This window comes from Petromyzon marinus, chromosome 49, assembly GCF_048934315.1.
Source record: "Petromyzon marinus isolate PM22_M1 ecotype Great Lakes invasive population chromosome 49, UKy_Petmar_22M1.pri1.0, whole genome shotgun sequence".
In the NCBI taxonomy this organism is placed as follows: domain Eukaryota; kingdom Metazoa; phylum Chordata; class Hyperoartia; order Petromyzontiformes; family Petromyzontidae; genus Petromyzon; species Petromyzon marinus.
Window position 1 is genome coordinate 6115878 of NC_133715.1, and position 269446 is coordinate 6385323.

A 269446-nucleotide genomic window follows, 5' to 3' on the forward strand; every position below is an offset into this window, starting at 1 on the left:
TGTGTTGTGTGTGTGTGTGTTGTGCGTGTTGTGTGTGTGTGTTGTGCGTGTTGTGTGTTGTGTGCGTGGTGTATGTGTGTGTTGTGTGTGCGTGTTGTGTGTGCGTATTGTGTGTGTGCGTGTTGTGTGTGTATGTATTGTGTGTGTGCGTGTTATGTATGTGCGTGTTGTATGTGTGCGTGTTGTGTGTGCATGTTGTTTGTTGTGTTGTGTGTGCGTGTTGTGTGTGTGTGTTGTGTGTGTGTTGTGTGTGCGCGTGGCATCCCACCAACCTGCACCGCCACACAAGCTGGCCTCATAACTCCATCTCTGCGGTGGACGTCCTGTTGACCTGGCTGCCGCCTTCGCTGCCACTCTGTTGTTACAAGTTGACGGCCTTGTGATTTGTGATATTTTTCTTGTCTCCTCCTTTCCCTCCCTCTCTCCACCCGTCTCCTCTCTCCCTCCCTCTCACCACCCGTCTGCTGTCTCCCCCCTCGTTTCCCTCCCACTATCGCCCGCCGCTGTCCCGTGCAGAAGAGCTCGGAGGAGGAGGGGGGCGGCTCGCCGCGCATGATCCCGTGCGAGGCCGGCCAGCCGCTGCTCACCGTGGCGTCGCTGCGCTCCATCGACCAGCTGCTGCCCTTCTTCAGCACGCTCAGCCACTTCTTCTGCAACAAGCCCATGGTGGGGGCAGCGCAGGTGTGCGCACGCACACGCGCTCGGGTTGTCGCCTTCTGTCGCCCCCTGTCTCCTCCTCCCATCTGTCTCCTCCTCCCATCTGTCTCCTCCCACTGTCTCCTCCCATCTTCATCTGTCTCCTCCCATCTCCATCTGTCTCCTCCCATCTCCATCTGTCTCCTCCCATCTCCATCTGTCTCCTCCCATCTCCATCTGTCTCCTCCCATCTCCATCTGTCTCCTTCCATCTCCATCTGTCTCCTCCCATCTCCATCTGTCTCCTCCCATCTCCATCTGTCTCCTCCCATCTCCATCTGTCTCCTCCCATCTGTCTCCTCCCATCTCCACTGTCTCCTCCCATCTCCACTGTCTCCTCCCATCTCCATCTGTCTCCTCCCATCTCCACTGTCTCCTCCCATCTCCATCTGTCTCCTCCCATCTCCACTGTCTCCTCCCATCTCCATCTGTCTCCTCCCATCTCCACTATCTCCTCCCATCTCCATCTGTCTCCTCCCATCTCCACTGTCTCCTCCCATCTCCACTGTCTCCTCCCATCTCCATCTGTCTCTTCCCATCTCCACTGTCTCCTCCCATCTCCATCTGTCTCCTCCCATCTCCATCTGTCTCCTCCCATCTCCACTGTCTCCTCCCATCTCCACTGTCTCCTCCCATCTTCATCTGTCTCCTCCCATCTTCATCTGTCTCCTCCCATCTCCACTGTCTCCTCTCATCTCCATCTGTCTCCTCCCATCTCCACTGTCTCCTACCCATCTCAACAGTCTCCTACCCATCTCCACTGTCTCCTCCCATCTCCACTGTCTCCTCCCATCTCCATCTGTCTCCTCCCATCTCCACTGTCTCCTCCCATCTCCATCTGTCTCCTCCCATCTCCACTGTCTCCTCCCATCTCCATCTGTCTCCTCCCATCTCCACTGTCTCCTCCCATCTCCACTGTCTCCTCCCATCTCCATCTGTCTCCTCCCATCTCCACTGTCTCCTCCCATTTCCATCTGTCTCCTCCCATCTCCATCTGTCTCCTCCCATCTCCACTGTCTCCTCCCATCTTCATCTGTCTCCTCCCATCTCCACTGTCTCCTCCCATCTCCATCTGTCTCCTCCCATCTCCACTGTCTCCTCCCATCTTCATCTGTCTCCTCCCATCTTCATCTGTCTCCTCCCATCTGTCTCCTCCCATCTCTATCTGTCTCCTCCCATCTCCATCTGTCTCCTCCCATCTCCACAGTCTCCTCCCATCTCCATCTGTCTCCTCCCATCTCCACCTGTATTTTCCTGTCTCCACCTGTCTCTGGCTAGCTTTCTATAAATGTCATTTTACTAATTGAGATGTTTCACCCGGAATAATGACTTGCAAATGGAGCACCTCGTTTACAAGGATGTCCAGCGTGTAAAGTGACACGCTTTGAGACATGAGTGGAAGGCCCGTTACAAATAAATGGAAATTATTATTATTAAACACGCGATGATGATGGCACGCACCGTTACAGTTTACGTTTATACTGGTAGGAACCTCCTGGTTACACCAGCCCACAGGGGATTATTGTGTCCGTCCGTCGTGCATCCAAAAATGGGAGGGGTGGGGCTGGGTGGAGAGGGGAGGGTGGGGAGGGGAGGGTGGGGAGGAGCTGGGTAGGGAGGGTGGGGCTGGGTGGGGGGTGGGAGGGGTGGGGCTGGGTGGGGAGGGGCTGGTCACCCCGTGGTGCCCTTATAAAACTCAACGTTTAACCTACTCACGCCGGCTTGTGCCCGCCCTCACAGTCGGGCATATTTGCGGAATACACCACGTGGTGGTGCCGCCTTGACCCTGGCCATTGACTGAGCAACCCAACGTTCCTACCAGCTCCCTCCGCAGGAATGTGTTAATAATGAACATCGCACCCAGTCCAACGCACGAGCAAATGAACGCGTAATGAAGTGGTGCGTGTACCGCCGATTCATGCGGAATGCGCTGCGGTTGGACCAGCTGAGACTGTCGACGAATCTCGTGCACGAATGAGGTCCACGATGATCGTGTCGCCCGTGCGTAAAGCATCGTCACGTCGTGATTATCCTCACTCGTTCTACCTGGCTTCACATTTTATTTTCTGACTAAATACTTGTGAAATAATCCAAAAGGTGAAGCACGGAGGAAGCAAAATGCTTCCTCCCTGCTTCAACTTTTGCTTCACCCTCCTTCCTCTTATACTTAACCCTTTTCCCAGCCACCCCTACCGGACATCTGTCACAAACGGCTTCATAGCTCATCGGATTCCTCCAGGATAAAGATTCTGACTCTTGACGATTCCCTGCCTCTCCCCCACTACTACCCAGGCCTTCCTGTGCGACCCGGGACGCCCCCCGGGATCTGGCGGCTCCGGCTCCCTGGCGTCATCATCGTCCTCGGCGCTGGAGCACGCGGGGAGCGGGGAGAGTGGCGCGGGCGCCGAAGCGCAGTGGAGCCGCGCCCGCCGCCGCGTCGAGGAGACGGTGGGGCGCGACTTCCTGGAGACGCTCAATAAAGGCTAAAGCCGGGGGTTGCCGCCTCCGAGGTGCAACAGGAACGGGACAACTGAGAATATCTCGCGGCACCGGCCGCCTTCCCCGCTCGTCCGCGGTTCCACCTCGTGCTTCCGAGTCATTCCGTGTCTACGAGGGTGCGGAGCAAATGCTGTGCGGCGGTGGGGCGCGTGTTACGAGTTGAAATTATCATGAATTTTGTCGTTGTACTAAGAGGCTGGGAGAGCTGCGTGCGAACGCATCGTCTCCAGTGGCGCGTTGCGGTAATTTTTTGCACAGCCGATGAAGAAACCCGCCCGCGACGATGAGCTTTTAATGTACCCGGAATAATTTGCAGATTTCCAGCGACAGCTTCTTTAACAAGAGGACAATCCTGGGAAGAGCAGGATGGGTTGCTACCCCCTGCCAAGCTAGCTTCCTCCCAATGAGGCTCGCCCAGGGATAGCGCTCCGGGCCAGATCCTAGGCGAACTCCGATTGCTCGCAACCAAGGCGAGCTCTCACCGGGGCCAGTGGCCGTGAGCCATCTGCGCAGGCCAGCGTCCCCTGCCCCTCCCCGCACCCCTCCATCACTTGGCATTTGCATTGAAACTCCCAAGTGACCAAATGTGTAATATATTATTTCTTCTGAAGCGTTGATTCTCTCTGTGCTGGAAGGGTCTGACCAGCACGGAGATTATTTAGGTAACGTGCCTCTTGGTTAGGCCTGAAGTGTACGCGCTGGGGCCATTCGAACAAGTCGGCTGTTTCTCCAAGCCCTGAACAGCCTGAATGCCCACAAGGCGCGCTATAGCACTGCTGGATCCAGGCTCGCCGATGCTTTGTCGGGTCGTGTGCGATTATCCCACGTTTCGCTGTACGCGCCGGGAAGCTTCCTTTTCGGTTGCTGCAAAAAGCTCCCAGCACGCGGAGCGAAACGTCAGACGTCGCACCGAAGAATCGAATGGCATGACCCGGCGAAAATGCATCTGGGAGCTGTACGGCACAACCGCAGTCGTGGCTCACGCGTCGATGCACTTTAAGCCATGCAGGGAAGCTAGACGTAGAGGTGCATAGGCGGTTTTCAGTGGAAGCCACGTGCTGGCGGTAGTATTGCCGCGAGCAAGCAAGGGGTGCGGCTGGTGAGCGCGGTGCCCCGGGGCCGTGTAGGAAGTGTGCGTAGAATTTGTGTATTTGGCGTAGGAATTGCACGCTGTCTGAAATTGGCCAGGAGCGACACAAGCAAGGGACCGTCGCTACGGCCCTCGTCCCTCCCTCCGGAATCTTCGCCCCTCCACCCCCTCCCGGCATCGTACGCAGGGTGACGGTCCGCACGCTAAACCCTTCCTTGGGGTTTCTGTTACCCGCGTCGAAGTCCCACGATGTTGTTTTAGCCGATGGAACACTCGCGATGGAACTGCTCGCGCATGTGACACGTTTTTGTTTCTGTAAAAACTAAAATCCACGGATTCGCTCTCGTCGGAAAGTGGGGTTCTGCGTCGGCCGCTCCACTGTGAAGTCACGCGTCACTGGCGGCGGTGGCGGCGGTGGCGGTGCTGCTACAGGGTGGGAACACGTGCAGCGGCAGCAGCAGGTGGTGCAGCAGCTGGTGGTGCAACTGGCGTAGCCGCCACCAGCAGCAGTAGCTACCGCCGCTCGCGTGAATCTTACCCACGCTGTGCAACCAGGATTTTCGTCTGGGGGGTTGAGGACAACTTAACCAAAACGTATTTATGTCGTTGAGTCTGTATAGGAGACTCGGGATTGGTCGAGCCAAGTTGCTGGCAAGTGGTGGAGCTTGCTGAAAAATAATATATTTAGAGAGACATTTGCCACACAGATCCAACACTTGCAAGTTTATTTGTTTAACCAGGTATGAAGTCAAGATACCAGGACAGTTTATTTTGCAAGAGTGACCAAGGGCTAAGCAACCTTCATCTGAATTAGAGCGCGTGTGGCCTTGGATTGGGCGACTGGAGGTTGAGGCCTCCTTCCCATGACAATTCAGTGGCGACACTGGCTCACTGAAATTGGCTCCTAATAAAGGACAGTATTTCTTTCCTAAGCTAAATGTCAGCATCCAAGTATCCACGGCATCTATTGCCTTGCCACACTGAAGAGAAACCAAAGTCTTTCAGGCCCTCTTCCAAGTACAAACGGACAACTATCCAAGCCCTCCAGAGTAGGACCCCTGTGTTTTTTAATCTCTGCACATGGCCTCTTACTGGGGGGGATTTGAAGCTCCCCCACGTTTTATGGGAGAATATCATCGGAAGCGTCTCCACGAGATAGAGCCCGTCTAGAGACTAGGTGGGTTTACTCTTTCACTCTGGACAGATGTCTTGGAGGAGGATGGAGTACTCGCACTGGTAGGCCCTCCGCATGCGACTTGCTCGCTCGACTAACTGCGGTACACGTACCCATTCATAACCGCTGGGTGGACACAAGCGGGAGGGATTTAAGAAACTTGCTTCGCCCCCAAAAATGGCGACCTCTGAATTGCATGTCCAGTGTGCTTGACTGTTACACCGCGTCACCATCTTTGAGGGCATCACAACACCGATGTGGCCTCGTGTCTGTGCGTCCTGGTAACCAGAGGGCCACCTGGAGACACCTTAAAACATTCATTGAATTAACAAAAATAATAAACATGTACATCCCGTTTGTCAGTCTGCTGGTTGAAGGCCTCCCCATAACTGCAGTCATGGGGGTTGTTTGACCATACTTCACCGTGCCGGTTGGTGGAAGGGGTGAGAGCCCAGGACTGGTTCCGATATCACACTCGCCACTGATGTTGGCTGGTGGTCGGGAATCGAACTCAGGTCGCAGGGTTTATAGCGGAGTGCTTTAATAATCACTGCGCCACCACGCTTCATACTTTTTATTTCGAAATAAGCCCTTTATATCTGGAAAATTATCCGTGAGTCGCTACTCTTTATCTGGTGGAGGCGGGGGGGAATTGCTACAACTGGGATGGATGTCTGGCATTTCCTCGTGTCCTTGCATGTGGTAGGGAACTGGAGCGCCCGCGGTCGAAAACCCACACATTTGATGGCTCCGTGGTACCGTTCGCTACAATATCCGACGCTCGGCACCACGTCCCTAGGGGAGCGCATTCAGTGAAACTGAATTACCCGGCATGTGGAGCGAAACGTTGGACGTCGTGCCAACCAACCACACGCGCGGCCACTACCCCAAGAAGCACGGCCGGGGGGGGGGGGCAGGACAAGCTGCACAGCACAAAGGCGAGAACACCCGCGCAGTGGGAGTGCTTCGGAGCGACTGAAATATACATCTCATCTCGCATCCCTCCGCGGCGGTTGCGTATCTCACGTCACACCGCATGACACCTCCACGAACACCCCGATTGGGCAAGTGTGTGTCCCCCGTACCACAGCTAGGCGCGCCGCCGCCACACCTTGTGCGACTTTTGAGACGTCTTGATTTTTCTCAAGATAATCGTTGTGAAAGGGCGCGCGATGACCGGCGCGTGCGCGCGCGTCATTTTATAACGTCGCGTATTTCGATGCAATCTGTCTGCTCACTGGGTTTGCCGTTTTGGGGCTCTGCGTTGCTGTGGAGGCCCTGTGTCATGTTTACCAAGGTTGGAACACTGCGATTATCGCCGAGTTGCATTAGTATACAAATAAAGCCAGTTTTAAACACTTTTGCCACAGTTTGCTTCATTTTTTTTAAAGGGCATGAAATGACAAGTGGGCCGATAAGGTTGGATAGGATGGTTAAAGATTCATATCCAATGTTTTGGGTCAGGCCACAATTATCTGGCCAAATTCAAGGCCGTTATCCAACGAGCCTTTTGCCTGTCCAAGGACGGGTGTATATTGCAGTGAATCTGAAACTTGCAAGCGAAAAGCAGACCGCGACGTAATATATTCATTGTATTAATGTGTGTGCAATTTGTCAGGGCGCGGTGACACAGATCTATTTCATGTAAAGTTTACAATCCCTTGTTCATCACGACGTCCTTTTTACTTTGATGTCTCAACAGCGTTACGGAGATCACGTGATGTGAGGGTTCTGCCTTTTGTCGTGAGGGCTGTAAGTTGACGCCGAGGAGGGGGGAGGAGGCGCCTCGGCCCCCCATATGGAGTGACGTCAGCCGCTAATTATTATGAACGGGGGGGGGGGGGGGGTGTCCATTTGGAGGACGTCACCTGCTCATGAATATTAATGAGGGGGAGGTTGGTCGATGTGGAGTGACATCACGAGCGTTAAGGACATTCCTGGGTGATTTATAGTAGGTATAGGCCACAGGAGGCACTGTGCCTCGGGCCTACTTAAACTAGATGTGTGACCCGTGTTTTTTTGCTTGTGTAGTGCCGTGAATTCACTCGGACGACAACCGTCTTTCTTCCACCGTCACTTGTATTCCATCGTTCCGTACACACAGTGATTGTCCTCTTCGCGCTCCGCCAACTCGGACACTCCGATTCACCTCAGCACCGTCCGCGCATCCTCTTCCACACACAGTGGTTCTTCCTCTATCTCCTCACACAGTGTCTCCGCTATCTCTTCACACGCAGTGACTTCCTCTATCTCCAAACACACAGTGACCTGTCTGTCTATTCACACACAGTGACTATCTATTCACACACAGTGACTCTATCTGTAACTCTCCCTGTACCTATCTCCTCCGTAACTACCTCTCCGCTAACGCTAACTCTCCCTATCGCTATTTACTGTCCTTTGGGTTCGGCTCTCAATCTATTCTTCCCTAACATTGCCAGCTGTCCTCTTCGTATCGCTCCACCTCTCGCCAACAACTGCCCAGCAACAACTCCAACTCCCCGTTCAAATCACCTAGCGTTTTATCCCCTTTCCAATTAGCCTTAATTAATTAGTGCACAGTGTATATACAAAGAGGCAGTCAATCGGTTTTTTTTCAAAAGGTGAGCAATTAACACCGGAGGCGAACATTTAGATTAGAGATTTTTTTCATTGCGAAATTAGCAAATAACATCTTCAAATTGTGTTTTTCGCACAATCAAGCGAGTGACGGCAGCAGTAGTAACACGCTGCAGCGGCAGCAGTACCAGCTGTAGAAAGTTATCACTTAAGACCCTAACGAACCTTAATCGTGGCAATTGCCATTTGGCAGTGTTGGGTGGCGGAGGGTTTTACGACAGCATTTGATTTTGTCCAGATCATTCCGTGGCCAAACCCAAACATCAATGATGAATTATATTGCCCGTGAAAATCTACTCCCGAGTTAAGGATAGTTTCAAGTTGTTTCATGTATTAGGTATAGCCCTGTGAGCCATGCCGCTCTTGAGTCGGTGTGCAACCGCAACAAACAAAACATGAACAGAGAAACATCTTAAAGCGACGACGCTCAAGAGAAACATCCTGGGATAAACCAGCAAATCTTCCAGAAAAAAAACCCACCGGATTACAACGCCGTGTGCAAAAATCCCAGTGTGTGATGCAAGTCAAACAATAACAACCATAAGACAATTTTTGATTTAAAGCTTTCGTGACTGCAGTAATTCATATTCTTAGTTCTTTCGGTAAAGTCACGTTGAAGGGAAACAATAAAATATTTTTTATATATATTTTATTATTTTGTTTCCCTTCAACGTGACTTTACCGAAAGAACTAAGATATAACCATAAGAAATTTAGATTAAAGTTATGAGGCCAACTCCGCTCTTCCGCAAGAAACGTGGCTGAATCATATGTTCTCGAAATCACCAAAATAAAGCTATAAAAACAATGTAACAACAGTAATCATAGGAACTGTGTGATTAAAATTTAACAATAAACGATATACATAACATGTACGACCAAACTTGCAGCCATAGTTGGTAGCATGACACTCCCAGCGTATGATGTGTGAGTGAGTCAATGGTAGTGTGAGTGTATGATGAGTGAGTCAGTGGTAGTGTGAGTGAGTGTATGATGTGTGAGTCAGTGGTAGTGTGAGTGAGTGTATGATGTGTGAGTCAGTGGTAGTGTGAGTGTATGATGAGTGAGTGAGTCAGTGGTAGTGTGGGTGAGTGTATGATGAGTGAGTCAGTGGTAGTGTGAGTGAGTGTATGATGTGTGAGTCAGCGTATGACGAGTCAGTGTATGATGTGTGAGTGAGTCAGTGTATGATGTGAGTGAGTCAGCGTATGATGAGTGAGTGTATGATGTGTGAGTCAGTGGTAGTGTGAGTGAGTGTATGATGTGTGAGTGCATGATGTGTGAGTGTATGATGAGTGAGTGTATAATGTGAGTGAGTCAGTGGTAGTGTGAGTGTATGATGTGTGAGTGTATGATGAGTGAGTGTATGTTGTGAATGAGTGTATGTGTGAGTGAGTGTATGATGAGTGAGTGTATGATGAGTGAGTGAGTGTATGATGTGAGTCAGTGGTAGTGTGAGTGAGTGTATGATGAGTGAGTGAGTGTATGATGTGTGAGTGAGTCAATGTAAGTCAGTGTAAGATGAGTAAACACTGGATGGAGTTTTTCACAAACTTACAAAGCACCCTGGCTAACCTAAGTGGCTCCATCATCTAGTCCGTTCGTTGTAACCCTGAAAAGCCAAATACATTTGATAGCGAGACACGCCTGTTCGACATTTGCCCATAGACGTAACGATGCCCATAAACGTTAACGTTGCTGATCTTCGGGGTTAATATCCAAACGCGGTTTGTCCTCACAGCTTCCCGTCGTTTTTCCGCTTCACCCCGCCTCAACAAACAACAACAACAAGCGCCATTCGCCACTAAGTGGCGGTGACGTCACCACGGCGCCTGTGCCAGGCTAGGTGCACGTTGTGGCCACGTGAAGTGTCGAACGCCCGCTGGCAGGAGGAGGTCACGGGGCAGACCCAGGTGCCACGGGTAGCCTGACGCACCCCCCTCACCCCTCCTCCCCGTACGTTGTGACGTTATCGCAAGGAAATGTGACGTCATCGCAAGGAAATGTGTCGTTATCGCAAGGAAATGTGACGTCATCGCAAGGAAATGTGACGCTATCCCCCACCCCCCCTTTGTTGGTCATGAAGTCACCCGCCCCCTCCCGGGTCGCCGTGACGTCTTTCCGAACGGGCGTACAATCCTACATGGGAATAACGTCATGTTGATGGGGGGGGCGTGACGTCATCTCGGTAGAGAGAGGAGGGGGTTCGCATGACGTCACCGTGTGCGTCGCGAGGTAGGGCCGACGCTGAAAATCAACACCCGGACGAGGAGACGAGGAGAAGCAGCGCGAAAGAGAGGCAGGCAGGCAGGAGAGAGAGAGAGGCAGAGAGAAGCGGGCGGGAGAGAGTACAAGGTGGGGGAGAGAAGCAGCGGCAGCTGAAGCGGGAAGCGCAGGGGCCAGCAGCAGCAGCGGCGGCGGCGGCGGCCCACGACTATGGCCTCCCCTAGGCCTTACAAGCTGAGCGACAGGGGCATTCGCCCCTCTGAGGTGAGCAGCTGGCCCTGCCCTCCCTCCCCTCCCCTGCCCTCCCTGCCCTCCCCTGCCCTCCCCTCCCCCCCCTGCCCTCCCCTCCCCCCCCTGCCCTCCCCTCCCCCCCCTGCCCTCCCCCCCTGCCCTCCCCCCCCTGCCCTCCCCTCCCCACCCCTGCCATCCCCTTCCCCGCCCTCCCCTCCCCCCCTGCCCTCCCCCCTGCCCTCCCCCCCTCCCCCCCCTGCCCTCCCCCCCCTGCCCTCCCCCCCTGCCCTCCCCCCCTGCCCCCCCCTCCCCCCCTGCCCTCCCCCGTGCCCTCCCCCCTCCCCTCCCCCCTGCCCTCCCCCCCTGCCCTCCTCCCCCTGCCCTCCCCCCCCTGCCCTCCCCTCCCCCCCTGCCCTCCCCTCCCCCCCCTGCCCTCCCCTCCCCCCCCTGCCCTCCCCCCCCTGCCCTCCCCTCCCCCCCCCTGCCCTCCCCTCCCCCTGCCCTCCCCCCCCTGCCCTCCCCTCCCCCCCCACCTGCCCCCCCCCACCTGCCCTCCCCCCCCCCCACCTGCCCTCCCCCCCCCCACCTGCCCTCCCCCCCCCCACCTGCCCTCCCCCCCCTGCCCTCCCCCCCCTGCCCTCCCCCCCCTGCCCTCCCCCCCCTGCCCTCCCCCCCCTGCCCTCCCCCCCTGCCCTCCCCTCCCCCCCCCTGCCCTCCCCTCCCCCCCCCCCTGCCCTCCCCTCCCCCGCCCTCCCCTCCCCCCCTGCCCTCCCCCCTGCCCTCCCCCCTGCCCTCCCCCCCCTGCCCTCCCCCCCCTGCCCTCCCCCCTCCCCTCCCCCGTGCCCTCCCCCCTCCCCTCCCCCCTGCCCTCCCCCCCTGCCCTCCTCCCCCTGCCCTCCCCCCCCTGCCCTCCCCCCCCACCTGCCCTCCCCCCCCCCACCTGCCCTCCCCCCCCCCCACCTGCCCTCCCCCCCCCACCTGCCCTCCCCCCCCCACCTGCCCTCCCCCCCCCCCTGCCCTCCCCTCCCCCCCCCTGCCCTCCCCTCCCCCCCCCTGCCCTCCCCTCCCCCCCCTGCCCTCCCCCAATGCCCTCACCTCCCCCCCCCAATGCCCTCACCCCCCCAATGCCCTCACCTCCCCCTCAAATACCCGCCCTTGCCCGTCCCTCCTTTCCCTCCCTCCCTCCCCCTATCTCCCCTCCGCTGCCCTTCCCGGCGCCGCCGCTGCTGCCCGTACCTGAGCTGTCTTCCCAACCCTGTTCGCTCACCTGGGGAATTGCCGACCCCGCTCGACGCGTGCCTGGCAAGACACTCGCGGTGACACGGACAGGTAGGGGGCCCGGCTATGTGCCCCCCCCCCACCCCCCACATTTATAAACGTTTCGGCGCTCGTTTAACGCGGTAGATGCGTTTCTGAAATGTTAAGCGAAACCAATTCCCCGCCTCTCAATAACTAACGTAACGATAAAGTTTCACGAGATAACGACGTACGCACACCTACGTGAGGAAGTGAAACTGCGGGACCTCCCGATTAGCGCGGTCGGTTTACGTACGGTGCGAAAGAAGTCCAACGTACAGTGTGCATACGGGGGCAAATAATTGTTAATTTTACGTCGCCTCGTTCTGTATCGCTGTACCGCTCAGCCGCGCTGCTCAAGGAAGTAGTTCGTCGTTGACCGCTCAGAAACCGCGTTATAAGGGGCGCGTTATCAGGGGTGCGTTTCGCGTTATAAGGGTCACGTTATAAGGGGCGCGTTATCAGGGGTGCGTTTCGCGTTATAAGGGTCACGTTATAAGGGGCGCGTTATCAGGGGTGCGTTTCGCGTTATAAGGGGCGCGTTATAAGGGGCGCGTTTCGCGTTATAAGGGGCGCGTTTCGCGTTATAAGGGGCACGTTCCGTGTTATAAGGGGCACATTCCGTGTTATAAGGGGCACATTCCGTGTTATAAGAGGCACATTCCGTGTTATAAGGGGCACATTCCGTGTTATAAGGGGCGCGTTCCGTGTTATAAGGGGCGCGTTCCGTGTTATAAGGGGCGCGTTTCGCGTTATAAGGGGCACGTTATAAGGGGCGCGTTCCATGTTATAAGGGGCGCGTTCCGTGTTATAAGGGGCACGTTATAAGGAGCGCGTTTCGCGTTATAAGGGGCACGTTATAAGGGGCGCATTCCGTGTTATAAGGGGCACGTTATAAGGGGCACGTTATAAGGGGCGCGTTCTGCGCTGTGCGAAAAGTCTTCCCAAATGGCAGATCCGCGTTATGTACTCGTCTTCTCTGCTCCTCTGCTGCCCCAGCTTGAGACTGCCCTCTCCTCGCTTGCACTGCCCTCTAGTCCCCTTGTATTTGTACCCGTGCCTTGCCTTCTCATATTCGCTGGCCCACACGGCCCGACTCTGCCCTTGTGCTCTGCCCTCGCATTGCCCCTTCTGCCTCGTCCAGCTCCGCTGACCCCTCCCCCTGAGCGGTCAACTGCCTTGCCACCACCACCACCACCACATGGTTGCGTGGAACTAACTGATCGCGTGCAACTGAATCGCCCGTATGTGGACGCCTCTGCGACCAGTTGCGCAGCCGGTCGCTGCCCCCACCGCTTTTCGAGCGTTGATGTCCGTCGGCGATTTGTAGCGACTGAGTTCACCCATGCGCTGCGCGTTTGAGAAGAATGGAAAAAGAAGTGGTTCGTGCATTGCTAAGACGAAGCGAGGGTGAAATGTCCTCGTTGCGCAACTTGCTCTCTCTCTCTTCTCTCAGAGGCGGGCAAATTAAAAGTCGCGCGATTTTGAGAGCGATTTGGTTGGGCAACTGATCGGCCAGACGTTTCTCTCGGGACTGGTTTATTTGGGTTCTCGTCGCCGTCAGTTGCGCTTCCGTTGCTTGTTGATTGTTGGGAACGGCCGCTGTTGTTGTTGCTGCTGTTGTTGTTGGTTGCACCGGGGTGGGGGTGGGGGTCGTCGTAATTGGACCTTCATCCACAATTCGTAACAAAATGGACTAATAATGTTACGAATTCCGTGAATACAAACAATACTGATGCGCTGTGGGGGGGGGGGGTCTCCTTGGCATTAGTCCGACTGAGAGCTATGTGTAAATTGCAAAAAAGAGTTTTATAGAAATAATATGAACATATAATACGTAGTAATCTGGGTTTTTTTTGCGTACGTAAATTTTGTGTTCGCTTACACCGATGACGCGGCTAAATGTTAGTGCTGAAGATGAGTGGTGCCGAGCTATGTAAAGTGGCATCAGGTACACTCAAATATTTGGTGTCACTTCTACCACTTCCAGGAAAACTCAACTATTACCCCAGCGGGGAAGTCTTACCACGACCCACCTCTAACTCTGCATCAGTGGCAATTGGTTTACTGAATTAGCGACGAAATACAGTTGCCAACGGCGCGTTATGAACCGAGATTCCAAAAAGATTTGCGTAAATAAGCGATAATTCACGGTGTGACAACACATTAACTTTTTTATTGGATGAACAACAAAATGTTAATACGTCTTTACAGAAAGATAGACATTGGGTTCCCTGTTTTGTCATCCCCCTGCAATACACAGACGCAATCAGACAATTTTACCACCACCTTATCGGCCCTACACAGTTGCACATGTACACCAGGGGACTGGCAACAACATCAAATATCAGAGGACTCCGCCTTCACGTGGGAAGCCTCTCCCTTATTCTGTTCGTTGCTCCCCGGACCACGTCAGCCTCGTGCTCTGCCACACTCGCTCTCTCAATCCCCGAGATCCACCCAGACTCTGCCTTGTGGGTCTCCTCTTGTCCACTCGACACGCACCCTTGATGCTGTCCTGCTGCCGCCAGACTCGGGAAGGATAAAATAAAATTTGTATATTTGCCAAAACTACACGTGGTCGCTTTCAATTGGTGCAAGCATTATTGATAGTGTACCGTGGTCAGGTGACGTTCCGTCTAACTTACTTTTATTCAGCCCTTGCCTTGACAAGATACCCACGGATGCTGCCAGCTTGCATTGGTTAAAGTAACGCTGTCCTGCTTTGTGGCCCCCGGGATGAATGTGAAGCTACTATTTTTACTCCGAGCACTTATCAGTCCCCTTCCAGGATTTGAACTAGGAACCTTTTGCTTGTGAACTGCTGTTTTGTGTGTGCACGCTTGCTTGTGGTGTATGCAGGTGAATCGCAAATACCTCCACACCAACTCGACCAGTCATACCTGGCCTTTCAGTGCATTTGCCGAGCTTATCGGTGAGTCCGTGTGATGTACAACAACAATAATAAACATTCTTTTTATAACTCAGTAGGCTCACATGACATTGACTTTTCCAAGACAGAGGTTCTTTGCAAGCCATCTGGCTACCATGAGAGATTCGTTCATGAGACTGTCAAATCGCTTTCCGTGGTGCTAACGTTAAAATTACCGCCACTTTTTTCAAATTTTCTTGCTGTGGTATTTACACCTGATGATGATTGCTTGTGTTGCAGTCGAAACGTCGTGAGAATTTTATTGTTTTATATTTTTATTATTTTATTGTTTCCCTTCTACGTGACTTTACCGAAAGAACCAAGAATATGAATCCCTGCAGTCACGAAAGCTTTAAATCAAAATTATTTTTTATTGGAGGCTATCGCATAGATAGGGGACGACGTTGCTGTGTGGTTAAATTATTTTTAGCAGGTTTATTTAAAGAATTAGCCAAATTTATACCATCAGGCGGGCAAACATAACCTTCCGAACGGAATGGTTTTTAGAAGTAGGTTGTCCCAGCCAACTTCTGTAACAGGAAATGAATGTTATGTAACATGTATTATGTTTGCTCAATGTTTTAGACTTATTCTGTCATGGTGTCGTTGTTATGATTTATATTTGTTTGGTTTTTCTCTGATGCCGTTTGCTTCATTGTTGTACTTAGTTTTTTATTCCTTTGTCATGGTGACCCACGGTCACTCTTGCAAACGAGGCTCACCTTGGTCTCTTGAGTTCCCAACCTGGCTAACCACAACAAACTTTAAACCTGAAACGAGCTCTCGCACAGCGGGGGAGCACTGGTGGAGCGAGCCTGCCTGTCATGTCGCTCCTAACACCCCGGGACCTTGTGCCGTGACCTCGCAGACAACGCGTACGACCCTGATGTCGGCGCCAAGCAAATCTGGATCGACAAGACGGTCATAAACGGAGAGCAGTGCCTCATGTTTCGCGACAACGGCAAGGGCATGTGCCCCGACAAGCTGCACAAGATGCTGAGGTACATATATGCACACGCACGGAAGCAGGCGTCGCTGCGTTATCCGCCTCCGTTGGCCGTCGCCTCGCACTCAGGTTTCCACTGTTTTGTAGGAAATCCGGACGGATACTCCGGCTCGTGACAATGCCAGCACAATCGGGATACTGTTGGAATATATAAAATGTAAATTAACTCGCAATAGAAATTGCCCTGATCACGGGATGGGCTTCTACCAGCCTGGTGTTATTAGAGAATAGAGTTCAGGTTATTTGCGTTTTCCCCACAATGCTCCACAGTTGCGCGTAAGAGAAGCGTGAGCCCAGGTCTGTGTGAATGGCACTCAAAGATCCTGGCTTCTGATTGTGTGCGCTTGGCTAGTTGCATTTCTTTCCCTTCATTTTTGTCTGTAAAAGAATGTCGTCATGGTTGGTATGTTGTTGTTTTTACGTTTTTCTACCGGTTCCATATTCTCGTTTACATGAAAAGCACGTTCCGATACTCGCCGTCTGTACCGCCCACCTACATAACCATGATTGTAACCAAGTTCCGTACCGTGTAGTAACATCTGTGCTGTCGCAGGACACTCATGAAATGGAGCCTAACAGCTCGCCGGGCCCTTCCTGCTGAAACAAATACAATCTATCGATGAGCAATTTGTATTGTCAATACTATTCCACTCCCTCGCTCCACTCACTCCCTCCGCTCCTTCTCTCCACTCCACAGCTTTGGATTCTGCGAGAAGCAGAAGGTGGACAACCACGTGCCCATCGGCATGTACGGCAACGGCTTCAAGTCGGGCTCGATGCGCCTGGGCCGCGACGCCTTCGTCTTCACGAAGAACGGCACGCAGATGAGCGTGGGGATGCTGTCGCAGAGCTACCTGGAGGCCATCAACCAGGAGACCATCATCGTGCCCATCGCCGTGTGGGGCCAGAAGGATCATATCCTTGCTGAGACGCCGGCGCTTTCCTCGCCGCCACCCCCGCCGGACGCTGCGCCGGCCTCTCGATCGCGGCTAATCGTACGGACCAAACGAACGCTGAATGCGCCCCGGTCTCGTTAGATCCTGTGCCAGACGCCGGTGCAGGATGCGGGACGTCCGACAGCCACGATGATGAGACGGACCCTGTTCAGTTTTGCCGGTTTTGTGGAGGATTTTTTTTATTGTGCTTGTCTACCCAGGAGAGCCTCATGACTCCTTTTCATGAGGGTCCTGCCAATTGTTCATTCGGGGACGGTGATGTCTTTTGTGTAATCCCAATTGAGTCATTTACAGAGAATGTACAAAGAGCATGTAATATTTGGCCAATACCAGTTACATTGTGTTTTTTTATATTTTAGCTTCAGGAGGATAAGGGAGAAAACCAGAGGGAAATCCATGCAGAACAGGGGGAGAGACTATACAGACTCCACACAGACAGGCACCCAAGTCGGGAATAAAACCCAGACACTTCTTGCTGTGGGGCACGGGTGTCGCCACTGCGCCACCACCCTGCTGCCAAAGGATAAGTGCCTAACAGCAACACAACCTCGCACTGAAAGTTCTCCTAAAACACAATCCTGCTTCGGTGTAGGATGAAGCCAGACATCACAGGTGCAGGCTCTCGATCCTCCAGTTGTTAGTTTTCGCTTGGGTACAATGTGCTATGTTGTCAGTCATTTGTATTCTCTGTAGAGGAACACTGTTGCACCGCATATCACATTATCGGATAGCCCATCCCTGGTATGGAGTCGAACCTTAACACTGGCCCGTCGCCGGCGCTTACATAAGCTGGAGCGTGTGGAGGACCGGGAGGTGAGCTTGCGCGACATCCTCCACTACTCGCTGTTCAGGACCGAGCAGCAGCTCCTCACCGAGCTGTCCGCCATCCAGACGCGCACCGGAACCAAGATCATCATTTGGAACTTGCGCCAGTAAGATGGGAGGAGGCCCCACAAACGCCAAGCAGCCGGCAACAAACAGCACCGTTTAAGTTCAATTCGCAAGAGTGTGTTTCTGAGTCGGTGACTGTGTGACCGTCTCTCGCGCGGTTTGTCTCAGGAACCGGGCAAAATCGCTGGAGCTCGATTTTGAGACCGACAAATACGACATCCTCATCCCCCACGACTTGGTGGAGGAGCAGTTGGGGTTGAACACCAGGCAGAGCTACGGGGAGAGGCAGCGACAGATGGCGGACAGCGAGTACTCATTGCGGGTACGCGTGGGGACAGCGTGTGCCTGCGTATCGCTTGTGTGCGCGCGCGTGTCTGTTTGTGTGTGACAGTGCACGTGTTTGTAGGTGGCACAGTGGGGAGCACAGGTGGTGCATCTATCGGTCGTCTCGGGTAATTCACGACACGTGGCTCTGTCCCGTGCCCTCGTGTGGCGAGGCGATGACTCTGGGGCAGCGGTGGGGGAGTGTTGTGTTGTGGAGTGCGTGTGGGTGTGTGTATGCGACTTGAGGATGGGATTTGCGGTTGATGACGATGATTATGTTGATGACAACAATGAAGATCACGATGATGATTTTGCAGGCATACTGCAGCATCCTGTACCTGAAGCCGCGTACCCAGGTGATCCTGCGTGGAGCCAAGGTGAAGACTCAGCTGATCGCCAAGAGCCTAGCTCACATCGACCACGACATCTACCAGCCCATGTTCCTCACCTCCATGGTACACAAGCATGCAAGCATGGCCGTGGGGGCACACACACCCTCTCCTACCGCTCAACTTTCATCTCGCCTTACTCCCCTCCACACACGCTCCTGCAGCTCCCCTGTCACCTCACCTTACTCCTCTTCTCTCCACACCTTACTCCCCTTCTTGGATTCTCTGCTCCAATAACCAAGGCTTCTCTGTCGAAGCCCAACACTCGCAAGCGGCCAGCAACAAAAAAACACTGTCGCATTTCAGATGGGTAAGAGTGCAGCCCGTTTCTAGACTAAAGCAAGGTTGTAAGAGCTTAGGGGGGAGACGACGCGAGTGAGTTGCACAGTCGGAGTGCCAGGGAAGAAGCATAAAGAGAAGTGAGGTGACCTGTGGTGTGGTGAGTGCTTGGGTGAGCAAGTAAGTTGGTGAGTGGGTGAGTGATTGAGTGGGTGGATGGGTGGGTGAGTGAGTGGGTGGGTGAGTGAGGAAGTGAGTGCGTGAGTGAGGAAGTGAGTGGGTGAGTGAGCGAGTGGGTCATCGAGTGAGTGAGTGAGTTCTTATGACCTGCGATGTTCTGGTGGGGGTTTAACACGGTGCGGCTGAGACGAAACATTCATTCTGGTCGTGGGTGGAGAAATAGAACTTGATGAGTGGAGTGCTGAGATGTGGACACACCTGGACACTACATGAATCCGACTTGCAAAACTGTAAGCGTATCGTGGCCGGACCTTCGGAGAGTTGCCTCGTGTGTTGGTCACCGAGAGTGCGTGTGTTTATTCGTTGCCCCAAAAGTCTGTTAAGGCTTTGTCCTTGTCTCTGTAGAAACGTAAAGTGAAGGTCACGTTTGGGTTCAACTGCAAGAGCAAGGTGCACTACGGCATCATGATGTACCACCACAACCGCCTCATCAAGGCCTACGAGCGCATGAAGTGTCAGCTGCAGGTGCATGCACGCCGCACACTCACCGCCCGCAACGCTTCCCCCTGGGATGCGGCGGTGCTGGCTACTTTGCCGCACGTGGCCGCCTGTAATCCGGCATCGTAGAGGCAGCAGCAGAGAGGGTTGGTGGATCACCGCACTGATGTTGCGAAGCTCCCTTCCCCCGTGAGAGTCGCGGAGAGGAGAGGCGTATCCTGGCTCACCAGGAGACGTCGGTAACAGCAGAGTGCGGACTAATTTCACCTGTCCCTTTTGTATGGGGTAGAGTGCTGCCCCCGTCACACGCTTGGGTTTTTTTTCCTGGGGCTCCGGTTTCCTCACACACCTTTAAACACTCATCTTAATATATGGTGGACTGCAGAGCTTGGGCAATTGTTGACAACACAGGCTCCTTACCACGTGGCTGCTGCTGCCTTGCCGCTCGTCTGTGGTTCTTCAGCGATTGTGAGAGACGCGATTCACTTGAACGCCGACATAGTATGAATCAAATATTACCAGCCCTCTTCCCCCACAGCATTCACCACTCGCAACACTCACCGCGCATACCACTCACCCAGTTACAACACGCATCACACATACCACCAGTCAAAACACTCACCACGCGCACTGCTCGCCATTCATCAGTCACACCACTCGCAACACCACATATCACCCGCGCTGCTCATCTTGCACAGCACAGGCGCATCGTTCAACACACACACACACACACCGCTAGCCCCACACACCAGTCGTCACGCACGCTTCTCACTGCCGCGTGTAAGCCACTAGGCACGTAACACCACACGCTCGCCTCTCGCCGCGTGCGTTGAATGCACCGCTCACCGCGCTCGCCACACGCGCGCCGCTGTCTTTCAGGTGAGCGGGGTGGGTGAGGGCGTGATCGGCATCATCGAGTGCGACTTTCTGAAACCCACCCACAACAAGCAGGACTTTGACCAAACCAACGAGTACAGGTGAGCGTGCGGGCCCACGATTCCAGTCTCTGGCGTTTTTTGCCGACGGTGGCCGGATTGGCGGGTGACGGTCGGGGGCAGGGTCCTTGGGAAGGGGTCGCTGCGCATCTCCTGTGGGACGGCCGAGGGCTCTGGCGGAGGGTGACGTGGACGCGTTGGAGGTGCGGCGGCATCAACGGCTCGGGCCCGCTGTGACGCCTTGACCTCGGTGTTGTCAATAATTGCATTGAAAAAAAACCCCAAAGATTATTGATTCACACTGCCTCGCCGACGTGCGTTGACCAGAGTGGTGAAGTGTGGTCAAACATGTCCGACGCGGCATGGTGATGCCCTCCTCCAGCGGTGACAGACCAAGGGCGTTGCGTTATCTACGTGACGCTTTCCAACTGCGTTTTGAAGTGCTAAGGCTACAGCTGCTCTGCATATATTCAGCAATCCTCCTCGAGGCCTTTCAGACTTAGCGTGATGAATCCGCTTACCTCTGGGCTAACGGAACGAGCGCGACACACGACACGGGCGGGTCGGTAACGAGCCGGCCTTGCCCCTCCGGACGTATTCGCGCTCTATGTACGTATGTATGTTGAACTTCTTTCGCACTGTACGTAGCCAACCGTGCTAATTGGAGGTGCTGTGCGTGCCGTGTGGGTTCGCCGTCGTTCAGGCTCACGCTGTCTGCCGTGGATCGCAAGCTGCAGGAATACTGGAAAGACCGCAGCAATCTGAGTTCGTTTCTCGTGGATTCCACCTTCAACAGCAAAGACCTGATGTGAGAAACTAAACACAGCAGACCTCTCCCTCCACATACCTTCACGTACAAAACGAAAGCACTTCTTGAACAAAGGCACCTTTGGTTCCAGTTGCTGGGTCACTGCCGTGATGTGAGAAACACCGATCAGGATTAGGGTCGTTAAGTCCGGTTCTGATAGCGTTATCGATAATTGAATGCGAAAAATTCAACCTTCACCCACCCGCACTGACCCGCGTGGTGAAGTATGGTCAAACAGGCCCGATGATTGAAAAAGTCTTGGCGATGCCTTTATCATGTACTTGACGAAGGGCTGTAAGTTATGTAAAATACACATGAGTACGTAATTGGTTGTCACGTGACGAGTCGCATCCGGAATACTTGGTTTGAACGTTATCGCAAATTCCACCAAATTTCGAATCGTTCTTCATAAAATTTCTGATTGGGTAATTCATGAGTAGCAGCAACACCGACCCCCCAACTGCGAAACTACTGCCGACTACCCGTCTGTGAAAACGTTGTAGGAATGACGCGAGAACCGAATGCGCCCCCCCCCACGATTTGAAATAAATGGCGATGGTGACGATAATGGTTTTGGCGAGAGGTGGTGTGGCGAGCTGCAGGCCGGCGTTCATGGTGCGCCGTCGTCCGCGTTGTGCCGCCTGCAGAGAGAAACCCGACCAGATTTGGGCTCAGTGCGACGGCTGTCTCAAGTGGCGCAAATTGCCGGATGACATCGGCAAACTTCCCGACAAGTGGTACTGCCAGCTGAACCCTGACCCACAATTCAGGTGATTCCCTCTTCCCCCCCCTACCCCACCACTTTCCCCCCCACATTGTAACACTGTTTTTTTCAATAATAATGTTTGCATCTATATGACGTTTGGCTCAAAGTCCTCCATAACTGGCAAAGTGGAGCCAAAGCTTACAGACAGCAGGAAAAAAAAAACACAATGCTAACAGAACTTGCCTAGGCATCACGGCTCTGCCGGCGGAGGCTCGCCCTCCCCCGGCAGAGCCCCTGTGGTCTCGTCGCTGCCTACGGCCGTACCGTTTCCTGCACGCTTCCGTGACCGTGGCCAATTTAAGTACCTGCGGGGAAAAGAAACGCACACTCGTGGAAAGCGTCTCGGATATCTATTCTCAGTTGGTTTTTGTGGTTTTCGTGCACACGCCAGGACCTGCGATGTCTCCGAAGAGGCGGAGGACACCGATGAGATGGACGTCTACAAGAAATCCATCCGCCGGCGGTAAGCGGTCCACCCGGGACACCTCCGGCCGCCCTGACCCCTCGGGGCCCTCCCGCGCGCGCGTTCGAGTGGTGCCGCGCGTTGGCACGACGGCGTTCCAACGTTTCCCCTTTGCGTGCCGGGGAGCTTCGTTGGCTTCGGACCGAAGCTCCCGTCGCGTGGAGCGAAACGTCGGACGGGACGTCGCGCCCGAGCGGAGCGCGACGTCACTCCCCCCGGCACGCGCGGGAGGGCCGCGTGCGGCACAGCCGCACGCCGTGGCGACCGCCGGCTCCGCGCCGACGGCGACCCTCGTCGTCGTCAGCCTGGGACTCCCCCACCGCTGGGCAGAGGGCCTCCCCCATTCTCCTCCGCTCCCTCCTCTCCCCAGCTGTGACCTCTGCTGTCTGCTGCTGCTGCTGCTGCAGTCTCTTCTGCTGTCTCTCCTCCGCTTCTCTCGATCTCCGCTCAGGAATTGGTTTTCGTCTCTCGTCAGTTGATCTCGCGACGTGCGCTGCCCGTTCACGCTTGCTTTCTGTTGTTGTCCTTTACGTCAGCACTTGTGACCGCTGCGCTTTTTCCCGTCTTTCTTCATACGGTCAACTTAGATTGGTCCTTTAAAGCATGCAGCGAACCCGTAAGACTGCTCAAAGCCTATAGCGATCCTATAGGACTGTCGCAGAGCCTACGCCCAACTCGTGTGACTAAATCGACCCGAGCCCTGTTTTAAGAGTCACTCTCTCCCATCCACATAGAGAGCTGAGAGAGAAGGCTGAGCAACAGCAGAATGCAAGGCTGCACAAAGAGGTGAGGTTACCTTGTCCTGCCCCGTGCGTCACCTGTGTGTGTGTGTCTCTGTGTGTGGGGAGCGGTAGTGTAGGGGTTAACACGCTGCACTATGAACCCGACGATCTGAGTTTTACTCCCACTCACGGCCAACACCAAGTGACGATTATCTGAACCAGTCTTGGGCCTCCTAGTGTCACTTGGCCTCAAATGAGTCCCTGGTGCGGTGTGTAAACATCACCACTGGGGAGACAAAGGCGGTCGGGCGTGGTGCTGGCCACCCACCTGCTTATGTGCCGTGCCGGCCTTCATAGGTGCCCACGGATAGCACTTGCCCCAAAAGTCTCTGAAGGCTAAAGGATGCGGTGTTTGTGTTTGCGTGTGCGAGTACCTTGGAACAGCCGAGTCGCTCGTAATCTCGTTGTGCCTTTCCGGGATGGGAATTTCTTCTGTCAAGCGTTGGCCACGCATCGCCGCGCCCATCTGCGTCTCCACTTGCGAGCGCGCCCCTTTGTACGTACTCGCTGTGATGGCGCGTGCCGTGACTGTGCGTGCGCGCGTTATCTGGGTCGTGTTCCGCAGGCAATGCAGCGTAAAGTGCAGCTGGATGCCCAAGCTAAGCAGTCGAACCAGGTACGACCTGACCCAAACCCCCCCCCTCTCTTCTCCACTCTCCACGTTTCCTCGTCCGCTCCCATGGTCAATGCCTGCCCCACTGTCAATATCACTGTTGTGGTTGCCGTTCTTAGCTCTGTAGAAATCAGCCCTCGTGTGCCGGGCCGGCCTTAATTAGGTGCTCGCTAACAGCACTGGCCCCCGAGAGGAACCCGATTGGTCGAGTAGTAGAACCGATAACCGGTACAGTAATCGATTACGGAAATAATTGGGAAGAGCCCAGCTCCACTTGGCCTGCGCCTTCTGTCTCCTGCTTCTGCCGCCCGTAGCCTCTCGTCTCACTCACTCCTGTCGTACTCTCCGGCTCTACCGTCCAGGTGGTTCCCCCGCTGGTTATCCACACGGTCACCGACGGCAACGGCATAACCAGCGCAGCGGTGCTGCGCACGGGGAAACCGCCCATCCTCGTCAGCGCCGCCACGCCCACCGCCGGCGCTACCGCGCCGTCCGCGCCGACGGCTAGGCGGCCCCTGGGCGGTGCGGAGGCCGCTGGTCCGGAGATGGTGCAGAACCTGATGAACAGGGTGATCCAGGAGGCGGCTTTCCTCAAGCGCGAGAAAGAGAATCTCAAACAGCTGTCCCGCCAGGTGGGCCGACGTCCTCGAATTGCCCGACATGTTCATGCGACACGTGCCGTGCGGGGTCCTAGCTCGCGGTTACGGAGTTAAAGTTTGGCCGTTGGTGGGAGGGTGGGGCCTTTGTCTGTTGTGATGACGTATATTTGTTCAATCATAATGCAGAAGATGATGTACAAAGAGAGTGGCTTCATCGTTTGCAAAATGCAGCAACCTCAGACCTCCGCTGAGCTTGGTTAGCGGACAGAGGCTTCAATATTACCACGGGTGCTTAGTAGTAAAGGACATCTCATTTAAAACACTTTGTAGAATTTGTGCAGGGGAAATGTTTGGAGCCAGCCAAAGGAAGGGAGCACGTCCAACTGGGAGATGGAGCGGTGAGATCAGCTTGTGTGCAGGAAGCAGGTGGTTCAAAGGTCAACTTTATTCGGGTGTGACAGCGTTTCTGACTTCACCACCAGTAGCTTAAGTCGCTCTCCCTCTACCCAACGTCCGACGAGCACAAAAGGCAAACGGAGAATCCGGATGGCAAATGTTACCAGTGAGTGCAGCTGTACCAACTGCCTGATGTAAACCCAGACGGCCTGTCCAGCAGCAGCAGTAGAATGTGCAGCTGCAGTCCCGTTTATGAAGTGTTATCCGGAATCAGATTTGCCTGATTAACCTCAGGCTTCTTCGGGCCTTCTTCAGGCCTACCGGAGGTTTGGTGCTCATTGTTTGTCATTGTGGTCTACGGAGACCGGTTGTAGAAGGAGGGCAACGTGAGCAAACTGGCGACAAGAGTCGCACACGCAGGCAAATCCGCATTAAGTTTAAATATGAATTCTCATTGAAGGCGCCAAAGCCTTAAATCGAGCTGGACAGTTCGCCGCATCCTGTGACCGTGAGGCATGGCGGCGGCTTGGGAAAGCCCTCATCCAGCAATGGCTAGAGCATGGACGTGGATGATGACGATGATGACGATGAGGATGATGATGTGAGTGTGTGTGAGCCGGGCATTGGTGGGGGTGGGGGGGCGGGGGGCAGTAGTTTAGTGGTTAGCGTGCTACGCTTCGAACCCGACGATTCGAATTTGATTCCCACTCATGGCAAACACCGGTGACGATTGTCTGAACTAGTCGGGGGCCTCCCCTAGATCAACACAGCCTCAAACGAGTACCTGGCGCAGGTGTGTAAACATCAGCTTTGGAGAGACAAAGTCACCCGGGCGTGGTGCTGGCCACCAACCCATCCCCTCGTGTGCCGTGCCGCCCTTCACAGGTGCTTGCTAACACAGCACTTGCCCCAAAAATCTGTTAAGGCTACGCGGGGGATCTTTGTTGTTTTTTGCAGACCGTACAGGCAGACACCACGGCAGTCGCAGAGATATCGCGGATAACCGCGCAGCACAAAATGGCGTCTTGCTCCTCCACGGCGTCCCCCTCCACCTCCTCGTCCTCCGCTGCGTGCGAAGGCCTTCGCATCAGTGACGTGAAGAGCCTGAGCGCGGACGCCTCGTGGCAGCAGCCGTCCCCGTGCGCCAACGGCACCGGCTCCGGCCCCGGCGGCGTCGCCAACCGGTGGGTTCCAATCGAGTTGCGCTCGCCCACAGCCTGACCGCGGCCACGCCGTCGTGCCCCGCCGGAGGCTTTGTCGGTGGCGCCCCGCGGCTCTGCCGACGGCGTTTTTTGGAGTTGCGCCGTCGCGTGCCGTTGGGCACCGCGTCCGTTGTTTTGCTCGGTCCACGGTCCGGGGCCCGGGAGCTTCTTCAGGACAACCAATTCGCTTAGTTTCTCGGGGAGCAAAGGGGCATCGTGCCGAACAGCGCGCGGTGAAACTGTTGTAAGCACATCGGAGAGACATCGGCGCCGTGTCACGCGAGACAAGGAATCCGCGTGGAACGCTCGGCGACCCCTGCTCACGGCCACTTCACATCCGGAACGGTCTCCACCAGAGGGCCCCTCTCGAGGGTATTTGGTGGCCTACTGCTCCGCCCCAAGAGGGCCGTAATGTACGCCTGTGCGTACTTTGGCTTTACTTCGCACCCCCTACGTTGGCCAACCGTGCTGGTCGGCAACGGCGGTTCACCGCGTTGTTTGCGCGCCCGCGTAGAGCGAAGCGGAAGGTGGAGGCGTGCGGGATGGACCAAGCGAAGCGGCCGAGGACGGAGCCCGCGGAGAGCTCCCCGGCCGCGAACGGCGTCGTCTCTTCCTGTGCGGGCGCCGCCTCGGCGTCCTCCATCACCGTCGATGACGACGACGACGACGACGACGTGATTTGTCTCGACGTGAAGAGCTCGCGGGTGCCGCGGACCGACGCTGATCTGAGAAAGGTGGGGGGCCCCGCGCGTGCGCGCGTGTGCGCGTGTGTACCTGCGTTGTGTGCGCGTGTGTGCGTGTGCCTGCGTTGTGTGCGTGTGTACCTGCGTTGTGCGCGTGTGTACCTGCGTTGTGTGCGCGTGTGTGCGTGTGCCTGCGTTGTGTGCGTGTGTACCTGCGTTGTGTGCGTGTGTACCTGCGTTGTGTGCTCTGCTTTGTCCGTACCGCCGCCTCCGAACTGCCGTCCTGTCGGCTTTGATTCGGCCGTGTGCCTGAGTGCGCAAAAGCCCAGCGCTCGAGGGACAAAGGTTCGCAGGTGTGGTGCTGGTTACGCCCACCCCCTTGTGTGCCACGCTGGCCTGAAGAGGTGCTCGCTAACGGCTTCTGGCACGATGCCGTCTCAACGGTTATACGGGGAGACCCGTGCCTGGTGGCCCACGCCTGTAACGCGGCACTGCGCAGGCGACGGTTGGTGGATAGCGCAGATGTCGTGAAACTCCCAAACCCGCTGAGCAGCGAGTTTGCTGTCTCCTGGCTCGCCAGGGCATGCCGATGGCAGTACAGCAAGTGGATTAATTTATGTCTGCGCCTTCTGTCCGGGTGTTGCGCATTGCACCTACCCCTGCAACGTGTGGGTTTTCTCCTGAGTGTCCCGGTCTCCTCTCGCATGTGTAAACGCACTCATCCATGGACTTGTCCAAACATCCCGATATCGGTCCACAGGGCTTAGGCGGACGATGGCGCCAGTTACGGCTGCCTGGATCTCGACAAAACCCGTGCTGCGCGTTGCAAGCGTATTTGTACTATTGATTTGCGCGCGCGTGTCCAGGTGAAGCAGGAGGCGGACGCGTCGACCGGGCCGGACAACGAGGCCGCCCAGGCCCGCGACGCTGCGGCCATGTCTTCCCACGGCGTGCAGACCGTGACGCTGCCCTTCAAGTGCAAGGCTGAGGAGGAGGACAGCGGCGTGGGCGACGCGGGCGACTCCGCCGTGGGCGCAGGTGGGGCCCAACAAAAGAAGGGACGGGGCGGGCGAGGGGCGAGGCGCGCGTGGAGGACGGGAAGCCGAGCGGCGTGCCGATATTAAAATCGCCTCTTGCACGAGTGATGCACGCGTCGAATATCGTGCCCGCACGCGCACGCGCGCGCTCAAGAAGGAGTGACTGCGTTGTACGTTGAGGCCCGCGTTCGGAGTCGGGGCCTTGCTCAGGCTCGGCTTAAAAGCCGCGAGCCGACCCCGAGTCACGTGCGGTGTGGTACATAGTGTGGCTAACGGTAGTGTAGCGCTCAGCGCTCTGCGCTATGAACCTGGCGACCCGAGTTCGGTTTACGCTCGCACCAGTGATGGTTATCTCAAACCGGTTCTGGGCCTCCCCTAGGTCGACTCAGTTTTAAAATGTGTAGACATCTCCTCTGGGGAGACAAATGCGACCGGGCGTGGTGCTGGCCACCCCTCCCCCTCGTGTGCCTTCCTGTCACACGAGTCCACATGCGCCGCTAACGGTACTTTCCCCCAACAGTCCGTTAAGGCTATACGTGTTGGGGGGGATCTTTGTCTTTGTATCGGGGATCACGACCACCACAGCGGGCGCCGTCCCTCGTGCCTCCAGCGCCGTGGACGCCCTGCGCCGGGAGAACGAGCGCCTGCAGGAGGTGGTGCAGCGGCTACAGCAGGAGCTCGTGACCCGCACGGTGGTGAAGGAGGAGGACAAGAAGCAGACGGAGGAGAAGGCGGAACGTCTGGCGATCGTTCAAGCTGGCTCGGCGAAGGTGGGTTACCCCTCGCAGCCGGGGCCTCGTGACTGCCGATTGGACGACGAGCTGCCATCTGCACGGCGCAGCATTACCACGAGTTTGTAGGAGGAGGCAGTTCCATGGTTTTGGACGCTTTGACTGTATGATTAAGCTGACACTGCTGAGAATCCTGGGTTGAAATCCGGGTTCACGCATTGACATCTGCAGACTCTTTGAGTCGCACAGAGATTCGCAGACTCTCACAGAGATCCGCAGACTCGCCCGGAGACCCGTAGACTCGCACAAAGATCTACACAGTCGCACATAGACCCACAGACTCGCATAGAAACACACGGATACTTATAGAAACTCAGAGGCTCCCGTTTTCGCCCGTCGGTATGCCACTGGTGCCGCTCCGCAGGTGGACAAGGAAGTGGGCGACAGTGAGGCGGCGCCGGACGAGGTGGACGCGCTGCGCCAGGAACTGCAGAAGCTCAGGAAAGATGAGGAGGAGTGGGCGTCCGTGGTCAGCCACCTGATGAAGGAGATCGAGGATAGCATGACGGCGCACAAACAGGTGATCCCGGAGAGACCGGTGCCCATCTTGGCACGAGGGCAGCACGCTGGCGACGCGGTGATAACACGCAGCAAGATGGGCCCTGGGTTGGATTCCCGACTCGGGAGCCTTGCCGCGTGGAGTTTGTATTCTTCGATTCCACTCGCGCCCAAACGGGTCCGGGGCCTCCCCTAGGTTGACTCGGCCTCAAATAATTATCTGGTGCGGCGACCACCTCCGCGTGTGCCGTGCCGGCCTTCATCGGCGCTCGTGAACAGCACTTGCCTTGACAGTCTGTTAAAGGCTATGCTGGGGAATCTTTGTCTTTTGTGTGTGCGAGTGGCGTTCGTATGTTCTCGCTGTGTTCTGCTCGTGTTTCCTCCGTGTTCTTCAGTTTCTTCGCCTAGCTCAAACAACCCACACATAGACACACAATGTATCTGGCATCGGCCAAAACATCCCCAACGCTAAATGCGTGAACGCCTTAGTTGGAGGCGTCAACAAACTCCACTTGGCCACTCTTGAGCGTTTTGCCCGCGCGCCATGTGCCACCGCAGGCGACCGCCGAGAACGAGCGGCTGAGCGAGGAGTGCGCCCGGCTGCGCGCGGCCGCCCCCGGCCAGTCTCCGGCCACAACAGAGGCCGGCACCAACACGGACGCCGCCACGGACGGCGCCACCGACGTCGCCGCGGGCGTCGCCGGAGCCGCCACGGACGCCGGCGTGGACGCCTGCGTTGGCCCCGACGCCGACACGGTAGTTGGGGGGTGGTCGACAGCGCTCCGGTCGGCAGTTCATAACCGTCCCACTCTGCAGTGTGTCACGCCGGGCCCTGTCGACAGAGTTCCGGGGGGTGGGGGGGCCGCGGTGCGTTCGTGTCAGCTGGGGGGCCGCCGTCCCTTCCCATAGCGACTTTCCCCCCCCCACACCCAGGCTGTAGGCACAGCGGCCAAGTTGCCAGGAGATTCCCCGCGGGTAGGGATGGAAGTTTCGCGAATGGCACGCGTGATCCACCAACCCCACCGCTGCCGTGGGGTCCACGCTCTATGCCGCACGGCATAGAGCGTGCGCACCGCGTCGGGCGGTCGGTCTCACGCCCCCCGCCCGCTGTCGTTTGCCGCCCCCAAGGCGAGAGAGACGACGGAGGACGGGAGGAAGCTCCAGGCGGAGCTGGAGCAGCTGCAGAGCGAGAAGGCGGAGCTGGAGCAGCTGCAGATGGAGAAGGTGGAGCTGGAGGCCCGGGAAGCAGAGACAGCCATTTACCTGTCCCAGGGAATGTGAGTTGTGTGTGTGTGCGCGCCAGCGAGTGTGTTAGAGCGAATGTGCGTGCGTCTTTGTCTTGAGCGGTTAACGGTAGTGGAGCGGTTAGCGCACTACGCTACTAACCTGGCGAGCCGGGTTCAATTCCCGCTCACGGCCATCACCAGTGGCGATTATCTGAACCGATCTAGGGCCTGCCCTAGGTCGACTCAGCCTCAAATGAGTACCTGTTGGGGTAAAATCGCCACTGGGAAGACAAAGGCGGCCGGGCGTGTTGCTGGCCACCCACCTCGTGTGCCGTGCCGTCCTTCATACGTGCTCGTTAACCGTACTTGCCCCAAAAGTCTGTTAAGGCTATATCAGGAGTCTTTGTCTTTATATAAGAATGTATAAAAATACATGCTCAATACAAAGGCTCCATGGATTGTAATTTTTGCTTTTGTGCGTACGAAAGGTGAATAGTTGATGGCTAATCATTGGTGTTGATGATGGTGGCTTGGGGGAGGAGGGGGTGGGGAGGCCTTTCACGCAGCAGTGGATAGATCATGGCCAGCGGCGACGACGATGATGATGATGATGCGTGCACCTCGCCCCGTGCGTCGAGGCGCAGGTCCGACAGAGACAGCCTCGTGAGGCTGCGGCAGAACGTGGCGCGGCTCCTGCAGAACCTCATCCCGGAATTCCAGATGCCGGACGACCCGACGCTCGTCGACGACATCGTACCACAGCTGCTCCAGTCCACGTCGTCTTGAAACGCGGGAGGCGGCTCCTCACACGGCCGTGGTGGACTTCGGCAACCCTATTTTTAAACTATATATATAAATAGCGATGTTTTTCCCCCCCCCCCACCCCACCCAAAGGTTCTTGTGCTGTGCTAAGCCTGACGCGGCAAAACATTGACACACGCTGGCCTCGCAAGAAATCTCTTATCTGGCTCGTGGGAGCGGGGAGGGGCCAAGCGGGGCCAGGGGGCACTAACGCCGCGCGTGGCGTCGGTAATGTCTCGACTCGTCCCGTTGAGGGCGACGGCAGCGGCAACGGATCTGCTGCCTCTGCAATGGAAAACAGCCCTCGGCGTGGCCGCTGCTGTTACAGCGGGCGTCGTGCAAACCGTGGGGCGGGGCCTGACCTGTGGGTCTCGTTGCCCAGGGACAAAAGATCTTGTGGCAGATGGAAGCGTCCGGACAATATGTGGTGGGGCACGTACGGGACGTGGACCACGGGATTGACTCGAGCGGAACCTGTTTGTTAACACGTCGCCGCCGCCGCCGTCGTCGCCGTCATCGCCATCGTAGCCATCGCCCGCACAGCAGAGAAGGGTGGACGGACGCGCCTTCTCTTGCCACCCTCTCCGCTGACTAATTGCCCCCCCCCCTACTTTTCCACCAAATGGCAGCCTGTGTACGTGCACACAACATTGTGCCCAAATTGATTTACCTAACGCCGCTGCCCCCACTCCCCCATCCTGGCTTCGGGTTGCGTTGTCCCCAGGGATTAATGTTGGCTGTATCCTCCGCACCGCATCCAGTGTACCTCTCCTCTATCAACTGTGTGACGACTATTTTCTACTTGTGTGTCACCTGCTCCAGTCTACACCAGCAGCTTAGGTCAGTCCACCCCCAACACCAAACATTTGGTCATCCGAAATGTCCTGGGGTACAGAGGTGCACGTGTCATGGCATTCCTTTTGAGTCGGCGAGTGCAATGCCCGGTGTGTGTGTGTGTCGTACGCCCTCCGCCACCTGACACGGCCAAATGAAGCGAAGTTATCGTGGCCACGCATTGTTACCGCATCGGCAGCGCCTCCAGGGTTGCTGGAGAGCGATCCGCTCGCGTTCACCAATTGCGCGCGGACGTTTGACTGGCCGTCGCCACTGCCATCGTCGTCGTGATCGTCAGCGGGCGGCTTTCAGGATTGTGAAAATATCCCCCAGTCTTCTTGGGGCCTTAAATAGGTGGTGTAATGTCATCAACACGGCCCCATGAGGTTAATGTACACGCACAAATGTATGTGTTCTGTCGGGGGAGCTTTTACATATCTGGCTGCGTCGGGTGGAGGAGGGCACACAACACACACGGGCATTGAGCTCGCACTATGGCGATCTGACCCAAAACTCTAAACGTGAGTAATGTAATGTTACATTTTAAGGTAGGCGCAAACACGCTTATCCAACCGTATTGTTTCCATACCTGTGTACACGCGCGCTGGGCTTGTTTGGTTTGTTGCACGGCCTTCGTGTTGACGGTGTCCGACAAGGACGGCCCCGATTGGCGTGCCACATCCTCGGCTTGGACCGTGCGACCTCGGTGCAGCCACGGGCACGCCGGGCCCTCCTCGAAGGGAGTTCCACGTTTGTTACATTCGGCCTGACCGCACAGTCTTTCGTAGAGCGCGTTTTGCATTCGCCGATGTTTTTTTCTGATTAATTAATCGGGGAGGTCCTGGTCGCTGTGATGCTGCCCCCTGTCCCCCCCCCCCCCGAGGGGGGATTTTCGGTTCGAGCCGGGTTGCGTCCCCGTGTCGGTCAAGCGCCCAAAGTTGCCTCCGAGGCTCGGCACGGCGCGTCCGGTGTACCTCTCGTCGTGGCACCGTTCCGCCGAGCGAGCGAGCGCAGTCGTCGGACGCGGCTTCCCACGGTCCTCCGTGGGGAGTTGCTCGCCCCGGAGGTGAAGGGCGACTCGCTGAGCCGTCCCGCGCCTGCGGCTCGCAGCCACGGCAGCGTTCGACGCACAACGAAAGTCGCCATCCCCAACACCCCCACCCCGGCCACACGATGCTCCTGTTTCACACGGATTTCACCCCGATTTAACATAACTATGGCAATGTTGACCTGTTTAAAAAAAAAAGGTGATTTTTATACTTATATAACGGCAGTTTCATATGCAGGTTTAACAAATAAATGTTACCCCTTAAGCAAACACCAGTATATAATTTCCTCACAAACTTTAACCTCGATTACGAACACTACTACGATGTGTGTGTATATAACCACGTGAAGAACCATACTTAAATCAACTGCAACTCGCTCGATGGTGCTCGAAAACAATTCCCGTCGTCAGCCGACGGCACTGATTCTATGATCGGTCCCATAACACGAAAGAGAGCCCTTGCCAATGCCTGAACAGCTCTCTAACCGCGCTCCGACTCCACGTCAACGGCTGTGCGAGGTGAAACCACGGCCGCCGCCGCCGCTTTTATTTTGTTCAGGCGTGACGCCCGCGGTTCACCCACGGGAGTCGGCGCGCACCCAAGGCGCCTCGCGATCTTGACGCGCTCCGAGCGACTCGCCGGCAGCCCCGAGTCACGGCGGTGGAGGGCTCGAGGTCGTCCCAACGCATGGCCCCTGAGCATCTCCCCCGCTCCGTTTCGTGTCTCTACGGTGGTCCGTACGGTGACCGCGGTGTTTGTACGGGGGGGGGGGTCTCTACGACCAAGCACACCACAGACCCCACTACCATCTTCCTTAACCACTCCCACCTCTGCTTTTTTCTTGTAACCGTAGCTACACCACCACTTTTAATAACCCCCCACTTTTTTTAACCAGTATCATCTAATGTACAATGTAATCATTACTGTAATGAACTTTTGGACTCGGGTGCTACATACATCCATGGAAGATAGGATAGTTGGAACACTGTCGAGCAATGCCGGATTATCCGAGTAACACAAGTAGCTGCATACGCTACGGGGCCCGCTTTGAAGGACCCCGCGCTAAATGCTTTCAAGCTATCAATTCCGGTTCAGTGATTCTGCACTTGCTCTATCACTATAGTACTAGACTGTCTTCAACTTTTATCAACGACTGGGTGTTTAAGGTTAGCGATTTGTCGTATTATCTGGCAGTATGGCAAATGAAAAAATACAATTACTTTACTGTGCAAGTAATTGTTTTTATTTATGGCCCCTTTATAACATATGCTACAGGCCCCGCACGAGTTTAATCAGGCACTGCTATGGAGTTGACCATGCCGGACTTGGCGCCCAGTAGCCCCCCCTTGCCTCATCCCCACCCTGTGGGGGGGTGAGGCGGGCGAGGGGGTAGAGTGAAACGCTTGTGAATTGCGGCGAAATCCCCGGGGGAGGGTTTCTAGATCCACCTCTGCGGTGAAAGATGATCTTTAGCAGCCTCTGGGTGGCGATTGTGTTCCTGTACCAGAGCCAGTGTGCTTATGGACTCGTGCAGATTCTGTAGCCTGAGGTTCTCACGCAGAATCAGGTAGTTTCGGCCACCTGTGGAACAGATTGAAGCTCTGTGCGGACAGCAGACAGCCTGAGCGATGGGATTTGACGTTAACCGAGCTGACCTCATGGTCGCTGCCTTCATGGTCGCTGCCTTCGGGCGAGTGAGAATTGTGCCCCGTTACAAATGAGCATTATTATTACTCTGCTTTATCCACTGCTGGATAAAGTTCACCCGCTGAGCAGGCCACCATCTCCCGTGATCCCGCGACGCAACGATCCGTGGAGCCCCTGTAAACGTGAGCCGATCATAACAACGGAAACCGGACATCAACTACAGGAGGCTGGATATATAAGAATTTATTTTTTTATTCGTTTAAACATAACTTAAAACACGGGCCTTTGTATCCAGAGAAGTGATGCGTTCAAACTTTGGCCCCGGGCTGGTGAAAGGTAGTATTTGTCCTTTTAAAACAAGGAAATACTCGCTCACATAAATTTGCATAGACCTGTAGAAGCACTTCCCGTCGAAGTCCCGGAAAAATCCACGGCTGTCAGAAAACAGCTGAAGGCAAACATGTTCGAAATATGCGGAAGTGAGGCGGGGTAAAAGCTATGTCATTGTCCAGGGTATGTGTGTGCTGTACAGGTGTATCTGCAGTGCAGGTGTCTAGGTGTGTGCTGTGGTGTTCCGAACGAGCGATTTTTGGATTCAAGTTATGCGCCGTGCACGGCTCCAGAAACACATTTGAGGACTGGCTTCAAATTCGGCTCCCAAGTTCAGCTCCGAATGCAGTCGGTGCCTGACTGCACGTGCAGCAACGTGTCCCGATTTCTATTCACAGCTTTGGAAGATAACGCCATATCTGGCTCCGGGCTTTGCTCACGTGGAAAATTCATGTCCGGTCCTTTACACAGCTTCACATGTGGCTCCAGAGAAATGCTTCACAGCAAAGGCTCCTAGACCAGGATCCAGGAAAGTTGTCTGGCTCCAGAAAAGGTATCTTGGTTCCGGGTATCCGGCTCCAGGTGTCCAGCTCCGGGCACGTCCGACGAGCGACCTCAGTCTCCGGGCGCGGAGGAGGAGAGGTCGCCGATGGCGCCAACGGCGATGAGTCTCCGCAGGAGTCGCTGCTCACTGCGGATGCTGTGGGAGCTTGCCTGCTGCTCGCACGCACGAAGACAACGACCCACCCCATATCGCCATATCAGACTGGAGGAGCAAGTGCTGTTTGCGATTCGCACCGATTAAGGCCATCATGGCCCCAGGTGTGAGTGGCCAGGGCCACGCCCCCAGCCACCTTTTTCGCCGTCGTGGCAATGTTTAAACACTACGCCAGCTGCTCATTGGAGGCTGAGTTGACACACACGCATGGCTGGGTGTGGGAGGGGTGGTAGGGGTAAGGAGGACGAGGGGTAGGGGTGGGAGGGGTAGTAGGGGTAAGAAGGCATGGGGTTGTGAGGGGTAGTAGGGGTAGGAGGAGGACTCACTGCCAGCAGGGACGCCATGGTATCGTTGCTGTAGTAGTGCACGGGCTGCCGTGGGGCGCTCATGTTGTAGCCGAAGCCGGCGATGGAGACCTCATCGCAGAAGTGCATCGCCAAGCCCAGCGCCATGAGCCCCATGGTCGGGATCTGGCATTTCTGGCTCGCGGACGCAGAGGAGCATCGCCGTTGGTGGCGGTGGCGGTGAACGATGAATTAACGGATGGATGAACACACGCGTGAATTGACCGATAAAGGAAGGAGTGAGCAAAGCAATGGACAGATGAACACGTGACTCGATAGCCCAACAGACGGACGAACAAGCGAGTTCAGAGACTTCACACGTGAACCTTTCCGGACGGGACGGACGACGTGCATGCACAGTGGCCGCACCTTTACTTGCTGCATCTTGGCGAACTTGAGGAGGTGGAAGGCCATCGAGCGGATGATGTCCGGCCTCAGGATGCGGATGCGCTCGGGGCTGTAGCTCAGCCGCGTCGCCACCCTCCTCCAGAACGCGTGGACGCGCTGCTTCTGCGCACGTCCACGGCGAGCATGGCGTCAAGCGCGGCCTCTCTCACCGCCGCCACGAGGATCCCACATTCGCCGCCCTCTTCCGCGCGTCCCGGGTGTCCCAACCGTCCCCCCCCCCACGCCACGGCCCCCCCCACGCACCTTGTCCCGCGTCCCCGTTCGCAGCCACACGAGCCCCGGCCGCCGGCTGTCGCTCGCGGCCACCGCGGCGGAGGAGATGTTCTCGGCGTAGCCCAGCTGCCACAGGAGGTAGGGCAGCTCGTCCGGGGTGGCCTCCTCTGCGACGCCCTCCACCACGTCGCGCAGCCACAGCAGGTCCTGCACCTTGTAGGGCACGAAGACGGCGAGGGTGGAGTGGGCGTCGTGCCCCCACAGCTCCCGCTGCAGCCCCGAGGACTCCGGGTAGAAGATCCGCAGTGACGTCCTGGAGCCCACGTCCTGCTCGTAGCCGGTCACGGGAGCTTCGTTCATTCTGGGGAGGCGTGGGGGGGGCGCATGGGGGTGGGAAGTCGCAGCACGATCAAAGCTGCAATAGAAAATGAGAGTAATGCGGTTCGTGAATTGAGTGAGGCTGCTCTTGTGACAGCATGGGGTGGGAAAGAGGCGTTGGGAGCGAGTTCCAAAGTGGAGCAGCAGTGCGAGGCAAGACCCAGAAAGGTGACCTGCGGTGTGGTGAGTGGGCGAGCGAGCGAGCGGGTTGGTTCGCGTGTCGTGTTGACGTGCCGTGCGGCGGCGGTGGAACGCGAGAGATGAGATGAAACGATCTGTCGCAGTTCTCAAGAAGGGTGGAGGAATCTGCCGAGGTTTGCAGTCGCGACCCGACGGGGCGCCCTGGTTAATGCTTTGTGCTCTTGCCTACCGAATGATGATGTCATGCTTGTCAATCTCCTTGCCCAGGGAGCTGTTGCTCAGCACGAATCCGTTACCCACAACCACGCATCTCTTGCATGCATGCCTATATGGACACACGCACTCAAAGACAAAGAGCCCCCGTATAGCCTTTAACAGACTCGGGGCAAGTGCTGTTGGCGAGCACCTGTGAAGATTGGCACGGCACACCACGGGGTGGCGTGGCCAGGACCGTGCCTGGCCGCCTTTGTCTCCCCAGTGCTGACTTTCACGCATCTCACCGGGTACTCATTTTAAGGCTGAGTCGACCTCGGAGAGGCCCGGGACCGTTTCGGATAATCGTCACTGGGTGTTGGCCGTAAAGTGAAAATCTAACACAGGTCGCCTGGTTTGTAGCGTAACGCTTGAACCACCACAGACTCGCTCCCCACCGGTTGTGTGTGTGTGTACACACAAACGTATACAAAGACAAATATCACATGCAAGGGGGTGGGTGAATGAGGGTAAGGCTAGGGGGGCGGTGAGTGGAAATGCGGTGTCACCTTGATAGTTCCCAGGGCACTGTTGAGTCCGGTAGGGCTCTTAACAACGCCTGGTATTGCCTCTCTGCACACGTGGAGGAGGGGAGGGGGGAGAGGGGGATATCGTGGAAGGGGGGGGGGTTGGCTAGATGAAGGCCGTGAAATTAAACACGAACCCGCACTCAAGCCGATCTTAGCCCAACTCGAAACGCTGGACCCTCGTAACTCGACACCACGGCCCATGTTTGCTTTGGGTATAGGCCACCGTGGTATTTGATGACAACAATTCTGATGAGCTATAAACGAGGACCCGTGTCTAAGAGGGTGCGGGGTCCCCTCGCCTAGAAGCATCCGACAGTTTAAGTCGCCTGGTGAGCCCCGCGTTTGGTTGGGTTAAAATCGTGGGTTCGTTCCACGCATTGCCTTGTCCCAAGACGGTACTTGGCCGGCGGGGGAGAAAAGTCGCCACAGGGGCAGAGTGGGGGGGGGGGGGGGGGGCACGTGGGTGGGGGGAGTGGTGGGGGGGCGTGTGGGCAGAGTGGGGGGGGGCGTGTGGGCAGAGTGGGGGGGGCACGTGGGGGGAGTGGTGGGGGGGCGTGTGGGCAGAGTGGGGGGGGGGGGGGGGCGCACACGACCTGTGCCCTCGAAGAAGTACGGCAGGCGGTCCACGGTGCGCACGGGCGGCAGCAGGGGGATGATGCCCCAGAGCGTCCGCGCCACGTCGCCCCAAGTCACGAAGGGGTTGTGCATCCTCCGCACCGCGCTGCGTGGCGACACACACGGAGCAGCGGCGGCTGCTGGGGCCACCCCGGGTGTCCGCGGTTCGTGGCGTCGTGGCAGTGCAGCGGCGTGCTGGCGTCGTGCGGTGTCTGTGGTGTGGGACGGCGTGGTGGCGGTGTGGTGTGTGGTAGTGGCGTGGTGCCGTGTGGTGCAGTGTGGCGTTGGTGTGGTGCGACGTTGGTGTGGTGCGGTGTGGCGAGCACTCACGAGAATTTATTTTCGTGAAGAACGCTTCGTACGTAGCTACCTGAGCAGGGCTGGTGACGACCCAACACCCTGCAGAGACACACAGACACTCAGACACACAGATACAGACACAGCCGCTCAGACAGACACAGCCACTCAGACACACACAGACACTCACAGACACAGCCACTCAGACACAGCCACTCAGACACAACAACCGCCATTCACCACTAAGTGGCGGTGACGTCACCACGACGCTTGTGCCAGGCTATGTGCACGTTGAGGCCACGTGAAGTGTCGAATGCCCACCGGCAGGAGGTCACGGGGCAGTTCCCAGGTGCCACGGGTCGACTGACTGAGACGACTAGCTGATGCACCACCTGTGCCCCCTACTGTGCCAACTTGCTGTGCTTTAGCCACCCGGCGTCCTGCTCGTTGTTGTGAGCGTCGCTCCTCCCCCCTCCGTTGTTGTTGGAGGGCGACTGCCTCCAATTGCCCAGCAGCGCCCCTCACGAGCCTCCTCCACAGAAGCGGACCCGGACGCCGCTGGTACCAGTTATCGGCAAGTCCACTCGGCTCCACATCCCCCTGCACCACATCACTCCATCTCCTCTCTAGCCCGTGCCATGCCCGCCTAGCCCCCCCGATCCGGCCGAACAAAAGCTGTTTAGGCATGCGGTGGCTGGACATGAGGGCCACATGACTCAGCCAACGCAGCCTTGTCTGCCAGAGGAGCTCACCGATGGGACCCTGCCCAAATCTTTCAAGGATATGCGAGCTCCTCACACAATCCAGCCTGGTTAAACCCAGGATGGACCGCAGGCAGGCCAGCCCAAATGCTTCCAACCGGCGAAGATGTTCCACTAGGGGAGTCCACGTTTTGCAAGCGCAGAGAAGGGAGGGAATGACTGTAGCCGAGAAGATCTGAAGCTTCGTGTGGAGCGACAGACCAGGTAGCTTCCACACAGCGTTACGCAACCTATGAAATGATAATGCCGCTCGACTGAATCAGATAGAGACCTCTGCTATCAAACCGGAGCCAGTCATGAGCACACTGCCCAGGTATGGGAAACTCTCCACTCTCTCCACCACTGTCCCATCACCGATTGGGAATTGTGGGGGTGGAGTGTTCGATGGTACAAAATACCCAGGCAGGTGCTTAGTTTTGGAGGGGCTGATGGTAAGTCCCCACCTCTTAGTGGCAAGCTCCAGGTTCAGCAGCAGCGCGTCCAACTCCTTCTTTGAGTGAGCAGCAATTACCAGATCATCGGCATACATAACATGGTTGGGCAATAGGGAGCCATCCCTTGACCGCACCCGGGCATCGATCAGCCTCCCATTGTATCTGTACCAGATCGAAATTCCTCTGGTACAGCTACTGAGGCTTCATGATCCACGTGGTCGAAATAGATGTAAAATAATGTGGGAGCCAGAGGACATCCCTGTCGTACCCCAAAGTGAACAGGGAATGGCTCCAACTCCCAGCCATGTAGTTTTACCCGAGCCCGCTCACCATCATGAAAGTCCTTAATGATCGTGAGCAGCGGGTCAGGGACTCCAAAAGCACGAAGAACAACCCAGAGCCCAGGTCTACTAATGGTATCATAGGCCTTGACCAGGTCAATAAAGCAGAGATGTAGGTCTTGTTGGAATTCCCTACACCTCTGCTGTAGCAGACGGACAGAAAATATGGCATCTGTGCAGGACCGCCCTTTCCTGAAACCGCATTGGGGCTCCGCAAGCCTCTCCTCAGTGTGCCTGGCAAGGCGATGTTGAATAATCCTTGCCAGGACCTTTTCCGGCACACTGAGGAGTGAGATGCCCCTGTAGTTGTTACAGTCTGTGCGGTCCCCCTTCTTAAAGAGGGGGACCACCAGGGCATCCTTCCAATCCTGCGGAACCCGTCCAGTGGTCCAGACTGTTATGATTTTTTGATTTAAAGCTTTCGTGACTGCAGTAATTCATATTCTTAGCTCTTTCGGTAAAGTCACGTTGAAGGGAAACAAAAGAATAAAATATATATAAAACACACCTGATGACGACCGTTTGTGTTATGGTCGAAACGTCGTGAGAATTTTTTATTGTTTTATATATATTTTATTCTTTTATTGTTTCCCTTCAACGTGACTTTACCGAAAGAGCTAAGAATATGTTGTTATGATGTCATATAGGGCAGTCTGTGCACAAACGCCACCCTCCCTCAGCATTTCGCTTGGGAGATCATCTCTGCCCGCTGCCTTTCCTGGTCTCAGACTCCGGATCGCCTTCAGTACTTCCTCAACAGATGGTACTTCAGCCAGCCACTCACAAGGGGTGACTTCTTCCAATATTTGAGGCACCGCAGCCTCAGCAGGGTCATCCTCACTTTGTGCCACGATATTTTCCTCGCTGAGGGATTTTCCCTCCCACAGGACCTCACAGAAATGCTCAGCAAATCTGCAAACCTGTTCCTGGGGGTCGGAGATTGGATCACCGTTTTTTCCCCTAATGATGGTAATAGGTGTGGCGCTGCAGGTTACTTTTTTGATGGAGTTAAATAGAGATTTGTGATCACGGGCCACTGAGGCAGACTCCATCTCCTCAGCAACCCGCGACCACCACCCATCCTTGCAGCGCCTCACGGCTCTCTGAACCTCCGAGCGAAAGCTGCGGTAAGCCTCCTCATTCTCTGACGTGGGATTCTGTAGCCGATGACAGTGGGCCTGTCGCTTTTTCTCAACCATCCTGAACACCTCCTCTGTCAGCCAGGGTCTCTGGGGAGGTCTGGACCACATACCCAAAGCAGCCATTGCAGCTGCATAAGTCACAGTCCTAAACCTCGCCCATTTACCCTCGACATCAGGAGGAGTGGGGGATGATGCCAACCCCAGACGCAAGCGATGATGAAATTCTCGCTTGCAACTTTCATCAGATAACTGAGACCAGGCCACTTTAGGTTGGAATGGGATCCTGGGTATACACCCACCACAAGAGTGGAAGAATGGCAGGCGCATCTTACAGATGACTAGTCGATGGTCAGACGGCAGATCAGCTCCACGGTAGGTCCTGGTGTCAAGGACATGGGCTCGCATCCGCTGGTCTGTCACTATGTAGTCCAGCAGATGTTCTTGCTTGGACCCGGCATGCATCCATGATGTTGTGTGGATGCGCCAATGCCGGAACAGCGTGTTGGTAATTACAAGCCCATGGGCTGCACAAAAATCTAGCAGCCTCCTACCGTTGTTATTGAGCTGATCTGGCCCATGCCCTCCAATCACTCCAGGTGCCAGCATCATGACCAACTCGGGCATTGAAGTCACCCAACAAGATGACTCTATTCCGAGGGGCCACTTTAGCCATAACCTGTGACAGGAGGTCATAGAAGGCATCTGACTCATCGGCTTTGCCTGCATCCCTCCACGGATGTTCGTCTTCGGTGGGGGCATAAGTAACCACGACCACTACTCCTCGCCTCCGGTTGATGGGAAGGCGAGCCCAAAGTAGCCTGGGGCTTACAGCTTCCCACACCTCACCGCCACGCTCCCACGCCCCCTTCATTCTTTTGTTCAAAAGAAGAGGCACACCCTGTTGTTTGGCAGTCTGCTGCCCCGAGTAGCGGACTGTCCACCCCTCATGGTGGCAAGAGCCAGAATCGGTCCACCGGACCTCCTGAATGCCACAGAAATCCAGGCGGTACCGGTCCAGCTCCCGACAGAGGAGTGGCAGCCTCTCCTCCGCAGTGAGCGTTCGAACATTCCACATGGCCACACGAAGTGGCTTTTCGTTGTTTCTGGAGAAGCCCCGAGGGTAGAGATTCAATCTCCTGGCTCCGCCAAATGGGGTTTGACTCAGACACACACAGGCACTCACAGACACAGCCGCTCAGACACGGCCACTAGCACAGATGCACACACACTCAGACACACAGATGCACACACAGACAGACAGCCAATCAGACAGACACAGCCACTCACACAGATGCACACACACTCAGACACAGTCACTCAGACACACAGACGCACACAGACACACAGACGCACACAGACAGACAGCCAATCAGACACAGCCACCCACACAGATGCACACACACTCAGACACAGCCAATCCGGAAAACGGATAGAGACAGACACAGACACACCGCCATTCATACAAACATACAGAGATAGTCAGAGATAGACAGAGACACAGACAAACTGATACAGACCTCAGACAGACAGTAAAGGAGAAGGGCTCAGGAAAGGGGCTTAGGGAGCTCTCCCCCCTCCCCAACTTGGTTGCTTGGCAGCGGGGGGAGCGCTGTGGTTAGTGCCAGGGATTATAGGCAGGACTAAGGGTAATGTTAGATTAGGGCTGTGGTTAGTGCCAGGTATTATAGGCAGGGCTAAGTGTAATGCTAGATTAGGGCTGTGGTTAGTGACAGGTATTATAGGCAGGGCTAAGGGTAATGCTAGGTTCGGGCTGTGGTTAGTGACAGGTATTATAGGCAGGGCTAAGGGTAATGCTAGATTAGGGCTGTGGTTAGGGCCAGGACTAATGCTAGGTTAGTGCTGTGGTTAGTGACAGGTATTATAGGCAGGGCTAAGGGTAATGCTAGATTAGGGCTGTGGATAGGGCCAGGGATTATAGCCATGGATAAGGATAATGTTAGGTTAGGGCCAGGGCTAAGGGTAATGCTAGGTTAGGGCTGTGGTTAGTGTCAGCGATTATAGCTATGGATAAGGGTAATGTTAGGTTAGGGCTGTGGATAGGGCCAGTGTAAGGACTAAAGTTATGGACAGAGTCCGGGTTGGTCGAGGGCGGTGGGTGTGCCGAGGCGCCCGCACGTGACGGCCAGGGCTCTCAGCCGCTCCTGTCGTCTGTAAACCCCCGAGACGACAGCCACGGGGCAGTGTGCGGCGCAGGCTGCACGCAGAGCGAGCTGGCCTCTGACCCCCAATGACCCCGATGACCCCACGCGGCAGCAGCGGCGGCGGCGGTACACGGCAGGGGGCCAAACGTGGGCACGGTGGGTGACTGCGCCGAGAAAATGCGGTGTCGCCAGATCGACGGAGACTCTCTCGCCCCCCCGTCCCCGTCTAGAGACTGGGAGGGTCGTGAGTTGTTAAGTACCGGGGAACCCGGAGAGAAACGCACGCCGACTCACCAGTCGAGTTGCGAGCCATAACCTGTGAACACAAGACACATAAGGGAATTGTGCACGCGTTGTGTATTTCCTTCGTGAAACCGTCACGGCGCAGGTTCTTTGGGCCATGCGCCGGCAAGTGGACGCACGGCGGTGTGGTTTAGGCGCTACGCTCGGCCGCCTTTTGTCTCCCTCGGTGCTGATGTTCACATGCCGTCCCAAGTAGTCATTTGAGGCTAGATCGACCTAGGGGAGGCCCAGAAGCGGTTCAGATAATCGTCACCGGTATTGACCGTGAGCGGGGAATCGAACTCGGGTGGCCGGGTTCGGAGCCCAGCGCGCTAACCGCTATGCCACCGCTCCACACATTCACGCACACAGACATCCACGCTGCAGCCAGTGCCGGATTGAGCTATTGTGGGGCCTGTAGCATATGTTATAAAGGGACTCTAATAAAAAAAACACAAAGTATTAAACCACTAATTTTCTACTTGCATAGTAAAGTAATTGTATTTGTGTAGCTACTTGTGCAGCTACTTGTGCAGCTACTTGTGTAGCTACATGTGCAGATACTTGTGTAGCTACATGTGTAGCTACTTGTGCAGATACTTGTGTAGCTACTTGTGTAGCTACTTGTGTAGCTACATGTGCAGATACTTGTGTAGCTACATGTGTAGCTACTTATGTAGCTACTTGTGCAGATACTTGTGTAGCTACTTGTGCAGATACTTGTGTAGCTACTTGTGCAGATACTTGTGCAGCTACTTGTGTAGCTACTTGTGTAGCTACATGTCCAGCTACATATATAGCTACTTGTGTAGCTACATGTCCAGCTACTTGTGTAGCTACATGTGTAGCTACTTGCGTAGCTACTTGTGTAGCTACATGTGTAGATACTTGTGTAGCTACTTGTGCAGATACTTGTGCAGCTACTTGTGTAGCTACATGTGCAGATACTTGTGCAGATACTTGTGTAGCTACATGTGTAGATACTTGCGTAGCTACTTGTGTAGCTACATGTGTAGATACTTGTGTAGCTACTTGTGCAGATACTTGTGCAGCTACTTGTGCAGATACTTGTGCAGCTACTTGTGTAGCTACATGTGCAGATACTTGTGCAGATACTTGTGTAGCTACTTGTGTAGCTACATGTGTAGATACTTGTGTAGCTACATGTGTAGATACTTGTGCAGCTACATGTGTAGCTACACAAGTAGCTACTTGTGTAGCTACATGTGTAGATACGAGTGCAGATACTTATGTAGCTACTTTGTGCAGATACTTGTGCAGATACGAGTGCAGATACTTGTGTAGCTACTTGTGCAGATACATGTGTAGCTACTTGTGTAGTTACTTGTGCAGATACTTGTGCAGCTAAATGTGTAGCTACATGTGCAGCGACATGTGTAGCTACACTGCAGATACTTGTGCAGCTACTTGTGTAGCTACATGTGTAGCTACTTGTGTAGCTACATGTGTAGCTACTTGTGTAGCTACATGTGTAGCTACATGTGTAGCTACTTGTGTAGCTACCTGTGCAGATACTTGTGTAGCTACTTGTGCAGCTACTCGCGTAGCTACTCGCGTAGCTACTTGTGCATATACTGTGTAGCTACATGTGTAGCTACATGTGCAGCTACATGTGTAGCTACATGTGTAGCTACATGTGTAGCTATTTGTGCAGATACTTGTGCAGCTACATGTGCAGCTACTTGTGTAGCTACATGTGCAGATACTTGTGTAGCTACATGTGCAGCTACCTGTGTAGCTACTTGTGTAGCTACATGTGTAGATACTTGTGTAGCTACATGTGCAGATACTGGTGCAGCTACATGTGCAGCTACTTGTGTAGCTACTTGTGTAGATACTTGTGTAGCTACATGTGTAGCTACCTGTGTAGCTTCCGGTGCAGCTACACGTGTAGCTACTTGTGCAGCTACATGTGTAGCTACTTGGGCAGATACTGGTGCTACGAGGATAATCCGGCAGTGTGTGCACCGTTTTGGGGCAGCGCGTCACGCTCCCCACATGGCAGCTCTCCGTTCCCAGCGAAGTGGAATTCACACGAATGCTGCGGCTGCTGCTGCCTCCGCCGTGAACAGTGTAACCCGCAATGTGTGAGCGTGGTGGTCCCCAACTTCCACCGCATATCACGAATATCACCCAGCACTCCACCCCCCAGGGCACCAACTTTCTCTTAGGGAGGGCGGTGGGAGGCTGATGGGGGGGGGGGCTGGTTAGGGGGGGGGCTGGTTAGGGGGGGCTGGTTAGGGGGGGCTGATGGGGAGTTCTCCTGCCTTGGTGCCCCCCGTACCTGCGAAGTGAACGTTGGCAGCGAAGATGTAGACGGCGCACAACGACGCGAGGCACAGCCCCGCGAAGACCGCGCGGTGCAGCCCCTTGTTCATTCCCCCGCGAGGGGCTCCCTGGCAGCCCCCAGGGGTCCCCTGGCGGATTCCCCGCGCGAGGCCGAGGAGTCCGCGGACCCCCGGGAAGACGAGGGAGCGGCACATGGAGCGCCACGGGCGGGAGCGCCGCACAGCCCCGCGCCTGGACGCGGTGGGGTTGGTGGACATTGTAGGAGCGCGCACGTGGGGCAGCACGCGCGGGCAGCACGCACGGATCGCGTGCAAGGGAGTGCGCTCAGCGTGAGCAGACAGGCAAACGTGGTACGTACGGGGAAGTACACACAGTGCCAGCAGCACACACACACAGTGCCAGCAGCACACACACACAGTGCCAGCAGCACACACACACAGTGCCAGCAGCACACACACACAGTGCCAGCAGCACACACACACAGTGCCAGCAGCACACACACAGTGCCAGCAGCACACACACAGTGCCAGCAGCACACACACAGCACACACACACAGTGCCAGCAGCACACACACACAGTGCCAGCAGCACACACACACAGTGCCAGCAGCACACACACACAGTGCCAGCAGCACACACACACAGTGCCAGCAGCACACACACACAGTGCCAGCAGCACACACACACAGTGCCAGCAGCACACACACACAGTGCCAGCAGCACACACACACAGTGCCAGCAGCACACACACACAGTGCCAGCAGCACACACACACAGTGCCAGCAGCACACACACACAGTGCCAGCAGCACACACACACAGTGCCAGCAGCACACACAGACACAGTGCCAGCAGCGCACACAGCACACGGCGCGCGGACACAACGCTCTATCCGCGCTCACAATACACACAGCGAGTGCTCACGACACTCACACACAGCGCACACACACAGCACACACACACAGAGCACACACACAGCACACACACATCACATAACGAGAGATCGAGAGAGAGAAATCGGTACGAGATTCGACGCGGAGACCGCGGCAGAACTGCGATCCAGGTGAGCGTGACGCAAGTGAGGGCGTGGAGGTGGGTGGTGGAGGTGGGTGGTGGAGGTGGATGGGGGAGGTGGGTGGTGGGTGGTGGTGGGGGAGGTGGTGGGGAGCGGATGGCGCAACGGTTTCGAACCCAGCGACCCGAGCCAGATTCGCCGCTCACGGCCAACACCGGGTGACGATTGTCCGAACCGGTCCTGGGCCTCCCCTAGGTCGACTCAGCCTCAAATGAGTGCCTGGGTGCGGTGTGTAAACATCGCCACTGGGGAGACAAAGGCGGCCGGGCGTGGTACTGCCGGCCTTCATAAGCGCTCGCTAAACAGCGCTTGCCCCAAAAGTCTGTGACAGGCTACACGGGGGATCTTTGTACTTTGGTAGCGGATTGGACCATGTGCGTGACGGCGCCGCCCACAACAGCCCCTTGCGTGAGACGAGAGAGAAATGTGATGCGGTGGAGCCGGTTACAGAAGTCCTCGTGTAAGGGGGCCACTGCCCGAAGCGACCATTCCATCCGTACAGGGGGGGGGGGGTCCTGTCTGGTGCAGCCGAGTGTGTCGTCGGCTGAGGCGGAAGTCTCAAAGGAGACGCAACACCCCCCCCCTTACCCGCGACAGTGAAATGGTCGCGTCCGGGACGAGGGACACGTGGACGCCTGAACCCGGTGTGGTTTCACCTGTGGGGAGCGGTGGCGCAGTGGTTAGCGCGCTGCGGTGCGAACCCGGGCCAGCCGTGTTCGATTCCCGCTCACGACCAACACGAATATCTGAACCGGTCCACGGCCACCCTCTAGGTCGACTCAGCCTCAAACGAGGACCCGGCGCGGTTTTGTGGTGAAACGACCGCCACTTTGGGGAGTTTTCGTTCAGTTCAGTTCGGTATATTTTGGTATAGCCCTCTGTGCAAACAGAAAATCCATGGAAAAAAACAGCAACAAATCCCAGTGGGATGGAAGTCAAACAACAACCACAAGAACTTAGATTAAGGCCATCAGTCGAACTCCGTACTACAACAAAACAAACATGTCCAAACCAAAAAAAAGGTTTCCAAATCACCAAAAAATAAAGCCATAATTGCAACGGAACAGTGATCACAGGGACTATGTGACCGCGCCAGGAAGGTCGAATAGAAGCGGCCACCTCTGGATCGCAATCTCAGGAAGCTGCCGATCATCACGCCACTTTGCGGCGTCTCTGATATCGTGCTATCGCCGTATCGTGATATCGCCGTATCGTGATATCGCCATATCGTGCTATCGCCGTATCGTGGAAAACCCTCGCGAAAAATTACACACCGGCCGGTGGGTGGCCATGAGGTGATGCGTGTATCATCTAAAGTCCTAAACTAAAACAAAACAACCCTGCCTAGTTAGCTGCGCCTGGTGGTGGCGGGTTTTAACGATGGTGATTTCTAAACGTTTTTTGGTTTGGCTATGTTTTTGTTTATTGTAGTACGGAGTTAGACTGATGGCCTTAATCTAAGTTTTCTTGTTGTTGTTAGAGTTGCATCCCACTGGGATTTTTGCACACAGCGTTGGTGTACGGTGCTATTTCAGGAATATTTTGGTGTTCTTTTTCCTGGATTTTCTGTTTGCACAGTCACAAAGTCACTTTAAGATGTTTTCTTGTTCATGTTTTTGTTTTTTTGTTTGTTGCGGTTGCACCCGATTCAAGAGCCGAATGGCTCACAGGGCTATACCAAATAAATGAAACTATACATTTATACAGGTAGTCCCCGACTTACGATACAGGTAGTCCCCGACTTACGATGGAGATGCGTTACGACGACCCCATCGTAAGTCGAAAATATCGTAAGTCGAAGATGGCCCAGCCTACCCAGGAGTCTTAAAGAATGGTGATAAATTAAGCAAAACAGAGCAATTTACAGTACCGTACTGTATATAAACTATATACTGTATACTCTTTGGTTCTATTCGGTAAAGTCACGTAGGTAAAAAAATAAAACAACAAAAATCACGACTAAATTTTGATTTAAAGCTTTCGTGACTGCAGTAATTCATATTCTTAGCTCTTTCGGTAAAGTCACGTTGAAGGGAAACAATAAAATAATAAAATATATGTACAATAAAAATTCTCACGACGTTTCGACCGCAACACAAACGGTCGTCATCAGGTGTGTCGGTTTGCAAACGACCGTTTGTGGTCGAAACGTCGTGAGAATTTTTATTGTTTTATATATATTTTATTATTTTATTGTTTCCCTTCAACGTGACTTTACCGAAAGAGCTAAGAATAAAAAATCACGACGTTTCGGCCACAACACAAGTGGCCTTCATCAGGTGAAGGGATCAGGCTGTCTCGAGGACAGCGCTGGAGTGAAACAGCCACGCTCAGACCGCGGACCTTTAAGCTGTGTGCGAGGAAACAAGGTGCCTTGACAAAGGAATTAGCATAAAAATTAGCATTTGATTGGCCGTCTTAGCATGATGAACGGTGTAGAGGTGGTGTACATGCGGGTGAACATGCCGGTTGGCGAGGGGGGGAGGAGGGGGAGTTTACCTATTGATGGTGTGAAAAGGGAATTTTTAAGAGCTGCGAAAGTTTGGGGTACCACTACTTTAAAAAATATACTGTACCATTGAAAATTAGTTTAATGTTTTGTTCGATTTAGAACATCTTTCCAATGGTTGCTTAATTTGAAACCATCTTATCGGTTGAAATTGTGTCTGTGCTTGTAGATCTGAATTGCCTCGTGGACAAATCTCTGATAAAAAAAACCCCGTGGATTTGCAAAGAACCTTGGTATCGGAGAAAATTATATCGTGATCCTCCACAGCGTTGTAACAGTGATCAGCCACGGCAGAAGAATTCGTTCTGCTGTGTTTCAAATCTGATTTGTGATCGCGAATTCGGTCAGAGACATGTCGCTTCGTCTCCCCGATATAGCAATCACCGCAGGTACAACTCAATTTGTAAACCCCGGGGTACTGTAAGTCATGTACTGTATGTATTTATTAATTACAATACTGTATTGCACAGTAAAATTTAAAGTAAAAAAAACCAAGGTGAATTCTTAGCCTTTCCAATACGAACTGCAATTTCATGGAAAGTTTTTTGTTGTTGCAGGGAACAATCCTATCTTCTTACCTATAAAGGGAACAATCTTATCTTCTTACCTATGAAGGGAACAATCCTATCTTCTTACCTATAAAGGGAACAAACAATCTTATCTTTTAACCTCTAAACGTAATTCTTTGTCCGTCCGTCCGTCCGTACCTCTGCGTGCTGCTCGCCTGCCAGGGATTTGGCGCTCGGGCCGTCGGGTTCACGTCAAAAACAAATCGTCGTGGCGGCGAATCCCGCCGCCCCGCGGTGGGAATGGACTTTATTACGTTTTCTCACCTTTGAAGTGGTTAAAACTCGCGGGTTTTTGGTGCGATTTATGTTTAATTTTGCCGCCCGAGCTGTGGTGGGTGGGGGGGGAGGGTTACCCCTGGCAACGCACCGCGTCATCGGTGGATGGTGGGGGGGGGTTTCTCATTCCCGTTCAAAATGCGCGCAAATTTACACGCGACGCTGAGGTAAATTCATCAAAGTGTCACGTCCTCTTCTCTCCCCCCGCCACCCCCGCCACCACAATGTATGCATTTACTATTGTAAGGTCGGTAGATACTACAATTATAGCGATTAGATAGTATTATTGTAGCACGGGGGTGGGGGGGGGGGGGTAGCGGCCCAGCCCCCAGCCTCGCCCGGCTGGGCAATCTAGGCGAGGCCGGGGGCTCTGCACGGGGCTAGGCCTCTCTGTCAGGTGAGTATAGAGTCGATATATACTGCTAATAGCGGGAAATATCCAGCGTTGCCCAGGGCAAAAATAGATTTTAAAACTTCTGAAAACTTAAAAACGTAACATACGAATGAAAATAAAACTCTTTAAAATTAAACCCAAGTAGCGACAAGAATCGATTCTTTAAATCGCGCAAAGGAATCGAAAGTTGTAGATTACTTTAGAATCGTCTTGAAGCGACGACGCCCAACAGAAATGTCCTGGATAAACCAGCAACTCTATATTCTTAGCTCTTTCGGTAAAGTCACGTTGAAGGGAAACAATAAAATAATAAAATGTATATAAAACAATAAAAAAATTCTCACGACGTTTCGACCATAACACAAACGGTCGTCATCAGGTGTGTCGGTTTGCATTAATGTAGACCGATACCTGTTGACGACCGTTTGTGTTATGGTCGAAATGGTAAAGTCACGTTGAAGGGAAACAATAAAATAATAAAATATATATAAAACAATAAAAAATTATCACGACGTGTTATGGTCGAAACGCCGTGAGAATTTTTTATTGTTTTATATATATTTTATTATTGTATTGTTTCCCTTCAACGTGACTTTACCGAAAGTGCTAAGAATATGAATGACTGCAGTCACGAAAGCTTCAAATCAAAATTCAGCAAATACATCATTAGACCTCCTTTGCCAGTACCAAAATATAATAATAGGGTTTCTCCCCTTTTTTATCAGTGTTTTTTGTTTGCATTTTGCCCGCAGGTATTGTGGTTAATGCAGACATGAATCCTTGTAAAAAGGTTTCAGTTTTGTTGTCAGAAAAAAAGGGGAAAACCCCTATTATTAAACCAGCAAATCTTTAAAAAAAACTACCGTATTACAACGCTGTGTGCTCAAATCCCAGTGTGATGCAAGTCAAACAACAACAACCATAAGATAGAGTCACCATATGTTTTCTAAATCACCAAAATAAAGCTATAAAAACAATGTAACAACATTAATCATAGGAACTGTGATTCTCATTAAAAAAAAAACACATTCCTGCGGAGGGAGCTGGTAGGAACGTTGGGTTGCTCGGTCAATGGCCAGGGTCAACGGCGGCACCACCACGTGGTGTATTCCGCAAATATGCCCGACTGTGAGGGCGGGCACAAGCCGGCGTGAGTAGGTTATTGTGTCCGTCCGTCGTGCATCCAAAAATGGGAGGGGTGGGGCTGGGTGGAGAGGGGAGGGTGGGGAGGGGCTGGGTGGGGAGGGTGGGGCTGGGTGGGGGGTGGGGCTGGGTGGGGAGGGGCTGGTCACCCCGTGGTGCCCTTATAAAACTCAACGTTTAACCTACTCACGCCGGCTTGTGCCCGCCCTCACAGTCGGGCATATTTGCGGAATACACCACGTGGTGCCGCCGTTGACCCTGGCCATTGACCGAGCAACCCAACGTTCCTACCAGCTCCCTCCGCAGGAATGCGTTAATTTTGCTTTTGCCCATTACGGCTGTATGCCAGTCTATAATCTGTTGCCTGCTTCTTTACCTCACTAAGTGTACTGCCAGTCTTTCATGCCGACTGTATCCTGCTTTTTCAGCTGTTGCCTGTATTGCCACCTTTTAATGTCCACTGTTGCAATGCTTATGTCATTGAGTCGGCGTACTGGCAGTCTATCTACACCGTAGCCTGCTTCTTAACTTAGCTCTACGTACTGCTGCTATTTTATGTACACTTTTTTCAGCTTATTTCTTCTATGCATTTTTATTGTTTCGATTGCTCATGTCCCGCTTTTTACTGATATGTAGTACTGTGATGCTGATAGCTGTGCCATCATCGGGGATTGCTGTGCACGTCCATGTGTGTGTATCAGTCGCTGTGTGTGTTAGTCGATGTGTGTGCATGGCTCCATGTCAGTGTGTAAGTCAATGTGCGTTTGTGTGTCTGTGTGTCAATGTGTGTGTGCACATCCATGTGTATGTGTGTCAGTCCATATGTGTGTGTAAGTCTATACATGTGTGCGTGTCACTCAATGTGTGTGTGTAAGTCAATGTGTGTGTGTGAGTTGATATGTGTGTGTGTCAGTCTGTGTGCGTGTGTGTTAGTCACTGTGTGTGCGTGGCTCCATGTTAGTCAGTGTAAGTCCATTTCTTTGCGTGCATGTAGGTTCATGTGTGCGTGTTAGTCCATGTGCGCGCTTTATTGACCTCAAGGCCTATGATACCATCAGTAGGCCTGGGCTCTGGGTTGCTCTTCATGCTTTCGGAGTCCCTGACCCACTGCTCACGATCCTTAAGGACCTTCATGATGGTGAGCGGTCCCACGTCAAACTACGTGCCTGTGAGTCAGAGCCATTCCCTCTACACCTTGGGGTGCGACAGGGATGTCCTCTGCCTCCCACATTATTTTACATATATTTGGACCACGTAGTTCATGAAGCCTTCAATGCCTTTACCGGAAGAATTCCCATCTGGTACAGATACAATGGGAGGCTGATCGATGCCCGGGTGCGGTCAAGGGATGGCTCCCTATTGGTCAACCACATTATGTATGGCGATGATCTGGTAATTAATACTCACTCAGAAGAGGAGTTGGACGCGCTGCTGCTGAACCTGGAGCTTGCTACTAAGAGGTGGGGCCATACCATCAGCCCCACCAAAACTAAGCACCTGCCTGGGTATTTTGTACAATCCACCCCCACAACTCACAATTGGTGATGGGCCAGTTGTGGAGAGAGTGGAGAGTTTCCCATGCCTGCCCAGTGTGCTCATGACCAGCTCCGGTTTAACACCAGAGGTCTTACTCCGAATCAGTCGAGCAGCATTATATTTTCATCGGCTGCGTAACGCTGTGTGGAAGCTACCTGGTCTCTCGCTCCGCACGAAGCTCCAGGTCTTCTTGCCCACGGTCATTCCCTCCCTTCTCTATGCTTGCGAAACTTGGACCCCCCTAATGCAACATCTTCACCGGTTACAAACATTTAGGCTGGCCTGCCTACGATCCATCCTGGGTTTAACCAGGCTGGATTGTGTGATGAGCTCACAAATCCTTGAAAGATCTGGGCACGGTCCCATCGGTGAGCTCCTATGGCAGGCAAGGTTGCGTTGGCTGGGCCATGTAGCCCGCATGCCCAGCCACTGCATGCCTAAACACCTTTTGTTCCGCCGGACCGAGGGGGCTAAATGGGCGCGGCACAGGCTAGAGAAGAGATGGAGTGATGTGGTACAGGACGATGTGGAGCTGAGTGGACTTGCCGATGACTGGTACCAGCGGTGTCAAGATCGGCCTCTGTGGTGGAGGCTCGTGAAGGACGCTTCTGGGCAGTTGGAGGCAGTCGCCTTCCAACAACAACGGAGGGCGGAGGAGTGACACTCACAACAACGAGCGGAGCGCCGGGTGGCTAAAGCACAGCAGGTTGGCACAGTAGGGAGCACAAGGTGGTGCATCAGCCAGTCATCTCAGTCAGTCGACCCGTGGCACCTGGGTCTGCCCTGTGACCTGCCAGCGGGCGTTCTACACTTTACGTGGCCTCAAGGTGCACATAGCCTGCCACAAGCGTAGTGGTGACGTCAATGCCACTTAGTGGCGAATGGCAGTTGTTGTTGTTGTTGTTGTTCTTGAGTCTATGTATGTATGTGTGAGTCGATATGTGTGTGTGTCCTTTTGTGTAACTACATGTGTGTCTCTAAAGTCGATGTCTGTGTGTGTGAGTCCATATGTGTTTGTGTGCGTGTAAGTCGATGGGTTTCTATGTGTGTGGGTCGATGTCTGTGTGTAAGTCGATGTGTGTGTCTGTCTTTTTCGCCCGGGCAACGCCGGGTACTTACCGCTAGTCTGCTATAAAAACTTTTTACATGCATTGAACGTATGTATCGTATCGTGGTAACCCTCAAATGAAATCGCTAAAGCTATGTATCATACATGCATTGAACATATCGTAACGTATCATATTCTACTGTACTCACCAAGATTCTGTCCGTCGTCTGCATACTTGAACGATGTTAGGTTGTTGATGGATTCATTAACTTAGTTGTCGGAAGAGGAGGATGGCGATGATATAGTGCAGTGTCCTACCTCGTACGCTGCTGCGTTTGCCTGCCGCGCGAAATTAAAAATATTTTACATTTTTTGTCATATCGCTATCGTAAGATCGAAATATCGTAAGTCGGACCGTCGTAAGTCGAGGACTACCTGTATATTTACGCGATCTAACCCCCCCCCCCCCCCCTCTATTATAGTTGATTCAAATTGTGGAGGGAAAAACCGGAGGACCTGGAGAAAAATCCACGCGACCACGGCGAGAGAAATAAGCAAACTCCAAATATACAGCAGCAGGCGCCAGAGTCGGGGTCCCGAATAAACGGAAGTCAAAATCGCAATGAATTTATTCGTGGCGACTCCGTCCCACCGCGCACACAAACACCGCGACCCACCAGAAATAAATCCTCTCGTTCTTCAACAAGCACCCGTCGTTGCCAAAATTGCCGTAGTCACAAACAAAACTTTGAAACTTTGATCGGCGCATCGTGTAGAGCTCGTCGAGAGGAATAGATCGCCGTATCGTTCGCCTTCAACAGACATAAAATGACGTCACAACGCAGTTTATGCGAGAGTCGGGGGCTTATGGGACCCTGGGGTCCCGCCATAAGGTTCAATTGGCCAAACTTTGCGGTCCCCTTCACAGCAGATTGAGATGTTTTCAGCCAATGAATGTTTTTTTTTTAACATGTGGCCAGAAACAGCAGCTATCGTAGTTAAAACCCACGCGCGTGAGGGTGAAACACTCTATCCCCATTTCTTTGCTCTGCCGCCGTCTGGCAGAGCCAGCGTTACGGCTCCCCTCGACGTCCGCGGAGAAGGGAGTTTCACATCATCTGTGTTGGGTGATCCACCAACCCCTGCTGCTGCTGCTGTTGCCGCCTGGATTACAGACGTGCCGCCGCACGGCTGATGAGACACTGAATGTCGAAACCGGTCCAGAGTTGTTACTTGTGCTGAATCAACGCCGCTGAAACGATGCACTCCCCAGGTGGTGGAGCCGAGGGGACGTGAAGATAATATTTAGAGCGTTGAGGCGGATTTGTGGATGATCGGTGATGTGGGTTGGTGATGAGCAGTGAATGGGGGGGGGGTGTAGGGGGGGCAGTGTAGGGAGCGGGGTAGGGGGGTGCAATTGGATCGGGATTCTGCATGCGGGTTGTGTACGCGGTGCGGGTCGTTCATATGCACAAAGATCCCCCATGTCGCCTTTAGGAGACTGTTGGGGCAAGTGCTGTTAGCGAGCACCTATGAAGGCCCGGAACGGCACACGAGGCGGTGGGTGGCTACCACCACGCCCAGCCGCCTTTGTCTCCCCGACACTGAGTTTCACGCACCACACTATGTAAATGCAAGATTCACGAATCACATATACCCATATCAGGTTGTAAACTCTTCGGCCTCTCGGAAAGAAGCATCTGGGTTCGATTCCAGACTCGGGCGCCTTTATGCATTGAGTAGAGGCTGTACGGTCTCTTTGAGTCTGCGTGGGGTTTCTTCCCATAACTCAGACAGAATACATTCTTACAATGTAACCGGTATTGGCCAACCACCCAAAATGCTGAATAGAATTCCCTGCAAATCACTCAATTTGAGATCACCCGCACAGCAGCAGTAGCATCGTCATCGCCACCCCCTCCTGCGCAAAATTTCGCAGCACCCTCAAAGGGGTTTCGAGACTCGGTGCAGCTATCTCTATCTCAATTTATACCGGACTAGCTGTGTATCACCCGGCTTCGCCCGGGACTTGGATTCACCACGCCCGGCCGCCTTTGTCTCCCCAGCGGCGATGTTCACACACCACACAGCAGTTACTCGTTTTGAGACTGAGTCGACCTAGGGGAGGCCCAGGACCGGTTAAAGTAATCGTGGTGGCCGTGAGCGGGAATCGAACTCGGGTCGCCGGGTTCGTAGCTCAGTCGCTGCCCCCCCACACACACAGACACAGGATAAAGACGAAGATCACCCCTTGTAGCATGTGATCTGACAGCTGTGCTCCCTATTACAACTTAACCCTTGCTCACACACACCCACACACATTACAAAGATCCCCCATGTAGCCTTAACAGACTGTTGGGGCAAGTGCTTTTAGCGAGCACCTATGAAGGCCGGAACGGCACACGAGGGGGTGGGTGGCCAGCACGACGCCCGGCCGCCTTTGTCTCCCCAGTGGCAATGTCCACACAGCAGTTATTCGTTTGAGGCTGAGAAGATCTAGGGGAGGCCCAGGACCGGTTCAAATAATCGTGACTGGTGGTGGCCGTGAGCGGGAATCGAACTCGGGTCACCGGGTTCGTAGCGCAAGCGCGCTAACCGCTACACTACAATGCGTTACGCTTCCACATGCGCGGGTCACGTGACAGATTTGACGTCACAGCTCACTTGCCGTGCAAAAAATATATGCATTATTGAGCTGCCCCCCCCCCCCCCAAAAACACATAAAAGTATACATATTTTTTTTATAATTTTTGCATGGTGTACAGTCTGGAAAGTACCCACATGGCAAATTTGCAGTTTGTTGCATGTCGGGAAGTACGCTAAACATTTTGAACAGACACACATTCACAACTTTGCCTTTTATATATATGGAGAAGAATCCGATTCCACAGATGTTCAGTATAAGTAAACAAGCGTAATCATTGTTATAGTCATACCGATAGGGCTCCTACGCGAAGGGAGACGGAGCGATAACATGAGCTGGCCGAGAGGAAGAAGCGTGGTCATTCGGAACACGAGGATTGGAGAAGACACGCCCAGTGAGAACACGAGGATTTGAGAACAACACGAGGATTGGAGAACAACACGAGGATTGGAGAACAACATGAGGATTGGAGAACAACACGAGGATTGGAGAACAACACGAGGGTTGGAGAACAACACGAGGGTTGGAGAACAACACGAGGGTTGGAGAACAACACGAGTGGAGAACAACACGAGGAGTGGAGAACAACACGAGGAGTGGAGAACAACACGAGGAGTGGAGAACAACACGAGGGTTGGAGAACAACACGAGGATTGGAGAACAACACGATGATTGGAGAACAACACGAGTATTGGAGAACAACACGAGGATTGGAGAACAACACGAGTATTGGAGAACAACACGAGGATTGGAGAACAACACGAGGATTAGAGAACAACACGAGGAGTGGAGAACAACACGAGGAGCGGAGAACAACACGAGGAGTGGAGAACAACACGAGTATTTGAGAACAACACGAGGGTTGGAGAACAACACGAGGGTTGGAGAACAACACGAGTATTGGAGAACAACACGAGGGTTGGAGAACAACACGAGGAGTGGAGAACAACACGAGGAGTGGAGAACAACACGAGGGTTGGAGAACAACACGAGGATTGGAGAACAACACGAGGGTTGGAGAACAACACGAGTATTGGAGAACAACACGAGGGTTGGAGAACAACACGAGGGTTGGAGAACAACACGAGGGTTGGAGAACAACACGAGGAGTGGAGAACAACACGAGGATTGGAGAACAACACGTGCATTGGAGAACAACACGAGGGTTGGAGAACAACACGAGGATTTGAGAACAACACGAGGATTGGAGAACACGAGGAGTGGGAACAACACGATGATTGGAGAACAACACGAGGATTGGAGAACACGATGATTGGAGAACAACACGAGGATTGGAGAACAACACGAGGAGTGGAGAACAACACGAGGGTTGGAGAACAACACGAGGATTGGAGAACAACACGAGGAGTGGAGAACAACACGAGGATTGGAGAACAACACGAGGATTGGAGAACAACACGATGATTGGAGAACAACACGAGTGGAGAACAACACGAGGATTAGAGAACACGAGGATTAGAGAACAACACGTGTCGGCCTTTCAACGGTGCTCATCGCTCACAGGGCGATACGGGGGGGGGGGGGGTCTCTTTGTCTTTGCGAGTGAGAGGAGTCATATCTAATTGCGATTTTTCTGACAGATATTGCGATTTGATTTGCGATTACATTTTTTTAAAGTCAAGCTTCAGTTCAATATTCACTGTGTAATAGTTTTAAAACATGTGATGGAGCATTACTACATGATACCATCAAAATATCTGTGTCTCTGTGTGTCGCTATCTGCTTGTGTGTACGTCTGTCTCCGTGTCTGTGTTGTCTCTCTCAAATTTAGCAATCTTTGGAAGAACGTAATCAACCAGGTAGGGTGTTCACTGTTGTATTACCCGACTCTCTGTGTTGCATTGCATTGTAATTCTAAGTTTACTAGGTTTGTTTTCTCATTCATTCTTACCTGATGACGGTTGCTTGTGCTGCAATCGAAACGTCTTTTTCTATTATTTAATTTATTTTCTTTATACGTGACTTTACCGAAAGAACCAAATAGTAATTCCTGCAGGTCACGAAAGCTTCGAATCTAGATAGAATTGTTAAATAAATAAAGTTATAACAATATGAAATAAAACAATTCCAATAAGAAAGTAACAGGACTTTTCAAATCGCAAAAAGTCGCAGCCTTTGCGATTTGCTAATTGCATCGTTTCAAATTGCGATTTCTATTTGAAATCGATTAATCGTTCAGCCCTAGCGGCCTCCCACCGGTGCCTCGTGTGTCGTGCCGAAATTCAGAGGCGCTAATCGCTAACAGAGCTTCTCCCCAGAGTTTGTTCATTCTATAGAAGGGAGGGAGATGATTTATATTGTACTCTTTACGTCTATTTACAAATAACTACTTGCAGTCAACCTCTGGCTGGTGAATGCTCAACGTTGCTGATCCGTCTCTAAATAATCATTCATAATACATGAACCGTCTGAAAAATCTCCCCGAGGTGACTTGCACTGCACGCGATTTAATACGTACCTTTGATGCAACATTTGACTTTAAATATTTGTACTTTACCACGTCGCGCAGTTTATTTATTTAGCGCATAAATTTGTTTTCCTCGACACTTTCATCGCCGTCTCTACTTGTTGATTTAGATTTTGTGTTTTTCGGCAGGTGAGACCAGGTGAGTGAGCGCACAGACACCAGGTGAGTGAGAGCACAGACGACACCAGGTGAGTGTGAGCACAGACGACACCAGGTGAGTGAGAGCACAGACGACACCAGGTGAGTGTAAGCACGGACGACGCCAGGTGAATGAGCGCACAGACACCAGGTGAGTGAGAGCACAGACGACACCAGGTGAGTGTGAGCACAGACGACACCAGGTGAGTGTGAGCACAGACGACACCAGGTGAGTGAGTGCACAGACGACACCAGGTGAGTGAGAGCACAGACGACACCAGGTGAGTGAGTGCACAGACGACACCAGGTGAGTGAGCGTGCCACAGGGCCACTGTCGACTCCTATCCGGCACTCTCACCCCCGACTCCACCGAGTTCTCGCCCGGGCAAACACACAACGCAGACTCAGCGAGGCCTCAACGCAATGTCTAGAAACGCGAATGCCAGGTAACCTAATAACGGATGAAATAGTTTGACGTTTTCTGAGCAGCCGAGACGTGATGTGGAGAGGGGGAGGGAGGGGGGGGAGGCCAAGGTGACGCTATCTGAGTTTTGTCTGAAGCAGTGGAATCGCGAGTACGATGTAACCCCGATACCGCAGTGCGCCTAAACTTACAGATCCAGACCAGTCACGCGTACAGCCGGCTCGGTATACAGGGCACCGGACACACGGGGGGACACGGGAGACACCTCAACACCGATACACTGGGGGATGGGGACGCTTAAGACACGGGAACTCGGTGAAGACATTGGGCAGCTGAAACACGTGTTCGCCAGAGAGGGTTTGGGTCCTGTCGATGATGACGATGACGCTGTGTGCTGCTGCTACAACTGCTGCTGATAGGAGTTCGGAATCCAATAGCAATGACGGTGGCGATGATGATGTAAATAATTATACGACTGCAACCGCTGCTGGACGATGCTGATAGCGATGACGATGAAGAATTGAAGCGATGATGCTGGTAAAGAAACCGCATCTGCAGTGAGAGCGTTAATTCGGCTCACCTGAGTCCCCACAGACTCGAAACTTCACGTCCGCAGGTACCGGAGACTTGGCTCCACGTGAGAGCACAGGTGAGTGAGTGAGCGTACAGGAGAGACCAGGTGAGTGTGAGCACAGACGACACCAGGTGAGTGTAAGCACAGACGACACCAGGTGAGTGAGCACAGGCGACACCAGGTGAGTGAGCGCACAGACGACGCCAGGTGAGTGAGCGCACAGGAGAGACCAGGTGAGTGTGAGAGTACAGGAGAGACCAGGTGAGTGTGAGAGTACAGGAGAGACCAGGTGAGTGTGAAAGTACAGGAGAGACCAGGTGAGTGAGCGCACAGGAGAGACCAGGTGAGTGAGCGCACAGGAGAGACCAGGTGAGTGTGAGAGTACAGGAGAGAACAGGTGAGTGTGAGAGTACAGGAGAGACCAGGTGAGTGAGCGCACAGGAGAGACCAGGTGAGTGTGAGAGTACAGGAGAGACCAGGTGAGTGTGAGAGTACAGGAGAGACCAGGTGAGTGTGACAGTACAGGAGAGACCAGGTGAGTGTGAAAGTACAGGATAGACCAGGTGAGTGAGCGCACAGGAGAGACCAGGTGAGTGAGCGCACAGGAGAGACCAGGTGAGTGAGCGCACAGGAGAGACCAGGTGAGTGTGAGAGTACAGGAGAGACCAGGTGAGTGAGCGCACAGGAGAGACCAGGTGAGTGTGAGAGTACAGGAGAGACCAGGTGAGTGTGAGTACAGGAGAGACCAGGTGAGTGAGCGCACAGGAGAGACCAGGTGAGTGAGCGCACAGGAGAGACCAGGTGAGTGAGCGCACAGGAGAGACCAGGTGAGTGTGAGAGTACAGGAGAGACCAGGTGAGTGTGAGAGTACAGGAGAGACCAGGTGAGTGAGCGCACAGGAGAGACCAGGTGAGTGAGCGCACAGGAGAGACCAGGTGAGTGAGCGCACAGCGAGTGGGCAGGGCGAACGAAACCGCAGGCTGGGCGATTGCGAAATCAGCATGAATGTTGGGCACCGGGGCGCTGGGGACGGTGGGGTGCATCGACTGACGAACGGAGATGGGGGGGGGGCACACGTGAGGTTTGGAGATGCAAACAAAACAAAGACCCCCCACCCCACCCCGTGTCGCCTTTGACAAGACTGTTGGGGCAAGTGCTGCCCGTAGCGAGTAAGCGGCACCCGTGAAGGCCGACACGACACGTGGAGAGGGTGGGTGGCCGCCAGCGCCACGCCCGGACGATCGAAAAAACAAAAAGTCTCCCTGCCGTACACGTCACCCCCGCCCCCTCAAACACTCCGTTGAGTGCGCCTCGGGGACGCTGCTACGCCGGTGATTGAAGGGGGGGGGGGGGGCGGGGGGGGGGGGTTGCCGTCGTGTGCGAGCCGCTTACGACACCCGTGGGGGTTGCGAGAGGATGCGACCCCCCCCCACATCACATGGTGACTCAGGCCCGTGGGTTCCATCCCCGGAGGCTGACCGCTGCCGACGTATATCTCGCAGTCGGCGTGTTCCCTCTCTCTGTCTCTCTGTCTCTGTCTCCCCCCGTGGTGATTGTCGCGTGGATTTATCTCCGGGTTCCCGCGCGGTTGCCCTCCGCGTGAGTCAACACGCGCTTAATGACGCCGCATTAATATGGCGAGCCTGCTTCGATGCATCGATCATGCGTGGCCGGGGTAAAAAAAAAACCGAGAATCGCTCAGTGGGCTTTACCGGGTGAATACAATTGTTTGGTTAAGTCGATGAAGTGGTCAGCAGCATCGCGTCCCCGCGGCCTCGTGTACAATGAGTAAACATTAAACCCCGTTGTCTATCACTCACTTCACTCAATCCTTAGCCGAGGCTATTCATGATCAACTCATTCACTGATGTATTTGTTTACGCGAGCGTGCGTCAATTTGTGTAAATTGCTCCGCACATGGCTTTTGTAGTCACATGACACACGGGGGGGAGGGGGTCAGGGGACCAAAATCCTCCACACACCACCACGTGTTCATCTCTCCTACTACACGTGACACGTCTCTCTCATCTCCTACTACACGTGACACGTCTCTCTCATCTCCTGCTACACCTGACACGTCTCTCTCATCTCCTGCTACACCTGACGCGTCTCTCTCATCTCCTACTACACCTGACACGCCTCTCTCATCTCCTACTACACCTGACACGTCTCTCTCATCTCCTACTACACGTGACGCGTCTCTCTCATCTCCTACTACATCTGACACGTCTCCCTCATCTCCTACTACACCTGACACGTCTCTCTCATCTCCTACTATACGTGACACGCCTCTCTCATCTCCTACTACACGTGACACGTCTCTCTCATCTCCTACACGTGACACGTCTCTCTCATCTAGTACTACACGTGACACGTCTCTCTCATCTCCTACTACACCTGACACGTCTCTCTCATCTACTACAGGTGACGCGTCTCTCTCATCTCCTACTACACCTGACATGTCTCTCTCATCTCTTACTATACGTGACACGCCTCTCTCATCTCCTACTACACCTGACACGTCTCTCTCATCTACTATACGTGACACTCCTCTCTCATCTCCTACTATACGTGACACGTCTCTCTCATCTCCTACTACACCTGACACGTCTCTCTCATCTACTACACGTGACACGTCTCTCTCATCTCCTACTATACCTGACACGTCTCTCTCATCTCCTACTACACGTGACACGCCTCTCTCATCTCCTACTACACGTGACACGTCTCTCTCATCTCCTACACGTGACACGTCTCTCTCATCTCCTACTACACCTGACACGTCTCTCTCATCTCCTACTACACCTGACACGTCTCTCTCATCTCCTACTACACCTGACACGTCTCTCTCATATCCTACTACACGTGACACGTCTCTCTCATCTCCTACTACACGTGACACGTCTCTCTCATCTCCTACTACACGTGACACGTCTCTCTCATCTCCTACTACACGTGACACGTCTCTCTCATCTCCTACTACACCTGACACGTCTCTCTCATCTCTTACTATACGTGACACGCCTCTCTCATCTCCTACTACACCTGACACGTCTCTCTCATCTCCTACTACACGTGACGCGTCTCTCTCATCTCCTACTACACCTGACATGTCTCTCTCATCTCTTACTATACGTGACACGCCTCTCTCATCTCCTACTACACCTGACACGTCTCTCTCATCTACTATACGTGACACTCCTCTCTCATCTCCTACTATACGTGACACGTCTCTCTCATCTCCTACTACACCTGACACGTCTCTCTCATCTACTACACGTGACACGTCTCTCTCATCTCCTACTACACCTGACACGTCTCTCTCATCTCCTACTACACGTGACACGCCTCTCTCATCTCCTACTACACGTGACACGTCTCTCTCATCTCCTACACGTGACACGTCTCTCTCATCTCCTACTACACCTGACACGTCTCTCTCATCTCCTACTACACCTGACACGTCTCTCTCATCTCCTACTACACCTGACACGTGTCTCTCATATCCTACTACACGTGACACGTCTCTCTCATCTCCTACTACACGTGACACGTCTCTCTCATCTCCTACTACACGTGACACGTCTCTCTCATCTCCTACTACACGTGACACGTCTCTCTCATCTCCTACTACACCTGACACGTCTCTCTCATCTCTTACTATACGTGACACGCCTCTCTCATCTCCTACTACACCTGACTCATCCCTCTCATCTCCTACTACACCTGACTCGTCTCTCTCATCTCCTACTACACCTGACACGTCTCTCTCATCTCCTACTACACCTGACTCGTCTCTCTCATCTCCTACTACACCTGACACGTCTCTCTCATCTCCTACTACACGTGACACGTCTCTCTCATCTCCTACTACACGTGACACGTCTCTCTCATCTCCTACTACACGTGACACGTCTCTCTCATCTCCTACTACACGTGACACGTCTCTCTCAACTCCTACTACACCTGACACGTCTCTCTCATCTCCTACTACACCTGACTCATCCCTCTCATCTCCTACTACACCTGACACGTCACTCTCATCTCCTACTACACGTGACACGTCTCTCTCATCTCCTACTACACCTGACACGTCTCTCTCATCTCCTATTACACCTGACACGTCTCTCTCATCTCCTACTACACCTGACACGTCTCTCTCATCTCCTACTACACGTGACACGTCTCTCTCATCTCCTACTACACCTGACACGTCTCTCTCATCTCCTACTACACGTGACACGTCTCTCTCATCACCTACTACACCTGACACGTCTCTCTCATCTCCTACTACACCTGACACGTCTCTCTCATCTCCTACTACACCTGACACGTCCCTCTCATCTCCTACTACACCTGACACGTCTCTCTCATCTCCTACTACACCTGACTCGTCCCTCTCATCTCCTACTACACCTGACACGTCTCTCTCATCTCCTACTACACGTGACATGTCTCTCTCATCTCCTACTACACCTGACACGTCTCTCTCATCTCCTACTACACGTGACACGTCTCTCTCATCTCCTACTACACGTGACACGTCTCTCTCATCTCCTACTACACCTGACACGTCTCCCTCATCTCCTACTACACCTGACACGTCTCTCTCATCTCCTACTACACGTGACACGTCTCCCTCATCTCCTACTACACCTGACACGTCTCTCTCATCTCCTACTACACGTGACACGTCTCTCTCATCTCCTACTACACCTGACACGTCTCTCTCATCTCCTACTACACGTGACACGTCTCTCTCATCACCTACTACACCTGACACGTCTCTCTCATCTCCTACTACACCTGACACGTTTCTCTCATCTCCTACTACACCTGACACGTCCCTCTCATCTCCTACTACACCTGACACGTCTCTCTCATCTCCTACTACACCTGACTCGTCCCTCTCATCTCCTACTACACCTGACACGTCTCTCTCATCTCCTACTACACCTGACACGTCTCTCTCATCTCCTACTACACCTGACACGTCTCTCTCATCTCCTACTACACCTGACACGTCCCTCTCATCTCCTACTACACCTGACATGTCTCTCTCATCTCCTACTACACCTGACTCGTCCCTCTCATCTCCTACTACACCTGACACGTCTCTCTCATCTCCTAGTACACCTGACACGTCTCTCTCATCTCCTACTACACCTGACACGTCTCTCTCATCTCCTACTACACCTGACACGTCTCTCTCATCTCCTACTACACGTGACACGTCTCTCTCATCACCTACTACACCTGATACGTCTCTCTCATCTCCTACTACACGTGACACGTCTCTCTCATCTCCTACTACACCTGACACGTCTCTCTCATCTCCTACTACACCTGACACGTCCCTCTCATCTCCTACTACACCTGACTCATCCCTCTCATCTCCTACTACACCTGACACGTCTCTCTCATCTCCTACTACACCTGACACGTCTCTCTCATCTCCTACTACACGTGACACGTCTCTCTCATCACCTACTACACCTGACACGTCTCTCTCATCTCCTACTACACCTGACTCATCCCTCTCATCTCCTACTACACCTGACTCATCCCTCTCATCTCCTACTACACGTGACACGTCTCTCTCATCTCCTACTACACGTGACACGTCTCTCTCATCTCCTACTACACGTGACACGTCTCTCTCATCTCCTACTACACGTGACATGTCTCTCTCATCTCCTACTACACCTGACACGTCTCTCTCATCTCCTACTACACGTGACACGTCTCTCTCATCTCCTACTACACGTGACACGTCTCTCTCATCTCCTACTACACCTGACACGTCTCCCTCATCTCCTACTACACCTGACACGTCTCTCTCATCTCCTACTACACGTGACACGTCTCCCTCATCTCCTACTACACCTGACACGTCTCTCTCATCTCCTACTACACGTGACACGTCTCTCTCATCTCCTACTACACCTGACACGTCTCTCTCATCTCCTACTACACGTGACACGTCTCTCTCATCACCTACTACACCTGACACGTCTCTCTCATCTCCTACTACACCTGACACGTTTCTCTCATCTCCTACTACACCTGACACGTCCCTCTCATCTCCTACTACACCTGACACGTCTCTCTCATCTCCTACTACACCTGACTCGTCCCTCTCATCTCCTACTACACCTGACACGTCTCTCTCATCTCCTACTACACCTGACACGTCTCTCTCATCTCCTACTACACCTGACACGTCTCTCTCATCTCCTACTACACCTGACACGTCCCTCTCATCTCCTACTACACCTGACATGTCTCTCTCATCTCCTACTACACCTGACTCGTCCCTCTCATCTCCTACTACACCTGACACGTCTCTCTCATCTCCTAGTACACCTGACACGTCTCTCTCATCTCCTACTACACCTGACACGTCTCTCTCATCTCCTACTACACCTGACACGTCTCTCTCATCTCCTACTACACGTGACACGTCTCTCTCATCACCTACTACACCTGATACGTCTCTCTCATCTCCTACTACACGTGACACGTCTCTCTCATCTCCTACTACACCTGACACGTCTCTCTCATCTCCTACTACACCTGACACGTCCCTCTCATCTCCTACTACACCTGACTCATCCCTCTCATCTCCTACTACACCTGACACGTCTCTCTCATCTCCTACTACACCTGACACGTCTCTCTCATCTCCTACTACACGTGACACGTCTCTCTCATCACCTACTACACCTGACACGTCTCTCTCATCTCCTACTACACCTGACTCATCCCTCTCATCTCCTACTACACCTGACTCATCCCTCTCATCTCCTACTACACGTGACACGTCTCTCTCATCTCCTACTACACGTGACACGTCTCTCTCATCTCCTACTACACGTGACACGTCTCTCTCATCTCCTACTACACGTGACACGTCTCTCTCATCTCCTACTACACGTGACACGTCTCTCTCATCTCCTACTACACCTGACACGTCTCTCTCATCTCCTACTACACGTGACACGTCTCTCTCATCTCCTACTACACCTGACACGTCTCTCTCATCTCCTACTACACCTGACACAAATCTCTCATCTCCTACTACACGTGACACGTCTCTCTCATCTCCTACTACACGTGACACGTCTCTCTCATCTCCTACTACACGTGACACGTCTCTCTCATCTCCTACTACACGTGACACGTCTCTCTCATCTCCTACTACACCTGACACAAATCTCTCATCTCCTACTACACGTGACACGTCTCTCTCATCTCCTACTACACCTGACACGTCTCTCTCATCTCCTACTACACGTGACACGTCTCTCTCATCTCCTACTACACGTGACACGTCTCTCTCATCTCCTACTACACCTGACACAAATCTCTCATCTCCTACTACACGTGACACGTCTCTCTCATCTCCTACTACACCTGACACGTCTCTCTCATCTCCTACTACACCTGACACGTCTCTCTCATCTCCTACTACACGTGACACGTCTCTCTCATCTCCTACTACACGTGACACGTCTCTCTCATCTCCTACTACACGTGACACGTCTCTCTCATCTCCTACTACACCTGACACAAATCTCTCATCTCCTACTACACGTGACACGTCTCTCTCATCTCCTACTACACCTGACACGTCTCTCTCATCTCCTACTACACCTGACACAAATCTCTCCCCCTGCGGCTCTCATCGGTGGTCTTCTAAACACGCCCACTTCTGCACCAATGTTTCGGGGCACGCCTTCCCGCCTCGTCCGAATACGTCTCTCCTCCGTAAACGACCACTCTCCAAAACGAGCCTCTTGCTGTGCCCGCGAGTTCTCACGAAGTGAAACTAACGCGTCTCTCTCTTCTCAGGGCGGCGGCAGTGCTAACGCCTTACTGCTAGAGGGGCCTGAGTTCGACTCCCCGACTCGGGAGTCCGTGTCTAGATTTGTATTCTCTCCCGCCGCTCTGTGTGGGTTTCCTTCTCCCACAGCTAAACACACACATACAAACAGCGTGGAACTGGTTGCCAAAAACATCTGAATGCTGTCAATTCACTTGGACATCACCCTATTTGGATCACACACAGCCTCGCCGAGTCTCAGCAACACCGCCAATCCCCAATCACCACCGCCACACAGACTGAGAAAAATTGGCAGGACGCTCCTGAAAAAGAAGACGAGTTGAGACTCAGCGAGGCTAACAAATGTTTCCATCATTGCAGTGCACGGGGTAGACACGATCTCAACCACCTCCTCGCCTGCTTCGAATTAAACTCACTGGACTAGAACCGTCTCCGGGGATGTCACTCGACCTGTCTGACTCCTCTAAAGATGGCCCAATTGCCCAAAGCGTTCGACTGTGTATAATTATATTTGAAAAAACGCTCTGGACTGTTCCGACTGAATACAACGCCAACTGACACCCCCGCCCATCCCCGCCCTGTAAACACCACTTGCGTCATCTTGCTTTGGGTCACAGCTGACGGTGGAGAGGAGTTTGGATGCACATCGTGGATGGGGTCAGCGCGTGCAAGGCAGGGGAGAGATGCCAGGCGCGTGCGACGTGGTCTGCTGTATGAGCTGGCATGAGCAATGACTCATAAAGACACTCCCCCCGCGCCCCCGTGTAGCCTGAAACAGACTGTTGGGGCAAGTGCTGGTAGCCAGTAGCACCGATGAAGGTCGGCACGGCACACGAGGGGGTGGGTGGCCAGCAAGCACGCCCTACCGCCTTTGTCTCCCTCATGGCGATGTTTACACACCGCACCGGGTACTCATTTGAGGCTGACTCGACCTAGGAGAAGCTCCGCACCGGTTCAGACATTCGTCACCGCTGTTGGTCGTCACCGATAATTTAATTGGGGTCACCGGGGTATGTAGTGCAGTGCACCAACCGACCGGGTTCGTGGTGCAGTGCGCTAACCACTCCGCCACCGCTCCGCACACACACACCGTCTCGCTCTTCCGCGTGCTCGCTCACCGACACTCGTTCACTCATTCACTCGTACTTGCACTCGCTCCTTCTCCCGCTGTGAACTGAACCCCCAAGGCGATGTCAAGGGAAGAGGTCACGAGGTCAAGCGATGGCGCATTGATCCATGTATTCTAATCGATTGTTAACGCTTCACGACGTACGACACGCAGACAGAGCGACGTGAACACAAAGTGAACGACGCGGAGCCCAATGGCGAGCGAGCGCAGCCGGGCGGCGTGACGGCGGCGTCGCGTTTTTCACGCTCAACGTTTCAAAGTGGTAAGGGTTGGCAACACGTGTCGATGGTGGAGCGCTCGCACCGTCGTGGGATGTTGTTGCTCTCACATGTCTCGCCCGGCCATACGACGACTCTACTGGCTCTATAACGACCCCACGACGACCCCACAACCCCACCACTGGCCCTACAACCACCCCACTGGCCCTACAACCACCCCATTGGCCATACAACCACCCCACTGGCCCTACAACCACCCCACTGGCCCTACAACGACCCCATTGGCCATAAAACCAACCCAGCTGGCCCGCCGATTTAAGGCACAGGAGTTGCGGACAGCACCAGGCCCCGCCCCGACCGCGCCACGCAGACGCCCGTCACTCACGCACAAGGGGTCCAGCGCTCGCCGCCATTTACAGCTCAGAGTTTCACTGCAAACGCGGAACGAAGAAAATCACAGGCTCCCCTCCACATTTACAAAAATCTGAAAATTTACAAACAGCTACGATTGCCCCAGCCCCCCGCCCACCCCCACCATACTTCCAATCCCAACCACCAAAGCCAATTAGCGACGACTGCCCATCATAGACGGGGAGCGGCAGAGCAGAGGCGACTGTGGCCACAGGCAGATAGCCTGTGGCCATGGTGATGCCATTCGTAAACCATGGTTATGCCAACTGCAGGAACGGTCCAGTCTTTGTGATGCGATGCGTATCCGATGGCGATGCAGCTGTAGCCGTGGCGATGCCGCCTGTGACCGCAGCGGTGCCACTGGTAGCCACGGTAGAGTCACTGCGACGCAGCGTGTAAGCATGGCGACTCGCCCTGTGACCACGCTCATGCCGACTGTCGCCATGGTGATGCCATCTGTAGCCATGGTTCCGCTACGGTGAAGCAGTCCGTGTCCATGGAGACGCAGCCCACAGCCGTGGTTTCGGTTGCGCCGGTGAGACCTGTAGCCGTTGTTCTGCTCCGCCTGCAGCTGCCGCTCAGTAGTCGTGGCGGGTGATAAAGTCTGTATCCACGGTGACGTTCGTATCCACGGCGACGTCTGTAACCGCGGAGATGCTGCTTGTCGCCGTGGTTTCGTTGAGCCGCCGCTCAGTCGTGGTGCGAGCGCCCGTAGCCGCCGCCGCCGCCGCCGCTGCTGCTGCTGCCCCCGAAACGTCGGCGCTCAGAAAAGGCGCTCAGCTGCAAGTAAAGGAACAACAAAAACAACAGCACGGAGCGGTAGTCGTGGGTGCTCGCAGCGCAGCGTGTGCGTCACGATATACGGCGAGTCCTCGCTTTGGCGCGCGGTGTTCACACTGCGACGCGTTTTGGCTCCAACGCGGCCCTCCTCATTCGGGGACACTTCTCGCACAACGCGCGCGCCGTTACAACGCGAAGCGCGGACCCACTACGCCGCGTAGCGCGCCCGTTCCTGTAGCGTTGTAACGTGGAATGCGTGTGCCGTTCTCACGCAGTTTCTGAGCAGCCGACGACGGACTGCTTTCTTGAGAGTTGTACGGCCGAGCGGCACGGGAATTCTGGGCACGCGCATGGCATGACAAAGTACGCGGAACGACACGGTACGTGGCGGCGGCGTACCCTCATCCGAGTTCTCTCCCACGGGGGGATGCCGACAGGCTGACGTTGGAGTGCAAATGAGATTAAAGCTCGCATCGTTCTTGTTTATTCATGCCCTGCAATGTAGATTGTATGCGTCTATTCCTCGCTTCACGTGTTTTTGCTTGACGCGGCACGTTTCAGGTGAGCATCTACTGCGTTAAATGAGGAATTAATTTTTTGTGGATGATGATGATGCTTATGGGCAAGGACGATGCTGCTGCACCTGCCACTGCTGCTGATAGTGATACTGATGACAATGCTGATGCTGTTGCTGATGATGACGTTGATGCCGACGATGCTTTTGCTGCTGCTGATCCTGATGATGACCATGAAAGTCGGGGTTTATTTTTTAACCACGGTGAGAACTCAATGGACCAGGATGAGCCTCATTGGGTGATATTGATGATGCTGATAATCACAATGATGGATATGGCTGCTAATGCTGCTGGTGATGGTGGTGATGGCGGCGATGCTGAAGGGAGTACGAGTGCCCTTCCTTGATTTGTATCGCGTGAATGTACAGTGCCTACCTCATTGTTTATGTCTGCGCCTACATTTTTTTGGTCGGTCAGGAATGCCTGAATTCCACGCTCAGGTGCAATAAAGCCTCTTGAACCGAGAGAGGTGATGGTGGGCGATCGGTGGTGGGGAGGGATGGCGTGGAGGGGTACGGTGGAGAGGGAGTGATGGTGGTGGGGGCGGGGGGTTGTAACGAGGCCCAGCATGCGGCGTGAATAATCAACGGAATCTTTCCCCGCGTCCCTTTTTTTGGTTCGGTCCGCCGCGTTTTTCTCGCCTTGCCTCGTTCTCATCGTCTCGTTTCGAGCGTCACGTGGACCGCCCGCCCCGGGTTAGCTGCGTCTCGTCGGCACCGTCTATCTCACTTGCACGGTCCGACCCGTTTGTCCCGTGTCTCATCCGCCGTACCGTTGACACCGCCTGTCTCAAGCGTTCCGCCTTGCTCTGTCCGTGGACCTAAAGGTTGCATGTGCGCAAATATTTAGGGAACCGTGAATGGTTTGGTTCCTTGCGCGCACTCTCGTAGCACTCTTGCACACCGTGGTTAAGTGCCTGTGAGCAATCCAGAGCCCAGGAAAGCATCACAGCGAGAACCGCATTCACCATTGGTATGTTTAGACAATTCCACTCATGTTCATGTGTGAGAAAACCCCGTGTACGTGGGTGCAACAATCAAAGGTCTGCACCGATGGATACAAGAATCCGTTGCTATTACTGTCATTTCCAGGCGCTGCGGTGGCGAGATGTTAACTCCCTCGCCTGGTATACAGGAGGTCATGGGTTTGATCCCGACCGCGAAGCCTGTATATTTTTAGTTTGCATGTTTCTCGCCGCGTGGTTGCGTGAACTTTTCTACGGGTCCTCCGGTTTCTCCCTCCACATTGAGACTCTTGCGTTGAGAGTATTTGCCTGTGATGAATTTCACCGCGATGAGCGACTTTGTTGAGCTGTCACTTGTGGCCAAGGCTGCTTCTCAAAAATAACGGCATAGTTCAGTGGACACTTACCTGGTAAAATAAAAAAATAGTTTAAACAGTTTAGTTGAGTGAAGTGCACTGGGAAAAGTGCGCATCTACAAATAAGAATAACGCTAAAAGACGTTGAGACTTATTGCTTCAAAACACGAACACAAGTGTTTCTGCCCAACTCGAGTGTGGGTCACGTGACCTTTTGGATCCGTGACGAGGGAGGGGGGGGGGGCAGCCGGCGGCAGAGTGGTGGGTGGATATCGACTCGGTGCATTTGGCAGTTGCAGCGGCGTCAGCAAGGCACTCAAACAGTGAGCGACGCGTGTGACGCGGGCGTGTGACGCGGGCGCGTGACGCGGGCGCGTGACGCGGGCGCGCCGATGGCCGTCGCTCGTCGAACGACGTCGCGGGATCTCTAGGGGCGTCCACTCTGAGCGAAGCGTACGGCGTGGAGTTGTTCCGGGTTCAATTCGCCCACACCGAAGCGTCAACCGGGGGGCGGCTGGGCGGGCGGGCGGCCGGCCGGCCGGCCGGCCGGCCACCCGGCCTGCCGGGGTGGAACCGCGAAAACCCTCGGCAACAAGCGGCAAACGCAACGCCGCCGCCCGCCGCTGGGCCGCGTCTTGGTGACGTTCGCCGCTAAATGAATACCCCACTGGTTACGCTTCTTTCGGAACGAATGAAACATTCAACGTGGTTTTGAAAATAATGAGATGAACAAACACAAGAGATTCTTATTGGGAAATATTCTCGCCGTGATGTACGGTGGTTCAGAGTAATTTCTCCCCAGCAACCGGCACACCACATCCAGTAAACCTTTCGCCATATCTGTGGCTGCTGCTCCTTACACACCACCTGCTCCAGGTGATGAGCAACACGGGAGAATATTCAGCATTCTTGTTAGATGACATCTCTGCACTTACCTGACTGACGCCCTCCTTGCAGAAATACCTCTTCTCAATCACCTGTTGGGAGAGATATGCACAAAATGCGTGGGAGGCACTGTTAAGGCTGCGAAGAGGTGGTGAGACATGCGGGCAGGCTGTGATGTCCCGAACAAGACACTCACTGAAGATTAATTGTCACCCAGAGCAGTGTGGCACGGAGTGTCTGCATGACCACGATTCGTATCCATGGCCCGGATCCCCCCCCCCCCCCCCCCCCCGTTTATAACCCTGTAGAGCCAGTTGTGGACATTCCACATTCCTTTGGTGGGTGGGGGCGAGTATCTCTGCAGGACACCGACTGCTGACTTCCTGGGAATAACCGTACTCATTGTATCGACCCCGGAGTGACAATGAACTGAGTTAACCCACGAGCAGGACTTGACCTCGCAAACTTTCCCAAAGCGAGCCGCTTGCTCTGCCGCCGAGCCAACCCGCGGCCGGACAGAGCCGTGCACGTGTGTACGTTGAGCTTCTTTCGCGCCGCACGAAGCCAACCGTGCCAATCGGAGGTCGCGACAGAAGGTGCCGAACAATCCGTACGCCACCCCCCCCCACCCCGACACCCGGCGGGGGCACCGCGGCCTTCACCCCGGGGTCGCTCGTTTCGGCTTCGTTGCCCCCACCCACCCCCACCCCCCCCACGTGGACTGTCGGCACGCAAATCACGCGAGAGACACCACAAGAGCGCTTGATTACAGTTCCGAGCGCGGAAAGGCGAGAGGACGTCGCTGGGTGCGGCACAGGCACGCCGCGTGGCACCGCTGCCTCGGCCGACAAGGCCACCTAAGCCCCGGGGGGGTTTTGTTTTATTGCCAAGTTCAGGCAAGGACCCTTTGACGTGGCCAGTCTGTTTCCCTGCTGGGCGAGTCCTCAATGGTCGAACGCAGCTTTGGCTGGTAAATCGGGTCGCCTTGACGAAAGTGATCGTGACCCCCGCATGCGTACCGACCGTCGGACGGACGGACGGACGGCAAGCGAACGCACGCACGCACGCACCAACACTTCCGATTGGGGCGGGGAGGCGGCCGGCATTGCTCACCTTGTCGAAGAAGCGACTGAGCTTGACGGCGTTGGAGGAGCCAGCGGCCAGATAGCGAGGGCTGGTGCAGTCCTGCAATACGGGGGGGGGGTGGGGGGAAGTGGAGGCAACGGGCGGCACGCGCAGCGGATGTGAGATGGGGCACCGGCGTGGAGCCGCGTGGAGTGTTGTTACATGGACAGCTGGAGGCTCCACCTCGTGGGTTCACCCCTGGCTACCCCTCTCCTGTCCTCTCACTGTCCTCCCCCCTCTACATCTCACATCTCGCTCTACTCCCCTCTATACACTCCCCTACCTCTCCCCTCTCATCTCGCTCTACTCCCCCTCCACGCACTCTCCTACCTCTTCCCTCTCACTTCGCTCTACTCGCCCTCCATCACTCTGCGCTCCAGCAACCAAAGTTATCCATTGAAGCCCGCAGTCAATCTCACTCAGTGGGAGAGACCCTCTGCTGCCCTCAGGGTCGAGAATTTCCTTCCTCCCAGGCGTCCGCTTCTCCTCTGCCCATGATCGACCGCCTCTCTCTATAACATAGACACACGCACGTGCGCGCAGTTCCTGTACGGCATTTTGAGATATGGTTGCATTTAGACGCCGTTACAAAAAATCCACACTGTGGCGAGTGAACCCCCATGCGAGCTGGCGCTACATTCCGTTCAGACGCCGCCAGTATTATTTGAACTGCGCGTGGCTTTGAATGGCTTCCCTCGGAAGTGTTTGCAACTCGGTGTCTGCAATGTCCCTTTTTATTGCTCTCCCCAAGGGTCCTCCGTGGGCCGTTCTCGTGAACCAGCTTTCGCACGGCTCAATGCCTCTTTACCCGCGGTCAACGGACACAATCGAGTTATCGTGCATCTCGTATCGCAGTCATCTGGACGTTCCCCAGCCGACTACTTGCAAGCTGTGTCACAGCATGTGCCATGTGTGTGGTGGGGGGGGCGGGGAAGTCACTGGTGTCACATGACACAGGCATTCGCGCAGCCAAATTAACCAAGTACCTCCTCCCCACTCCCCCGAGCTGAAATAACCGACCGGTTTTTCATGAATGCTCCTGAGAGCACGATGAAAGCGTCCCTGGTCAAAAGCAGAACGCTCAAACATCAATTGCCAGAAGGAACGCGGAAGACGGATCCGCGGGGCATAGTGGCGCTTGCTTGAATGCCCCGACATCCAAAAGCACCGTGGTCCATCTCCTCTCGATTGTTCCAATAGCCGACGGGCATTCATTTATCCACCGGCCACGGCCTTGAAGCGGTGGATACTGGAGAGTATTGGTGGGTTCTGGCGGATACCGGCGGGTAACGGCGGGTTCCAATGTATATCGGCGGGTACCAGTGGGTGCTCGTGAGTATTGGCGGCTATTGGTGGGTATAGGTGAGTACACTGGGTGTCAGTGGATATCGACGGGTATCAGCGGATATCAGAATCAGAATATTTATTCATACTGGAGGAATCCGATGAGCTGTACAGTTCTTTTTCACAGATGTCCAATAGTTTTGACAGGTGTCCAGTAGATATCTGCAAGTACCGGCGGGTAATCGGCGGGTTCCAGTGGGTAAAGTGGGGACTCGCGGGTAGCGGCCGCCATTTGTGGGTACAGGCGAGTACATTGGGGGACCGGCTCACCAGGTGGATCTCCTCGGCACTGAGGTCCTCGGCCAGGAAGGAGACGCGGGAGAGCACCTGGGCGCGCTTGCTCTCGGCCACCTGGTCCAGCTTGGTGCCGATAACGAGCAGCGGCACCTGGGACTCGGCAAACTGCTCGCGGTCAAAGCAGTCCCTGCGCGGCACACGGCGCCGTGGCGTTAGCGCGCGGGAGATGACACGCGGGAGATGACACGCGGGAGATGACACGCGGGAGATGACACGCGGGAGATGACACGCGGGAGATGACACGCGGCGAGATGACACGCGGGAGATGACACGCGGGAGATGACACGCGGGAGATGACACGCGGCGAGATGACACGCGGGAGATGACACGCGGGAGATGACACGCGGGAGATAGCATGGAGGGGGACAGCACGTGAGCTACACCGTAGAGGAGAACAGAGAGCGGACAACACGCAGGAGCCTGTAACACTCAGGGGCGATAATACACGGGGGATAACAGATGGTGCTCTAACACAGAATGGATCACACACAGGGGACAGCAAATGGATGCTAACACATGGGTACGAACGTACGGGAACAAATGTACGAATACTAACGTACGGGTACTATAGTACGGGTACCATAATAAGGGTACGAGGACAAAGGCACTCCCAAAAGCAGGACAAAGCTAAGGGCATTGTACGTGCAGTGTGGTGGTCATGTGCCACACACGCACGGCGTGATTGGTCGTCGGGCCTTGCTGCCGTTCGTGAGCAGCGCACCCCTGAGGTGTTGCTGCGTCTAGGAACGCAAGCAGTGTGGCAACACAACACTGTCACTCGGGGTGATGACTTACGGGCTGTTAACACGAGCGACAAACGCACAACCGTAACTACGTCAACACATGAGGACAACACTCTAAGTGGAAGATATTTACATGTTAGGTTATTTCAAAAATTTCCACAGCTGTGGGGGGGAAGGCGGTTTTGTTTGAAGAGTTGATCCGTTTGCACAACATTCTGCAACTGAAGAACGTTTGTTTGGCCAAGTTATGATAACTTTTCTTTTCCAAAAGGCAATACCTACTACATTGGCCATGACCTAAATCACCTGGAATGCGCCCCGATTCTTGTCAGTTCTCGGTACGCCAAGAATGCTTGAGCCTGCATAGCGTTCAAGAGTTAATGCCTCATATTCTTTGGGTCTTCCGGTAAAGTCACGTAGATAGGTTTAAAGAAAATAACAAAAAACGACGACTATTCGATCGCAACACAAGCGGTCATCAGGACGACCGCCTGTGTTGCGATCGAAAAGTCGTCGTTTTTGTTTAACCCATCTACGTCACTTTACCGAAAGACCCAAAGAATATGAATCCCTGCAGTCACAAAAGCTTCAAGTCAAGTTCATTCCTCCTCTCGCACGGCACTTGAAAAGCCGCCGGCAAAAACATTCAGAACTCTCTCGTGTCGAGTCCGGCACGAGGAACTTCGTCGTGTCCGACGCTGCCGCGCGTTGCCCCCAACGGGGTTTCGCGACCGCGACGCCGTTTCCTTCTCCGCAGGCCCAAAGGCTGCTCTCGTTCCTGGGTCGGTCGGTCGGTCGGCCACTCCGGCTAACTGCGTGCGTTTGGCGACCAGCTGGCAAAACAGGTGCCGAGAGGCTGGCAGTCCCCCGCCCAGGGGAGCAGAGGGCAGCGCGGCTCCATCGCAACCACGAGCGGAGGGTTGCGACACAGGTTGGAGTTGGTTGGGGGGAGGGGGGGTGATGCTATCGTGATGATGCTGTAGGACGGCTTGGCCCGCTGTCGCTACCACCAACGGGTTTGGCGGCATGGAGCCACGAATGCCACGACGCCGCGAGCCGAGAGATCCGAGCGAGATTCATCCTGACCGGCGACACGCTTAGACGTTGAGTTTTTTTTTTCCCCCCACGTGTGGCGATTCATTATCGGCGGCCACCGTGATCAATCCACTGCTGGATGAAGCCCTCCCTAAGCCGGCGCCACGCGATGTAGCGACGCGCTATGCACCTACACAAGAGTCGATTTCATCACTCCGTCTTCCGGGTGGATGTTCTCTTGCATGTGTTACATTCTTTGGCTGCCAAAGGAATGAATCCAATCGTGGCACCTTCGAAGGTTAGATTACTCAGGATTACAAATGGTGTTTTTTATATGGTAGAGTAGAGTAATTGTGAATTTGTTTAGTGGTGGCTAGGCAAGCCTGTAATCCAGCACCTTGGAGAGAAAGGATTTGTAAAACTCCCAGAAAATAAAATGGATTATTGAATCCATCTGTGCAGGTTTTTGAATTTTACCTGCTCTCATCCACACTGGGTTTAACACCACACTTGCAGGTCACCACAATGCAGTCGCGTACTGACATACCTCTTCACTCACTCACGCTCTCAACTCACCCACCCGCCCACTCACCACACTGCAGGTCACCTCACCTCACCCTCTCTGCTTCTTCCCTCGCACTGCTCCACTCGGCAATTCCCTCCTCCCATCATCGTCTCTTTTGCCCCCTCCCACCCCGCCAAGCTCTTACAGTAACCTTGCTCTTACAACTTTGATACGGGTGCTGTTTGTTGCTGGTTGCGTTGTGTTTTGGGCCAGTCCTCAGTAACCGTAGTAATATATATATGAATATGCGTGATGGGTTGCCTCTGGGTTCCCCCCAGTTTCCTCCCACGCAAAGCTAACCTCTCATCGCTCGTGTAATTCATAGCCAAACATATCAATGTAACAGGACCCTGTAGATAAAGACTCCTGAGACTCGGGGAGACTTTCCTGAATTGCTATCATTATCATAATTACAATAACATTTCAGAGAACAAATAAGACACCTTATATTGTATTTACTCAATGCCTGCGAGGACAATGGGATCCCGCTGGTGCCGGTGGTGTCATGACAGCCGGTTGGATAAAACCTGGTCCAGAGTCTAGAGCAGGGGTGGGGAACGTCCGGCCCACAGGCCGTATGAGGCCCACGGGCCGTATAAGGCCCCGCGGGCCGTATTAGGCCCGCGAAATAATTTGGTCTGTTCCAGCCATCGCATTAATTAGGGGCGAGTTAATTAAATGATTGACCAAATATAACGGGCTCATTTTTAAGTCGATAATTTTGCATGGCCCGCGAATGCTGTTATAAATATCCAAATGGCCCTTGGCGGAAAAAAAAGTTCCCCGCCCCTGGTCCAGAGGATTAAAGAGCAAACAAACAAGAAACTCTACCCAGGTTCCTCAGGGTGAGAATCGAGCCACCCAGCCATGACTATACTGGGTTCTCATCTGCAGGGAGCTGATGGTGGGTCATCAGCTCGGTGACCCGTTGTTCGCGCAGGACAAAAACTATCAGCGTCGAAATAAACTCGCAATATTTCACGTGCTTCACACCTCCGTGTGGAGGCAGCGACGGTTCGTGGATCACGCGTTTACGAAACTCCCATCCCGTGGGTGTCGAGGAGGTGCCACACACCCTGGCTTGTCATGAGAAGGCGGTCGCAGTAAAAACTTGGGCTGATGATCCATCTGTTTCCGGCTGTACTGGTCTAGAGAGTTGCCCCCCCCCATCCAACTCTCACACGCGTGGTGTGATTTCTCCAGCTGCTCCTGTTTCCTCCCACCTGTATGAATGATCATTAATTGGCTGAAAACACCTTAAAATAAAAACCCAATTGCTGGCTGGACCCTCCTGAAAGAGAATCACTGGATTCTAGGTGGATTTCCTGTATCGTTAATGAATCAATTATTATTTTCCAACATTCCGACCAAATAACCTGGGGAAAAATATAAAAAAGAGAAAATGCATGCACGCAGACAAAAAAAAGACCCCTGATAGCCATAGTGCTGGCGCAAGTACCGTTAGCGAGCGCCTATTAAGGCCACCGCTGCACACGAGTGGGTGGGGGGCCAACACCATGCCAGCCTGTCTTTGCCTCCTCGATGCTGATGTTTACACACCGCACCAGGTACTCGTTTAGGGCTGAGTCAACCCTGGGTTAAGCCTGGGACCGGTTGGGATATTCGTCGCCGATGTTGGCTGTGTGTGGGGAAGTTGAACGCGGGTCGCCGGGTTTGTAGTGCAGCAGGTTAACCGCCATGCCACCGCTCCCACACACACACACACACGTCCAAGCAGACACAGACACACACACTCGCACGCACGCACGCACCCGTTGGAGACAAGGACAGCGGTAGGCGTGGATTCTCGAGTGAGCGCCTCCAGAAGCCAGCGGTGCAGGTTCTGCAGCGACTTCTTGTTGGTGAGATCGTGCACCAGGATGATGCCTGCGGGTCGGACAAGATCACTTCAACACCCGCCCAGACAGCCACACGGGCGGGGCGGGGGACACACAATGTTCCGCGGAAGGCAACACAAGCGGAGCAACGCGCCCTCATGGGGAGGATGTACAAATTCCACGCAAAAGGGCGCCTGAGTCAAGCAGAGAATCGTGCCCATGTCTTCTTGCTGTGGCACTAAGTGAACTATATATAGAGATATAAAATGGGCGACATTTCAGGTAATGACCCTTCTTCAGAGCAAATGACCCTCCTGAATGCGCGTGCATGTCTGGGGCGTCTGGCGCGTGCGTGGGTGGCACCGTTTGAGGAGCTGTAGAAGTTGGAGCGGGCGCTCTTGATGCTGCTGGCGCTGCCCACGGAGCCGCCGACGTCCCAGAGCTCCACGTGGAACGTCTTCTCGGCCGGCGTGCCCTCCTTGTAGTCGTGCAGCTGTGCGTGTGTGAATGCACGTGTGCGTGCGTGCGTGCAGGCACAGCGATCGTCGATTTAATAACGATGTCAACTCATAACGTGCTGCCGCCGCCGCCACAGAACGTTCACTCGCTCTCCAAGGTAAAGAGACAGAGAGAGGATGACTCAGAGGCGCGAGGAGAAACCGCAGATATGGGCGCGGAGGCAGCAGCCATGCGGCGAGCTGGCGCTACCAACAACTGCCCAAGCTCTGCAGTCCTCTATTAAGGTGTTTTCAGCCGATTCGTCATTGTTTACACATGCTGGAGGAAACCGGAGCACCCGGAGGGAACCCACACGTGTGAGGGAGCAACATTGTGTCCTGTCCAGATGGAAAAGGTGGCGTAGGTGATGTGAGCTGTAGGTGATGTGAGCTGTAGGTGATGTGAGCTGTAGGTGATGTGAGCTGTAGGTGATGTGAGCTGTAGGTGATGTGAGCTGTAGGTGATGTGAGCTGTAGGTGATGTGAGCTGTAGGTGATGGTGATGTGAACTGGTGATGGTGATGTGAGCTGTAGGTGATGGTGATGTGAACTGGTGATGGTGATGTGAGCTGGTGCACAAAGCCATATAGGAACTTGGAAAGCGGTACAGAGGATGTGTAGGTCAAGTGATGTATATGGCGTGTCGGTCGGTGGAAGATTGGTGGAAGGTCGGTGGAGATAATCACCCTCACGTCCACCGAGCAGCCCACGGTCCAGGAGGGGTTCCCGAGAATTCGGTTCTGGCAGAGCAGATGGACCAGCGATGACTTCCCAACGCCTGTGTGTGAAGCACACGTGTGTAAAAATGCAGAGAAAACCACGTGCGAGTCATGAGCGTTAATATCAGCTGGGGCGCAGGAGCTAATACTTTGAAGGAAATCCACGATTTTATCCAGATTGTGCTATCGGCGGGCTATTGGCATCACAGCACTGCAGTGCGACCCTTCGTATCTGGGAACAGCGCATGGAAAGCGGGTATTTACAGAGCCTTTAATTGATCTCTGGCCCACACAGTAGAGAGCAGCACTTCCAACTCGCGACGCCTCCCCACGGTCGCTAGGAAGCATTCAAAAAGTAATTGTGCTCGGGCAGCACGCTTCATGGCTGAACGAGATGATGGGCGGCGGTCGAGACTCATGACCGAGTCGCGGCCAAACGGGAGAACATGCCCAAGAGCACGTCCACCTCCGATATGGAGCGATGGAAGCCGGCTCGTGTGCAGGAGCTCGACCAGCGTTCTTCACCAAATTTCAGACGGGGGCCACTTTCGCCGATAAGACATCAGTGTGAGGGGCGCCACACCGCCTGCAAGGGTTTTTTTTCTTCACATGTTGTGTATTGTAGGGGGCCGCATGTCAGGGGCCGCACTAAAGGCCACCAGGGGCCGCCAGTGGCCTTGCTAAGCGAATCAGCAGGCGCCTTGAAAGGATCGTGTCCCGCAGTGGTCTTCCTGCTGATCGAGTTGCCTACAGAGCTGCCTGCAGGAAAACTAACGAACGTATCCTTGCCTCACGTTCCTCCTACATTGAAGAACGCATCAAAACAGCTACCGGAAAACCACGCATCCTCTGGAAAACCCTCAAGGATCTTCTACATCCTGGTCGCACCATGGGTCCCTCAACTTAGCGATCACCTGGCCTCACTGAAACTTGCCACTTCTTTCAAAACTTACTTCACCGACAAGCTGATCACCATCGCAAAACTCCTGCACGTCTTCCCTCACATCGCACCATCGTACCCCGTTTTCTGAAGTTGTAAGCACTCACCCAGACACCTTTCTAACCACGTTCAAGCCGGTGTCTTCAAAAGACGTTTTCTCTTTGATTCAATCACTTCACATGAAGTCATCTCCACTCGATGTCCTGCCAGGTTTCTTGTTCAAGCAATGTGCTCCGGAACTCGCCGTCATGATCAGGAACATCGCAGACGCCTCATTCTCTACGGGGTGTTTTCCGTCCAACCTAAAATCTGGCCTGGTTTCCCCCCTGTTAAAGATACCAAGTCTCGACCCTGATGACCCGTCTAGCTATCGTCCCATCACTAATCTCTCGAACCTATCTAAAGTCCTCGAAAGACTCGCCCTCGCCCAGCTAAAACCCCACGTCACCTCCTCCCCAAACTACTGCTCCTTCCAGTCAGCCTACCGTCAAAACTACCGTATTTTCCCGCATATAGCCCGCAGACGCATGTACCCCGCAAAACAAAAATTCAGATAGGCCGCACCTCCATATACCCCGCATGCATTCATATCTTTAGCATCCTTACCGCAACGTAATTCCATCATATTAATACGAAGTTTACATTTGTAATACATTCCATTATCAATTGTTAACATTAAAATCATAACGTGCACAAAGAAAGCAAACTAACCGGAAACGAGTCACCGCCGCAGACCTTGCTCTGCCCCACCCCCCAACCCCCCACCTCTCTCTCCCCCCAGCTGCCCCACCCCCCAAACCCCCACCTCTCTCCCCTCAGCTGCCCCACCCCCCACCTCTCTCCCCCCCCAGCTGCCCCACCCCCCAAACCCCCACCTCTCTCTCCACCCAGCTGCCCCACCCCCCAAACCCCCACCTCTCTCCCCCCAGCTGCCCCACCCCCCAACCCCCACCTCTCTCTCCCCCCAGCTCTCCCGTCGCCAGTAAACACAGTGCGCCCACTTCAAACATTGTCCTTTTATTGTACAAACAATTGGAATAATTTAAAACGTGATAACACGTGCAATTTTAGTGTGAGTGGCTTATTCAGCAGTGCTTTAGTCAAAGGTAAGTGTTGCATAGTGGATAGCCCTACCATGAACAAATGTAACGAGTTATGGACATGTCACACGTGTAAAATATTTTTGGGATAGCCTGCACCTTCATATACCCTGCAGGGTCTTGTTTTGTTTGCAAAAAGTGGTTTACCCCGCGGGTTATATGCGGGAAAATACGGTACTCCACAGACACAGCACTCACCAGAGTGCTCGATGACATTTTAACGATTATTGACTCCGGCTCCGGCTACACCGTTGCTCTTGTAAGTCTGGACATTTCATCAGCCTTTGACACCGTCAACGACTCGCTCCTTACTTCCTCCTGAAATACGACTTCGGTATATGTGGCTCGGCACTCAAGTGGATACTGTTGTACCTTTCTGATCGGCAATCATCAGTCAGGGTGGGCTCGTCCAACTCTCCTGAAACAAAAGCGTTATGTGGCGTCCCGCAGGGCTCCATCCTCAGTCCCCTGCTGTTGACAGCCTACACTTCCCCGATCGGCCGCCTCATCGCAAGCTTCGGTGTTAAGCACCACTCATATGCGGCCGACACTATTCTGTTCACCGCCATCAATTCTACCAATGGGTCTGGATTTGAGAGGCTCTCGGAATGCACCATTGCCTTGCAACAGTGGTTCTCGGCACACAACCTTGCCCTTAATCCGTCAAAGTCAGTGGCCATCATGTTAGGTACCAGGCAACGTCTCAACTCATCCGCGCTCCCAACACACATACACATCTTTGGTCACAGCAACATGGTTCACCGATCACTTCAGCTACCTCGGTGTCATCCTAGATTCAACTTTATCCTTCGACCGTCAAAGCAATCATATCATCAGTTCATGTAGCTTTCACCTGAAGGCTCTCAGACACCTACGTCCTCTCATCTCCACTGAAACTGCCAACACATTGGCATGTTGCAGAGTTGGGTCTCGCCTCGACTATTGCAACTTCGTCCTAGTCCGGCCCTCCTCTGGCAACCTAAAAAAAACTTCAAAGACTACAAAACAACCTGGCACGCGTCATCATTGGCGGCACTCATCCCCGACTCGACTCACTTGCCTCCCTCTCCGTGCCCTCCACTGACTACCCATCGCCAGCAGGGTCACATGCAAGATCGCCTGCCTCTGCCACCGCGCCTTCACATCTGCCTGCCCCCCGTACCTCTCTTCATTATTGACGACTTGCAGCGCAGCACACGGCAGATGCCTTCGCAGTGCAACTCGCGACCTCCTCTTGATACCAAGATCCAGAATGGTCACGTCTATGCGCCGCTTCTCGGTGGCTGCCCCAACAGTCTGGAACGCCATCACCCCTCTGCACATTCGCAGCATCAACCTCAATCGTCTCCTTCAAGAGACACTTTAAAAACTCACCTCTACAACCACGCTTTCGAATGACCGAGCTTGGCTCCGCGCCTGAGTTGCGGCCGTTACGTCCGCAAATTTGCGCGCGTTATGAATTGCATTATTATTATATACCCACACGGATCCATAGAATCAGAGATCCATATATACCGACACAGACATATAGACTCACAGATAACGTATATGCCCACAAGGACCCATAGACTCACAGATAACCATATAAACCCATACGGACCCATGGACTCACAGAGACCCATATATACCCACACAGATACACAGACTCACAGAGGCCCATATATACCCACACAGATATATAGACCCATATACACCAACACGGACCCATAGACTCATATCGAGACCCATATACACCCACAGGGACCCATAGACTACATAGAAATAGAACCATAATACACACACACGAACCCAGACTCACAGAGACCTATATACACCAACACATACCCACAGACTCACACAGACACACATACTGTATACACCCACAAGGACCCAGACATACAGAGATAGACCCATATACACTCACACGGACCTATAGACTCAGATACCCATATACACCCACACGAACCCAGACTCGCATAGAGACCCATATACACCCACACGGACCCATATACTCACACAGAGACCCATATACAGCCGCACGGACCCATAGACTCACATAGAGACCCATATACACCCACACGGACCCATAGACTCACATAGAGACCCATATACACCCACACGGACCCAAATACTCACATAGAAACACATAGACACCCACACGGACTCATAGACTCGCATAGAGACCCATATACACCCACACGGACCCATAGACTCACACAGATACCCATATACAGCCACACGGACCCATAGACTCACATAGAGACCCATTTACACCCACACGGACCCATAGACTCACATAGAGACCCATATACACCCACACGGACTTATAGGCTCACATAGAGACCATATACACCCACACGGACCTATAGAATCACACAGAGCCCCATATACACCCACACGGACCCATAGACTCACAGAGACCCATGTACACCCACACGGACCCATAGACTCACATAGAGACCCATATACACCCACACGGACCCATAGATTCACATAGAGACCCATATACACCCACACGGACCCATAGACTCACACAGAGACCGATATACACCCACACGGACCCATAAACTCACATAGAGACCCATATACACCCACACGGACCCATAGACTCACATAGAGACCCATATACACCCACACGGACCCAAAGACTCACATAGAAACACATATACACCCACACGGACTCATAGACTCGCATAGAGACCCATATACACCCACACGGACCCATAGACTCACACAGATACCCATATACAGCCACACGGACCCATAGACTCACATAGAGACCCATTTACACCCACACGGACCCATAGACTCACATAGAGACCCATATACACCCACACGGACTTATAGGCTCACATAGAGACCATATACACCCACACGGACCTATAGAATCACACAGAGCCCCATATACACCCACACGGACCCATAGACTCACAGAGACCCATGTACACCCACACGGACCCATAGACTCACATAGAGACCCATATACACCCACACGGACCCATAGATTCACATAGAGACCCATATACACCCACACGGACCCATAGACTCACACAGAGACCGATATACACCCACACGGACCCATAAACTCACATAGAGACCCATATACACCCACACGGACCCATAGACTCACATAGAGACCCATATACACCCACACGGACCCATAGACTCACACAGAGACCCATATATACCCACACGGACTCATAGGCTCACATAGAGACCCATATACACCCACACGGACCCATAGACTCACACAGACCCATATACACCCACACGGACTCATAGGCTCACATAGAGACCCATATACACCCACACGGACCCATAGACTCGCATAGAAGCCCAAAGACACAATGGATTCTTTACAGCACGTAACGAGAGTGCGTAGTCGCGAGTAATCCGATGCCGTGTTAAAAGAGTAAACATATTAAAGTGTAATGAGATCCCACATTCAAGTAACAAAGTCGCATGCACCCATCCCAGCCTCGTCAGGGCCCAAGTCCGGCCACGTAAACGCCACTCGAGGAAGAGGGGGAGCGGTGGCGCAGTGGTTAGCGCACTGCACCGTGAAACCCGGCCACCTGAGTTAATGCCTCGCCCCCCCCCCCCCGGTCACGGCTGACATCAGTGGCGAGCGATATGTCTAAAGGTTCCCTTTGGGTGTCACCCCAACAACAACCATCACCTCACCACCTGAGCCGACTCGCACCCATCAGGGGCACTGGCCGAAGGAATTGGTACACGTAAAAACCCGACCCCGGTGTCGGAGTGGCCTTCATCCAGCAGTGGATTGACAAGGGGTCGCCGTGCACAGCGCGTTACGTCGTTATGCCGGGTTACGTTCAACTTGTAAACAACGAAGGGAGAGCGAGAGAGCGAGAGAGAGCGAGAGAGTAAAACCGTGCGAGGGCTTTTAGGCCTCGATCGCCACCACGGGCTGGGCTAGCGAGCCCTACCGAGCCCGGGCTGCCCTTCCCGGGCGGCGCTGCACGGTCTCCCCCCCCCTCGCCCCGGGGATCCCGTTCCTATCGGCGTGCCGACGGCCAACATCGTTCGTTGTCTACTGCGATCGTCGAGAGAATTTGTTTCATTGTGAGGAGAACGAGGAGGTTGTGGGGGTGTCGAGGCTGAGGAAAGTGGCGGGCGAGGTTGAGGAGGCGTGGACGAGGTGGTTTGGAGGCAGAGGAAGGAGGTTGGTGGTGTTGGCGGCGAACGAGGAGGTAGTGGGGGAGAGATGCAGATTGTTGTTGTTGGTGGTGGAGATGGTGGAAGCAAGTGGTGGAAGATGAGGAGGTGGTGAGGGTGGTGGAGGTGGCGAGGAAGTAGAAAAACGAAGCGGGTGCAGCTCACGGCAGGAGAACTAAAGAAGGCGGTTGTGGAGTTCGACACGGTCGATGAAGATGGAGGAGGAGGGTGATGATGATGAAGATGACGATGATGAACGAGGTGGTTACCTGAGTCTCCCAGCACCAGGACCTTCACCCTGTCCAGCGCGGCCATCGCAGTGAGGCCGAGCGGCAGGGCGGCCCCTAGCGGCCCCTAGCGGCCTCGCCGCGGTCACTGCGACCAGAGCCGCGGACTCCGCCGGGTGACGGTTCCACCTCCAAACTGCGTCGTCAGAACACGTCTTCTTGACCTCTGTTCTCACGTTGTGCCGCTGGACGGGAGGTCACGCCACGCTCGCCACGTTCGCCACCCTCAACTATGCACTCACCGCCTTCACCGCCCACACACCAAAGAGTCTCCGTATAGCCGGAACGATGCTCTGGGGCTGTTAGCGAGCACCAGGGAAGGCTGGCACGGTCGGTCCACGAGGGGTGTGGGTTGGTGGCCGACACTACAGCTCGACACACCGAACCTCACCACACACACCCTCACCACACACACCCTCACCACACCAACCCTCACCACACACACCAACCCTCACCACACCAAACTCACCAACCCTCACCACACCAACCCTCACCACACGCACCAATCCTCACCACACACACACCAAACCTCACCACACACAACAACCCTCACCACACGCACCATACCTCACCACACACACACACCAAACCTCACCACACCAACCCTCACCACACGCACACCAACCCTCACCACACGCACCAATGCTCACCACACGCACCAATCCTCACCACACACCAACCGTCACCACACACACCAATCCTCACCACACACACCAACCCTCACCACCCCAACCCTCACCACACACACCAACCCTCACCACACACACACCAACCCTCACCACACGCACCAATCCTCACCACACACACCAACCCTCACCACACCAATCCTCACCACACACACACCAACCCTTACCACACCCACACCAACCCTTACCACACCCACACCAACCCTCACCACACCAACCCTTACCACACGCACACCAACCCTCACCACACGCACCAATCCTCACCACACGCACCAATCCTCACCACACGCACCAATCCTCACCACACACACACCAACCCTTACCACGCCCACACCAACCCTTACCACACCCACACCAACCCTCACCACACCAACCCTCACCACACACACCAATCCTCACCACACACACACCAACCCTCACCACACGCACCAATCCTCACCACACACACACACCAACCCTAACCACACGCACCAATCCTCACCACACGCACCAAACCTCACAACACACACACACCAATCCTCACCACACGCACCAACCCTCACCACACACACCAACCCTCACCACACACACACACCAACCCTCACCCCACACACACACCAACCCTCACCACACACACACACCAACCATCACCACACACACACACACCAACCCTCACCAAGCGCACCAATCCTCATCCCACACACACACCAACCCTCACTACACCAACCCTCACCCCACACACACCAACCCTCACCCCACACACACCAACCCTCACCACACACACACCAACCCTCACCACACACACCAACCCTCACCACACACACACCAACCTTCACCACACACACACACCAACCATCACCACACACACACACACCAACCCTCACCACACACACACACCAACCCTCACCACACACACACACACCAACCATCACCACACACACACACCAACCATCACCACACACACACACCAACCCTCACCACACACACACACACACCAACCCTCACCACACACACACACACACCAACCCTCACCCCACACACACACACCAACCCTACCCACCAATCCTCACCACACACATCAACCCTCACCACACCAACCCTCACCCCACACACGCCAACCCTCATCACACACACACACCAACCCTCACTACACCAACCCTCAGCACACACGCACACCAACCCTCAGCAAGCGCACCAATCCTCATCCCACACACACACCAACCCTCACCCCACACACACCAGCCCTCGCCACACACACCAGCCCTCACTACACCAACCCTCATCCCACACACACCAACCCTCACCACACACACCAACCCTCACCACACACACACACCAACCCTCACCACACACACACCAACCCTCCCCACACACACACCAACCCTCACCACACACACACACCCCAACCCTCACCCCACACGCACCAACCCTCACCACGCGCACCAACCCTTACCACACGCACCAACCCTCACCACGCGCACAAACCCTCACCACACACACACGAACCATCACCACACACACACCAACCATCACCACACACACACACCAACCCTCACCACACACACACACACACCAACCCTCACCCCACACACACACCAACCCTCACCCCACATACACCAATCCTCACCACACACACCAATCCTCACCACACACATCAACCCTCACCACACCAACCCTCACCCCACACACACCAACCCTCACTACACCAACCCTCACCAAGCGCACCAATCCTCATCCCACACACACACCAACCCTCACCCCACACACACCAGCCCTCACCACACACACCAGCCCTCACTACACCAACCCTCACCCCACACACACCAACCCTCACCACACACACACCAACCCTCACTACACCAACCCTCACCACACACACACAGCAACCCTCCCCACACACACACACCAACCCTCACTACACCAACCCTAACCCCACATACACCCCCTCACCCCACATACACCAACCCTTACCCCACACACACCAGCCCTCACCACACACACACCAACCCTCACCCCACACGCACCAACCCTCACCACGCTCACAAACCCTCACCACACACACTCCAACCATCACCACACACCAACCCTCATCCCACACACACCAACCCTGACCCACACACACCAACCCTCACCACGCGCACAAACCCTCACCACGCGCACAAACCGCCATTCGCCACTGAGTGGCGGTGACGTCACCACGGCGCCTGTGCCAGGCTAGGTGCACTTTGAAGCCACGTGAAGTGTCGAAGGCTCGCCGGCAGGAGGTCACGGGTCGACCGACTGAGATGACTGGCCGATGCACCAGCATCTGACCCCCTACGACTGCTGCGTTTTATTCGCCCGGCGGTCCCGCTCGTTGTGAGCGCCGCTCCTCTGCCCTGTATTATACCGGGGACGCAACACACACACAAGCAAGCAAGGCGCGCCTCAGTGTCTCCACGCACCTTTATTCCTCCACGCATCTCAGTTACAGACGAAACCATCGCCTCAGACCTGCGGGCTTTCCGGGTTCAATCCCGACGCGGTTCTGCGGAGGTTGGAGGAATATTTAACGGGGGACACGCGAGGCGAGGGGACTGTGGATGAATGTGGGGAGCACGGGTGTGTACAGACAGGTGTGGGAGACAGGTGTGGAGAGAGAGGAGAGGATATGGGGAGGGAACACACTCAACAAAATGGGAGCAGCGAGGGGAGAAGCAATGTCCGTTTTACCCCTGCTCCCTGAACCTTTGCATCTCTTCGACCCCCGTGAGTGAGCAAGAGTCGCCCTGTTCTCGGCTCTCATCTCACCTGGATGATCGCATCGGGAGGCGACGATGGGCAAGAGGAGGCGAGCATGAGAGAGATAGAGAACGGTAGGATAGAGGGGGATGGATAGAAGGGGTTGGACAGAGCGGGATATTAGCGAGGAGAGGACGTTAGAGACGGGGTCTGGTCTGGGGTGGGGGGGCGAGGAGGACACAGCTGGAGATGCGGGTACAGCAGCAACGTAGCGCGCTTGGCACGTGCCATGGTGCAAGACTTGATTTGCCCTCCACCCCTCTCCAAATCGCCCCCCTTCCTCTTTGTAGCTCGGAACCCCTCCGGCCCCGTGGGCTGATGCACACTCGATGCCTACCCCAGTGGGGTACAAGGAAAGGGGGAGCCGGGGTAGAGGAAGGGGGAGCCGAGAGGAGATAGGGAACAGGGAGAGAGAGAGAGATGAAGGCTGGAGAGAAGGTGACGAGGTCGAGATGGGGAGAATAGAGAGGTGAGAGACGCGGGAGAGCGAGCGAGCGAGGGAAACAAAGCAATGAGTGATTGGGGGGAGGAGATGAGCGGGCAGAGAACGAGGGGAGTCGTGGACAGGGATATTTGAAGAGCGACCGGAGAAAGGAGATGGGCGCGCGAGATTATATATGCATCTGGGATTTGGACAGCAGAGATATCGAGGTGGCAAGACACAGGGGGGAGATCTTAAGAGATCGAGATAAAAGATGTGGAGGACAACGACAGAGAAAGATAGACGGAGAAGCTCGTGGCGTCTCTTATAACACCAGCACAGTACAAAAAAATGACGCCTCGACAGGGGAGTGGTGGGCGAGAGTGAAGCGTAACCGGCATCATCATCGTCGTCATTGTTATTATTATTATTTCTCAAGAGTTATTACTGTAGACCGCGTCTCTTTGCCCAATGCGTTATGTACATCGCACTGAAAGGTAGCGCGCGATTTCGTGACGGCTTAAATACCACGGGAGGACCTGGCAAAATACAGCGCACGGCGAGAACGAGCGAGCGAGCATCATCATCATCCCCCTGTATAATACAGCGCCTAGAAGCCGGGCCCGGCCCTCCCTTCTCCTCCTCGGCCGTGGGCCCACAAACTCCCGAAATAAATTGCAACTCAGGTGAACTATTCCGAGGACGTTAACGGAGCAGCGGATCAGCCGGGTAGATTCGCATCGGTGAGCAAGGTGAGCCTCCGGCGGCGGCAAGAAGCGGAAGATGTAAGAGTGGTTGTGTGAGCAGATGTGGGGGGGGGGGGGGGGGCTTCACTTTGGCTCGTGCCAGAGATATTTGGATAACGGTGACATCTTATGGTGGACCACGTGGCACCGTAGTCGATACGTTGACCACGTGGCTCCGCAGCCTGCACATTATCCACGTGACTTGGTAGCCTTCACGCACACCACGTGACTCGGTAGTCTTCACGCACGCCACGCGGCTCTGTAGTCTACAGACGCACCACGTGAATCTTTTTTGAAGATGGAGGAGCAGGGATTACAGCTATATGGGTGGATGCGCCGCCTGCCACGGCTCCCCATACACGGGCAGCCGCCGCTGGTGAAGTATACAGCAGGGCTTAATTTCAGCAGGAGCCGTCCGGGGCTGAGCTCCGAAAAATATTCCAAAGCTCCCCGTACAGAGCCAATATATTAACACTGGTATGAGGGTAGGGGGGGGGGCAAAAGCCAGGTTTGACGGGTCGGTCGGTGTGTATTTGTGCTTGGACCCCTACAAACAGGGGACTGAACAGGGTACCACCCCAGGTATCCTCCCACCACCTCCTCCATTCTCAATGGCTTTGGGCCAGACATCCCCAATTCGTTTCGGGTGTGCGGAATGGCACCGCTTCAACCCTGCAGCCGCTAGAGGGCGCTATATTCACCACGATGTAAAAAAACCCATAGACATCCTTGAATCAAATTATTGGGGAATGTAATCGCTGGCAAGGGTTGATGGACAAGTGGATGGATATCCCCTGTACATATTTTTTATGGAGATGTGGTGGTGGGGGGGGGGAGTTGCAGGGGTCCCTAAAGGGGGTTCCGTCAAGACGGGGGGGTAGTGGGTAACTTTGTTAAAGCCAGGAGTCGAACCAGGTTCTCAAGCTGAGCGGCTTTGATGGAGCGCGTGTGCACGAGGCGCAGTCCTGGAGTCCGGCCGTCGTGTACGCGGGCCACGTGGCGCGAACGCAATCAGCACTCTAGAGGATAAAGGCGCAGCCCTGCAATGGGGCCCCACTCACGCCACTTTTGGCGGACGGGCCTCCGCGAGGAGCTCTACAGACAGCCCTCTCTCTTGAGGGTAATTGGCCTACTTTTCCACGCTATACATACGTACATAGAGAGAAACCTTGACTTAGTGGGGAATTCATTGCGGTGAATCTTCTATACAACATGCAAGCGTTTTATTATTACCGCCCCCCATCGTTTGTATCCTTGAAAGTTTAAATTTGTTACATGTACTGTTATTTATTTTTCACGCGTTTTCATTTCTATACATATATTGTCGCCCCCTTTTCATCTCGCCTGTCGCCAATGCATCACGATCGTCGCAATAATATTGCACTGAAAGCAGTGGAGTGACACGCGTGGGTGGCGGGGCGGGGGCTTCAGCACCTCTTCAGAGTCATGATGGTTAAACGATGACGGTGGTGGTGGTGCCAACAGCGAGTGGAGCCGTCCTCTCAAGGTGCCGATGGCGACAATGATGCTGGTGGTTGTGGCAGGAAGTTTGGCACAGTGAGGGGGTGGCGCACAGCTGGTGCGCGTCTGCCAGCCATCGCAGTCAGTCAACCCATGGCACCAGTGTCTGGGTCCCGTGACACACCTCCTGCCAGCGGGCCTTCGACAACCTCGCGTGGCCCCAAAGTGCACCTAGCGTGGCACAAGCACCGTGATGACATCACCGTCGCCAAGCGGTGAACGGCGGTTGCGTGTTCACCTGTTCACTAATTACGAGCACGGTGATGGTGTGCGCAGTGTCGGAGATAGGCACCGCTCGAGTGACGATGACTGATGGCAATTGCACATGACGACGGCTCATCTGCTTGCCGTACGATGATCGTGAGGTGGCCGATGCCGACGGGCGATGCTTTCATCCCAACAGTGGACAGAACACGTGCGACGATGTCATTGTTGATGCCTTCATCTAACGGTGGACAGAACACGTGCGACTATGGCACGGGCGATGCTTTCATCCAACAGTGGATGCGACGATTGCACCGCGTTCACCACGTGCCACACTCGAGCAACATGTTCCGGTCGAGTGGGGGGCGGGGGAAGTGGTTACTTTATGCTACCGTCTTTCGCCAATTAATTCACCCCCCACCACCACCCCCCTCCCCTTCCCCCATACCAAAAGGATTTGCATTCCGAGAACTACAGCCTCACTAGACACCCCGTTCCTCCTTCCCCCCCCCCCCCACTCCTTCTCCTCCGCTCTTCCACATCACTCGCGATAGCATAGCCACACGCAGAGGCAGGCACAAACACCACCACGCGCACACACACACACCCCCACACACACGTGCACGCACAGGCGGACGCAACACAGGGCGCGGAGGAACGACGGGTGAACGAGCGCACAGGTTGACGCGCGCACGCACAACGCGTGAACACGTCCACAGGCGGAGAGCCACGAACAGGAGCGCGCGCAGGCCGCCCTGAGACGCAGGGACAGCAGCACGGTTGTGGCACGCGCGCAGACGCGCTGCCAAACGATCGCACGTGCACAGACACGACACACGCGTCGAAAAACACACACACACATACACGCGCGCGACAGGACACAACCAGACACACGAACGCACACGAACGCACACCCACCCCACGGACGGACATCTACATCAACTCAAAGGTAGACACGCGACACGCACAGCCAGACAATACACCCTGAAAACACACACACGCACGCGCACACTGACACGCGTAACGGCATTGGGGGACTCACGGCGTTCTTCATCGCCCCGTACCCCTCTCACGGGGGCTGGTGGGGGGGGGGGGGGCAGGAGGAACGAACTGGGGTCTCGGCAAGGGGGTAGGGCGGCGTGCGGGGGGCGTGACCCCCAGTGAGAAGGGTCACAGCAAGGGGGGGCTCTGTCCCCTGTTGGGGGACACGGCGAGGTGATGTGTGCGTTTGATGCCGACAACGATGACGGGCGATGGAGGACGAGGAGGTGCCACCTGGGATTGGAAACTGCTGAACGCAAACCGCGGAGAGCAGCGGAAACATCGTCACGGTTCTTAGACTAGTGAAGGGGATGGGGGGGGGTAGACATTTAAAGAGGGTGAGTGAAAGGAGGGCACCCCCCACATTTAAAGAGGGTGAGTGAAAGGAGGGTACCTCCCCCACCTCCCCCCCCCCCCTTCTGATGGTGGCAGCTGCTGCTGCTGCTGCCACCCAGCCAAGACTCAATGTCTCACCAAATACTCTGCGGGGTGCTGCTCGCTGTGCCGAGCGGAGCGCGCCGGGGGTGACACGCGACTCGCAGGAGCCGCAAGCTCACGGTCGACAAGTGGTGGACACTGAAACGTGGTGTGCAGCGGCTGAGATTAAACCCTCCCCGCCCCCCCCCCCTCCCCCCCCCCCCCCCCTCCCCCCCCCCCCCGCCTCTGGGATTCGCTCGCGTGCAGCTTTCGCGAGATCTGTGAAACACCGCCAACCGCAGTCCTGCGCCCTCCCGCCACCACCACCACCACCACGGCACACACACACACAGTGAACACACACACGCTGAACGTGTGAAAAACATAACCCTCGCAACATAAGGCATAGAAGAATAACTTAGTCTGATTATCGAGCCAACATTCGTAGATTACCTTTTGGTCGTCGTGTCGTCGTTTCCCCGTGCGCGCTTGCGTCCGGCACGCGTGCGTCCGGCACGCGTGCGTGTGTACACGCATGTGCGTGTGCGCGTGTGTGTGTATGCGCGTGTGTGTGTATACGCGTGTGTGTGTGTATACGCGTGCGCGTGTGTCTAACCGCGTGTACGTGACGCGCGTGCGCGTGTACAGGCGTGTGTACGTGTACACACGATGCGGTTGCACGCGCGTGTATGTGTGTATACGTGTGTGTACGCGTGTGTACGCGTGTGTACGCGTGTGTGCGCGTGTGTGCGCGTGTGCGCGTGTGCGCGTGTGCGCGTGTGCGCGTGTGCGCGTATACGACGCGGCAGGGTCGGTTGCGGCGTGCGGGCTGGCTCGGAGCGACACGCGCCTCCCGGTGCTTGCCCCAATCCATGGGGGGCATGACCAGGGGGGGGGGGGGCATGGCCGGGGGGGGCATGGCCATGGGGCATGGCCAGGGTATGGCACCACCACTTGACTGCTCAGTCTCAACCGCCGGATCGAGGGAGTTGGGCTTCAGGGACGGTGTTAGTCCTCAGAACTGGTACCACTTCTTATCCTTGTACTTGAGCATGAGCTGTACACACACAAACACACAAAGACAAAGACCCCCCCCCCCGTATAGCCTCAACGGACTTTTGGGACAAGCGCTGTTAAGAGGTCACCACTTATGAAAGCCGGAGCGGCACAAGAGGGGGCGCGGGTGGCTAGCATCGTGCCCGGCCGCCTTTGTCTCCCTAGTGGTCGACCTCGGGGTGGCTCAGGACAAGTTCGGATAATTTTTTTGCCGGTGTTGGGCCTGAGCGGGAATCAAACTCGGGTAACTGGGTTCGTAGTGCAGCATAACCGCTGCCATGCTGCTTCCCGTGTGTTTGAGAGGCACGCAGACACAAGGCGAACATGTACATACTGACAAGCAAGACAAAGATCACACCCTATAGCCATACGGGGGCTGTTGGGGTAGGTGCCATGAGCGTGCAATATTTAGCATTGCTTTGTAACTCTTCTGTCTTACAATTTGAATCGTGCTGTTTGTTGCTGGCCACTTACAATGTTTGGGGCCTTCAGGCCTGTGGTCAGCAAATGTGTTAAGAAACAAAATAAAAACCCGTGGGCATTGCTGGTGATGGCGGTGATGGCGGTGGTGATGGCGATGATGATGGCGATGATGATGGCGACGATGATAATGATGGCAACGATGACGGCGACCATGACGACGACGATGACGACGACGATGACGACGACGGGGGGCGGTGTGTCGCTCACGTCGTGCGCGTGCTTGGAGAAGGTATCGGCGCTGGCCAGCATGGCGGCCGTGCGGTCCTCCAGCTCGCCGAGCCGCTGGCCGCGCTCGTCCAGCGCCAGTCGCGCCCGCGCCAGGTCGGCCGCCACGCCGGTGGCGGCGCCGCGCACCCCCTCCACGCTGCCGGAGCCCGGGATGTGCTGGGCCAGGCTCCGCGATGCCTTGCCCGCCGTCTCGCCAACTACGGAGGGGCGGGCGGAGAGGGGGGGCAGTGGAGAAGAGGGGGAGGCGGAGGGGGGGGCGGAGAGGGGGGGCAGTGGAGAAGGGGGCCGAGGGCAGGGAAGGCAGGTGGGAAACAGACAAAAGTTTTCTCCACGTGTAGCCTACACAGAATTTCGGTGGTTAGCGAGCAACCATTAAGGCTCTTGCGGCGACGCGAAGGGCTCGGGTGTGGCTAGCACCGCGCCCGGCCGCCTTTGTCTTCCCGGTGCCGAAGTTCACTCTCTGCACCGGGGTCCTCGTTTAAAGGCCGAGCCGACCACGGGGGATCCCGCGACTGCTGTCGGATGCTCGCCGCTGATGTTGTCGGCGCCTGGGGAACTCATCGCTCGCGCGCCGTCCAAGGCCACTCACACCAACGTACACGCACAGTGCGAGCTACACACTTCGTGTGCGTGCGTGCGTGCGTGCAGCCCCCGTCTCAATCCACGGCCGGATGAGCACCGAACCACTGCTTGCGCCCCCCCCCTCTCTGCTGGCGCCCCCCCAGACTCACAGAGCTCCTCGCGGTCCACAGAGGGGGCGCTGCCCCCGAAGAGCCCCTTGAAGAATCCACGGTTGGGAGCCTCGGGGGTGTCCACGGGGGTGAAGAGCTCCCCCAGCATCTCCTGCAAGGGGAGGGCCCTGCATCACTCACCCATACTCACCGGCACTCACCGGCACTCACAAACACTCAACGATATTCGCTAACACACACCAATACTCACCGGCACTCACCAACATTCAACGATATTCGCTAACACTCACCCATACTCACCGGCACTCACAAACACTCAACGATATTCGCTAACACACACCAACACTCACCCATACTCACCGGCACTCACCAACACTCAACGATATTCGCTAACACACACCAACACTCACCGGCACTCACCAACATTCAACGATATTCGCTAACACTCACCCATACTCACCGGCACTCACAAACACTCAACAATATTCGCTAACACACACCAACACTCACCCATACTCACCGGCACTCATCAACACTCAACGATATTCGCTAACACACACCAACACTCACCCGTACTCACCGGCACTCACAAACACTCAACGATATTCGCTAACACTCACCAATACTCACCGGCACTCACCAAAACCGGTGAGTAAATGCGCGCATGTGATTGCGTGAGCACATGATTGTCAGTGCGTACGTGATCGTGTGCGAGCGCGAGTGCGTGCATCTGCCAGTCTCGGTCAGTCAACCCGTGGCACCTGGGTCTGTCACCGTGACCTGCAAGCAGCGAGGCCTTCGAAACTTCACGTGGCCTTGAAGTGCACCTAGCCTGCCACTCGCACCTTGGTGGCGTCACCGCCACTTAGCGCCGAACGGCGGTTGTTGTTGTTGTTGCTGTGCGTGCGTGCGTGGCCGCACCTGCAGGTTCTCGCACATGTCCTGGCTGCAGGTGAGCCGCTGGATCTCGGTGGGGGAGCTCATGTAGAGGGCCTGGCCCTCGTTGGCGAAGCAGAAGGTGCGCGCTATCCTCATGTCCGTCACCGGCAGGTAGTTCACGTCCAGCAAGGGCCGCAGGCTCGGCAGGCTGTGCGGGCAGAGGCGCGCGCGAAAGACAAAGGTCCCCCGTATAGCATTAGCAGGCTATAGGGGGCAAGTGCTGTTCAGCGAGTAACGGCACCTATGCAGGCCGGCACGGCGCACGACGGGGTGGGTGGCCAACACAACGCCCGGCCGCCTTTGTCTCCCCAATGCCGATGTTTTTTTTTATACACCACGTACTCATTTGAGGCCGAGTCGACTTAGGGGAGGCCCAAGACTGGTTCAGATAATCGCCACCGGTGTTGGCCGTGAATGGAACTCGGGTCACCGGGTTCGTAGCGCAGCGTAGCGCTAACCGCTACACTGCCACACGCACAGTGCCGACTGTGTCCTCGGGGTACTGGGATAATCCAGCGCCAGAGTGCCACGGCCTGGCCCGTGCCTCTTCACCAAGCAGCATGTGGCCACTCGGCGATCCACTCCAGCTCACTCGCCCACCGGCGGTCAGTCCCCTCCTTAGCACCCCGTCTGTCTGCCTCTCTCTCTCTGCCTCTCTCCCCGTGTGTGTGTGCCTCTCTCTCTCCGCCTCTCTCCCCATGTGCGTCTCCCTCTCTCCGCCTCTCTCCCCATGTGCGTCTCCCTCTCTCTGCCTCTCTCCCCGTGGGTGTGTGTGTGCCTCTCTCCCTCCGCCTCTCTCCCCGTTCGTGTGTGCCTCTCTCTCTCCGCCTCTCTCCCCGTGGGTGTGTGTGTGTCTCCCTCTCTCCGCCTCTCTCCCTGTGTGGGTGCGTGTGTGTGCCTCCCTCTCTCTGCCTCTCATGTCTCCCGTAGCCAAACGCTGCGGTGACCTCCAGTGGAGGTTGGCACACTGCACGTTGCCATCGGCCGTGTGGCTCAGCCGAATCTCGCCAGGGGTAACAGACTTGTGCACTTCCTGCGGTGCCAGGGAGGATCTGCCCCACCAGTACTTACGCTGCCAGCGGCTCAAACCAATGTTCCGCCTTTTGGGGGACATCTTCAGGAAACTGGGGGTTCCCTTCTACAACAGCAGCTTCGTATATGGGGTGGTGCCTTTACCTGGCTAACAAGCGCCATGACCTCGCCAACTTTGCCTGTGCTCAGGCGAAGGTGGCGGTGTACAGAACGAGGAAAAAGACGCTGGAAGGTGACACTGACGGCTGCTCTGTGCTGCTTCCAGTGTTCAGAGGCCTGCTTAAGGCGCGGCTCCGGCTGGAGCACGCATACCACACACACGTGTCGGTGATGTGCACGTCTTCTTCGAACGCTGGGGAGCCGGAAAAGCCCTCTGTACTAGCGTGGACGGCACCCCACGTGTTCACCTTCTGAAGCGCTCGCTCGTCACCGTGACGTGCGCGATGACCACAACCACCACCACGTGACTTTTCTTTCGTGTTGTGGGCACTGCATTTTAGCGCCACAGCGCGTGGATTTGTAACGTTTATTCGTTTGTGTTGCTGGTGACTTTGTGTGTTTCATATCGAAATCGCCTCCAGTGCTTTTGCTGCTGGCGGCAATAAAAGTTGTTACAGAGTCAAAGTCTCTCCGCCTCTCTCTCCGTGTGCCTCCCTCCCCGCCTCACTCCCCGTGTGTCTCTCTCTCTCCGTGTGTGTGTGACTCTCTCTGCCTCTCTCTCCGTGTGTGTGACTCTCTCCCCGCCTCACTCCCCGTGTGTGTGTGTCTCTCCGTGTGTGTGTCTCTCTCTCTCCCCGTGTGTGTCTCTCTCTCCGTGTGTGTCTCTCTCCCCGTGTGTGTGTCTCTCTCCGTGTGTGTGACTCTCTCCGTGTGTGTGTCTCTCTCTCCGTGTGTGTGTCTCTCTCTGCCTCTCTTTTTTTTGCACATTGTATTTACGCTTCAACATTGACGACAAGCTTCGTTGACCACCAAACACAATTCAACTCGCACATTCCCATTATGACGATGAAACTGTCAGCGAATCGGCATACAAAACCATCCACGTCAAAATAACAGTACATTCCCATTATTATTTGTGTCGGTTTGCAGTCGGTGGGACAAACACCGCTGATGCCGTTGTCGCTGCGACAGAGCACGTTGACGCACACAATGCAAAAACAAACAAACGCGAGATCCATACGTTCGCTCCCGCTCCGACCCCAACTGAGCGCGCCGCAACGTTCGCCCTCCCTGTTTGACTTGTCAAGCAAACTTTATTACCTCGGCCGCAAACAATGCGCCCGGGCGATTTCTGCCTCTCTCTCTGCCTCACTCCCCGTGTGTGTGTGTGACTCTCTCCCTCTCTCTCTCTCACTCCCCATGTGTGTGTGCGCGTCTCTCTCCCCATGTGTGTGTGTCTCTCCCTCCCCGCCTCACTCCCCGTGTGTGTGCGCGTCGCTCTCCCCGTGTGTGTGTGTCTCTCTCTCTCACTCCCCATGTGTGTGTGCGCCTCTCTCTCTCACTCCCCATGTGTGTGTGTGCGTCTCTCTCTGTGTATGTGTGCGTCTCTCTCTCTCACTCCCCATGTGTGTGTGTGCGTCTCTCTGTGTGTGTGTGTGCGTCTCTCTCTCTCACTCCCCATGTGTGTGTGCGCGTCTCTCTCTCTCACTCCCCAAGTGTGTGTGTGCCTCTCTCTCACTCCCCATGTGTGTGTGCGCCTCTCTCTCTCTCACTCCCCGTGTGTGTGCGCGTCTCTCTCCCCATGTGTGTGTGTCTCTCGCTCTCACTCCCCATGTGTGTGTGTGCATCTCTCTCTGTGTGTGCGTCTCTCTCACTCCCCATGTGTGTGTGCGTCTCTCTCTCTCACTCCCCATGTGTGTGTGTGCGCCTCTCTCTGTGTGTGTGTGCGTCTCTCTCTCTCACTCCCCGTGTGTGTGTGTGTGCGCCTCTCTCTCCGTGCCCGGGGCGGCGGCCGCACCTGAAGGCCATGATGTGGCCGTGGGCGCAGAACGCGGCGAGGCAGGCGGCGCCGCCCAGGCTCACGGCGTCGCCGCGCAGCACGAACGACGTCTCCGTGATGCTGTGCTTGTAGGCCACCGCCTGCGACGGCAGCGACACCACCTTGGCCTGCTTCTCCGAGCATAGCAACATGAACTGCTGCTCGCCCTGGGGCCCCCCGCCGCCGCCGGCGACGCCCCCTCCTCCACCCGGCCCACCCCCGCTGCCGCCGCCACCTGAAACGACAACAACGATGACGATGACGACGATTATGACGACGATGATGATGATGACGACGATGACAGCGGCGGGGAAGACGAGCAGTTTGATTCGTGCTTCACCAAAGACTCGCACAGAGACCCATAGACTCACACAGAGACCCGTAGACTCACGCAGAGACCCAGAGACTCACACAGAGACCCGTAGACTCACACAGAGACCCAGAGACTCACACAGAGACCCATAGACTCGCATAGAGACCCAGAGACTCACACAGAGACCCAGAGACTCACACAGAGACCCGTAGACTCACGCAGAGACCCAGAGACTCACACAGAGACCCATAGACTCGCATAGAGACCCAGAGACTCACACAGAGACCCAGAGACTCACACAGAGACCCAAAGATTCACGCAGAGCCCCATAGACTTACACAGAGACCCATAGACTCACGCAGAGACCCAGAGACTCACACAGAGACCCAGAGACTCACACAGAGACCCATAGACTCACACAGAGACCCGTAGACTCACGCAGAGACCCAGAGACTCACACAGAGACCCATAGACTCACGCAGAGACCCAGAGCCTCACACAGAGACCCATAGACTCACGCAGAGACCCAGAGACTCACACAGAGACCCATAGACTCGCACAGAGACCCAGAGACTCACACAGAGACCCATAGACTCACGCAGAGACCCGTAGACTCACGCAGAGACCCAGAGACTCACACAGAGACCCATAGACTCGCACAGAGACCCAGAGACTCACACAGAGACCCGTAGACTCACGCAGAGACCCGTAGACTCACGCAGAGACCCAGAGACTCACACAGAGACCCATAGACTCGCACAGAGACCCAGAGACTCACACAGAGACCCGTAGACTCACGCAGAGACCCAGAGACTCACAAAGAGACCCATAGACTCGCACAGAGACCCAGACACTCACACAGAGACCCAGAGACCCACATAGAGACCCATAGACCCACACAGAGACCCATAGACTCACACAGAGACCCATAGACTCACACAGAGACCCGTAGACTCACACAGAGACCCGTAGACTCACACAGAGACCCAGAGACTCACACAGAGACCCGTAGACTCACACAGAGACCCGTAGACTCACACAGAGACCCGTAGACTCACACAGAGACCCGTAGACTCACACAGAGACCCGTAGACTCACACAGAGACCCGTAGACTCACACAGAGACCCGTAGACTCACGCAGAGACCCAGAGACTCACACAGAGACCCATAGACTCGCACAGAGACCCAGAGACTCACACAGAGACCCGTAGACTCACGCAGAGACCCAGAGACTCACACAGAGACCCGTAGACTCACGCAGAGACCCGTAGACTCACGCAGAGACCCAGAGACTCACACAGAGACCCATAGACTCGCACAGAGACCCAGAGATTCACACAGAGACCCAGAGACTCGCACAAAGACCCAGATAGGCCTCGGCAAGGTAAGGTAAAAGGTAAAAACAACAAGCCTACCTTTACCCTTTTACCCGGTAAAAAGGGTAAATTACCTTACCTTGCCGAGGCCTAGACCCAGAGACTCACACAGAGACCGAGAGACCCACACAGAGACCCATAGACTCGCACACAGACCCAGAGATCCACACAGAGACCCATAGACTCGCATAGAGACCCAGAGATTCACACAGAGACCCAGAGACCCACACACAGATCCATAAACTCGCACAGAGACCCAGAGACCCACACACAGATCCATAAACTCGCACAGAGACCCAGAGACCCACACAGAGACCCAGAGACCCACACAGAGACCCATAGACTCACACACAGACCCAGAGATCCACACAGAGACCCATAGACTTGCATAGAGACCCAGAGACTCACACAGACCCATAGACTCACGCAGAGACCCGTAGACTCACGCAGAGACCCGTAGACTCACGCAGAGACCCGTAGACTCACGCAGAGACACGTAGCCTCAGACAGGGAACCACACAGAGACCTGTTGACTCACACACACATTCATTGCATTGTCTCTAATAAATATCAATGAAACATCAACATTCGCCATCTCAAGGGTAGGGAGATCTCCGCCATCATCGCCCCCTCCTTGATCCGCCACCGTGCGTGCTTATGGACCTCGGCCTCCACGGTCCATACATGCTCCTGCTGCTGCTGCTGCTATTGCCGGCGCCGCAGGGAGTACGCGCCCAGTGAGCACCGGCTCACCGGGCAGGTCGGGCCCAGACTGCGACGGCGACACAGAGACGGGCCGGCGCTTGCGCGAGAGCCTCCCGTCCCGCTCGTCGCGCTCCTCGGCGCTGTTGGGGTCGCGCCACGGCTCCGCCGGCGGCGGGGTCAGGGAGCCGTCGCAGCCCAGGAACGCCAGCCGCATGATGGCGCCCTTCAGCCGGAACACCGTGCCTGAGTCCGCACCGTTGGAATGGGGGGGAGGGGAAGGGTGGAACGGAGAGACGGAGGACTCCAGCAGCGGTAGCGGCGCTCGCACCGTCAGCAGCAGTGAGAGCAATGGCAGCACCGGAGGTGACACCAACAGCGCCATCGTAAACAACCGAATAAACAAACAAAATAATGCAACGCCGATGCGGTTGATGATTCTCGTGATGACGACACCGACGCTGCTGATGATGCCGATGCCGATGATGCCGATGGTGATGATGATGCGGATATGCCCGGGGCGCCGTGCCGCTCACCGCTGGGCGACACGATGACGGGCTGGGAGAGGCGCGCCTCTGCGGGCGAGGCGGAGGGCAGGGTGAGCAGGATGCCCATGACGGTGCCCAGGGAGGTGCCCACCCAGAGGCAGGGCGAGGGGCTGCCACCCGCCGCGCGACAGCCGAACGAGTCGGCGTAGCAGAGCGCCGTGATGGCCTCGCGCGCCTCCTTCTCGATGCTCGACACGCTGGACGAGCGCGAGCGGCTGAACGAGTTGTCGCGGCTCTCTGCGGGCGAGCGACGCGCAGACGTGCGCACGCACGCACACGGACGGCCGCACGCGCAGACACAGGCACGGACGGGCACGGACGGGCACACGTACGGACGAGTGCGGGCACGCACGCAGAGACGCGCACAGACACGCACACACACACGCGCACACACACGCGCACACACGCGCACACACACACACACACGCACGCGCGCGCGCGGGCGGGCAGACACGCAGAGAAGACGGTGAGCATTTGGGAGTGGACAGAAGGGGGCGAGAGGGGGGGGGGGGCAGCACGGGGAGAGCCGAAACACAGCGGTGGCGCCAGACAGCGGCAACAAGTTGCAGCAGCAACAGCCGTAGCAGAAGAGTACGGAGAAGCAAGGAGGGTGTTAGGAGGGCGCTCACACAACACGGAACCTCGAGAGCACCAAAGCCGACAACAACCACGACGACCACCAACGCCAACACCAACACGGCCCACCGACAACCGCAAATGACAACAGCGGCGAGACGCCACGGTAACCACACGGCGACCGGCAACCACGGGAAGACGACGACCACAAGCAATCGGAAGGCCGCAGGAGATTGGCAACCACTGGCGGACTGGACAACCGCGTGACACGTACGACCGCGGGAGATCGGGAAACCACGGGTGATTAGAAACCACGGGTGATTAGAAACCACGGAACAACCACAGGTCACGGGGCAACCACGGGGCAACCGACAACGACGAGACACCGACACGGGCATAGGACGTTCAGAAACCACGGGACAGCGACGGCCACAGGCAGATCAGGAAACCACGAAGGCGATTAGCGACACCGACAGCCAAACCACGGGACACCTACGACCAGGGCTGATCGGAAAACACGGAACAGCGACGAGCACGAGCGATCGGAAGGGCACTCCCCTGGGGCTCGGTCGGAGTGGAGCGCGGGGCGGGGGGGGCTCTCCGTCAGAGCCGCCGCGTGCGTCTGGGCTTTTGCGGACGTTCAACGTGCAGGTTGGGAAGAAGCACGCAGTCCCCGCGACGTCTCCCCGGCGCGGCCGCGCGGGTGGCCTCGGAGGGGTTCAATCGGCGAGCGGCGGCGGCGGCCAGCACCGCCTTAGGCCACGACGGGGCCACGGGGCTCGGGTGGCGGCCCTACCGGGGAGGGGCGGGGAGGGCGCCTCCGCCCGCGTGGCCGCGATGCCCGAGGATGGGAGACTTTTAGCGCTGGGGGTTTGTTTCATTTTAAATTCCCGTCTCCCAAGTCGAGTCGACGCTCACATCAATTCGTGCGGTGTCCTCCCCGGCGATCTCCCCGAGGGCGGCAACGAGGCCACGCCGAAGTCTCCTTCGGCGTTGAGGTTGAGCCGTCGTTACGAGAGCAAAACGTGACGGACGGCACGGGCGTAAAATACCGAACCCATCCGATTCAACCGCTCGCCCGCACTCCCTCAACCGGTCCCACTCCAACCGACCCCCGTTAGTTACTGTGCCCCTACGCAGCAACGAAGTGAGGGGGGGGGGGCAGGGGGCGGGGTTCGGCACACGCGAGAGTTCGAGTCCGGGACATCGAGCGATCATCACCGCGGGCGTTGGAGGCCACCGCCAGGCCCAGGCCCAGGCCCAGGCCGGCATCTCCGTTGGTTCCGGGCGGCCAGGCCTCGGCCGGGGAGGAGGAGGAGGAGGAGGTCGACGCGGTTTTCGCGCGAACGCCCGAGCGGGGCCCCCCGCCGGCGCGGCCCCGCGACCTCGGCCCGCCGGCGCCACCTGCGCCGTCGGCGCTGTAAAAGCGGCGGCGGGCCGAGGGGGCCCACGACGGCGCCGCGACGGCCTCGCCGCCGGGGCTCGTGGCGCCCGTCCCGACGTCCGGTTGCTCTGAGAGCCGCAGGGGAGGAGGGGGGAGCGTCGCACGGGCGCGGCAGCAGCGTGAGCCATGATGGTGCAGGGCGCAATGCAGCGGTGGCGCTGTGGCTCACGGCATCTGACGCACGCGCCGGGCGTGCAGCCGACGTGCAGCTGACGCAGACCTGACTCGATGACTCATTGACTCGATGACTCGATACATTTATGACTCGAATTCATCGATTAATCGAGTCATCAATTCATCGAGTCAATGAGTCATCAATTCATCGAGTCACGAATTCATCGATTAATCATGACTCGATGAATTGATGACTCATCGACTCGATCAATTGATGACTCGATCAATTGATGACTCATTGATGCAGTCTCACAAGCACGGATAGACACACAAACAAACACACGCAGACAAGACACAGACGGACAGACAGAAAGACAACTGATAAAGATCTCCCACATAACCTTAACAGACTGGAGGAGCAATTGCTGTTCAGCGAGCACCTATGACGGCCGGACAGACACAGACACACACACACAAAGACAAACGCGCACACACACATAATACACACACACATACACATCGTTATGGGCTCTCAAAGCGCCGCAACGCTTGAATAATTTATGGAGAAACGTGAGCATCGAGAAGCCTGCAAAGCACGGGACATTTTACAAACACACCGAGCGGTTAGTGAGAGAGAACGTAAGCCTAGCGCGAGGGGTGGGCTCGAGGGGTGGATGCGAGGGGTGGATGCGAGGGGTGGACGCGAGGGGTGGACGCGAGGGGTGGGCATGAGAGGGGTGGACGAGAGGGGTGGACGAGAGGGGTGGACGCGAGGGGTGGACGAGAGGGGTGGATGCGAGGGGTGGGCACGAGAGGGGTGGACGAGAGGGGTGGACGAAAGGGGTGGACGAGAGGGGTGGACGAGATGGGTGGACGAGAGGGGTGGACGAGAGGGGTGGACGAGAGGGGTGGACGAGAGGGGTGGACGCGAGGGGTGGACGAGAGGGGTGGACGAGAGGGGTGGACGAAAGGGGTGGACGAGAGGGGTGGACGAGAGGGGTGGACGAGAGGGGTGGACGCGAGGGGTGGACGAGAGGGGTGGACGAGAGGGGTGGACGAGAGGATCGCATTCTGAGCTGCGATCAGGCATCGCCATTTGGGAGGTAAATCACGTGATCCATCACAGCCGCGTGGTTACAGACCCCCCCCCCACTGCACAACCACGCCACCCCTCACCACCCACACCTCACCTCACCACACCTCACCACACCTCACCACACCTCACCACACCTCACCACTCCACACCTCACCACACCTCACCACTCCACACCTCACCACACCTCACCACTCCTCACCACACCACACCACACCACACCACTCCACACCTCACCACACCTCACCACTCCACACCTCACCACTCCACACCAAAGAACCGCACAACCTCAACACACAACCTTCACCGGTGAATCGTACACCCCGCCACCACCGCCGCACCTTAGCCACAGCTTTACCACCTCACCAGTCCCATGCCACACCCTCACCGCACACTCTCACCCCCACCCCCGTCCCCCACGCGTGACGGCATCACGTCCCGATTCCTCCCCCCCACCCCCCCCATCTCATCTGCAGAGGAATCACGGCGGCGGTGATGGCAGCAGCAGCAGCGGGATTAGTGGCAGCCAATCAGAGCGCGCAGCTCCTCGTTAGTGCGATTGGCTCGTGATTGGTTAGTGCGGTGCTGCCCTGCGTGGCACAGCGAGACCCTTGATTAGTGTCAATTAGTAGGGGGGGGGGTGGTGGGGGGGGGGGGCGGTGGGGGTGGGATAGAAGGGCGGGGAGGGGGACGACAGACATGTTACCTAAGTCTGCCACCGAGCTGGGAGACTTTACTCTCCGGCTCTTTCCTCGAACTGGAACAAAGACGGGGGGGGGGGGGGGGGGGGTGCCACGTGGCAGCGGTTAAGGAGGTACAGGCGCAGCCCTGCAATTCCATCCTCGTCCGCCAATGCCAGCGGACGAGGAGCTCGTCCGAGCACTTTCCAGGCGTAAACCTGCTTAGCTTCCGAGATCGAGGCGAGGTTGATTATTTTCGTATTTTATTGTTGCTGTTGTAACTTTCAAAAGTTTTAACGCGATCACGCCACCCGCGGAGTAGTGCGCGACCGTCCGTGCCAGGGAACGGCCCGCGGAAGTGGATGTTATAGAGCTACCTCTTGAGATCCATGACCTTTGGTCCACACGGTAGAGGGCAGCACTTTCCCAGCCCGCTCGACGTTTGGCAGCAATGATCGTCGCACGACGGTCAAGCTGATATCTTTCATTCTCAGAGCTGAGATTTAGCCAAATTTAGAAAATTAAAATGTGATGATGTTTTTTTGTTTGTTTATTATACAGTCAATGGTGACCGGGCAGAGACCATCGACTCACTGTGCTTGGGAGTCCAGTTTAATCTATGTGTGTCTTTAGGTCTCTCTGTGTGAGTCTATGGGTCCCTGTGTGAAACTATGGGGTCTCTCTGTAACGAGTCAATGGGTCTCCATGCGAGTCGATGGATCTCTATGTGAGTCCACGGGTCTGTATGCGAGCCTACGGGATTTTGCGCGAGTCTATGAGATACTGGTTTAATGGCATGTGGTTACGCGGCTGAAACCTGGACTCGAACCCGAGCTCCTGGCGAGTGCCGGCTCGTGCCCTTGGCGTTTATTTATTTATTTTAACACCAAAACTTTTTGGTGGGGGCGATTCCTTGAGTCACAGCGAGCGGCGGAGCTGCACTCGGACCCCAGAGATAACGAGGCCCAAATAAAAGGAAAAAATATCACGAGTTGAGGGCGGGGGGCAGGGGGGGCGGGGGGGGGGGCGGTGGGGGGGGGTCACACCATTACCGTACCAATGTCAAACAGTTTTGGGAAGGGTTTGTCTTCTTCAAACACCTCCCCTGCACGGAGAGAAACGCGTTCGTTACGCAAGACGAGAAGTGGTCTCCGTGCGGCGCACACTCTCACACTCTCTCTCTCCCTCCCTCTCCCGCGTGGGAGTATGAATGTGAGGGCGTGGGTACGTGCCGGAGTGTATGTGATCCATGTGTGTGTCTCACGTAGAGCTGTGTGCGTCTCACGTAGAGCTGTGTGTGTCTGTGGAGTAGATGATCTCACCGGCTGTGGGAGATTTGCAGCGTTCGCTGTCCTGGGCACTGGCCCCCTCCGTGATCTCACCCAGACCTGCACCATAAACGCACACGCACACGTACACACAGGCACACACAGGCACACCCATATTTACGTACAAAAGGGAAAAAAATCCATATAACCTGAAGAAACTTTTGGGGCAAGTGCTGTCAGCGAGCACCTATGAAGGCCAAAACAGCACGAGGGAGTGGGTGGCCAGCACCACGCCCAACCGCCTTTGTCTCCCCAGTGGCGATGTTTACTCCACACCGCACCATGTATTTATTTAAGGCCCAAAATTTTATCCGATATTCGCCACTGATGTTAGCCGTCGCTGGGAATTGACTGCGAATCACCAGGATTTGAAGCGCAGTGCGCTTACCACTGCACCACCACTCTAGAAATGCAGTATGGATGTGACACTCACATCGCTCGCATACAGACCCGTACATACACGCACCATCAAACACAGACATGTAGACATCACAAAAAGATGTACATCACTCACCAAGACAAATATTCCCCGTATAGTCTTAACAGACTGTTGGGGGCAAGTGCTGTTAACGAGCACCTATGAAGGCAAGTACGGCACACGAGGGGCTGGGTGACCAACACCACGCCCGGCCGCCTTTGTCTCCCTAGTGGCAATGTTTTACACATTGCACCAGGTACGCATTTGAGGCCGAGTCAACCTAGGGGAGGCCCAGGACTGCCTGAAATAATCATCACCAGTGTTGGCCGTGAGCGGGAATCGAACTCGGGTCGTTGGGTTCGTAGCGCAGCGCGCCAACTGCGACACTACCGCTCCCCACAACATCACTTCACACACGTAGACACACAGACACACACTACCGCTCCCCACAACATCACTCACACACGTAGACACACAGACACACACGTAGACACACAGACACACACGTAGACACACAGACACACACGTAGACACACAGACACACACTACCGCTCCCCACAACATCACTTCACACACGTAGACACACAGACACACACGTAGACACACAGACACACACGTAGACACACAGACACACACTACCGCTCCCCACAACATCACTTCACACACAGACACACACGTAGACACACAGACACACACGTAGACACACAGACACACACGTAGACACACAGACACACACTACCGCTCCCCACAACATCATTCACACACGTAGACACACAGACACACACGTAGACACACAGACACACACGTAGACACACAGACACACACTACCGCTCCCCACAACATCACTCACACACATAAACACACAGACACACACGTAGACACACAGACACACACGTAGACACACAGACACACTACCATTCCCCACAACATCACTCACACACGTAGACACACAGACACACACGTAGACACACAGACACACACGTAGACACACAGACACACACGTAGACACACAGACACACACTACCGCTCCCCACAACATCACTCACACACGTAGACACACAGACACACTACCGCTCCCCACAACATCACTCACACACGTAGACACACAGACACACACTACCGCTCCCCACAACATCACTCACACACGTAGACACACAGACGCACACGCAGTTATCCCCCACAAGCTCCACTCCGAGTAAAACCTCAGCGACACTCGTCAGCTTTGAACTAATACGCGCTTCACCACCAAGACAAAGGTCCCACTCCCCACCCCCCCAGATGAACATGACATACTGATTGGGCAAGTGCTTTTAACAAATATGTGTGCAAGTGCGTTCACTATCACACAGATGCACATATGCTCACACCCACAGACACGCGCATACAAAAAGATAAAGGTCCCCCGTATAGCCTCAACAGACTGTGGGGGCAAGTGCTGGAAGCGAGCACCTATGAAGGCCGGCAGGGCACGCGAAGGGGTGGCGTGCCCAGAACGACGCCCGGCCGCATTTATCTCCCCAGGGCCGATGCTTTACTCACGGCAGCAGGTACTTATTTAAGGCTGAGTAGACCTATGGGAAGCACAGGACCGGTTTGGATATTTGCCACCATTGTTGATCACGAGCGGGAATCCAGCTGGGATCGCGCCGGGTTCGTAGTGCAGTGCTCTCTCACCTTTACACAAACCGCTCCCCATAAATAAACAGGTACACACAGGTGTACACACACACGTGTACACACAGGTGTACACACACACAGGTGTACACACACACACGTGTACACACACGTGTACACACAGGTGTACACACACACACACACGTGTACACACACACAGACACACGCGTGTACACACAGACACACACACACGTGTACACACAGACACACACACGTGTACACACACACACACGTGTACACACACACACACACACGTGTACACACAGACACGCACACACAGACACACACACGCACACACACGTGTACACAGACACACACGTGTACACAGACACACACGTGTACACACAGATACACACACACACGTGTACACACACACACGTGTACACACAGGCACACACACGTGTACACACAGGTGTACACACACGTACACACAGACACACACACGTGTACACACACACACGTACACACAGACACACACACGTGTACACACACACACGTACACACAGACACACACACGTGTACACACAGACACGCACACACAGACACACACACACACACACGTGTACACAGACACACACGTGTACACAGACACACACGTGTACACACAGATATAGACACACACGTGTACACACAGATACACACACACACGTGTACACACAGATACACACACGTGTACACACAGACACACACACACGTGTACACACAGACACACACACACACGTGTACACACACACACGTATATACACACACACGTGTACACACACATAGTGTACACATAGACACACACACCGGGGTTGTCTAACCAGGTCACTGTTAAATTAGTTGAATATGGAAAAAATATTGAATTTAAGCCTCACGTCTTAGCAGACAAGACGGCAGACAGCCAGATGTATAGGTATCGATGTCAGATTGTCTACCAGTAGGTAGGCAGACAGGTTATGAGATATACAGGAAGGTAGGTGGATATGGAAGCATATAGGCTTTTAGATCGGTAGGTATAAAGGTAATATTGTAGGCATGCAGGCGAGTAAGTAATCGGTAGGCAGGTAAGCAGGTAAATAGGGAAGCATGTAGGCCGGTAGCTAAAAAGACAGGTAGACATGTGGACAGGCCAGTAGGCAGATTGACAGGTAGGTGGACAGGGAAGCATTAAGGCGAGGAGGTGGATAGGTAGAATTGCTCGAGGCAGGTGCGCGGACATGCAGGCGTGCAGAGAGGAGTACGCGTCTCTCCGTTGACGGACAGACTCGTGTCCCCCGAGCGGAAGCGAGCGCTGGTGAGCGGGGCCCGGCGTCAGGAGGAGGTCGCCACGTGACGACCTACGCTCCCCTCTCGGTGACAGAAACCTCTCCCCACCCCCACTTCTCTCTCCTCGTCACAATGCTCCTCCTCCTCCTCATCATCATCATCATCCACATCCTTCCTCCTACTCTTGACATGCAACCTCCTCCTCTCTTCTTTTATTCCTCCTCTTCCCTCTTTGGCCTCCCTCCTGCTCCTCATCCACCCTCCCCATTCATTTAAGTTATGCACAGCTCACGGGAGGGGGGGGGGGTGAAGGGGGGCAGTTGGAGGGACACGTGGGGTGGGGGGGGGGGGTCTGGGAGAAAAAGGAGATACAGGAAACATGCGGAGACCACACGGAGACCACAGGAGACACGCGGAGACCACACGGGGCACACGGAGACTACACGGGGCACACGGAGACAACACGGGGCACGCGGAGACAACAGGAGACACGCGGAGACAACACGGGACACGCGGAGACCACACGGAGACCACACGGAGACCACAGGAGACACGCGGAGACCACACGGGACACGCAGAGACAACACGGGACACGCGGAGACAACACGGGGCACGCGGAGACAACAGGAGACACGCGGAGACAACACGGGACACGCGGAGACCACACGGAGACCACACGGAGACCACAGGAGACACGCGGAGACCACACGGGACACGCAGAGACAACACGGGACACGCGGAGACAACACGGGGCACGCGGAGACAACAGGAGACACGCGGAGACAACACGGGACACGCGGAGACCACACGGAGACCACACGGAGACCACAGGAGACACGCGGAGACCACACGGGGCACACGGAGACCACACGGAGACCACACGGGACACGCGGAGACCACACGGGACACGCGGAGACCACACGGAGACCACACGGAGACTACACGGGACACGCGGAGACCACAGGAGACACGCGGAGACCACACGGGGCACGCGGAGACCACACGGGCCACACGGAGACAACACGGGGCACGCGGAGACAACACGGGGCACGCGGAGACAACAGGAGACACGCGGAGACCACACGGGGCACGCGGAGACCACACGGGACACGCGGAGACCACACGGGACACGCGGAGACAACACGGGGCACGCGGAGACAACACGGGGCACGCGGAGACCACACGGGACACGCGGAGACCACACGGGACACGCGGAGACAACACGGGGCACGCGGAGACAACACGGGGCACGCGGAGACAACAGGAGACACGCGGAGACAACACGGGGCACGCGGAGACCACACGGGGCACACGGAGACCACACGGAGACCACACGGGGCACACGGAGACCACACGGAGACAACACGGGCCACGCGGAGACAACAGGAGACACGCGGAGACCTCACGGGTTGCGGGATCAACCACACAGTGGGAACGCGGGAGCGACACGTGACGCACACAAGACGGTTGTGACAGGGCCACGTGTGGACACACAGTCGGGGGTACACGAGGCATTCGTGGTGGAGGGGTCGGGGGGGTTGGAGGAGGGGCGTGAGGGTAAGTGGGGGGGGCTACCCAGCGGCGGTCCTGCAGCACCTGCTGGTTCCGAGGTGTCCGGCGCGGAGTGAGTGGAGCGCAACGCTTTGAGGCGCAACACCGCGAGCGCCGCCCACACTGCCGAGCTACTAAAGCCTTCTCCGGGGCCGAGGGGGGGGTGGCAGTGACGGTGTTGTGGGAAAGAGGGGGGGTGTGTGGGGGGGGGGGTGCGGGTTGGGCAGCAGGCAGAGGTGAGGTGAGAGCGTGGGGGATGGGGGGGGGCACGCAGGGGGAAGGGAGTGTGGTGTGTGTGCGTGGTTGTGTGCGGTGGGTGCGGTGAGTGCGGTGAGTGCGGTGCGGTAGGGTGGGGGGGATGGGGGGTCAAGAGGTGATGGCAACATAAAGAGAAGCAGACATCAAACGGAACAAAAAATCAAAGCGTTGTCAAAAACCACACACGCACGCACACACGCACACACGCACGCGCGCAGACACACGCGCACACGATTGGCAAAAATTAACTGAAAACGCAATCAGCACGGTTATGGAATGAATAAATTAATCAACAAATGATTGGTGAAGGCGAGCGATGCATCGCGAAGCAGCGGCTGACGCAGCGATGCGTGGCGCATCGCGGACGCACGCGTGGGATGAGAACCGCCCGCCGTGATTTCGGATTCAAGATCTGAGCGCAGCGACGTCATCGTTATCATCGTCGTCATCATCGTCGTCGTCGTCGTAGTCGGCGTCATCGTCGTCATAGTCGTCGTCATAGTCATCATCGTCGTCATAGTCGTCGTCACCATCGTCACCATCATCGTTCCCACGACCCGGGCCGAAAGTTCAAATCACGCGGCGGTAGCGGTGGAGGAGCGAGTGAGCGAGCGAGCGAGCGAGCGAGGAAGCGAGGGAGCGAGGGAGCGAGCGAGCGAAGGAGCGAGGGAGCGAGCGAGCGAGGGAGCGAGGGAGCGCGACACCGCCAGGCGGGAGCGACGTGCGGCAAAGCGAAGCGCGGCGGGGTCAAACTCTCGATCGTTCGGCGCGATGCGGGCGGACGTGGCCCCCGCCTCCCCCCCCCCCAACCCTCCCCTCCCCACCACCTTTGACGAGGGCCACAAGTTCACATCCTGGTTGTGTTTGGGTGGGTGGAGGAGGGGTTGACTCAGCCTATCATCACCATCCCTCGATCAGGGGGTTGATAAAGACGAGCACCACCACGGGAGGGAAGGCAACCGGTGGCCGCGCTCTGGAGTGACACTCGCCACCGCCACGAGAATGTGGAATCTCCACCGGTGGCTCCGCAGCTCCGGCTGGAAACGGGAGTCGAGTGCCGGTTGTGCTGTTAGTGCTTGCTGGGGTCGCTCCCAACCAAACCTGGCGCTCGGGTACGGGGGGGGAGACGGATCGGCGTCAATGCCGCCACCCGGACGAATCGCGGGGGATCGAGAGTCGACTCCGACGGGAGCGGCGATGGAAATAGAAAATGGGAGCTGCGGGGGGAGGGGGGGGAGGAGGGGGGGGAGAGGGGCGGGGCGAGGGGGGGACGTGTTGCGGTGTTTTTTCTGCGTGATCACCGGACGTAGCGGCGACTCCTCTCATCGCGGGGATGAGCGAGTGGCGTCGCGTCCACGTGGAAGGGGGGTCAAGGGGGTCAAGGTGGTCAAGGTGGTCAGGGCGCAGCGTTTGGCGCGCCGTGAACCCGGCGGCACGGGTTTCGAATTTCCCTGCCGCGGCTGCCGTGAGCGGTCCCCGGGCTCCCCCCGGCAGCGTCACGCACGACGTCGCCCGTGCCGCCCAAGCGTGGCGGCGAGGTGCCGGCTCAAAGCAGCCGCCGCGGCCGCCGCGGCCGCCGCGGCCGCCGCGGAAGACGCTTCTGAGACCGGCGGCGATTTTTGGGTCAATCGTCGCCGGCGACGCGCTGGCTATTGGGCGCCGGCAAAGGCACGGGGCTCCGAGCGGCGGACGCGCAGGTTCCCGTCTCGGGCTACCGCCACGTCGTCGCCGCCACGCCGGAGCCACGCCATTGGCCACGGGAGACCACAGTCGGGAAGGGCTTGAATGGCGGACCGGCGGTCGCTCTACGGAGCATGCGACCTCGGGGGAGGGAGCGTTTTGAGGGCACAGGCCGCCGCCAAAAATCTCCCCCGAGTTGAAACGACGCCACCGAACGACTGCGTGCGAGTGGGCGCGGGGGAGGGGGGGGGTGGGGAGAGGTGGGGAGACTCTGTGGTACAAGCGAGACACGGTACGCGTCGGGGATGGAGAGAGAGCGCGAGTTCGAGAGGGAGGGAGCGGGAGTGCAAGAGAGACTGAAAATTTGCGAGATACCACTACAGAGAGAGAGAGAGAGAATGAGTAAGAGAGAGTGAGAGTCAGAGCGAGCGTTTAAGAGAGAGGCAGATACCGCTATAGAAAGAGGGAGTGAGACAGAGAGAGAGTTAGAGCAAGCGAGCGAGACAGAACACGAGAGAGAGGGTGACAGATCTCACTGGAGAGAGAGGGAGAGAGAGCGAGAGAGGGAGGCTGAGAGAGAGAGCGAGGGAGCGAGAAGGAGAGAGAGCGAGAGAGAGGCTGAGAGAGAGAGAGAGCGAGAGTCTTACTGGAGTAGGACGTGCGGAGCCGTTTGCAAGACCCGGCCCAGAGGGAGGAGATGCTGAGACGGCGCATGCAAGACACGTCTGAGTAGTGACGCACGCACGCACGCACACGCACTCCCACACGCGCGCACACGCACACATGCACCCATGCAAACCCCCACATGCCATGCACAACGCACGCCGGTCACACAGATGCGGGGCTGCATTCCGGCCATGATAGGGTAAAAACATCTCCACACCCGGAAAACCGCGTGCAGTATACATCTTATTGCTATGGCTGTCACTAATAGTCCTGTGCCACCCATTCACTGTGGTTTACCGGCAACCCGGTAAACATTCCGCGAGAAATCAAGCCCTGAGTGAGACTGTGGGTCTCTATGCGAGTCTATAGATCTGTGCGAGTCTACAGGTCCCTTTTTGAGACTGGGTTCTCTACGTGAGTCTATGGGTTCGTGTGCGAGTGAGTCTACGGGTCTCTGTGTGAGTCTACGGGTCTCTGTGTGAGTCTACAGGTCTGTGTGTGAGTGAGTCTACGGGTCTCTGTGTGAGTTTATGGGTCTCTGTGTGAGTCTATGGGTTCGTGTGCGAGTGAGTCTACGGGTCTCTGTGTGAGTCTACGGGTCTCTGTGTGAGTCTACGGGTCTGTTTGTGAGTGAGTCTACGGGTCTCTGTGTGAGTCTACGGGTCTCTGTGTGAGTCTACAGGTCTGTGTGTGAGTGAGTCTACGGGTCTCTGTGTGAGTCTACGGGTCTCTGTGTGAGTCTACAGGTCTGTGTGTGAGTGAGTCTACGGGTCTCTGTGTGAGTTTATGGGTCTCTGTGTGAGTCTACAGGTCTGTGTGTGAGTGAGTCTACGGGTCTCTGTGTGAGCCTACGGGTCTCTGTGTGAGTCTACAGGTCTGTGTGTGAGTGAGTCTACGGGTCTCTGTGTGAGTCTACGGGTCTCTGTGTGAGTCTACGGGTCTCTGTGTGCGTCTACGGGTCTGTGTGTGAGTGAGTCTACGAGGTCTCTGTGCGAGTCTATGGGTCACGCATCCACCCATCCATCCATGCACCTGCCAATACACCCATGCACCCACCCACCCACCAACCCACCTCACCATAAGCCTTGCCCTAAGCAGGATGCAGTGCGAACAAACCTGAGCGTGCGTGTTGAAACGTGCACGCGCACAGCAGCACACGACGTACGGATTTAGACGCACACGCGCGCACGTACAGAGGTACGCACGCACATACACAGAGCGGCACGGGTATACGGAGAGCACGGCGGGACCCCTCAACGTTTTAAAGAGTCGGTAGGGATTCAGAAGCGTGCGTGAAGACCCGGTGACGCTCGGGTGAGAGATCTGTCCATGATTAGAGACAGGGCTATGGCTGTGATGATATCACTATGGCTGTTGCTACGGTCACGGTTTGCATTATCGCTATGGCCGCCGCTACGGTCACGGTTGGTGTTATCACTGCAGCCGTTGCTGCGGTTACGGGCCCGAGTTTTCGCCACGGTTGCGGCCGCCCGGGGCCCCGGCCGTCGCCGCTGGCGCCGAGGGCCCTCGTACCGGTGCTGCCTGCGCCTTGCTGCTTGCCCTTGCGGGGCGAGCGTGGCTGGCGCTGGTACGGGTCGTTGGAGCCGTACAGCTCCACGGTGCCCAGGTTGAGCAGCACCGACTTCTGTACAAAGTCCACGATGGCCAACCCGTTGCTGTTACCGAATGCCACCCTGCGGGTAGAGAGGGGGACAACGGCGATGAGGGGCGGGGGTGGGGGTCGGCATGGAAACGGCGGTCGGTATGGAGATGATTGCTTGGCATGGAAACAGTGGTCAACACAGAAGAGATCCTGGTTGTGTCTCAGGAAGAGATATCGAACATGGAACTCAATTAATGCGAACAATGGCGTGAGCGGCGGAGTGAACGGCGGAGTGAGAGACGAAGTGAGCAGCGGAGTGAGCGGCGGAGAGACGGAGTGAGAGACGGAGAGACGGAGTGAGAGACGGAGAGACGGAGTGAGAGACGGAGAGACGGAGTGAGAGACGGAGTGAGAGACGGAGAGACGGAGTGAGAGACGGAGAGACGGAGTGAGAGACGGAGTGAGAGACGGAGTGAGAGACGGAGTGAGAGACGGAGAGACGGAGTGAGAGACGGAGTGAGAGACGGAGAGACGGAGTGAGAGATGGAGTGAGAGACGGAGTGAGAGACGGAGTGAGCAGCGGAGAGATGGAGTGAGAGACGAAGTGAACGGCGGAGTGAGCAGCGGAGTGAGAGACGGAGTGAGCGAGTGAGAGACGGAGTGAGCGAGTGAGAGACGGAGTGAGAGATGGAGTGAGCGAGTGAGAGACGGAGTGAGCGAGTGAGAGACGGAGTGAGAGATGGAGTGAGCGAGTGAGAGACGGAGTGAGCGAGTGAGAGATGGAGTGAGAGACGGAGTGAGAGACGGAGTGAGAGACGGAGTGAGCGAGTGAGAGACGGAGTGAGAGACGGAGTGAGAGACGGAGTGAGAGATGGGCGGCGTGAGCGGTTGCTGCTGGCGCCGTCGACGACGAGCGACCGCGACAGCTTCCCCCGGGACTCCCGGTTCCCCTCCGGTTCCCCTCCGGTTCCCCTCCGGCCTCTCCCACGGCCCCCTGTCGCCCCCCACGGCGGTGCTTACAGGCCGTATGCCGAGTTGAGGGCGAGGCTCGTGATCTGCTGGGGGGGCTCCCCGTCCACCCACTGCAGCTGCACCACCAGCTCAGCCTGGTACCCGGGGGCCTGGCGCAGGGGGCACGACTTCACCCTGCCGGGGGAGGGGGGGGCGGGGGGTGACACGGGGGGGAGGGGGGGTGGGAGCACGTCGTTACAACTACGGTGTTAACGGTTTACCCTGTCACTGTTTAAATGTGTTATAACGGAGACAGGGGCGGCGGAGGGGACGGGGAAGGAGGCAAAGAATGGGGAATGAGAGGGAAAGGATGGAGAGGGGAGTGGAGGAATGGGAGCACAAGAGAGAGTCAGAAGAGAGCAGCGAGGAGAGGGAGGAGGAGGAACCCAAGAGAGAAACAAAGAGGGCGCGGCTCAAGAAGAGGAGCAGGGAGAAAGTAGGATGGGGAGCAGGGGAGTGAAGGAATGACCAGGCCAAGACGTGGGAGATGCTAACAGGGCGACGATGATGGTGAGAGGGGAGTGGAAGACAGAGGAGGGAAGAGATAGAAGCAGTGAGCAAAAGGGATCTGCACGGAGGAGGAGGAGCAGCGTCTGTTCTCAAAGGGGGCGGGGCGCGGGGGGAGAGGGGAGGGGTTCAGAGTTGGGGCGTGGCCACGCAGAAGCCACGTGGTCCACGCGGGGGGGGGGGGGGGGGGGGCGCGTGTGCCAGTTCAGACGGGGACAGAGAACCCAGAGAGAACCTCGCTGAGTCCCAACACTCAGGGGGTGGATCGCTCCATCGCAAGCGGCAACCAGCGGCGGCTAGGGGGATAACTTCATCCAGCAGCGGATCGACCACGGCTCGCGACGGCGCCGACGCTTTACAGGCGATGGGCCGCATGGCGTGGACGGGGGGGGAGGGGGGGGGCGGTGTTGGTGGGGGGTGGCGCGGGCGGGGGGAGCAGGGTGGTGGGGGTCGGTACGGCGGTGGCGAGACTCACTTGAGGCCGTCGGGGGGGCAGGGCCCCCCACTGGGCACGATGGGGCGCATGGTGAGCGGCTGGGAGGGGGTCCCCGCGGGGCCCGGGGAGGGGAACGAGGGGACCTGGTCCCCCTCGGGGGTCGCCTCTCCCTCCGCCTCGTACTGCAGCCGCACCTCCAGGGACTGCACGCACGCAGACAAAGGTCACCCCCCCCCCCCCACGCCGTTCGCGAGGAGCTTCTACGAAGGCCGGCACGGCGCACCAGGGGGGCGCGGGGTGGCCAACGCCGCGCCCGGCCGCCTTTGTCTCCCCGGCGGCGATGTCCGCACATCACGCCGGGTACTCATTTGAGGCTCGCGAACGATTCGGACAATCGTCGCGGGTGTCGGCTGCGAGCGGGAATCGAACTCGGGCCGCCGGGTTTGTAGTGGACCACGCATGCCGGCGACCTCCCGATTCCCCCCCCCCGCACTGACCGTGACCTCGCAGCCGGTGCTCTCGGTCTTGCTGAAGCGGTAGAGGATGGTGTGGGCCGCCACCCCGGCCACGGCCAGCACGCGGCTCTCGGGGCACAGCGCCACCATCTGCACCGCGTAGGGGTCCTCGTCCGCGTCGGGCGGTCGCGCCGCACCAGACGCCGCCGCCGCCCCCCTCGCCTTCTCGAACACCTTGGAGGTCTTGAGGCGGTAGAGCATCTGCAGGTTGACTGGGCGAGAGAGACGCGCGAGGGTGACGCGCGAGGGTGAACCTAGGGTTCCGCCCCGGAGCGATAGCGCGTGACCGGACGACTTAACCTCACGCCGTGCCCACCGACGGCAACCGCGGCGAGCGCCGCGGGCGTTGGCGGCCGCCGGCCTCCGTTCCCGCCGCGGCGCGCCTCGCGGTTCCCCGGTGGAACCCAGGGAAAGTTGCGTCGCACGTCCACCGCCAAACATTTGACGCCGTGATTGTCGGGCAATTCGGAAGAATGCGAAAGCGGGAGGGCGAAGCTGTCCGCGTCCGGGCGGGCCGTTGCGCGAAGCGAGTCGAGCAAAGTGGAGCGCGCGGGTCGTGCGGGGTCCGTGGCGGACAAATCGCGGCTCGCGAACGAACCGCCGCGCCGATCGACGCCCGAGGGCCGAGTCCGCCGCTCGCCGGTGAGCAGCAACCGGTTGCGCGCGAGTCCGACACCGGCCACGGCCACGGCAAATCAGGCCATGCAATCTTGATGGCGGCTGCCCGTCTCGCGGTAGGTCAAGAGGTCATCGCGGGGGGAGGTGGGGTTGGGAGCATTGTAGGGGTTAAGGGGGGACTGGGAAGAGGCGGTCACCGGAGGGATGCGGAGAGGGAGCGAGCGAGCGTTTGGAGTGCACTACTTACTGGCCGAGGCATCCCAGAACTTGAGCGATCCGTCAGCATGGCTGTCGTGATGACAGCGGCGGCGGTGGTGGTTGGAGGGGGAGTGGGAGAGAGAGAGAGAGAGAGGCATTTAACGTGGGCAGAACTCGAAGCACAGATGGAGTAAACGTGGCCACGTGATGGCAGGCCGGCGATGGTCCGTGTGTGCGAGGAGGGCACGCACCCCGTGATGATGATCTCCGGGTAACTCTGAGTGCCCAGACCCCAACTGCCTCCGCTGATCGGCCACTCCTGGGGACGCGGAGACACGCGCAGAGACACACGGTCGGACGCACGCACACATGGATTTACGCAGACGTGGAAGACACACGCACACACATGCACAGCCTCTGCAAAGCTCTCTCTGTGCGCGGTCTGCGCTGTGACAATGCGCACATCTTACAGCACCAACTTCACTCGGCGAGTGAGTGTGAGCGTCTACGAGTGGACGTGAGCGAGTCTGTGCCTGTGAGTGGCTTTGTGAGAATTTCTGTGTCGAACTGAAAGCACCCTTGAGTGCCCGTGTCTCCGTGTGTCTCTGTGTCTCCCCGTGTCTGTCCTCGTCTTCGCGAGTGCCCGGCGTGCGCCCGTGCGTCTCCCCGGCAACCTTCTTGCTGTATCCGTGGCGCTTCTGCCGCGCGCCCACGGAGAAGAGCGCCGGCACGATGTCCGTGGGGCAGTTGGCGATGAACTCGCAGCACGTGACCGGAGACTCGTGCACGTCCATCGCGTACGGGTTCTCAAACACGGGGTACCTGCCCACGCACACCCCCCAGGGTAGCGTTAATAGACGCCGTCGGGGGGTGGGGGCAAGTGCTGTCGGCGAGCGGCCCGTTTAAGGCCGGCGTCGCGCACGAAGGGCGCGGGGTCGCCAGTGGCGATCGCCCGCCGGGTGTTGTGCCGCGGTCAGGGTTCCGAAGCCCGGTTTGCCAGATTTGCAGCGCCACCGCGATCGCTCGCCCGCATCATCGCCCGCTCCCGCAGATGAAACGCACGCACGTGAGCAGACGCGCGCAGATGCACGCAGACGCACGCAGACGCACGCGCGCGCAGACACATGGGAAACCGTGTCATGCACTCACGGACACATGGGTAACTGCGTCACGCACGGCACAGACACGCACGCGCAGACACGTGCCAAAGCTAGCCGGGTTTACGGTGCCGAGCGATAACCACCACGCCACGGCCTGCCCGCACAGCGCACGCAGAGGAAGTGGGGGGTGACCCGGTGCCCCGGTGACCCACCCGGCCTGCGTGAGGTCGATGACAACGAGGTCCTTCTCGAGAAGGACGACCACAGCGTACGGGTCCTGGAGCTCTGCAACGCGCGCACACAAATTCCCCGGATAGCCTTTAACAGACTGTTGGGGCAAGCGCTGTGAGCGAGCAGCACCTACGAAGGCCGGCACGGCACACTGGGTGGGGGGGGGGGGCAGCGCCATGCCCCGGGTGCCTTGTGTCACCAAGCTGACGTTTACACATCGCACCAGGGTACTTATTTAAGGCTGAGTAGACCCAGAGGATGCCCATTAGGGCATCCTCTGGGATGCCCATTAGGGCATCCTCTGGGCAGGATTCGAATTCGGGTCATTGGGTTCGTTGCGCAGCGCGCGAACCGCCACACTACACATACACAGCCCAGCATGCGTACACATCCCGTCATTTCTTAGTAATGCTGAGGTATGGACAATGGGTGCAGAGTTGATAGCTGTATAGTGCAGGGTGCCGAAACGCGATAACACAGCATGCTGTAATGCAGCGTGCTGTAACACTATAACACAGCATGCTGTAACACAGCGTGCTGTAACACTATAACACAGCATGCTGTAACACAGCGTGCTGTAACACTATAACACAGCGTGCTGCAACACAGGGTGCTGTAATACTATAACACAGCATGCTGTAACACAGCGTGCTGTAACACTATAACACAGCGTGCTGCAACACAGGGTGCTGTAATACTATAACACAGCATGCTGTAACACAGCGTGCTACGCAGGGTGACGTAATGCAGGGTGCTGACCGCTGGGGTAGGGCGTCTCGCAGAGCGTCATGAAGTCCACGATCTGGAAGTCCATCTCCAGCACGGACACAGACTTGCCGTGCATGACCGTCACGCTGGGCCTGCGGCCGGCCTTGTCGTACGACAGGCCCCCCGAGAACACCACGTATGCCTCGCTACGGCGCGGGGGGGGGGGCCCGCAGTGGGGGGCACAGACATCATCGTGACCAACATCGTTATCATCATCATCATCAGAAGGATTATCAATAATTACAATTAATATCATCATCATAACCGTCACTGATCATAATCAACACCACCGCCACCACCATAATCAGTAGCATCACCGTTATTTATCAGAAGTCATCATCATTGTGGCCGGGCGGCCGAGAGGTCACACCACGACAGCGCAGATACCGAGCGAATCCAGAAGGGTGCGGACAAGGTGAGAGAGAGTGAGAGAGAGTGAGAGAGAGGGAGAGACAGAGTGGAGCCTGCAGGTCATCCTCCGACGTCCGTGCGTTACGACGCGGCCGGGCGTCCCGAGTTTAACACGACAGCCAAGGGTCGAGGCTGAGTTCCACACTCTCTCCACTCGCCGGATTTATTGGCGGTGACCTCGCGACCCGGCCGGCACCTCGCGACATTACACGGAGCACTCCCATTCGCTCGCACGATGACGACGACGACATTTGTAATAATAATAATAACAACAACAACGTCGCGGTGACAATCACAATCGTAGTACAATTATTTCGCGAGTTGACTCGGGTGGGGTAGGGGGGTGGAGGAGGAGGCGGAGGAGGGGAGGGAGGGAGCGCTCACAATCTTCTCATCGGAGGAGGGGGAACCTTTCAGAAAGGACCAAGGCCAGAAGGGGCATGGACTCATAAAAGACAAATTAATTATGAATGAGCTCTCTCTTTCTCTCTCCCCCTGCAACACCCGTGCGGCAGAGCCACGGGGTGGAGCCGCGGGGTAGACTCCACCCCGTGGCTCCCCCGGGGCACCGCCCCGTCCACCTGTCCCAGCCTCCACTGCCCCTCCACCCTGGCTCTCCCCACTCAAGCGTCACTCAAGGTCGACCCTTCGTGAGCGTGGCTCCACCCCGATCTCCGTGCGGTTCCACCTCTACCACCATCCCGAACCTGGCTCCACCATGGAACTCCGCCTCCAGCTTACTATTTTTTACATTTTTATTTTATTTTACCCCGCGTAAGGCACCACTGAGCTACCTAGCTCTTTTACAGAAGCGACCTGGCCACCAATGATGGCTCAACAAAGTGGCTTATCGCGTGGAAGTTTATAGGAGCAGTCAAATACTCGAAACGCAAGATTTAGAAACGTGGAGGAACAAACCGGAGGACCCGGGGAAAAGTCCACGCGACCAAACATACAGGCATCAGGGTCGGGGTCGAACCCACGACCTCCTGTATACCAGGCGAGGTAGTTAACATCTCCTAGCCACCGCGAATCCCCCCCGTGGCTTCCCACTTGTCTCCACCTTGGCCTCCACTCTCAACTCCACTTCAGCCTTCACTGTGGCTCCACCAAAGCCTCTATATCCTAGCCCCTACCATGGCTCCACCCTCGTCTTCACTACGAGTGAGCGGCTGAGTGAGTGGGTATGTATGTTAAATTTCTTTCGCACCATACGTAGCCATCGTGCTAATCGGAGGTGCGGGAAATGTGAATGGGCGAGCAGGTGAGTGAGTGGGGGAGTGGGTGGACGGGTGAGTGAGCGTGTTACCTAAGGAGTGGCACAACGAGTGGGAGAGCGGGCAAGTGAGTTGGGGAGCGAGCGAGCAAGCGAGTGAGTAAGCAAGCGAGCGAGAGGCAGAGAAAAGTGAGCGAACGTGGGAGTCTCTCGGTCCTGTGGCCCATGCGGGAGCTGCAATGGCCACCACCAGGCTGTCTCCTGGAAACGGTCGCCTTGGCAACGGCCACCACGAGCCCGAATCGCCATGGCAACGCATGGCGCTCCCCTCGCCCCCCCCCCCCCTTCTTGCCAGGATAAGTGCTGCTCGTAACCCAGCGAGCGAGCGAGTTACGCAACTCAAAAGACACCACCACCGCCCGCAGTGCTTTCTGTGACACGAGGAGGTGATGGGGGTGCGGGGGAGGGGGTGGTGCAGGGGTCACAAATAATTTAATTAAAACTAGACGAGACTAATGAGACGAGATGCCTCCCTTCCACGCCATTTAACGAGAGGAATCGCCACACTGGGACATTTGGCCAACGATATCCTCCTCATCCCTATCCCCCTGATCCTCATCATCCTCCCCTTCATCCTCCTCATCCTCCTTCCCATCATCCTCCTCCAAGTAAGGGCTGTGTCAGTTGAGACCATTAACTCACTGCACTTGAGTCTTAATGGGTCTCTATGTGTGATTCTATGGGTGTCTATGTGGGTCTATGATGGGTCTCTATATGTGATTCTATGGGTGTCTATGTGGCTCTATGATGGGTCTCTATGTGTGATTCTACAAGTGTGTACGTGAGTCAATGATGGGTGTCTATCTTTGTCTATGTGTCTCTATGTGAGTCTCTGGGTCTCTATGTGAGTCTCTGGGTCTCTGTGTGAGTCTCTGGGTCTCTATGCGAGTCTCTGGGTCTCTGTGTGAGTCTATGGGTCTCTATGTTTGTCCATGGGTCTACGTGAGGACTCTGGCGGCCGTTTACTCTCTGGCGGCCATGACGCACGTTCGACCCATGGTGACCTTGACCATGACCTTGACCGTGACATTTCCCCCCGAAGCTCCCCTGAGCCACCAAGTGGCCACTCACCCCATCTTGCTGGTCTTGTACTCCACCTTGAGGATCGGCTTGCAGGGATCCGGCTTCTTCCCGTCCTTTTGGGGCTTGGCTACAACTCGCACACACAAACACACAACCAAGGCTGCGGCATGGATACTGTGCGGGTGAAATTAGCGAAAGCGCGTGGGGATGGTCGCCGCTACGCTGCTGCGGCGACAAGGCGCACGGATACACGGCGTGAGCGACGCATCCCTTTGACTCGCAGGGAACATTGTGCGCACCCTCCTTGTGTACGTGCGTGAGCGCGTGTGTGTGTGTGTGCGTGCGTGCGTGTGCGTGTGTGCGCGCGTGTATTTGAATTGTAGCAGTTAGCGCCTTGCGCTACGAACCCGGCGAACCCCATATGATCAATGCCCGCTCACCGCATCGGTGACGATTGTCTGAACAGGTCCTGGACCTCCCGTAGGTCGTCTCAGCCTTAAATGAGTACTTGGTGCAGCGTGTATGAACATCAGCGCATAGGAAGACAAAGGCGGCTGGGCGTGGTGCTGGCCACCTAACCCCTCGCGTGCGCCGTGCCGGCCTTCATAGGTGCTGTTACTCGCTAACAGCACTTGCCCCCTATAGCCTGCTAATGCTATACGGAGAACCTTAGTCTTTGTTTGTACATGTGTGTAGAGCACGTGGCTATGGCAGGGGGGAGGGAGGAGTTGCTCTGCTATGTCCAGGTTATTGAAAATAACGGAGGAGGAAATTGCCCCCCCTGCCCCCCCCCCCTGCTCTGGGTCACGGAGGTCACAGAGCAGGAGGGGGGCGATGGTTTTTAATTTGCAGTCAACACCGGACGGAGCGAGCATGTGACACCGCTCCCCGCTCACACGCCGACTCACTCGCCCCCACTCACCCCCTCAGTGCGGTGCCACGCTGGCGGTGCGGTGCGGTGCGGTGCCACGCTGGCGGTGCGGTGCGGTGCCACGCTGGCGGTGCGGTGCGGTGCCACGCTGGCGGTGCGGTGCGGTGCCACGCTGGCGGTGCGGTGCGGTGCCACGCTGGCGGTGCGGTGCCACGCTGGCGGTGCGGTGCGGTGCCACGCTGGCGGTGCGGTGCGGTGCGGTGCCACGCTGGCGGTGCGGTGCGGTGCGGTGCCACGCTGGCGGTGCGGTGCTCACCGTGGGGCAGCAGCACCTGCAGCGGTTTGGCGGGGCTGCGCACGGCCCACGTGGTGAGGCTGCCGTCCGAGTGGCTGCAGATGAACTGCTTCCCCTCGTGGTGCCACGCCACCGAGTGGATCGCCTGGGGCAGCGCGGCAGGGAAGGGCAGCAGTGGAGAGGGCAGCGCGGCAGTGGAGAGGGCAGGGCAGCAGTGAAGTGGCAGGGTTAAGAAGGGTAGATGACAGGAGGGTAGGACAGGGCAGCAGTGGGCAACATAGGGCAGGGTTAGGAAGGGGCAGGTACGTGGTTATGCATAAGTATGTACGTTGAACTTCTTTCGCACCGCACGTAACCGACCGTGCGCTCATCGCAGGTGCGGGGGAAGAACAACAAACTAAACACACAAGGTGAGGGCGGCGCAGGGAAGCGGTCGCCTATCGTGGCGACGGTTTGGATGAAACCTCAGGCCGCGTTGTCTGGCACCGGGCCCCACCGTCTCTTCCGGAGCGCCGGGCCTCGGGCAGCCCCGGGGCTTCCGGCCTGGAGCGCTTACCAGGGCCGCACCGGCGAACCGGTTTCTAGGACGCCACTCACCTGCCAGCGTACAAGCAAGGCTGACACTGCTGACGGGACACCGAATGTCGAAGCTGGTCCCCCGGACAGCGATGCGTTGAATTAAACCGACGCTGATGACAAGCTGAGCTCCCAGAAGGCCGTGCAGCTGATGGGATGTGTAAATTAATACTTTAACAATATCTATATATATTCTTATATGTGGCGAGACAAATACGCAAAGGAGGTTTCTGCTCCTCCTCTGCCCCGCGGGGTGCATCGTCGCTCACCTCGTCGTAGTAATATCTGTACTCGACCTTCTTGGACTTGAGATCCCAGCTGACGATGGTGCCATTCTCATAGCCAATCAGGAGCTGCGGCAAGAGAGCGAGGAAGAAAGGGCGAGTGGGCGAGCGAACAAAAGAGAGTGAGAGGGTGCGAGGGTGAGAGAGAGAGAGAGGGGGAGCGTAGGAGAGAGCGAAAGAGAGTGAGTGTGGGGCGAGCGAACAACAGCGAGGGAGAGTGCGCGAGGGTGAGGAGGGAGAGCAAGAAAGGGCACGCGGGAGAGAGAGCGAGGGAGAGAGCGAGGGAGAGAGCGAGGGAGAGAGCGAGGGAGAGCAAAGGAGAAAGCGAGACATGGTGAGAGAGCGCGAGGGAGAAAGAGAGAGAAAGAGAGAGCGAGCTAGAGAGTGAGGGAGAGAGCGAGGGAGAGCAAAGGAGAAAGCGAGACTTGGTGAGAGAGCGCGAGGGAGAAAGAGAGAGAAAGAGAGAGCGAGGGAGAGAGCGAGAGAGAGCGAGAGAGAAAGCAAGCGATGCGACTATGCTCACGCACGTACACGCACACACACACACGCACACATGCGTGTGTGTGTGTGCGTGCGTGTGTGTGTACGCGTGCGCGCGGCGACCTCCGTGTGTCACTCATCGCTCGCTCGCTCCTCGTTTCGTTCGCTCCGTCTCTGGCGGGCGTGCGGTGCCGACAGGTGCAAATGGGACGTGCGAGTGGGCGTTAGCACCTGGCGGCTGAGATGCCCACGCACGCACACACACACAGACAAAGATGCCCCGTATAGCCTTAACAGACTGTAGGGGCAAGTGCTGTTAGCGAGCACCTATGAAGGCCGGCACGGCACACGAGGGGGTGGGTGGCCAGCACCACGCCCGGCCGCCTTTGTCTCCCCAGTGGCCTTGTATACACATCGCACGAGGTACTCATTTGAGGATTAGTCGACCTAAGGGACGCCCAGAACCGGTTCAGATAATCGTCACTGGTGGTGGCCGTGAGCGGGAATTGAACTCAGGTCTCGATGTTCGTAGCGCTGCGCACTGACCGCTGCACTACCGCTCCCCACACGCACGCAAGCAACAGACGCACCAGCACAAATACACCGACACACACGCACAGATGCAGCGCCCCGCTGTTCCAACAGACAGGGTGTAAATGGAGCACCGTCATTGGTGGAGTCACACCTCACTCCCTAAATGCTCGCTCGCCACTCACCTTGCCGTCGTCACGAGGGTTGTCACTGATGTGGACGACGGGGCCGGGGTGAGACTTGGTGGATCTGGGGCAGGGCAGCGGGGGGGGGGGGGGAAATTGGAGAGGGGGTGAGGATCGTGCGAGTGTGCGACACCCGCTCACCCATTCGCACACACACACACACGCCAGCTCGCTTGCCCACTCACACACACCCGCTCGCACACACACCCGCAAGCTCACACCTTCGCACGCACCTGCTCACTCACCTACCGGCACACTCACCCGCTCATACACACGCTCACTCAACCACTGGCTCATACCCGCGCGCGCACACACACACACACATACAAGCGCGCATGTCACCGCGTGTACTCACAGCTCGATGGCTTCGTTCCACATGATCACACACACACACAACAACCGAAATTCGCCACTAAGTGGCGGTGACGTCACCACGACGCTTGTGCCAGGCCATGTGCACCTTGAGGCCACGTGAAGTGTCGAACGCCCGCTGGCAGGAGGTCACGGGGCAGACCCAGGTGCCACGGGTCGACTGACTGAGATGACTGGCTGGTGCACCACCTGTGCCCCCTACTGTGCCAACCTGCTGTGCTTTAGCCACCCGGTGCTCCGCTCGTTGTTGTGAGCGTCGCTCCTCAGCCCTCCGTTGTTGTTGGAGGGCGACTGCCTCCAACTGCCCATTAGCGTCCTTCACGAGCCTCCTCCACAGAGGCCGATCTTGACACCGCTGGTACCAGTCATCGGCAAGTCCACTCAGCTCCACGTCCTCCTGTACCACATCACTACATCTCTTCTCTAGCCCGTGCCGCGCCCATTTAGCCCCCTCGATCCGGCTGAACAAAAGCTGTTTCGGCATCCGGTGGCTGGGCATGCGGGCTACATGACACAGCCAACGCAACCTTGCCTACCGGAGGAGCTCACCGATGGGACCTTGCCCAGATCTTTCAAGGATTTGTGAGCTCCTCACACAATCCAGCCTGGTTAAACCCAGGATCGATCGTAGGCAGGCTAGCCTAAATGTTTCTAACCGGCAAAGATGTTCCATTAAGGGGGTCCACGTTTCGCAATCGTAGAGAAGGGAGGGAATGACCGTGGCCGAGAAGACCTGAAGCTTAGTGCGGAGCGACAGGCCAGGTAGCTTTCACACAGCGTTACGCAACCGATGAAAAGATATTGCCGCTCGACTGATTCGGAGTGAGACCTCTGCTGTTAACCTGGAGCCGGAGTGTCCGATGGTACAAAATACCCAGGCAGGTGCTTAGTTTTGGTGGGGCTGATGGTAAGGCCCCACCTCTTAGTGGCACGCTCCAGTCTCAGCAGCAGCGTCTTCAACTCCTCCTCTGAATGAGCAGCTATTACCAAATCATCGGCATACATAACGTGGTTGAGTAATAGGGAGCCATCCCTTGACCGCACCCGGGCATCGATCAGCCTCCGATTATATCTGTACCAAATGGAGATTCCCCCGGTACAGCTATTGAAGGCTTCATGAACTACGTGGTCAAAATAGATGTTAAATAATGTGGGAGCCAGAGGACATCCCTATCGCACCTCAAGGTGTACAGGGAATGGCTCTGACTCCCGGCCACGTAGTTTTATCCGGGACCGCTTACCATCATGAAGGTCCTTAATGATCGTGAGCAGAGCCCAGGCCTACTGATGGTATCATAGGCCTTGACCAGGTCAATAAAGCAGAGATGTAGGTCTTGCTGGAATTCCCTACACCTCTGCTGTAGCAGACGGACAGAAAATATGGCATCTGTGCAGGACCGCACTTTCCTGAAACCGTACACACGCACACACACACACACGTGCATGTGTGTGTGTGTTACCACATGTACTCACAGCTCGATGGCTTTGTTCCACATGATCACATAACCCGAGAGCACGAAGGACTCCACGTTCACGATGTGGATGTTCCCACGCTCGGTGCCGATGTAGAGCCACTTGCTTTGGAACGGGAGGTGGCAGCAGGTGATCCTGTAACCGTGGCACCACGCGTCAGGGTCAAAGTGACGACAGGGGTTACACTTCAGGGTTCAAGGGTTAAAGTGACGACAGGGGTCAAAGTGGCGATAGGCGTTACTCGTCAGGGTGACAGGGTCAAAGTGGCGACAGGGCTTACTCGTCAGGGTGACAGGGTCAAAGTGGCGATAGGGGTTACGCGTCAGGGTTCAGGGGTCAAAGTGACGATAGGGGTTACGCATCATGTTTCAAGGTCAGGTGTCAAAGTGGCGGCTGACGGAAGTGCCAAGGTTCGGTGCGAGAGTTGAGACCAGTTCAGGTTGCTGGGGGTTCACTATTAGAGGAAGGGTCTAAGGCGATGTTTCGCGTCCCAGGCAAGAATTAGCGATAGAGCTTAGGGTTAGAGTTATGGCTAATGTGAGGGCTAGAGCTAGGCCACAGGCGAGTGTAATGGATGCGGATAGGCTCGGGCTAGGCTAGGGTTCGTGTAAAGGCTTGCGGTTAGAGTCAGTGTAAGGGGCTTCAGGCTAGAGTTAGGGTTAATCGCTCGGGTTCAAGCCGAGGGTTCGAGTTAGGGTTTTGGTTTGGGGTTGGGGTTACTGCTCAAAGCGTGGTCATGCTATGGTTAGGCTAGACACAGGGCAAGGGGTGAACACTTGCTCTGAAGTTGGAGCTGGGGTTTAGGCCTAAGGCATGGGGGAGTGTATGCTAATTGTACGATAAATTGTACGATAAGTATATGCTAATTATATGCTAATATTGCATATCGATCATCGCGGAATTAAAGCGACTGCATGAGCGGCAAAACAACACCAAGGAGACGGCGGGAGACGGAACGGGACTCGAAATCCATGATCCTGGAATCCGGGCGATGCAGCGCACGGAGGGGGGGGGGAGGTGCATTTATTTCATTAGCTCCTGGTTTACACTCGTTTTTTTAATATTTATTTTGTGAATTAACAGCTGACGCTGCCATCTGGCCCTCGGCGAGGCCCCAGCGGCGCTGGGCGATCAGAGATATTATTATTATTATTATTGCTGCGATTACATAATCACAGTAACTTCAACGCGATCATCACCATCGCCATGACGACGGTGATGGCGATGATGACGGTGGTGGTGGTGATTAGCGGGGCTTAAACATCATCTCGCTTGAGTGTAGTTGCCGGGTCCCTGGTGTGGACCGGAGTTTGGTGGCACGTGACTGGTTCGTAGTAGCCACAGCCCGTAGCGAGAGGTACAGAGTGGAGGTGGTGTGCCAGGTGGTTAACTCGTGTGGTTTGAGCTAGCGGTAGGGTTGGTTAGTGTGGTTTGGACTAGCGGTAGGGTTGGTTGGTTAGTGTGGTTTGGGCTAGCGGTAGGGTTGGCTGGTTAGTGTGGTTTGGACTAGCGGTAGGGTTGGTTGGTTAGTGTGGTTTGGACTAGCGGTAGGGTTGGTTGGTTAGTGTGGTTTGGGCTAGCGGTAGGGTTGGTTGGTTAGTGTGGTTTAGGCTAGCGGTAGGGTTTGGTTGGTTAGTGTGGTTTGGGCTAGCGGTAGGGTTGGTTGGTTGGTGTGGTTTGGGCTAGCGGTAGGGTTGGTTGGTTAGTTAGTGTGGTTTGGGCTAGCGGTAGGGTTTGGTTGGTTCATGTAGTTAGGGGTTAGGGGTAGGGCTAGTGTCTGGTTGGATAATACGTCTCCCTCTGGCTCCCCATCTATCTCTCTCTCCATGTTGCTCCGTGTGTGTCCTGCTCTCTGTCCGTCTCCCCATGCCTCCCCTTGTGTCTCCCCCGTGTTCCTCCATATCCCTCCCCGTGCCACTGCAGCTCTCCCCACCCATCCCCCCGCACGTCTCTGCATCCGCATCTCCCGCGTCTCCGTGTCGTCTCGTCTCTGCACGTGGCGACCTCCCGGCCCCCGTCACCTCTCGCGGTTGAACTTCAGAGAGTGGAGGACTGCCGGCCGCTTCTGCCGCAGGTTCCAGAGGTTGAGGCTGTCGTCCGCAGACACGCTCACCAGGGCGCCCTGCCACGCAGAGACACGGGGCCACATGGAGACAGGGGGACACGCGGAGACACGGGCCCCAGGTCTAGAGATGTGGAGACACAAAGACTGCCATCTGCAAACACGCTCACCAGGGCGCCCTGCCGCGCAAAAAACACGGGGACATGGGGAGACACGGGGATACGTGGAGACATGAGGGACACGGGAACACACGGAGAAACTGGGACACCCGAAGACAGATGGAGAAACGGAGACACACTGAAAGACAAGCGGAGACACGCATGCGCACACATTGAGACGCTCGGATACAAACAAGCAGACAAATACGCGCGCACGGTGGAGACACGTGGTCCCAACCGCATGGCAATGTTGTTGGGCCAACCCTACTGAACGTTTGTTTACTAATTGGCTCTTCTTCTAGGAGGGCCCTGCCGAGTCTTCGCACCAGGGGGCGATCGCTGCCGCAGCGGCCACGCGATCCCCCACCGGACACGTGACCGTGACACAGGCGCAACACGGTCAAACTCTTGCGAGAGTGGAGGCCAGTGTGGAGACAAGTGGGAAGCCACGGGTGGAGTCGCGGTGGCTAGGAGATGTTAACTACCTCGCCTGGTATACAGGAGGTCGTGGGTTCAATCCCGACCCTGATGCCTGCATGTTCGAAGTTTGTGTGTTCTCCCCGTGGCCGGTCGCGTAGAGGCCTCCAGGTTTTTCCCTCCGCACTAAGAATCAACGTGCGTTCAGATTGTTTGGCTGCTGGAAATTTCCACGTGATGATGAGCCACTTCGTTGAGCTATCGTTGGTGATAGCCAGGTCGCTTCTGACAAAGAGCTACATAGCTCAGTGGGCCTTAACTGGTTAAATCAAGATAGTCGATCGTTTATTTTATTTTAACATCCGCTGCTAGCGAAACGGACGGAGTGGAGCGGTCGCGTTACCACATTTCGCACGCGGTAATAACCGGGGCGGCTGCTCGGGATTCGAACCGCGAACCTCCATGGCGAGCGGGCTCGTGTGGTGGCCTCGTCCTCGCTGGGGCCTCGTCAGCCAAGTAGAGCCACCCGTGGCCTCGTTCCACCACCTCTGTGCCGACCGAGCGTTTGGAGGCCTGGGCTCAGCTGTTGTGAATCATGAATGGCCAGGGATGGAGAGACTTGCTCTCAGATTATATACACATATGCCAGGAGTTACACACAAGAATGGTCGCAACAATGTCCTTTATTCACCCAGGAAAGTCAGGAGAGGTCGTGCTGCTGCTGCTGCCACTCCGCTGGGATGTTTGGGCCGTGAATTCTGTGGTTTGGCGATGAGGGTTTTTGGCTTCGTGTGTGGGAGAGGAGGCAACGGGAGAAGCCCGGAGACAGCCCAGCAGCCCCTGCGCCGCTGTCCACGTGGGGGAGACGCGCGGCACCGCCACCTCCTGGCCTCGCCGCACTGCCTGCCCTCACGCCTACAACACCTGGCAAGCCCTGCTGCTGCTGCTGCTGGTCGTGGCGGTGGTCGCCCATGCAAACCGGAGCACATGGAGAACACCCACCGTGCATAGCAAGGAGACAACACTCGCACCTCCGCACAGATGGATTCATTCCATGGACTCGATCGATCCAGTGAGCAGGACCACATCTCTCTGTGGATCTCACCCCATCACGATGCTGCGATCTATCGTCCACTCGCAGCCCCCACGCTTTGCAACACCTGGCAAGCCCTATAGGTGACAGCGGTGGTCGTTGTTTTCCCAATCCAATTGTTAACCAGGCTCAAGCCTCCTGCTTAGCTTGCGAGATCCCATGACATCCGGCGCGCCGAGGGGCGTTTCGGTCTTTGATCTTTCGCAGCGTCGCATGCGGTGCCAAGTCCAGGAGTGCCTAACGCCACCCGGCTGCAAATCACTCCCACGAGCAGCAGCAGACAACGATTTAGGGCCCTCGCCCCTAACCCCCATGGCAATAACCCCTTCCACTTCCCGTCGTGTGCGACGCTCCGCGGGGCACCGCGTGCGTGCGCGCGCGTTAAACATTACACGCAAGATGTTTACCACGCGTTCGTAAATCCGGTTTAAAACCGTAAAGATCTCTCCGCTCTCACGAACTTTCAGCCGCCCCCCCAGCCCACCACCAGCCATTGGAGGTCACGTGGTTAGCAGCGTGTCGACCGCTTTCTTTGTTGCAGAGGGGGGGGAGGGGGTGGGGATCACGGTTCGGATCCAGCGGGACGCCCGGGTCAAAGCTGCCGTCTGCATGCGTCGACCGTGATGCCAACGGCCGTCAAAGATCCCCGCGAGACCGTTGGCAAGAGGAGGCCCGTCGCGTGCCGGTGTCACAGGTTCCAAGTTTCCGCCGAGTTTGAACGAAAAAAAATCCCACCGCAAATGCCACCTTGTGGATTGGTAGAGCAGCAGCAGCGGGGCGTGAAACATCGTTGGCAGGACCCTCCCGAAAAGTGTTCGCGAGGCTCTGCCGGGCGAGCGCTCGGAACGATCGCCCGCGGGGGGTGGCACTGCCGCTAAAGTAGTGCAGTGCGCCAACCGCTGCGCCACCGCTCGTCTGTCACCACCACCACCACCATCGTCAGCAATCGTCGTCGTCGTCGTCACCACCACGTGCACAGAGCGAGGTGCGACAACGGCGAAGCGATAGGGGCTCTCGTGAAGAGGGGCAGAGATGAGAGGGAGAGAGATGGAGAGAGATGGAGAGAGGCGAGAGTGTGGAGAGAGCGGGGGAGAGGGAGTAGAGAGAGGGGGGGAGAGGGAGTAGAGAGAGGGGGGGAGAGAGTGTGGGGAGAGATGGGGGGGGGGGAGAGAAAGAGGGGTAAAAGGAAGCCAGAGAGGGGGGTTGGGGGTAGAGCTCATCAATAGAGAGTGGGGGGAGAGTGGGGGGAGAGCGAGTGAGGGGGAGAGCGAGAGAGCTCATTAGCGCAGTGCTCTGCGCTTTGTTCTCTGCAGACCAAACAGCACGTGTGGGTATGAGAGCGTTCGTGTGTGTGCGTGCGCGTGTGTGGGTAAGGCTGGATTGTGTGGGGATCTCACGGTGCATCTGCCAGTCATCTCAGTCAGTCAACCCATGGCACCTGGGTCTGTCCCGTGACCTCCTGCCAGCGAGCCTTCGATACGTCACATGACCTCAAAGTGCACCTGGCCTGGCACAGGCGCTGTAATGATGTTGATGAACGTTTGCGCGTGTGGGTATGACAGCGTGCATGTCACTGTGCATGCGTTCGTGCGCAAATATCACTTGCCCCAAAAGTCGGTGAAGGCTATATGGGGGATCTTTGTCTTTGTTCGTGTGTGTGTGTGGAGGAGGTCATTATCTCTCGCCAACAGCACTTGCCACAGAAGTATGTTAAAGCTATACGGGGGATCTTTGTCTTTGGAAGAGGTCTCACCTCGTTGATGAGGAACTGGAGCTGAATGACCGCGGCTCCGTTGTCGTGTTGGCAGTGGCAGTCAACACCAGGACGGCCCAGTCTGCGTCTTCGTTAAGGATCATCATCAGCAGCATCATCAGCAGTATCATCATCAGCATCATCAGAGGCTACATGATCGTTGCCATCACCATCAGGACCATCATTATCGGCATTATCGGTACCGTGATGCCGATGACCACTATTATCATCACCGGTGGTGTTGGCCGAGAGCAGGAATCCAACTCGGGCCGCCGGGTGTCGCAGCGCAGCGCGAACCGCTACACCACGGCTCCCCCCACCACCACCATCACCCTCACACGACCCTCGTGGTCCCTTGGAGACGTGAGACGTCCGGCCCAAGCACCACTCCCGATTGTCTCCCACAGTCAACACGGAAGCCTCTAAAGCGTGGCGCGCGCCCTCCGATCTGCGCGTCCCCCCCGCCGCTCCCGTCACGCTTCGCCTCTCTTCCTGCGCTTCTCTGACGCGCACTCCTCCTTCAATCCCCGTCCCATCGCCGCCGTCAGTTCTCCCACGCTTCGTGAGCCCGGCGCGCCAAACCAAGCGGCATTAAGCCAACGGTCGTCACCGCAAATATTCGATTAAAATGCGGCAGCGTAGAGAACGCGCCAGCCACGTGCGCACGGACGTGGAATACCACCCCCCTACCCTTCACCTCTCCCCCCACCCTCCCCCCCACCTTTCCCCCCACCTCTCCCCCCACCCTTTCCCCCACCCTCCCCCCACCTTTCCCCCCACCCTCCCCCCACCTTTCCCCCCACCCTCCCCCTACCTTTCCCCCCACCCTCCCCCCACCCTTTCCCCCACCCACTCAGCGCCACGGTCATTATGGCCAATTAGCGCTCACGTCGCGCGCGTGCGCTGCTTCCAATTAAGGGGAATCTAACTGTCACAAGGTGATAATTGGTGTGCGGCCCGGGGGAGGAGGGGGAGATGTTGAGGATGACGCCAGGTAAAAAAAAAAACTATAAACACCGCAGTGGGAGCGGTGGCGCAGTAGTTAGCGCGCCCCTGCTCTTTTAACCCGGCCACGGTGACAGTCGTCAGTGGTGTGAGTGACCGCCTGGTTCCGATTCAGCGTGGGGGAGAGCGTGAGAGAGAGAGCGTGGGAGAGTGGTGGAGAGTGGTGGAGAGTCAGTGACACGGGGAGTCGATAGTGGAACTTTTTTGTTCAATCAATCTATCGATGGTTGGCTTCCCCTCTCGGTGGCTAAAGGATGGGATTATTAATTGGCTTAAAGATCCCCCAACCACACCCCACCCCCCCCACCCCGTCGCGTCTCTGATGAGTATTGGAAGCGACTGCTACACGCTCAGTTGAACCTCAACACGCACCTTGCAAGCACAAAGCTGCGCGTTCACACGCGCGCACGTGCCCGAGTCCAAACACATAAGGACTCCCCCCAAACCCCCCCCAGTGGTATATGCCTGCGCACGGGTTGCCAGGGCAAGTGCTGTTCGCGAGCACCTAAACGCACGCACGCACACACCTCCTCCACCTCCTCCTGGCTTTGACATTGCTCCTCCTCCTGCTCATCATCATCATCCTCGAAGACACCAGGAGTGGAACCATCAACCTCAGCAGAACATCACCAGGGCGATACGCAAACCCCTCTCCTCCGGAGTGCCACCACCGTGGTCTGCGAAACGACCCGTCATGGCCAGCCAGCATTGCCATCGTACGCAAGACGAAGATCCCCCGTACAGCCTCAACGGACTGTTGGGGCAAGTGCTGTGAGCGAGCACCTATGAAGGCCGGCACGGCGCACCGAGGCGGCTGGGTGGCCAGCACCACGCCCGGCCGCCTTTGTCTACCTAGTGGCACTAGGCACACATTTTGAGGCTGAGCCGACCTAGGGGAGGCCTATGACTGGTTCAGATAATTGTCACCGGTGCTGGCCGTGAGCGGGAATCGAACTCGGATCGCCAGGTTCACAGCGCAGCGCGCTAACCGCTACACCACCGCTCCCCACGCACAGACACACACGTACACACACACACGCAAAAGACAAAGATCCCCCATATAGCCTTAACAGACTGTAGGGGCAAGTGCTGTTAGCGAGAACCTATGAAGGCCGGAACGGTACACGAGGGGGTGGGTGGCCAGCACCACGCCCGACCGCCTTTGTCTCCCTAGTGGCAATGTTTACACACCGCACCAGGTACTCATTTGAGGCTGAGTCGACCTAGGAGAGGCCCGGGACCGGTTCAGATAATCGACACTGATGTTGGCCGTGAGCGGGAATCGAACCCGGGTCGCCAGGTTCATAGCGCAGCGTAGCGCTAACCGCTACACTATCGCTCCCCACAACACACACACGTACACACACACGTACACACACACGTACACACACACGTACACACACACGTACACACACACGTACACACACACACGTACACACACACACGCTAACACGGCGAGAGCGACGCACGGGTTTGTGTATTCAGGTTACGCTAATTAAACACGGGGGTCGATGCGCGCGATGCCGGACTGAATCGTTAGGAGTGGCACGCGGAGAAGACGGGGGAGGGGGGGGTATCCAGCCCACGTGATGATGACGACGACGATTGTGATGATGTGGGTTGATAGTGGATGTACTCGTTCGAGGCCAAGTCGACCTAGGGGAGGCTCAGGACCGGTTCAGATAATCGTCACGGTTGTTGGTTGGTCGTGAGCGGGAATCGAACTCGGGTCGCCGGGATCGAAGAACGCAGGGGCATTGCGGTTAGCGCTACGCTGCGGTCCTGGGCCTCCCCTAGGTAGACTCGGCCTCAAATGTGAGTACCTGGTGCGGTGTGTGAACATCGCCACTGGGGAGACAAAAGCGGCCGGGCGTGGTGCTGGCCACTAGGGCTGAACGATTTGGGGAACATTTCTAATTGCAATTTTTCTGACAGATATTGCGATTGCGATTTGATTTGCGATTGCATTTTTTAAAGACAAGCTTCAGTTCAATATTCACTGTGTAATAGATTTAAAACATGTGATGGAGCATTACCACGTGATACTATCAAACTATGAACTGCTCTCTATATATTCTAATGCAAGGATGAGAACTTAAAATATATGCATGGCTTCCAACATGTATTTATTAAAATGTTTTAATTGAAATAGAACAATCAAACATAGAATTGTTAAGTTATGATAATAAATAAAACTATTCTAATAAGCAAGTAATAGGACTTTTGAAATCGCAAATAAATCGAAGTCTTTGCGATTTACTAATCACATTGTTTGAAATTGCGATTTCGCTTAATCGTTCGGCCCTACTGGCCACCTACCCCTTCCGTGTGCCGTGTCGGCCGTTATAGGTGCTCGCTAACACACAAAGACAAAGATTCCTCCGTGTAGCCTCAACAGAATGTTGGGGCAAGTGCTGTTAGAGAGCACCTATGAAGGCCGGCACGGCGCACGAGGGGGTGGGTGGCCAGCACCACGCCTGGCCGCCTCTACTCGTTTGAGGCTGAGTCGACCTAGGGGAGGAGGCCCAGGACCGGTTCCGCTAATCGTCACTGGTGTTGGCCGTGAGTGGGAATCGAACTCGGGCCGTCGGGTTCATATCGCAGCGTAGCGCTAACCCCTACACCACCGCTTCATAGGCGCTCGCTAACACATACACACACTGCCACATACACAATGATACAAAAGACAAAGATCCCCCGTGTAGCCTTAACAGACTGTAGGGGCTAGTGCTGTTAGCGAGCGCCTATGAAGGCCGGAACGGTACACGAGGGGGTGGGTGGCCAGCACCACGCCCGACCGCCTTTGTCTCCCTAGTGGCAATGTTTACACACTGCACCAGGTACTCATTTGAGGCTGAGTCGACCTAGGGGAGGCCCGGGACCGGTTAAAATAATCGTCACTGGTGTTGGACGTGAGCGGGAATCGAACCCGGGTCGCCGGGTTCATAGCGCAGCGCGCTAACCGCAACACTATCGCTCCCCACAACACAATGACACACACACAGACACACACACAGACACACACAGACACACGCACTTCCTTAGCTGGACACCCTTCCCATGAAGCCCTTCGCCAAACCCTGCAAAAGACAAATCCCTCACAGCAGATGAACAATTCGTATGATCCACAGAGGCACTCACGCCAACAACAACAACAACAAACACCACCACCAACAACAACCTCTCTCCGCTCATCTCACTCCACTCCCTCTCCACACGCACTCTCCGCTCCAACAACCAAGGCTTTCTGCCGAAGCCTTCATGCAACAAAATCAGCAACAGAAATAGAATCATCGTTAGTCGCAACGGAATCAGCAGCAGCAAACAAAAGCAACAATCATCGTCATCATCATCAGCTGCTGCTGCATCACCATCATCATCATCACCACGCTGTCACGGTCAGAACGTCGGAATTACAATCCAGAGGTGGCCCGGGTTGGACTCCAGTTCAAACAACCGGGCCAGGTCCTCAGCCCTGGTCCAGCCAGCAGCAGCGTGAATGGGTTTCACCGCAGTGATGGCAACGCACGGCAGGTCACCGTGTGTTGTGGGCGAAGCGTGGGTAACTCTTCATCAACACCTCATACGCTCTGGTTCTTTCGGTAAAGTCACGTACACGAAAGAACCAGAGAGTATGGATTCCTGCAGTCACGAAAGCTTCAAATTAAGATTCTTCCCACCTCGTCAAACGTCATCTCTGGCCGGCGTGCCCGTTGGAGCTCGTCCTCTGACAGATCCACCTATGTTCAGTGGAGCTGCTCCCCCCCCCCTCCCCCCCACCTCCCCTACCTCCTCTCTACCTACCCCCAACCTCCCCCCACCTCCTCTCAACCTCCCCCCAACCTCCCCCCACCTCCCCCCACCTCCTCTCAACCTCCCTCCAACCTCCCCCCCCACCTCCCCTCTACCTCCCCTCTACCTCCCCTCTACCTCCCCCCTACCGCCCCCCCACCTCTCCTCTACCTCCCTCCAACCCCCCCCACCTCCCCTCTACCTCCCCTCTACCTACCCCCTACCGCCCCCCCCACCTCTCCTCTACCTCCCCCCTACCTCTCCCCTACCGCCAGGGCAGTGGCGTTGAGCAAGACGTTGCAGGGCTGCGCCTTTACTTACATCGCGATTACGAGGCCCGGTCCTTCTCCGCCTGCTCGTCCAATACAGGAGCGCCCCCCCCCTCGCTCCCCTGCCCCCCCGCTGCTGTCATATTGACTGCGCCCGTGAGATAGTGGCGAGAGGTAGAGATAAGGCTCGGGCTGATAAGACGGAGTCGGCAGGGACCCGCGACTCGCCTGACCTCCCCGTGTCTCCTTCACGCACAGCGACTGTAGTCTCTCCCTCCGTCTTTGTCTCTCTCTCTGTATGTCTCTCTGTGTGTGTCTCTCTCTCTCCGTGTCTCTCTCTGCGTGTATCTCTCTCTGTTTGTGTCTCTCTGTGTGTCTCTCTCTCCGTGTCTCACTCTCTGTGTGTCTCCCTCTCTGTGTCTCCCTCTCTGTGTGTCTCTCCGTCTTTCTCTCTGTCTTTGTCTCTCTCTCTCTTTTAGTCTCTCTATGCATTCTGGGAAGAGACTGCGTCCTGGCGGAGCTCCTGGCTCCCCACCTGGCGTGCACAGGGGCCTGGTTGTTCACCACCCATACCCGAGCCTGAGAGAGTGGACACAGTTTTATAAACGTTGTAGCCCCTTATTTTTTTCGTTTATAGAGTCTTTTGAGGTCAACAACTTTCTCTCCTTCACTGTGAGTACTTTTATTCCTTCACGTGGTGCTGCTTATTGTGAATTTTTTGTGTTTTCCCTCCGTCTCTACGGCACCACGTGGTGCTGGTCGAGCAGCCTGGGGCCCCAGGCACCACGTGGTGCTGGTCGAGCAGCCTGAGGCCCCAGGCACCACGTGGTGCTGGTCGAGCAACCTGGGGCCCCAGGCACCACGTGGTGCTGGTCGAGCAACCTGGGGCCCCAGGCACCACGTGGTGCTGGTCGAGCAACCTGGGGCCCCAGGCACCACGTGGTGCTGGTCGAGCAGCCTGGGGCCCCTGCCTCCCCCTCCCCCCTCTCCTCTCTCTTCGTGCCTCTTTTCCCATCGCGGCTGTGTTTGAGTTAAACTTTCCATCTACCCCTTCTCTCTGTGTGTGTTGGTCTTTTCACGTGGTGTAGCCTTGTCTCTCTCTGGCTCTTTACCAAGTGACTCCGTCCCTACGGCACTCACCACCACCACCACGCCCCAGGTGTGCGTGGTCTAGCGGCCTGGAGCCTCTGCCTCCCCCCCCCCTCCTCTCTCTTTGTTTCACCCATTCCCTCACAGCACTCCTCCGTCTCTCTCTCTCTCGTGCTGTCCGTTTCATCTTTTCCTTCCTCTTCCTTCTTCTGCCTTCTTGTGAATAATTCTCCTTTGTTTTTTGTAGTTTGTTATTTTATTTATTTGTTTTTGGGTCGTGTATTCTCGTCGCGCGCTGGTGTACTGCTGCCGCTCATCGTGGCGCGGCACCCCCAGGTTGGAGTCTCTCTCGCGGAGGAACGGCATCGTCTGTTTCCCTCCGCCCGAGATCGTCGTCGGGGCCGTCGCCGCCGCGGTGGCCGCGTGCGTCGGCCACGCGAGCCTCCTCACCGCCCCACGGCAACACCGGGGCGTGGTCGTCCACGAGGCCTCCTCACCGCCCCACGGCAACACCGCGGCGTGGTCGTCCACGTGGCCGAGGAGGGCATCGTAGTGACGCGCCTCGTGGAGACGGGGCTCCACATCGGGGGGGGGGGGGGGGGGAGCTGTTCGTGCAGTGCACCCCGCTCTTATCGCCCGCCGTCAGGGTGCTGCTCTCCGGCGTGCCGCCCTTCCTCGAAGGCGCCGACCTGCAGCGAGACCTGCGACGTTTCGGCACGGTGGCCTCGTGCATCGTCATGCTGCCTTTGTCGCTCCAGCAGCCAAACTTTAATGATTTTGAAGGACGGCAACACGGACCTCGACGTGACCCTCAAGTACACAATTGATGGTCACTGCTACACCGTGTACGCCTCCACAGCCGTGCCGCGGTGTTTTGGGTGTGGTGGTGCCGGCCACGCCTGGAGAAACTGCCCGGCCAAGGTGAAGGAGAACGCTGCACAGCCTGCACCGGTACAGGCGGAGCAGCAGCAGCAGCAGCGACAACCGCAGCAACAGCAGCGGCAGCAGAAGCCAAAGCAGCGGCAGCAGGACGACCAGCCACTGCAGCGGCGCACCGAGCAGCAGCAGCAGCAGGAACGGCCGCAGCAGCTGCAGCAACAGGACGACCCGCAACTGCAGCAGCACAGCGAGCAGCAGCAGTGGGAGCGGCCGCAGCAGCAGCAGCAGCAGCAGGACCACGCTGACTCTGCAGCTGACTGCGCAGAGTCGGCACTCAATGGCCAATGGGACGGCTTCACTGTCGTCACGTCGCGGAAGCGCAAGGCTAAGGGCGGCCCCGCAGCGGCAGGACGCGTTGGTGCCCTTCCCAAGCGGACGGCGATCGCCGGCGACAACAACGAGCCGGACGACCGCACGGCTGCAGCGACGGGGAGCGGTAACGAGCCGCGGGACGCGGTGGACGCCGTTGGCGAGGCCCACCCGCCGGACGTTGCCGAGGTGCCGGAGCGACCGTCGGACCCGGCCTCAGCTGCCCCAACACGACCGACGGGGGGGGGGGGGGGGGGGGCACTGACCGCCGCCGTGGTGCCGTTAGGCGCGACGGCGCCCGAGGGTGCCCCTTCACCCACCTCGCTGCACGACGAGGTGATGACTGCGGAACCCGAGGAAGAGAGTCGCCCTGAGCCTGGCGAGACCCCGGCTCCGTGCGGTTCGACGGAGGAGGTGACGGCCGAGGGCCGCGCCGGCACGCACGGGGACTCCGACGACGATGCATAGTCGGGGTCCGACGTCAACGACGACGACATGAGCGAGCTAAGTTTCTCGCGAATTAGAGGGGAGAGGGAATGTACTCCCGACGAGATCCTCCGCTTCCTCCAGGCCACCTACAGGAAGTGGGGGGTCGACGCCGAGGCCTCCTTCCCCGACGTGATGGGGTTCCTGAAGGCTGCGCAAAAGATCTGCCGTGAGCCACAGAAATTTGCGTTCACCCCCCAGGAATGCTACCGCCTGAAGGCGTTGGCGCAAAAACTGAGGAAAGGGGTGCACTCCCCTGCCGAAGTGATCACCAGGTGCCAACCCCGATACCTATTGCCATGGCGTCAGGTGTCCGTGTGCCAAGGTTGAATTGTAATAGCGCCCGTAGTGACGAGAGTTGGCGACGCGTGTGTCGTTTTCTTGATGACCAAAAGGTCGAAGTGGCGCTCCTACAAGAGACGCACCTCGATGTCGCTCTGCAGGCTCAACGACAACACCTCATGGGCGGCCGGACCTTCTTTAGCCATGGGGAGGCCAACCGGGCGGGGGTCGCCATTGTGTGCGGCCCGAAGTTCACTCCTGACCATGTGACCTTTAAGGAGATCGTGAAGGGGCACCTGATTACGGCGGATTTTGTGCTCGGCGACACCAGGCGGCTGCGGGTGGTGAACTTGTACGTGCCGAGCGCGAGCCGCGAGAGGGGGCTCTTCTTCTCGGGCGCGCTGCGGGACGCCCTGGAGGAAGCCGACTCGGACGAAGTGCTCGCTGTCGTCGGGGGTAATTTTAATTGCACCCTCGACCCGGCTCTCGACCATAACGGCGCCGAGCCTCATCCGGAGTCGGCGCGGGCGTTGGGCGACATGGTGCGGAGGCTAAACCTACTCGACACGTGGCGCCTGCAACATCCGGCCCAGAGGCAGTACACGTGGTGCCGGTACTCAAGGGTGGATCAGCCTCGCACGGCTGGACCGCCTCTCCGTGAATGCCGACGGTGCCAACCTGCTCGGCGAGAGCAAGGTTGTGCCGTCCGGGTTTTCCGACCACCACCTGGTTACCGTACGCTTGCGCCTCCCCCTTGTTGGGCAGCGCAGTCCCTGCTGGCGGTTCAACCTGCAACTCTTAGAGAATGCGGACTTCCAGAGGGCTTTCAGGGCCTTCTGAAAGGTGTAGGTAATGCGTAAGGGCACCTGTGACTCTCTCCGGCGATGGTGGGAAAATGGGAAGGTGCAGGTAGGGTCACTATGCGAGCGACTTATGAGCCAGCACACCGTAGCTAGGCGGGAACAGGAAGAGCGACTACGGAATGAGCTGCTGGCGCTGGAAGCAGAGCTGGGCTCACCCCAGGCTAATGTGGACCGCCGCACGCTCTTGGAGCAGCAATGGCTGGTGAGGTCTGTGTCAGATCAGGAAGCCTATAAGGCCTTTGTAAATCGGAGGATGCAACATCTGCTACAGATGGATGCGCCGACCAAATTTTTTTCAGGCAACAGAGGCAGCCAGTCACCAAAAACCTTATTTCCAGTCTGCAGGCCCCGAGTGGCGAAGTCCACACGAGCGATGAGGGCATCGCTAGGGTCGTTAGGGGTTTTAACGAGGATCTTGTTACTGCAGAAAGCATCCAAGGGGAAGCTCTTGGGGAATTGTTAGAGGGTGTGCCTAGACTGACCCCCCTCGAGATGAAGCAGCTGGAAGGGCTGATCACCCTCTAGGAACTGGAGGCTGCGGTGAGTGGCCTCGCTACTGGGAGGGCACCTGGGATCAATGGCCTCCCGGCCGAATTCTTTAAGGCCTTTTGGGGTGAGCTCGGCCCTCCACTGGTCGAGGTGCTGAATGCGAGTCTAGCTAAAGGGGAGTTGCCGCAGAGTTCCAGGAGGGCAGTGGTTACCCTATTGCCCAAGAGGGGAGACTTGCGCCTCGTTACGAACTGGCAGCCGGTGTCCGTGCTATGCACGGAATACAAAATCGTCGCAAAGGCTTTGGTTAACCGGTTGAAGGGCGCGGCGGGGAAGATCATCCAGCCGGAACAGACGTACTGTATCCCGGGGCGATCTATCCATGACAACATCGGGGTGGTCAGGGACGTGATCGACCTGGCGGTCACGCATGGACTGGACACTGGCCTCCTCTTCCTCGATCAAGAGAAGGCTTTTGACCGGGTTAGCCACGACTACCTGTACGCGGTGCTAAGGTCCTTTGGGTTGGGCGAGGGGTTTATTGCGTACATGAGGCTCCTCTACACGAACGTTTCTAGCCTCCTGAAGCTGAATAATTGGCTCCGTGCCCCCTTGGTGGTTACGAGGGGTGTCAGGCAGGGATGCCCACTCTCGGGGCTGCTCTATGCACTCTGCATTGAACCGCTCTTATTAAGGCTAAAGTGGACCCTGTCGGGCTTCCGGATCCCTGGGCCGGAAAATGCTGTCGTCAAGGTCTCGGCGTATGCGGACAACGTGTGCGCGGTGGTTAGCCTCTACGAGAGCGCCTCCTCCGCGAGGGTAAACTGGCCAAAGTGCAAGGCACTGTGTCTGGGGCCGCGGGGTGCGGTGCGTGCCTTGACGCTCCCAGGGCGGGTGGTGTGGGGCACGGAGGGTACCAAGTACCTGGGGGTGTGCCTGGGCAACCCGGCCACTGTGGACAGGAATTGGGAGGCTGTGGCGGAGAAGATCGGAGGAAGAATGCAGGCGTGGGCCCGTTTCACTCCCCGGATGTCGTACAGGCGACGGGTCCTCATCGTTAATAATCTGGCGGTGGTCTTGCTGTGGCATGAGGCCAGGGTCCTCCACCCCCCAGACTGGCTGTTGACGAAAGTGCAGAGGGCCTTTACCACCTTCGTCTGGCACGGAAGGCACTGGCAGAGGCCAGGGGTCCTTTGTTTGCCAGTGGAGGAGGGAGGCCAGGGCCTAGTGAGTGTCGCCAGCTGGGTGATGGCTTTCAGGCTCCTGGATATAAGGCGCCTGCTGTACGAGCCAGAGGAGCAGCCCTGGAAGTCCCTGGCCCTCGGCTTGCTGAGACAGGCCGGGCGGCTAGGGTACAGCCGCGAGCTCTTCCTGACGGACCTGGGGCTGGTCGACCAGTCGCCGCTGCCGAGGTATTACCGCAGCCTGTTAGATGCGTGGCACAGTTTCGAGTGGGTAAGGGCGCCCGCAGACTACAAGGCGAGCCTTTTTCTGCGGGAGCCACTATTTGCGAACGGCCTCTTTCAGGGCCTGAAGGGAGAACACACCCTGGCCTTGCGGTTTGTTGCCGCGGGGGTGACCAGGGTCAGCGACCTGGTGGACCCTGGCCAGCGGAGGTGGCGGTCAGCTCTGGCGCTCTCGGAAGCGGCCGGGCTGCGCTCCATGCTTGCTAGGGTGAAATTCCTGCGCAAAGCCCTGCGGACGATGCGGAAGCTTGGGATGGGGCTGGAGGAGTCGGACGACAGGGGGGGGGGGGACCCTCCTTCCCCCGGTTGACTTTCTCCTGTGCTGCCCCCTCCGATTGCGAGGACAGGGGAAAACTGTTAAAATGGGGAACTGCAGGGGCATTTCGCTGAGGGACGTTCACAAGAAAGGGCTCTACGCCTCCTGGGTGAAGCCGCTGCACTTCCGGGACTTGGGGGAGCTGCCGGACACGGCAGGGGCGCTGCCCCCCAGTGGCGTGATATGTACCGCCCCCCCACTGCTAAACGATGTGGCGACCTCCAGTGGAGGCTGGCGCACTAGACTGTGCCCTCGGCAGTGTGGGTCAGCCGGGCCTCGCCGGGAGCTCTGGACACATGCGCATTTTGCTGACTGAGGGAGGACCTCGCCCACCAGTTCCTCAAATGTAAGAGGCTCGCCCCGCTGTTCCGCTTCCTGGCACAAGTTTTCAGGAGGCTGGGCGCCCCGTTTTGTGAGAGTGGTTTCGTGTACGGGGTGACCGGGACGAGGGGCGACAGGCGCGACGTCGCGAACTTTGTGTGCGCCCAGGCCAAAGTGGCGATTTATTAGACCAGGAAGCGGAGGTTGGAAGGCGGCAGTGGTGGCTGTGGGGCGCTGGCGATGGTGCAGACCCTCATAAAGGCACGGCTCAAGCTGGAGTTCGCGTACTACAGGCATGCCGGGGGGGAGGGTGACTTTTTTAAGAAATGGGGGTGCGCCAAAGACGCCCTGTGTACAGTTGTACAGAATGCGATCACCTACACGTTCTGACTTTCGCCCACCCCCCCACTCCCCCCCCCCACTCTTTCGCGGTTGATGTCCGATCGTGCGTGACGGACGCCGTTGTTTTTGTGATGTGATCATCACTGACGCTGGACGCGAATGATTTGTCCCTGGTTGCGGACGTTGTCGCTTCCGAAAGGCAATAAAATTGGTTTAAAAGTCAAAAGTCTCTCTGTGTGTCTCTCTCTGTGTGTCTCTCTCTGTGTCTCTCGTCGTAAGCGTCGTCGGTACAAGAACGCGGGACAGCCACGAGGATTCGTATTTTAGAGAGACAGCTAAGATGGAGAGAGAGACAGATCGCGCGAGAGAGAGCTAAGAGGGAGGGGGCGATCGCTGGCAGATGAGCGTGGACTTCAACAAGGTTTAGGGCGTGAATGGGCCTCTATGGGAGTATCTATGGGAGTCGATGGGCCTCTATGGGTCTCTGTGGGAATCTATGAGCCTCCATGTGCCTCTCCGGGTCTCTGTGGGAGTCTATGGACCTCAATAGGAGTCTAGGCAACACCTATGGGCGTCTCTATGTGTCTCTGTGGGCACCTACAGTAAGGGAAAAAAGTATTTGATCCCCTGCTTATTTTGTACGTTTGCCCACTGACAAAGAAATGATCAGTCTATAATTTTAATGGTAGGTTTATTTGAACAGTGAGAGACAGAATAACAACAAAAAAATCCAGAAAAACGCATGTCAAAAATGTTCTAAATTGATTTGCATTTTAATGAGGGAAATAAGTATTTGACCCCCTCTCAATCAGAAAGATTTCTGGCTCCCAGGTGTCTTTTATACAGATAACGAGCTGAGATTAGGAGCACACTCTTAAAGGGAAAATCCCTCCTGAGATGTGTGCAAACCTGGTGGCCAACTACAAAAAACGTCTGACCTCTGTGATTGCCAACAAGGGTTTTGCCACCAAGTACTAAGTCATGTTTTGCAGAGGGGTCAAATACCTATTTCCTCATTAAAATGCAAATCAATTTATAACATTTTTGACATGCGGTTTTCTGGATTTTTTTGTTGTTATTCTGTCTCTCACTGTTCAAATAAACCTACCATTAAATTATAGACTAATCATTTCTTTGTCAGTGGGCAAACGTACAAAATCAGCAGGGGATCAAATGCTTTTTTCCCTCACTGTACGTGAGTCTCTATGTGGGTCTCTGTGGGCACCTATGTGGGTCTCTATGTGGGTCTCTCTGGGAGTCTATGGGTCACCGTGTGGAGAAGTATTTGCGTCTCTGTGACAATGAGCATCTATGTCAATCTATATACATTGGTCTACATATGAGTGTAGGTCTCTGTGTGGGTCTGTGGGTCTCTGTGTGGGTCTGTGGGTCTCTGTGTTGGTCTCTGTGATGCTCTGTGTGGGTCTCTGTGTGGGTCTCTGTGTGGGTCTGTGGGTCTCTGTGTGGGTCTGTGGGTCTCTGTGTGGGTCTCTGTGTGGGTCTGGGTCTCTGTGTTGGTCTGTGGGTCTCTGTGTGGGTCTCTTCGTGGGTCTGTGGGTCTCTGTGTGAGTTTATGGGCACCTATGTAAGTACATGGGCATATGTGCGAGTCGGAGGGTTTTGTACATTGAACTTCTTTCGCACCATACGTAGCCAACCGCGCCTGTATACAGTTGCATACCGGACCAGGTACTCATTTAAGGCTGAGCCGACCTAGGTAAGGAGCCAGGTCTGGGAGCAGCTCAGATAGTCGTCCCTGGGTTGGTAGCCGCGCGCGTGAAATCAAACTTGGGTCGCCCGGGTTCGTAGCGCTGCACCCTAAGCACTGAGCCACCGCTCCCCACACACAAAGAAGACAAAGATCCCCCGTATAGCCTGTAACAGACAGTAGGGGCAAGTGCTGTTAGCGAGCACCTACGAAGGCCGGCACAGTACACGAGGAGGTGGGTGGCCAACACCACGCCCGGCCGCCTTTGTCTACCTGGTGTCGACGTTTACACATCGCACCAGGTACTCATTTGAGGCTTAGTCGACCTAGGGGAGGCCCAGGACCGCGTCAGATAATCGTCACTGGAGTTGGCCGTGAGCGGGAATGGAACTCGGGTCGCCGAGTTCACAGCGCTAACCGCGACACCACCACTCCCCGCACCCACACACATTCTGACACACGCGCCCTGCCGCCTGCCCACAGGCACAGCATTTTTCCATTTAAGGAACAACAAAACAGGAGGGAACAAAAAAGAAATTTGAATAAATTTGTTTGCTCCATTCCTCCCGAACAGCCACGCGTCAAGCTATCACGCGGGCTGCTGTCACGTGGTAGGCGCAACGCTGACCCCCCCTTCCGACTCCCCCCTACTCCCCCCCCTACTCCCCCAGCATCGCGTGCCACCACCGCCGCCTCCGTGCCCAGTTTGGCTCTGAATAGGCGGGCAGCATCAGCATGAAGCGGAGACTCCTTGCTCGCTGGACTGGCTTGGCCTGTTTGTCCGGCCCGGCCTATTCACTCGCGAGCCAGAGACCGCAAGCCACGCGGTCACACCCTGCTGCTCCTGCACCTCCTCATCCACCACCTCTTCCCTCTCCATCCTCCTCCTTCACCACCTTCACTGCCTCTTCTGCCACCTGCTCCTCTTTTCTCATCGCCACCACCACCTCCCCCCTCTTCCCTCTCCTCCTCCTCCCCCACCATCACCTCCTCCACAACCACAACCTCCTCCTCCTGTACCACCTCCTCCTCTGCCACCTGCTCCTCATTCCCTCTCCTCCTCCACCACCTCCCCCCTCCTCCACCATCACCACCAACCACCTCCTCCCGCACCACCACCACCTCCTCCCCTTCCCTCTCCACCTCCTCCTTCACCACCACCATCACCACCTCCTCGACCTTCCCCTCATCTCCCAACCACCTCGCTGCCCCATGCACACTTCACGTGCGTGGACGTAACGCTGGAACCTCAACACGCGCCGTCAACAACACTGCGCCCTTAAACGTTTCTCAAGGTCGACGGTTCGGGCAGTGGCCCTTCTTCACAGCACACCGGCCCGTGTGCCGTGAAGAAGGACCATTGCCACGGGTCTCTGAGGGCTATGAAGGGCCATTAATCGAAACGTCGCCTATTATATATTTTTCATTGTATGGCTACAGTGTTAGTGACAAACTTGTTGGGTGTTGTTGTTGATTGCTGGTTATGATTGTGTACCACAGAAGCATCGCTTCCGGATGACGTCTTTAACCACCGAAACGACTCCAATCGGATGGGAGATGGAACGGGTGAATGAGTGATCTGTGAATGAATTGAACGACCACATGGATGAATGAATAGATGGATGGTGGACGAACGAAGAACAAATAGTTGCTGGGCGATTGAATGAATGGCGAATGATTAGCTGAATGAAGAGCCTGGTTACATTTACAGCGCTGAAGGAGCAAACGGTGAATGAAAGAATGAACGAACGGACGGGTGAATGAGTGATTTGTGAACGAGCACATGAAGAGAACGATTCGTTGACGAACAGACAGATAGGCGATCGAAGAACGAAAGGTTGAGCACAGGACCGAATGGGGAATTTATAAACGGTGGAATGAATAATGTAAGAAGACCAATGCGATGTTGACAGCGCTAAAGGAAACAAGAACGAATTAATCAAGGAACGAGCGGACAAGTGAATGCCGAATACCAAAAAACACAAGGAAGAATACACGGGCGAATGGCACAACGAGACGTCAAGAATACCGAATGAAGAATGAGCGGGGCGAGGGCTTTTGCTCCGGTTTAGTTGCTGTTGGTAGACACAAATAGACACCATAAACAAAATAATAATTAAGCCCCCTCAACGCGTGCGCTTCCTTCTCGCCCCCCTACAACTCTCATTTGCATTAATTAGCATGACTAATTGCCCCTAATGGGTGTAATTCCGGCGCCTGTCACGTGACGCCGTGACAGCGCGCGCCCCACGTGCACTGCGCCTGGCACAGGTGATTACGATGCTGCTGATGATGGTGATGCTGCTGATGATGATGGTGATCCTGCTGCTAATGATGTTGACGATGATGGTGATGATTGTGCCGATGGTGATGACGATTCTGCCGATGAGGATGCTGATGATGGTAATGATGATTCTGCTGCTGATGATAACGATAATGAGCTGGGTAAAGTAAGCAAGGGGCACGGGCTCATCAGCATCATCATCAGCAGCAGCACAATTGACATCTTCATCACCATCAGCAGGAGCAGCATCATCAGAATGGAAAGAACTCTTGCCAAAACATCAAGCAACCCAGAGGCATTTGCAAAACAGGACCGCGCCTTGCTCATGAGGCCCAGACAAGTCAAAACCGGTGCAGAGTGTAGCTGCTGCTGCTGCTTAAATAAAAAGCCGATAATGATGTTATTATGTAGCAGCGGTCATCACGCCACTGCATCTCTCGCGAGGCAACGCAACCGGCGGATACGCGATGGCGCGTGACGATTCCCATGTTTTTCGGCCAATTAATGATCGAGGGGTGTTGACGCGCGTGGGAGGAAACGGGGAGCGCCTGGAGGAAAACCCCACGCGTGCGATGGGACAACACTCCATGGCCACACAGAAGGGACACAAACGGAGATGAGTCCGTTTGGCACGTAGGCTTTCGCGACCTGATAAAGCTTCGTTGCAATTGCTGGCGAAACGTCATACTCGGATTGCAAATGTTTCGGCTTGGCTCTCCGACACACCGGTGGTGCTGAACTTGTACCGAATTGTCCACGTTCTCTGTTTACATGACAAACCTTACTAGTTGGCTGTGTCGGGTGGTGGCGGGTTTTAACGACGCATTTACATTTGTACGCGATCTAACCCAAATAAAACCTGTATCATGGAGATGAGTCCGCACTTTTGCTGCACCGTCTTCTCCTGGCGAGCCAGGGTGCGGCTTGTGATGTTGGTTATGATGAGTCAATTCTGCTGATGATGATGATCATAGTTGCGAGGCCACACACTGCATATCGAGGACGAACCAAGGTCAGAATTGACATCTAATTCAGCTGACGCTTGCATCCAGCAGTGGATAGACGATGGGTCTGCTGATCTATCCACTGTTGCATGACGACGAATTCTCGCCTCTTGGGACTGTGACGGATGGTGACAGCTTGGGGGAAATCTTCATCCAGCAGTGGATCGATCATGGCTGCTGCTGATGCCGCTGGCGATGATGGACGAGGGAGATGACCCAAGCTCAGCGTTAATGAATGCGAGTTCACGCAACGCGCAAGCCAAGCAAGGCCTAACCTGTGGGGCCCCATCAACAAACCACCCCTACACCCGGTCAACCAACCACTTGTCCACCCGGTCAATCAACCACTTGTCTACCCGGTCAATCAACCGTCCACTCGATCAACCAATCAGGCAGAGTATCCCTGGGCCGCTGCTTAATAACGTTGTTTCCTATCCCGCCCTCCCCCCCTCATAACCCCCAACCCCAACCTCCACCGCCCCCTGCCTCGTGACAACTGAGGACAACTCAAGGACACGTCGGGGGGGGGGGGGGGTATGTCACTAAAGACCCCAAACACGCCCCCCCCCCCATCCCACCACATCACACACACAACGCCAGATTGTCTCGATGACAAAACAGGCGCCGAGTACCGCTGCCTACGTGGGGGGGGGAATTTGTCTTTGTATGTTCACCGTCTGCCCGCGCTGTCCGCGTGCCGAGTGCGCGCGTGGGGAGCGGCGGCGCAGCGGTTAGCGCATCACGTTGCGAACCTCGACGGATCCGATTCCGATTCCCCGCGCATGGCCAACATCACGGACCAACGAACCGATCCCGGGGCCTCCGACGGGGGTGCACGGCGCGGCCTGCGTCGGCTTTGGGTCGGCGCAGGCCGCGCCAAGCGTCCGTCGCGGGCTACGCACGCCACCGCAGTAATAACCGGGGCGGCCCGCCGGAAGATCCGAACCGGCGACCCTCTGTGATGGAGCGGCCAACCGGCGCCCCCCCCCCCCCCCCGAGCGTTGAAGCAGAGGGCTGAAGGACGAATGTCGAAGCGGCCGTCCTAAATTATTAAACCGGACACATTTTTTGTTATTTTACCAAGAAAGGCACCGCTGTGCGACGTGGCTGTTTTTCAGAAACGGCCTGGCCGTCATGAGCGAGAGCCTAACAGGAGTGGCTCGCCGCCGCCGTCCTCGGCATCATCGCGTGGACATGTACAGCAGCCACGCACTCTAAACGCGCGACGTCGATTCTAAATGTGGAGGGGGAAACCGGACGAACCGGGAGAAAAATCCACGCGACCGCGGGGAGAGAGAGACACCGCAAACTCCGAATATACAGCAGCAGCAGGGATCAGGGTCGGGATCGAACCCACGACCTCCTGCATACCTGGCGAAGAAGTTAAGATCTCCTAGCCACCGCGATGATGATGAGAGAGAGAGCGACAACCAAACTCCAAATATACAGGCGTCAGGGTTGGTATCGAACCCACGGTCTCCTGCATAGCAGGCGAGGAAGTTAACATCTCCTAGCCACCGTGATGATGATGAGAGAGAGACACGCAAACTCCAAATATACAGCAGGCATCAGGGTCGGATCGAACCCATGTGCTCCTGCATACCAGATGAGGAAGTTAACATATCCTAGCCACCGCAGGTGATCCGCCAACCCCCCACAGTGAAGTTTCTAACAACAACAAAAACAATCACGGGTTGCTGAACACAGGGCGTCATAAGGCACATAACGTCAAAGCGGCCAGCTACAAACAGCACCACCGTTAAGGTTGTATTAGAGAAGAGTGATGCGCGTTTGTCGACTTGAGCGAGGTCACTGGTGTTGTCAAGAACCTTGGGGACACAGCGGAGCAGTAGAGAGAGAGATAGGTGAGGTCACCTGCAGTGTGGTGAGTGGGTGGGTGGAGCGGCTGAGTCGGTGAGTGAGAGTGTCAGTGAGTGGGTGAGTTAGCTGGCGAGTGGATGGGTGGGTGAGCGGCTGAGCTGCTGAGTACGTGCCGAAATGAGAGCGTCGTTGTGACCTGCAGTGTTGATGCTTGAGCGAATGAGTGCGTGAGGGGACGAGTGAGTGAGTGGGTGAGTGGGTGAGTGGAGTGGGTGGGTGAGTGCCTTTGTGGTTGTCACCAACAGTGTTGGTGAGTCTGTGGGTGAGCGACTGAATGTGTTAGCGAGTGAATGTGGTAGCGAGTGGGTGAGTTAGCTGGTGAGTGAATGGGTGAGCGAGCGGGTGCTGTTTTGTGCTGGAGTGTTGGGGAAACGATACGGGCAGCTGGGTAGGAGGAGCGAGCGAATGTGGAGTGAGTGAGTGAGGAGTGAGAAGCGAATGAGGTGCGAGTGTGAGTGAGCGAGGAGTGAGTTGCGAGTTAGTGAGTCAGTGAGTGAGTGAGCGAGCGAGTGAGGAGTGGGGAGCGAGTGAGGAGTGGGGTGCCAGTGTGGATGAGTGCGGAGGAAGCGACCGAGCGAGAGAGGTGCGAGTGTGAGTGAGCGAGTGAGCGGGGAGGGAGCGAGGAGCGAGCGTGGAGCAAGTGTAGGTGAGCGAGCGAGTACGGAGTAAGCAAGCGAGCGAGGAGAAAGCGAGCGAGTGAGAAGCGAGTGTGAGTGAACTTGCGAGTGTGAGTGAACTTGCGAGTGTGAGTGAACTTGCGAGTGTGAGTGAACTTGCGAGTGAGAAGCGAGTGTGAGTGAACTTGCGAGTGTGAGTGAACTTGCGAGTGTGAGTGAACTTGCGAGTGAGTGAGCGAGTGTGAGTGAGTGAGCGATCCGGCACGAGACACTTTGCATAAACGCCACGTGCCAACGCAAACCCGCTCGCTGCTGACCCAGCGATCTGGCGTGGCACGCGAGCGGCGAGAAGTGATGACTGGGTGAGGAGTGAGTTATTATCACGTGCACTGCTCAACCAAACTACTCCGGGTGACTGTGTGTGTGTAACTGACTGTGTGTGTGACTGTGTGTGTGTGACTGTGTGTGTGACTGTGTGTGTGTGACTGTGTGTGTGTGACTGTGTGTGTGTGTGACTGTGTGTGACTGTGTGTGTGTGACTGTGTGTGTGTGACTGTGTGTGTGACTGTGTGTGACTGTGTGTGTGTGTGACTGTGTGTGTGACTGTGTGTGTGTGACTGTGTGTGTGTGACTGTGTGTGTGTGTGACTGTGTGTGTGTGACTGTGTGTGTGTGTGACTGTGTGTGTGTGAGTGTGTGTGTGTGTGACTGTGTGTGTGTGCGTGACTGTGTGTGTGTGACTGTGTGTGTGTGACTGTGTGTGTGTGTGACTGTGTGTGTGTGTTTAACAGCAGAGGTCTCACTCCGAATCAGTCGAGCGGCAATATCTTTTCATCGGTTGCGTAACGCTGTGTGGAAGCTACCTGGTCTGTCGCTCCGCACTAAGCTTCAGGTCTTCTCGGCCACGGTCATTCCCTCCCTTCTCTACGCTTGCGAAACGTGGACCCCCCTAATGGAACATCTTCGCCGGTTAGAAACATTTAGGCTGGCCTGCCTACGATCCATCCTGGGTTTAACCAGACTGGATTGTGTGAGGAGCTCACAAATCCTTGAAAGATCTGGGCAAGGTCCCATCGGTGAGCTCCTCCGGCAGGCAAGGCTGCGATGGCTGGGTCATGTAGCCCGCATGCCCAGCCAGCGCATGCCGAAACAGCTTTTGTTTGGCCGGATTGAGGGGGCTAAGCGGGCGCGGCACGGGCTAGAGAAGAGATGGAGTGATGTGGTACAGGAGGACGTGGAGCTGAGTGGACTTGCCGATGACTGGTACCAGCGGTGTCAAGATCGGCTTCTGTGGAGTAGGCTCGTGAAGGATGCTACTGGGCAGTTGGAGGCAGTCGCCCTCCAACAACAACGGAGGGCGGAGGAGCGACGCTCACAACAGCGAGCGGAGCGCCGGGTGGCTAAAGCACAGCAGGTTGGCACAGTAGGGGGCACAGGTGGTGCATCAACCAGTCATCTCAGTCAGTCGACCCGTGGCACCTGGGTCTGCCCCGTGACCTCCTGCCAGCGGGCGTTCGACACTTCACGTGGCCTCAGGGTGCACATAGCCTGGCACAAGCATCGTGGTGACGTCACCGCCACTTAGTGGCGAATGGCGGTTGTTGTTGTTGTTGTTGTGACTGTGTGTGTGTGTGTGACTGTGTGTGTGTGTGTGTGACTGTGTGTGTGTGACTGTGTGTGTGTGACTGTGTGTGTGTGTGACTGTGTGTGTGTGCGAGTGGTGCTGGTCACCCAGTGCAGTGGTTTGCACTACGCTGCGCTACGAACCTGGCCACCTAGGTTCGATTCCCGCTCACGGGCAACACCGGTGACGATTATCTGAACCGGTCCTGGGCCTCCCCTAGGTTGAGTCAGCCACACATGAGTACCTGGTGCGATGTGGAAACATCGCTACTAGGGAGACAAAGGCGGTCGGGTGTGGTGTTGGCCACCCACCCCCTCGTGTGCCGTGCCGCACTTGTCCCCACAGTCTGTTAAGGCTATACGGGGTATCTTTGTGTAGGTGAAGAGTGAAGAGGAGGAATGACGGGGAACAGTGAGGATGATAATGGAAGAGGATTGAGGAAGAGTGATAATTAGTGAGGAGCAGGGTGAGTGAGTGAGGAGCGGGGTTAGTGAGGAGCAGGGTGAGTGAGTGAGGAGCAGGGTGAGTGAGTGAGGAGCTGGGTGAGTAAGTGAGGAGCAGGGTGAGTGAGTGAGGAGCAGGGTGAGTGAGGAGCAGGAGGGTGAGTGAGGAGCAGGGTGAGTGAGTGAGGAGCTGGGTGAGTAAGTGAGGAGCAGGGTGAGTGAGTGAGGAGCTGGGTGAGTAAGTGAGGAGCAGGGTGAGTGAGTGAGGAGCTGGGTGAGTAAGTGAGGAGCAGGGTGAGTGAGTGAGGAGCAGGGTGAGTGAGTGAGGAGCAGGGTGAGTGAGTGAGGAGCAGGGTGAGTGAGTGAGGAGCAGGGTGAGTGAGTGAGGAGCTGGGTGAGTAAGTGAGGAGCAGGGTGAGTGAGTGAGGAGCTGGGTGAGTAAGTGAGGAGCAGGGTGAGTGAGTGAGAAGCAGGGTGAGTGAGTGAGGAGCAGGGTGAGTGAGTGAGGAGCAGGGTGAGTGAGTGAGGAGCAGGGTGAGGAGCAGGGTGAGTGAGTGAGAAGCACGATGAGTGAGGAGGAGGAATGATGTGTGACGCGGTGGGATGTGAGTTCCGTCCTTAGGTGACCTTGGAAGGAAGTGGGGGATGATGGCGCGGAGAGAGAAATCCGGCATCACCACAGGGATAATGATGACGACGACGCTGATAATGTTGATGACAGGAGGCTCAGATGATAATGACGACGACGATAAAATAAGTGATGATGTATAGCCAACTATAAAGAGGAAACGATCATGATGATTTGCTGCTGAAGATGATGTTACTGCTGCTGATGAATTGAGTATGAAGGAATGATAATGGCGACAGTTAAAATGTTGATGCTGATAATGCTACTGCTGATGATGATAATTACGAATTTGTTGATTACGACGATGCTGCTGCTGACTGCTACTGCTGATGATGATGTTGTTGCCGCTTTCTGAATGATGCACAACTGCTGCTGATGGGTAAAGAGTAGCGGTGACGACGGTGATGATGACGCAATAGGCATGAAGAGGTGGTGACGATGATGTGAGGTTATGTAATGAGCATGATCATCGTGGTGTAGACGAGGTATGAAGAGTAGCTGATGCGAGAGAGATACGGAGGTGATTGTAATGATGATGACTGACGGTGTTGGTATAATTAGGTGATGATGATGGTTTTTAAGATATTCAACGGAGAGTATGTGATGACATCCATCATCAATACCATTACTCTTGTTTACCCAGGAAAGCCTCACCGAGTCTCAAGATCCCTCTACGAGGAGGGTCCTGCCCTGTTATTGCAGTAGGGGGCGATGTCGCTGCTGCTCCCAATTTATTTGAACATTTGGGTGCTTTGAGACCGACGACACCAGTTCTCCACGTTGTGTATGTTGAACTTCTTCGCACCGTGCTAATCGCAGGTGTGTGTGTGTCAGTTGACCCGTGGCACCTGCTGGGTCTGCCCCGTGACCTCCTGCCAGCGGGCGTTCGACACTTCACGTGGCCTTAGCGTGCACCTAGCCTGGCACAGGAGTCGGGGTGACGTCACCGCCACTCTGGCGAATGGCGCTTGTTGTTGTTGTGGTGTGTTTAGCTATGGGAGGTGGGGAACGGTCGTGTAGCGGTTAGCGCTACGCAGCGCTACGAACCTGGCGACCCGCGTTCGATTCCCGCTCACGGCCAACACTGGTGACGATTATCTGAACCGGTCCTTGGCCTCCCCTAGACCGACTCGGCCTCAAATGAGTACCTGGTGCGGTGCATAACATCGCCATTTGGTAAACAAAGGGCCACCCACCCCCTCGTGTACCGTGCCCACTTTCAAAGGTGCTCGCTAGCAGGACTTGCCCCAAATAGTCTGTTAAGGCTATACGGGGGACCTTTGTCTTTGTTTTAGCTATGGGAGGAGGGAACCGGAGAACTCGGAGGAAATCCACGGAGAGCAGAGAGGAGAATGCACGAACCTCACTCACTCATTCACACATCCCTCCGATTAGCACGGTGCCGAAAGAAGTTCAACGTGCAGACCCACTCCTACACTCACTCACACTGGGGGGGATGGGGGATGGGGGGGAGGGAGATGAGGGGGGAGGGAGGGGAATGAGGGGGGAGGGAGGGGAGATGAGGGGGGAGGGAGGGGAGATGAGGGGGGAGGGAGGGGAGATGAGGGGGAGGGAGGGGAGATGAGGGGGGAGGGAGGGGAGATGAGGGGGGAGGGAGGGGAGATGAGGGGGGGAGGGAGGGGAGATGAGGGGGGAGGGAGGGGAGATGAGGGGGGAGGGAGGGAGATGAGGGGGGAGGGGAGGGAGATGGGGGGGAGGGAGGGGAGATGGGGGGAGGGAGGGGAGATGGGGGGGAGGGAGGGGAGATGGGGGGAGGGAGAAGAGATGGGGGGGAGGGGAGGGGAGATGGGGGGGAGGGAGGGGAGATGGGGGGGAGGGAGGGGAGATGGGGGGAGGGAGGGGAGATGGGGGGAGGGAGGGGAGTGGGGGGAGGGAGGGAGATGGGGGGAGGGAGGGGAGATGGGGGGAGGGAGGGAGGGGAGATGGGGGAGGGAGGGAGGGGAGATGGGGGGAGGGAGGGAGATGGGGGGAGGGAGGGGAGATGGGGGGGGAGGGGAGATGGGGGGGAGGGAGAGGGGATGGGGGGAGGGAGGGGGGATGGGGGGAGGGGAGATGGGGGGAGGGAGGGGAGATGGGGGGGGAGGGGGGGGAGATGGGGGGGGAGGGAAGATGGGGGGGAGGGAGGGGACATGGGGGGGGAGGGAGGGGAGATGGGGGGGAGGGAGGGGAGATGGGGGGAGAGAGGGGAGATGGGGGGAGGAGGGAGGGGAGGAGGAGGGGGATGGGGGGGAGGGAGGGGGGATGGGGGGATGGAGGGGAGATGGGGGGGAGGGAGGGAAGATGGGGGGGGAGAGGGAGGGGAGATGGGGGGAAGGAGGGGAGATGGGGGGAGGGAGGGAAGATGGGGGGGAGGGAGGGGGGATGGGGGGGGAGGGAGGGTAGATGGGGGGAGGGAGGGGACATGGGGGGGGGGAGGGGGGAGGGGGGGAGGGAGGGGGATGGGGGAGAGGGAGGGGAGATGGGGGGGAAGGAGGGGAGATGGGGGGGGGGAGGGAGGGGAGATGGGGGGAAAGGGAGGGAGATGGGGGGGGAGGGGAGGGGAGATGGAGGGGGAAGGAGGGGAGATGGGGGGGGGAGGGAGGGGAGATGGGGGGGGGAGGGTGGGGAGATGGGGGGGGGAAGGAGGGGAGATGGGGGGGGAGGGAAGGGAAGATGGGGGGGAGGGAGGGGAGATGGGGGGGAGATGGGGGGGAGGGAGATGGGGGAGGGGGGTGAGAGAGGGTGGGTCGGCGCAAGAGGCGATGGTGGCGATCGGCCTTCCACGTCGCGGCTGCTGTGCTCACGCGCGACATCGATCCGTGCGTGAGCACGCACGGGCGCGTCGATACCCGCTCCCGTCTCCCTCTACAAGGTGACACATTCGAGGGCTGTATCGCGCCGACAAAACAAACAAACAACGACAACGATCCTCCCTTCTCCCCCGACGACAACGCAGACCTTTCACGGCACAGCTCACCCGTGATATTTACCGGGTTGGGCCGCTGCATTCGAACCGCGAGCCTCTGCAGCCTACGGCAAACGCGCTACCCGCCCGCCCGCTCTTCCACTCACGATGGGTGTAGAGGTTCGCGAGTCCAAAACCAGCGGGGAAATTCCTCGGGTTAAGACCGTGGGTTGTTACATCGCGCGACAGCACGGACGCTAACACGCCCAGTCTGCATTCACAAAGTGATCTTCTTCTTCTCCCTCCCTCCCCTCCCTCTTCCTCTCTCCGGGGGGGGGGGCAGGGGGGGCAGGGGTGGGGACAGGGGGGGGGGGGACATCACCGCAGCGCCTTCCCTCGTGCGGCGACCGCCGCATCGCAGGGGAACGATCCGCGCTGCTTTTTCTGCCGCTCGATCGACGTCCGAGCCGTCAATCGGTGCTCATCAACTCCGCTTTAGAGCGCTGGAAATTCCACATTGATATGGCGGGAAAGTCAAGTCAATCCATAAGACAAGCAATGCTGACTCCCCCCACCCCCCCCACTACCCCACCCCCACCCCCCACCCCCCCCCCACAAAGCGATGCTGAGCTAAGCGACCACAGAGGGATTCTCATGGGCTGGGTCAACCACGCGGTGGTGAGCGTGGCCGCACGCTCACCACCGCGTGATTTGAATCATCGGGTTTGGCGCGCAAAGACAACGACCCCCCCCCCCCCTCCTTCCACCGCCCCTGATGGCCTGTAACAGACTGTTGGGCAAGTGCTGTTAGCGAGTAGGCCGGCACGGCACACGAGGGGGTGGGTGGCCAACACCACGCCTGGCCGCCTTTGTCTCCCAAGTGACGATGTTTACACACCGCACCAGGTACTAATTTGAGGCTGAATCGACCTAGGGAAGGTCCAGAATCAGTTCAGATAATCGTCACTGGTGTTGGCCGTGAGTTGGGAATTGAACCCGGGTAGCCAGGTTCGCATTGCAGCGCTAACCACTACACTACCCTATTAGTCTCACAAAGACAAAGATCCCCCATATAGCCTTAACAGACTGTCGGGGCAAGTGCTGTTAGCGAGCACCTATGAAGGCCGGTAACGGTACACGAGGGGGTGGGTGGCCAGCACCACGCCCGACCGCCTTTGTCTCCCTAGTGGCAATGTTTACACACCGCACCAGGTACTCATTTGAGGCTGAGTCGACCTAGGGGAGGCCCGGGACCGGTTCAGATAATCGTCACTGGTGTTGGCCGTGAGCGGGAATCGAACCCGGGTCGCCAGGTTCATAGCGCAGCACGCTAACCGCTACACTACCGCTCCCCAGTTAGTCTGGGGAGCGGTAGTGTAGCACACACACAGAGTCACACACAGTGACACACACAGAGTCACACACACAGAGTATCACACACACACTGTCACACACAGTGACACACACAGAGTCACACACAACAGAGTATCACACACACACTGTCACACACAGTGACACACGCACGAATGCTCTCTCTCTCTCCCTGCCTCTCCCTCTCACTCGCTTTAGGATCTGTCGGGTGATTTCAGTCCAAACATGCCCCGCACTCAATGCTGGATCGATCCGTCGTTTCGCCTCCGATTAGACGCCACCGTGGACACACGGGAACGCATGCTGCACGGACACAGACACGGCCGTGGCCACGTGTGTGTGTGGTGGCGAGCGGTGGCGCAGTGGTTAGCGCCGCTGCGCTAGGAACCCGGCGACCTGAGTTCGCCAAACACCGGTGACGATTATCTGAACCGGTCCATGGCCTGCCCTAGCTCCACTCAGTCTCGAATTAGTAGCTGGTGTGTGGGGTGCAAACATTCCCTCTGGGAAGGCAAAGGCGGTCAAGGCGTGGTGCTGGCCACCCACCCCCCTCGCATACCGTGCCGGCGTTCACAGGTGCTCGCTAGCAGCACTTGCCCCGACAGGCTGTTGAGGCTACACGGGGGATCTTTCTCTGTTGTGGGGAGCGGTGGCGCGGTGGTTAGCGCAACGAGCAGCTACAAACCCCCTCCCCGCGGGCACGATAATTATATTCAGCGATGAATATTTCAACCGGTCCTGCACCTCTCCTGGGTCGACTCAGCCTCAAATGAGTACCCGGTGCGATGTGCAAAACCATCGGCACTGGGGATGACACTGGCCACCCCCCCACCCCCCAACGAATCCTATAGAACGGCCGATATTTAATCCACGCAAGAGAACGATCAAGGATTCATAATATTAAAGTGTTTAAGCAAACAGATAGTCCACCGCCGGCTGCAATTAAAGAATTAAGTGGCGTAACTTGGCCACTCATTTCGCAGAAGCTGCGTGATAGCGAGCAGTCAGGGGGGGCAGGGTGGCACACGAAGTGACACCTCTCTCCCACAGTCCCACTTCTCACGGCAGTACTTGGTGTCTGACAGCTGAAGAAACTAACTGTGGCTCATCAGAAGGCCAATGTAGACAAAATATTATCGAGACTTCACCCTCCCCCACCCCCCTCCGTTTCCCTGTATGTACGCACATTGTCAGTAGACCCCGCCCCCCCCCCCATACGCAAGTGTGGCCCCCCTATGTATCTTTGTGCTGGTTTTGGCACGCCACGTGGTAGTGTTTGTGGTGACCCAACAAGAATACCCCACCACAAGGAAAGGGACTGGACGAGAGAGTGAGAGAGAGTGAGCTGCAGTGAGCTTGTGTTTTGTGTGGCGTGCGCAGGCGATTTCAGCGCTGCCCCTTGGCCTGTGACATTGACGCTCGCGAGTAAATGAACGAATTTCGCAAGCGCACAGGCGGAGAGGAGCGGGCAGGTAAAGAAACGAACTTGATTTGGAGCTTTCGTGACTGCAGGAATAACTCTTCGGTTATCCCGGTAAAGTCACTTAGAAAGAAAATAAATTTAATAATAGCAAACGACGTTTCGATTGCAACACAAGCAATCATCATCAGGTACAAATTAAAGGGAAAACGAACCTAGTAAACTTAGAAATATAATGCAATACAACACAGAGAGTCGGCTAACATAACAGTCAACACCCCTACCTGGTTGATTACGTTATAAGAAACGATTCTCGTAAATCGCGACCACGAGAATCGACTCCCGAATTGAGTCGCCAACCACCCGAATCGTACCGATTCTCCAAAAACCGCTGGACAGGCGACGATGGATCGTTACGCGGCTAATCGCATTGCACCCCATCGCCCCCATCCCCCGTCGCCCCTCCCCCCGTCACCCCTCCCACCTCACCCCTCCCCCGTTTCACCATCTTCACACTACCACGATTCTATTGGTCGCCGCATCCCATTCATCACGGGCATCATACGTCTCTGCATTATGCAGCATCTCTGCTCACACAGTGCCACGGCTAACCGCCCCCCCGCCCCCCCCCCCCGCTTGGCCGTGCTGTTAGCGAGCACCTATTAAGGTTGGGACGGTGTATGAAGAAGGTAGTGCGGCTAGCACAAGACGCTCGGCCGTCTTTGTCTCCACAGTGCTGGTGATCAACACACCGCACCAGCTTGTCATTAAAAAATCAAAACGATTCGAACTACGGGCAGGCCGAGAAGAAGTTCCGATATCGCTCGCCACTGATGTTCGCCGTTAACCGCAATCGAACTCACGTGTCTGGGGTTCGTAGTTCCATCAATCCACACAATCGCACACACGTGTGCATGGGCAGTAACCAAAACTCAGGTCGGCGGGTTCGTAGCAAAGTGCGCTAACCGCTGTGCCACCACTCCACCCTACCACCCAACACACAAATACAAAACAAAAGACAAAGACCCCCCGCATAGCCTTAACGGCCTGTTGGGGCAAGTGCTACTAGCGAGCACCTATGAAGGCCGGAAGGGCACACGAGGGGGTGGGGTGGCCAGCACCACGCCCGGCCACCTTTGTCTCCCAATCGCTGATGTTTTTACACACCGCACCAGATACTCATTTAAGGCTGAGTCGACCTAGGGAAGGGTCCAGGACAGGCTCAAATATTTGCCACTGCTTATGTCGTGAGCGGAATTCACGCATTGCGCCAACCATTGCGCCACCGCTCCGCGCACACACACACGCACGCACACACGCACGCACACACGCACGCACGCACACACACACGCACGCACACACGCACGCACACACACACGCACGCACACACACGCACACATACACACACACGCACGCGCACGCACGCACGCGCACGCACGCACGCGCACGCACACACACACACACGCACACACACACGCACGCACGCACGCGCACGCACACACACACACACGCACACACGCACGCACACACACACGCACACACACGCACGCACACACACTGGCACTGAACGTTCTTGTGACGAGGCAAACCCGGAGCTAACACACAGCAGCTTAATCACACCCCGCTTGCCCCGCCAATAATAATAACAATCATCGTGTTACTTTCGTGTTATATAATTTTGCGTCAAACTCGAACCCCCCGCCCCCCCCCCCCCTCCTATTGTATAGAGAGAGAGAGTGTGTGTGTGTGTATCATTGGCTGTAAGATGGGCCAGTTCACCAGCGGTGATTCAAGCGGGCCCGACTCTGCTGCTGATGGGACACTGCATGTCGAAACAAGCCCTTGCCCGCATGATCAGCAGTTCACCAGCGGTGATTCAAGCGGGCCCGACTCTACTGCTGATGGGACACTGCATGTCGAAACCAGCGCTTGCCCGTAATATGGATAGCGCATCAGAATCGACTCAAGCAAAGCCTGACTTGTATTCCTGCCGATAGCAATGCGTTCAGAGGCTCCGATGCCAATGCTGAGGTCTGCCGGGGTTTGCCGCCGCTGCTGCTGGTTCGTGTCGTTTTTTTGCAGCTCCTCCGATGAAAGGAGCGCCGAGCACCACAGTGTTTACTACACATGCCATCGTTTGGGGTCGCTGCACTTCCACCGTTGGCACTGCCGGAAGGAAGGCGGTGCGGTGCTGCTGATGGGATGAGTGAAGGGACGCGTGTAGTTTGTTGTGTTACCATGATGTGGAGAGACCGGGTGCAAGTGACGACGTCAGTTTAACACGTAGGAGGCTCTCGCGACGACATCCATCATGTAGGTTTTTGTTGGGTCAGATCATCGCGTAAATATATAGAGATCTGGCTGCCCGCCTGATAAAGCTCGTTGTAATTACTGGCGGAACGTCGTACTCAGATTGTAAATGTCGTGGATTTTGTCTCCAACACACCCGTTAGTGCTGTACTAGTCAGAAATTGGCATGTTCTGTTTACGTGATGAACCTTACTAATTAGCGGTGTCGGGTGGTGGCGGGTTTAACGACACAGCATTTATATTTACACGACATGACCCCCTCCCAAAAAAAACTATAACATGGAGATGCCGTGTGCTCTCGGTCTACGTCGTGGAGTTTTTTTTACTTTTTATTTAACTTTTTATATTGTGTTTGTTTTGCTATTATTATTTTAAGTGTATTCGAATTTTTTTTATTTCTTATTTGTATTTTCTATCTACGCGACTTTACCGAAAGAACCAAGACGATCATATTAAAACAATAATAACAATAACCACCGGCATGGCGTCTCACGCGAACGAAGCGCATTAGAGCCCGTTTAATAATTAACGTGGAGGAGGCCCCTGAGGGCTCTGATACGTGGAGCTCGCACGGACACGTGGAGCTCGCACGGACACGTGGAGCTCGCACGGACACGTGGAGCTCGCACGGACACGTGGAGCTCGCACGGACACGTGGAGCTCGCACGGACACGTGGAGCTCGCACGGACACGTGGAGCTCGCACGGACACTTGGAGCGCGCCGCTCGCAAAATCCGAGGCGGTTCTCGCCGAGAAGTTGGGGTGCGGCCCCGGTAGGGATGGCGGGGAGATGATGAGGAGCGGGGGGAGATGTTTTGTGGAGGAGTGAGGAGGAGGAGGAGTGAGAGTGAGGAGGAGGAGTATGTTGGTACCCCAGACCGATCCTCTTCCTTCTCCCCCTCCCCGCAGCGACCGCTGCCGGGCAACGAAACCAGCGGCCACTCTCAGTACTGCACCCTTAGTTACGCGGCGCGTGACGTGCGCGCCTCACCACGGCAACGCTGTTGCCCCCGGCGACAGGGTTGCCTTAGCAACCTCTCCCTCCTCCTCCTCCTCTGCCACCACCACCCCACCGGCCCCCCCACCACTCCGCAGCTCCTCCTCCCCGCTCCTCACCACGACTCTCTCGCTCCTAGCAACATCCAGATCGCGGGGAGCGAGCGCTCCGCTTGGCGTGAGTGACGGCCAGGATGCGGTACCGTAGCAACGCGCGGGCCCCTCTTTGGTTATAATTTGTGGCCGGGCCGAGGCGACCGCTTTGATTGGCCGAGCTTCTGGCCGCCGCCACGTTGGTTGTTGTTGCGTGTGTGTGTGTGCGTGTGTGTGTGCCCGTGTGTGCGCGCGCGTTTTACGAGCAGTGGATTTGAAAGCGCCACCACGCACCGACCAGCGTGGCGGAGAAGTACGGGAGGCGTTCATCAGTGCATTGACAAAGTCCGCGCCATCTCCTGCTCAAAATATTATGTTGTACTTATTTGTCCAGGAGAGTTTTTTTAATGTTCAGATGTCTTCAGCCAATGAATTATTATTATTATTCACGTGGTAGGAAGCTGGAGCAACCGGAGAAAACTCACACCTTACGCGAGAGGGCAACACCCTACCCCGTACAGATGGCAACAGATGGGGATCAGTCCACTCGCTCAACTGCCTTCTCTTGCCGAGCCAGGGTACGGCTCTTCCGCGACGCGGTATTTACGCGGTGTTCCACCAACCCTTGCCTCCACAGTGCTGGATCACAGGCCACGTGCACAGCTTGTCTACTGTTTACAAGCAAGTGGTGGCAATTCCATATTCCTATGGCAGGATCGAGTCAGTCCACATAATGCTGTTGACTACCCCACAAAGTGGTACTTGTTTTATCGACCCCGGGAGGAAGATGATGATGATGGGCAGAACAAACCCTCCCCCCCCCAACGAAGATGTGACCTCGCGGCTTTTTTGATTTCCGCTCGCTGCACCATTGAGCCAATTGGTCGGAGAGACTCGGACGGCTTCAGATTCACAGACAGACGCTCCCTGTGCCTGGGAATTCAACCTCCAGAGCATCCTCCCCATGTACTCCCTCCCTATGTACCCCCCCTCCCCATGTACCCCCCCCTCCCCATGTACCCCCCCCCTCCCCATGTACTCCCTCCCCATGTACCCCCCGCTCCCTATGTATCCCCCCTCCCCATGTACCCCCCCTCCTCCCCATGTACCCCTCCCATCTCCCCATGTACCCCTCCCATCCCCATGTACCCCTCCCATCCCCATGTACCCCTCCCATCCCCATGTACCCCCGCTCCCCATGTACCCCCCCTCCCCATGTACCCCCCTCCTCCCCATGTACCCTGCCTCCCAATGTACCCCCCACGTCCCATCCTGCTTGGAACTTGGCACAGGCACCCCGAGTGACTCATCACAATCTCGGAAGCTAAGCAGGGTTTACAGCACGGCGAGTACATGGATGGGCAACCACCATGCGCAGGGCTTGCCAGGTGTTGTAGGCATGGGGGCCGGCGCCGAGTGTCTCCTCCCTCATGGACAGCAGCGGGGTGCTGGGTTTTCTCCAGATCCCTCCTCCCACATGAAGTCCACAACCCCTCATCGCTCACAACGGAATTCACGGCCCAAACATCCCATTGTAGTGACAGCAGCAGCAACAGGACCCTCCTGAAATAAACTCTTGAGACTCGTCGAGTCTCTCACGGGCAAATAACTTCCGTCGATTGGAATACGCGCAAAACACTGTGCCAAACACGGAGCGATGAGCGCAGCCATGTCCTGAACCACAAAAACAGGACCCTCTCGCCCGAGCGGTGACCTTCCCTCCGATGCCAAGAGGCAGGCGCTGCCTCAACCCACAGCAATAACGTGGGGGACCTTTACGGTCCACCAGACGTGCAGGTGAAGAGTGTTGATTCTAGTGCACAGTCAATAGAGCTTACTATCTAGCGGACACTCGCTTCGTATTCACGAGACGAGAGGCAAATTTAACACCGCAGTGGAGACCCAGAGAAGGGGAAGAGAAGCGGAGGAGAGAGCAGCAGCAGCGAGACTGCATCGCAGAGTTCAGAGGTCACAAGTGGCTGGGGGGCAGCTGGGGAGAAGAGGGAGTGGGGGGAGAAGAGCGAGTGGGGGGAAGAATGCAAGATGCTTCTGTCTAGCAGTGGGGAGTTATAGACTGACAAAAACAACGGCGGCAACAACAACAACAACAGCAGCAGCAAGTGGGTCTCTATGTAGGTTTGTAGGTTTGTGTGTGGGTGTACAGAGATGGGTGGGAGGAGGGGGTTAATAAAGAGTGTATAAATTATCGAAATAATAATTAATAATTGCTAATCTCGTTAAATTTGCACTATAAGGATCTTATTTTCTTAATTGCTGTAAGTTACGTGGTGATATCTGCTGACACTAGCACGATTACATTCAGCACAATGTATGTAATCGAATTGCAACAAGCAGATTTAATCAGGTGGGGCGTGAATCACTGCACCCCTGTCGGACAATACTACTGAAGGTTACAGCGCCATGGACGGCACTATTGAAGGTTTCAGCACGACGAACAGCGTCACGGAAAGATTCAGGACCACGGACAGCACCACTGAAAGTTTCAGCACTACGGACAGCACCAGTGAAACTTTCAGCACCACGGACAGCACGACTGAAGGGTGGTTCAGAACCAAGGACAGCACTAGCCACACGTCTGAAAAGGGGGAAACATGACTACATCACACCGACAATACGTGTTGACCTACACTAGCTGTAAATTAAATAAAGGATTGATTGCACGCTGTGCGACGTTAGCTACTTACGGTGCGAAAGAAGTTCAACATACATTCATATTTAAGTGTCTACACCAAGGTGCGCCACACTACCTGACGGACATGTCTGGGACGGTACACTCGTGGGAATATGATCATTCTGCATACTCGGACAGCGAGATTTTTACCTCGTAGCTTCGTGATCAATGGTCCATCAGCCTGGAACTCACCCACCCATTCACTCAACTACTCACCCACCCACTCCCCTACTCAGTGGTTAATCGGCCTGGAACTCACTGCTGCTGATTTATGTTCGAGACCCTTTACAGACATTGAACCAGTTCAGCAGAACAAACAAGACAGAACCGTTTAATAGAGCTTACAATGTACGAATATTGCACACTCGTGATAACCTAGGTTATAAGACTTTCGCACTTATAAACGTACGTACTTACTGAAGTGTTTAGCACCGCATGTAACAACAATTCATTCCTTAGATCAATGCACAGCTGCAATCAGGGTCTCGGCATGATTGACACAGACAATAATAACGTCAACTTGCTATGCACCGCACGGGATTTGCTTGCTCTCGAAGTGACAGAATCACTCAGAGGTGGTGAGCCGGCACCAAATGACCCCCCCCCCCCTCCAAGCTCTGCACTCCTCTATATTTCGAGGTGTTATCAGCCAACCAATGAGAGTTTACATGTGGGAGGAAGCTGGAGTACTCGGAGAAAACCCACATGTGCGAGGGGAAACACTCTATCCCATACAGAGGGAACAAGTGGGAGTCTACAGTTGCTGTACCGCTGTCCACTGGCGAGCCAGGGTATGGCTTCCCCTCAACGTTCATGGGAAGAGAGTTTCGCACCATCTGTGTGTGATCCACCGACCCTCGCTCCACCACAGTGCTGGATATCTGTGAAAATGAGCTTCATAGGTCATCGGATGTCTCCAGGATAAATAAAGATTCTGATTCTGATGGAGTAGAGGCCACGTGCATAGCCACTATGGACCGCAACAGTTGACGATTCAGGACCATGGACAGCTTCAGAACCATAGATAACATACAGACAAGGCCTAGTGCAGCCTGTAGGAGCATATATTTGTGTATCGATTCATTGATTTATATTGATTCTTAAGCTTACATTACCAGCTTTGAATTGTGCTTATAGTAAACGATGGTTTCAAGTTGTAAATGTCGTAATGGGTTAACTTGACTCCAGCAGCCACCTGGGTACTGCTACATTCACCAATGAAGTAAAACAAAAATCCTGTATCGATCCACGACAGTGAATCGAGGCAATTCAATGAACTGTGGGGAGCGTGATGATTACACCCCTAATAGACAACAACATCGACATATTCAGCACCCTGGTCAACAACAGCGAAACATAAATAAATCACCGTTATATATATAGTGACATTGAGGGATTCAGTACCGGGCAGAGTAACATCGAAGGATTCAACATCATGCATAGCGACACTGATGGATCAAGCACCATGCACATTAACAATGAACAAAATAAGCACCGCAGATAGTGGCGCTTAAGGATTCAGCACCATGGACAGCGACACCGAATTATTCAGAGCCATGGACAGCAACACTGAATAATACAACATAATAGCAACAGTGAAAGATTCAGCAACATGCACAGCAACATTGAACGACCCAGAATTGCCATCAGCGATATCGAAGGGTTAAGCAATGCGGATGATGGCGCTAAAAGATTCAGGACCATAGACAGCAACACGGACTGGTTCAGTGCCATGGACAGCAAAAACTAATTGGTTTACCACCATGGACAGCAACCATCACTGATTGAGAACCATGGACAGCAACACTCACCGATCTAGGACCGCGGACAGTGAGACTGAAATCTAGAGAACCATGAAGCGCAGTGCTGCCCAGCTATGGAGAGCCCGCCGTGGTTAAACAGCAGTAACACCGCACTGTACTCCAATTGCCCCCCAACAGTTTTAAACAAACGCTGCGCGTCAACGGAACATCTGCTGGAGAAACGATAAACGCCACGGCAGTCTGCGAGGACTCCCTGAGCGTGGGAGGCAACAAGCACACAACGTTCCGTACGAAAGTTCAAACATTCTTACAATTTGACGTTTCTAGCGATGGTCCTTCTTCAGAGCACACAAAACAATATATTTTTTTTTTATCAGGTAAGGCCCACTTAAGCTGTATAGCTCGTTTTGAGAAGCAACCTGGTCACAAATAATAACTGAACGAAGTGGCTTATCACGTGGAAATGTAAATCAGCCAAATTAATCTAAATGCACGTTGATTCTAAATGTGGAGGGAAAATCCGGACCACGGGGAGCACATGCAAACTCCAAATATACAGGTGTCAGAGTCGGGATGGAACCCACGATCTCCTGCATGCCAGGCGAGGTAGTTAACATCTCGCGACATTAACGTCGTCCATTAAGTTTATTTTTCCTTCTAGGGCTGCAGCGTTATTGACACGGAACGTGTTACATTGCTTGTTGTTGTTGTCTGTGATTGTGCACCACTGCCAACGCAGCAACAGCAGCACCACCAACGTAGTTTGATTCTCTCGATGTGGGTCTGTGCAATGAATGAATCCGTGCACCATTGGAAGGGGGATGGCAAGCCGAGCTCTGATATAAGCAACACATCCATGAATATGCACTACTGGAGGGAAGGCGAATAAAACTACCTATACAAGCACACCTTGAGAATGTATTTTTTGTAATAATCTTAAGAATGCGTAGTTTGATCTAGCGGGTTGCTGTAGTCGTTCATGCGAATCGCGTCTGTAACAATTGTTGAGGAACCACAGACGACCGGGAAGGCAGCAGCAGTGGCCAGGCGGTGAGGAACCAGGCGCTACCAACAATGGGCCAAGCACTGTGGTCCTCTGCATATTAAGATACGTTCAGACAATCAATGAGTGTTCATACATGTTGGAGGAAACCGTAGCACCTGCAGAAAAGCCACGCGTGCAAGGGGGCAACGCTCCATCCCGTGCCGAAGGGACAAACGGAGATCAGTCCACACTTTTGCGGGACGCCTTCTCCTGGCGAGCCAGGGTACGGGCTCCTCCTCGACGCCCATCGGTAGGGAGTTTCACAACGCCTCTGTCTGATCCACCAACCCTCGCTGCTGCCTCCACAGCGCTGGGTTACATACCCCGTGCAGCATGGCCGCCGCCATTGCCCTGCTAATCATCACGACGCCTGTTGACCGAGAGAGGTCTCGCCGAGTCTCAAGGCTTTCTTTTTTTAAGATTTGACCGTCGTGCGAAATGTCTGCCAAGTGTCATCCCAATTCCGTAATGTGCGAGTAAAATTCATTGTAATGTCGAGGCCAATACCAGTGACATTGTATCGGTTTACTTTTCCAGAAAACCCAGAGGAAACATATGCAGAACGGGGCAGGGCGGGGGGGGGGATCACACAAAGCGCCCGAGTCGGGAATCGAACCCAGGCCCTCCTTGCTGTGAGACACGAGCGTTGCCGCTGCGCCACCATTCCCCGGCCGCCACAGTAAGCACACCTTGCTCGCCACGTAGGCCGGCAGGCAGCCTTACAGGCACCTGCTTACGCACCGCGGTCATCCCCAGCTACTCACTGGCCAGGCTGAATACCCCCCCCCCTCCCCCAGCTGAGCTTGACGTGTCTGGCGACACCACCGGGCGCATTGCTGGAAACTTTTGCTCCCAGGCGAGGCTGAGCGCTGAGCGTTCCAATCGCTGGAAGCCCTCCGTGGTCGTCATTGCGGCCGCTCTTGCAGTCAACTGCTCAGAATCTTTGTTGATCCTGGGAGGAATCCGACGAGCCATGAAGCTCTTCGTCAGGGGCCTGTTTGCCGCCACTGTGTGCGGCTCTCTCCCGATTTCGATCGCTCGAGGGGACCGATTGCTGCCCCCCGGTTTATTTAGGAACCCTTTTGCTCAGAAACACCTTTTGCTGATAGGATCTCCTCCATTGATTTGTTTTCGCCTTGAAAGAAATCAACGTCCGCTTTTTACCCGACTCTGAAAGCGGCCGCGAAGACGCCACCCGCCGTGCCGTGTCGCACTGACCAGCGAGGAATGTTTATATTTAAAACAAATAGATCGATATCGCTTCATTGCATCATCGCCAGCGGATCGGAAGCGCAGCGTCACCTCGGTGGCCCCGCGTGACCCCCGTGACCTCGCGTGGGCCCGGCTCCACCCCAGAGCTCTCAGTCACGCAGACGGAGCCGTACCCTGACCTTTGCCCAAACCCTAAATATACCTCCCATCCCCTCCCCAACTCCGCGTCTCGGCGCCCATCTGCCAAACATATCGACGCCCCGGTGATTGCCGATCGATGGCGGTTATTAAGGCATCGATGCCAAAATTGGGTTAGCGGGTCGCGGAGAGGGTTTGATCGGGTCAAGATTAAACGCGTTAAGTCTGAACGCGGACGCACGATGCGCCCAGCCCCCGGCTCTCGGCCTGAGGGGCTAAACGGGGCCGGGCCCGGCAGGGATCGTACGCTCAGCCGCAATCACTAAATTGGTCCTGAAATGATCACGCAACAGCAACCCAGATGCCCTCACACCGCCCACCGCCCTGCCCCTCCTACTACCCCCCCAACCCCCTCCCTTCCCCGCCCCCCCTCCCGGTCGACACATTTGTCCGCCCCCCGCGAAGACAGATTCACCGTGCAGCTTGACGCACGGTGAAGCCACCCCCTCGCCCCGCCACCTCGCCCCGCATCTCCGATGTAACAATTGTGATTATTCGTGGCCCTTTGTCAATCCACTGCTGGATTAGAGTATTCCTACCAACGCGTGGGCCGTGAGGGTTTTTCGACCATACTTCACCGGTCAGTGCTGGGTGCTGATTGGCGGACACCGCCCGGAGGGGTTCAGATATCACTCGCCACTGATGTCAGCTGTGGGTCGGCAATGGGATTTGGGATGCTGGGTTCGTAGCGCAGCGTGCTAGCCACCCTGTGATACAACTAATAACCAAGTAGTCTGATTATCAAGGACACCATCACACCGAGTCTCAAGTTCTCTTCTCGGGAGGGTCCTGCTACACTGGGTTGATCGGCCAACCCCCCCCCCCCCCTCCCTTCTTCAAATCAACGAGAGTTCGGCTTCGTTATGGGAGGAACCCGGGCAACCCGGAGAAAACCCAGCACGCATCCCATACACGGAGTCAGCACTCGGAGCTCTGAACGGCCAATCCCACTGTCGCACACGCGTTAAGAATTTGGACAAACACCGGACAGCCCGGAATAGACCACCCCGACCACCACCCCCACCACCCACCCCCCTCCTTCCTACGTGCACGAGGGGATAACAAACCCGCTTGCTGTACTGCCGTCATCAACCTGGCCCACCAACAGAGCCTCGCAGCCAAGTGGGTTGGAAGGTTCAACGCAAATCTCTACGTGGCGGAAAAAATAACAGAACAATAACAACAACAACAATCGCAATAATTCAGAATTAGTGTTTTTTTTACGCGTCAGTTTGCGTCCACTCTCAAGGAGAGAGAACTATTCAGAGACAGAGAACGGAATGATTCAAAGAGTAAAGAATGATTCAAAGAAAGTACAGAAATACTCAAGAGACATAGGAAGCCGCGGACGAAGCGGGAAGTTTAGCCAGAACCGGCGTGATCAACAAATTGCCCAAGTTCTGTGGTCCTACATTGGATGTTCGACCAATTCCGCCGAACCCTTATCACCGCACTGGCATCTGTTTGCGAGCTGACGATGCCTCTGTCGCTGGTGACGCAGCGCGGAGCGATGAATCGCATCGGAGGAGTCAAAATGAGCTCAGCTCAGGGTGATAACCATGCAGTCCAAGGTGCACGGGCATCGCCTTCTGGCTCAGAGCTTCTCACGAAAAGACAAAGATCCCCCGTATAGCTTTGAACAGATCGTTGGGGCAAGTGCTGTTCGTGAGCACAGCGCAATAATCAGGAATCTATTTCCCCGAGTAAAGCCCCCATTGAGCTAAGAGGCTCTTTTTCAAGGGCGACTCGACCTCTGAAGACCAGCGCGGCACACGAGGGGGTGGGTGGCCAACACACCCCGCCCGGCCGCCTTTGTCTTCCCAGCGACGATATGATGATGTCTACGCGCCGCGCCAGGTGCTCACTTTCCGCCGAGTTCACCTGTCCGAGGCCCAGGATACAGTTCTGGCATTCGTCACCGACGGTTGGATGCGAGCGTGAATCCAACTCGGTTCTTTGGGCCGGTGGCCCAGTGCGCCAATCGCCGCGCCACGACTCCCCGCATACAGGGCGTGCGTGGTGTGGTGTGTGTGTGTGATAGACTCATAAACACGGCCCTAATCAGCCAGGCCGAGACACGACGACGCCAAACATCCACCCAGTCCCACAGAGACAAAGATCCCCCCCCACCCCGTATAGCCTTGACAGACTGTCGGGGCAAGTGTTCTCAGCACCAGCACCATTTGAAATCCGGCAGGGCACACGATGGGGCGGGTGGCCAACACCTTGACGGGCCGCTTTTGTCTCCCCAGTGGCGATGTTTACACACCGTACCAGGCACTCATTTAAGGCTGAGTCGACATGGGGGAGGCCCAGGACCAGTTCATATTTTCGCCACCGACGTTGGCTATGAGTGGGAACGTGTGTTGGTCGGGTTCGTAGTGCAGTGCGCTCAATCACAATACGCTATCGCTCCCCACAATGTCCCACCCAACAACAACAACAACCCCACTCATCTTTACACACACGCACACCACACACGCACGCACCGACACACACGGTAGTCTTGCAGTGTCGCAACGATTCGAGAGGCCTGTCAGTCCAGCCACCCACCCACCGCCCCCCCCCCCCCCTCTCTCGCCCTCATGCTCACCCATGCGGGTCATACCGGCCAGTGGAGGAGAGACACACGGCGAAGAATCATCATCATCATCATCACCCCGACCATCACGTCTCACGGCTTCCACTGCACCGTACTCGCGAGCCCGTCAAACAATCAGCTGGCGACTCAACGACACCACGGAGCGAGGTTCTCGGCTCCGGGCTGCCGCCGAGTGGACCGATCGCCCTCGCCCAAGTGCGCAGGAGCCGAGATCCAGACCTTTGTACCATAACACCGCATTTTCTACACCACTCTTGTGATACCTTTTACGGCTGTTGTTGATACTTGTCGGTGCTGCATACCATTTCTAAGATTTGTCCATTCATTTGTTTTGTTTCCCGAGGGAGTTTCATTTGCTCACTGAATAACTTGCCCGAAATAGGATTACGCCCGAAATAGGATTGCGCCCTAAATGTGATTATGCATATCATTATTATTGTACAGCGTCGGGAGATGCAATAAGCATGAACGACGCGCTACAAAACTGGAATAACAAACACCGCATTTTAGACCCAAACATTGCACCTCATCCTGGCTTTTGACATTCTTCCTCGAAGGCACGGACTGTGGCACGGTGGAACGAAGCCACCGCAGCAGCCTGACTGCGGCCATGCGGCCCGCACTCGGGACCGTGCACGTAACACCCACCGCGGCCTGCGCTCACTTCAACGCAGGAGGAGGAACAGCGACACGACACGAACGCTCTCACTGCTGAAGCCCTGTCTCGTCGTGGCCAGCAGCAGACCTCGACATTGGCATCGAGCTCCTGCCACACGGGATTAATGAAAAAAAAATAGTCTATAGGTTTCAGCGTTAGTCTATGGGTTCAGTTTTAGCCTGTGGGTCCAGTGTTAGTGTGTTGGTCCAGTGTTAGTCTGTGGGTTCAGTGTTAGTCTGTGGGTCCAGTGTTAGTCTGTGGGTTCAGTGTTAGTCTGTGGGTTCAGTGTTAGTGTATGGGTCCAGTGTTAGTCTTTGGGTTCAGTGTTAGTCTATGGGTCCATTGTGTTAGTTTATGGGTCCAGTGTTAGTCTATGGGTCCATTGTGTTAGTCTATGGGTCCAGTGTGTTAGTCTATGGGTCCAGTGTTAGTCTATGGGTCCAGTGTTAGTCTATGGGTCCATTGTGTTAGTCTATGGGTCCGTGTGTTAGTCTATGGGTCCAGTGTTAGTCTATGGGTCCAGTGTTAGTCTATGGGTCCAGTGTTAGTCTATGGGTCCATTGTGTTAGTCTATGGGTCCAGTGTTAGTCTATGGGTCCAGTGTTAGTCTATGGGTCCATTGTGTTAGTCTATGGGTCCATTGTGTTAGTCTATGGGTCAGTGTGTTAGTCTATGGGTCCAGTGTTAGTCTATGGGTCCAGTGTTAGTCTATGGGTCCAGTGTTAGTCTATGGGTCCAGTGTTAGTCTATGGGTCCAGTGTCAGTCTATGGGTCCATTGTGTTATTCTATGAGTCCAGTGTTAGTGTATGGGTCCAGTGTTAGTCTATGGGTCCGTGTGTTAGTCTATGGGTCCGTGTGTTAGTGTATGGGTCCATTGTGTTGTAGTCTATGGGTCCATTGTGTTAGTCTATGGGTCCAGTGTTAGTCTATGGGTTCGTGTGTTAGTCTATGGGTCCATTGTGTTAGTCTATGGGTCCGTGTGTTAGTCTATGGGTCCAGTGTTAGTCTATGGGTCCGCGTGTTAGTCTATGGCTCCGTGTGTTAGTCTTTAGTAAACCCACTGTAGTCTGCGCTCCTTCAACGGAGGAGGAACAGCGACGCGACACGAACTCTCTCACTGCTGAAGCCCTCTCTCGTCGTGGCCAGCAGCAGGCCTCGACATTGGCATCGAGCTCCTGAACATCTGGCGGCTGCTGCGATCCTGCGCAATGATCTCGACACCCACCCGAGCAGGGCCTCGTGCCGTCTGTGGCGTGAAGGGTGCAGTCTAAGACGGCCGTTCAACTCGAAGTCTCTCGACTGGCCTCTCTGTGCACGTGCTATGAAGAAGGACCATAGCCCGAAGCGTCGTCTATATTATATATTTGTGTTACCATCAGTGCCTCGGTGTTATTGAGGAGCGTGTGGGGTCGGGATGGTTGCTAAGGTGGCCAGGTGATGTGACGCTCGTCTGGATGACCCGCGAAGAGGCTTCCACCCACGACGGGAGCCGGAGAGATTACTCATTTATTATATTATATATTCACTACTTCCCCACCCTTCTTCCCTCTCTCTCCACCTCCTATATCCCACTCTCTCTCCTCTTCCGTCTCTCTGCACCTCTATCTCTCTCCCGCCCACTCTCTCTCCCTCTCCACCTCTCTCTCTCTCCACCTCTCTCTCTCCCGCCCACTCTCTCTCCGCTCTTCTCTGTCTCTCTACCTCTCTCTCTCCCACCTACTCTCTCCCGCCCACTCTCTCTCCCTCTCCACCTCTCTCTCTCCCTCTCCACCTCTCTCTCTACCTCTCTCTCCCTCTCCACCTCTCTCCCTCTCCACCTCTCTCTCTCTCCACCTCTCTCTCTACCTCTCTCTCCCGTCCACTCTCTCTCCGCTCTTCTCTCTCTCTACCTCTCTCTCTCCCGCCCACTCTCTCTCCCTCTCCACCTCTCTCTCTACCTCACTCTCTCCCGCCCACTCTCTCTCCGCTCTTCTCTCTCTCTACCTTTCTCTCTCCCGCCCACTCTCTCTCTTGGCTCTTCTCTCTCTCTACCTCTCTTTCTCCCCCCCCCCCACCGCTCTCTCTTCATTTCTCCTTCCGCATACCTCGTCATTGAACGAGTTTCTGGACCATGCACCACAGCAAATAGGAGCGGGGTGGGGGAACTGATTTATACATGATAAAAAGAAAAATCCCTGGATGGGTGAATTCATCCGCAGAGTTGCATTGGTGTGTGCCACTGCTGGTCCTCCTGTTACTGCCCCTGTTGCTCGCTAACAGCGCTTCCGCCAACGGCCTGTTAAGGCTATACGGGAGGTCTTTGTCTTTGCCCCTGTTGCTTCTGCTGTTCTGAATGTTGCTGTTGCTGCTGCTATCGGAAAAGTATGTTCTCTCTCGTGCACAAGCTGGTTCCCGCGTTCCCATACAAAGCGAGTTCTAATCGAAGCCACGCTCCCCGCGAGTTACAAGCAACGTTAACTGCCCCCCCCCCCCCCCACTAAACACTCTGCCATTGCCACGTGGAGGTGAGTGGCACCACGGTGGCTAGGACATGTTGACTACCTCGCCTGGTATACAGGAGGCCGTGGGTTCGATCCCAACCCTTGCAGTTTGCGTCTCTCCCCGTGATCGCGTGGATTTTCCTCTGGGGTCCTCTGGTTTTTCCCTCCACGTTGAGAATTAACATCAGGCCATGGACACCCTGCAGGGGGAGGCGGGGCGGGGCGGATTCTCCAGAGCATCCTCTCGCGGAAGGCCTCCTTCTGCCAGCAGTGGCTTGAGCAGGGAATTGCAGGGCTGCGCCTTTAGCTTCGCATATCTTAACGGCAACTTTGTTCAGCACTCCAGTGGGGTATTCACGCGTTAATAAATAAAGCACGGCTCTGTACTAGCACGTAAAAATGTTAATATGTATGTATTAATTTAAATTGTATAAGCTTACGAATAATTAAATTGTCCAAGAGTCTCCATGTAAATCTACGGATCTCTATGTAAGTCCATAATTCTGCGTGAATGTCCATGGGTCTCTGTGTATGTACATGGATCTATACGCGAGTCTTTGGATCTCTGCATAAGTCTATGGGTATCCATGTAAGCATGTGGATCTATATGTAAGTGTATGGACCTCTGTGTAAGTATATGGATTTCCATGCAAAGTCGATGGATCTTGGTGTAAGTCTATGGCTATCTGTGTAAGCCTGCGGCTTTCTGTAAGTGTATCCACCCCTTATGTATGTCTATGGATCTCTGAAAATACATGAGTCTCTGTGTAGGTCTATAAACAAGTCTACGGATTTCAGTGCAAGTCTATGAGTCTTTATGCGTGTGTGTTTTTTATGTAGGTCTATGGGTGTCCATGTAAGTCTATGGATCTCTATTCAAGTCTGTGGATCTCTGAGAACGCCCATGAATCTCCAGGCAATATTATGACTCCACAGGTTATCTGCGGGTGCTGTGTGAGTGTGGGTCTCTGTGCGACTCTGCTGGTCTGTGTGCGAGTCCACGCAAGTCCTTCGGGCTGCACTCGGCCACGTGTTTCTTGGACTCTGATGAAGGCCGCTCGCAAGGCCACGAGGATCGATCGTCATCGGTGTCGCCATCAACGTCTACGCTCCTCTCCGTGTCTCCTCCGAGTGTAGTAACGGTGATGTCAGCTTGTAGCGCTGTGCCACCAGCCACAACGTTCACTCGCAGGAGGAGGAACCGCACATGAGCGGGAACTTAGCTTATCGAAAAGGCAGCAGCAGAAGCCACGCGGCGAGACGCGACAAAATTCATACTCCACCTCTCCCCCCTCCTAGCTCTGCGGTCCTCTATATATGGAGGCGTTATTGACCAATTAATGGGTGTTTACGTGTGGAAGGAAACTGGAGCGAAGGGAAAAAAACAAACACCCGCGTGCAAGGATGAAACACTATCCCATACAGAAGGGCCGGCCCACACTTTGCTGTAGCGCCTTCTCCGGGCGAGCCGGGATCACGGCATACTCCTTGGCGCCCACGACTTCGGAGAATCGCAGCGGGAACGCGGTGATCCACCGACCCTCACCGCCTCCTCTGCCACGGCGCCAGACTGTGGGCCACGCACTCGCGTGCATGCACAATCGCGGAGGGAGTGCAAAATGATCCCGGGCGGGAGTCCGTGATCCATACGGATCCACTCCCTCCTCCCTCACGAGAGGCGGTGGAGGGGGGGGGGGGGTGGTGAGGGCACTTCCAGGCGCGACCCCGACGGCACCGCCCACTACCTGCCTCGCTCGCTCGCTCATTACAACGATTCAGCCTCCGCTAACGAGACGTGACCCCGCCGCCCCGAGCGGGGAATCGACGTCTGATTACACAAATGCAACTTTTCATCTTTTAATTCCATGACGAATGGAAACGTATCGACCTCACCTCCCCTCCCCTCTCCGGCGTCGTCGTCGGAGGTCAAAGAGCCGCGCTGACGTCACGAGCCGCGACGGCCGCCACGCCGCCAGCCGCTCGCTCCGACGCGGCCCAGTTCGCACCGTGGTACGAGATCGGTTTTGTTTTTCTTACCGCTCGAGCTCCCTCCATTACATTCGAGCCCCACACCCCTCTTTCACCTTCACCAATAGAGAAAATCTATGAGTCTCTGTGCGAGTCTACGGGTTTCTATGCTGACATAATTTATATGGAAATAAGGGGGGTGGGTCGGGGTAGGGTGTAGCGGTTAGGGGAGAACTGCCATTGCACCCTGACCTGGGCCCCCGAGCGTCCTTTACACTCATTCAGTGATCTTATCTGATTGGGAATTAATTAGGCCCTGTCTCCGGCTCAAATGCAATCGCCTAATGGATAGGGGCCTATTAGGGGATTTCCTGCTCGTGTTCCTGATGGGTTCGGGGTGAATCGCTGCATCGACCCGATCGGTATCGATCCACAACCCAAGCCACGCACGCGCGGACCGAACCGTGAATCTGCTGGAACCGGTTCACGGGCGGCCCTTTTGCAGAAACCAGGAAGTGGTTACATTCCCCATTCATGGACAGTGACATTGACGGGTTAAGGACCACGTACAGTGCCAATGATGAGTTCAGAACCATGGACAGCGACACTCTTAAGTTGAGGAGCATGGACAGTAACACTGGCGACTTCAGCACCATGGACAGCGATACTAGTGAGTTTCAGAACCATGGACAGCGAGACACTGGTGAGGTCAGGACCATGGACAGCGATATTGGTAAGTTCAGAACCATGGACAGTTACACTGGTGAGTTCAGGACCATGGACAGTGGGACACTGGTGAGGTCGGGACCATGGACAGCGTTATTGGTAAGTTCAGGATCATGGGCAGTTACACTGGTGAGTTCAGGGCCATGGACAGCGATATTGGTAAGTTCAGGACCATGGACAGTTACACTGGTCTATTCAGGCCCATGGACAGTGACACTGACGAAAACCAGGTTCTTTCGGCTGAGTGAAACGGACGTAATTTATTTATATCGAAAACCCTCACCGAGTCTCGAAGTTCGTTTTCGACTCGATCTTAAATGAGTACTTGGTGCGGTTTGTAAACATCGGTACTGGGGAGCCAAATGCGGCTGGGCGTGGTGCTAGCCACCGACAAACTCGTGCGTCGTGACGCCCTTTATAGGTGCTCACTAACAGCACTTGCCCCAACGGTTTGCTACGGCTATGCGGCGTGGGGGTTGGGGGGGTATTTTCATCACGAGTCCGCTGTTCACGTCAATTGACACCCTGGACACCCTTGCAGACGAGATGTGTCCATCCCAGGGATTATTTTTTTCCGGTGCAATATTTTAATGAACCATAGAGTGATGGGGCTAAGACTCGTGACAGAGTTCGCGATCTGGGGAGTGCCAGGGCTATGGTGCTTGAGTGGCGGGAGAGTAAGAGAGTGAGGAGAGTGATGAGAGTGTGGAGAGTGATGTGAGTGAAGGGGGAGTAGTGATTGGGGGAGAGTGGTGTCAGTGGTAAAAGTGGGGAGAGTGGAGGGAGTGGGAGAGTGGGGAGAGTGGGGAGAGTGGGGAGAGTGGGGGGAGTGGGGAGAGTGGGGAGAGTGGAGAGTGGAGGGAGAGTGGTGCGAGTGGGGAGAGTGCGGGGGAGTGGGGAGAGTGGGGGGAGTGGGGAGTGTGGTGCGAGTGGGGAGAGTGGTGCGAGTGGGGAGAGTGGAGGGAGAGTTGTGCGAGTGGGGAGAGTGGGGGGAGTGGGGGGAGTGGTACGAGTGGGAGGGACAGTGACGTGCATGGGGAGAGTGGGGGATGCTGTAGCAGTAGAATAGACGAACGGGAAGAGTCGGGGAGTAAGTGGAGCGGGGAGAGTATGAGGGGAGAGCGAGCGAGGGAGGGTGGGAGATCGTGAAGGAATGAGAGTGGGGGAGCAGATCAGCGGGGAGAGGGGACAGTAGTCGGGTGGGGCGAGTGTAGGGGATCGTGGGTGGGGGAGGAGGGAGGATCAGCGAGCAGGGTTACGTAACGCGATCTTCCCACGTGCACCCCCCTCCCATCACCGCCGTTAAATCCCCCACTAAGAAAAGAGAGGAGGCAATTTTATACCGAGTTGGACCTAGGGGCTGCCCAGCACAGATTGGGACACGGCTCAGTCGTCACTGCCAGCCCGCCGCCGCTCCTCGCGTGTGCCTCGAGGACCGAGCGAGGCTCTCACGGCCGTGCTGTGACCCCACGAGGCCAGGCTCCACGTTGGCCGTGAGGCCAGGCTCCACGTTGGCCGTGAGGCCAGGCTCCACGTTGGCCGTGAGGCCAGGCTCCACGTTGGCCGTGAGGCCAGGCTCCACGTTGGCCGTGAGGCCAGGCTCCACGTTGGCCGTGAGGCCAGGCTCCACGTTGGCCGTGAGGCCAGGCTCCACGTTGGCCGTGAGGCCAGGCTCCACGTTGGCCGTGAGGCCAGGCTCCACGTTGGCCGTGAGGCCAGGCTCGACAATAAAACCCACCCCTGCTCGGCGTGACGAACGCGCCGAAGGAGGCGGCGAGCGTTAAGCCGCGGGCGCGTCGTCGTCGGAGCATTTTGGGTAAAAGGCAAACATGAGCAGAACTCCAATTCGTGTCTCTGCATTCAAATTAAAGATATTTATATATACACACACACACACGCACGTCTATATTTGTGTTTATATATACAGGTTTAGCTAATCGGCTTTAAACAAATCCTTCTGAATTAACAGATGTTATTGTCAAGAGCACTCCAAGTAAACTATGGGACCCCCCCCCCCACTCCCCTCCTTCCTCGCTCCCCCTCCCCTCAACGGTGCCACGTAACGATCCCGGAGTTCTAATTCGATCCTTCCACAGTCATAACACTGCACATGGTGGCCGTCACCACGACGCCCGGCCACCGCTGTCGCCCCAGTGCTGATGTTGAAGCATACCCACCCAGGCACTTATTTGAGGCCGAGTCGACCGAGGGGAGGCCCGCAATACGGTTCTGAAACGTCACCGTTATAGGCGGTGGTTATAGGCAACTGAACTCGGGTCACGGTTGGTTCCAAGGCCCGCAATGAGCCAACCACTACACCACCGCTCCCCACGTGATGCCACACACACAGAGGGGTGGAGGGACCGACAGACGAAGGCTCGTTTGAACTCTACGAAACGCAGGGAGACAGAGCGGGCAGAGAGCGCGAGAGAGAGAGAGGCGTAAGGGTCGTTGCTGCGTTTCCATGTCCGTTAAAAAGTCGGACGCGGGCCGTGCCGAGCCGTTGTCTTGGGATAAGCTTCAAGAGCTGTGAGGATGAGTTTGGCTCGGCCCCTCCCCTCTGAAATTGAAATCCAATTAGAATGAAGGCCACCACCAGATCTGCGCTGGGCACACCATGTCCTTGTGTGCATGTCTGCCCTTAATAGGTGCTCGCTAACTACACTTGCACCCATGACGGGCTACACGCGGGGGTGGGTGCATTTTTTGGGTCAGAGGTCAGAGACACTGAGCCCGACAACGCTGAGAGCCTGAGTTCCAATCCGGGTTTAAATGGAGTTGAGTGGACATTCTGGAAACCGGTCACCAATGACTCACACAGTGACCCACATACTTACATAGAGACCTAGAGACTAACGTAATGTAGAGACCCATAGGGACCCATAGACTCACACAGTCCGAGTGCTGAGTAAGCCGGGTTCTCAAGTGTAGTGAGTGGACATTCTCAACCAGGCCACAAATGACCCCGCAAAAAATGTAAACCATTGCATTCACGTTGGTCCTGCACTTGGAAAGATTCTGTCTCTGAGAGTTACAGATCATCGGGTTGCCCATCACACAATGAACATTACTCTCTGTGGCAGGGCGGTTGCGAGAGAGCTGCCCTCTGACGTGTATCGACCAGAGCGTCACTTGGAAGAAGCAGCGATCTCAGCAGTAGCTCTGCGACATCCGCTTCTGCGGGCCCCGTTCCCTGATAACGCAAAAGTGAGGGGCCATGCACCGCCGCGGGAGAGATTTCCGCGTGGATTTTTGGATTCTTCCGTCACGTGATGGCGATAGTAGTGGGTGGTGGTGGAGGGGGGGGACTATAATCATAATCGAAATATTCTTCTTTGGTTCTTTCGGTAAAAGCACGTAGAATGAGAATAAAATAATAAATTGATAAAATATAATAACACTAAAATAACAGAGGTGAAGGGACGAGACTGTCTGGAGGACAGCGCTGGAGGTTGTTCTCCAGCGCTGTCCTCCAGACAGTCTCGTCCCTTCACCTGATGAAGGCCGCTGTGTTGTGGCCGAAACATCGTGAGAATATTAGTGTTATTTTATCAATTATTATTTTATTCTCATTCTACGTGACTTTACCAAAAAAAAAACAAAGAAGATGAATCCTTGCAGTCACGAAAGCTTTAAATCGAAATTTAAATCGAAATATTGATTTATACTGGAGGAATCCGAGGAGCTATGAAGCACTTTTTCACAGACGTCCAGTATTAATCACGGAATCCGAAATGCTCACCGACACGCGGTGGCGGAGTTTACTTCGCAGTATGGGGGGGGGGAGCTCACGAGCAGCCTGAAGGTCACAACGCGTTTGCATATTTATTGGGCGACGTTGTGGGCGATGCGTCTCCGATCGATTCGTCCGGGGCTCTCCAACCGGCTGAGTCGCTCACCCGGCATCATCTCTACGAGCGGTATAGTGCCCCCCCTCCACCCCTGTCCCCCTCTCCCAACCCACCCACCCTGCCCCCCCCACCCACCCACTCTGCCCTCCACTCACCCACCCTGGCTCCCACCACATTATGGACGAACAGGGGTCCGTGCAGGACCCTTTGTCAACCTGCGCTGGGAAATGTTCAACGTGAACAGCCGGAGAGCGTACAGAGGCGAGCAACGGGGAGAGGAGGTGCTGGGGGAGAGGAGGAGGTGGGGAGAGGAGGTGGTGGGGAGAGGGAGGTGGTGGGGGAGAGGAGGAGGTGGGGAGAGGGGGTGGTGGGGGAGAGGAGGAGGTGAGGGAGAGGGGGTGGTGGGGGAGAGGAGGAGGTGGGGGAGAGGAGGTGGGGGAGAGGAGGTGGTGGGGGAGAGGGAGGTGGGAGAGGTGGGGGAGAGGAGGAGGTGGGGGAGAGGAGGTGGTGGGGGAGAGGAGGAGGTGAGGGATAGGAGGTGGTGGGGGAGAGGAGGAGGTGGGGGAGAGGAGGTGGTGGGGGAGAGGAGGAGGTGGGGGAGAGGAGGAGGTGGGGGAGAGGAGGGAGGTGGGGTAGGAGATGAGTAGGGAGTGAGGGTGGTGCACTGAGGGGTCCCCGAGGGTGAGGCCCACCCCCGGTAAACGCGTCACAACGCGCCACGCGCCGGCGCTCCCGGAGACTCGGCGCCATGCCTCTTGCCCGCTTTTATTCCCCGATGGACGCCGACTTCCCCAGCTCGAGTCTTGAGTGCGTGCTCGGCGCCAGGAATCCAAAGCGACCCGGTCGCTTTGCTTCCCCCCCCCCCATGTTTATTTAAATCGCTCCGTAGCCGTCACGTCCCTGGCTCGCTTCCTGCGGAACCCCGGCGGGGAGGAGGGGGGGGGCAGCGGGCAGTACAGCAAGAGGATGAATCTCCAACCATCCTTTCTGTACGGGGATAGAGTGTGTTGCCTTCTCGCGCAAGGCGTGGGTTTTCTCCGGCGGGGAGGTTCAGATTTTTTCCTTTCAGACGTACGAACGCTCATTAATTGGCGGAAAACACCATCATACGCAGAGGACCGTAGAGCTTGGAGAGGGGGTGGCTGCTGCTGCTGCTTCCTCTGCCTTCCCGCTCGTCTGTCGCTCCTCCATCTCGCGTCTCCAGTCGTCCCCCCCCCTGCACCCCTCACCCCCCTTACACCTCCCTGCCTCTCCTCCCGATTCTCGCTCACAGCCAAAATCGGTCGTGGGGCTCCCCTAGGTCGACTCGCCCTTTAAAACGAGTGGCGGTGTGCGAACATCACCACTGGGGAGACAAAGGCGGCTGGGCGCGGTGCTCACCACCCTACCCTCCTCGTGTGTTCCTTTGCCAGCCTTAATAGGTGCTCGCTAACAGCGCTTGCCCCAACAGCCTGTTAAATGCTACACGGGGCGAGATTTGTACGTTTCTCCGTCTCTGTGCGAGACAGTGCGAGTACGTGTGTGTGCTCTTTTAGAGTGTGTCACCAGATCTGGGCAACTCCATTGCTACCGGGCGCACATTTATTCTGTTGTAAGTTCAGGGTGCCGGGTGTGCGCGTCTTACTTTCCCGGGGTCTCGCAATCCCGGGGAACGCGGTGATCGAAGTCGCCACGTATTCACACACATTTAGAAGGTAACGCGGTCCGAGGGCTTCGTGAGGCTCAGCTGCAGGCTAAACGAAGGCCTGCCCCACGTGGGCGGGCGAGCGAGCGCCCGCAAGGCCCAAGCCCGGGAGTGGGGCTTTCACTCAGCCTGCTCTGGCCTGCAAGAGGTTTGTTGCTAGCAGGCCGCCTTGGTAAATGCTTGAGCGCTCCGTCCGCTCCCGCCGAGCGCCCGTCCATGAACCTCCGGCGGGGCGCTTCACGGAAACGAGCAGGGCGTCCGCGCCGTGGTTCACGTGATGGACAACGACCGACCGCCCTCACCTCCCCCACCGCTCCGCCAATGCACGATCAGAGCTCGCTCGCCTCTCGCATTCATTCGCGATTAACGTACAGCTCAACTCGAACGTTTAAACGACATTGAGGAGGCGCGGAACGTACAGGAACAGTGGGGCCCTCGCAGCGCTCGGAGCGACCGAGCGTGGCGCTCAGGTTTGGAAGGACAGCTTTGCCAGGTCGTGGCAAATAATTTACGCTCTCCAGCACCCGATTAGTGCGGCTAGGATGCTTGCGGCGACAGTCACATGCGAGCGCGTCTGCGTGCGTGTGCGTCTAAGCTTCGCGTGGAAGCAGCAGGCCGCGTTGAGTGGAGTCGCGGGCCGTGTGAGCGCCCCCTCCCCCTCCCCCGTGTGCCCCCCTCCCCTGTGCCCCCCCCTCCCCCCGTGTGCCCGGGGCTCTCCCCCCCCGCCCCTGGCACGAGGCGGGTGTCGGGGCTCGCCTGCGCGCGTGGCGAGTCAGCTCCCAGTGCCAGTGACAAACACGGGGACGGCCTCTGCTGCCTCCCCCTCTACCCCTCTCTCTCTCTCTCTCTCCCCATCCCCGCTCCCTCCCTCACTGCGCTCTACTCCCTCGCCCGTCCTCATTCCTCTCGCCCCCTCTCCCTCCCCCTACACCTCCCTGCTCTCCCTCCCCCTACACCTCCCTGCTCTCCCTCCCCCTACACCTCCCTGCTCTCCCACTTTCCTCCCTTCTCCGTCCCGTACTCGCCCTATGCGTACCTCCCTGCCTCTCTCCTCCATCCCTGCCCACACGCTCTCTCCCCCCTCATACTTCCCTCTGCCTTACACTCCCTCCGCCTTCCACATCTCCCCTTCGACCTCTCTCCCTCTACTCTCCTCCCCTCCCCTACTGACACTCCCTCCTTCTCCCTAAACCACACCCAGCTCCCCCTTCCAACGCAACCCTCTCTCTCCAACTTTGTATCCCAATGCCCCCTCCGCCCCGCCCCCGTGTGTGTTATGACTCCACACGCTCCGTGCATTACGCGACCCGGCACGTCACGCACGCGGTGGCGGCTCCACGGCTCCGACTCGTGCGCACCGAGCCTCGCACTCCGTACACGCTGGGCTCAACCCAGACCAGCTCGGCCTCAACCCAGACCAGCCCGGCCTCAACCCAGCCCGGCCTCAACCCAGCCTCACCCAGCGCTGAAACCAACCCAGCCTCAACCCAGCCCAGCTTCACCCCAGGGCTCAACCCAGCTCAGCCTCAACCCAGCCTCAACCCAGCCCAGCCTCAACCCAGCCTCAACGCAGCCCAGCCTCAACCCAGCCTCAACCCAGCCCAGCCTCAACCCAGCCTCAACGCAGCCCAGCCTCAACCCAGGGCTCAACCCAGCCCAGCCTCAACCCAGCTCAGCCTCAACTCAACCCAGCCTCAACCCAGGTCTCAACCCAGCCCAGCCGCAACCCAGCCGGCAAGCCAGCCCAGCCTAACCCCAACCACAATGAACTACTACAAGCAACAACAACCACCACAACAACCACAGTCAAATACTACAAGCAACACCCACCACCACCACAATAAACTACTAATACAAGCAACAACAACAACCACCACCACCACAACAACCAGAGTGAACAACAACCGCAACAACAACCACCACCACAGCAGCAGCAGCATCAACAACAACAGCTACCACGAGCCCCACGCGAGTCACGTCCCGCAACACGCGTTTCGCCTGTTTATTTATTTATTTATTTCAATCCGCCCACCCTCAGTTTCGCCATCAGCTGACGCGGCGAGCGGGATGTGGTGAAATGGGTTGCTGGTCGAGGAAACCCCTTAAATCAACTATCCCAACGACCACCCCCCCCCCTCTCACACCACCCCCCCCCCTCTCACTTCACGCCCCACCCACCTCCACCAGCAAACAAGAGTTGAAAACGGAAATGCCACCGCTGTTCATTTCAAAGGCCCTCGCGTAGAGCGAGACTTTCAGGGCAGGCAGCCACAGTGGGGGGACAAGTGGGGGGGGAGTTAGTTTCGGGGGGCTTGGTCAATAGCGGGGGGGGCACAGCGCTTGTTATTGGCCAAGCAACCCACGCTAAACCCACCGTGGTCTCTGCGCTCCTTCAACGGAGGAGGATGAACAGCGACACGGCACAGACGCTCGTGAATGTACTCGATTGGGGTCGCACAACAGCGAGCGTCGTAAATCCCTCGCCCCTTTACCGCCCCCTCCCCCCTCTACTGGCCGAAGGATGTCACCCCCCCCCCGACCCCCCCCCCCCCCAGGAGGTCACTTGCGAATGCGACTCTGTCCTGGTCTCTAGAACTCTCACTTGGTTAAACGCAGTCAACGTTACACTTTGCTCAATCCACACACGTGGGGGCGGGAGGGACTCGAACCCGTGTTTCTCAACTCTGCGGCAAGGAGCGGTGCTTATCGGCAGGAAACACGGGGCCCCCCGTCCCAAGGGTGAACTCAGGTCACCGGCTTCAACAGTGCAGCGCGCTAACCACTGCGCCACCGCTCCTACCCTTCCATGGGCGGTCAACGTTACTCAACGTGTACCGCCACTCGAGGCCGCTACACTCACCACGGTGAGACGACAAAGTGATCGACTGTCTAATCGAATCGCCAGTAGGTTGGTAAAAGGAGTGGGGGGGGGCAGGTTATTCACAATCATCATCATCACAAGTTCGACTTGTGTTGAGAAAGGACGACTCGGTGAGAAAGGACGACTCGAGAGCGATAACGACTGGAGAGAGAGGACGACTCAGAGAAAGGACGAGACTCAGAGTGAGAGAGAGAGGACGACTCAGAGATAGAGAAAGAGGACGACTCAGAGATAGAGAAAGAGGACGACTCAGAGATAGAGGTCGACTCAGAGAGAGATCGAGACTCAAAGAGATAGAGGACGACTCAGAGAGAGAGGGGGGGGGGCGACTCAGGGGTGCCAGGAGGATCAACCACAGAGGAGCGGCAAAGCAGCAGAAGCAGCTACGCGATGATGAGAAGCCAGTGCCAAATTCCTACCCCCCCCCCCCCACTACCCCCAAGCTCTGCGGTCCTCTACATATTCACGATGTTTTCGGGTCAAATTAATGAGGTGGGAAACGGGAGCACGTGGAGGAAACCCACGCGTGCCAAAGGAGGCAGCAACTCTCAATCCCCTCCCCACCCCCGCACAGATCCGCCGAGGTGGAGGAGCCCACACGTCCCCTGCACGGCATTCTCAGGGCAAAGCGCGGCTTGCTTGGAGTGCCCTTGCCCATGACCTTTGGCGACTCGAGGGGCCGTCTGTTTTAACAAGCGCGGCACTGCTGATGACACCCAGAATGCCGAAAACCGGTTCGGAGATTTGCTTACTTAAGCAAATGCTGCCCGACATACCCGTGGCTGTTGCAGTCAAGTGTACATTCTGCACGTGTCGCTTGGATAGGTGTATGGGTGCTCGCTAACAGCACTTGCCCTAACAGGCTGTTGAAGGCTATTAGGGGAATCTTTGTCTTTGGGCGTGGTGCTGGTTACCCCACCCCCTTGTGGGCCTTCATAGGTGCTCGCGAACAGCACACTTGCCCCAGGAGTGTTAAGGCGATGGGGGGGGGATCTGTCTTTGTGTGTATGCATGCGAGTGTGTGGGCGCACGTGTTTGTGCTTACGTATAAGTGTGTGTGTGTGTTAGTGGGGAGCGGTGGCGTAGTGATTAGCGCATTGCGCGATGAACCCAGCGTCCCGCGTTGGATTCCCGCTCACGGTCAACAGCGGTGTTGGCGAATATGTGAACCGGTCCTAGGCCTCCCCTAGGTAGACTCGGCCATAAACGAGTGCCTGGTGAGGTGTGTGAACATCAGCACTGCGGAGACAAAGGCGACCGGGCGTGGTGCTGGCCACCCACCGCCTCCCTACCTTCATAGGCGCTACTTGCTCACAGCACTTGCCCCAAACCGTTTATAAAAAGGCAATGTTGGGGGATCTTTGCCTTTATATGTGTGTGTGTCATCATGTGTTTGCTATGCATGTGTCACTTGTCACCCTGGACACCCTAGCAAACGGGATGTTCCATCGCAAGGGATTATCCTTGGGGTTGGGGGGAGGGAATATATTAATAAAATATAGATATACTGTAAGGCGGTATTGTACACCACTCGCTCTAGAAAGCCAATGGAATTGACGGGCGGTTCTGTGAAAAACCGGAACTGGTGGCAACCACCCCCCCTGCCCCCTTGACCGCCCTCTGACGCATCCCCACCTCCACAGGCGGCTCGAGGGCACTCGCTCGCCGCGGGTCGACTTCAGCGGCCGCCCTGGTAAATAATGCTGTGTGCGTATGACCACAACACTGCTACTCCTTCTGCTACTGCTGCTACTGCTGCTCGTTCAGATACTGCTGCTAGTGCTGCTACTTCTGCAACTGTAAAAGTTCGATTCCAAGCCACAGCTAATGTCAGTGGCGACTATTCGAACCGCGGGGGTGAGGGAGGGAGTGAGGAAGGGGGTAGGAAGTGGGGTAGAGAGAGGGGGGGGATTGAGGAGGGGGTGGGGTGGTAGGAAGGAGTTGGGTGAGGTGGGTGGCTGGAGCTGGGTTGAGTTAAGGTGAGAAGTGAGAGATTGAGTCGGGAACGGGGTGTGGGCGAGGCGTGTTGGTGGTGAGTGTGTGCTGCGGAGAGGGTGAGTGTGGGGAATGTGGGTGAGGGAGGGAGATCTGTACGAGGTGTGAGTGTGGGTGAGTTTTGGCAGGGTGAGTTTTGGCAGGGTGAGTGAGAGTGCGGGTGAGTGTTGGCACGGTGAGCGGTGAGCGAGAGTGTGGGTGAGTGTTGGCAGGGTGAGCGGTGAGTGACAGTGTGGGTGAGTGTTGGCAGGGTGAGTGAGAGTGCGGGTGAGTGTTGGCAGGGTGAGTGAGAGTGCGGGTGAGTGTTGGCAGGGTGACTGAGAGTGCGGGTGAGTGTTGGCAGGGTGACTGAGAGTGAGGGTGAGTGTTGGCAGGGGTCATTGGAGGGAATCAGAGGTCAACGTCACTCTAATTAAACATTCCACGTGTGTGCGTTGGTCTGACTTCCCACATTGTTCAGGCGTTTTTCTCACCCACACAAAGACACGGGTTCCCCGTGTAGCCTACACAGGCTGTCGGGGCAAGTGCTGTTTATGAGCACCTATGAAGGCGATGGTGTGGCCATAATCACGCCTGGGCCGCCTTTGTCTACCCATTAAAACCAACATGCCGAATCAAAAAATGTCCCGGGACCCCTCTGCATCGATATAACCAAGTGTACAGCGCGGTGTGTAAATGTCGATCATCGCTGGGGATACAAAGGCGGCCGGGCGTGCGGCTGGCCACACCACCAACCCCCTTCTCGTATGTCGTCTAGCCTTCATAGGTGCTCGCTCACAGCACTTGCACAAATACCCTGGCAAAGGCTATACGGGGGATCTTTGTCTGTAACTAGCACAGAGTCTCACACACACACGCGCGCGTGCGTGGCTAGGGGTGGATATTCCTTCCCACACCCAGCCGTACACGACGAGTATCATCTTAAAGGTCAGAGATGCACTTATAACTCACGCGACCGCAGGCTACACACCTCGTCCTACGAGCACTGTCAATCTCAAGTCACACGCACGCGCGCGCGTACACACACACAGAGAAGCTACGTGCTACGAATAAGGGCTATTGCTCGAAACGTTGCATTTTTATACACACGTGGACATTCGTCACATAGTCTCTATTCCGAACCGGCTTCAGGATCTCGCTCTCAAGCGAAGATCATCGCTACACACATTCACGATTACAGGGACCTCTTCTACTTACGAACATTCTATTTACGAACTTTGAGAGATACGAACAAAACCTGTCCGTATGTCCAGTTGCCTGTTCGGACCGAAAGTCGTGAGTTCAACCGCCGCACAATAGAACACGTTCCTGCGGAGGGAGCTGGTAGGAACGTTGGGTTGCTCGGTCAATGGCCAGGGTCAACGGCACCACCACGTGGTGTATTCCGTAAATATGCCCGACTGTGAGGGCGGGCACAAGCCGGCGTGAGTAGGTCAAACGTTGAGTTTTATAAGGGCACCACGAGGTGACCAGCCCCACCCCACCCAGCCCCACCCTCCCCACCCAGCTCCACCCCACCCTCTCCTCCCCACCCAGCCCCACCCTCCCCACCGAGCCCCTCCCCACCATCCCCACACAGCCCCTCCCTTCCCACCCAGGCCCTCCCCACCCTCTCCTCTCCACCCAGCCCCACCCCTCCCATTATTGGATGCACGACGGACGGACGGACACAATAATCCCATGTAGGCTGGTGTAACCAGGAGGTTCCTACCAGTATGATGGTGGTGGACATTCTACATCTGCAGAACGTGAATAACCAGTGGCATCTACATCTTCAGGAGATTATACAACTTTTAAAGACATTCCCCGTGTTTAGTGTACACGCAGTATAATATGTTTGGAATCGACAGGAGTAAAGTTAGACTTACAAATCGACTTACGATCAGAATCTGGAACCTCACTTGTTCGTAAGTAGAGGAGTCCCTGTACAACCCCCAACCCTCCCACCCCCCCGGATCGCCTCCCATCCCCCCTCTCCTCTTAAACTCGTGCCTGGTATCAATAAAGTTGCACAAATCTTCATCACCTACACAATGCACAGCTACCGGATTATAAGACGCATCCCACCCCTCCAACCTTAGCTTTAACATACAATAGCGGAGGAAAGGGGGGAAGGGGTGCGTCTTATAATCCGGCGAATGTGGGTAACAGTATTTTTGTGGTGTGCGTGGTGTAGCGGCCACTAGCAGCCGCAGTAGTCACGAGAATTCCGGCGATCGATCGTGTGTGGGGGGGGGGGATGGCTCGCGAAGTCCGCTACGGTGTCGGGTAGGTAGCTGTACGTGCAGCAGGCAGACCACGCACAGCTATCTCCAGGCAGCTATCTCGAGGAGAGAGCCACACGGCAAGCCAGAGTGATTCCTGAGCCAGTCGTGGGAATTCCGCATTACCATGGCGGGAGACGAGTCTGCTCAACAACAACAACAACCCCACTGTTGTTTATCTTGCACGCAAAGTTGTACTCGGTTTTAACGACCCCCCACCCCCGGAGGAAGGGATGGTGAAGATGATGATGGGCTGAATCAACCCAAGCAGTCTATAGTTGGACTCTACAGTAACACTGCGTCATCCAATGCTGGTGTGGGTTAATCATTAGCATCTGCAATATTTGTCAATAATCGCCACGATGTTTAGTTACCATATCTCGTCGCCCGTGCAGCCTTTCAACAAGCCAGTGCTGTTAGCGAGCACCTATTACCTATTAGGGTCGGCACGGCCGCGTTTGCCATCCTCAGTACTGGTGCTGATCTGCCGTATCGAGTCGACCTGGGGGAGGCCCAGGAACGGTTCCAATTGTCGCCACTGTCAATTGGCCTCGAAAGGGAGCTTAATAGTTCATCGGATTCCTCCGGTAGACATTCTCGTTCGGATTCTGATGTGTTTTACCAACTTGGGAGGCCGGGTTCGTGCACACGCGCAGGGGACACGCGCAGGGGACACGCGCAGGGGACACGCGCACGGGCACGCGCACGGGCACGCGCACGGGCACGCGCACGCAGACCCCGCGCCACTAATTGAATGGAGCGCTCGATCAATAACGGTGCGCACATCAACATGCACGCCAAGTCGCGTCCACGCGTCTCCCCACGTCTCCTCGTGTGTCTCTCCGTGTGTCTCCCCACCCATCTCCCCCATGTCTCCCCCGTGTCTCCCCCGTGTGTCTCGCTGTGTCTCCACCCACCCCCCCCGTGTCTCCCCGTGTCTCGCCGTGTCTCCTCCATGTCTCCCCTATGTCTTTCCCCATGTGTCTCCACGTGTGTCTCGCCGTGTCTCCACCCATCTCCCCCGTGTCTCCCCCGTGTCTCTCCCCCATGTTTCTCCCCGTGTCTCCCCCATGTCTCCCCTATGTCTCTCCCCATGTGTCTCCACGTGTGTCTCGCCGTGTCTCCACCCATCTCCCCCGTGTCTCCCCCGTGTCTCTCCCCCATGTTTCTCCCCGTGTCTCCCCCATGTCTCTCCCAGTGTCTCCCCTATGTCTCTCCCCATGTGTCTCCACGTGTGTATCGCCGTGTCTCCACCCATCTCCCCCGTGTCTCCCCCGTGTCTCTCCCCCATGTTTCTCCCCGTGTCTCCCCCATGTCTCTCCCAGTGTCTCCCCTATGTCTCTCCCCATGTGTCTCCACGTGTGTCTCGCCGTGTCTCTACCCATCTGCCCCGTGTCTCCCCCGTGTGTCTCCCCGTGTCTCGCCGTTTCTCCCCCATGTCTCTCCCCGTGTGTCTCCCTGTGTCTCCCCCGTGTGTCTCCCCCGTGTGTCTCGCCGTGTCTCCCCCGTGTGTCTCCCCCGTGTGTCTCCCCCGTGTGTCTCGCCGTGTCTCCACCCATCTCCTCCGTGTCTGCTCCGCGTCTCCCCGATCCTCAAATGAGTAACCCTTGTGCGGTGTGTAAACATCAGCATTGTTCAAACAACTCCCGACGTAGGGAGGCTCTCATCCAGCAGTGGATCGACCACAGGACATGCACGTGTGTGTGTGCGCGTGTCTGTGTGTGTGCGGCTCCTACTTATGTCGGTGGTGAGCAGTGCATCACGCTGTGTATAATTGAAGAGGCTTAATTAAATTATCCACGGCTGCATCTCACTGCCCGACCCAATCTTCCTCGCGTGTTCGGCGTCATGAGTGATGGTGGGGGGAGGGGGTAGAGAAGGAGGGAGGGGGGGTAAGATGGGGATGGGGTGGGGGGGGAGACGTAGTGGGGGTGGGGATCGAGGTTAGAAGCTACTCTCACCACGCGCCAAAGACAAAGATCCCCCAGATAGCCTTTGACAGACTGGTAAGGCACGTGCTGTTCGCAAGCACCAATGAAAGCCAGCACGGCACACGAGGGAATTGGGGGGGGGGTGATCCCAAACACTTACTCATTTTAGGCTGAAGTCGACCTAGACGAGGCCCCGGACCGGTTTTCAGATAAACGTCACTGGTGTTGGCCGTGAGCGGGAATCGAACCCGGGTCTCCGGATTCGTAACGCAATGTCCTAACCATGACACAATCGCTCCCCACTTCATCATCACCGCCATTATCATCAACACTACCTCCAGCCACCATAGCGACAACGACCCTCATCATCCCCACCACCATCATCACTACACCACCATCCCTATCATCATCATCATTGTCACCAGTTCACTCTCATCACGACCACCACCACCACTAACGTTGTGATTATCCTCACCACTAGAATCATCGTCTCCACTCGAACCCGCCGAACGGAAGCGAGAGGCAGCGCTGCGGTCAGACTCCACGCGCTGTAGTCAGTCAGTCGCCTGTGCGTGAGACGGCGAGATGGTGCGTGAGAGGGTGAGATGGCGAGAGGGTGCGTGAGAGGGTGAGATGGCGAGAGGGTGCGTGAGAGGGTGAGATGTTGAGAGGGTGAGATGGTGAGAGATGGTGAGAGAGTGCGTGAGACGGTGAGAGAGTGCGTGAGACGGTGAGAGAGTGCGTGAGACGGTGAGAGAGTGTGTGAGACGGTGAGCGATTGCGTGAGACGGTGAGAGAATGCGTGAGACGGTGAGAGAGTGCGTGAGACGGCGAGAGGGTGCGTGAGATGGTGAAAGAGTGCGTGAGACGGTGAGAGGGTGCGTGAGAGGGTGAGAGGGTGCGTGAGATGGTGAGAGAGTGCGTGAGTGCGTGAGACGGTGAGAGTGTGCGTGAGACGGTGAGAGGGTGCGTGAGAGGGTGAGAGGGTGAGATGGTGAGATGGTGAGACGGTGAGAGGGTGCGTGAGAGGGTGAGATGGTGAGATGGTGAGAGAATGAGATGGTGAGAGGGTGAGAGGGTGAGATGGTGAGATGGTGAGAGGGTGAGATGGTGAGAGAGTGCGTGAGATGGTGAGAGAGTGAGATGGTGAGAGAGTGAGATGGTGAGATGGAGAGAGAGTGCGTGAGAGTGCATGAGAGAGTGAGATAATGCGTGAGAGGGCGTGTGAGACTGCACGATAATGCAATGGGCCATGCGGTGTGCGTGAGTGTGCGTATGTATTATTCAGGAACAGAGACAGACACACTTCCTTACGTATACGTGCACAGACGCACACGTGTACAGACTGCATACAGACACAAAGACAACGAGTCTCCATGTAGCCTGGAACAGACTGTTGGGGCAAGTTATGTTAAAGTGCACCTATACAAGCCGGCAAGGCACACGAGGGGGTGGGTGGCCAAAACCACGCCCGGCCGCCTTTGTCTCCCCGGTGGTGATGTATACCTAAGTGAGTCCCAGACAATCGTCGCTGGTGCTGACCGTGAGCGGGAATCGAACCCGGCACGCACACGTAGATACCACAACCGTCGTTCACCACTAAGTGGCGGTGACGTCACCACGGAGTCTGTGCCAGGCTAGGTGCACCTTCAGACAGCTACACACAACACACACGTAGATACACAACAGCAAAATATATAGCTACACACAGCACACATACACACATGAGAGTCACACATACGTTAGAGAACATGCAGACACATACATACAACACACAGACACAAATACACATTAGAGACACACGCAGACACACACACACATTAGAGAGACACACGCAGACACACACACACATTAGAGAGACACACACAGACACACACACACATTAGAGAGACACACACAGACACAAATACACATTAGAGAGACACACAGACACACATTAGAGAGACACAGACACATACACATTACAGAGACACACACAGACACACACACACACATTAGAGACACACACAGACACACACACATTACAGAGACACACACAGATACACACACATTAGAGAGACACACACAGACACACACACACATTAGAGAGACACACACAGACACACACACACATTAGAGAGACACACACAGACACACACACACACATTAGAGAGACACACACCGACACACACAGACATTAGAGAGACACACACAGACACACACACATTATACAGACACACGCAGACACACACACATTAGAGACACACACAGACACACACACATTAGAGAGACACACGCAGACACACACAGACACATACACACATTAGAGACACACGCAGACACACACATTAGACACACAAACACACATACACACACGCAACTAACACACTTCCCACCCAAACACGTCCCGTGCTCTCAGGGGCAAGTGCTGTTAGCGAGCTCCTATTTGGCAATGGGCAGAGACCTCGCAGAGACCTCGCAAGGGACCTCACAACGCCCAACATAAACAGGGCAATTACTGCGGCACGGGAGGGTGAGTGTGTCTGTGAGTGTCTGTGTGTGGGTGTCTGTGTGTGCGTGTGTCTGTGTGTGCGTGTCTCTGAGCGTGCGTGTCTCTGAGCGTGCGTGTGTGAACGTGTGTGTGTGTGCACGTACATGCATGTGAGTGTGTCTGTGCGACCCGAGTTCGGTTCCCGCTCACGGCCAAAATCAGTAACGATTCATCTGAACCGGTCCTGGGCCTCCCCTAGGTCGACTGAGCCTCAAATGAGTACATGGTGCGGTGTGTAAACATCGCCACTGGGGAGACAAAGGCGGCCGGGCGTGGTGTTGACCACCCACCCCCTCGTGTGCCGTGCCGGCCTTCATAGGTGCTCGCTAACAGCACTTGTCCCAAAAGTCCGTGAAGGCTACACGGGGGATCTTTGTCTTTGCGTGTCCGTGCGTGTTGTGGGAAGCTGTAGTGTAGCGGTTCGCACACTGCCCTCCGAACATAGTGAGTCTACATCGTCAGTGACGAATATGAGCACCGGTCCTGGGCCTCCCCTAGGTCTATTCAGCCTCAAATGAATACATTGGTGTGGTATGTAAACATCAACATTGGGGAGACAAAGGTGGCCGGGCGTGGTCTTGGCCACACCAGCGCTTGGGGGCCGTCCATAAATGACGTCACGCGATTTTGGACGATTTTTGACCCCCCCCCCCTCCTCGTCACACGGCGTCACAAAAAGTCAGACCCCCCCCCCTCAAATATGACGTCATAAAGCTCTGCCCCCCCCCCCAAATAAAACATGCTTCAAATCGTTTTAAACTATTGTCATTGTAGTGCGTATTTAATGTGCCGCTGCACTCTGATGTTGTATTAGAAAACATTTATTAAAAAGTCTATCTAATTAAGTAGAACGTGTTTATATTTATTTAAAGTTGCGCATTTTGACGTGACGTCACATTTCTCAAACCCTCCCCCACTCGTCACACATCGTCACAGGTGCGTGACGTCATTTATGGACGACAACATGAGGGATCTTTGTCTATACTTGCTGTACTGTTGGGGAAAGTTCTGTTTGCGAGCCCGCACGGTCTTTGTCTTCCCGAACCTCATGGTTACACACTGCAACAACAGGCTACTCATTTGAGGCCGAGTCGACCTAGGCGGAGGTCCGGCCAGGACCCGTTCAAATATTCGCCCCCTTTATTTTACTCGTGAGCGCGAATCGAGAACCCCGGGTCGCCAGCTTGGTTGCGCGGTGCGCTGACCACTGCGCCACCGCTCCCCGAGAAGGCGGCGATGATACAACACGCGCACACGCACGCACGCGCACACACACACGCGCACGCACACACACACACACACGCGCGCGCACGCGCACGCACGCGCACGCACACGCGCGCGGGCACACACACACACATGCAAGGGCTGACACTTGCGCGCACACACACACAGACACATCTCCGCACAAGTCCCAAACACTGCCCCACGTCCCGTGGTCGCACGCAGAAGCTTATGCGAGTGCTGTCAGCAAGCACCTATGAAGGCCAAGTATTGACACACAGCTACACACACCCACTCTCTTAACTCCACGTGGGCGCCAGACCCATCCATACTGAAGTAGCTGACTAAGGAGACAATGGTACGCACGCTAACAGCATCTATACTGTATAGACTTTAATAGCCTGCTGGGGCAAGTGCTGCTGGCGAATAGCAGCACCTCCCCTACCTACGAAGGCCGACGAGGGGGTGGATGGCCAGCACCACGACCTGGCCGCCTGCTGAAGTTTAAACGCCCTAGCAAGCGCTGCTCATTTATGGCTGAGTCGACCTCGGGGAGGCACACAGGACCGGTCCAGATATTCGCCACTCATGTTGGTCGCAGACACACACACACACGACAAAGATCCCCCGTATAGCCTTATCAGACTGTTGGGGCAAGTGCTGCTAGCGATCATCAATTAAGACTTGGCACTGGAAATGAGGGGGCGGGCGGATAACACCACGCCCAGCCGCCTTTGTCTCCCCAGTGGCGATGTTTACACACTGCACCGGGTCCTCATTAAAAGGCGAGTCGACCTACGGTAGACCCAGGTCCGGTTCACATAATCGTCACCGGTGTTGGCCGTGAGCAGTAATCGTGCTCGGGCCGCCGGGTTCGGAGTGCAGCGTAGAGCTAACCGCTGCACCACCGCTCCACACACGGCCTGACAACCCACAGGTACACCGTAATCCAATATGACAAGTTGCTGACGAGGGCTGCAATGTTGTCACGGGCATAAGAACACAAAGACAAAGATCCCCTGTATAGATAATAAAAGGGGTTTTCCCCTTTTTTCTGGCAACAAAACTGAAACCTCTTTACGAGGATTCATGTCTGCATTAACCACAATACCTGCAGTCAACAGACTTTTTGGGCAACAGACTTTTTGGGCAACAGACTTTTGGGGCAAGTGCCGCTAGCGAGCACCTATGAAGGCCGAAATGGCACACAAAGGGGTGGGTGGCCAACACCACGCCCGCCCGCCTTTGTCTCCCCAGTCGCGATGTTTATACATCGCACCAGGTGCTCATTTGAGGCCGAGTCGACCTAAGGGAGGAGGCCCAGGACCGGTTCAGATAATCGCTATCACTGGTGTTTGCCGTGAGCACACACCCAGATATTGACACACACACTCTCACGCCTAACTCCATCCACCACGTGCTTGCACGCCCTACCAACTCAAGCCTCCCGTAAATCACGTGGCAACCCCCCACCCCCACTCTGAACCCCTCCCCTAGCCCCGCCCACTGTGAGAACAGGCGCTGCTCCTCCTCCCTGCAGCTCCCTTCTGCTCGCTCCTCCCTTCTCTCCCCCCCCCCCCCCCTCATAATCAGAATCGCCCTCTCATCATCCCCGGGATCTTTGAAAAGGAGCTTTAAAGCTCATCGGATTCCTCCAGTATCAATATTCTGATCATCCCCGACATCTTGGCACGGTCATTTATTCTCCACCTCCTCCCCACTACACGACTCCGCTCGCCACAAGTATTGACACACGCGCATGTATTGACAGATGCGCACACACACACACACAAGTGCACGCACACACACACACAAGTACACACACCCCCGCATAAGCCCACGTTAGGCGAGCCGTATCCATACTACAGTAGCTAAGGCAGCAGCAATGATGCCATGGCCCATTGTTGTATAGGCGAGCTGAACAGCACACAACAAAGGCAAAGATAACCCGTATAGCCTTGAACAGACCCTTGGGCCAAGAGCTGTTAGCGAGCAGCATCTATGAAGGCCAACACGGCACACGAGGACTACGCCCGGCCGCCTTTGTCTCCCGCTGTTTACTCACACCACCAGGTACTCATTTAAGGCTGAGTCGACCTAGGGGAGGACCAGAACCGGTTCAAAATAATCGTCATCAGTGTTGGCCGTGAGCGGGAATCGAACTCTGGGTCTTCGCCACGAGCTGGAATCGAACTCGGGTCACCGGGATCGTAGCGCAGTGCGTTAACCGATGCGCCACCGCTCTCCACAAACAGCACACATAGACGCCCCCCCTCTCCTCCAACTCCACGTGGGCACACAACTCAAGTAGATGACAAAGATCCCCCATATAGCCTTCACAGACTTTTGGGGCAAGTTCTATTAGCGAGCACCTCAAGGCCGGCATGTACGTATGTTGAACTTCTTTCGCACCGCACGTAGCCAACCGTGCTATTCGAAGGAATCGGTATGGCACACGGTGCGGTTGGGGTGGATAGCAACCACGCCCGGCCACCTTTGTCTCCCCAATGCTGATGTTTACACACCGGCATGGCGACACAAAGATCCCCCATATAGCCTTAACAGACTCTAGGGGCAAGTGCTGTTAGCGAGCACCTATGAAGACCGGCCCGGCACACTGCGGGGGTGAGTGGCCAGCACCACGCCTGACCGCCTTTGTTTCCCCAGTGACGATGTTTACCGCACACTGCACCAGGTACTCATTTGAGGCCGAGTCGACCTAGGGGAGGCCCAGAACCGGTTCAAATAATCGTCACCGGTGTTGGCCGTGAGTTGAGAATCGATCTCGGGTCGCCGGGTTCGTACCAACGACAAAACGCACTCACACACGCACACGCCTCCACACAGCTCCTACCGAAATATTTCATCGATAAATTCTACCGAATCCATACCGCGTTGCGACGGCGTCCGGAGGAGGAGGGTGGAGGAAGGAGGCGCAGCTGGGACTGACCCAACCTGACGGAGGCGGCAAGGATACAACCGGAGCGCTCCGTTCCTCGTGCCGATCGCCAGGATCTTCTGGACCGGGTCGAACGCCAGCGCCGTGGGCTGGTGCGGAAATCCATGGCGCACGGTCTGGCGTGCAAGGGGCAAAAGGTTGCACGCAGGAGAGGGGTGTGAAGGGAGAGCTCACGTGATGTTTTTGTGCGGGGCAAAGTGCTGTCACACGAGGACTTCGGTGTGGATGGCGCCACGCCCGGCCGCCTTTGTCTCCCCCACGGTTGCCGATGTCACGTACAAAAAAAATGATCTCTGAAAGACGGAGTCGACCCCCCGGAGGAGGCCCAAGACCGGTTTTAGATATCCGTCACTGACGTTGGCCGTGAGCGCGATCTCGAACTCGGGAATGTAGCGCAGTGCGCTAACTAATGCGCCGCCACTCCCCACATACACACACATGCACACACAACACATTCACAACACCCACCACACGACACACACATGCACACACAACACATTCACAACACCCACCACACAACACACACACACATGCACACACAACACATTCACAACACCCACCACGCGACACACACACACATGCACACCAACACATTCACAACACCCACCACGCGACACACACACACATGCACACACAACACATTCACAACACCCACCACACGACACACACACACACATGCACGTACAACACATTCACAACACCCACCACGCGACACACACACACATGCACGTACAACACATTCACAACACCCACCACACGACACACACACACATGCACACACAACACATTCACAACACCCACCACACGACACACACATGCACACACAACAAATTCACAACACCCACCACGCGGCACACACAGGGATACACACAGAGACACACAGGGATACACACAGAGATACACGCAGAGACACACACAGGGATACACTCAGAGACACACACAGAGACACGCAGAGATACACACGGAGACACGCAGAGATACACACGGAGACACGCAGAGATTCACACGGAGACACACAGACACACACAGGGATACACACAGAGACACAGAGACACGCAAGGATACACACAGAGACACGCAGGGATACACACAGAGACACGCAGGAATACACACAGAGACACAGACACACACAGACACACACAGGGATACACACAGAGACACACAGGAATACACACAGAGACACGCAGGAATACACACAGAGACACGCAGGGATACACACAGAGATACACACAGAGACACGCAGGAATACACACAGAGACACGCAGGAATACACACAGAGACACGCAGGAATACACACAGAGACACAGACACAAACAGATACACGCAGGGATACACGCAGATACACACACTGGGATACACAGAGACACAGAAACACGGAGACACGCAGATACGCACACTGGGATACACACAGAGACACAAAGGGATACACGCAGAGATACACACAGAGACACGCAGAGATACACACAGAGACACACGTATAGACACATCTATACAAGTACAAGCACACAGACACACAACAAAGACAAAGACCCCCCGTATAGCCTGAACAGACTGTTGGGGCAAGTGCTGTTAGCGAGCACCTACGAAGGCCAGAACGGCTCTCGACGGGGTGGGCAGGCCAGCACCACGCCCGGCCGCCTTTGTCTCCCCAGTGGCGATGTTAACCGAGACGTGAGCAGGACACGTAGCGCAGTGCGCTAACCACTGCGTCACCGCTCCCCCACTATACACACACATACAAAGATCCCCCGTGTAGCCTTAACTGTTGGGCGGCAAGAGCGCACACACACAGACACACGCCACTAACACCCCAATAAGCCGCACACTGATAGGTAATATCACGTACCCACGAATTCACATCGCAAATTGCTAATCGTGTTAACACAGTGAAGGGGGGGGGGTGTTCCGTGGGGGGTGGGGGGGGGTCACGAACGATTCAAATGAATGAGCCAACGAACGACACAGCAAATGAACGCAACACAATCACACGTTCGATACAGATGGAAGGGAGTGCACGGGGGTCCATCAGCTCCTTCACCCCCCCCCCCCCCATCTGCTCGCACCTTGCAGCACGCGGCGACAGCTGACGATGTTGGATACAGTATTCATATGATACCCCACCCTCTCCTTCCCTTACACACCTCTTCCCCCAAATATTTCCAAGCCCGATCTCTCTGACACATCGAGCCCCCCGCCCCCCGCCCCCCTTACCTTGCAAAGCTGAAAATGATCGGAGCCGAGGCGTTCGTGGATCTCGTTCTCGGGCTTGGCAGCCTGCGGGCTCGCCGGGGTGGTGAGTCCGTCCAGCACGCGCTTGATTTTCCTCATCGCGCGCCGAGGACGACGGGCGCCGTGCGGGCACCGCGCCGCCAGCGGCCACTGCAGCAGTCGCAGCCGACGAGGTTCTTGAAGCTGCTGCTGCTGCTGTTGTTGCTGCCGCTGCTGTTGTTGTTATTGTTGTTGAAGCTGCTGCTGTTGTTGTTGAAGATGCGGCTGCTGTTGTTATTGTTGTTGAAGCTGATGCTGCTGCTGTTGAAGCTGCGGCTGCTGCTGCTGTTGTTGTTGAAGCTGATGCTGCTGCTGCTGTTAATGCTGCTGTTGAAGCTGCTGCTGTTGATGCTGCTGCTGCTCTTGAAGCTGCTGCTACTGCTGTAGATGCCGCTGTAGATGCTGCCGCAGCTGTCGTTGCCGTTAGGCGCACGAGCTACGCACAGCGCGTACTGTCTCTCCTTCTTCCTCGATGCCGCTTCTTACCACTCCGTGCCGAGACCTCTCCTACCCCCCACCCCCAACCCCGAAAATAAAAACCACCACCACCACCAGCTCCGGCCCTACCAGCCACCCACCACCACCCAGCCGGCGCCGCGTTATACCGCGTCGGTGCCGCGGAGAACGACGCCGTTGGTTCGACACCCCATGCCGCGTCTCTGGCCGGCTCGCTCGGTCGTGAGCCGAGACCGAACCTCGGGGCTCCGATCGACCCAATTAGCAGCCCCCACCCTCCCCTACCCCCCCCCCCCCCGCCGCCGACTGCGACCAGCGATGGAGCCTCGGAGCTTGATTTGAGCGCCGTCCCGGTTGGATTCCCGATACGGGTTGTGATGCAGCGCGCCCCTGAGCCAAATCGAATGAAGTCAGACCGGTCGCGCAATGTCTCCTGCGACGTCTCGCTCGCTCGCTCGCTCTCGCTGTCTCCTCTCCGGCGTGAGCACGGGCAGTCAGCAGCAACGGGTAACAATATCTGTGTGCATCGTATCGCCACTAACGTTTGCTGTGCCGACTGGTAGCCCGGATAGGGAAGAGACGGAAGGAGAAGGGATGGGAGGGAGGGTTGGGTTGGTCATTGATGGCGGTGGGAGGGATGTTCTTTCTGCTGGGCGTGCCCTGCAAAATCGCTCTCACCCCTCTCGGCTCTCTCACTCTCCCCTCGGAGTCTGCCTGTGCCACGCGCACTCTCTCTCTCCGGCCCTCTCACTCTCTCTCCCCTTTCTCTCCGTTTCTCTCTCCGTCTCTCTCACTCACTTACTCACTCTCCGTCTCACGCTCGCCCCCTGCTGGTAGCAGCGAGAGGAGTTACCGCGCCGTGAGAGCGCCGCTGTCTGTCCGCGTGGCGACCGCTGAGAGATGTCCCACTGCCAACGCGGCCAGGCAATACCCCCCCCCCCCCACCGAGTTGATGATCACGCGTGATGTGATGATGATCACGCGTGATGTGATGATGATCACGCGTGATGTGATGATGATCACGCGTGATGTGATGATGATCACGCGTGATGTGATGATGATGATCACGCGTGATGTGATGATGATCACGCGTGATGTGATGATGATCACGCGTGATGTGATGATGATCACGCGTGATGTGATGATGATCACGCGTGATGTGATGATGATCACGCGTGATGTGATGATGATCACGCGTGATGTGATGATGATCACGCGTGATGTGATGATGATCACGCGTGATGTGATGATGATCACGCGTGATGTGATGATGATCACGCGTGATGTGATGATGATCACGCGTGATGTGATGATGATCACGCGTGATGTGATGATGATCACGCGTGATGTGATGATGATCACGCGTGATGTGATGATGATCACGCGTGATGTGATGATGATCACGCGTGATGTGATGATGATCACGAGTGATGTGATGATGATCACGCGTGATGTGATGATGATGATGATGATCACGCGTGATGTGATGATGATGATGATCACGCGTGATGTGATGATGATGATGATCACGCGTGATGTGATGATGATGATGATCACGCGTAATGTGATGATGATGATGATCACGCGTGATGTGATGATGATCACGCGTGATGTGATGATGATGATCACGCGTGATGTGATAATGATGATCACGCGTGATGTGATGATGATGATCACGCGTGATGTGATGATGATCACGCGTGATGTGATGATGATGATCACGCGTGATGTGATGATGATGATCACGCGTGATGTGATGATGATCACGCGTGATGTGATGATGATGATCACGCGTGATGTGATGATGATGATCACGCGTGATGTGATGATGATCCCGCGTGATGTGATGATGATGATCACGCGTGATGTGATGATGATCACGCGTGATGCGATTATGATCACGCGTGATGATAATGATGATCACGCGTGATGATAATGATGATCACGCGTGATGATAATGATGATCACGCGTGATGTGATGATGATGATGATCACGCGTGATGTGATGATGATGATGATCACGCGTGATGTGATGATGATCACGCGTAATGTGATGATGATGATCACGCGTGATGTGATGATGATGATGATCACGCGTGATGTGATGATGATGATCACGCGTGATGTGATAATGATGATCACGCGTGATGTGATGATGATCACGCGTGATGTGATGATGATGATCACGCGTGATGTGATGATGATGGTCACGCGTGATGTAATGATGATCACGCGTGATGTGATGATGATGATCACGCGTGATGTGATGATGATGATCACGCGTGATGTGATGATGATCACGCGTGATGTGATGATGATGATCACGCGTGATGTGATGATGATCAGGCGTGATGTGATGATGATCAGGCGTGAAGTGATGATGATCACGCGTGATGTGATGATGATCACGCGTGATGTGATGATGATGATGATGATCACGCGTGATGTGATGATGATCACACGTGATGTGATGATGATGATCACGCATGATGATAGATGATGATCACGCATGATGATAGATGATGAGCTATAATGATCATCACGCGTGATCATGACGCGCGTGAGGATGAGCTATCATCATCATCATGATAGCTCATCATCGCAGTGGCTGACATCGTCGTCGTAATCACCACACGTGGGTGTTTTGTTTGTTATTTTATAGCAGCAGTCAGATCATCGACTCCAAATCTACAAGGGGCATCGTCAGGCTCCGAGATCGAGTCCACGATCCTCGCACGTAACCAGGCGGCGAAGATGCCATTCCAGATAACAACGACGAGAGTCGTGTCAACTCGTAACGCGCCACCGCCGCCGCTCGCTGGCTTAGAGAGAGGGAACGGAGGACGACTCGGAGGCGCCAGGAAGGAGGAGGAATCAGAGACGAGGAGAGCGGAGGCGGAGCCACGCGGCGGTGAGGAGCTACCAAACATTCAACCAAGCTCTGCGGTTCTCCATGTATGAAGTTGTTATCGGCCAATTAATGAGTGCGTATTTATGTGTGTGTTATTTTGTTCTGTATTTCCGTGTGGAAGGATTCTGGGCCTCTCCGTCCGTGCAGTCGTATAAACGAGTGCTGTTACCTGGTTCGGTGGGTAAAATATCAGCACTGGGGAGAAAAAGGCGGTCGGGCGTGGTGCAGGTCACAGCACAACCCCCCCCCCCCCCACCACCTCAATGTCGCAATTATCTCAAATCCCCGCCGCCTTTGTTTCCACTCAGCAGTATACATTTGTACACGTTCGTCTGTGATGAGCAAGTGGCGTGTGGTGGGGTAAAGTGTGGGTACCGAGGCGTCTGACCAGCGTGAACAATTCCCTTCTGGAGTCAAGAGGAGGACTCTCGAGCTTCCTCCCGAGTGGAGTCCCTATCGCCAGCAGGGGTGTGAGCAGGGGAATTGCAGGGCTGCGCCTGTGCATCAGACGATTGTGGCATGTGCTGTTAGCGAGCACCTATGAAGGCCGGCACGTCACACGAGCCAACACCACGCCTGGCCGCCGTCTCCCCAGTGGCGATGTTCGTTTTGATTTAAACACTGCACCAGATATTCATTTGAGGCTGAGTCGACCTCGGAAACAAAACGAACCTCGGCTCGTCGGGTTCGTAGCGCAGCGCGCTATAACCACTACAACTACCGCTCCCCACAGCTATAACGCCACGAGCCCTCTCCGGGTCCATTCATGAGTCAGTCTGGGCCAGCTCCGAGTGGCAGTGTTATCTGTCGTGAACACGTGGGCCATTCCTGGCAGATCGTGAGTGACATTTTTTTTTAAATGTATATATATATTTCTCTCTCTCTCTCTCCCCCTTGGTAAATTTTTTGATGTCGTTGTTGTTGGGAATGCGCAAGAGAGAGTACGTCCGCCCGGGGAGACGGAGCTGTGAAATCAGCTTCGTGTGCGTGGAACAGATAGCGCGTGGGGTGGGTCTCGTGGAAGGTGGCGGCTAGGGGGAGGCTTTCATCCAGCGGTGGATTGAACATGGCTGCTGACGATGCTCATGGTTTCACTTTCTGGCAATTGACGAGATGGCCCAGGTTTTGTTTTGTATCTTCAGGGTTGGTGGATCACGACGAGATTACGAGTCTCCAATGGTGAAGTATGGTCAAACACCTCCCCCCCCCCCCCCCCCCCCACCGCCGGCCCGGTGAACCCGGTGAACCGAGTTCGATTCCCGCTCACGGCTACCAAAGATCAGTGACGATTATCTGAACCGTTCATGGGCCTCCCCTAGGTCGACTCAGCCTCAAATGAGTACCTGGTGCGGTGTGTAAACATCGCCACGAGGGCAAATCAGAGCGCCGGGCTGGACGGCACCGTTCCACCAACAATGTGAGCCACCAAATCGTCACTGCTTGCTCCGTTTGGTGTCCAACGATTCGGCTCCACATTCAGACGGCGCCTCTCCTCTGTTTGTGTGTGTGTGGGGAGCGGTAGCGTCGTGGTTAGCCCCACGCTGCGCTACGAACCCGGCCACCCGGGTTCGATTCCCGCTCACGGCCAACACCATCGGCGATTATCTGAACCGCTCCTGGGCCTCCCCGAGGTCCACTCAGCCTCAAATGGGTACCGTCGCCACTAGGGAGACAAAGGCGGTCGGGCGTGGTGCTAGCCACCCACCTCCTTCGGTACCGTCTCGGCCTTCATAGTTGCGCCCTAACAGTACTTGCCCCGACAGTGTGTTCAGGCTATACAGGGGATCTTTGTCCTTGTGGCCATTAGCTATGTAGGGAGCGGAAGCGCGCTGCTCTACGAACCCGATGAACCCGGTGACCCGAGTTCGATTCCCGCTTACGGCCACCAACAACCAGTGACGATTATAGGAACCGGTCCTGGGCCTCCCCTAGGTCGACACAGCCTCGAACGAGTACCTGGTGCGGTGTGTAAACATTGCCACGAGGGAGACAAAGGCGGACGGGCGTAGTGTTGGACACCCACCCTATCGTGTGAAGCTCCGGCCTTCATAGGTGCTCGCACTTGACCCCCAACAAGTTTGTTAATGCTATACGGGGGATCTTTGCCTCGCACGTGATGTGCACGTGCGCGTGGTTCGGCTGCTGCTGTGTTCGTGCCAACGGTGCCCTTGTTGGTTCGAGCGGTGCAATGACCGAGCTGTCGCAGAGTTTCACGGTTCGAACCTGTACGGCCGCCCTGATTATCACTGCGTGTTCACAGTGTACCTTAACGACCGCCCCCCCCCCCACTCACCCCCTTCTGACGTCCGTTGTGTTGCCAGCGCGCGGCGTCGGTCACGCTCCGAATTTGTCAATTTCGAAAATGACACCGCGCAATCGACCCGATCGCGGATGGATCGCACGCACAGCAACCACCCACGCCCCTACTGGCAGCGGGCGGTGTTCGTCTTGCGAACGGCGATAGCAGCGCTGTCTGCTGGGGAGACAAAGGCGGCCGGGCCCTCAGCAGCAAGAGAGAGAGAGTTCGTGGCGCTGTTACTCCTCCGTTGAAGGAGCGCAGACCACAGTGATGTTTCCACACGGTCCACAGTTCAAGTTGCACTTCCGTGCCTCAATGTGTCTCTGTATCTCTCGATGGGACTCTATGGGTCTCTATGGGTTTACTTTACGGTCCATGCGTTGGGTTGCATGGCCGCATTCGCACTCCCGTGACTGATGCCACCCGTCTGTATTGCGAATGAGATTCATCCTGATCTCTTTGGTTATCAACTGGTCACACAAAAACAAACTTGGCGTTATCGACAGAAGTGCTGCCGCCGTTGTTGATCTTTGTTGTTGGTTGTTGTTGTTTGTTGTTAGCTGGTTGGTTGGACGAGTAAACATCTCTCTCCCTCTCATCCTCCCTCCTTCCTCCGCTCAGACGCCGACACGTGACGCTGAGCCCTGGAGGGTTAGGTATCGCGCAAGAGACATTTTACTTTTTAAACAACTTTTATTGCCGCCAGCAACAACAGCACTGGAGTCGATTCCGATACGAAATACACAAAGTCACCAGCAAACAAATAAAATAAACGCTATAAATCCACGCGCTGTGGCGCTAAATGCACCGCGCACAACACGAAATAAAAGTCACGTGGTGGTGGCGGTGGTGGTCATCGCGCACGCCACGGTGACGAGTGAGCGAGCGCTTCAGAAGGTGAACATGAGGGTGCCGTCCACGCTGGTACAGAGGGCTTTTCCAGCTCCCCAGCGTTCGAAGAAGACGTGCACATCAGAGAAGAGAGCGCGAGCGGGAGAAGAGAGAGCGAGCTAAGAACAAAAGCTGATCCCGGGAACATTTGCGCCCTCCGCTCTACGATGTCACACCCCGTCACGAATACACAGATCGGGTTTCGCAAGATTCCGACGTCGAGATACGAATCACAACATTATTTTTTATCCGTTTAAGATGTGTTTCTTATTCTTCCTTCTTCTTTGTCTTCTACTGCTTCAAAGCCCTGTCTTAAAGGCTTTGCTCTATCTATCTCTGTTATGAAGATGAAGCGAGGCATTGGCCGAAACGTCGCCCTCGTATGCAATGGCTTTTAGATAAGTATTGCAGATATGATTCAGGTAGTAAAAAAATAAAACGACGGTCAAATTTGGTGGGACATGTGTGTCGGATGGAATAGGATATGGTAAGCAACTTGGAGGTTAGTAATAGAACGGGCCACGTGGACATGGTGAGAATTAAAAAATAAAACGTCTGCACTGGGTGTGACTCGTGGTGTGCACCATGGGGCAGAGCCGGCTACCGAGACGGAGAGTGGAGCGGTATTCTCAAGTCCGGCCACCGTTGGGTAAGATCGGACCTAAGGCCCAGTGGTGGAAGGTTGTCAGGGCAGAACTACGGGTCTCTGTGTGGGTCTATGGGTCTCTGTGTGAGTCTATCGGTCTCTGTGTGAGTCTATCGGGCTCTGTGTGAGTTTATCGGTCTGTGTGTGAGTTTATCGGTCTCTGTGTGGGTCTATGGGGCTCTGTGTGAGTCTTTGAGTCTCTGTGTGGGTCTGTGGGTCTCTCTGTGAGTCTATGGGTCTCGGTGTGAGGTTATGTATCTACGTGTGAGTCCAAGGGTCTATTTGTGACTATAAGGGTCTTGATGTGAGTCTATTCGTCTCTGTGTGAGTCTATGGGTTTCTGTGTGAGTCTATGGGTCCCTCTGTGGGTCTATGGGTCCCTGTGTGAGTCTATGGGTCTCCGTGTGAGTCCAAGGATCTATTTGTGACTTTAAGGGTCTTGATGTGAGTCTATTAGTCTCTGTGTGGGTCTATGGGTCTCTGTGTGAGTCTATGGGTCTCTGTGTGGGTCTATCAGTGTCTGTGTGAGTCTAAGAGCAGGTGGGAGCAGGTGAGACAGTCAGGGCCAGGCAGCAGCAGCAGTAGCAGCAGCGGGATCTGGCGGAGGGTGGAACGCGCTGGTGAGGAGGTGGGGTGGCAGTAGCCGCATCAGCCGGGATGGTGATACCATCTCGATCGTGTGATCTTCTTCTTCATGGGCGGTTCAGAAATCACCCTCGACCGATGTTGGCAGTGGCCGGAAATCCAAATGCGGTCCGCAGGTTCACGGCGTAGCGCGCTAACCACTGCGCTACCGCTCTGCCGGGATAGCGATGTGAACAGGTCACCAACCCCGCAATCTGTCGCAAGGACGCGACCGCACAGCCTCAATCCGGTGAGGATCATTTGACCACCCGGAATCAGAGTCGTGATCACTGTCAGACGATTTAGGCTTTAAAAATCCGATGAGCTATGAAGCTCTTTTTCACAGATGTCCAGTGGGGGGGGGGGAACTTTCAGCGTCACCACGCTGGCAAGTGCGGCTTGGTGAAGGTGACAGGGAGGACAAAGACAAAGATCCCCTGTATAGTCTCAACAGATTGTAGGGGCAAGTGCTGTTAGCGAGCACCTATGAAGGCCGGAACGGAACACGAGGGGGTGGGTGGCCAGCACCACGCCCGGCCGCTTTCGTCTCCCCAGTGGCGATGTTTACACACCGCACCAGGTATTCATTTTAGGGCGAGTCGACCTAGGGGAGGAACAGGACCGGTTCAGATAATCGTCACCGGTGTTGGCCGTGAGCGGGAATCGAACCCGGGTCGCCGGGTTCATAGCGCAGCGTAGCGCTAACCGCTACACTACCGCCCCCCACTGGGCAGGGAGGAACACACACACACACGTGTCCATCCGTCTCCCTCGTGAAATATGAACTCCCATGCTCAAGGCTGGGACTGGCCAGAGGGCAGCATGCCCGGGTGGGTGCGCCGCTCTATGTGCAAGAAACAAATTGCAAATGTGATCACAGTAAAATATTATGTATAAAAAAAACCCCACATGTATAAAAACAATATTTTCATTAAAATATTTCGTTACCTCCAATGTGTACGCTTCGTTGCTTCTTTACGCTCTCGGATTTTTCCCTCACCAGCCCAAATGGGTCAATGAGATTGCAAGGGAATTTGGGCCCCGTTCGTTTCTCAATCCGCTTGTCCTGGTTAGAGTGGCAGCAGCAGCAGCGTGTTGTGTGGTGGTGGTCCAAATCTCCCTTTCCCTGGCGACAGGCTCTAGCAGTACTACACTATACACTACTAGACACGACTACACACTACTATACACTACTAGACACATACACTACTACACACGACTATACACTACTATACACTACACACGACTACACACTACTAGACACCATACACTACTATACACTACACACGACTGCACACTACTATACACTACTACACTTTACACTACTATAGACAAATTCTAGCTCTTCCTGGGGAATTCCCAGGCGTTCCCAGGCCAGCCGAGCGACATCGTCCCATCACTACACTATACACCACTACACTATACACTACTAAACTATACACTACTACACTATACACTACTACACTATACACTACACTATACACTACACTACTACACTATACACTACTACACTATACACTACACTATACACTACTACACTACTACACTATACACCACTACACTACACTATACACTACACTATACACTACTACACTACACTATACACCACTACACTATACACTACACTATACACTACTACACTATACACTACTACACTACACTATACTCTACTACACTATACACTACTACACTACTATTACACTATACACTATACACTACACTATACACTACACTATACAGTACTACACTATACTACTACACTATACACTACTACACTCTACACTACACTACACTATACACTACTACACTACACTATACACTACTACACTATACACTACACTACTACACTATACACTACACTATACACTACTACACTATACACTACTACTACACTACACTATACACTACTACACTATACACTACTACACTACACTATACACTACTACACTATACACTACTACACTACACTATACACTACACTATACACTACTACACTACACTATACACTACACTACTACACTATACACTACACTATACACTACTACACTATACAGAGCGACATGGTCCCACCGCCAGCAGCAGCGGCGTGTCCTGGGCCGGCCCCGCGGTCTTCACCCAGCGGGCCGTGCTGCTGCTGCTGCCCGGCAGAGTTCCAGGGGGGAGTCTACCGCGGGGGGGGGGTGGGGGGCTTCCTTTACCGGGTGCCCAAACCACCCCAACTTGGCTCCTCTCGATCCGGCGGTGGAGCAGCGACTCGACTCCGAGGCTCTCCCGGATTCCCGAGCTCCTCACCCGGTCACGGAGAGTGGTGAGCGCCGGCAAACCCTGCAGAGTTAAACCTCATTTCGGCCCCTTGTACCCGCGATTTCATCCCATCGGTCATTACCCAAAGCTCATGACCAAATGCCTGGGCCAGAGGCCGACCGAAATTCGGTTTTGATTTCGGCGCCGAAAGTTGGCGAATGGCCTCTTTCGGCATAGTTTCGGTTTTGGCCGAAAGTAAATTTTTAACTTTCGGTTTCGGCCGGCCTCCAGCCTGGGCCGATGTTTAGTTCCAGTCCGTCGCTGCCCATGATGTCTCGATGTTTATTTATTGACTTGCTAAAAGTTGCCACCCGTCTTAGTCTTGTATCTTTTCACTTGTTGCTTCTCGATGTTCCTTGCTGAGCGTCCAACCTAAGCCCCCCCCCTGCTGGAGATCCGTGCAAAGAGCTTCATAGCTCATCAGATTCCTCCGGAAAAAAAGAAAGTCGACAACAAAAGCAAGCGTCAGACTCGTCTGTTGGCGACAGCGTGGGACTACTGCCCCCTAGTGGCTGCCCATCCACGCGCCATCCAGGAGCAAACCCCGAGAGGCGGTGGGATTCGGATAGAGGGCAGGGGGGTTGGGGAGTGGGATGGAGGGGGAGGGGGGAGTGGGATGGAGGGGGGGGAGTGGGATGGAGGGGGGGATGGGTGGGGAGTGGGAAGGGGATGGGGAAGGGGGGTGGAGAGTGGGATGGGGGGGATGGGGGGTGGGGAGTGGGATGGGGGGGAGTGGAATGGGGGGGGGGGGGGAGTGGAATTGGGGGGGGAGTGGAATGGGGGGGGGATGGGGGAGGGAGTGGGATGGGGGGGATGGGGGGTGGGGAGTGGGATGGGGGGGAGTGGAATGGGAGGGAGGAGTGGAATGGGGGGGGAATGGGGGGGGGGAGTGGAATGGGGGGGGGAATGTGGGAGAATGGGGGGGGTGGGATGGGGGGGGTGGGGAGTGGGAGGGGGGGTGGGAGGGGGGGTGGGAGGGGGGTGGGGAGTGGGATGGGGGGGGGATGGGGGGGTGGGATGGTGGGGTGGGGAGTGGGATGGGGGGAGTGGTGGCTGGGGGGGGGTTAGTGCGGCTATTTTTTGTGCCACTAAAACTGGCTCTTATGCAATGTGTTGATGCAACTTCTGTCGCACTCACCTGCCGACGCGTGAAACATAATCGCACCGCGACACAATACCGACACGCACAGTTGCGACACACGGACAGTACCGGCTCCACCCCCCCCCTTTCACTGTGTAGCCTCGAACAGACTGGAGTGGTAGGTTCCGTGAGCGAGCGCCTGCCAACGCCCGAACGGAACACGACGGGGGTGGGTGGCCGAGACACCGCGCCCGGCCGCCTTTGTCTCTCCCCGTTGCTGATGTTTACACACCACCGTCCCAGGTACATTACTCATTTGCGGCTGAGCCGACGTAGTCAAACACTGCCGTGGCAAGTGCTGGTTTCAAAAAAGGTCAGTGATTTATGAGCATTGATGCATCGGTTCTCATCTCTCCCGTTTACAGTGCTTCGCCAGTGGTGAGAATTCCACGTTCCTACGGCGGGGGTGAGTATATCTAAAGGTCAGCCACTGTAGGCTTCCATACAAAGTAGTTCTCGTTTTATCGACCCCTCCGCATCCCCACGGCCAGGATTTGAACTCGAGACCAATTTTCTGAGTTTTACCCGCTCGGCGCTCCGCTCGTTGTTGTGAGCGTTGCTCCTCTGCCCTCCGCTGTTGCTGGAGGATGACCGCCTCCAACCGCCCAGCAGCGTCCTTCACGAGCCTCCCCTATAGGGGCCGATCTTGACACCGCTGGTAGCAGTCATCGGCAAATCAATCAGCTCATTTCGTACCGCACCAGTCAATTTCTTCACCAGCCCGTGCCGCGCCCATTTAGCCTTCTCAATCCAGCCAAACAGAAGCTGCTTGGGCATGCGGTGGCTGGGCTTGCGGGCTACATTACCCGGCCAACGCAACTTCACTTGCCGGAGAGGCTAACTGATGGGACCGTATCCAGATCGTTCAATCAAAGCTGGTTAAACTCCAACATCCATCTATTACAAAAGCCCGGAATGTCAGTTTGTCCGTCAACTGCATGATATGAGAGCTCTTCTCAAGGCCTGAATCAAAAAGTTATAAGAAAGTGGACCCCCCCCCACCCCAGAGCTGTGGATAAAACGTTGATACACCCTACATAGAATATAGTCAGTAGCATTTCCACACATTAGCCGAGAATCTAGTGTTTCAAACTGGCGCAGGTGTTCCATGTTTCTGCAAGTATAGAGAAGGAACGGCCTGCACTTACAACAAAGATCCCCCGTATAGCCTGTAACAGACTGTTGGAGCAAGTGCTTTCAGCGAGCACCTATGAAGGCCAGCATGGCACACGAGGGGGTGGGTGGCCAGCACCACGCCCGGCCGCCTTTGTCTCCCCAGTGGCGATGTCGACACACAGCACCAGGTACTCATTTGACGCCGAGTCCACTGAGTGGAAGGCCCAGGTTCGGTTTGGATAATCGTCACTGGTGTTGGCCGTGAGCGGGAATCGAACTCGGGTCGCCGGGTTCGTAGCGCAGCGCGCTAACCGCTACACTACAGTTCCCCACACACGAACACACTCATCACTCATCTACACAGTGACACAGACCCACCAACTCCCCCTCCCTGCCCCAGTGTCGCCTCCATAGATACTGTGAGACCAAGCAATGTCATGATGACATGATGGCCAACATCACACGAATCATCAGCAGCACGATCATCTCAACGGCGACGATACACCATCATCACTGGAAGTCACTATTCATCATTACCTAGAAAATGAGTAAATACAGATCAGCATCATCATCATATCAAAGGCAAATGTAGAGGTTTAATTATAATTGTTTTGATGAGACGTTTTACCCGTGACGCACGGGAAGAGAGAGAGAGAGGAGCGGGAGCTCAGGGGGTCAGGAGAATCAGAATGAGAATTTGTATTTAGACTGCAGGAGGAATCCGATGAGCTATAAAGTTCTTTTTCACAGATGTCCAGCCGGGGCGGGTAAGAACGTTACAACAATAAACAGTACAACAACAACACGACAGCAGTACAACGTATAGGAAAGATAAAGAAATCACTTTATAAAAATGCTAACTTTATTTTAAAAAATGTTTTTAATCTTACCAGGTATGTTCACAACAAAAATATTTGTTTTTACCAGGTGAAGACCACTGAGGCATTAACTTATTTATCAGGAGAGAGAGAGGAGGAGGCTATAGGGGAGCCTCGATGCTGCTGCTGATGCACGGAGCGGCGGCTGTTTTCACAGTGGGCGGGGCTAGAGGGGGGGGGTTCAGAGTGGGGGAGGGGGCACACAGAAGTTGCGGGATTTACGGGAGGCCTGAGCCGATTCAGAGAGAGATGATGATTATGATGCTGATGATGATTCAATGCTGATGATGATTATGATGCTGTTGATTCTGATTCTGATGATTATGATGGTGTTGATTCTGATGATTATGATGCTGTTGATGATCATGTCGATGTTGATGGAATGAAGAAGACGGTGATGAAGGCGAGCAGCACCGCACGACTCTTGCAGGAATGTGTGCGGCTCGGCGGCTCGGCGGCCGCGTACGGTGGCGAACTAACACGGTCACAACAACAAGAACAACAGCAACAACAGCAGCAGCAACAAGAGCAACAACAACAGCAGCAGCAGCAACAACAATAGCAACAACAATAACAGCAACAACAATAACAATAGCAGCAACAACAATAGCAACAACAACAGCAACAACAAAAGCAACAACAGTAGCAGTGGGTAGACTCAGATGCCTCATGTCGACCCACCCCCTCGTGTCGACCCACCCCCTCCACTCACCACCACCGCTGTGTGTGCTCGTCTGTATGTGTGCTTGTGTGTGTGTGCTTGTGTGTGTGTGCTCGTGTGTGTGTCTGCTTGCCTGTTCGATGGCCTTCATAGGCGCTTTCCAGCGGCACCTGCCCCTAAAACGTATGCGATGCCTACACGGGGGATCTTTGCCTTTGCCCACGGTCTTGTGCCGCGTGTCAACTCAGATGGGCACCTGGTACGGGGTGTAAAGACAAAGGCGGCCGGGCGTGGTCCTGGCCATCCACCCCCGCGTGTGCCGGGCCGGTCTTCATAGGTGCTCGCTAACAGCACTTGCCCCTACAGTCTGTTAAGGCTATGTGGGGGATCTCTGCCTTTGTATGCAGCTGCGAACCGGCGTCCTGTAGATTGCAAGTTCAGTGCGACGCTGACTCTGACCCCAACATCGCGGCTGCCCGTGGTGTCACGAGTGGCCGTGTGTATCCGTGTTCATCCACAGGTTAAGCCGCTAACAAAGCCGAGTTCGAATCTTGCCCTCGGGGGCAAGTGATATCAAATTCACCGAAGTGGAACTACCCACTCTTAACTAACCGCTTAACCTGAAGATAATGGTGAAGTATGGTCAATCGCCCCCCCCCCCTCTCCACCGACTTGTATCTATCGAGATAATTTAGATAATGTTTGCTGCTATATAGATTTCCACACGATCAGGCCACTTTGTTGGGCTATCATTTGTGGCAGGGTCGCTCCTGGAAAACGAGTTAGTGCCTCAGTGGGCTTTTTACCTGGCAAGATGAAAAATAAAACATAGTTTCGTTTTATTTGAATATTTCCCAGTGATTTGTTGACCTTTCCCATTCTTTCTGTATTTGTGACGGTCTTACCCACCCCCCACGCTGCACATCTGTGACAAAGATATTTACAGCTCATCGGATTCCTCCAGTAGCAATGGAACATTCTAATTGTGACGCAGCAGCGGCGGATCGACAGTCGCCCGGGGGTTGTTATTAAATTAGACGGCGACGATAGTGGTGGAGGTGGTGGTGGTGAAGATGATGTTGGCATTGGGGCTCGCGAAACCTGTTCCACATTCAGAAGCTCCAGCGCACAGCCACAGAACCGCCCCCCCCCCTATAACCGTGTTACGTAACCCGCAGTAATAATAATCAAGTGAGGGTCATGATGGAGAATGTAAATACATACCTGTGCGCTTGCATGACTCTGCTGATGAGACACCAGATGTCGAAACCAGTTAAGAGATTTGCCTGTTGAACCAATGGCTTAAGCGAGCACTGGCTCTGCTGATGAGACAGCGGATGTCGAAACCGGTTTAGAGATTTGTCTGTGTTGAACCAATGGCTCAAACGGGCAGTGGCTTTGCTGATGAGACACCGAATGTCGAAACCGGTTCAGAGTGAGTCCGTATCGCTGGTATAAATCCAACGCTGTTGAGAAGGTGCACTCCCAGAAGGCGGCGTTGGTCGATGGGACGAGTACAATTCTCCAAACACGAGAGTGAGTGGTGGAACGCAAAGCGTTGGAAGGTGGGGTAACCAACCCCCTTCTCTATCACCCGAGCACCCTCACCCCTCCTCTTGAGTCGCGCGCGCGGAGTCAATCACTCGATTCCAGCAGCGGAGACAACAAGGTGCGTGCAGGCGAGACACGGGGGGACACACGTGGGGACACACGGGGGTACACACGGGGGACACACGGGGGGACACGGGGACACACGGGGAAACATGGGGACAGGGGGACACGGGGAGATGGGGACACGGGGAGATGGAGACACGGGCAAACATGGGGACACGGGGAGATGGGGACACGGGGAGATGGGGACACGGGGAGATGGGGACACGGGGAGATGGGGACACGGGGACACGGGGACACACGGGGAGACGGGGACACGGGGAGACGGGGACACGGGGACACGGGGAGATGGAGACACGGGCAAACATGGGGACACGGGGAGATGGTGACACGGGGAGATGGGGAGACGGGGAGATGGGGACACGGGGAGATAGAGATATGAGGACATGAGTACAAGGCACGTCGATCCATAATGCATAAACATCGTATATTATCGTATACCATATATTCCTATGGGTTTGTCTTCCTCGGTATTGTTTGCTGTTGTAACTTGCCGACCCGCCCCTACTGGACATCAGCGTGAAAAAAGAAGAGCTTCGCAGCTTATCGGATTCCTGCTGCAGTCTAAAAATAACGATTTTGATTCCGAAGAGCGCGCGAGGCGACGCGGATGCCGCCTGCCCCCTGGAGTGATCGCGGCACCAGTCCCGTCCGAGACGAGCGGTTTCAACGCGCGGGCGACTCATCGGCAGGCGGGCAGGCAGGGGTTCAGGCTCGACTCGAGTCAGACCGCCGGGTGGTAGTGTCCCGATTGCCTTCGACGGGCGAGAGGAGCGGCGCCTCAATCGCCGTGGCCGCGGTCTCTCTCCGTTGGCACGGCGCGGAGCAAATGCGGGGGCGATGTTCGCACTCGGGTGGTCGAGCCCAGACAATCGCTACGGGAGCAGCGGGTGTCTCCTTTGGTCGTGTTGAACCGGTTGGCACCGAGTTTGTCTCATCGGCAGAGCCAGTGCTCGCCTTGAGCCCTTGGGTCAACACAGGCAAGCCTCTGAACCGGTTTCGACATTCAGCGTCTCATCAGCAGTCGGTGCTCGCCTTGAGCCCTTGGGTCAACACAGGCAAACCTCTGAACCGGTTTCGACATTCAGCGTCTCATCAGCAGTCGGTGCTCGCCTGAGCCGCTGATTCAACGCAGATAAACCTCTGAACCGGTTTCGACATTCAGTGTCTCATCAGCAGAACCAGTGATTGTCTGAGCCACTGGTTTAACACAGACACACTTGAACCTGTTTCGACATTCAGTGTCTCATCAGCAGAGCCAGTTCTCGCTTGAGCCACTGGTTTAACACAGACACACCTGAACCTGTTTCGACATTCAGTGTCTCATCAGCAGGGCCAGTTCTCGTCTGAGCCACTGGTTTAACACAGACACACCTGAACCTGTTTCGACATTCAGTGTCTCATCAGCAGAACCAGTGCTCGCTTGAGCCACTGGTTCAAGACAGCCGTGATGTCTCCTCCTTCGTATTTGTGGGCCAGTGCCATGGCGTCTGAGCGGCAGAGTGGCGGTCAGCGCGCTGTGAGAACGAACCCGGCGACCCGAGTTCGAATCCCGCTCACGGCCAATACCAGTGACGATTATCTGAACCGGTTCTAGGCCTCCCCTCTAGGTCGACTCAGCCTCAAATGAGTACCCGGTGCGGTGTGTAAACATCGCCGCTAGGGAGACAAAGGCGGCCGGACGCGGTGCTGACCACCCACCCCCTCGTGTGCCGTGGCCGGCCTTCATAGGTGCTCGCTAACAGCACTTGCCCCAGCAGTCTGTTCAGGCTAAACACAGAGGGGGGGGGGGGGGTTCTTTGTTTTTTTGTCTTTGTTGTGGATGACCACAGTCGCCACAGGTACACGCATCCAACTGGCGCGACGTTGTGCAGCGGATGCGATTCGGGGGGGGGGGGGGGGGGTTGGTAGACCATGAGCAGAAGGTACAAACCCGAGGCGGGGGAGCGGTGGGGGACCGTCTGCGTTTGGGGATTTGTTTCCCCACGAGCTGCGTTCGTTCACTTTTGCTCGACTTCGTCCCGCCGTGTCGAGCGGCCTGCGCCCTTCGCTCCGTGGCCATTCCGAGTTCCCCCGCTTTGCTTTTGTGTGTGTGTTTTTGTGTGTGTTTGTGTGTGTGTTTTTGTGTGTGTTTTTGTGTGTGTGTTTTTGTGTGTGTGTTTTTGTGTGTGTTTGTGTGTGTGTTTTTGTGTGTGTTTGTGTGTGTGTGTTTTGTGTGTGTGTTTGTGTGTGTGTGTTTTTGTGTGTGTGTGTGTTTTTGTGTGTGTGTGTGTTTTTGTGTGTGTGTGTGTTTTTGTGTGTGTGTGTGTTTTTGTGTGTGTGTGAGTTTGTGTGTGTGTGAGTTTGTGTGTGTGTGTTTTTGTGCGTGTGTGTTTTTGTGTGTGTGTGTTTTTGTGTGTGTTTTTGTGTGTTTTTGTGTGTGTGTGTGTGTGTTTTTGTGTGTGTGTGAGTTTGTGTGTGTGAGTTTGTGTGTGTGTCAGTTTGTGTGTGTTTTTTGTGTTTGCGTGTGTTTTTGTGTGTGAGTTTGTGTGTGTGTTTGTGCGTGTGAGTTTGTGTGTGTGTTTTGTGCGTGTGTAAGTTTGTGTGTGTGTGAGTTTTTGTGTTTGTGTGTGTTTGTGCGTGTGTGTTTTTGGGTGTGTGTGTTTTTGTGTGCCGGGAAAGGTCCAGGCAAGGATTATTGGACATCGCCTTGCCAGGCACGCTGAGGAGAAGTTTGCGGAGCCCCAATGCGGTTTCAGGAAAGGGCGGTCCTGCACAGATGCCATATTTTCTGTCCGTCTGCTACAGCAGAGGTGTAGGGAATTCCAACAAGACCTACATCTCTGCTTTATTGACCTGGTCAAGGCCTATGATACCATCAGTAGGCCTGGGCTCTGGGTTGTTCTTCACTTTTGGAGTACCTGACCCTCTGCTCACGATCATTAAGGACCTTCATAATGGTGAGCGGGCCCGGGTAAAACTACGTGGCCGGGAGTCGGAGCCATTTCCTGTACACTTTGGGGTGCGACAGGGATGTCCTCTGGCTCCCACATTATTTAACATCTATTTTGACCACGTAGTTCGTGAAGCCTTCAATAGCTGTACCGGGGGAATCTCCATTTGGTACAAATATAATGGGAGGCTGATCGATGCCCGGGTGCGGTCAAGGGATGGCTCCCTATTGCTCAACCACGTTATGTATGTCGATGATTTGGTAATAGCTTCTCATTCAGTGTAGGAGTTGGAGACGCTGCTGCTGAACCTGGAGCATGCCACTAAGAGATGGGGCCTTACCATCAGCTCCATCAAAACCAAGCACCTGCCTGGGTATTTTGTACCATCGGACACTCCACCCCCACAACTCCCAATCGGTGATGGGGCAGTTGTGGAGAGAGTGGAGAGTTTTCCATACCTGGGCAGTGTGCTTATGACCGGCTCCAGTTTAACAGCAGAGGTCTCACTCCGAATAAGTCGAGCGGCAATATCTTTTCATCGGTTGCGTAACGCTGTGTGGAAGCTACCTGGTCTGTCGCTCCGCACTAAACTTCAGGTCTTCTCCGACACGGTCATTCCCTCCCTTCTCTACGCTTGCGAAACGTGGACCCCCCTAATGGAACATCTTCGCCGGTTAGAAACATTTAGGCTAGCCTGCCTACGATCCATCCTGGGTTTAGCTAGGCTGGATTGTGTGAGGAGCTCACAAATCCTTGAAAGATCTGGGCAAGGTCCCATCGGTGAGCTCCTCCGGCAGGCAAGGCTGCGTTGGCTGGGTCATGTAGCCCGCATGCCCAGCCACCGCATGCCTAAACAGCTTTTGTTCGGCCGGATCGAGGGGGCTAAACGGGCGCGGCACGGGCTAGAGAAGAGATAGAGTGATGTGGTACAGGAGGACGTGGAGCTGAGTGGACTTGCCGATGACTGGTACCAGCGGTGTCAAGATCGGCCTCTGTGGAGGAGGTTCGTGAAGGATGCTACTGGGCAGTTGGAGGCAATCGCCCTCCAACAACAACGGAGGGTGGAGGAGCGACGCTCACAACAACGAGCGGAGCGCCGGGTGGCTGAAGCACAGCAGGTTGGCACAGTAGGGGGCTCAGGCAGTGCATCAGCCAGTCATCTCAGTCATCTTAGTTAGTCGACCCCTGGCACTTGGGTCTGCCCCGTGACCTCCTGCCAGCCACTTCACGTGGCCTCAAGGTGCACATGGCCTGGCAGAAGCGTCGTGGTGACGTAACCGCCACTTAATGGCGAATGGCGCTTGTTGTCGTTGTGTGTGTGGGTGTTTTGTGTGGGTGTTTTTGTGTGTGTGTATTTTTGTGCGTGTGTTTTTGTGTGTGTGCTGCGTGTGTGTGTGTTTGCGTGGGGTTTTTGCGTTGTGTGTGTTTTTGTGTGTATGTGTGTGCATGTGTGTGTGTTTTGTGTGTGGTGGTGTTTTGTGTGTGTGTGTTGTGTGTGTGTGTGCATGCAAAATCGGGTGACAAATTGTGAACGACAGCCGTCGTCAGACACGCCAAACGCGTCTCATCGGCGACAATCGTTGGTTCACTGCAGCTCAAAATGCTCCGTGGCAATAGCCAGGAGCGGGCTTCAAGGGTTTGCTGGCCCGTGACCCCAGACACACTCAAACAGCGGGGCGGAGGTGTAACGCAATCCGCGACCTCGTCTGAAAGCATCCGAAGACTCATAACGGGTGGCGCTCAGGCAAGAGACACTCGGTCAAGGGTTGGGTGATCCCACACCCCCTCTACCCCCCCGATTTGGATTTCTCTAAACAATTAATTCCGCGTCGTCCACCTCTCTCTCTTCTTGAACAGAGGCCATCTTCGCGCGTTCGCATCTGCGGCGAATTTCGCGAGAGACGGAGAGACATCGTCACAAATAATCTCACCACGGCGCCCGCTCTTTCAAGGCAGAAGGAGACCCAACCTAAGACATCATCGTCATCATCGCTCAGGAGGAGGAACGTCAAGTGACGTGCGGCAGAGCGATCAAGCGAGCGAGCGTAGTCCGATGGTGGGAGGCAACCCCATGGCGAACTCATCCCTGCAGATCGCCGGCATGGCGGTGGGGTTCGTCGGCTGGATCGGCAGCATCGCCGTGACGGCTCTGCCGCAGTGGCGCGTCACCGCCTTCCTGCCCAACTCGGCCAACATCGTGGTCGGCCAGGTGTTCTGGGAGGGCATTTGGATGCAGTGCGTCTCGCAGGCAACGGGCCAGCAGCAATGCAAGGTAACGGGCACCTCTCTCTCTCTCTCGCTGTGGTCTCAAGGTGCACCTCGCCTGGCACAAGCGCCGCGGTGACGTCACCGCCACGTAGTGGCGAACGGTGGTCTTCATTTCGGTTCTTGATTGATTGTATTTTACGGTGACTTTCAGACCGCAGTCCATTTGCTGGCACTGCCTCTTAGTACCTTTCACACGGTCAATAGTATAGTTTATAGCATTTTGTATAATACTAATAAATAGTATAACAGTGTAATGTTTAACATCATTCATAAGGCAATATATAGTACCATAATTGTATAGTGAATATACAGCAGTGTGGTATACAGTGGGGTTAGTAGAATAATACATAGTGTAATAATACAAGTCTAAGATTCTATAGTCTAAAGTATAGGGTAGTGTATAGTAACGCATTGTATAATTCAAGGGTGGGGTTTGTCTATGGATACATTATAAATGTAGTTTAGATTGGAAGGTGTAATATTGTAATTTATAGTAGTCCAGCTTATAGCATAGTTATAACGCAACACAGGACAGAGCAGCGCACCGTGGCCGTTTCCTCCACTTCCCCCCCCCTCCTCCGTTCCGAACATAGATGGACTCGTCCGTCTGAACAAAGCTCGTCGCTCTCCATGGTGCTAATCCCTCACACCAACATCATGCTAATCCCCCAGTTACATGCTAATTTATTTGTAAACTCCTTTGTCAAGGCGCTCTGCTCCTCCCACACAGCTTAAAAGACACTGCTAATCTTGGCAGGGTTCACTCAGGCGCTGTCTTCCGGACAGTCCTGTTTCTTCACCTGAGGAAGGCTACTTGTGTTGTGGCCGAAACGTCGTGAGAATTGTATTCTGTTATTTTTTTTTAATCTCCATTCTACGTGACTTTACCGAAAGAACCCAGAAAATAAATTTGGTGATGGCTACTCGCCGCCGCTGCTGCTGTTTCCTCCTCTCATCCGTGGTTCCTCCTCTCATCCGTGGTTCCTCCTCTCATCCGTGGTTCCTCCTCTCATCCGTGGTTCCTCCTCTCATCCGTGGTTCCTCCTCTCATCCGTGGTTCCTCCTCTCATCCGTGGTTCCTCTTCCTGGCGCCTCTGAGTGACTCTCCCCTCTCTCTCTACGAGGAGCCGGTATCGTGCGGTGGTGGCGCTGCGTTGCAAGTTGATGTATTATTATTGTTATCGTCGTCGTCATCGATCCATCGCTCACTGATACACGCGGGAGACCCGCTGTGCAGTTTGTCGAATCTCACAGCAGGGAGCGCCACCTGCTCGCTCGCTCACTCGCTCGGGGTCGCGGTCCACGTGTTACAATAATAATTTACATTTGTTAAACAAAAAGCCAATTTCATCCGTGGCTCCCAATGCGCCACCGTGCTGTAGAAAGCAGGAAATAGACAGAACCTATGGGGTAAATGGACACAACTAGGGGGGAGGGGGAAGGTCGAGTCCAGTTTACTCACTCGTTCGCTCACCAACTTACTCACTCACCTACTCACTCAGCCACTCAGCCACTCAGCCACTCACTCACTCACTCACCCACTCACTTACCCACTCATCGACCAGCTCACTCACTCGCCCACTCGCTCAACCACTCACCAACTCACCCACTCACTCACCCACTCACTCACCCACTCAAGGCTCCACTTAAATAGCTCTAACGACTCCCACTGTCTTATTAGCGACCGCAAAAGCGTTGTTCCAACGCTCGGGAGATGCGCCGACAAAACTCCGATCAGCACCTGCAGCCCTTCGAAGAAGACGATCCGAAGATCTCAGGGACCTCGTTTTGAAGATTACAGAGATGTATCAGTTCCTGTAAATTCTGCGGGGCTAACCCGCCGAGCGCCTTGTAGGTCATTATCAGCATCAGGGTCTCATAGTTCACTCGGCACGTGACTGGTAAGCCGGGCCAAGGGACAAGAGAGGGCAGCTTGTGCTATGATGCGCGCGAAAGGACTCTCGCGTGGTTGCGTTCTGGACGAGCAGGAGTCTAACCCAGCACCTCGCCAGGAATCCCCGTCGGCGAGTCCCCGCCGGTTCGATCTCCAAGCGCGGAGGTTGAAACAGCGGGCACGTTTCTTAGCCAACACTCGCTACCCCCCACGACCACCGCCCGAGCCTGTGCACGCCCAGCGGTATTAGATGGGTACCCCCAACAGATCGTCTGCCATCGGTAGGTTGCGTGAGATGTGGTGGGGTTAAGTGTCGGTACTCGGAACTCTTCCGAAGCGTTTGGTCATCGTGGAAGAGTAGGCCGAATACCCTCAAAAGTGAGCTTCCTTCAGCTCAACTTTGCTGGAGAGACCTTCCGCCAGCAGTGGCGTGAGCAGGGAATTGCAGGGTTGACTGGGTGAGTGCGTGAGTGGCTGAGTGGGTGAGTGGCTGAGTGAGTAGCTGAGTGATTGGGTGAGTGGTTGAGTGGGTGAGTTGAGCTGAAACAATTATAATAAATCGGCGAGTCGTTAAACGCTTGTGCACCACCTGACAAATGTAACGTCTTTGGCTATGTCGGGTGGTGAAGGGGCTCGCGACACACACGTGGCCAGATTATTTAAATGGCTCAACCCCAAAAACAATAAAATCCGAAAACTGTCTGCGAAAGCCTATATATTACGTGTTAATCGAATTGTATGTTACATACAAATACATGACAGAGATATACACGTGTACAAATCGATCATATAAATAGATTCGTCTCACGCTCCGGACACGCCTATGCCTACCCGCAACACACCTGCGGCTAAAATGTCTGCACATCTCGTGCCGAGCGAGTGGAACGTCACCCCTCCTCGTCACCCGCACTTCTATAGACCCACGGGTGGAGTGATGGGGGGAGGGGGGGTAGAGACAGTGCCAGATAATGTGTTACTCAGTTTAACACGTGAATAACCCAACCGGCAATGGATAACCCATTGTAATTTAGATGCATGCATTAAACCCCGACCCCCGTCGCACGTGAAAGTGTCATAAGTGACTTCATCGCATCTATCGCTCTATTTAATGAACGAAACAGGAGGATTTCTACACAAATTTGACTGTCGTCTGATGAAGCTCGTTGCAATTACTGGCGAAACGTCGTACTCAGATTGTAAATGTTGTGGATTCGCTCTCCAAAACACCGGTGTTGCTGTACTTGTCACGAATTGGCATGTTCTCTTTACGTGTCAAACCTTACTAATTGGCTGTGTCGGGTGGTGGCGGGTTTAACGACACATTCAACTAATAATGCTCCACCGCCCCATCCGAAACAACAAAGTGTCTGGCAAACCACTCGGACAACTCCCACTGCTAACATCGAGCAGCCGGGAGCCCAGCGCAGATAGAGGAGGTCGCTCATCTCCTGCGTGGCAGCAGCAGCAGCAGCAACATCGGCAGCAGCTGTGGGAATCTGGTGGAGGGTGGCACACACGGCGGCGATGTTGACATCAAGAGCTTTACATTTTGACTTAAATCTTTCGTGACTGCAGGGATTCATATTCTTTGGTTCTCTCTGTAAAGTAACGCAGACAGGGAAATAAATAAATAAATAAATCGCTTTTGAGTTTTTTTATTTGTATTTTGATAATTTATTTTTCGATTATTTTTTTATTTCTTAATTGCTTTTCTTTTATGTTCTATCTACGCGACTTTACCGAAAGAAGCAAAGAACATCAAGAGCTTTGGCCACCGTGATGATGCTGACGACGACGACGACGTCTTCACCTTACCCATGCCCTCCACCGCCACCCTCCCCCGTCCTCCCCTTGCCCAGGTCTACGACTCTCTGCTGGCGCTCACACCGGACATGCAGGCGGCGCGCGGCCTCATGTGTTCCGGCGTGGCCCTGGGCATCCTGGCCATCCTCATCGCGACCCTGGGCATGCAGTGCACGCACTGCGTCGAGAACGAACGCGCCAAGGCGTACATCGCCGTGTCGGGCGGCTTCCTCTTCATCATTGCCGCCCTCATCGTCCTCATCCCCGTGTGCTGGACGGCCAACGCCATCATCCGCGACTTCTACAACCCCAGCGTGCCCGAGGCCCTCAAGCGGGAGCTCGGGGGAGCTCTCTACCTCGGCTGGGCGTCCGCCATGTGCCTCGCGGCCGGCGGGGCGCTGCTGACCTGCTCGTGTCTCCGCAGCGACGCGGGCGGCTACAAGCCCCCCATCAACAGGCGACTGTTGCCATTGTTTTCCGGTTTCATTGCTAACAACAACAGCGACAATGTTGGTGGTGGTGGTGGTCACGGCGGTGGTGGCCGAGCGAGTGCCGCCAACAACAACAATGCTCCCGGGCGCTCATACTCGCTCAAAGAGTTTGTCTAGTCTCGTGTGCCTTTCTTTTAGTGGGAGGGGGGAGGGGGGGTTAGAGGGTAATTCAGCGGCCGCGCAGGCTGCAGCGTGGATACCGTGCAGGAGGATTGCTGCTCTTGCGCGCGGGGGGGGGGGAGACCAACACACTCGCATAACACGCGAAACGATTATGACGTCGTAATAGAAGTTTTCTTTGGGGTTAGATCGCGTAAATATATAAATGTGTCGTTAAACCCGCCACCACCCGACGCAGCCCATTAGTAAGGTTTCTCACGTAAACAGAACATGCCAATTCGTTACTGGTACAGCACACCGGTGTGTTGGAGAGTAATTGCATTTTACAATCTGAGCACGACGTTTCGCCAGCAATTGCATCTAGCATCATCAGGCGGCAGCCAGATTTGTGGAGAAATCCTCCTGATTGTGACTTACTCAACTGACACTGCGTGGATATGTCAACCATCCCCATGTGTTTTGTCCTTCGTAACCTTCGCTGTGATGGGCGAGCGCTGGGTGGTGTTGATTGGGGGGACCGCCGCCCCAAAACGTTTATGGACCACTAAGTTTGTTCGGTGGGGGGGGGGGGGGTGTGGGGTCAATGATGCGGTGAACTTTCAATAATAAATTAATCGTCAACATTGCCCCCCCCCCCCTTTCTCACAAGACTAATTCCCGTTTGCAGGTCGGCGCTGCGTCCACTTTATGCCGCACAGGGACAGCTTCCACTCGGGGTGGGGGGGTCCCCTATGCCAGACTGCAGGAGGGAGGGCATGGAAAAGGCTGGGATGAAAATTGAGATGCTCATTCATTTTAAGCCGCGCAACAGCCACCTCGCTTGCGCCAGGCCCGCACCCAAACGGCAGGCAGCACAACTTAAGCCGCCCCGCGGCTAAAACCGCTTTGTCCGTATCTGAGCGAGCGGCTGCGCGACACGTGCGCATCCAATGACGCGTTCGGGATTGGGAAGGGCCAATCAGAGTCGCGCAAATGCGCAAGCCGCGTGTCGACGAGTGGGCGGTGGCGACAAATCGCCAAGCAGATCGACGCTTGAGAGTCGACACTGCGTCTCATTCTCTTTACCACTACTACTGTGAGCAACCCAGTTGCGCAACTTGTTCCCTGCAACTGGTTGCAGAGACGCCCAAAGCAGACGCGAATCGAATTGCTTGCAGCTGATCGCCCTCGGTGCGAAGAGATCGTTAACGCTCGCAGGAGCGGATCGCGAGTGTTCGGGATCAATGAGGGGGTTTCTGTTAAACGTATGCTAAATATATGCAAATTATATGCAAATTGTGCCCACGGTTTAATTTCTCACTGATTATTACTTTTTTTGTTCCCGGAGGGGGGTGGGCGGGGGGGTCGCTGCGTCGACCGGTGGAGTTGCCAGTTCAGCGCACTGCGCCGTGAAACCCGGCGACGCGAGTTCGATTCCCGGGTACGGCTGACATCAGTGGCGAATGACATCGTCATCCGAACCGGCCGCGCATCTCACCGCCTCCCGTTTATCCACCTCGCCCCCTGACCCCCCCCACCGCTTTCACCAACCCGCACGCGACCGGCCCGGTGAAGTATGGCGAAAGGGAAGCAACGGGCTCTGGGAGATCTTTGACTGACCCTTGGTCGGAAGAATGACACAATCGGTGACTCTCCGTTCAGTGGGTTCAACGGTCCACCAAACCCTTGCCGCGTATTTAAATACATTTCTCAGACGCACACACGCGCATTGACGTAAATATATATATATAGTTATACCCAACACGCTGGTGTGTAAGGCTGACGTCTCCATGGCAACGAAGCTGTCCGCGAATGCGGCTCGCAATGTAATGAGCTGTAAATAGAGCGACAGGGCGAGACGGATGATTGAGTGGGGGAGGGGTGCGAGTGGGGAGTGGGGGGGAGTTGGGGCTGGAGGTGTACCACGTGGTCGTGTCAATTCTCGTCGATCCTTGCGGAGTTGATGATGGCAGCAGCGATACCGCTGGTCGCAAGAGCTCGATGTCAATGTAGAAAGTGGTGGTAGAGGTGGTGGAGGTGGTGCTGCTGTTGCTGCTGCTGCTGGCCACGACGAGAGGGCTAGAGCAGAGATGTTGTGTAGTTCTGCTGTTCTTCCTCCTCCTCCTCCTCCCTTGAAAGAGCGCAGACTGCAGCGCTTCCAGGGGCGTCCGTAGCGGATGTGCGTGGCCCTGGGCCGTGTGGGCCACCCGACGCCTGCTCACTAAACTGTGACGTCGAAGCGCCCCCCCCCCTCCGAAGCGTGGGGTCCGGGGCAGTCGAACTGATTCGTCGTACGATTGGGGCGGCTCTGGCAGCAGCAGCAGCAGCAATGCGGTTGAGGAGCTCGATGCCAATGTCGAAGGTGGTGGTGCTGCAGCTGCTGCTGGTGAGAGGGCTTCAGCAGAGAGAGAGTTCGTGTCGTTGTGCCGTTCCTCCCCCTCGATTGAAGGAGTGCAGACCGCACTGTGGCCACGATGAGTAACAACAGCTGATCGCTAGCCGGTAACAATGTACTCATCTGACGTGTCGAGAGGGCGAAGGGGTTGGGTGACCACTCCTCGCCTCGAGGTGCCGCTCGTTCCCCGCGCGCCGTGCTGGGCTAACGCCCCATCCTCTCTCCTCGTCCTTCCGAGCCTAAGGCGGTGTTCTTCTTTGCTAGGTCCGCAGACCACTAAACCTATGCAAACATTTCCGCATACACTTTTCTCTCTAAATACCACTCGTAAACAATGATTCAGCTTGCTGGAACATACCGGTTTTTTTTACGCAGCTATACGTTTTGTTTCGGATGTTCGGTTTAGGGGTAGCTTTAATCAGGGTGGTTTACCTAACTACATTTTTTTTTATTAAATATCATGCATTTGCATCAAACTAAACTATTATTTTGTATTTTACCAGGTAAGGCATACTAAGCTTTGTAGCTCTTTCTCAGAAGCGACATGGCCACAAATGATAGCTCAACGGAGTGGCTTATCACGTGGAAAATTAGAGCAGCCAAACACTCTGAACGCGCGTTTATAAACGTGGAGGTTAAAAACCGGACCACGGAGAGAGAGAGAAACACGCAAACTTCAAATATGCAACAGGCGTCAGGGTCGGGATCGAACCTACGACCTCATGTATATCAGGCGACGTAGTTTATTGCCAGAAAGGATAAGACATTCTTATATTTTTATATTGGCAAGAAAGATCTCATTGTAGCTGCTCACCACGAGCTATACATTCCCTGATAGTGGCATTGTCTTTGTGCTGTTCGCCTTTTAGCGTCCTCTGGTCTAACACTGGTCGAGACTAGCCCCTAAAGAAGGCTGTCTCTGGTGTGGACCAATCAGTTTCAAAGACAATGCATCATCATGTACTACCAGAGCATGTTTTTGTGTTTGCATGTTCACCACAAGTACGTGTGGTTAATGCCGACAGGATTCCTTGCAAAAGTTTTCCGTTTGGTCTTTTAACATCTTAACACAACTGTTTCATTGCCAGAAAGGGTAAAAACCATCTTTATATTCTTCATGGTTAACATTTGGCTACCGTGGCACCCATCGCAGCCACGCGAACCACCTGGGGGACTGTGGCGGACCGCTTGATGGTGCAGGGACCTCGCACTCTGAGAACCACTGCTCTAAGTCTACCCTGGAATCCCGCTGCTGCTGCTGCTGCTGTCAGACCATGGATGTCGCTGCCAGGCCCCAGCTCAAGGCTACGGTCAGCGTGGAGTGATGCCCCAGGAGCTCCACGAACTCACTCCGTTCACTCCGCTCACTCGCTGGTCGGGGCAGCCGCCTCATTGCCACCACCGCTATCGCTACCTAGGGGCCGTCCATGAATGACGTCACGCACCTAGGGGGGGCGGGGGGGGGGGTCAGACATTTGTGACGATGTGTGACGAAGGGGGTGGGGGGGGGGGGTTTGAGAAATGTGACGTCACATCATTAAATAAATATAGACAACACGTTCTACTTAATTAAATAGACTTTTTAATAAATGTTTTCTCCTACAACATCAGAGTGCAGCGGCACATTAAATACGCACTACAATGACAATAGTTTAAAGCAGAGCTTTGTGACGTCATATTTGAGGGGGGATCTTACTTTTTTTGACGCCGTGTGACGAAGGGGGGCGGGTCAAAAATCGTCCAAAATCGCGTGACGTCATTTATGGACAGCCCCTAAGAGAGTAACGTCGGACGAACGTCAGACGGCTCTTGACAGGCATGGCCATGTGCGTGGCGTAGTGCGCTAACCACTGCGCCACCGTTCCTTCACCCCCCCTCCTCCTCCCCCATGTCTCAGGCGTGTATATCCCCCTTGACGCATGAGCAGTGACGACGTTAATAGCCGCGTACGACGCTCACACTTAACACGACATTAACCCACGTCACGGTCGGATCATCAAATGCGCTGATTCTATTACTCCGCGTGGCGCACTCCGAAGAGGCTCGGCTTGACCACGAGGATGGGGCGACGTGGACGGCGAGGGGGGGGGGGTGGTGCCGTGTGCGCGTGTGGACGTGCGTGCGATAGATATAGCGCGGGGATCAGAGAGACAGACAGAGAGACAGACAGAGAGAGAGAGAGACAGGGCGAGCGCAGATGCACGCAGAGACGGGAACACGTGCAATGCAGAGCACTCGCCACACGCAGGGGCGACAAGATGGGCTCTTCACCCAGCAGTGAATAAACCATGATGATGATGGCAATAGTGATAACGGGCATGGGTAGGTGGATGCTTGGGAGATTGCACCGAGAGCCAGCAAGATAGGGAGAAAGAGAGACTTGGATGAATAATAACCAGCTTGTTTGCCTGTCCTAGGACGGAAGCTGTAACATTTACGAAAAAAATTAAGCAGAGTATAATTGTGTCTTGCGTAAATTGAATGGCAGTGAATCTTGCACGAATGTATGTCATCAAACACTTCACTGAGTTTCACTGTAGCGCTGTATTAATGGCAGTGAATCTGCCACGAAACTACGTCATCAAACACTTCACTGAGTTTCACTGTAGCACTTTATTAATTGCAGTGATTCTTGCACTAAACTACGCCATAAAACACTTCACTTCATGTCACTGTAGCAATGTATATAACTGACCTTCAATTTGTTCAAATTCACTGCTCTGATAATTTTTATTCTCTTCTGCTTTCGGTCGCTGGGGCTGAAATAAATTGGAATTCGATACAATATCTGGAAAATCACCGATAAATGTATATTTTACCATAATGTAGAAGCATCAGTTAGACTTACCTTTTGTCTCAAGTGCTGAAGACATGAATAAAGACACCAAATCCACTGTGTTGCTACGTAGACTTATTTATTAGATTCACTTTCAATAAAGAAACGTGAAACTTAAAGTGAATTCGCGATACAATATTATTTCCGCTCGACCTTCTGCGTGTCAAAATCCACCCGCTCATGAATATTAATGACGGGGGGGGGGGGGGGTGCGGCATGTGGAGTGACGTCACGCGCGGGACACACGAACAGACATTCTTGGCTCATTGTACAGGGTGTATGAAACGGATGGACCCAATTTCAAAGCAGTATATTTCACGATGGCAACATGTTACAATTACACGAAAAGTTATAAACGGTTTAATGAGTTATCAATTTTTAATATCCATTTTTATAAATGCTCTATGGGCCCTCCACCTGCTGTACGGACAACATCGAGACGATAGTTGAATTCGTCCCAAACGCCTCTCAAAGTGTCTTCTCTTACACTGAAGTCACCACTGCCGTGATTCTGTTTTTGAGGTCATCCAGATTAGTCGCTAATGGTGGCACAACACCACGGTCTTTGATATATCCCCACAAGAACAAGTCGCAGGGTGTGGTGATGTCTGGGAGTGATCTTGGGGGCCAAGAGTGTAGCGCCAAGTCCTTGGGTCCCGTGGGACCTATCCAGAGTTGAGGCAGCGTTGTCTTGCGAATGACTGAGGCTAGGGGCTGTTTCTGCGCTGGGAGAGGCATCTAGCGGTAATCATTTGAAACTCTATGCCCCGCCCTCTCTATGCCCCGCCCTCTCTATGCCCCGCCCTCCTAAGTGTTAAGAGGTTCATTCACGGGCGGTTCGTGGTTGCAGAGATATAGCGATTTCAAATCGGGTCCATCTTTTTCAAACACCCTGTAGTAATGTATATCCGTGGATCCCATTGCGCCACCGTATGTGGAAAGGCGGGAAATAGACAGACCCGGCAGGGTACACAGGCCAGAACTAGAGGGGGTGGGAGAGACCGGTTTAAAGAGGTGAGTTTGCAAGGCGGGACTTCAAAATATCTCACGACTCTGATGTTCCCATTGGCAATGGGCAAAGCGTTGTTGCAAAGCTCGGGGAACTGCGCTGGCAAAAGCGCGATGGCCCGCAGAGTGACAGGACGTGGTTCACGTTGAGCGGTCGAGACTGAGCGTGGAGTTACAGTGGAGAAACAAAAAGTAATATTGAAAAAAAACTTTTTTTTTAAAAACACGCTTTAATTAAATGTACCGTACGAGGAATGGCACAACTCCACGACTCCAGGAAGTGGCCCCGACGCTTGCCATGACGTAAGGAACCGTGGTCATTTACAGCCAACGTCAGTTGACCGTGGACAATTAGAGCCAAGCCGAAACATAACATCTAAAAAAAACCAATGTTTTTAAATATGTTTTTTTAAATAATAGAATATAGTATTGTCATCATTATGACATAAGTATACCAAGTTTGTAGTCGATACCACATTGGGAAGTGGGTTAAAATTGAGTTACAAGATTTGAGGATACAATAGATATTGTGAGTTAAATAAAAGCGTGTAATAATAATAAAAAGAGCCGCCGATATGGGAGCGATGGAATCGTGCGGGAAGAGCTTCTGTGTGGGGTTTTCGCGACGGCTTTGGGGGGGGGGGGCCTTCATCCAACAATGGATAGAGCATCGTTGACAGTGGTGACGATGACGGCGGTGTGAAACCTATGGTGCATTGGTCTGTGTCATTATTTGTTACCGGTAGCGGGCATCGGCCACCTTCTTGAAGCTGTAGCGACTGGACATCTTCCACTACTGGACATCTGCGAAAGAGAGCTTTGAAGCTCTTCGGATTCCTCCAGTATGAATACATATTCTGCTTCAGCGTCACGCTCTTGCGAAAAGTGCCCCCCCAGCTCCCCAAACAAAAAATAATTACGGCAATAAAAAGGAGAAGCTAATTAAAATCTGACGTCACGATTGCAGTCATCGCTCCATACATTGTCACGCTCGATTTAAAGCTTTCGTGACTGCAAGGATTCATCTTCTTTGGTTCTTTCGGTAAAGTCACGTAGAATGAGAATAAAATAATAAAATAACACAATAAAATTCTCACGACGTTTCGGCCACAACGCAAGCGGCCGTCTTCAGGTGAAAGGTACAGACCTTCCACTTCAGCACCACGGACAGCTACGAGCCCCGTTCAGACGGACGAGTCCATCCATGGTTGGAGCGGAGGAGGAAGGAGGGGAGAAACAGCTGCGAGGCGCTGTTATACTCCATGTTATAAACCATACCATTAACTGTGGTGTGAGAGGTATTAAGAGTCAGTGCCAGCGAAAGAGCTGCGGTCTGAAGGTTCTCGTAAAATACAATTAATTAAGAACCGAAATGGTTTAAAACATCTTTCCAATGGTTACTAAGCCAGAATCCATCTTCTCGGTTGAAATTGTCTCTGTGTTTGTATATGTGGATGGCCTCATGAACGAATCTCTCATGGTAGCCGGTTGGTTTGCAAAGAACCTCTGTCTTGGAGAAGTCAATGTCATGTGAGCCCACTGAATTATAACAGTGATCTGCCGCGGCAGATTGTGTTATTTCATTATTTTATTCTCATTCTACGTGACTTTACCGAAAGAACCAAAGAAGATTGTCACCCTCATTAAAATAACACTCGACACATTCGTCAACAAAAGCACGTGGTGCAAAAAAATATAAAGGGTGGTGGGAAATATAATAGACGACGTTTCGGGCAATGGGCCGCCTTCACAGCAATGGTGCCCTTGATGCACGTGCCGGGAAAGACACGCGCAAGTTACGCAATATGACCCAGAAATCAACGTCGCATCGTCGCATTGGTCGCGAAAGCTGGCACGCGTTCATATTTTGCCGCTCTCAGCTCCAATGGGGTGTGTGTTAGAGGGTGGTCGTCTTTGTTCACAGCAATGCAACAAAAAGAGACAAAGATCCCCCGTATAGCCTTAACTGACTGTTGGGGCAAGTGCTGTTGGCGAGCACCTATGAAGGCCGGTACGGCACACGAGTGGGTGGGTGGCCAACACCACGCCCGGCCGCCTTTGTCTTCCCAGTGGCGATATTTACACATCGCACCAAGGTACTTATTTCAGGCCCAGGACCGGTTTAGATCTTCGTTAACGGGGTTGGCCGTGAGCGGGAATCGAACCCGGGTCGCCAGGTTCATAGCGCAGCGCGCTAACCGCTACACTACACAGCCATAGAGGTACATGCACACATGCATCCCATTCTATGATGTCGAGCTCACGCAATGCAGGGGCGCAAAGTGTGGGGTCTGCGGCAGCGTTATGCGACCCATAGGGGGCCCAGTCGGCCACAAGGGGGGGCCCTCGGATCAACAGATAAACGAGCAGCAAAATGTGAAGACAAATATTTTTTTCGTCGTAATAAAAATGACATGCGGTCTTACATGGTCCAAGCCCGATTAAAGCATCTGGCTATAATCGTATCAATAGAGCAGCAGAACTTTGTGCGATCCACCCCCTTTGAGGAAGACGCGTGGTACCTTAGGGGCCGTCTATAAAGACGTCACGCACTTGGGGGGGGGGGAGGGGTCAGACATTTGTGACGATGTGTAACGAGGGGGGGGGTTGAGAAATGTGACGTCACATCAAAATGCGCAACTTTAAATAAATATAGACAACACGTTCTACTTAATTAAATATAATTTTTAATAAATGTTTTCTCCTACAACATCAGAGTGCAGCGCCACATTGAATACGCACTACAATGACAATAGTTTAAAACGATTTGAAGCATTTTGATTTAAAGCTTTCGTGACTGCAGTAATTCATATTCTTAGTTTTTTCGGTAAAGTCACGTTGAAGGGAAACAACAACATAATAAAATATATAAAACAATAAAACATTCTCACGACGTTTCGACCATAACTCAAACGGTCATCTTCAGGTGTGTTGGTTTGCATAAATTTATTTTTAAACGGCGCATTTATTTATTTATAAATTAAATTAATTTTAAAGAAATTAAATTAATTAAATAAATTAAATTAATTTTAAATAAATAAATGCGCCGTTTAAAAATAAATTTATGCAAACCAACACACCTGAAGATGACCGTTTGAGTTATGGTCGAAACGTCGTGAGAATTTTTTTATTGTTTTATATATATTTTATTATTTTGTTGTTTCCCTTCAACGTGACTTTACCAAAAAAACTAAGAATATGATTTGAAGCATGTTTTATCTTTTAAATAGAAATATGGTTGGGGGGGGGGGTAGAGCTTTGTGACGTCATATTTGAGGGGGGGTCTGACTTTTTGTGACGCCGTGTGATTCAGGGGGGGGGGGGGTCAAAAATCGTCCAAAATCGCGTGACGTCATTTATGGACGGCCCCTTGATTACGAGTATTGTACCTTTAAATATTTCGTTTAAATCAATAGCGTCACGTGTGAGACTGTATTCCTCTAAACCCCAATACACGGTGCAACTAAAATCACATAAATAAATAAATCGTTATAGTCTCGCATTATTCCTGTATACGGGGTTAAAAAAAAAACATCCGTAGCTATTTCAGCAAAAAAAGTGAGTGGGGAGAAATGAGTGTGGGGGGGGGGGAGGGGGCACGCTCGTATCTTGCTTCGCCACCCAAGTTGGCAACAAAATTAAGTCGCGGCCTCTGTGCGCATGCACGTGGATGCGCATTGGCCAGCCTTGGCGCTTGGCCGGCCCCACCCCCCCCGCCTGGCGTGCCGTGCCAGCCAACAGAATCAGAATATTTATTCAGACTGCGGGAGAAATTCGATGAGCCATAACGCTCGTTTTCACAGATGTCAAGTAGGGGCGGGTAAGGACGTTACAACAGCAGGTGCAAGTAAGGTAAATACATCACCAAAACACATACGAATACAACTAAACCATCCCCATCATACCAGGCGAAGCCCACTGAGATATTAACTTATTTTTCCGGAAGCGACCTGGCTATCACAAATGACAGCTCAACAAGGTGGTCCATCGTTGGACATTTATAAAGCACCAAAATAATCTCAATAATCGTAGGGGCTTCTCGCTAACAGCAAATTGCCCCAACAGTCTGTTAATGGAATTTTTTTTTGGCTCAAGGTGAACACAACCAGCACTTGACCTCGCTGTTAGATAAGGGTCGTACAGCTGGACAGCGATTCGATTAATTGTCTCGATGTCCTGGCAAAGCTCAATTCAGTTTCGCCTCTTTGCTTTTGTCTCTCGTGCAATCGATTGGGGAGGCCTTCATCCAGCAGTGGAGTTTTATTCTTTGTTCATTCTTCTTCCTTTCGTATCGCTGATGTAGATGGCAGAGCAACGACTTACAACTTCACATTCAGTCGGTCGAGCCCAACTAACCGCGTCGGGAACAGCGGAGCGGTGGTATCGCTGTGACGCCTCCTCCTTCGTATTTGTGGATCGGGCCATTGCGTCGTTGAACGTTGTACGGCTCTGTTCTGGATGACCACGGTCGCAGCACGAGTGGACAGTTTGTTGTTCTTAGGTTTGTGCATCGGGTATCCGCATCTGCCACGGGTTGTGCAGTGGATGCGGCTTAGGGGTGGACCGTGAGAAGCTTCGTGGAAGATCAAACACAGGACGGGGGCATGATCTTCTGCGTTGGGCCTTCCACAGAGTGTGATCGTGGCGCCTTACAATACAACACAGAGCGGGTCTGCGTTCTGATAGCTCTGCGCTCTCGATAGGGAGACCGGATTCCTGGGCTTATCTATCTCTTCTCTTTTTTTCTCGAGTCGCCTGTTATCAGCTGCACGGTGCTAAAGTGTTTCAGAGTGTTTTCGAGTCTGGTGTCTGTTTATTTATTGCCCCGTGCCGGTTTCTCACCGTGAAGAGGTGAGCGGGGTGGTCTCCCTAATAACGCCTTTTAGAAAGCACGTGCCTCTGTTTAACGAGCTCCGCCTTGCTGATGAGACCCAGAGCGGTTGAGACCGGTCCAGAGTTCACTTCTCTGAATTAAATGCTACTGGATTACACTGGTCAGGAAAAGTTTGGCCGATTTACTTACTGGCTTAGACAACGAAAACATTTTTAAATTTGACCAGGTAAGGCCCACTGAGCTATATAGCTCTTTTTCAGAAGCGAACTGGCCACGAATGATAGCCCAATTAAAGTGTCTTATCACGTGTAAATGTATCGCAGCCAAATACTCTAAATGCATATTTCTAAATGTGGAAGGGAAAAACCGGAGGACCCGGAGGAAAAAAAAACACTCGACCAGGGGGAGAGAGAAATACAAACTCCAAATATACTGCTCCGTGCAGCAGCGGTATCGTCAAGGCCCTGGTGCACCCTCTTCATCCTCCCTCTCCTGAAAAACAAATCAGTGAGCATTACCTGTATGAAATATAAGAATAGGTTGTACCCTTTCTGGCAATAAAACAGGAGGTGTTAAGATGCTCAAAGACAAAATAGATACCTTTTGCAAGAAATAAAGCCTGCATTAAGCACACATACTTGCGGTGTACATATTCGGTGAGATACAAAAAAAATATAATTTGTATACTTTTTAGTGATTTGTTTACCTGGCCTATACTTTGTGCTCCTACCGTGTTGTTGTACTGTTTGTTGTTGTAACGTTCTGACCCGCCCCGACTTAAGCTTTATAGCTCCTCCAGCATAAATAAACATTCTGATTCTCGCGACCCTAGCGTCCCAGTTGATCCGCTCCTCTTCTTCCTATCGCTCCACTCCCATTCCCTCTCTTGCTCCTCTCTCTCTTTCCCCGTACGTTACGTCCGTGGTGGAACCCCGGGCAACAACACGTTGCAAATGACATTCACAACTCCGCACATATGTGGCAATAACCGCTGTGCGTGGTCTTCAAAGTAAAACGATATATACACAGTACTGTATACAGTAATCGGCGCCGTTTCTGAGCAGCACGTGAATAATGCGATGGGGGCTTGTTTGTGCAGTGCAGTCCTACAGTGAGGGAAAACAGTATTTGATCCCCTGCTGATTTTGTACGTTTGCCAACTAACAAAGAAATGATCAGTCTATGATTTTACTGGTAGGTTTATTTGAACAATGAGAGACAGAATAACAACAACAAAATCCAGAAAAACGCATGTCAAAAATGTTCTAATTGATTTGCATTTTAATGAAGGAAATAAGTATTTAACCCCCTCTCAATCAGAACGATTTCTGGCTCCCAGGTGTCTCTTATACAGCTAACGAGCTGAGATTAGGAGCACACTCTTAAAGGGAGTGCCACAGAAGCAATCAATCAATCGATCAGATTCCAAACTCTCCACCATGGCCAAGACCAAAGAGCTCTCCAAGGATGTCAGGGACAAGATTGTAGACCTACACAAGGTTGAAATGGGCTACAAGACCATTGCCAAGCAGCTTGGTGAGAAGGTGACAACAGTTGGTGCGATTATTCGCAAATGGAAGAAACACAAAAGAACTGTCAATCTCCCTCGGCCTGGGGCTCCATGCAAGATCTCACCTCGTGGAGTTGCAATGATCATGAGAACGGTGAGGAATCAGCCCAGAACTACACGGGAGGATCTTGTCAATTATCTCAAGGCCGCTGGGACCATAGTCACCAAGAAAACAATTGGTAACACACTACGCCGTAAAGGACTGAAATCCTGCAGCGCCCGCAAGGTCCCCCTGCTCAAGAAAGCACATATACATGCCCGTCTGAAGTTTGCCAATTAACATCTGAATGATTCAGAGGACAACTGGGTGAAAGTGTTGTGGTCAGATGAGACCAAAATGGAGCTCTTTGGCATCAACTCAACTCGCCGTGATTGGAGGAAGAGGAATGCTGCCTATGACCCCAAGAACACCATCCCCACCGTCAAACATGGAGGTGGAAACATTATGCTTTGGGGGTGTTTTTCTGCTAAGGGGACAGGACAACTTCACCGCATCAAAGGGACGATGGACGGGGCCATGTACCGTCAAATCTTGGGTGAGAACCTCCTTCCCTCAGCCAGGGCATTGAAAATGTGTCGTGGATGGGTATTCCAGCATGACAATGACCCAAAACACACGGCCAAGGCAACAAAGGAGTGGCTCGAGAAGAAGCACATTAAGGTCCTGTAGTGGCATAGCCAGTCTCCAGACCTTAATCCCATAGGAAATCTGTGGAGGGAGCTGAAGGTTCGAGTTGCCAAACGTCAGCGTCGAAACCTTAATGACTTGGAGAAGATCTGCAAAGAGGAGTGGGACAAAATCCCTCCTGAGATGTGTGCAAACCTTGTGGTCAACTACATGTAACGTCTGACCTCTGTGATTGCCAACAAAGGTTTGCCACCAAGTACTAAGTCATTTTTTGCAGAGGGGTCAAGTACTTATATCCTTCATTAAAATGCAAATCAATTTAGAACATTTTTGACATGCGTTTTTCTGGATTTGTGTTGTTGTTATTCTGTCTCTCACTGTTCAAATAAACCTACCATTAAAATTATAGACTGATAATGTATTTGTCAGTGGGCAAACGTACAAAATCAGCAGGGGATCAAATACTGTTTTCCCTCACTGTAGGCGGTGGTGGTGGTGACGAGGCAGAGCCGGTGTGCTCGTATCGCTCCCATATCGTCAGCCGTGCCAAGCGATTGCGACATGCGTTCGTAATCTGCTGTTGCATCATCGCGACACGCAACGAGATGCCATCTCGAAGGTCGTCTTCTGTCTTTCTGTCCCCCCCCCTACACTCCGTCTGTCTTCCCGGCCATTTTGATTTCGGTCTGCACTGCTGACGGCTGGCGGGCAATCCGCGGTGGCGTACACGGGAATCGCGCGCCGTTGGAAGTCATGCTTTCGTGTGCTCCGAACGTGGCCACCCGATTTGTTCGGTGTGAGACCGGCGGCTCGGTTCCGTTCCCGAATGTTCACGCTCGCGCCACGGATGAGTGCCTTCGTCCGGCAGCGACGGACCCGAGGGCATGACCCCCCCCCCCCACCGCGGTGTCGTGGAAACGCGGCGCGATGCGACGCGGAACGAAGGAGACAAGGACGAACGGGCTGGAACAACAACAACAACGACGACGACAACAACAAACGTTGTAATTCTGGCAAAAACATCGCGTGATGAAGCTGCTTGCTGTAATCGCCAGCGGAACGTCACGATACTCGAATTGTAAAAGTTGTGGGTTTACTATCCAACACCACCGGTGTGCTGAAGTAGTAACTCATTGGCACGTTTTGTTTACGTAACAAAGCTTACTAATTGGCTGTGTCGGGTGGTGGCAGGTGAACGACACATTTTTAAATTTACCCGATCTAACCCCCCCAAAAAAACCCCTTTATTATAGAGCACAAACGGGAACCCCCTATCCATAATGAACCTATAAAATTAGGATTTATTCATTTTAGCGAATGCCATTTCACGCGACTTCCCACGACCAAAACACCGGATACATTTACAAAAATATAGATAGATTAATAAGTGTTTTTTGAGTGGACGTCAGCCTCCAGCATAGCCACAGAGCCACTCTGCACCCCCCCCCCCACCCCCAGCAGCATCAGGGCAAAAGCGTTCATCCAGACGCACTTCACATACGAAGACGATGGCACGCCGTGGTCTCCTGCTCCCCGCATTCATTCAAGGCTGTCACGCAGGCCCTACATCATAACGTCACGGTAATGCCCCTAACATGCCTACAGTCCTATGAACAGGTTTCGGACAAAACGAAGCGAGAGGTGGCTGACAAAACAGTTCCCGGAAGAGCATTCCAGACGGCTTCCGGCTGCATGCTAGCGCCGTGCGTCGAATCAGAGGGTTAAGCGCGCTGCCGTCATTCGAACGATCGTTGATACACTGGTGCCTTGTCTCCCGTTTACAGCCTTGAGGCAGTGGTGCAAATTCCACATTCCTACGACGGGGAAGGGTGTGGTGGGTTGGGGGGGGGTAGGGGGCGAATATTCGTCAACCACTGTTAACTTCCTCACGAAGTGGTACCTTTTTTATCGACCCCGGATAGATGATGATGATGGTCTACGCCAACACCCAGCTAGGATTTGAACCCACACAACCTTCTCTCATGTTCGAAAACATCGCCTTTACAGCTGAGCCACCTGCCCAGTAAACACGCCAAACATTGGGGCAACGTTGGCCCAACGTTGACCCGATGTTGGTGCAACAATGTTAGTGCAACAATGTTGGTGCAACGTTGGCATGCGAATACATAATTAAATCAGTCGTGGTCGCTTTTATCGCTCAGTAAGCTCAGTAAGTTGGGTCAACGTTGTAACGGATTAGCTCGAGAATTACCGCAATTACGCAGACAAAACGGTCAGGTGGTGGCGTGGATGGCTGCACATCCGTTGTACTATTTTGATCGTCACCGATGGAGCTCGTGGCTGTGTCTCGCTCATGGCTCTGGAATGTAGAGGGGGGGGGGGGGGTTGTCATCGTGGACTGGGGCTTCGCGTCGTGAGCTTGAGGAATGAGGTTCGGCCACGGCACGGACCTAGAGGAACCGGACGCGCGACTGGCTTTGGCCCCCAGGCCGCACCACGCCTCTCCTTTCAACACGCGGACACGTTTAGAATGATTTCAGTCACACATTTGTTGTTGTTGTTGTTCGTTGCGCCACGGTGGCAAGGAGATGTTAACTCGTTCGCCTGGTATACAGGAGGTGGTGGGGTTCGATCTCGACCCTGACGCCTGCTGCTGTATATTTGGAGTTTGTGTCTCTCTCTCTTCCCCATGGTGAGATGTTAACTACCTCGATTGGTATGCAGGTGCTCGTGGTGTTCGATCCCGACCATGAAGTTTGCGCGTCTCTCTCTCGCCGTGCTCGCGTGGATTTTTCTCCGGGTCGTCCGATTGTTCCCTCCACGTGATGATGACGAGCCACTTCGTTGAGCTATCATCTGTGGCCAGGTCGCTACTGAAATAAGAAGCTTCATATCTCAGTGGGGCCATACCAGGTGCAAATAAAAACAAAGTTTAAAGTTGAGCTTTTGCACCACTGCCAACAGAGCAGCATCACCAATCACCAAACCGTTGACCGTTGCTGTGCATGCGGCTGTCCTCTGATCCAGCACTGTGGAGTGAGCAGCGAGGGTTGATGGATCACACGCAGAAACTCCCTTCCCGTGGGGAAAGGGGGGGGCGTCGAGGAGGAGCCGTAAACGGCGGTTCAACAAAGTTGTGGACTAATCGCCATCTGTTTCCACCTGTACGGGGATAGAGTGTTGTCCCCTCGCGTGCGATGCGTGGGTTGTTTCTTTTCCTTCTGTCTCCCGGTGCTCCGGTTTCCTCGTCCCCACGTGAATAATAAACACGACTCGTCATGAATCGACTCAAAATATCTTAAAATGAGGACCGCAGCGGCAGCAGCAGCACCCTCTTGCAAGAATAAGTAAACGAGGATTATTGTTTTGAGTGCGATCAAAGTCGTCACGGTGACCACGAGAAATCACAGCAGCGTATGCGTGAATAGACAGGGGGTGGGGGTGGGGGGCACGTACGGGTAGAGGCGCAGCCCTGCAAATCCCTGCTGTCGGTACTGCTGGAGGACATGGCGGTTCCGGAGAGCCTCTCTCTACGTGACATTTGGGGAATTTCTTTCAGAAACAAAACAAGAAATCCTACCCCCCCCCCACACCCCATCGTGTTGATTATTGAAGAGGTATCGAAGAAGCTCCCACAGTACGTGGAGCGAAACATCGGACATCACGCCGAACCCCGCATACACGTGGGCCCACTGTAAGGTATCTGGGGGGGGGGGGGGGGGGGGGTGGAGGCTCTGTAGGAGAACACGATGAAGCGGTTGCCATAGGAGACACGGCGGTGCGGTGTGAGGCTTAGCCACAATAGGCGTACAGACAAAGATCCCCCGTGTAGCCTCAACGGACTATTGGGGCAAGTGCTGTTAGCGAGCACCTATGAAGGCCGGCACGGCACGCGAGGGGGGTGGGTAGCCAACATCATGCCCGCCCGGCCGCCTTTGTCTCCCCATTGGCGATGTTTACACACCGCACCAGGTACTCATTTGAGGCTGAGTCGACCTAGGGGAGGCCATTAACCGGTTCAGATAATCGTCATGGGTGTTTGCCGTGAGCGGGAATCGAACTCGGGAGCCGGGCTCGTAGCGCAGCGCGCTAACCACTACACTACCGCTCCCCACAATAGGCGTACATACGCACATACACACAAAGACACACGCAACAACAACCGCCATTCGCCACTAAGTGGCGGTGACGTCACCACGACGCTTGTGCCAGGCCATGTGCACCTTGAGGCCACGTGAAGTGTCGAACGCCCGCTGGCAGGAGGTCACGGGGCAGACCAAAGTGCCAGGGGTCGACTGACTAAGATGACTGAGATGACTGGCTGATGCACCACCTGTGCCCCCTACTGTGCCAACCTGCTGTGCTTTAGCCACCCGGCGCTCCGCTCGCTGTTGTGAGCGTCGCTCCTCCGCCCTCCGTTGTTGTTGGAGGGCGACTGCCTCCAACTGCCCAGTAGCGTCCTTCACGAGCCTCCTCCACAGAGGCCGATCTTGACACTGCTGGTACCAGTCATCAGCAAATCCACTCAGCTCCACGTCCTCCTGTACCACATCACTCCATCTCTTCCCTAGCCCGTGCCCCGCCCGTTTAGCCTCCTCGATCCGGCCGAACAAAAGCTGTTTTAGGCATGCGGTGGCTGGGCATGCGGGTTACATGACCCAGCCAACGCAGCCTTGCCTGCCGGAGGAGCTCACCGATGGGACCTTGCCCAGATCTTTCAAGGATTTGTGAGCTCCTCACACAATCCAGCCTAGTTAAACCCAGGATGGATCGTAGGCAGGCTAGCCTAAATGTTTCTAACCGTCAAAGATGTTCCATTAGGGGGGTCCACGTTTCGCAAGCGTAGAGAAGTGAGGGAATGACAGTGGCCGAGAAGACCTGAAGCTTAGTGCGGAGCGACAGACCAGGTAGCTTCCACACAGTGTTACGTAACTGATGTAAAGATATTGCCGCTCGACTGATTCGGAGTGAGACCTCTGCTGTTAAACTGGAGCCGGTCGTAAGCACACTGCCCAGGTATGGGAAACTCTCCACTCTCTCCACAACTGCCCCATCACCGATTGGGAGTTGTGGGGGTGGAGTGTCCGATGGTACAAAATACCCAGGCAGGTGCTTAGTTTTGGTGGGGCTGATGGTAAGGCCCCATCTCTTAGTGGCACGCTCCAGTCTCAGCAGCAGCGTCTCCAACTCCTCCTCTGAATGAGCAGCTTTTACCAAATCATCAGCATACATAACGCGGTTGAGCAATAGGGAGCCATCCCTTGACCGCACCCGGGCATCGATCGGCCTCTCATTATATCTGTACCAAATGGAGATTCCCCCGGTACAGCTATTCAAAGCTTCACGAACTACGTGGTCAAAATAGATGTTAAATAATGTGGGAGCCAGAGGACATCCCTGTCGCACCCCAAGGTGTACAGGGAATGGCTCTGACTCCCGGCCATGTAGTGTTACCCGGGCCCGCTCACCATCATGAAGGTCCTTAATGATCGTGAGCAGAGGGTCAGGGACTCCAAAAGCACGAAAAACAACCCAGAGCCCAGGCCTACTGATGGTATCATAGGCCTTGACAAGGTCAATAAAGCAGAGATGTAGGTCTTGTTGGAATTCCCTACACCTCTGCTATAGCAAACGGAGAGAAAATAAGGCATCTGTGCAGGACCGCCCTTTCCTGAAACCGTATTGGGGCTCTGCAAGCCTCTCCTCAGCGTGTCTGGCAAGGCGATGTTGAATAATCCTTGCCAGGACCTTTCCCGGCACACTGAGGAGTGAGATGCCCCTGTAGTTGTTACAGTCTGTCGGTCCCCCTTCTTAAAGAGGGGGACCACCAGGGCATTCTTCCAATCCTGCGGAACCCGTCAAGTGGTCCAGACTGTTGTTATGATGTCATATAGGGCAGTCTATGCACAAACGCCACCCTCCCTCAGCATTTCGCTTGGGAGATCATCTCTGCCCGCTGTCTTTCCTGGTCTCAGACTCCGGATCGCCTTCAGTACTTCCTCAACAGATGGCACCTCAGCCAGCCCTTCACAGGGGGTGACTTCTTCCAATATTTGAGGCACCGCAGCATCAGCAGGGTCATCCCCACTTTGTGCCACGATGTTTTCCTAGCTGAGGGATTTCCCCTCCCCCAGGACATCACAGAAATGCTCAGCAAATCTGCAAACCTGTTCCTGGGGGTCGGAGATTGGATCACAGTTTTTTCCCCTAATGATGGCAATGGGTGTGGCGCTGCAGGTTACTTTTTTGATGGAGTTAAATAGAGATTTGTGATCGCTGGCCACTGAGGCAGACTCCATTTCCTCAGCAACCCGCGACCGCCACCCATCCTTGCAGCGCCTCACGGCTCTCCGAACCTCCGAGGGAAGGCTGCGGTAAGCCTCTTCATTCTCTGACGTGGCATTCTGTAGCCGATGACAGTGGGCCTGTCGCTTTTTCTCAACTATCCTGAACATCTCCTCTGTCAGCCAGGGTCTATGGGGAGTTCTGGACCGCGTACCCAAAGCAGCCATTGCAGCTGCATGAGTCACAGTCCTAAACCTCGCCCATTAACCCTCGACATCAGGAGGAGTGGGGGACGATGCCAACCCCAGCCGCAAGCGATGATTAAATCTCGCTTGCAACTTTCATCAGATAACTGAGACCAGGCCACTTTAGGTTGGAATGGGGTCCTGGGTGTACACCCACCACCGGAGTGGAAGAATGGCAGGCGCATCTTACAGATGACTAGTCGATGGTCAGAGGGCAGATCAACTCCACGGTAGGTCCTGGTGTCAAGGACATGGGCTCGCATCCGCTGTTCCGTCACTATGTAGTCCAGCAGATGTTCTTGCTTGGACCTGGCATGCATCCATGATGTTGTGTGGATGCGCCGATGCCGGAACAGCGTGTTGGTAATTACAAGCCCATGGGCTGCACAAAAATCTAGCAGCCTCCTACCGTTGTTATTGAGCTGATCTGGCCCATGCCCTCCAATCACTCCAGACCAGGTGCCAGCATCATGACCAACAAGATGACTCTATCCCGAGGGGCCACTTTAGCCAGCACCTGTGACAGGAGGTCATAGAAGGCATCTGACTCATTGGCTTTGCCTGCATCCCTCCATGGATGTTCATCTTCGGTAGGGGCATAAGTAACCACGACCACCACTCCTCACCTCCGGTTGATGGGAAGGCGAGCCCAAAGTAGCCTGGGGCTTTCAGCTTCCCACACCTCACCGCCACGCTCCCACGCCCCCTTCATTCTTTTGTTCAAAAGAAGAGCCACACCTTGTTGTTTGGCAGTCTGCTGCCCCGAGTAGAGGACTGTCCACCCCTCATGGTGGCAGGAGCCAGAACCGGTCCACCGGACCTCTTGAATGCCACAGAGATCCAGGCAGTACCGGTCCAGCTCCCGACAGAGGAGTGGCAGCCTCTCCTCCGCACTGAGCGTTCGAACATTCCACGTGGCCACACGAAGTGGCTTTTCGTTGTTTCTGGAGGATCCCCGAGGGTAGAGATTCAATCTCCTGGCTCCGCCAATTGGGGTTTGGCCAGGAGACGTCATAGACGCCTGTCCCTCCGGGGCCTCCGGCACAAGCTTATTAGTTACATATGTGGTAATTAATTGAAGGGGTTACCAGTCCCTCGCACCCATCCAGAGCCCCCGTTTAGCCACTGTGGTGGAGACAGACGCCATGAGGGGAGGAGCCAATCTGAATTGGCCCTCCCCCCACAGCACTGTCCACGACAGAGTTGCCCGTCTGGCACCGCGAGGAGGTAGGGGTTGGTATACCGGATAGACACACACATACACACATAGACACACACATATACACACACATATACACACAGAGACACACATAGACACATACACACACATAGACACATACACACACACATAGACACACATATACACATACATACAAAGGGCGAAGGCAAATATGGCCTCGTATAGCCTTAAACAGGCTGTTGGGGCAAGTGCTCTGAGCGAGTAACACCTATAAAAGCCGGCACTGTGGCACACGAGGGGGCGAGGTGGCCAGCACCACGCCCGGTCGCCTTCGTCTCCCCGAGTGGTGATGTTTACACACCGCACCAGGCACACATTTTGAGGCTGAGCCGACCTAGGGGAGGCCTATGACTGGTTCAGATAATCGTCACCGGTGCTGGCCGTGAGCGGGAATCGAACTCGGATCGCCGGGTTCACAGCGCAGCGCGCTAACCGCTACACCACCGCTCCCCACGCACACACACACGTACACACACGCAAAAGACAAAGATCCCCCATATAGCCTTAACAGACTGTAGGGGCAAGTGCTGTTAGCGAGCAACTATGAAGGCCGGAATGGTACACGAGGGGGTGGGTGGCCAGCACCACGCTCGACCGCCTTTGTCTCCCTAGTGGCGATGTTTACACACCGCACCAGGTACTCATTTGAGGCTGCGTCGACCGAGGGGAGGTCCATGACCGGTTCAGACAATCGCCACTGATGTTGGCCGTGAGCGGGAAACGAACGTGCTCGTAGCGCACGAATTGCTTACACTACAAAGACACACACGCATACACACATACAAACTCTTTCACTCTTATACTCACAGACATACACGCAAACGTGCATGCATGCATAAAGACAAAGGTCATCCATGTAGCTTACAACAGCTGCCGCGTTAAGTGTAAGGCTCAGAGAGAGAGACCCATAGACTCCCACGGAGACCCATAGACTCCCACGGAGACCCACAAACTCACAGAGACTCATATACTCTCACAGAGACCCACAGACTCACACATAAACCCATAGACTCTCACAGAGACCTATATACTCTCTTAGAGACCGATATACTCTCTCAGAGACCCACAGACTCTCACAGAGTGCCATATACGCTCTCAAGAGACCCAAAGACTCTAACAGAGACCCACAGACTCACAGAGAGAGCCATAGACTCTCACATAGACCCATACTTTCACAGAGAACCATATTCTCTCTCAGAGACCCACAGACTCCCACAGAGAGCCATAGACTCATACAAAGACCCATATACTCTCACAGAGACCGATATACTCACACATAAACCCACAGACTCATACAGAGACACACAGACTATCTTAGAGACACATAATCTCTCTCAGAGACCCACAGGCTCACAAAGAGCCCATATTCTCTCTCAGAGACCCACAGACTCTCACAGAGAGTCATAGACTCATACAGAGACCCATATACTCTCACAGAGACCCACACACTCACACATAAACCCACAGACTCATACAGATACCCACATACTTTCTTAGAGAGCCATATTCTCTCTCAGAGACCCACACATTCTCACAGAGAGCCATAGACTCACAAAGACCCATATTCTCTCTCAGAGACCCACAGACTCTCACAGAGTACCATATACGCTCTCAAGAGACCCAAAGACTCTCACAGAGACCCACAGACTCTCACAGAGTGCCATATATGCTCTCAAGAGACCCAAAGACTCTCACAGAGACCCACAGACTCACAGAGAGAGCCATAGACTCTCACAGAGACCCATACTCTCACAGAGACCCATATACTCTCTCAGAGACCCACAGACTCTCACAGAGTGCCATATACGCTCTCAAGAGACCCAAAGACTCTCACAGAGACCCACAGACTCACAGAGAGAGCCATAGACTCTCACAGAGACCCATACTCTCACAGAGACCCATATTCTCTCTCAGAGACCCACAGACTCTGACAGAGAGCCATAGACTCACACAGAGAGCTACGACTAACATAATTATTGCCCGTCGTTTGTGGCCAGCAACTTGAGACGGGATGGCAGCTACGAGCGGTATGCATCCACACTCATAAAACAATAACAATAAAACAATAATATGGCAGGAGTCAAGAGTCCGGTTCGGCTGTCCTTGTCCCACCGGTGCCAGACCGGGGAACGCAAAACGTCGAACGGCGCAGAGGCAATACAAACATCAGAGCATTAATGACTTGGGTTTGAGCGGCTATATTGAAACGGAGGCTGCCTCGGGTGTAGGTTAATTAGACAGTGCGTAACATTGTTATCAAAGCACGTTTGTTTGTGTGTTTTATACCACAAGCGTGATGTGTGGATAATGCAGACTTGATGAGGCCTTTGGAGGTGTATTGTCTATTCGGTGTTTGAACATCTTCACACCTCCTGTGTGTCATTGCCGGAATGGGTAAAGTCCACTCTTTTATTATTATTACAAGCTTTTATTTAACTCACTCTGTCTGTTGTTGTCGTTGTATCCTCGAATCTTGTAACTCAATTTTAACCCACTTGCCAATGTGGTATCGACTACAAACTTGGTATACTTATGTCTTACTGATGATAATACTATATTCTATAATTAAAAATAAAATACATAACTTTAAACCATCTCTTTTGTATACGTTATGTTTCGCCTTGGGTCTAATTGTCCACGGTCAACTGACGTTGGCTGCCAATCACCGCGGGGCCACTCCCTGGAGTCGTGGAGCTCTGCCATTACGAGCACGGTACATTAAATTAAAGCTTGTTTTTAAAAAAAAGTATTTTTTTAAATATTACTTATTTTGTCAGCATCTTGATACCATCTACAAAGGACCCATATAGCAGGAATCCACACTGCGTGGTAGATGTGGCATCGTGCTGGTAGTGGTGGTGGCGGCCACACTGCAGGTGGCTCTGCCTCTGACCCAGCACAGCAGCCAGGGCCGGATCATGGTCCCGTGAGGCCCCTGGTCACGTGTCTTTTGGAGCCCCCCCTCCCCCCCCCGCTTGGTGTCTTTCTTGCCTTCCTCCTCGTAAAATCATCCACAAATCGTCACAATGTCGCTGTCTGACATGGTCTGACTCTATTGACATAAGTGACAATGAGCTGAGACGTGTTTGGCAACACGCTACTCCGCAGCTGATTTTTTTTTATTCTGCCTTAAAGGGAAAATGTCCGCTCACCCTGGCCGTTTGTCACTGGCGAAGTTAGAAAAATCCGAAGTGCCACGAACACATTGGGGAACACCGCAGACTAAGTTGCCTGCAACCTCTCAAGCAATTTAGTTGGGGCACTTCTCACCCTCAGTCAGACATAAAAGACTTGCATTGGATGAGTTTGTTGGCAAAGTTCATGTCCAGGTCTGATGGAAATGCAGCGGAGAGCGCATTTACCTTTTCCATTGTGACATCACTGTTAGACACCTGATCTGACATGAGCATAACTCCAAAGAGACCGGTCAAACGCTTGTAAGCGTCCAAGCGATGTTCAAGGCATGCCACTAGCTTATCAATGACCACATAAAATGTTTCTATTTTGAACTTCTCCCTCCCCTCAAAGTGTCACACCTGGCTATGAGCTCTCATCCGCAAATGTTTTGCGTTTCCTGTTTTGCTGAGAGACACCTGTCACATTTAAGGCTGCCCTTTCAAAAGCCTCATATTGGTCTCGCCCTCGCCACAAAATCCCTCAACCAAGACAAAAGCTGCGCTGCTACAGAGGTGTCAATGTCACTTTTCTGTAGGTGCATGCTTGTAGCGTGGAACCGGTCATGTATGACGTCCCAGAAATGTGCCATGAACACCATTCCTAAGGTGTCCAATTTAGCACATAGTCCAGCGGCCTCGATTCGAGCGTCTCTTTTCTCATTATCATCATTGCACATACCACCGAAGGCCTCTCTAATGTGGGTGTAATTTCTCCACAGTGCCTTGGTTGACTCGCCCCGAGCACTCCACCGAGTACTGGACACCAATTTTAATGCCAGTCTGACATCTGCCTTCCGAAATACTCTCCCCCATCTGTGTGTGGATGAAGAGCAAAATGTGTACAGTGACTGCAACATGTTTAAAAAAACTCGTCAGCCTCTGGGCTACTTCCGTCTAAGGTGTTAACACCAACTACGTTAAGTGAATGTGCTGCACAAGGCACAGACTCTATCAGAGGTTTTTTGTTTGTTTCAGGTGGGCCTGTAGCCCATTGTATTCTCCTGACATGTTGCTTGCATTGTCATATGACTGACCTCTACAGTTTCAGAGGTCCAACCCAAAGTCCTTCACCATCAAAGTCACAGTCTGCTAAACTTTCGCCAGTGTGGCTCTAAATTAGGTCAAAGCCCAGGAATCGCTCCACCGCATTCCCGCTGCTGTTAACAAACCGGAATATGAACGTCGATTGGTCCACATGTGACAGGTCTGGGGTGGAGTCAACAATTATTGAAAAAATATTTGGCATCTCGAATCTCATCTGCTATTGTTTGGCGAGTTTTCTGACCCATTAGCTCAATGAGTTATTCACATATTGTCGATGACAACTAGGACACTGTGCCTCTTCCTTTTCCGCCAAACTTTTTAATCTGTTCAGCTAAGAATGGGTCAAATTGTGATGGCAATTCTAGGATGCCAAGGAAATTACCGTTATGAGTGGACCCAAACCGTTCGTCATCTCCCCTAAACGCAAGTCCTCTTTCACCAAAGAACTTGATCGCCGCTACAACTCTTTTCAAAATGTTCCTCCAGTATTTACGTTCCCCATCAAGTTGCTGCATGAGATCTGCAGCTATAGCACTGCCCTTTGTCCGCTGGTGCAAGGCAAGCACGCGTGGTCTGTGTCCTGCACTCTTTGCATGTTCCCCGATTCTTTCAGAGTGCTTCCAGTCACTAAGCCCCTGACTAAAGCCACCGAGCTTGCTGGAGAACAGTTTGCATGCAAAGCAGTGCACACAACCTATTGAGGGTGAGTACAGTAGCCACTGTCGAGAAAGCTTCTGCCCATTTGGCAATATATAGTTCAGAAGTTAATTGTTGAAACTTCTAGTCTTTCCACCAAGCGCTCTATCTCGGACTGAAGCTGGGTATTTTTCACTGCGGTTTTGGAAGGGGACTGCTCCTCTTTCAATAAACACTGACTTAACAATGTCACTGGAAGTGCTTTGCCATAATGCAGGGTCAGTGACCTCAGCACCAGGAATGGCTTGGTTGCTGATTTGAACTGAACCAACTGCTCCTGAGGTGGAAATTATGTTTCTTGTACACCAATAGCTGTTGAGGGTTCACCTTCAAAGGATGGCTCTGGGGGAGTGACAACATTACTGGAAACTGAACTCATGCTAGTTCCTCACAGCTGACAATCGTGCTACTGTCATTATTATTACTATCAGAGGGTTTTTGAAAGAAGTTGGCAATGAGTGGAACACTTTGAAGCAAAACTGCCTCTCTTGCCTCCTTTTATTTTTTGGCGTTCCTTTTGGAAGCACCGCTATTCCAACGTTTGTGGTCCATATTTTAGAACTAGTATGCTATTTATATGAATATATTTAAAGCATATCTCAATACTTATTAAATAATCATTTAATTAATATATATTAATGACAACATCCTTAAAATACTGTTGTTTTTATAAAATTCAATCAAGTGGTTGTATTTTATAGTCTACTTATACCTAAAGGCAACTTTGAGTAGATAAAATAAGCAAATAGAAAGCACGTAAAAAAATAACGCTAACCATTTAAAACGGCTGTTAGAAAATAGCCCTTTGGAGGCATTGTTGAAATAGCCTTTAATAAGGCTGTGGTTTTAGAAAAAGATGAAAAAAACTCTCTGAATATATTACTGTGGTGTACCAAGCAAGAAAACATGCATCTGTCTGTGGCTTTTCCTCCAAAGAAATGTATTTTTTTTTTCTTTCAGTTTTCAGTTTCATTTATTAGGTATTGCCCTGTGAGCCATTCGGCTCTTGAATCGGGTGCAACCGCAACAAATAAAAACATGAACAAGGAACATCTTAAAGTGACTACGCGCAAACAGAAAAATACAGGAAAAAACAGCAAAGTCTTCCAGAAAAAAGCACTGTATATCAATGCTGTGTGCAAACATCCCAGTGGGATGCAAGTCAAACAATAACAACCATAAGACATTCTTAGCTCTTTCGGTAAAGTCACGTTGAAGGGAAACAATAAAATAATAAAAAATATATAAAACAATTAAAATTATCATCAGGTGACGACCGTTTGTGTTATGGTCGAAACGTCGTGAGAATTTTTATTGTTTTATATATATTTTATTGTTTCCCTTCAACGTGACTTTACCGAAAGAGCTAAGAATATGAATTACTGTAGTCACGAAAGCTTTAAATCAAAACCATAAGACAATTTAGATTAAAGTTATTCTAACCCTGTACTACAACAAACAAATATGGCTAAACCAAAACGTTTTCGAAATCAACCAAAATAAAGCTATGAAAGCAATGTCTTATATACCTGCCTGACACAGAGAGAATTATCTTGTTTGAAATTCAAAAGATAACTTCTTTTTAATTGGCTGAACAACCAAAAAAGGTTTCTGATAAGTCAGTGAAATGACTTGGTGGAGACGATGCATATAGGCCACACCCCATCGATGGGGAGGGGCCACACCCCATAGGCCACACCCCATCGATGGGGAGGGGCCACACCCCATAGGCCAGACCCCATCGATGGGGAGGGGCGTAAAAGACCTCGTAAAGAGCTGTCGACAATTTGCATGTCAACGTGAGCATTATCTACTTCCGTGGATCTAAAAACAGACGGTCAATGTAAAAAATGAATGGGGGTTTCCTTAATCTTTAAGTATGGATAGGGTCTCGTATATATGCGTTAGTGTATGAAAAAATATAGCTTTTTGGCGTTTTTTTATGTTTCACAAAACCGTGTAGTATTTAAAAAAAATGGATTTGTCAACGGCTAAGTTTTCACCAAACGACGAGCCCTCTGTCTCACTAGCTGGCTTTTTAGTGCAACTAATTTGGTTGTAAGGGCAGCTATCTGGCAAAAATGGCAGCTTGCCAACTAAATTTCTGTCAACAAGCTGAATCATATGGGCAGCTGGCTAGGGAAAATGGGCAGCTAGCTAAAATAAAGGGATATCTAGTGACGGTAAGTCAAATAACGAACGGCTTGCCATATAATATGACGCCCTTCAAATTGTCCTGTTATGCAGAATGAACTGACTTGTTGGTGAATATTGTATCATATCACAGCATATTGTAGCGTGCCAGCCAGTTGTACAGAAGCACTGTAACTCTCCGAGAGGCTCTCGTTTTAAGCATGCACTGTGTGTACCAAGGGGCCCAGGTGCGTTACACTCGATGTGTGCACCGAGGGGCCCGGGGGCCCTAGTGGTCAGCTCACGATTTAAGCCCGGATGGGCCTAGTGGTCAGCTTGTGCTGTGGTCACTGAGGGCCCTGGCATTCAACTTTCTTCGGAAGTCTTGGGCCACGCACCGCGCGCGGCCTGAGGCTTGGAGGCCCCCTGGCAGTCCGAGGCCCCGGGGCACTGGCCCCACTGGCCCAGTCCATAATCCAGCCTTGACAGCAGCGATGGTTGTTTTTTTTAACGTTAAAAAAAACCCGCCACTTTTTTCAAATTTTCTTGCTGTGGTTTTCACACCTGATGATTATAGCTTGTGTTGCAGTCGAAACGTCGTGAGAATTGTATCGTTTAATATTTGTATTATTTTATTGTTTTCATTTAGCATTGCTTAATCTACATTCTATCTCAACTAGGAGGTTTGCAGTGAACGAATTTATCACACACTACTGCCTTGACTTCATAAGTCTGACTGTCTGACTGAGACCTGACAATTTTTCACTGAACGAGGTGACTCCATCTGGTTTCTATTTTTGTGAGAAACCGCGATCATCAGGTAGGGGGCGGGGGGGGGCTGGTTTTACTTCATGTAAATCCTGCAATTGTAAAACTTGTTCCCTTGCCAACGTTCCAGTTATTTAAGCACCTGTGATTAGACTGGAGGCCAATTTGTGCTCAGCCAGAATTGTTAATATTGCTCTGTCACCCTCTCCACATTCCTTGTAGAGCTCTGGCATCTTGCGTTATCCTACAATTGCTATGCAGATGACACTCATATTTATATCCGGTTAGGACCAGACTTTGCAACAGCTTCTTCTGCGTTGTGTGCATCACTAACAGTAGTGTATTCATAGGTTGCGAGAAAACGTTTCGCTACTCAATCTTTCTAAACTTGGTTCGCCTTGTTTGTTGATTGATGCTCACGATGTCTGCCCCACACACGGGAGGTCAGCAACCTTGGTGTTCAGTCTGACCAGTCATTGTCCTTTGAGGCACATATATCTAAGGTGGTTAAAATTTACTTTTTTCCACTTAAGAAATATTGCCAGAATGCATCGCTTCTTGTCAATTGCTGACTTGGAGAGACTGGTCCATGCTTCCGTGTTATCTCGACTCGATTACCGCAATGCCTTCCTGGTTTGGATTCCGAGCAAAGTACTAAGCAGACTCCAGCTTGTTCAGAATGCAGCTGCTCGAGTGCTTACACCACGTACAGCATTCCATGAGTACATTACACCAGTCCTCTTATCTATTCATTGGCTACCAGTCGAATTCCGAGTGGATTTAAGATAATGCTATTAACCTATAAGGTTTTCAAAGGGCTCACCCCACATTACTTGCAGGAACTATTACATTTATATATTCCATCAAGGTCCTTAAGATCTTCTGATCTCCGAACTGCTCAGGACTTCCAGGTGTAGGTTGTACTCTTTTGGTGATTGGGCTTTTGTTAGCGTGGCATCGAAACTATAGAACGCCTTGCCACTTGAAATCAGGCAACCGGAGTCAGTAGATATATTTAAGTCTGCTTTGCAAACCCAATTCTTTAAAGTGGTCTTCCCTCTTTAGTTTGTTCCGTTGCCCTGGTTCCGTTTTTATTTTCTGCTATCTATGCATTGCGCATTGGAATCGAGGATGGATTGAACGTTATACATTTCAATGATGATTATTATTATTAAATGTTTGTTCATTTTCACGGTGAGACAGGGGTCTGTGTGTGTATGTTGAACTTCTTTAGCACCGTACATAGCTAATCGTGCTAATGGGGGTGCGGCTGTGTGTGTGTAAACGTACTCATGCCTACCTCCTGGCGTTTGCACTCATGACTAGCGAATCTATTTTACCCCATCAGCCAATTGCCTCTCTGGACCCAAAATCATTATGATTATATTAATTATTGTTATCCAGCAGAAGCCGTTTAAGGAAAAGGGCAAAACTCTGGACCAGTTTCGATATTTTGGGGTCTCATCAGCAGTCAGCCTTGTGAAGTAAGATATAGCTAAGATCGAGATGTTATCATCCGAATCATCTCGGCCAAGGCCACTGAGGCCACCAACACCGCCACCATCGCAACTCCTCGCCAGCGCGTTCCACACATAGATCCACAGACTCAAACAGAAACCCATGGAGTTACCCAGAGACTCACATACTGACACAGAGACCCACAGACTCGCACAGAAACCCATAAAGTAAGACAGAAACCCACAGACCCACACAGAGACCCATAGTTTAGCACTAACAGTATCCCACTATATAACCTTTATAGGTCTTCCCCTTGGTGTGAGTTCACAGATGTTATTGGCAAGAGTGCTCCAACCTAACGACAGAGCCCTCTTCACCCCAAATATCTAAGTAGGTTGCACTTATTTTGCACTGTACATAGCCAACTGTGCTAATCGGTGGTGCGGGGGAAGGACGACAAAGAGAGGTGGCAGTTGTGGGGTTTGTGGAGTTTGTGGGGTTTGTGAGGTTTGTGAGGTTTGTGGGGTTTGTGGGCTTTTGAGGTTTGTGGGCGTGTGGGGTTTGTGGGGTTTGTGAGGTTTGTGGAGTAGTGGGGTTTGTGGGCTTGTGAGGTTTGTGGGGTTGTGGGTTTGTGAGGTTTGTGGGCTTGTGAGGTTTGTGGAGTTGTGGAGTTGTGCGGTTTGTGGGTTTGTGAGCTTGTGGGGTTTGTGGGGTTTTGGGGTTTGTGGGGTTGTGGGCTTGTGGGGTTTTGGGGCTTGTGGGGTTTTGGGGTTTGTGGGGTTGTGGGCTTGTGGGGTTTGTGGGGTTGTGGCCAACCGCACGTGTACCCCGAGTGTGGTCTCCCATGCCTGTAGGCTGCGGCTGCGAGTGACGTCTCCGAGCTACCGGGAAGACGAAACCGGTCGCGCGACATTCTTGCTCTGGGGCTGGACTCTGACACCTCGGGCTCAGCAGGGGAGGGGCAGTGGACTTGGTGGGGGGTGTTATGCACGAGACTTTTGTCAATCCACTGCTGGGTGAGGGCATCATCGTAGGGGACTCTGTGACCGAGCTTCGCCACGCTGGTCAATGCGGCAGCGACATCGCTGGCATCATCATCAATATCAATATTGTCGCCACTATGATTATCATCATCATCATCAATATCAATATTGTCGCCACCATGATCATCATCATGAATTACATCGTCGGCATAAGCAGGTTAGGTCCACTGAGCTATACAGCTATTTTTCTCAGAAGCGACCTGGCCACAAATGATAGCTCAACGAAGTGGCTCATCACGTGGAAATCTATAGCAACCAAATACTCTGAACGCGTGATGTTGATTCTGAATGTGGAAGGTAAACCCGGAGGAATCGGAGGAAAAATTCACGTGACCACGAGGACAGAGAGAGAGACTCAAACTCAAGACATACAGGCGACAGGGTCGGGATCGAACCTACTATCGTCTGTATACCAGGCGAAGTAGGTCACATCAACTACCACCATCATCATCAGCACCACCACCAGCATCATAACCACCAACATCATCACCATCAACTACCACTGCCATCTTAATCACCATCATTTACCACTGCCATCATCATCACCATCACTTACCACTGCCGTCATCATCATCATCACCATCACTTACCACTGCCATCAACATCACCATCACCTACCACTGCCATCATCATCACCATCACTTACCACTGCCATCATCATCATCATCACCATCACCTACCACTGCCATCATCATCACCTTCCACTGCCATCATCATCACCATCACCTACAACTGCCATCATCATCATCATCACCATCACCTACCACTGCCATCATCTTCACCATCACCTACCACTCCCATCATCATCATCACCATCACCTACCACTGCCATCATCATCACCATCACCTACCACTGCCATCATCATCACCATCACCTACCACTGCCATCATCATCACCTACCACTGCCATCATCATCACCATCACCTACCACTGCCATCATCATCACCATCACCTTCCACTGCCATCATCATCACCATCACCTACCACTGCCATCATCATCACCATCACCTACCACTGCCATCATCATCACCATCACCTACCACTGCCATCATCATCACCATCACCTACCACTGCCATCATCATCACCATCACCTTCCACTGCCATCATCATCACCATCACCTACCACTGCCATCATCATCACCATCACCTACCACTGCCATCATCATCACCATCACCTACCACTGCCATCGCCGTGAGAGCTCGATAAGGCTGCCGATTCACCCCCCCACCCCCACGTTCAAAGTGCCCCCAGGGCACAGCTACACACGCCCTGCTGCCACTGTGCGCGTTCAATGTTGGACAACAACAACAATAACACGATTAAAACAACTACAGCTGTTACAGATATGTATATATATAACACATATGTACATATGGCAGCGTTCGCAACGTCACAAAGCGCTTCACATTCTTGGTTCGTTTGGTAAGGTCACGTAGAAGGGAAACAATAAAATAATAAAAATATAAAACAATAAAATTCTCACGACGTTTCGACTGCAACACAAAACCACACATGATGATGACTGCTTGTGTTGCAGTCGAAACGTAGTGAGAATTTTATCGCTTTATATTTTTATTATTTTTTTGTTTCCCTTATACGTGGTGACTTTACCGAAAGAAACAAGCATATGAATCCCTGCAGTCACGAAAGCTTTAAATTAAAATTTAAAGCGCTTCACGTGAAAGACAATGGGGGATGGGGGGGTTAAAATAGAAAATGCCTCCGAGGCGCAATTTGAAAATCCCAACCGAACCGGACTCGCGGACAAAGACAAAGATCCCCCGTGTAGCCTTCACGGGCTGTTGTGGCAAGTGCTGTGCGTGAGCAGCGCACCTATTACAGCCGACGCGGCGCACGAGGTGGTCATTGGCGAACAACACCGCGCCCGACCGCCTTTGTCTTCCCCAGAGCGGGGATCACCCACACACACCCCAAACACACACACACACTCACCCAACACACACACCAAACACACGCACACACCCAACACACACACACACCCCAAACACACACACACACCCCAAACACACACACCCAACACACACACACACTCACCCAACACACACCCCAAACACAAACACCCAAAACACCCACACTCACCCCAAACACACACACTCACCCAACACACACTCACCCAACACACACCCACCCACCCAACACACACACACACACCCCAAACACACACACACACACACTCACCCAATACACAAACACACACCCAACACACACACTCACCCAACACACACACACACACACCCAACACACACACACACACTCAACACACACTCACCCAACACACACACACCCCAAACACACACGCACACTCACCCCACACACACACTCACCCAACACACACACACTCACCCAACACACACACCCAACACACACACTCACCCAACATACACACACACACACCCAACACACACACACTCACCCAACACACACTCACCCAACATACACACTCACCCAACATACACACACACACCCAACACACACCCAACACACACACACACACACACACACCCAACACACACACATACCCAACACACACACACTCACCCAACACACACACTCACCCAACACACACACACACTCAGCTCCACCACACACCTCCGCATTTACGCTTTTACGCTTTTACGATGTTTAGTGACGCTAAATAAAGCTTCAAGGACGCGCAACCATGACACTGAACTGTCGTCTCGTTTCTATGGCAGAGGACAGGTTACCCGACTTGACTCGAATCGCCCCGAGTTCACTCCAGTGGCCCTCATTTGACTGGAGTTGACTCGAGTTGTCTGGAGTTGACTCGAGTTGACTCGAGTCGCCCAGAGTTCACTGGACTTGATCCGAGTTGATTCTCGCCGCCCAAAGTCGCCCCATGTTGACTCGAGTTTCACCCGGAGTCGATTCAACATTTTTTTTTTCTTCCAGAGCCTAAGAAGTTCAAGCCGCAACACCCTGGCGCTCCCTCAAGCCGTCGGGCCCTTCCACAGCAGTGGCGCAAGCGGGGGCATTGCAGGGCTGCGCCTTGAGTTGAGCGGCACGTTGGTGCGCTGGAGGGAGGCGCGCACGCGGTGTTGCCCTCGTGCATCAGTGGCGAGTCATAGCCGAAACCATTCATTTGACCAACACCGCACCACACCAGCCTGGTAAAGTATGGGCAAATAAACCCACCCACTCCTACCCCACACCCGGCCCACACGGCATTCGGGAGGGAGGAGGGAGGGGTGGTTAAAATTGGCGTAGTCCCAGCATGCTGAACTTCTTTCGCACCGTACGTGGCCAACCCTTGCTAATCGGAGGCGCGGGGTGGAAAGGACAACAACGTGCGCATCGACGATGCCGCTCCCCTTGCGTCTCGCGACCCCAGCACGGCGGCTGGATTCGAGTTCCAACTCACGGGGCGACAGCCGGGATCGCAGTGCATCGGCCACGTGACATCATCCCCCCCCCACCCCCTCCACAAAAAGGGCATCATCGCCACCTCCACCACGACGAGTGGGTCCGGTTGCTATTTTTATCCCTCGATCTGTCATACCTGGCGCTCGGGTTGCCCAGACAACAAACGCCGCCCCCCCCACCCCCCCCCGTTCCCTCGCGACGATTACGACCGCGAGCATTCCCGAGACGACGTTTCGTGTCACCCCCGCAGGTTATTGAGGAAGCTTCGCCGAGTCACGTGACTGGTCTTCAGGAGGCGTCCTGCGGTGTGTGCGTGCGATGTTTTTTTTGTCATTTTCTTTCTTTCAACAATTTGCCAACCGTTAAAACTTCTAACCGTGACGCCGGGCACACTGGGGGCGAACTCGTGCGAAGGAAGTCGCCTGCATCTTTTGACGTCGCATATTTCTGCTGCCACCACCACCACCGTTTGTTATTGGCAAGAGCACTCCATGTAAACTATGAGCAACCCCCACCCCTGCCCTATCCAACGCAACCTTTATATATTGGCTACAAACTCGCGTATGTGGTGCGTGTGCGTTGTGTACGGAGCGCTGCGCTTAGAACTCAGCGACCCGAGTTCGATAACCGCTC

At 54.8% G+C, this 269446-nt stretch overlaps 6 protein-coding genes and 1 long non-coding RNA gene across 29 annotated transcripts in view; 4 read left to right on the forward strand and 3 right to left on the reverse strand.

Annotated features, from left to right (window-relative positions):
- The window catches only part of DOP1A (DOP1 leucine zipper like protein A), a 48268-nt gene extending 41450 nt beyond the window's left edge, over positions 1 to 6818 (forward strand). For 5 of the 7 annotated variants that reach the window (XM_076074635.1, XM_076074636.1, XM_032972623.2 and 2 more), the window contains 2 exons: positions 517 to 681; positions 2988 to 6818. In XM_076074635.1, coding sequence (XP_075930750.1) covers positions 517 to 681; positions 2988 to 3182 — 360 coding nt within the window. In that variant the 3' untranslated portion in view covers positions 3183 to 6818. The remainder of the gene's footprint in view (positions 1 to 516; positions 682 to 2987) is intronic. The other 2 variants (XM_076074638.1, XM_076074637.1) reach the window with 2 other exon arrangements.
- A 3421-nt stretch (positions 6819 to 10239) lies between these two features.
- LOC116952922 (uncharacterized) lies at positions 10240 to 33036 on the forward strand. Its single transcript, XM_076074651.1, has 23 exons — positions 10240 to 10566; positions 14692 to 14764; positions 15630 to 15762; positions 16465 to 16681; positions 17507 to 17655; positions 17783 to 17936; positions 18256 to 18393; positions 19192 to 19311; positions 20164 to 20261; positions 20923 to 21027; positions 21675 to 21797; positions 22185 to 22256; positions 22991 to 23042; positions 23604 to 23654; positions 24014 to 24283; positions 25604 to 25830; positions 26363 to 26582; positions 27398 to 27569; positions 28154 to 28338; positions 28724 to 28879; positions 29416 to 29613; positions 29986 to 30134; positions 30728 to 33036. The coding sequence occupies exons 1-23, from the start codon at positions 10513 to 10515 to the stop codon at positions 30867 to 30869; spliced, it is 3258 nt and encodes a 1085-aa protein (XP_075930766.1). The 5' UTR covers positions 10240 to 10512; the 3' UTR covers positions 30870 to 33036.
- A 1612-nt stretch (positions 33037 to 34648) lies between these two features.
- On the reverse strand, positions 34649 to 47797 carry LOC116952941 (type 2 lactosamine alpha-2,3-sialyltransferase-like). Its single transcript, XM_032972685.2, has 11 exons — positions 47735 to 47797; positions 46068 to 46303; positions 43775 to 43796; positions 38674 to 38742; positions 38322 to 38449; positions 37708 to 37771; positions 37176 to 37271; positions 36458 to 36788; positions 36176 to 36316; positions 35789 to 35941; positions 34649 to 35461 (listed from the first exon to the last, which is right to left on the reverse strand). Exons 2-11 carry the CDS (start codon positions 46264 to 46266, stop codon positions 35360 to 35362), a joined length of 1305 nt encoding a protein of 434 aa, XP_032828576.2. The 5' UTR covers positions 46267 to 46303; positions 47735 to 47797; the 3' UTR covers positions 34649 to 35359.
- Positions 47798 to 69959: 22162 nt separating this feature from the next.
- On the reverse strand, positions 69960 to 88974 carry RABL3 (RAB, member of RAS oncogene family like 3). 2 transcript variants are annotated; one of them, XM_032972709.2, is made up of 8 exons: positions 88684 to 88973; positions 82184 to 82275; positions 81364 to 81493; positions 80935 to 81049; positions 76793 to 76946; positions 75167 to 75238; positions 74104 to 74145; positions 69960 to 71273 (listed from the first exon to the last, which is right to left on the reverse strand). In XM_032972709.2, the coding sequence occupies exons 1-8, from the start codon at positions 88727 to 88729 to the stop codon at positions 71184 to 71186; spliced, it is 741 nt and encodes a 246-aa protein (XP_032828600.2). In that variant the 5' UTR covers positions 88730 to 88973; the 3' UTR covers positions 69960 to 71183. The 2 variants fall into 2 exon arrangements, with proteins under 2 accessions (XP_032828600.2, XP_032828601.2); XM_032972710.2 differs by lacking the exon at positions 74104 to 74145 and having other exon boundaries at positions 88684 to 88974.
- A 2819-nt stretch (positions 88975 to 91793) lies between these two features.
- LOC116952920 (syntaxin-binding protein 5-like) lies at positions 91794 to 210231 on the reverse strand. Of its 14 annotated transcripts, none has more exons than XM_076074641.1 (31): positions 208946 to 210231; positions 206753 to 206850; positions 138823 to 138904; positions 135361 to 135461; positions 133340 to 133474; positions 131495 to 131558; positions 130284 to 130367; positions 129460 to 129583; positions 128321 to 128399; positions 125554 to 125708; positions 124776 to 124848; positions 124138 to 124285; positions 123715 to 123782; positions 123513 to 123553; positions 122630 to 122859; positions 122172 to 122335; positions 121199 to 121324; positions 120109 to 120269; positions 118557 to 118634; positions 116017 to 116112; positions 111075 to 111140; positions 110810 to 110857; positions 109779 to 109829; positions 107643 to 107933; positions 105834 to 106082; positions 105349 to 105543; positions 102885 to 103140; positions 99878 to 100043; positions 98996 to 99107; positions 98244 to 98461; positions 91794 to 97554 (listed from the first exon to the last, which is right to left on the reverse strand). In XM_076074641.1, the coding sequence occupies exons 1-31, from the start codon at positions 209060 to 209062 to the stop codon at positions 97513 to 97515; spliced, it is 3918 nt and encodes a 1305-aa protein (XP_075930756.1). In that variant the 5' UTR covers positions 209063 to 210231; the 3' UTR covers positions 91794 to 97512. The 14 variants fall into 14 exon arrangements, with proteins under 14 accessions (XP_075930756.1, XP_075930755.1, XP_075930757.1 ...); XM_076074640.1 differs by having other exon boundaries at positions 115996 to 116112; XM_076074642.1 differs by lacking the exon at positions 110810 to 110857 and having other exon boundaries at positions 115996 to 116112.
- A 1669-nt stretch (positions 210232 to 211900) lies between these two features.
- LOC142931119 (uncharacterized) lies at positions 211901 to 216115 on the forward strand. Its single transcript, XR_012947136.1, has 2 exons — positions 211901 to 212369; positions 215290 to 216115. It is a non-coding gene; the product is annotated as an uncharacterized LOC142931119 (long non-coding RNA).
- An 8059-nt stretch (positions 216116 to 224174) lies between these two features.
- Positions 224175 to 235958, forward strand: LOC116952951 (claudin-4-like). 3 transcript variants are annotated; one of them, XM_032972706.2, is made up of 3 exons: positions 224175 to 224598; positions 229391 to 229805; positions 233555 to 235958. In XM_032972706.2, the coding sequence occupies exons 2-3, from the start codon at positions 229587 to 229589 to the stop codon at positions 234104 to 234106; spliced, it is 771 nt and encodes a 256-aa protein (XP_032828597.1). In that variant the 5' UTR covers positions 224175 to 224598; positions 229391 to 229586; the 3' UTR covers positions 234107 to 235958. The 3 variants fall into 3 exon arrangements, with proteins under 3 accessions (XP_032828597.1, XP_032828599.1, XP_032828598.1); XM_032972708.2 differs by having other exon boundaries at positions 229486 to 229805; XM_032972707.2 differs by having other exon boundaries at positions 229490 to 229805.
- Positions 235959 to 269446: the final 33488 nt, after the last annotated feature.

What these genes read in the sequence shown, in the direction of transcription:
- LOC116952922 (XM_076074651.1), top strand. Translation starts at nt 10,513, where the DNA reads ATGGCCTCCCCTAGGCCTTACAAGCTGAGCGACAGGGGCATTCGCCCC. An exon ending in ACAGCGAGTACTCATTGCGG is followed by an intron (nt 17,937 to 18,255) that starts GTACGCGTGGGG and finishes ATGATTTTGCAG; the next exon opens with GCATACTGCAGCATCCTGTA. An exon ending in GCATGACGGCGCACAAACAG is followed by an intron (nt 28,880 to 29,415) that starts GTGATCCCGGAG and finishes GTGCCACCGCAG; the next exon opens with GCGACCGCCGAGAACGAGCG.
- LOC116952941 (XM_032972685.2), bottom strand. Translation starts at nt 46,266, where the DNA reads ATGTGCCGCTCCCTCGTCTTCCCGGGGGTCCGCGGACTCCTCGGCCTC. An exon ending in TATGGCTCGCAACTCGACTG is followed by an intron (nt 38,743 to 43,774) that starts GTGAGTCGGCGT and finishes GTGTCTCTGCAG; the next exon opens with GGTGTTGGGTCGTCACCAGC. An exon ending in GTGCCCTGGGAACTATCAAG is followed by an intron (nt 37,272 to 37,707) that starts GTGACACCGCAT and finishes GTGTCCATATAG; the next exon opens with GCATGCATGCAAGAGATGCG.
- RABL3 (XM_032972709.2), bottom strand. Translation starts at nt 88,729, where the DNA reads ATGGCCGCGCTGGACAGGGTGAAGGTCCTGGTGCTGGGAGACTCAG. An exon ending in CTTCTACAGCTCCTCAAACG is followed by an intron (nt 81,050 to 81,363) that starts GTGCCACCCACG and finishes TCCGACCCGCAG; the next exon opens with GCATCATCCTGGTGCACGAT. An exon ending in TCAGTCGCTTCTTCGACAAG is followed by an intron (nt 74,146 to 75,166) that starts GTGAGCAATGCC and finishes CTCTCCCAACAG; the next exon opens with GTGATTGAGAAGAGGTATTT.
- LOC116952920 (XM_076074640.1), bottom strand. Translation starts at nt 209,062, where the DNA reads ATGAGGAAAATCAAGCGCGTGCTGGACGGACTCACCACCCCGGCGAGC. An exon ending in TCCAGTTCCTCATCAACGAG is followed by an intron (nt 135,462 to 138,822) that starts GTGAGACCTCTT and finishes TCTGCGTGGCAG; the next exon opens with GGCGCCCTGGTGAGCGTGTC. An exon ending in CTGCAAATCTCCCACAGCCG is followed by an intron (nt 110,858 to 111,074) that starts GTGAGATCATCT and finishes CTCTCCGTGCAG; the next exon opens with GGGAGGTGTTTGAAGAAGAC.
- LOC116952951 (XM_032972706.2), top strand. Translation starts at nt 229,587, where the DNA reads ATGGTGGGAGGCAACCCCATGGCGAACTCATCCCTGCAGATCGCCGGC. An exon ending in CGGGCCAGCAGCAATGCAAG is followed by an intron (nt 229,806 to 233,554) that starts GTAACGGGCACC and finishes CCCCTTGCCCAG; the next exon opens with GTCTACGACTCTCTGCTGGC.